This window comes from Pipistrellus kuhlii, unplaced genomic scaffold (assembly GCF_014108245.1).
Source record: "Pipistrellus kuhlii isolate mPipKuh1 unplaced genomic scaffold, mPipKuh1.p scaffold_m20_p_3, whole genome shotgun sequence".
NCBI lineage: Eukaryota > Metazoa > Chordata > Mammalia > Chiroptera > Vespertilionidae > Pipistrellus > Pipistrellus kuhlii.
The window spans coordinates 109,209,044-109,477,685 of record NW_023425529.1 but is presented as its reverse complement, the minus strand read 5'-3'; the positions used below and the strand labels follow the sequence as shown (position 1 = coordinate 109,477,685).

The window sequence follows — 268,642 nt, the reverse complement described above, 5'->3', positions numbered from 1 at the left end:
TTCATTCTGAGCATCCTTTATATACTTAGCATGAAGCATTAAGTTTTGAAGATACATCTCTAAAGAAGACCCTTGCTGCCTCTTTGGACACTCACGAACTAGTGAAATGCACTAATGAATAACAAACTAATTACAATACATCAGTGATCAGTACTCTAATGGGGAAGAACAGATCCAAGAGTGTAGGGAGCATTTAGGAGGGACAGTGAGATTTTTAGATTGTGAAGTGCATGGGACCAGGTCATACACCTAATGCATGCCCTCTGAGGACTTCAGTAGAAAATGGGCCCACTATTAAAGGTTTGTATTTTGGAAGGAGCATTTTCGTTTCTCTTTTCTACTGATAATAGTAATGCTATATATTGGGATAGACGAACTACTCTTTAACAATTGTAGCATCTCAGCAGCTTCATAATATTCCAGTGGCAGGCTCCTCTTTCCCAGGGATCCAGACTTCTCCACTTTGTGACAGTGCCAGCTTTAAATCTCCAAACTTGCCATGGAAGGAGAGGAGCTAGGATAGTAGATTCTGCAGGGGTTTGATGGTCAGGCCTGGAAGGGATATATCACTTACCATTTCCATCAGCCAGTACTCAGCCAAACCATTCTCAGCCAATGGTAAGGGAGATGGGAAAGTGTAGTCATGCATGTTAGGAAGAAAATCCAAATGCTTTGCTGGGCACATAGCACTGTCATTGCCACTAATGGACATTACAAATGAATGAATGAATGATAAAATTAACTAGAAAAGAAAAATCACCCAGAAAAAAATCACAGGAAGATTTTGAGTATGTTTAATAACCTATGTGATCCTATATAATAAAAGCCTAATATGCTAAATGTCTGACTGTTCATTCGACCAGTCGCTATGATGCACACTGACCACCAGAGGGGCAGACGCTCGACAGGTAGGTTAGCTTGCTGCTGGGGTCTGGCCAATCGGGACTGGGTAAGATGGGCCGGACACACTCTGGAGCCCTCCCACTGGCCAGCCAACCTCACATGGTCCCTCCCCAGCCCCAGTTGTGCACTGGTGGAGTCCCTTGGCCTGGCTTGTGCCCTCTTGCAATCCGGGACCCTTCGGGAGACGTCAAGAGAGCTGGTTTCAGCCCAATCCCCGCAGGCCAGACCAAAGGTCTCCACTGGTGCACAAATCCATGCACTGGGCTTCTAGTCCTATATAATAAAAGGCTAATATGCAAATCGATTGAACAGCAGAACTACTGGTCACTATGATGTGCACTGACCACCAGGGGGCAGACAACACAGGAGCTTCCCCCTGGTGGTCGGTGCACTCCCATGGAGAGAGCTTTGCTTAGCCAGAAGCCCTGAGCTGGGGTCACGGGCTGGCTGGTGAGCACAGCAGTGGTGGCGGGAGTCTGCAGCAGCACTAAGGGTGTCTGACGGACGGCTCCCGGACTGCGAGAGGGTGCAGGCCAGGCTGAGGGACCCCCTCTCCGGTGCACAAGTTTCGTTCACAGGGCCTCTAGTATTTCTATAACAGCAATACATTCTTAGTATCAGCTCACTTGTTTTGAGGTTTCTTGTTATTTTGGTATAGAGACACTAGATTTTTTCTATATGTTGTCTTTATATTTAAAGTGGGTTTCTTACAGACAATATGTAGTTAGGTTGTGTTTTGAGTCACTGACAATCTGTCTTAATTGGTGCATTTAGAACATTGACATTGAAAGTAATTATTGATATAGTTGGATTCTTGTCATATTTTCAATTTATTGCCATTTTTTATTCCTATTTTTGTCTTTTGCTCTTTTTCTGCCTTTTATGGTTTTATTCAAGCATTTTATATGATTCTACTTTTCCTCTTTTCTTAGTATATCAATTATACTTTTAAAAAAGTCTTTTTGTTCCCTTGCCTGGTAGTTGGAACATCATCCCATACACCAAAGGTTGTGGGTTTGATTCCCCGTTAGAGCACATACCTGAGTTGCTGGCTCAGTCCCCAGTTAGGGCCCTGTCAGGAGGCAGTGGATAATGGATGCGAAAACGCTTTGTGTGGCCAATTAATGCTTTTTGTGAACTCACTGCTCTCTCAGTAAGAAACACTGACCTTAATTTTTAATGCAAATTTTTTCCTCTTTTTCTATTTTTTAGAGTCTTCACATCCATATTAGTAAGTGGGATGCAAAAAAACAAAACCCATAAAATAAAACAACAAAAACCTCCACCCTGTTCTAAATGGTAATTATCTCATAGCAGAAGTGGGACTACAGAAGACAAACTCAAAGGCAGTTTAATAATGTAAATTAAAAGGTCCTATTTCCACATTTGAATGCAGTTATGAGTTAATGCTGGCTGAATCTGTAAGATTCTGCTGCTAGTGCACATTTAATAGTTCACTAGATACACACACACACACACACACCCTTCTGCCTAGTGGAGTATTGCCCATAAATAAACAAATCCTACTCGGTGTTGGACACCAATCCTTCCATGTTTAACTCTTTGAGACTTTGTTTTCTAGATAAGGACTTCATGTGAATCTATTTATAAAAAGGACAACCCCTCCTCTCCACAAGTTACAGAGCTCTCAGTGTGCTGAATGTTTCTTCCAAAGTCAATGCATCCATCTTATTCTCTGGGTCTTTCTCAAAGTTAACATGAGGAAGAAGTATGTTTAGTCTCAACTCTCTTAGTATTGATCATTCTTAGACTTTGATCAAATATGAATCAAAAGATATTTTGGAAGTATTTTCTGTGGATTCTACTCTTAATTCTTCCAACCTATTACAGATGACTAATGCGAAGCAAAATGGGTGGGAGACGGCCCTTGAGTACTCAATATCCAAGTCATTCCAATTGACCTAGGATAAGACAATCTTAGCTCTCCTCACATTTTTAATTTTATGGCATTTTCTATGTTCATGTTTTAAACATTTACATTTTTATAAAAGTCAAATAGTTGATAAAAAATGAACGGCTTCCCTCTTTCTACCATTCTCTCCAGTCCTGTTCTCCAAGGTAGACCACTGTTAACAGTTCAATGTAATTTATAGATGTCTTAGTTCTTGACTGAGTGAATAAAAAGATAAATGCCTTTCTCTGGTCAGGTGATAGGATTATGTTTAGGAAGACAAAACCAGAAATACTCTTCACAGTCACCATGTCCTCTACCTCCCAACATCTTTCTGATCTTAAGCAATCATGGCTTAACCCATTTTACAATATCTACTTCTCCATCCCTACAGTCCTTCACACTTCCAGTCAATAATCTTTCATAAATTTGATGTTTTCTCTATCACATCTATTAAAACATTTTCAGGGCTTCTCCTGGCTCTTAGGATAAAGACTAAACTAAGCTACTTAAGATAAACCACCTTGCCAACCTCATCTTAATCACTTTTCTCTTTGCACCCTGCCACACTTGCTATTTTACAGTTTTATGGTAAATCCTGTTCTCCATCCATTCTCCATTATGCCCTTTTAGATAGCTTCTAGTCAAGCTTTAGAATTTAGTTCATATTTCCCTTCCTCAAGGGAAACCTTTCCTGAAACAAGAAAAGTTCTCTTGTTTCACAGTTTCATAGCATTTCTCCATTTGTGGCATTGAATATAATTTAAGTTTTATATTTTATCATTGTTGCTTATTTGATCAATTTATTTACCCTACTTGATTCCTCAGTATCCTTAATAGAGTGCCCAGCACCTAGTTGGAGCTCATAATTGACTGAATCATTCCTCCCTGTAACATCTTGTCTCTATTCTGGATAATATAACATTTTCTAACCAGTTGTCTGGATGTCTCTTCCAAAATTTATGCTAGCTTTCTCCTAAAATTTATTCACTCTGAATCTGAGTAAATTGCCTTAAATAGAAATCTGATTGTCTTTCTTTTACAAAATTCTATGATGGCATTCTGTTGTACTTAGAGAAAAAAAATCTGAATTCCTTTCAAGCTCTAACATTCTTCTCTCAGTAGATTTTCAATACTTTTCTGTTTTTATCTTACCCTCTTCTTTGTGTTTTGGCCTTCATATAAGCTGGTGGCCCTCCTGAAACAGTTTTCTTTCTCCCTATACCCCATCTGCACAAAAAATGCATATAGTTAACTCTTACTCATTCTTCAGATTAAAAGTTTCCTCATAGAGAACATCATAACTCTATTATCTGTCTTCCTGAAACCTTTCATTAGCCTAGTGGTTTTCAACAGGTGTGTTGCAATATTTTTTGAAACATGAGATAACTAGTCAGGGTCAGTGACCTCTTTTCTCTTAAACTGTCAAATCAATAAAATTAAAAAAAAAAAAGACAAAAAGCCAACATATCAATAGCTACCTTGTGTGAATGAATCAAAATTATATCTATTTTTTTGTCAGGCAAAAATATTTTTTTGGTGTGCTGCAGAATTTTATAATTAGTTTATGTTTGCCATGAGATGAAAAAGTTGAAAATTGCTGCACTAGACTGTTAGTAATGCTTATCATTGTGTCCTTTCCACTTAGCATATAATAGATCTTTTTTAAAAAATATATATTTTATTGATTTTTTTACAGAGAGGAAGGGAGAAATATAGAGAGCTAGAAACGTCGATGAGAAACATTGACCAGCTGCCTCTTGCACACCCCTTACTGGGGATGTGCCCGCAACTCAGGTACATGCCCTTGACTGGAATCGAACCCGGGACCCTTCAGTCCACAGACCGACACTCTACCACTGAGCCAAACCGGTTTCAGCATATAATAGATCTTAACATTAAATGAATAATGGTCAACTATAGATAGAAAAAAAAGTTCAATATAAACATTAAAACCAAAGTATTTTTTAGCAGAAAATCTTCAGCATTTGAATAGACAATTCAATGAATATTTGTTGAATGAAGTACATTTTGTGGATCAACTCATTCAGCTGGTGAGGGTTTTACTTGGAGATTATTTCATCCTGGCAGACAATGGTGCAAACGAAGCACCATCCTACCTAATAAAAGAGTAATATGCAAATTAACCACTCTGCTACACCACAAGCCACGCCCACCAGCCAATCAGGGTGAGTATGCAAATAAACCCAACTAAGATGGCTACTGCCACAGAAAGCAGGAGGGAGGCTTGGGTTTCCCAGGCAACAGAAGAAGCCAAGCTTTTGCCTACTCTTGCCGCCTAGGCCTCTCTCAAGGCTACAAAGTTTCAATTATAGAAGGTAAACAAATCCAAACAGAAAAGGCGGCAGCCACGGAGCTGGAGAGCAGGCTAGGGTTTCTCCCGGCAGCGAGAAAGCAAAACTTTCTGCACACCCTGGCCGGCCCAGGCCTCTGCTTAAGGCTACAAAGTTTCAATTATAGAAGGATCATAAATCCCAACAGAAATGGCTGCTGTCCACAGAGTGAGCAGGAGGCTTGGCTCTGCTCCAGGCTACAAAGTATCAATTGTAGAAGGTAAATAAATTCCAGATACCAAGGCCTCTGCTTGGGTGGCCAGAGGGCAAGACTGGCCTGCAAACTACCACAGACCTCTCGCCCAGGCTGCCCCATGCCCCAAGGGAAAAGGGAACCCTCACCCTGATCTGGGACACCCTTCAGGGCAAACCAGCTGGCCCCTATCTGTGGACCAGGCCTCTAATAAAAAGAGTAATATGCAGATTGACCATCACTCCAACATGCAATATGGCTGCCCCCAAGTAGTCAAAGATCCTGTCCCCAGGTGGACCACAAGATGGCCAGCAGGAGAGGGCAGATAGGAGGCACCAGGCCTTCAAGGTGGGGGGCAGTTGGGGGCAATTAAGCCTTCAGGGGAGAGCAGTTAGGGGTGACCAGGCCAGCAGAGGAGGGAAGTTGGGGGCCAACAGGCTGGCAGGGGAGCAGTTAGACATCAATCAGGCTGGTATGGGAGTGGTTGCGGGGGTGATCAGGCTGGCAGGCAGAAGCGAATAGGGGCAATCAGGAAGGCAGGCAGGTGAGCAGTTGGGAGCCAGCAATCCTGGATTGTGAGAGGGATGTCTGATGGGATCCTGGTGGGATCGGGCCTAAATGGGCAGTCAGACATCCCTTGAAGGGTCCCAGATAGGAGAGGGTACAGGCTGGGCTGAGGGACACCTCTCCCCAACCCCCGTGCATGCATTTTGTGCACCGGGCCTCTAGTTCTAAATAAAATGTTCTCTGGGGACAATATTAAGGATTTTTTAGCATCACAGAAGTGAATGGCTGATATATCTCATGTCTGGCATGCTTTACAGAGTGGAAGTTTGGACTAGTGGGTTCTTTCACATTCAAAAGGGTGACAACATTCTTTTAATGCTGAGTGATTAACAAAGGCATGGTAGAAAGTTTTAAAATATGGGGTGAATATTTCGGTTGTCACAAGAATTTGTATTTAGTGGGTGGGGCCAAGGATGCTAAATGCCTCAAAAGTAGGAAGTCCTGCATACATAAAAATGTGTTGCTCTGTTATAACTTGTCATTTATACCCCTGCTGGGAAGCATAGAAGGAGACTCAGTTCTGAATTTCCATAATGCCCGGGATCAAGGTATCCATTACCACCTTCCCTTTCACCCCCCAACTAAGTAGAGCCAGGCATGGTTTTCCATTTGGGCATGAATATGGCAGTTTCTTAGAGCATTTCTTATAACAAAACCATTAGTTAAATACACGTGTCGTAGCTAAACCCCACGTATCTAGTTTTAATCACCTCCAGAGAACATTACACTTTAGTAAACCCCTCATTATCTGATATCCAACTCCTGCCACAAACACTGCTGAAATGTCTAAGAAAGGTGAGCCTGTGAAACGTGAGAATGCTTTATTCCTCTAGCGAGCTGACACTCTAGAAAGCTCCTTGAATGCCTTCATTTAGCTCTCCACAGAAATGCCCTTATAGAACCATGTCTCTTCGCTTTCGTTGAGGAGTAATAGAAATAAAAACGAGCCTTCAATCTTTATAAAAGTTGAAGTTTCTTTTTGTAGAAGAAAAAAATTTTCCTTCAAATTTTATGAAAGTGCTAGTGAAAATGTTACCTAATATCTAATGTTTCTTTAAATATCCTTAAAGTTAGTGATAAAATACTTTCCTAATGATATTAGATAATAGAACTAAATAATTTATTTCCCTTTGCCTTGGTTGCCAGGAAACTTGGAGCTAAACTTTGTGCTCAATTAGATTAATTACTTTTAGCAGAGATTTTTATTTTTATTTTGGGGGGGGGGACCCTATCTTACTGCCCAGCCCCTGCACTCCAATAAGGTGAGGGGGAATATGAAACCATGGACTCAGGAGTCTGCAGAACACTGGTCCTTTTTAAAACCCTGTTAGGCAGTTGGAGCAGAGAGCACAGTGGGCATTGTGGGAGGGTGCACCCAATCTTGGGGAAACCTATGAAGGCAATGGGTGCTACCTCTACACTGCATTGCCACTGCAAGCAAAGATAGGCACATGGAGATATTGAGAATGCTGCTCCTCTCTGACAGTGGGCACAATCAGAGTTTCATTTGCTTCCTGAGAATCACTGAGGGTGAATTGTGGGGATGGGGGTGAGGGAGGACATGGAGACAATGGGATTAAAGGAAAGTCCTTTGTGAAAATTCCTTGAGTGCTCCCAGGTGGAAGTAAGATCTGAGATGAGGCAAGGGCAAGTCTGGTCAAGGCCTGGGGCCTCACTCCCGGATCTCACAGACACAGGGAAAAGGTTTGAGCCATGGAAAGGCTTGTTTTATTGGGGACAAGAAATGGGGGGACTCAGGCACCATGTTCTGTCCAGCAGGCATGAGGAACAGAGACAGGCTCTGATCCAGAGATTTCCTCGGAGATCCTAGCACAGGCCTCAGCAAAACTGGACGGAAACTCAGTCCCAAGCCCCTGCCCAGTGGGGCTTGACAGGGACCTACGGCATTGCCCCCTCCCACCCCAGTGCGAAGCCAGGCAAACCGAGGCTGCGCCCCTGTCTGGGGGTGGGGGGGCTTGACAAGGGTGGGACGGGACAGGTTTCATCTAGCCCCATGTTAGGGGAGACTGGGTCTGAGTGTCACCATGTGAGCATGAGTGTCTTCAGATGCTGAGCTTTTTCTTCCATCAGGGCCCCATAACTTCCCTCCTTCTTTCCTGTCTCAGGAAATTGTGAAATTTCTATTGAAACATGTGCTTTCTCCAGCTAGTCTCCTAATGTCATTTTTCTTGTTGTCTTTGATTTTGCTTTCTACTTGCATGAGTGCCAACAATACAGAGTGAGGCAAAAGTAAGTTTACAGTTTTCCTTTATATAATGAAGAGGGAATATGCAAATTGACCATCACTGTGCCACAATGATGGCGGCTCCCACAGAGGATGAGGGGGTTTCTTTAACACAGGATAGCTGCGTGGAGAGGCAGGGAGGCAATGGGGTTAAAGGAAAGTCCTTTGTGAAAAATCTTGATTTTTGACTCAGTTGTCAATGAATTTTGACAACTCCACCGTGGAGGCCCAATTCCTGTAATGAGCAATCAGCAGGGGCCTGAGGCCTGGCCTCCCCCACCCCTGTGAAGCTTGACAGGGACCTCAGGCTATGCTCTCTGCCCCAGCACCCGGCTCGGGGACCTGAGGCTGCACCCCCTCCTGGCGGGGCTTGATAGGGGACCTCAGACTGCGCCCCTTCCAAGGTAGGGCTTTTTTAATTTTTTATTTTTATAAATATTTATTGTTCAGATTATTATAATTGTTTCTTCTAGCTCCCCTCCACCTGGTCCCCACCCCACCCCTTGCCCTTATCTACTCCCCCCCACCCCTCTGCTGTCCTCATCCATAGGTGTATGATTTTTGTCCAGTCTCATTCCATACCCCCCACACAGACACCCCTTTCCCCCTGAGAATTATCAATCCCCTCCCATTCTATGCCCCTGATTCTATTATATTCAGCAGTTCATTCTGTTCCTCAGATTTTTAATTCACTTGACTTTTAGATTCATTTGTTGATAGATATGTATTTGTTGTTCATAATTTTTGTCTTTACTTTTTTCTTCTTTCAGCTGCACTTCCTCTCTGCCCACGTATCACCCTACCTCAGCACTTTGCGGCTCCCAATCCGATCCGTGAGCCTCTCTCCTTCTTTCTAGTTGTAGATTTCCCACTCCGCCAGCTTTCCTGTGTTTTTGGATGATGTCCGTTCTGATTTTTTGAAATTGTGCGAGGCGGCAGCTTAGGTGCTTACCTAGGCTGCCATCTTGGTTCAAGCTAGTTTGTTTTTCTGAGAGATTTTTCTGTATATTGTTCTTTCAGTAGTGGCTCATGTCTTGTTGTGTATTTAAGATAGAATTTACTTGCAGTAAAATGCACATAAATATTCAATTCAATGAAGTTTGACAACTTTATACATCCACGTTAATAATCATTGGAACATTTCCATTATCCCAGACATTTTCTTGTGTCCCTTTCTGAAAATCAACACCTCCTCCCTCTATTGCAACTAATTTTTGGTTTCTATGACCATATATTAGTTTGTGGCTGTTCTTGAACTTCGTTTGAATGGAATTATACAGTGTGTAATTGGCTGCCTCCTGCATGCCCCCTACTGGTTTTTTTCCTCTCAACATTTCTGCCATTCTTCTTCTGTGTTGCATGAATTCCTTTATTTGCAATTGCTGAGTAAAATATCACTTTTTAAATATATCACAATTTGTTTATCATTTCTCCTGCACGTGAATATTTTGGTTGTTTCTAATATTTGGCTACTATACATAAAGTTGCTATGAACATACATGTACAATGTTTTGTGGACAGCTCATTAAAAAAATCTTTGTTTAATGATTTAGCGTATTTAGATTTATAATCATAACTTAAACAATAAAAACAACTTACACATTTTAATTTCCCATAGTTTTAGAACTGAAGACCAAGCTAGATATGTAACTTATCCCTTCAAATAAACTTCTGCAGTTTGGATGCCTTCTCATTTAAATTAGCCATAAGGTATTCATGGCTATCTTCTCAAATCCCCATTTTTCTTGTCCAGCAGTCAGATCAGATTTAATATATTAAATCTTGATTTTCTCTTCAAACCTAGGTATTTGTAACATAAAAATATCAACTTAAACCCTAGGCTCTGTCTCCCCGCTCCTCCCCCCCCAGTTTCTCAAGCTGAAATTGTGAAGTTATCCTTGATTCCTCTTCTTCATAAACCTCACCTCAAATTCATCAGCAAATCTAGAGCATTCTATCTTCAAAATAAAGATTATCAGCTATAGATTATCATATACTTATCAGAAATTCAGCTACTTCTCTCTCTAATCAAAGGTGTTATGTCTTGTTTGGATTAGTCCAATAACCTAACTGGTCTTTCTGCTTCTGTATTGACCCCTAGAACCCATTCTAAACAGAGCAGATAGACTGATCATTTCTAAATCTCAGTGACATCCTATCATTCCTCTCAAATCTCAATATTTTTATTCAGAATAAAAACCAAGTTCTTACAATGGACTGATTACAAGGCTATAAGTGATCTCATGTTACATCAACTCCTACCAATTAGAGACTTTCTATTTTTAAATACATATATATTTTCATTGATATCAGAGAGGAAGAAAGAGGGAGAGAGGAAGAGAAAAACATCAATGATGGGAGAGACTCATTGATTGGCTGCCTCCTGCATGCCCCCGACTGGGGATCGAGCCCGCAACCCAGGCATGTACCCTTGACCAGAATCGAACCTGGGACTCTTCAGTCCACAGGCTGATGCTCTGTCCACTGAGCCAAATCAGCTAGGGCTTAAGTTGATATTTTGTATGTTATAAATACTCAGAAAATGGAAGGTCCCTTCTGTGAGTCATACCTTACTCAGAAGCCATGGCCTTCCTGCAATCATTGTTTAAAATCCCAGATTTTTTGGACTTTGAAACACCATTTTCAATATTATTAACCCACATAGCCATTCCTAGATGTATAGATTGTATGGTCTCATGGTGTGTGATCAGAACAGAGGACCAGGCAGAGAGTACAGCAAGGAGAGAGCAGAAACAGAAGAGACACATTTGCCCACCAACTACTACCTTTGTTTTTTAAAAGTCATATGCATCTTTGGTTTTCGTTATGGAAATTTTCTAACATAAACACAAAAGTAGAAACATTAGTGGCTCTCTTGAGACAATCACTCAGTTTTATCAATTAGCAATATTTCATCTTTCTCATTTTATCTATTCTCTCCTATTTCATTAGTTTTATTTGTGCTGAAGAATTTTAAAGCAACTCTCAAGTATTATATAATAATTATAATTGAAAAGGAGCATAACAGAAAAGGAGCAAAGGGAAGGTCAGACATTATAGGAATGTTTCCTTCAAAACAGTGGGGGAGGGAACCACGTAGAAAAGGTAGGGTGACATACAGAAGAAATTTATTTGCCTGTCAATCTCACATGGAAACAGAGGTGGTTGGCCAGAATGGGCGTGGCCACTGCAAGGGCTTGAAGATTTGGAATATATAATTGCCTGACCAAAGGAGTGTGATCTCTTGTGATTCCGGGACTCTTGGGGTTCTTGGTGCTCAGGACGCGTTCTCTTGGTTCTCTTGCATTCGCCTATACGGGGAATTGGGCTTAAACTGGCAGTCAGACATCCCTCTCACAGTCCAGGACTGCTGGCTCCCAACTGCTTGCCTGCCTGCCAGCTGATCACCCCCTAACCACTCCACTGCCGGCATGATCAATGCCTAACTGGTCTCCTACCAACTGCCCTCCCCTGTAGGCCTGGTCCCAACTGCCCTCCCCTGTAGGCCTGGTCCCAACTACCCTCCCCTGTAGGCCTGTTTGTCCCCAACTATCCTCCCCTGCTGGCCTAGTCACCCTTAACTGCCCTCCCCTGCTAACTTGGTTGCCCCTAACTGCCCTCTCTTACAGGCCTGGTCACCCCCAACTACCCTCCCCTGCTGGCCCGGTCACCCCTAACTGCCCTCCCCTGTCAACCTGGTTGCCCTTAACTGCCTTTCCCTGCAGGCCTGATCTCCCCCAACTGCCCTCCCCTGTCAGTCTGGTCACTCCCAAATACCCTCCCCTACCGGCCATCTTCTGGCAGCCATCTTTGACCACATGGGGGCAGCCAACTTGTGCGAGGGCTTGAGGGTTAGTTTGTATATTACTTCTTTATTGTATAGGATTTGTTTGGATTGAGATTCAAGCAAGGTCTACACTTTGCATTTGGTTGCTATAATTCTTAAATCCATTTTAATCTATAATTTATTCTCCATCTCCACTCAGAGAGGAATGGAGAGAGGTAGAGAGTTAGAAACATCAATGAGAAAGAAACATCAATCAGCTGCCTCATACACACCCCGTACTGGGGGTGTGCCTGCTTCCAAGGTACATGCTCTTGACCGGAATCAAACCTGGGACCTTTCAGTCCGCAGGCCAACGCTCTATCCACTGAGCCAAACTGGTTAGGGCTGTGATACCAATTTTTAATTGTCTGAGTTAATTCCAAGAAGCACAGAATTTTAGAAGTGGAAGGTGCTTTAAAGATCATCTTCTGGAACATTCTCAATATATAACAAAGTCCAAAGCTCCAATCGGTTCAGTGACTCTCTTCAGGTTACTCAACAATTTAGATATCGAGACATGACTTGAATTCAATATCTTTGACCTTCAGTTTTACATAGCGCCGTTGTGTTAATTTAACCCATTTTGGGGGAAAAAAATTCCCTCTATGAACAGAAGGAGATGTTTAAACAATCTTTTCATTACACTTAAGGTGGATACTGATTTTATCAGATTCGGAAGAAAGTCCTACAGTTGTAAAGCATGTGCCAGAAATGATTGCCTACTATTCGGAAAGCTGAGGGTGAGGGTACGAATAGGGACTGCAGAAAGGAGAAAACATGTTTTTTGTTTGTTTGTTTGTTTGTTTGTTTGTTTTTTAATATATTTTATTGATTTTGTACAGAGAGGAAGGGAGAGAGATAGAGAGTTAGAAATATCGATGAGAGAGAGTCATCGATCAGCTGCCTCTTGCACACCCCCTACTGGGGATATGTCCGCAACCAAGGTACATGCCCTTGACCGGAATCGAACCCGGGTCCCTTTAGTCTCCAAGCCGACGCACTATCCATTGAGCCAAAACGGTCTCGGCGAAAACATGTTTTAAATAAACTTGTAATTATATTTTTCTAGAGTTTCTTTAGTTCTCTGTAGGAAAGTTTAAATAAGTGTGCCTTTTAGAGCCATTTAATATTTTAATTCCAAAACAAGTTTTGATAAGCTTGTTTATAATCTTACTGATCACACTTATAAAAATACAAATACTTAAATATAGAAATAGAAATACTTAAACATAGAAAAGTTCAAATATATAAAATTAATTAGAGGAAATTTAGGCAAAATTGTTTTATCATGCTACACTTTAAAATGCAAATATAAAATAAATAAATAATAGGAAATAGCTAATTGTTTATTCAGTAACTAGCTCTTTGGACAATGGTTTGAAGCAGTTGGATGATGTGTTTAGCATCCAGTTTCCCACTATTTTGTATAAACATTGCCTCTCTGTTTCCTTCATGGATAAATTTAACCTAAAAAACACAGACTCCGTGTCTCTAGTGCTGTCCCGTTTGCAGGGCAATGATCAGTCCACCATTTTTTGACACTTTGGCTATTGTGCATACTCCTTCTCTTAACATGAGGGAACAAATACCTTTTTGAGACCTTGCTTTCAATTATTTTGTATATATACCCAGATGTGGAATGACTAGATCATATGGTAACTCAATTCTTGTGTTTGTTTGTTTTTTTCTTTTTAAGAACCACCATACTTGTTTTCTTAAGGATTACACTATTTCACATTCCCACCAACAGTGCATAAAGGGTTCTAATACTCCCACATCTTTGCAAACACTTATTTTCTAGATTTTATTTTGTTTTGTTTCTTAATAGTAATCATCCTAATAGGTTTAAGGGTGGTGTCTCATTGTGGCTTTGATGTGCATTTCTCTAATAGCTAATGATGAGCATCTTTTCATGTACTTGTTCTCCATTTATATATTTCCTTTGGAGAAATTTCTATTGATGTTCTTTGCCCTTTAAAAAATAATAAATCAGGTCATTTATTTATTGTTCTTAATTTTTAGTTCCTTATCTATACTAATAAAAGCCTAAGTGATCCTCACTCCCTCACACGCGGTGTTGTAACAAGATGGCCACCACAAATATGGCCACCACAAAGATGGCCACTTGTACAGCAGAGGCAGGGCCCAGCAGCCACTTCACACAGTGAGGCCTGGGAGTCCCACGGCACCACGTGGCACAGAGGAGGCTGGTCCTGGCATCTCTGCTGCCTCATGTGGAAGAGGTGGGACCCAGAGGAGGAAGTGGGTTGTGACAGGGGAGGGCAGTTGTGGGTGATCGGGCCGGCAAGGGAGGGCAGTTACGGGCAATTGGGCCAGCAAAGGAGCAGTTAAGGGGCGATCAGGCTAGCAGGCAGGCAAGTGGTTAGGAGCCAGTGGTCCCAGATTGTGAGAGGGATGTCCTTCTGTCAGTTCGGTCCTAAACGGGCAGTAATACATGCCCTGAGGGGTCTCTGATTGGAGAGGGTGCAGGCCAAGCTAAAGGACACCCCCACCTTGTGCATTAATTTTGTGCACCGGGCCTCTAGTATATTATGAATATTTACCCTTTATCATGTATGTGATTTGCAAATATTTTCTTCCATTTTATGGGTTATTTTTGGTTCTGTTCATTGTGTCTTTTGATATACAGAAGTTTAAAAATTTTTTTAAAAATATATTTTTTATTGATTTTTAACAGAGAGGAAGAGAGAGGGATAGAGAGTTAGAAACGTCAGTGAGAGAGAATCATTGATCAGCTGCCTCTTGCACATCCCCTACTATGGATGTGCCTGCAACCAAGGTAAATGCCCTTGACTGGAATTGAACCTGGGACCTTTCAGTCTGCAGGCCAATACTCTATCCACTGAGCCAAACTGGTTTTGGCAGAAGTTTTAAATTTTGAGGTAGTTCCATTCACTATTTTTACTTTTGTTGCCTGTACTTTTGGTATCATATTTAAGATATCATTTCCAAATCTAATGTCATGAAGCATTTTTCCTATTTTTTTCTTTTAAGAGTTTTATAGTTTTAGCTCTTATGTTTAGTTTTTTTTTTTTTTTTTATCAACTTTTAGTTAATTTTCATATAGCGTGTAAAGTATGACTCTTAAATCTGTCTTTTTTTTAAGGTTAGATTTTTTTTCTGCAGACAGTTTTTGACATTTTAATACTCTTTATTGCTACAATACATATAAAAAAGTATACAATGCATATAAAAAAGTATATTACATATAAAAAAGTATATTACATATAAAAAAGTATATTACATATAAAAAGTATATTAAACATAAGAACAGTTTAATTTTTTTATATAAAGTAAAGCCATATTGAGTCAAGAAATAAAACATTGCTAGCTTCTGGAGCCCCCTGCATAACTGTTCTCAACTGTAGTACTCCTTTTCAAAGGTAATTCTACCTCTACTTTTATGGTAATTCACTTTTTGCTTTTCTTTAAAATTTCTCTACATAAATATACATCCAAGGATGACATTGCTTGATTTTATCTGTAACTGAAATTTATAGAAATGAATCCATACATTGTTTTTTTGATATCTGGTTACTTTTACCAACAATATTTTTGAGTGGCATTCATGTTACATAGAGTTGTAGTTAATTTATTGTACTATTTCATAGTGTTTTATTGTATGAGTAATCAGCAGGTTTTTACAAATTCACTTAATTGTGGAATTTAATTGTTATTAATTTGGGAATTTTAATTTGTGGAATACATCTGCTCTTAGCATATGCTTCCATGTCTCCTGGTATTCATGTACAAAGATTTAAATTTGGATTAGAATCCCTGGGTCATAGGATATGTTCCTTCAACTTTATTAGATGATTGAAAAGTTATTCCTTTGATTTTGACTCCCACAAACTGTGTTTGAGAGGTCTCAGTGCTTCACATCCTCACCAACACTTGATAATGTTAGTCTTTGCAAAGTTAGCTTTAAATCTCTTTTAATCTATAGATTCCTTCTTTTCTTCTTTGTCTCTCTTCTCCCTTCTAATTTTTCCTTGCAAATTTTTTTCTTGTTGAAAAAAATGGGTTGTTTATCTTGTAATTGAGTTTTGTTGATGTAGGCTGTTGTTTTCATTCAAAGGTTCCCGTATCTCTTCCCTGAATTTCCTGTAAACTGGTAGCAAGCTCTAAAGGCATGATTAGATTCTGGCTCAATACTAAATAGGTTATATAGGCACAACAAGAAGCACATAATAGCTAATATTTTTTTTCTTTCTGTTGTCGCAATGGTAACCACCACTGAACAATAATTACTTGAGTGGATTTGTTCATTCACAAGGGGTACAAAAAAGCGATATTCATCATTCTCTCATCACTTATTTATTAGAAAAATTCTGTATAGGAAAACTTATCATTAGCAGCTAATTAATTACCTTAGCTTAGTGTTTATATATGAAAAATAGGTTGGAGAATTCCAAATGCCAGCAGAGTAAGTGGAAGCTACTCTAATTACTGTCCCAGGACCAAACTGGAATTACAACTAAAGAACAGAAAAACCATCCTGAATAATCAATCACCTAGTTGGAGAGAACTCTGATAACAAAGGACAAAAAGTGGAGAGGGCAGAGAGAATGGTAGGAAGTGTGGAGCCATGAAAGGTTTGGCTGGGCTTCCACAGGCAGCCTCTGAAGTTCCACAGGGATATCTCAGCTGAGGAGAATTCCTGCTGAGAACTCCTGAGGTGCTAAGCCCAAAGCTGGGCCCATCAGCCCAGAGCAGCAGAACTGAGAGAGATGCTGACATAACATCTGGCTGTGAAAAGCAGCAGGGTTGCTGTCAGCCAGGGAGAAACTACAGGAAATGCAGGCACCCTCTTAAAGGGCCAACACACAAAATTTCATGACCAGCCATTCACTGTGGGATCTGGCAGAGAAATGGCAGAGTGGACTAGAGCTGTGTAAGCAGAATCCAGGGTTAGAAGGCAGCCAGTTTCCTGTGCTGAGTCATTTCCTCATATTGCAGAGACCATCTTTCTCTGGAAGACCTTTACCATCCAGGAGGCTTTTGCCTGGAGGGGAAGCAATTGCCCCACCATGTTGTAAAACCTCCCACCCCACTCTGCAGTCAATAGCCTGAGGCTAATCAAGACTGAATAACAATCAAACTGCAGACATAGGTGGATTTCTGGAGGCTTTGAGTCTTTGCTTAATCCCTTCTGGGTCTGGGGCTAGAAAAAGCAAACCTTGTTGCACATTTTGTTCCTTTCCAAAGGTACCCAGCTCCAGTAGAGGAAGCCACAAGATGTGGATTGCTGATAGTTCCAAAGAGGATACTCAGTTACAAATTGCATCTGACATTGTCCTGCTCCAGAAGTTGAAAGGCATAGCAGATCTACCTAGTACTTAGACATACTCCAAACAGGCAGAAAAAAATGGGGAGACAAAAACAAAATAAACAAAAACAAACAAACAAAAAAAACTCAGAAAAAAGAACAAGAGAATCTTCCAGAAGAAGACCTAATGAAATAGAGATAAGAAATTTATCAGCTATGGCCGAAACTGGTTTGGCTCAGTGGTAGAGCATCAGTCTGCGGACTGAAGGGTCCCAGGTTCGATTCTGGTCAAGGGCATGTACGTTGGTTGTGGGCAAATCCCCAGTAGGGGGTGCGCAAGAGGCAGCTGGTTGATGTTTCTCTCTCATCGACATTTCTAGCTCTCTATCTCTCTCCCTTCCTCTCTGTAAAAAATCAATAAATTATATATTTTTAAAAAATTTATCAGCTATGGAGTTCAGAATAATGGTGGTAAGGATGCTCAAAAGCATGAGAAAAGATATAAAAACTATGAAAAAAGACCAATTGAAAATGAAGAATGACATAGCACTATAAAAGAAGACATTGGAAAGAATATACAGCATATTAGGGGAAGCCAAGGACCAAATCAGTTAACCAGAAGAGAGGGTAGAAAAAAAAAAAGCACTCATCAGAGAATCAAAAAGAAAAACAAAAAAAGAAAAGCAGGATACCAGCACTCACTGGTTTGGCTCAGTGAATAGAGCATCAGCTTGTGGACTGAAGGTTCGTAGGTTAGATTCCAATCAACAACACATACCTGGGTTACAGGCTCGATTCCCAGTAGGGTGTGTGCAGGAGGCAGCAGATCAATGATTTTCATATTGATGTTTCTATCACTCTCTCCTTCTCCCTTCCTCTCTAAAAGCAATAAAAAGATACTAACACACACACACACACACACACACACACACACACACACACGGACAGCTTTAGGGAGCTGAGGTATAACATGAAACAATAATATTCACATCATAGGAGTGCTATAAGGTTAAGAAAGTGAACAAGGGATAAAGAACCCATTTGAAAAAATAATAGCAGAAAATTTCCTTAACCTGGTGAAAGACAAAGTTATATAAGTTCAGGAGGCACAGAGAGTCCCAAGCAAGAAGAACACAAATAGGCCCACACCCAGACACATCATAATTAAAATGCCAAAAATTAAAGACAAAGAGAGAACGTTAAAGGCAGCAAGAGAAAAACAACTTGTTACAAACCAGGGAACTCCTATAAGGCTGTCAGTTGATTTTTCATCAGAAATTCTATAGGCCAGAAGAAAATGGCATGAAGTATTCAAGGTAATGAAAAGCAAGGACCTGAAACGAAGATTACTATGTGCAGCAAGGCTATGATTCAAAATAGGTTGTGAAATAAAGTGTTTCTCAAACCAAAACAGGCTAATGGAGTTTATTACCACCAAACCAGCACTGCAAGGAATGCTAAAAGGACTGCTAATGAGAGGAAGAAATACAGAGACAGAGAGAAACATAGGCATAAAGAATAAAAATGGCAATAAATAAGTACTGTATTTTTCGGACCATAAGATGCACTTTTTTCCCCCCAGAAGTGGGGGGGAAAAGTCCCTGCGTCTTATGGTCTAAATATAGCCTACACATATACTTTAAAAAAAAAAGTTTTTTTACTTGCCCGGCTCTGTGTGGTCTCTGTGTGCTTGCCCAGCTCTAAAATGGTTCTAAATGCTGCTGTTTACTTTACAGGGTTGATTACATGTGTTTATGACTGTGATGTTGGGTTTTAATGCACATAAAATATTTTAGGACACTATTTGTTTCAGAATCTTTTTTTCTTCATTTCCCTTCTCTAAAAACTGGTGCGTCTTATGGTCCGAAAAATACGGTACCTATCAATAATAATCTTAAATGTAAATGGATCAAATGCTCAATCAAAAGACATACACATGAAAACATAACACAAATATACACTGAGTAGCCAGATTATTTTGATCTCTGAATGCATAATAATCTGGCCACTCATTGTATATCCTATATAATAAAAGGCTAATATACAAATTGCCCCCTTGACCAGGAATTTGACCAGAGGGCAGGCCGGCCAACCGCCCAAGTCCCCTCCCCATGGCCAGGCTGGCTGGACTCCACCCATGCACAAATTCATGCACCAGGCTTCTAATATATATGACCATATGTTAGGGCACAAAACAATTATCTATAAGTTCAAGAAGATTGAAATCATATCAAGTATCTTCTCAGATCACAATGGAATGAAATTAGAAATCAACTATAGTAAAAACACTCAGAAAGTTTCCAGCACGTGGATGTTAATAACATGTTATTAAATAATGAATAGGTTACAAATGGATCAAGAAATAAATAAATTATTGGAAATAAATGAAAATGAACATACAACAACCCCAAACTTTTGGGATGCAGCAAAAGCAGTCCTGAGAGGGAAGTTCATAGCACCACAGGTCTACCTAAAAAAATAAATAAACAAAATAATAATAATAATAATAATAATAATAAACTATTTAATCCTGCATCTTACAGAACTAAAAAGAAAACAACAAGAAAGGCCCAGAGTAAGTAGAAGGAAGGAAATAATAAAGATTAGAGCAGAAATAAATGTCATGGAGTCTAAAAAAGCAATGCTAAAGATCAATGAAACCAAGAGTTGGTTCTTTGAAGAAAGATAAGACATGATACATCACATAAAAAAAATTGAAAGAAAAAAAAACACCCACATGGTCATATCAATAGACACAGAAAAGGCATTTGACGAAGTCCAACACACAGTTTTTAAATAAAAACTATTAGCATAGTGGGAATAGAGGGATCATCCCTCAACATAATAAAGGCTATATATGACAAATCTACAGCCAACATAATACTCAATGGGCAAAAACTAAAACAATTTCCCTTAATAAAGGGAACAAGAGAGGGAGGCCTGCTTTCCCCACTGTTATTCAACATAGTATTGAAAGTCCTAGCCACAGTGATCAGACAATAAGAAAATATAAAAGGCATCAAATTGAAAAGGAAGCCAAATTTTCATCATTTGCAGATGAAATGACATTGTACATAGAAAACCCTAAAGACTTCACCAAAAAAACTACTAGATTAAATAAGTGAATTCAGCAATGTAGCAGAATACAAAATTAGCTCATAAATTGGTGGCATTTTTGTATACCAATAATGAATTTTCAGAAGGAGTTTCTAAACAAACAATCTTATTTACCATTGCAGTAAAAAATTAACATACTTAAGGAATAAACTTAGCCAAGAGGTAAAAGACTTGTACTCAGAAAACTATAGAAAGTTAAAAAAGAGAGAGAGATAGAAAGAGAGAGGAAGGTATGAACAAGTGTAGGAATCTATGGTGTTCATGGATTGATTGGTAGAACTAACATCATTAAAATGTCCATATTACCCAAGGCAATCTATAGATTCAATGCAACCCTATTAAAATACCAACAGTATTTTTCACAGATCTAGAACAAATACTCCAAAAACTTATATGGAACCCAAAAGGATCCTGAATATTCACAGCAATCTTGAGAAAGCAAAACAAAGTTGGAGGGATCACAATACCAGATATCAAATTACACTACAAAGTTGCTGTAATCAGAACAGCCTGCTATTGGCACAACAGGCATATACAGATCAATGGAACAGAGCACAGGCCCCAGAAATTGACCCAAGCCATAACACTCAATACAATGGCATAAAGACAATCTCTTCAATAAACGGTGTAGGAACATTGGACAGATACATGCAAAAAAATGAAACTATATCACCAACTTACACCATACACAAAAATAAACTCAAAATGGATGAAAGACTTAAATGTAAGTCAAGTCATGAAACCATAAGAATCCTAGAAAGAACCATACACAGAAAAAACTCAGACATCTCTCACAGTAATATGCTTATGGATATATCTCTTATGGCAAGAGAAATTAAGGAGAAAATAAACAAATTGGACTGCATAAAAATAAAAAGTTTCTGCATAGCAAAAGAAACCATCAACAAAATGAAAAGGGATCCCACTATACGGGAGAATATATTTGGCATTGATATGATAAAGGGTTAATATCCAAAATATATAAGGAACTCATACAACTTAACAAAAGGAAGACAAACAATCTAATTAAAAAATGGGCAGAGGACCTGAATAGACACTTTTCCAAAGTGCATATACATATGGCCAAGAAACATGAAAAAATGCTCAAAGTCACTGGTCATCAAATTAAAACAACAATGAGGTATCACCTCACACCTGTCAGAATGGCTACCATCAACAAGTCAACAAATGACCAAGTGCTGATTGAGGATGTGGAGAAAGGGAATCTTAGTGCACTGCTGGTGGGAATGCAGACTGGTGAAGCCATTATGGAAAACAGTATGGAGTTTCCTCAAAAATTTAAATATGGAACTGCTATTTGACCCAGTGATCCCACTTCTAGGAATATATCCTAAGAAACCTGAAACAACAATCAGAAAAAATGTATGCACCCCTACATTCATAGGAGCACAATTGACAATAGCTAAGATCTAGAAACAACCCAAGTGCCTATGAGGAGATGAGTGGATAGAAAAGCTGTGGTACATTTACATCATGGAACACTATGGAGCAATAAAAAAAGAAGGATTTCTTACCTTTGAGACATCATGGAAAGACCTGGAGGGCATTATACTAAATGAAATAAGCCAGTTAAAGAAAGATAAGTATCACAAGATTTCACTCATTTGTGGAATCTAATGAACAAAATTAACCCAGAGACAGAGCATGGAATAGACTGTCCAACCTCAGAGGGAAGGTGGGTAGGTAGGTAGTTGGATGAGATCAACCAAAGAGCTTGAATGCCTATATGCACAGCTCACGGAAACAGACAATAGGGTGATAGAACTGTGGGGCAAGTGATATGGGTGGGCTAGAAGTGTTCATTGGGGGAAAAGATTGACATATGTAATACTTTCAACAATAAAGATTAAAAAAAGAAAAAAAGGATAAATACTTAATTCTTTAACCATTTTCAAAATGTGTTGTTTCCCTAGTATACAATGGCAAATGCAGTGTCTTTTTTAGTTTTATTTTAATTTGAAACACATCATGAATTTATTATGAAAAAAGGTTTAGTGTACTTGAAGTCATCTTAGTTATTAATCTTATTTGTGCTTGTTTGTCCCACCTTTTTCAATGGGAGCTTCTCCAATTTAACCTGAATCCTTTTGAAATAATCATATTAATCTTTGATAGCCTTCTTGCTTTCTGGAATGACAAACTGTTCCAGGCTTGTTTGTAACATTTTTTCTACTTACCAGGATTTGGCAGTTTCTGAGGAGCCCTGATTCCATTTACTAAAAATTAATATTTAGATTTGACAAACTTGTGGTATAAGAAGTGCTCATTATTACTGTGTTAGCCATTATTTCTAGACCTTTTCAGTGGACTAATAATATACATGTATGTGTGTGTGTATATATATATATATCAATATATATACACATATATATATTCTGATACTGCCAGTATAGGAATTTTACTTAACTTTACATCTGTAATACCTTTTCTCATACTTTATTTTATTCTCACAGTGCACACACAAGCTTCAACATAACAAATAGCAACTTTACCATCAACAATGATTATTGGTACAACAAAAGACAATGGTTATTGGAAACAGTGAACAAAATATTTTCTTAGATCCCTTTTCTAAAGTATATCTCACTTGGAATGTATAGTTAAATTGCCAGGCTTGCTGAAACTGGTTTAGCTCAGTGGTAGAGCGTCGGTCTGTGAACTGAAAGGTCCCAGGTTAGATTCCAATGTACATTGGTTGCGGGCACATCCCCGGTGGGGGGTGTGCAAGAGGCAGCTGGTTAATGTTTCTCTCTCATTGATGTTTCTAGCTCTCTATCTCTCTCCTGTCCTCTCTGTTAAAAATCAATAAAATATATTTAAAAATAAATAAACTGCCAGGCTTATCTAACTTTGATGTAATAGCTTTGTTAAGATATAATTCATATGTCATACAATTCACACATTTCAAGTGTAAAATTTAATGATTTTTAGCACATTCTGAGTTGTGCAACCATTGCCACAATTTTGGAACAGTTTTATTTCCCAAAAAGGAACTCTGTACACATTAGCAGTCTGTCCCCGTTTTCCCCGAAACTGCTCTTTCATCACTAGGCAACTGCTAATGTACTTTTTATCTCTGTAGATTTGCCTAATCTGGATATTTTACATAAATTGAATCATATAATATGTATTGTTTGTCTAACATTTTTCATTTAGCATAATGTTGTAGCATGTATTAGCACTTCATTTATTATCACCAAATTATATTCCATATTATGGTTATACCACACTTTTTAATCACTCATCAGTTGATGGGCATTGGGTTGTTTTTATTTTTGCCATTATGAATAACTAGAGGCCTGGTACATGAAATTCGTGCATGAGAGGGGGATCCCCTCAGCCCAGCCTGCATCTTCTCCAATCTGGACCCCTTGGGAAATATCCAACTGCCAGGGATCGGGCCTAAACTGGCAGTCGGACATTCCTCTCACAATCCAGGACCGTTGGCCCATAACTGGCCCTCTGCCAGCCTGATCACCCCTTACTGTCCCTCCCCCCCTCACACACACACCAGCCTGGTTGCCCTAACTGCCCCCCGCCCCCCCTGCCAGCCTGGTCGTTCCCTGCCAGCTTTGTTCCCTCTCACTGCCCCCCTGCCGGCCTGGTTGCCTACAACTGCACCCCCCACTGGCCTGGTCACCCTCAACTGCCCTCCTCTGCCAGCCTGGTTGCCCACAACTGCCCCCCTGCTGACCTAGTAGCCCCTAACTGCCCCACCTGCCAGCTTGGTTGCTTGCAAATGCCTCCCCGCCCCCGCCAGCCTGGTTACCCCGCACTGCACCCCACCACCCCTTCCGCTGGCCTGGTCATCCCACACAGCCTGCTGTTTGGTTGTTACTGTGAGGGCATCCTGACCAAATTGCATATTACCCTTTTATTAGTATAGATGCTACAATGAATATTTTTATACAAGTTTTTGCATGAACATATGTTTACATTTCCCTTGGGTATATACCTAGGAGTGGAATTGCTAAGCCATAGGGCAACTAACTCTATGTTTAACTTTGGAGGAACTGCCAGACTATTTTCCACCATCACTATATGTGGGTTCCAATTTCTTCACATTCTCCCTACACTTGTTATTACCTGACTTTTTTATTACATCTATCCTGGTGAGATATCTCATTATGGTTTTGATATGCATTTTCTTTAGGGTTAATGCTTGTTTTAGGTTTAGATGGCTCTCCTTTTTACAATGTAGTAAGGTGGAATTTTAGGTTTTGATTTGAGATCTTTCTTCCTTTATTTATAGCTATAAATTTCCCTCTAATCACAGCTTTTGCTGCATCCCACAAATTTTGGTATGTTGTATTTTTATTTTCATTTATTTCAAAGTGTTTTCTAATTTTTCTTATTATTTCTTCTTTGACTGGTCATCTAAATTTTCTATATATTTTAATATCCCAAATTTCTTTCTATATAGATTTCTATTTTCATTCCGGACTGATTAGAGAACATACTTTGTATGATTTTAATCATTCTAAATTTATTGTGCTTATGGTATGGGCTAGCATGTGGTCTGTTTTAGAGAATGTTCCAGGTGTACTTGAGAAGAATATGCGTTCTGTTGTTGCATGAAGTGTTTTATAGATGTCTGTTCAAACATCATTTGTTCTTCACTTATAGATTTCTTCGTTTGTTTTCAATTATTATCTAATTGTTCTATCCACCTTAAAATTGGGGTATTGAAGTTCCAGCTATTATTAGTGGGTTGGTTATTTGTCACTTTAATTATGTCAGTTTTTATGTTATGCATTGTGGGGCTCTGTAGTTAGGAGCATACATGTTTATACTTATCATAGCTTCCTAATAGATTGATATTATGAAGTGCTCTTTTGATCAATAGTGAATAATTTTGGTTAAACTTGCTTTTGTCTAAAATTTATCTATCTACTCCAGTTTTCATATGGTTGTTGTTTACATATCTCATCTTTTACATTTACCTATTAGTATCTTGATTTAAAGTGTCTTGTAGATAGTACAAGAACCTTAATTTTTATTCAGTCTGCCAGTCTGCCTTTGAACTGTTTAATTTATTCACATTTAATAGCATTATTAGTGTAATCTGATTTATACCAGTCATATTATTTTTTGTTTTTTATATGCCTCATGTATTTTTTTCTTCCTTTATTCTTCCTATACTGCTTTCATTTACATTCAATGGATATTTTCTGATGTAACATTTTAATTCTTATAATTTTCACTATTTTTTTTTAGTTATTTTCTTCATGTTAACGCTAGCATCTACTTTGAATATATTTAGAATCTTTGCCAAATTTATACTAACTATAGTTACACAGAGGCCTGGCGCACAAAATTCATGCCTGGGGGGGGGGTCCCTAGGCCTGGCTGGTGATCAGGAGTATTCTGGCTGCTTACCGGGCCTTCCTTCCCTGGCTGCCGGCTGCCAGCCAGGGCCTTCCTTTGTTCCACACTGCCCCCTCCTGGTGGTCAGTTCACTCATAGCGAGTGATGGAACTCCTGGCCTCCCAGTGGAACTCCCAAGGGGACACTTTGCATATTAGCCTTTTCTATATAGAGAGAAAATCTCTCTATATAAAAGCCTAAGTGGCTGTTATCACCGAACAACCAGAAGGACCATGACTATGGTCGACCAGTCGCTATGATGTACACTGACTACTAGGGAGCAGACGCTCAATGCAGTAGCTGCTGTGATGCACACTGGCCATTTATAAAGAAACAGTACTGTGGACCTGGCAACAACAAAGTAACACTTGGCTTCCCCCGATAGGAACACAGGCCCTGCCACCACCAACCACCCTGGAGCAACAGCCCACCAAATTGCAGCCAATAATGCCATGGTACAAAATGCAGCCTACAGCCCAGCCCAGCCCTGAGATGGTTGCTGTGGGCGCCAGGTAATAATGTCATGTAGCAACGCCCAGCTTCCTCTCCCTAGTGACTAGCCTCCTTGGAGTTTCTTCAGCCCAGTAACACTACTTGCTTTATAGCCAGGTGCAAACATTTTACACTTTAACCAAATGTCTTTGAGGCGTTTTCCCATGCCTCTTCTCATTTGATCATCACAGAAGTCTTGGAGTAGGTAGATAGGAGACTTAGTGGAATCCTATTTTTTTTTTTCATTAGCCAGAAAATGAGAAAATAAAGATTTAGAAGGTTTAGAAACTTGACCCGACTGAAAAGAAGTAATGGTGGAACTTGAAAATGACTTCAGATTTTCTCACTGTGCAGAATATAGTCAAACACTGCTACTGTTAAATATTTAACCCTTTGTTCTCCCGCATGATCTACAATAATAATCTGCTTCATGTTGATATTTACTGCTGTGTTGCTGACAATTACCTGAAAGAGAAATTGGGGTACTTCACTGTGCTGGAAAAAGTTTAGCTAAATAGAAAGCAGGTCTAATTAAGCAAGTTTACCTATATATATAAAGTTCTCGCTGGTGCCAATTGCATGTGTGTGTTTCGATCCATCATTGTTGATCATGAATTTGGTTGACACTTCTATTATAGAGAAAGGGTGAATAGCAATATTAAAATATTTATTGTAATTAATTTTTTCAATGTGCACAAATTTGTGCACTGGGCCTCTAGTAGTGACTATAATAGGCACATCTGATAAATAAATGTTATACAACTTTATTATATGTGAGAACCTTGCAACAGTGATTATATATATATATTTTTAATGAAAAATTATATAATTTTTTCTTATTATAAAACATCAGGCATAGAATTGCACAAACCTAAATTTATTGTATAAAATTCAAATTAAGAGAAACACCTGCCTGCATACTTTTGTTTATCCTTTGAGGCTTTTTCTACATGCAAATACACTTCATTAATTCTTCTATGAATTTGCCACCACTCAGTATTAAATGCACCTCAGTCTCAGTCTCATGTGAACATCTTTCAAGAGGCAATGTAAGTGACCCTAATCTCAGAACAAACTTCTTGGAAGAAGATACAGAATTTATCTGCTAGATTTCCTTATCAAAGTTTTTCTTCATGGACATTAATCCCTCCACATTTTTGGGTTGTACGTGTATAGGTACTATCAGGTCCTGCATTGTCTCATTTCTCATTGCCAACAGAAAAGCTCCAGGGCAGCAGCTGACAAAATATTGTTTGAATATAATGTGAGCCACCACTGAGTTGTGCTTCCATGCAGTCTGTTACAACAGCAGGATAGCCCACCAGGAGTTGGTTCCACAATCTTGGCTGGTATAATACAAGTGGCTAATGTGGAGCCAGTCAGGCCAAGAGCATCTGAGTACATAAGCTGTGTTTGATAAAATCCATTTCTTGCACCATTAATTTTCATTTATGCCTTTCCATTATATTCACCCCAATACTGCATACATACCATAGGGGCATCTAGTGATCATTCCTTCACTTCTTCCCTAAGGAGGAAGGAACAAGTCCATTTTGTCAGAGTCCTGTTCAAGATGGTGTCCAGCCACAATCTCTGAAAAGGCACAAAGGTTAATAAAACGAGGTACAAAGACCATAATTAATAATCTTCCTCTTTCTTGCCTTAACCCTTTAATATCCTTCTGTCAGTCAATTATGGGCCAAGATTTGTCAGCAGTGAGGGGGCGGGGTCAGGAAAGCGGGTAGAACTCATAGATGAGGCAGCTCCCATTTGGCTGAGGACAATTCTCAGTCAACATTCACAGCAGTTGGGGGATGAGTGTGCCAGTAGGAAAAGGAGATTTAAACAGAGTACCAACATTCATATACTACAAGGGGCTAAAATATGCAGGCAGGTGTTTCTCTTTATTCCTTGCACCCTTATATCCTAGTCATACTATCACATATTAGCTGTTAGTACAGTACATATACTGTATCTTGGAGGACAGTGCCCAACCATGCACTAAGTTTAGAGCATTTTGTTATGCAGAAAGATCTAACTAATACAGATCAGTTACATAAGACCACAGAGGCCTTTGATTATATTCATTGTTTCTCCTCTTTTGTCATAAAATGGATCCTTTGGTCTGAGAAACCATGTCAATAGACCAGGCTTCTATACATTCTTTAACAGTGGTGCTGGCAGAGGCACTGAAGGCAAGAAAAGCAAATTCATGACCAAATTAGGTTCCAGTTCTGATGAGCATGAATCGCTGCCTCTCCATTGTATAAAAAATGCAGTGTGATCAATCTGCCATCAAGTGGTTGATTGGTCTTTTCCAAGAGTAATGCCATATTTCAGTCTCTCAAGTGGCAAGTTGGGAATTAAGCAACAGCAGTAAACATCAATGTGGATACATCAAAATTGGTGAGAAGGAGTCCATATTTTTGCGCCCTTGTAAGACTTTCATCACTGCCACCATGACTTCTCTATTCCTGGGATCTTTGAGCTAGCTAACACCACAAGACAAGTTATTTCATTCTCCTGGCATTGAAGAATCTCCTCTGTGATTGATGCTCTGGTGGGAATTAACATGAGACACAAATATAGAAATGCTTTTTTCTCACTCCCATAGATCCACTCATCTTCTGTTTTCAGACCAAACTATCCCCAATACTCCAATCTTTTCCTAGCCAGGTCCTGACCAAGCCAAGAACTTCATGTATATTCCTATCTCAAGCCACTTATTCTTCCTAAGATGTAAACAATCAAGTTACTGCTCATAAATCTGCTCAAGGGAGGCTTTCCATCATCACTTTAATTTGGGGCATCAGCAATGCATTTTTAATAGTACCTATATCTTTTACCAACCCATATGTAAACTAGGTCAGAGGTTTTTCCTCCCCCATCAATTGGTCCTAGAGAACCTCCTTTGGCCAAAGGACTGAATTCAGGGAGAGGTATCAGCGCAAGAGAGTTGGTGAAATAAGAGTTTGGGTCATTTGTTCACTTAGCTTACTCATGCTTTGTTTGTCCCTGCATGGGCCTGATCCTGAATGTACCATATCCATTGCACAACAGATTGATGCTGTGCCTGCCAGTGGCAATAACTTATAACTCAGTGGATAATAATCAGCTCATGATGGGCCACTCCTATTGTTTAGGCACCTTATGGTCTCCATAATCAGGCACTCAGCTCCACTTGGGCCCATGATGTTTCAAATAGAGATAATTCACTATTGCAGAAGGCAATGTGTTGCTCCAAAACCTCAGAGAATACTTCCTACTGGAACTTACCAGAGTCTCTATAGATTGCTTCTCTACCACAAATATATTTCATACCATTGGATTTGGTGGATTATACAGCTCAAGTAGTAGGACACCTTGTGATGAAGCCTGGACCTGATTTTGAGATGTCTCTTATTTTGGCACTCACTTGCATATAAAAGCTTTTAAGTAACCTGAAAAATGAGTTTAATTTATATTCCCAAAGACAATATATACTGCCCTCAAAAATCCAAAAAGGTCTACCACTATGTGATGAGTCTCTCTGATACTGGCAGGAAGTGAGAGATGCAACAAGTTGTCCTTTACAGCAGTGCTATTCCTAGTATTCCCAGAATACTGGAATTCTAAAAACTTCAACTATGTGGCAAGCCCTTGGATTATTTTAGACTAGAGGCCCAAGTGCACGGCATTCATGCACTGGAGTGGGGGTAGTCCCTCAGCCCAGCCTGAGCCCTTTCTGTCCGGGAGTCCTCGAGAGATGTCCGACTGACAGCTTAGGCCCACTTCCTCTGGAAGGGAGCTGTCAATCGGACATCCTTAGTGCTGCCTCGAAGGTGGGAGAGGCTCCTGCCACTGCTGCTGTGCTGGCCAGCCCTCAGCCCAACTTCTGGTTGAGCAGCGTTCCCCTGTAGGAGTGCACTGACCACCAGGGGGCAGCTCCTGCATTGAGCATCTGCCCCCTGGTGGTCATTGTGCGTCATAGCGACCATTCGTTCCACAGTTCGGTGAATATGCAAATTACCCTTCTATTATATAGGGTTCTATCCTCCGTTCTTTGAGATGCATTTGCTTTTCTAGGTAATTTATATTGCGTTATTCAAAGTACAGTCTATAGACTGGTATTGGTTAACTCTTGGTTACTGGTTTGTGGCAAGATAAATTTAGAAATTAAAATTAAAAAGGATAGGAGTACACATTTACTTTCCAGCCTCAGGGCTATTTTAACTCATCTGTCTTCTGTCCCGGTGAGCACAAAGGGGCAAGTACTCTATGCTTGTCAAGCTGTCTGTGGTGAAGGACCAGTTTTTCAGTCTGTTTTAGAGCAGTCCAGGGTATGATCTATCTATACTGTTCAAGGAGATGAGTCTTCTGATCATGTGCCTGGATGTCACAGCAATGTCAAAGTTCTACAGGAAATCACAGCCTTGTAAAAAAAACAAACAAACAAACCTGCCAACAGAGGCTCTCTGACATTCTTAGTGTGCTTTAAAGTGACAGTTGGCTGTCTGAGGTATCATTTTATCTTGCAAGGCATACACTTCCATAAACAGAATCCATCCCATCCACAATCCTTAAAATTATTGTCCCCATATTGTTCCAGGATTATAGCCACATTTTCCAATGACCCACTTCTACCTGCACTGCATCCCAGAGGACACAGGTGTGAAGCCTTAGCAATTATATGCTGTGTGGCCTCAGTTACTACATAACTTACTATGCCAGGGGTCTTTATCACCCTGAGCTATCAACACCAATACCCCATTCTATCTGCAGGACATTCCTCTTACCATCTTTTTACTTGGGTTCTCTAGAAAATACAGCTCGAGTGCAATTTAAGAGAAACAGGAGTTAAGACAAATGGGAGTGGACAGGGAAGGAGAAGAATAGTGTAATACCAGAACTAGCTATTCCTCGGTATCAAGTCTCACTGATTGCTCAGTGCCATGGGCACATGCTAGTTAGCAGAACAGATATAGATCTATCCTCATGGGCAGGGCTGGTGTTAGGGCATGTGAGCAATACATTTAGAAGGGTTTTATGCTTGAGTTAATGTCCTGATGTCACCATCTTGAAATATCTCAATAATTTTTGAAAAAGGAGTTCTGCATTTTCATTTTGCACCAGGCCCTGTAAGTTGCTACCTTGTGCTGCTAGTGTAAGTTGCAGTTTAGTGGGGGAATCAGTCAAACTCTCTCCAGAAGAGTGTGAATTGGTGGCGTGGAGAGCAGGTCATTGTGGCAGAAGAACAGCATAAAGAGATGAACAAAAACACACTCACAGGGGCAGAAGGAGGGAGAGCAAGGGTAGCAGAAGGGACTCTTTTTGTTGTCTTCCCCCCTTACACGAAGCATTAACCCTGAGTAATCCAGGTAAACTGAGCAGATTTCTGAAACCCTGAAAGAATCTAAGAGCATATACTTACGGGAGGTAATTTAAATCATGCAAGGTAATTTAAATAGAGCAAGAAGAAAGTTGGGGATCTTCTAGGCTACTGCTGCCTCACACTATTTTTAAAGAAACTTTTAAATTTCTGATTTTTCATGAATTAATACTTTAGGAAAATAAAAATGTTAAAAGTACTAGAAAAATCAAACGAAGTCACATCACATGCAAGCTCATATTTTTTTTAGTATTTTAAACAGACATAAAACTATATTTCAGAAAAACAATTAGAATAAAAGATAACAGGATAAAAAAAGTACAAAACTGCACTTTGTTCACTGAAAGTGCACATGTAGGTGATTAATAGTTGTTAACAGTCACAACAGCTAAACAAACTTTGGTAATAAATTAGCGATTTCCCACATTAAATGCTCTAACAACATTTAGTATTTTAAGTTTGTCAATCTTTAAAGTTTTAATATGACAAATGAATGTGCCTTTTGGATTGGGGACAATGCTACTAGCAGGAGATAATGTAGTGTATCTAAACTTTTTGTATGTTTTATTTAACAATACTCATAGAAGAAACCAGTCTCTCAAAGGTTTGTTTAAGGAAATGGAAGAAAAGATTTTAATGTGGTTTCAGCAAGCTCAGGATATTCGTTTTTAATTTTTACCCAAAATGAAGCAAACAATCCTTTATTTTTAAAATTCATTTTCAACTCTTTATCTGAAGCCAGGTCTCAAAATTTCTCCTATTAAGAAAGTTATAGCTACATTTAAATTATCTTTTAATGGGAGAAATGGATTTTACACTCATGAATTTCGTGTGTAGTTTATTTTCATGGAAAATAAAAATTCAAAATGTTTTATCAATTTCAAAATTGGTTTCTCTATATTTTATATGTAAAGTAGAGGCCTGGTGCACTGGTGAGTCCCTCAGGCGGCCTGTGCCCTCTTGCAATCCAGGACCCCTCAGGGGATGTTGGACTGCTGGTTTCGGCCTGACATCCCCCAAAGGATGTAGTAGTGTGTGAAGTGGCAGGCAGCCAGGTGGCAGGCAGCCAGGGAGGAGCCTGAGCCCGGGCCAGGCCCCATGCTGCTCCTGCTCCTCCTGGCCCTCCTGTGCCTGCTACCACCCCAGAGGTGCTGCCGCAGGGGAGAGAGGGCTGCGCCACCGCAGCTACACTTGCCAGCCATGAGCCCAGCGGCTGGTGCCTTTCGGTCAGCTGAGTGGGAGTGCACTGACCACCAGGGGGCAGCTCCTGTGCTGAGCATCCTGTGGTCACTGCACATCATAGAGACTGGTCGACTCGTCATTTGGTCACTTAGGCTTTTATATGTAAAGATGCCACTCAAGTTTGGTGGCTTTATTGCTTCATTTGTCAGTTTGTGATTTTAGTACCATACTATGAGTTATGGGTATGAACCAAATATACTTCTGAATAAAATTAGTACTAACACTTAGGTCTTTAATTCCTTGGGATAATTTCACTGGTCATTATTTGGTTTACTACTATTATTATTAACTTGCTACTGATGCATGTGTCATTTCTTGACAAAACGGGACAATAAGGCTTATTTCACCATCTATAATTTAGGGTTAAAAACAAATGACACAAATTTTACTTCCCTAATGTAGCAATGCCTTTCAAAAACAGGCTTGATTAAAAAGTCAAATGACTATAAAAATATTACAGAAATAAATAAACATATAAGTTTTAATTTACTTTTGGGTTATAGTTGACAAAGTACCATTGAAATAATGTGGTCCTTCTGCACATGACAAAGACATAGCCATACTACCTGCAACTCACCACACAAGTTGGAGAACACTTGTACTGTGCTATACGCTGTTTGATGAGAGCTGTCCAATGATCATGAGTTTGGATATTGATGAAATGTTAAATTGCTATAACATGCTGCTAAGAGCATTTACTCTTAATTTCTGTACTTATCTTCTGGTAGACCAAACACAAACGGTGTGCAAATTGGCACTGGTCCAAGGACCACTTTGAGTAATGCTGCTCTAGGGAACCTGTGCTGAAGAGACTGAGAGAACTGCTGGAGGAGTTTATGAAGTAGCAGAAGGGAGGAGGAAAACAAGGAGGTCATGGGTGTGTGGAAGAGGAAGTATTAAGAAAGAGGAAGTGGTCAACTGTGTTAAGTGCCAAAAAAGTTAAATAGGCTGAGGACAAAAAAAGAATCCATGAGATGACAATTAGGACATCAGTGACCTTTGAAACAGTGATTTCAGTGGAGTGCTGGAGTGGTATTGCTGGTAGGAAAGAAGCAGGCCCTAGTAGGCTGAGGAAGGAGAGAGAACATATGGAGACTTCCCTTTCAAAAAGCTAGATTGTAAAGACATGGAAACAGTATGGTCGCTTATGAGTGCAAAACAGGTCAAAGGAAGACTAAAAAAAATATTGTAATGTCATTGAAGGCACGCCAAGCTGAAAAAGTTCTATCTCCAGATAGAAAATCTAAGCAAGATCTTCATTTGGACTTACTGGCAATCTTGAAACTACTATGGAGTGTGGGAAGATCAGGGGAAGCTTCTTTTAAGAATCTTCAAAATGGCCGAATCTGGTTTAGCTCAGTGGATAAAGCGTCAGTCTGTGGACTGAAAGGTCCCAGGCTAGATTCCGGACAAGGGCATGTACATTGGTTGCAGGCACATCCCCAGTAGGGGGTTTGCAAGAGACAGCTGGTCGATGTTTCTCTCTCATCGATGTTTCTAGCTCTCTATCCCTCTCCCTTCCTCTCTGTAAAATATCAATAAAATAAAATTAAAAAAAAAGAATCTTCAAAATGTCTAATACATCTCTGGAAGTGCAACAGAAGATAAGGATTTTGATTGACTTGATTTTTCCTGAGTTGTACATAAAGATTTAAATGTAGTAAGGAACAATTAAGTTAACTTATATCCCTTTGTAAATTGAGGAATCTCTCTTTGACTTATCATAATTGTGGTACATCCAGATGTTAACAAACTGGATTTAATAAAGTAAGTCATCCCTATATATGAAGAGAGTTTGCTTCAGTTCCCAGAACTTTCCTATGCTCTCCTCCCCTCCCCACTTTTAACAAATAAGAATTTACTGTGTGCCCAACACTGTGCTAGGTACTAAGGCTATAACGATGAAGGAGCTCATTAGAGAAAGGTCATGTTATGATGTTTTCTCATTAAGTTAGAAGCTCAGTTATGTCAATGAGGACCCATTTTAAAAATATTCCTACTGTGCCATTCTTAATATTTCTGCTTTATCTTCAAGTCAGGTGTCTTAGGTCACAATGCTGCAGCAATTGCATTGATAACATCCTCATAATAGTTAAGAAGTAGAAGAACTGTGTCATGCTTGTATCTCATTTTAGCAGGCTTTCAGTGGACTATCTTTGATCTAGCAAAACCCAAAATTTCACCCTTACACCTGGACAAGGTGAATTGGATTAAATAGGTTTACAACTTTGATGGTATCTTCTCTCTTTAGTCGGAGCTGGTCATAGATTCTTATCTCTTGACAAACATTTGGCTTCCAAGAGAGGGTTTTTTGAACTATTGCTGATATAGCTGGCTTACAAATATACCTGGGCTGTTGAGTAGGCCATTGACTTCCAACCCTTTGTACATTCTGGCATATGTCATGGCATACACAGAAAATGGTAATCCATCATACTGCTCACTGGGATAAACCCAAGAAGTTTGCAGCCATGCCTTGCCTGAAAGGCTCCTGCTGCCTCAGCCTTGCTTTGCTTTTCCAGATAAGAAGATTCACATCAGAGCACAACTGTATTTCATTTACCGCACCTTAGTTGGGAAGTTCTGGAGGAGCAATCCACAGCATCTGCCAAAGAGAAAAAAACGTGTAGTCAAACTAAGCAATTTACTACTATAAGTCCAAGAGATGGAAGAGACACAGTTTCTGAGCTAATGTTTGATGGTGGTAGTTCCAGCAAGCTCTTCTGTGATGTGTTCGTGCCTTTGCATATGCTGATTCTCTCTTCTTGCTGTTTTCTTTAACATACAATGTAATGGATAAGCAGAGTTAAATATATCTGGGTTCAAATCCTCTGCCACCCATCAGCTCTGGAATATTGGGCAAATTGATGAACTCCTATGAGCCTGTTTCTCCATATGCAAAGTGGAATAATTCTATGCACTGCTTATTTGAAATAATTGTTTTTGAGGACTAAGATAATTATGTAAAATTACCAGCACAACTTAATGTTAACCAATAAAGATTTGACAAATTAAGTTTGTTTGGGGGGTCTTAAAAAAAAGAATTAGAACTTGAGACCCATATTTAGATAGCAATCCAAACTGCTCTGAAGAGAAGGAAGATAGGATTTATAAAGGCAAAAACCACAAAATGTAATTCTTTCATGCAAATGAAGTATTGCTGGTTAAGTACAGGAATTAGTTAGTTTCAATATCGAGTGCATGAAATTCTTGCACTGGTAGGGTCCCTAGGCCTGGCTGGCAATCAGGGCCCATCTTGGGGCGACCAGCCAGGAGATGGTGGGTGGGGCCCCTGCTAGCACCCACCTTGGTTGACCTGGGGCCTGTGGGCAACTCCCTCATTGAGCATCTGCCCCCTGGTGGTTAGCGCGCATCATAGCAACAGGTCATTCTGCCATTCAGTCAATTTGCATATTGGGCTTTTATTACACAGGACTAGAGGCCCAGCGCATGAAATTCCTGCACAGGGTGGGGGGATGTGTCAACATCCCTATCACAATCCAAAAAAGGCTGGCTCCCAATTGCTCACCTGCCTGCCTTCCTGATTGTCCCTAACCGCTTCTGCCAGCCAGCCTGATCACCCCCTAACCACTCCTATGCCAGCCTGATTGATGCCTAACTACTCCCCTGCCAGCCTGTTTTCCCCTAACTGCTTTCTCCTGCAGGCCTGGTCACCCTTAACTGCCCTCCCTGTAGGCCTGGTCCCCCCCAACTGCTCTCCCCTGTAGGCCTGAGTCCCTCCCAATTGCCCTTCCTTGCAGGCCTGGTAGCCCTCAACTTCCCTCCTCTGCTTGGTCACCCATAACTGCCCTTCCCTGCTGGCCTGGTTGCCCACAACTGCCCTCCCTTGCAGGCCTGGTCCCTCCCAACTGCCCTCTCCTGCTGGCCATCACAAGATGTGATGGCCATCTTGTGTCTACATGGGGGCAGGATCTTTGTCCACATGGGGGCAGCAATCTTGTGTGTTGGAGTGATGGTCAATCTGCATATCACTCTTTTATTAGATAGGATGCAGGGAGGCAAAAAAAAAAAAAAAATTAAAAAAAAATACTTCCTATTACTAAGGAAGTGAAGCCCAAATATATATATATCTCTGTATCCATGTAGCAGTGATTGTTACAGGATATTTATAGCTGGGCCTTGAGCTGAGTGTAGCCACTTCATAGCTGCTCTAAGAACTGAAGCACAAGATGTGGATGGGCCCCACTTCCCTAATAGCCTCTATTTTAAGTGACTCTCTTAGGAATGCTTATTCCATTTAATGTTTTCCCGTTATCAATAAGTAAGCCCTCCTTAAATGTTACATCTCCCTGGCAAAATTCTACTAGTATTCAACTGCCACTATTCCTTTGAAGATGTCCCGTAGACGTTTCTAGGTGCCTCCTGTAAACCACTAGACGATTTATTACTATAAGTAAACATGTGAAGACGTTTTCTGGTTAAGACAGAGGCATTAAAACAGTAATTACACTGCAATCTGTTCTTTACCCACAGTCCTCCTCTCCTCCCTAACTAGAGATCCTACCCTTTTTATCTCCCAGTGACTGGCAGAGTCCAGCTCCTATTATGAGTCCTGGCAGTGTTTGTTTTCCTTTGGGCCCCTCCGCGGAGGGGAGCGGGCTGGCGGGAGGCCCGCGGTGCCGGCGGAGGGCGCCGCCCAGAGGGAGAGGGGCGTGCCCGCCGAGGGTGCAAACGCCCGATATTCCTGGCGGGGCCGGGCCGCACCCCGTGACCCACCCACAGATGGTCACGGGCCCAATCTCACCCCCCAGCCTGGGCACTGCCCCGCTACCCGCACCCATGCCCGGAAGGCAGCGTTCCGGGTAGAGGCAGGTCCGGGCGGCGGCCGCGGCCTCAGGAAAGACGCCGGGACGCCGGCCCGGGCCCCGTGCCCAGCGCGCCCGCCCGCCCGCCCTCGCGCCCCCGCCCCGCGCGCCACCCGGCGCCCGGGCTCCTGCCGACGCCGCGGGCCCGGAGCCTCGCGGACGTGACGCCGCGGGCGGAAGTGACGTTTTCCCGCGGTTGGACGCGGCGCTCGGTTGCCGGGCGGGCGGGGGGTGGGCTTGTCGGTGTCTCTCAGGGGACGTTCGTGTTATTTCTGTAACGGGAGTCGGCAGAGGACGGGGCGTGCCCGGCGCGCGCGCGGCCTCCCGCCCCGGCGCCCCTCGCCGCCTGCGAGCTCCCGCCCCGGCCGCGCGTCATGCCGCCCAAAGTCCCCCGCAGAGCCGCCGCCGCGCCCCCGGCGCCGCCGCCCCCCGCGGAGGACCCCGCGCAGGACAGCGGCCCCGAGGACCTGCCGCTGGCCAGGTGAGCGAGCGTCAGCCCCGGGGCCGGCGCGCGGGGAGGGCGCGCGGGATGCGGCGGGCGGGCGGGCGGGCGGGCGAGCGCCGCGGTGCCCGGCGGGCGGGGGTGCGCCCTCGCCGGGAGGCCGGCCGGCGGGAGGAGGGTCCCGCCGCGCCCCCCGCCGCGGCGCGGCGCCCGGGGGAGGCTGACAGGGGTCCCGGTCCGCGAGCGGGAGCGCGGCGCCGCCGGAAGGGCTCTGGCTCCGGCTTGACAGGTGTCCGGCGGGTGGGGCTGCGGTCCCTGAGCGAAGTGACAGGTGCCGCCTCCTCCGCGGGGCTGGAGGCTCGCCGGCGGCGCGCGATTTCGAGGCCCCGTCAGACGGGGCGGGGGAAGAGCCTCCGAAAACAGCACAAAAAGACGAGTGTCTGGCGGAGAGCCCTTCTCGGGGAGCGGGGGTGGGGGGGTGGGGGGGTGGGGGGGTGGTGGTGTTCGTAGTCCGCCGGGGGTCTCCGGGGATGCAACAGGTGGGCATGCTCTCCTGTGGGCGCGCAGCTGCACGGAGCCTCCCCGGGGAGCGGCGGCCCGGAGGGCACGGGGCCGCTGCGGGGCTGCCTGGGCGGAGAGCGCGGGGCCCGGGCCAGCCGTACCCGGGGCGCCTGGCCGGGGTGCTCGGTGGGGTTCTCCTGCACCCGTGCTCTGAGTTCTTGGGGATACAGAGCCATAGTCACTCTACTGGTGGGACAGAACGCTCTTCCGAGGAACTGACGATGTATGGGCACAGGGTTAGCCCAAAGTTCTTACATGTCTCTACACTTTTCCTTTCTTTCTTGTTTCAGGTTAGCTGGCTTCAGCATGCCTCATTATTATTTCTCCCCTGTCCCCCCTCCTTTTTTTGCCTTTTGGCTTGGAGGCCAGTCCTGGTCCTGTTGCTCCCCAATCCCCACCCCCTTTGTTTGGGGACAAAATGAGTGTCCTTGTGCTCCCATGGATGGAATTTAAATGTAAGAGAGTCATGATATCATGATATAATAACGCAGTAGAACATGACAGGGGAGATATTTATTCCTTTCTAGCAGCATCTTATTATTTTTTTATTGGGATACTCTATGGTTAAGAAGCTAAGATGGTAGAGTAGAATCGTCTTTATTCTTGTCAGCACGGGTCCTCTGAAGGAAGACCATTGCAGGGGAATGAGACTCCTTTCTGTCCCTCACCGCTCCCTCCCTCTTTCTCCTTCCTAGCCAAGGCCTGTTTTTTTCACCTCCCCAGACTAAGAAAATTCAGGCCAAATTGTAAAAGACTGGAATGGGTTTTTGAAAATGGCTTGTGAAGGGCTATTAAAGATTCATATATTTAAATAGACTGCCTTATGGGTCAATTTAAAAGTCATCCTCACCAGTTAAAAAAAAAAAGTCCGAGGATGTTCTGGGAGAAGACATTCATTTCTGCTTAAACTCTGTTGTATCTAGGATTGAAAGTTTCCCTTTGGAAGCAGCAGTAAACACTCAGTGAAGTGTTCCATGTTGTACACAGAGCTATAGAAGCATTCTCGATTATTGTATGGTAACCAGAAATATTGAAGTTCTGGTCATCATCTGGACTTTTTTTTTTTTTTTTTAAACTATTTTTCTAACACTTTTTATATACCTTAAATGATGGATTTATTAAATTATCCTGTAAGTCAAAACCATACAAAAATAGTATGCTCTTTATTGTCCATATCCACAAAAGGTTTCTTTAGCACGGGCAGTCAAACTCCATAGACTAACTGCTTAGCAAGGATAGAGCCACTGACTGGCAAACTGAGGCCAAGAAGCTTATTCAGGTCCCAGTCCCACTAGACTTCCAGTTACAGAGTCCATTTCTACTTTGAGAGTTGAGATCTTATTTCTGTTGCATTATCTCTGACCTAAATGATGTAATTGGAAGGGAAACCCTCACTAGTAACAGCATGCTATCTTTATTGTTGAGATAACCAAAAGTTAATTATGTTTTGAGAGAGGGATGACAGTTTGGAATAGTGGTCAAGGACATAAATTATGAATATGAAGTTAGATTGTTGGGTTTATCTCAAGGTTCCCACTTACTGGCTGTCATCCCAGGTGAGTGCTTTAACTTCTCTGACTTGGTATTTATCTGTAAAATAAGGATAATAAGAGTACTTACCTAGTAGGGCTAATTTGGGGATTTAGGGAAACCATGCATCTAAACTACTTTACACACTGGGTCATAGTAAATACTCAAAAATTATTAGCTATTTCTCATTATTATGATATGGACATTATACAGTATTATACATACTGTTAATATTCAAAAATCCTCATAATATGATTATTAGATGTCAAATAGGCATTAAATGAATCAAAAGGAATTATCCAAAAAGAATAATTTATGTTAAATTAATCATTGTGTAAGAAATGCCAGCAGGTAGATTCCATATGAAACATTGATAATTATAGACTCTATTTTAACTAAGTCTCTGGTAGTGAATTGAATTCTGTAATAATGGGTTTTTCTCTTCTTGCTGTTATTGTTATCCCAGTTTCCCCAAACAGCTTTAGCTATTTTTACTTACTTTCCTTCACAAACTATTTTGCTGCTCTGAAGTGTAAGTGATTCACTAGGCCAGCAAACATTTTTCACTGTGTGGTATCCTTACTTTGGAAAGACTAAGAAAGATAACCACACTCTTAAATTCTAAGTGTAAATTTTTCAAAGATAAACTTATCCTGTAAAGATAAATAAGCTCCTAAACTATTTAGTGATGCTAGCTTTTCAGAATAGTGCTATTATTCGCAAACCATTGAAACAAATGTTTACTTAATTAGTTTATTTTATGATTTTGTGACTATTAAATGTATATCTTTATTTGGTAGGCTTGAGTTTGAAGAAACCGAAGAACCTGATTTTACTGCATTATGTCAGAAATTAAAGATACCAGATCATGTCAGAGAAAGAGCTTGGTTAACTTGGGAGAAAGTTTCCTCTGCAGATGGAGTATTGGTAAGAATTTGCCTAAAGTTTTTAATACATTTTTATCACCTTAAAAATAAATTTTTGGACCACTGAAAATTTAGAAAAATAGAAAAATCCACCCCCCCAAAAAAAACTAATAATTTTATTGCCCAGAGGCAATTAACCTCTGATAACATAAAGAAGTCACCACATAACCCCTCCCCACCAAAGTATTTTAAAGCCAATCTTAGATATATTTTATTTATAAAAACTTCCCTAATAATATAAAGACTTTTAAAAAACAAAGCCATATCTTAAAAATAATTTTTAATATCTTCTATTATACAGGGAGTGTTCAAATTTCCTGTAAATCTTAGAATTAATTTTATTAGAATTCAGAATCTTTGATAATATTTTGATATGTTTCTTCTATTTTTTTCTTTGCATATAATATTTGAAAATAATTACTAGTGCTTTATATGTACTGGGGAAATATGGTAAGCACTTTGTAAATTACTGATTTAGCAGTCCATTGGGATGTGAAATATAAAACCCTTATTTTACATGTATTATGTAAAATCTTTATTTTATAGATGAAGACACAAGTAAATTGACCAAGGTCCCTGGCTAGTAAGATCTAAAACAAAGATTTGGGGTCCTATCTATAGTTATACTAGAGACTCAATGCATGAAATTCGTGCAAGAGTAGGCCTTCCTTCCCTTGGCTGCTGACACCGGCTTCCCTCTGGCTCCTGGGACCTGGGTTTCTCTCACAGCCCTGGCTTCATCTGGAAGGACGTCTGGTCTAATTAGCATATTAGGCTTTTTATTATTATAGATACAGTTACATATACTTTTGTATCTTGCTTTAAATGTTTTTCTTAATATCATGAGCATTTACTTGTTATTAAAATTTTTTTGAAATATGATAATGTAATTTTCAGTGGAAATATATTTTATTCATTAGATACATTTTAATTTTTTAATTCTTACTATTATTAGACACTTATTTTTCCCCAAACTATTTTGCAATATATAATAATGAGATAGCTGTCTTTTCTTATTCATAAGAATAATGCTTGCCACAAAAATAAGTCCTTGATAATTTGTTATAAAAATTAATGAATGACTCTCTGATTATTAGTCAATTTTTATGAGTTGAGTTACTGAGTCAAAAGCTATGGACATTTAAAAACTCTTGATAATTATTGCTGAATTGCACTCCAATCGCTTTTAATGAATTTATTTCTCATCAGCATCCTATCCTATCTAATAAAAGAGTAATATGCTAATTGACCGTACCAACACTACACCCACAACCAGTTAGGGGTGCTATGCAAATTAACCCAGCAAAGATGGCAGGAGGGAGGAGGCAGCACCCTAGCCACTGGCCTGATCCAAGCCACGATGGCAGACCTGGGCAGGCAGCATGGGTCAGTGCCTGCTGCCGGCTTGATCCAAGCCAAGATGGGGGACCCAGCAGGCGGCGGGGGCAGCGCCCTACGCCACTGGCCTGTTCCAAGCCTTGATCGCACACCTGCCAGGTCCAAGCCACAATGGAGGACCGGGCAAGCAGCATGGAGCAGCCCTACGCCACTGGCTGGATCCAAGCCATGATTTTTGACCTAGGCAGGTGGCAGGGGGGAAGGGAGGAGCAGTGTCCTAGCCACTGGCCCAAAAAACTGCCATCGCACCACCTGCTGGTCCAAGCCACAGTGGGGACCAGTCAGGTAGCAGGGTGCAAAGCCCTAGGCCATTGCTTGCCTGGATCGGGGACCCAGACCCGTGGTGTGGGGCAGCGCCCCACACTGCTGGTGGGGTCCAAGCCAAGGGGACCTGGGCAGCTTCTGTCAAGACCCGCCTGTGGGAGCAGAGGGAGAAAGCTGGCAGCTTAGAGGGCATTGCTCCCTCTGGAGCCCCAGCTTCGGAATCCCAGCTATGGAAACTGACAACCAGTAGGAGAATCCCCACAGAATCAGCCAGAATCAGCTGTTGGTCACACAGCTCAAAGGCCTGACAGTTAAGACTCATTCACCTGTACCTCAGACCACGCAGTAGAGAGGTGGGACTATGTTCAAAGAAAAGCTGTTGATAAAATGTAGCTTTGCAGCAGAAAGATGCTGATGTTATTGACAGAAAATGTCTGAAGAGCAAAGGGCATCTGATCTTGAAAGAAGGCGACGCCTACTACAGAATGTATCTGAAGAGCAGCCATTGGAAAATCGTCACTCTGAACCCAAAAAACACCGGCATCATTGACAGAAAATGTCTAAAGACCAACGTGTCTTTGAAGTTGAAAGAAGGCGGTGGTGAAGACAGAAGTCCAGAGAACGGTAATCAACAAGTACTACCAATATTGGTAGGAACTGCCTTCTCAGCAAAAGTGGAGTACATGAGGATGCAATTCTCAAACACAGTTGTGGTGGCATGACTGTTAGATGTGAATTTTGCCTATCATTAAAATTCTCTGATGAAAAACCATCTGATGGGAAATTTACTCGATGTTGTAGCAAAGGGAATGTCTGTCCAAAAGATATACATTTTCCAGATTACCCTGCATATTTAAAAAGATTGATGACAAACAAAGATTCTGACAGTAAAAATTTCATGGAAAATATTCAATCTATAAATAATTCTTTTGTTTTTGCTTACATTGGTGCAAATATTGCGTTGCCATTAGGGTATGGACCATACTGTTTTAGAATACATGGACAAGTTTATTACCGTGCTGGAACTTTACATCCTTTGGTTGGTATTTCTCGGAAGTTTGTTCAACTATATTTTGGATACAGCCAAAGCTACAAGTAAATGATTAGAAATGCCAGAAAACCAGGGCTGCTCAGAAAGACTCATGATCAACATCAATAACCTCATGCATGAAATAAATGAATTAATAAAATCGTATAAAATGCTACATGAGGTAGAAAAGGAAGTCCAATCTGAAGTAGCAGTAAAAGGTATAGCTCCCACAGAAGTAACTATGGCAATTAAATATGCTCATAACAGTGACCCAGGTAGATATAATTCTCCCGGTTTAACCGAGGTTGCTGTCATATTCAGAGAACCTCCTTTTGAAAGGGACTTGCTTATTCATTGTAAACCAGATCCCAATAATCCAAGTGCCACTAAAATGAAACAAATCAGTATCCTGTTTCCTACATTAGATGCAATGACATATCCTATTCTTTTTTCACAAGGTGAAAAAGACTGGGGAACAGATAATGCATTAAAACTCAGAGATAACAGTGTACTCAACAATAATACTAGACAAAATGTAAGGACAGGAGTCACACAAATGCAGTATTATGGATTTCATCTCTCTGTGAGGGACACATTTAATCCTATTTTAAATGCAGGCAAATAAACAGTTTATTGTGGATTCATATTAAAAAATGGAGGCAAATTGGATAAATTTCATTAAAGCAAACCAATCTAAGTTGAGAGTTGAAAAATTTAGTGGTTTGATGGATTATTTCAAATCTAGATCTGAAAATGACAATGTACTGATTGATAAAATGATGATACTGCCATCATCATTTGAGGGTAGTCCCAGAAATACACAGCAGTGAGCCGAAACCGGTTTGGCTCAGTGGTAGAGCGTCGGTCTGCGGACTGAAAGGTCCCGGGTTCGATTCCGGGCGTGTACCTTGGTTGCGGGCACATCCCCAGTAGGGGGTGTGCAAGAGGCAATTGGTCAATGTTTCTCTCTCATCGACGTTTCTAGCTCTCTACCTCTCTCCCTTCCTCTCTGTAAAAAAATCAATAAAATATATTAAAAAAAAAAAGAAATACACAGTAGTGATATCAGGATGCAATGGCAATTGTAATGAAGTATGGCAAGCCCAATTTATTCATAACCATGATGTGAACTTCAAATGGGCAGGTATTACAAACAATTTACAATGCTGGCAAAAAGGTGAAAACAGACATGACTTGGTAGCCAGAGTTTTTAATGTTAAGCTGAATGTTCTTTTAAATGATATATGTAAATTCAATTTATTTGGCAAAGTAATAGCTAAGATTCATGTCATTAAATTTCAGAAACTAGGACTGCCTCACGCTCACATATTATTGATATTAGATAGTGAGTCCGAATTACATTCAGCAGATGACATTGGTCATATAGTTAAGGCAGAAATTCCAGATGAGGACCAGTGTGCTCGACTTTTTTCAAATTATAAAATTAAATACGGTACATGGGCCATGTGGAATACAAAATCCAAATAGTCCATGTATGGAAAATGTTCAAAGGGAGATCCGAAAGAATTTCAAAATGTGACCATTGGAAGTATTGATGGATATCCCAAATACAAACGAAGATCTGGTAGTACAATTTCTATTGGAAATCAAGTTGTCGATAATACTTGGATTGTCCCTTATAATCCATATTTGTGCCTCAAATATAACTGTCATATTAAAGTTGAAGTCTGTGCATCAATTAGAAGTGTCAAATATCTATTTAAATACATCTATAAAGGTCATGATTGTGCAAATATTCAAATTTCTGAAAAAATATTATCAATCATGATGAAGTACAGGACTTCATTGACTCCAGGTATGTGAGTGCTCCTGAGGCTGTTTGGAGACTTTTTGGAATGCGAATGCATGAGCAATCTCATGCAATCACAAGATTAGCTATTCATTTGCCAAATGATCAAAATTTGTATTTTCATGCCGATTATTTTGCTGAAGTTTTAGATAGGACTAAAAGACATAACTCAGCTTTGATGGCTTGGTTCTTATTGAATAGAGAAGATTCTGACGCACATAATTATTATTATTGGGAGATTCCACAGCATTATGTGTTTAATAATTCTTTCTGGACAAAATGCCGGAAGGGTGGGAATAAAGTATTAGGGAGACTGTTCACCGTGAGCTTTAGAGAACCAGAACGATATTGCCTTAGACTTTTGCTTCTGCATGTAAAAGGTGCAATAAGTTTTGAGGATATGCAAACTGTAGGAGGTGTAACTTATGATATATTTCATGAAGCTGCTAAACACTGAGGATTGTTACTTGACGACACTCTCTGGAAAGATACGATTGAGGATGCAATCATCCTTAATGTCCAAACAGCTACGGCAACCTTTTGCATACATGTGTGTGTTTGGATGTCCTGCTGCTGCAGACAAATTATGGGATGAGAATAAATGTCATTTTTTATTGAAAATTTCTGTTGGAAATTGCACCGAAGAGAAGGTGCCTGTGTGAACTGTGAAATGCATGTCCTTAATGAAATTCAGGAGGTATTCACATTGCATGGAATGAAATGTTCAGATTTCAAACTTCCAGACTATCCTTTATTAATGAATGCAAATACATGTGATGAATCGGATGAGCAACAACAGGCAGAGTTTTGATAAATTCTCTGAATGATGAACAGTTAGCAGCCTTTCAGACTATAACTTTAGCCATCAAGATCAAACTGTACACCCCAAATGCTTTTTCTTGGGTGGTCTAGGTCAGTGTTTCCCAAACTTTTCTCATGATGAGAATCACCTGGTGGAGTTGTTAAAATGCAGATTCCTGAATCCCAACTAAGAAGTGCTAAACTAGAATTTTTGGGAACATATAGGTAAAATTGTATACTTTCTCATCATGAGAGAAGTTTGGGAAACACTGGTCTAGGAGGTAGTGGAAAAATATATCTGTATAAAGTTTTAATACATTATATTAGAGATCATGGTGGTACTGTTTTACCACAGCATCTACAGGAATTGTTTCAAATTTATTTCTTGGTGGAAGAACTTTTCATTCCCAATATAAATTACTAATTCCATTAAATGAAACTTTAATTTCTAGACTTGATATAAAGAGCAGAGTTACTAAAACCATTAAAAAGGCCCAACTTCTTATAATTGATGAATGCACCATGGCATCCAGTCATGCTATAAACGCCATAGACAGATTACTAAGAGAATTATGAATTTGATTGTTGTATTTGCTGGGAAAGTTCTCCTCGAATATTTTTGGCAGTGTCTCGGTATTGTGCCGCATGCTATGCGATCGGCCATAGTACAAAGGAGTTTAAAGTACTGTGATGTTTGTGGATGTTTCAGAAAGTTGTCTCTTACAACAAATATGATATCAGAGGATTCTGCTTATAGCAAATGGTTAGTAAAACTTGGAGATGGCAAACTTGATAGCAGTTTTCATTTAGGAGTGGATATTATTGAAATTCCTCATGAAATGATTTTTAATGGGTTTATTATTGAAGCCACCTTTGGAAATAGTATATCTATAGATAATATTAAAAATATATCTTGCCGAAACCGGTTTGGCTCAGTGGAGACTGAAAGGTCCCAGGTTCGATTCCGGTCAAGGGCATGTCCTTTGTTGCGGGCACATCCCCAGTAAGGGGTGTGCAGGAGGCAGCTGGTTGATGTTTCTTCCTCATCTATGTTTCTAACATCGATCCTTCTCCCTTCCTTTCTGTAAAAAATAAATAAAATGTATTTAAAAAAATCTAAACATGCAGTCTTTGTCCAAAAAATGAGCACGTTCAAAAATTAAATGAAGAAATTTTGGATATACTTGATGGAGATATTCACACATATTTGAGTGATGATTCCATTGACTCAACAGATGATGCTAAAAAGGAAAATTTTCCCATTGAATTTCTTAATAGTATTACTTCTTCAGGAATGCCATGCCATAAATTAAAATTGAAAGTGAGTACAATCATCATGCTATTGAGAAATCTTATTAATAAATAGGGTCTTTGTAATGGTACCAGATTTATTATCAAAAGATTATGATGTAACATTATTGAAGCTGAAATATTAACAGGATCTGCAGGGGGAGAGGTTGTTCCGATTCCAATAACTGATTTGTCCCCATCTGACACTGGCCTCCCATTTAAATTAACTCGACGACAGTTTCCTGTGATGCCAGCATTTGCAATAACTATTAATAAATCACAAGGATAAACTCTAGACAGAGAAGGAATATTCCTACCTGAACCTGTTTTCGCACATGGTCAGTTATATGTTGCTTTCTCTCGAGTTCGAAGAGCATGTGATGTTAAAGTTAAAGTTGTAAATACTTTTATCTCAAGGAAAATTAGTCAAGCACTCTGAAAGTGTCTTCACTCTTAATATGGTCTACAGGGAGATATTAGAATAAGTTTTAATCACTTTATCCATCATTATTTGCATCAATGTTGTTTTTATATTATGAGTTTGTTATTGTTGTTGTATCATTTTGTTATTGTTTATTAATAAAATTATGTATTATTTTCATATACATTGCACTCATTTCCTTTTATGTCTCATACTTTTAGAGAAAGGACAAATAGCAATATTAAAATATTTCCTCTAATTAATTCCCTTTCAATGTGCATGAATTTTGTGCACTGGGCCACTAGTCCTATGTAATAAAAGCCTAATATGCTAAGTGTTTGGTTGACTGGCAGGCCGTTCAACCAATCAAAGTGTAATATGCTAATGATATGCTAAGGCTGCTCAACTGCTCACTATGACATTCCCTGACCACTGGGGCAGACGCTCTAATCAGTAGGTTAGCTTGCTGCTGGGGTCCGGCTGGAGGAGCCAGATGGGCCAGCTGAGTGAGATGGGCTGGACATGCCCTGGAGACCTCCTTTGGTCCCTCCCCATCTGGCCAACCTCCCGCGTCTCTCCTTTGCCCTGATTGTGCACTGATGGGGTCCTTCGGCCTAGTCTGTGTCCTCTTGCAATCTGGGATCCCTCGGGATGTCAGAGAGCCGGTTTCGGCCCAATCCCACAGGGAGAGCACCACTTAGCCAGGAGCCGGCGCACAGCTGTCGAGCACAACAGCAGTGATAGGGACCTCTCCCACCTCTGTGGCAGTGCTAAGTATGTCCAACTGATGGCTTAGGCCCGCTGCCCCCAGGGAGTGGACCTAAGCTGCAGTTGGACATCCCCTGAGGGCTTCCAGACTGCAAGAGGATACAGGCGGGGCTGAGGTAAACCCCCCCACCCCCAAGTGCATGAATTTCATGCACCGGGCCTCTAATTGTATTAGACTACATCTGTCTCTTTTTACTGATCAGATCAATACAAAAAAAGAAAACCTCTGCTGTTTTGTTTACCCTGGGTACTATAATGAAATCTATAGGCTGTGTAGCTTATAAACAACAGATATTTATTTCTTACAATTCTGGAGGCTGGGAAGTCCAAGATCATGGTGCTGGTAGATTCTATGTCCATAGAGGACCCACTTCTTGACTCATAATTCTTATCAATGGCCTTACATAGTAGAAAGGGTGGGAGCTTTCTCTAGCCATTTAAAAAAAAAAATATATTTTATTGATTTTGTACAGAGAGGAAGGGAGAGAGATAGAGAGTTAGAAACATCGATGAGAGAGAGTCATCGATCAGCTGCCTCTTGCACACCCCCTACTGGGGATATGCCCGCAACCAAGGTACATGCCCTTGACCGGAATCGAACCCGGGACCCTTCAGTCCCCAAGCCGACGCTCTGTCCATTGAGCCAAACTGATCTCAGCATCTCTAGCCATTTTTATAAGAGCACTCCTCCCATTCATGAGAGCTCTGCCTTTATGACTTAATCACTGACTAAAGGCCCTACCTCCTAATACCATCATGTTGGCCATTTAGTTTCAGCATATGCATTTAGGGAGAATACAAGCAATCAATCTATAGTATATATAATAATAAAAGCATATTATGCTGATTAGACTGGACATCTGTGAAGCCATGGCCAGCGTGGCCTTAGGTTCAAAGCTTTGAGAAAGGGCTGACACTCAATTAATACACAAGACAAAAATTTTAAATTTAGAAATTTTGGGGGAAGCCAGGGAAAGCTTAGCTGTAGTAACCAAGTTCCACTGAATCTCTATTCCCATCTGCTTTTATCCTATATAATAAAAGTCTAACGTGCAAATCGACCAAACTGTGGAACGACTGGTTGCTGTGATGAGCACTGCCCACCGAGGGTCAGATACTCAACACAGGAGCTGCCCCTGGTGGTCAGTGTGCTCCCACAGGGGGAGCACCACTCAGCCAGAAGCCAGGTTCATGGCTGGTGAATGCAGTGGCAGTGGCAGGAGCCTCTCCTGCCTCCACAGCAGTGCTAAGGATGTCCAACTGCCACTAGGCCCTCTTCTGTGGGGCCTAGGCCATCAGTTGGACTTCCCTGGAGGGCTCTGGTACTGCAAGAGAGCACAGGCTGGGCTGAGGGACACCCCCTCACTCTGTGCATGAATTTCATGCACCAGGCCTCTAGGTTACTAGACTACATAATTGCCTTTTAGGAATGCAAACAGACATATCAATGGTAATGTTTAGTGAACAGTAAGATTATAAGGTTGGGGGAGTTTGCTTTAGGCCATTGAGTCAGCAGTAATAAAATGCAGATATTTACCTTGTGAATATCAAAGAGCCCAATTCAGCTTTCTGACTGGACTTCTCGCATTTATATTAATTACTGTTGATCTTGGTTCTCAGCATTTCCCCCCTCTTTTAATTTCTAAATAGATGTTGATGTGCCACTTGCAGAGCTTGGATTCTTTTAAGACTTTCATTCCGCATCTGCAGACTAAAATTAAACAAATAAGAACAAGAATGAGACAGGCAATAGTGGTTATGCTAAAAGGCAAAAGTAATGAGATTTAGTGAAAAAGAGTAAATTCTTTAAACTGCTGCGAGGCATCTAAGGAATTAGTTTGTAAGTTTGCCTGGGATAATTATACAATATGCTGCTGTAATTCCAAAATATCAAGGGTGGTGTTATTTTTTATTTATTTAAAAAATATGTATTTTATTGATTTTTTACAGAGAGGAAGGGAGAACGATAGAGAGTTAGAAACATCGATGAGAGAGAAACATCGATCAGCTGCCTCCTGCAGAATCCCCCACTGGGGATGTGCCCGCAACCAAGGTACATGCCCTTATTTGGAAGCGAACCTGGGACCCTTCAGCCCACAGGCCGATGCTCTATCCACTGAGCAAACCGGTCAGGGCAGGGTTGTGTTATTTTTACTTTAAGCACCAAGAAGGTGATTTTTCATTGAAGTTATCATTTTAAAATACGTATATCATTTTGGTGGTGCAAGTGCAGCAGCTGATTTCCATTGATTATTACTATATGCAGACCCATAGGGGCTTCAATCCACAAAAGAAAAAACTGTTCATAAGTTTGCTGCTGGTGGGTGCCATTCATAAGACTTTTTACATAATGGCTTAGTGGAGGGAGGTCTTAGTAATGTTAAATGCTATTTGCCTTTCCCAGAAGCAAGCAGTGATAGTAATTATATTTAGGTTTTCTCTTCCCCCTCCTTTGGTGTTGATGCTAGCCAGAAAAACTTGTTTAATTCTATACACAGAGGAGCAGTAGTTTGATTCTTGTGTCATATAAAAAAGAGAAGCTGGGTGTAATTATACTTTGACTATATATTTACTATACGAGGCAGGCAATCAGTCCATGTAAGGGATTTTACCCAGGAGGACTTCCCCATTAGCTATTGGTGAAATTACTGCACAGCTGGCTACTGCCAGCATGGCAAGAAAGACATTTTCAGCCATTTTTTGGATTTTGGTCTTTTCACAAATTTGTTTAGCTTTCTGGACCATCTTCTTTATCACTCCCCAAGTCATCTCTGGACTGTTTATCTTCCGCTGTGTTCATCTCCCACTCCTTATCTTCAGTGTCTTGCCTGGGGCTGCCGCTGTTTGTGGTTGGGGTAGCCAATTGTCTATAGCTGCAAGGTGTGGCTCTAGGCACAAGGTCCGTATTAATCTGGCTAGTTCCTCTCTTGGATCCATGTTGCAGTTTAATATTTCTTGCAGAAATCCACACAGGTTTGGAGAAATTTTTTGGAAATCTACAAGCATATCCTCAACCAAATGTTAGCAATGGATTGGGTTCCTTCCATAAGTCAAATTAACTAGACAATTTCTCTTTGTTTTATTCTGACACCAGTGTGACTCCATGGGTGTTTTGCAATCAGCATCACAAGTGAAAATTTTTTAAGTAATTAAAGCTTGGTGCAGCTTACCCATAGGTGATTTCTCCATCATTCTCCCCCCTTTTAGTTTTTCAAGTTGGGATTTTAGCTGCTGATGCTGTCGCTCAATAATGGCCTGCCCCTGGGAATTATATTGTATTCCTGTAATGTGCTGAATTTTCCATTTTTTACAAAATTGCTGGAAATGACAGCTTGTGTAAGCTGGCCCATTATTAGTTTTAATAATTTTTGGAATTCTAGTGACTGCAAAAGCATCTAGGCAATGACTAATAACCTGTTTTGCCATTTCCCCTGTAGATGCAGTAGCCCATGGGACTTTTGAAAAAGTGTCAACAGAGACATGCAGTGCCCCAAGGCATCCAAAGGAAGTATAGTGTGTCACATCTATTTTCCAGATATGATCTCTTAGCAAACCTCTAGAGTTGACTCCTGTGTTAGGCCCTTAAGGTAGATGTAACAATCAAGTAGGGCAGTCTCTGATAATCTGTTTTGCCTGCTGTCAAGAGATTGAGAATTATCTAGATAACATTTTGGCAGGCTGATGTAAAAGCTGATGAGATTCTGAGGCCTGTTTTAATAAAGCAACCAATTGATTTGCATGTGCATTTCCTTTTGCCAACGGGCCAGGTACAAACTATGGGCCCTGATGTGAATGATATAAAGAGGATATTGTCTCTGTTGTACAATCTGCTGGTCTTGTTTATTTTTATTTATTTATTTTCTTTTTTCTTTTTTAATTTCTTTATTGATTAAGATAGCACATGTTTGTTCTCAATCTCCCCTTCCCATCCCTCATCTCTCCCACTCATGCCCCCACCCCCTATTGTGATGTTATTTAAATAGTAAAACTTTGGTCACTGAGCCATTTCAAACGAGCAGTTTCAATTCTATTGTATTTAATAAACCTGCAGTGTAAGAAGAGTTATAGATAATATTAAGAAGCTCTTGAAAATCCTGTAATGCAGCCTTAATAGCTTCCAATTCAATTCTGTGTATAGAAGTATGACTAGTTTGGATGACTCGGTCTGAATTCATTGTATGATAAGCAGCTTTGCTATTTGATGGTCCATCAGTAAAAACTGTTAATGCTCCAGGAATAGGTTCTTGCCTAGTATTTTTTGGTATAATAATAGGAGTATGATATAGAAATTGTAATAATTTGTCTTTTAGTAGGAGACAACTAAGTTCCCCTGAATATCCACTCAGTCCAATTTGCCAATTTAAATGAGTCTGAAATAACATTTCTAATTGCTTCCCAGTGAGGGCAAGGTAAATACATTGGGGTTCTTTTCCTCTAAACTGTGTGCATTGCTTTCTAAATTGAAATATCAACTAAGCCATAAGTTCTGTGTATGTAACTGCAGTTTTAGAGGATTGATATCCTAGGTGGACCCATTCAATAATAGCAAGAGAGTTTTTATTTTGGAAGATGACTCCAGTGGGACTATTTGCAGTGGGATTATCTGTCCCAATAAAGGCAATTCAGGAAGTACTTGTGCCACTTGGGCTAAGGAGATTGCCTTCTAAATTATTTATAACTCCTTTCTAGCTTCATCTGTCAATTCTTGGGGTGAGGAAAGATTAGTTACCTCTAAGTATATTAAATAAATTTGTCATTTTTCCAGTAGAGATTTTTAGATAAGGTCTTAACCAATTAATGTCCCCTACTAATTTTTGAAAGTCATTTAAGGTTTTAAGGCAATCTTTTCATATTTCATTTTTTTGAGGCCTAACATAATGGTTTTCAATTATGGTACCTAGATATTTAAAAGGCATTTCTTTCTGTACTTTTTCTGGATCAATTTTTAAGCCCCATTTAGGAAGTTCCTTTTTTAATTGAGAAAACATTACTAAAGTCTGTTATTCCTATGGACTCGCTAGGAGCAAGTCATCCATGTAATGGACAATATAACACTGGGAATATTTGTCCCTAAAAAGGCTGAATAACTTGAGCTACATATTTTTGACATAAAGTAGGGCTATTGGCCATCCATTGAAGCAAAACTTTCCATTGATATCTTTTCATAGGCCCTATATTATTAATAGATGGCACTGAAAAGGCAAATCTTTGTTTATCTTGCGATGCCAAGGGGATGGTGAAGAAACAATCCTTAAGATCTACTACTATAAGAGACAAATCTAGAGGGATTTGTGAAGGCACTGGGAGTCCAGGTTGTAAAGCCCCCATGGTATGCGTATTAGTGATAATGGCTCTAAGATGATGTAACAATCGCATTTTCCTATTGCCTTCTTAGGGATTGTAAATATAGAAGTTTTCCAATGACTATTGGAAGGTTCTATATGACCAGCCTCTACTTATTCCTGTATTAATTCATGAATATGACTTAATGCCTCCTTGGTTAATGGCCACTGATCCACCCAGATAGGTCTATCATCTTTCCATTGTATAGGCTCAGCATGGGGGGAGGAGATTGAGCAGTGAACACTCCTAAAAAGGCTAATATTCTAATCCTTGTTTTCCTGTGTTACCTTTTGCCTGAATGGATTCTTTAATCTCATGATTGTCTTTTCCTAAAACCTTGAGCAGCTTGATATCCCATCTGAGTTATTAACTGTTGTCCCTTGCCATTAATGATATAAGCTTGTAAACCTTCTAAAACATCTCAGCCCCATAAGTTGACTGCAATTCCAGAATCAATGTAGGGCTGAAACCACCTTGTTTATTCTTCCTCATCTTGCCACTTTAACACTGCAGTGCTGCGTTGTGTGTTCTCAGGAATTCCAACATCCATGATAGAACCTATAGCTTCTACCATGGACCAACGTGGAGGCCAGAATTCTTGACTGATAACACTAACATCTGCTCCAGTGTCTACTACCCTATTTCCCCGAAAACAAGACAGTGTCTTATATTAATTTTTTCTCCCAAAGTTGTGCTAGGTCTTATTTTCAGGGGATGTCTTATCTTTCCATATGCTAGGTCTTATTTTCGGAGGATGTCTTATTTTCGGGGAAACACGGTAAACCTTTAAACAGTTTTCCCTCTTATTCTTAGATTAATCATAGGACGGGTTTTTGCTAATTTCCTGTATCCAATATATATAGCTGAGCTTCCAAATCCTTGTGTCCCTCCCTTCCTTTTTATAACTTCACCTTGCTGAGTATAAGGTAAGAGCAGGAGCTGAGCAATTCTTTGTCCTGGAATAATTTGCATAATATGTTTGCATTCTAAAATTACTTTGATTTCTCCCTTATATTCTGAAACTATGACTCCAGGAAAAACAGTCCATTTAGAGTATTTTCACTCTTTTCTAGGATTAAACCTGACATTCCTGGTGGCACAGGCCCCTAAATTCCTGTAGAAACAACTTGTCTAGCCATATCGAAGATTAGGGTGATTGTTATTGTGCTATTAAGATCAAAGCCAGCATTTCTTTCTGGAGTGACTTGAAGGAGGGAATCTACTGTGGTCCTGGCAGGGTGGAACTCTATTTAATAACAGGGCCCTTTTCCTGCAGCTGGCCGTTTCCTATGTCTTGATTTAATGGCTGGCCATTTCCTTGAAATTTAGATTTACCCTGATTGGCCCAAATGATTCCCCTTCTTACATCTGGGATATAGACCTGCATTACCTGAGTTGAGAGGCAGAATGCTCACGCCTTCTCCCTGAGTGTCTCCTTGTGTCCTTTTTGGTTGCTTACATTCCTTTTTAAAATGTCCTTGCTGTCCACATTGAAACATGATTTGTTTCTTGTTGTGATTGCAGCAGCGAGTAAGCTTGCCTTAAAAATGCCTGACCCCACCTTCTGACATGCTTGAATCATTTCTGTAATGCTACTATTTTTTCTTAGAGGCATTAAACATTTCTTACAATTAGCATTGGCATTTTCATAAGCTTATTGCTGAGTCAAAATGTCTCCTGCTATCGCATCTTGAATCTGCCATCTCGCTGCTCAAGAGCTGCGAGCTACAAAATCAGAGAATGATCCAGTGGGCCCCTGCATGCATTTACTAAAGGCTCTTCCAGGTTCCCCTTTTGCTGGTAAAGTCCACCAGGCTTTTCTTCCACAAAGTCTAATTTGCTCATATGTCTGTTGGACATAGAGGAGCTGATTTTGGACGTCACTAAATTGTCCCTGTCCTGCAAGCATCTCAAAAGTTATTTGAACATTCTGTCTGAGATTTGAAGTAGCTTGTTCTTGACATTTCTCTAAAAATTCTCCTTTCCATAGCAAATAATCTCCACTATCCAGAGTTGAATGGGCCAAAGAATACCAATTATAAGGAGCTAGGAATGCATCAGAAATGTTAGTTATAATTTCTCCAGTAAATGGAGCATTTGTGCCATTCTGTATTACATTGTCACTCAAGGCCTTTATCATTTTAAAGTCAAATCTTTCATGCTGTTATATTATTTGATTTAGGAATTGTGGATTAGCTACCTGTATAACAGGAAAAGCGTCATGTCCTTTATTCCTTTTTGGATGGCTCTTTGCATAGGTGATTCTATTAGTGGCGATTTAAATGTTTCAGAATCAGGACATGAAGGCCAGTACTCCAATTTATCTTTCTGCTCCTCTTTAGGAATGGAGGGTGTAAAGGGAGGAGGTTTTCTCTCAAGGCTCCAGCAAATGCAATACCGTTTCCCACAAGGGGAAACAATTTGGAGGCAATTTTTCCCCCTGCTGCTGGGCTTCTTTCAAGTTCTGACCTATTCTTTCCCAACATTCAATATCCAATGTAGCCTCCTCGGAAAACCATGGGTTATATTCTATAATAATCTGTAGAAACTGTAGAAGAAGATCTTCTGACACTGTAAGTCCCTTATCCTTTAGCCAGCAAGCCAAAAGTCTACAAGAAAGTCTTTCCCCTTTCGACGAATTCTGCCCCATTATGAACTGGCCGAAACAAAAGAAATTACTCAAGCACTTATGGATCCGCAGGCTTCCACAACTATAAGAATTTTGCATGCAGTTTCATCTTCCACCACTGGGTCCGGTGATTTTTTTTTTCCACTCTGGCAAATTCATTTTCTCCAAGTCCCAGTTCAAGGCACCAAATGTGAAGCCATGGCCAGTGTGGCCTTGGGTTCAAAGGCTTGGAGAAAGGGCTGATGCGCAAATTAATACACAAGACAAGAAATATAAATTTGGAAATTATGGGGGAAGCCAGGGAAAGCTTAGCTGTAATAGCCAAGTTCCACTGAGTCTCTGTTCCCATCTGCTTTTATTTATTAGAATACACAATTGCCTTTTAGGGATGCAAACAGACATATCAATGGCAATGTTTAATAAACAGTAAGATTATTGGGTTGGGGGAGTTTGCTTTAGGCCATTGAGTCAGCAATAGGTAATAAAATGCAAATATTTACCCTGTGAATATCAAAGAGCACAATTCAGCCTTCTGGCTGGACTTCTCGCATTTATATTAATTACTGTTGATTTTGCTTCTCAGCAGAATCCCTTCCAGATGAAGCTGGGGCTGCTAGGGAAGCTCGGGTCCTGGGTGCCTGCCGGTGGCCAGAGGGAAGCCTGGGTCCTGGGTGTCAGAGGGAGGCCGATGCTGGCAGCCAGGGGAAAGAAGGCCTTCTCTTACACGAATTTTGTGCATTGGGCTTCTAGTCTGGTAATAAAAAAGATAAAACAAATCCCACAATTTCAAAGATCTAAACATATTCTGGAAATCCTTACTAAAAAAAGCAATATTGCAGTATCATGGATGAATGATTTTGGTCTTATCATCCAAAGCATCAAATCTATAACCATTGATTTGGATACTTTATATACAAAGCTGTTTTGTGCATATGCAGTTAAAAGGAGTCAGAGCTTCTTCACTTCTCTCTCTTTCAGAAAACTTAGGCTTTTAGTTTTCAGAGAGTTGGGAAGGAGCAGCTGATTATACAGAGTACTAGAGACCCGGTGCACGAAATTCCTGCACAGGGAGGAGTGTGTCCCTCAGTCCAGCCTGCACCCTCTCCAACCTGGGACATCCCTCTCACAATCCAGGAATGCTGGCTCCCAACTGCTCATCTGCCTGCCTTCCTGATTGCCCCAAACTGCTTCTGCCTGCCAGCCTGATCATCCCCTAACCATTTCCCTGCCAGCCTGATTGATGCCTAACTGCTTCCCTGCCAGCCTGTTTGCCCCCAACTGCCCTCCATGCAGGCCTGGCCACCCCTAACTTCCATTTCTTGAATGCCTGGTCACCCCTAACTGCCCTCCCCTGTAGGCCTGGTCATCCATCCCTAACTGCCCTCCCCTGGCCGGCCCAGGCCGCCACTTCAGGCTACAAAGTTTCAATTATAGAAGATACATAAACTCTAACAGAAATGGCTACCGCCTCAGAGCAAGCAGGAAGCTCGGCTCCATTCCAGGCTACAAATTTTTCAATTGTAGAAGGTAAATAAATTCCAGATACCAGGGCCTCCCCTTGGGTCACCAGGGGGTATGGCTGGCCTGCAAACCACCACAGGCCCCTCACCCAGGCCGCCCCACACCCCAAGGGAGCCCCCACCCTGATCTGGGGCACTTTTCAGGGCAAACAAGCTGGCCCCCACCCGTGCACCAGGCCTCTATCCTATCTATTAAAAGAGTAATATGCAGATTGATCATCACTCCAACACACAACATGGCTGCCCCCATGTGGTCAAAGATCCTGCCCCTTTGTGGACACAAGGTGGCCACCACAAGATGGCCAGCAGGGGAGGGCAGTTGAGAGAGACCAGGCCTGCAAGGGAGGGCAGTTGGAGGAGTTCAACCCTGCAGGGAAGGCAGTTAGGTGTGACCAGGCCGGCAGAGGAGGGAAGTTGGAGGCAAACAGGCTGGCAGGGGAGCAGTTAGACATCAATCAGGCTGGCATGGAAGTAGTTAGGGGGTGATCAGGCTGGCAGGCAGAAGCGGTTAGGGGCAATCAGGATAGCAGGCAGGCATGCAGTTGGGAGCCAGCATTCCTGGATTGTGAGAGGGATGTCCGACTGCCCATTTAGGCCCGATCCCACCAGGATTGGGTTTAAACGGGCAGTTTGACATCCTTTGAGGGGTCCCAGATTGGAGAGGGTGCAGACTGGGCTGAGGGACACCCTCTCCCCAAGCATAAATTTCATGCACTGGGCCTCTAGTATACAGATAAACAAGTTTACCTGAAACCTAGATATTTCAGAAAAAGTTTAAATGAAATCTTTTTAAAACATTCATATTCTTTTTTAAAAAAATATATATTTTATTGATTTTTTTTACAGAGAGGAAGGGAGAGAGATAGAGAATTAGAAACATCGATGAGAGAGTGTCATCAACCAGCTGCCTCTTGCATGCCCCCCACTGGGGATGTGCCCGCAACGACCGGAATCAAACCAGGGGCCCTTCAGTCTGCAGGCTGACGCTCTCCACTGAGCCAAACCGGTTTCGGTTAAAACATTCATATTCTTGTTCCTATTTTAATTTAGCTCTTGTATATATACCTTGATTTTCTAATTCTGCAAAGTATTTTTTATGGTAAGTTGAATCAAAATTGTATTGCTTTCTGAAACCACCAAATACCCTTTAATAGTTTTCTTCGACATTGAGTCTGTTTCAGAAACTACCAAACTTTGTTTATTAAGAATTATTTTTTATTAAACCTGTATAATCTTATTACCCAGTGTCACCCTGATTAATTTAGTTTAAAAAAAGAATTATTTTCCCTAGTTTTATTCAGGGCATAGAAAGATGATAGCCAGTGTTTTTAATCAACATAAAGATAAATTGTGTTACCATGTTGAGGTGAATTCTGGAAAAAGGAAAAGCAATTGCTATTTTGAAGCAGGGGCTCTATTGAAAATAAACATATGGGTTTTATTAATTTTTTTTTAATATTGGAAAATTTGCCAAAGGTTATCATTTTATGACTTGGAACCCTAGAAATTCCCAAACCACAGGACTCTTTCGTTTTAATGTTAGCTCATTTATTGGTGATATTTCCTTTTTTTTCAAGCAGAGTGTGTGGTAATTGTAGGAGTTAGCATGCAAATTTTAGAAGATACCATTTATTCACATAATTGAATATGAGCTGTAGAAATTGACCTCTCTCCTCAGTGTTTTTCCACCTTGTTTTTAAGAGTAGTAGACATCAGGTTTGTAGTTTTTTGACAGATAAACCATTTAGTTAAAGGCTGTTTGAGTATGGTGGCAGTTTTTTTCTCCTATATGGTTATATCTTCTTGGGTGGATTATCTTTGGGCCTTTATTCCATCAACTAAGCAGAGAGTTTCACTAGAAACTAAGTTCCAGATTAATTTTTATTAACTCTTAAGAAAATGAAATGATAATTTCTTCATATGAGTTACTATTTCTGATACCACTATTTTGTTACCAATGTGTGAATGAGAGCTAGCCAACATTTTGTACTGGTGATTGATTCAATGCTGCTTATTTCTCTGAGTATATTTAAGGGTGGTTGGGTGGAGACATTCTGTCGTCCTATATTGGCGTATGACCATTGCTATTGCCTTTTTAAAAATTATATTTATTTTATTGATTTTTTACAGAGAGGAAGGGAGAGGAATAGAGAGCCAGAAACATCGATGAGAGAGAAACTTTGACCAGCTGCCCCCCTCTCCCCCCACTGGGGATGTGCCCGCAACCAATGTACATTCCCCTGACCGGAATTGAACCTGGGACCCCTCAGTCCGCAGACTGACGCTTTATCCTCTGAGTCAAACCAGTTTCGGCATTACTACTGCCTGTTTTTTAAAACTGCCCCCCCCCCAATACATTTATTATCAATTTAGTGCAGTGAATTAGATATAATTTTGCTGCCTACAAGATGCTTATGGTCTAATTGAGATGTGGATAAATGAGAAAGTGAGTTAATTGCTTAGATAGGCCTATCCACTGAGTTCTGTAATTGTTGTTAAGGGAGGAAGTTCAAGGTGCTCATGACTTGGGCCAAAGGCTAGGTAAATCTGAACTTGCCAGTTACATATTTTTCTGGTAGTAGAGTCAGCTCTCTCCCACAAAGCCTTTGTGTAACTGGATGGCTGATTCAGCTGGTGTTTACCCCTGCATGTTGTATTAAAAATGTGATGAGTACAAGTAAGGTTAGCTTTTGCATTCCTCTTCTTGGCTATGCTACTCTTGCCTTTTAATTTTTCTGAGCACCTCAAAGAATGTCCTTAACATGAACTGCTGCCAGCTAATATTATTCAAATGAAAGGGGAGTTTTCTGGCATATTAACATTTTATCCCTTTCGTTTCTACAAAGAAATATAGTGAGGAGGAACTCCAGGAATAGAAGAGAAAGGCACCTTTGTCCCTTATATTCCTCTTATACATTCCTGAAATATATTTAACTTGTAACCTTATTTCTAATCACTCATTACAGACTCATGAATCAAGTGTAAGGATATATCCTTTTGATGCTGAGATAGAGAACATATTCCTAATGGCTTATTTTCATCTTGGTGGTGGCGAATATTTTAAAATTTGAATAATTGAGACTAGTGGTTTTAACTTTTAAAATTTCAAGTTAAATTCATGCTAGTTAACTTATAGCGTGAATAGTAAGATAATCTGATTTTCTGATGCCAATTTTTCTGATGTTTCCAAGATGATTTATGTCACCACTTGGTGGAGCTCTTTTATAAATTAGTACACTGTAGAAAAGCAAGTAAAAGCTTTCACTAATTAGGGTTTATCATTAGGGTAGTTCAAGTGAACTAAATTAAATGATAGCTTAGAAGTAGCCTCTTCAAATGTTGATTATTGATTTTTGTATAATTTTTAATGCTATATCTAAATAAAATTTAAATATTTTAAATATTTTTCTCAAGAGTATTCCTTATTTTTCTCTCTTTATATAAATTTAGTACTTTTTAAAGTTGACTTTTCCTCCTATTTTGTAATTGAAGGTAATTTGGAAAATATAGTTAAGATTAATGAAGAAAATTAAAATCATTTGTAATTCTACCATCTAGATATAATTAACATTTGATATATTTTCTGCCTTCCCTTTTTAAATTTTTCACAAAATTGAAATAAAAACAAACACAGAACTTTGTATTCTGGTGTTGTTTTATCCTAAGATATCATTGGTGTTTTTTCATGTTTTAATAATCTTTTAAATGTTTTAAGGATTTTATATTATACCATGATATAGTTCTATCTTAATTCATAAAGCTATTTTAGTTTTACTTTTTAAAATATGTTGTTATTGATTTTGATGGGGAGAGGAAGAGAGATGGATAGAAAGATAGAAACATCGATGAGTGAGGAACATCATCAATCGAAAGCCTCCTGCACTCCCCCTATTGGAAATCGAGCCCACAACCCCAGCATGCCCTGACCAGGAATCAAACTGGTAACCCCCTTGGTTCCTTAATCGATGCTCAACCACTAAACACCACTGGCCGGGCTAACTATTTTATTTAAAAATATTTAGGCTATTTCTCCAGTTTTGCTATTATGAGTAATTCTTTGAACATGTGTTATACTAAATCTTGACTCAACTCTGCTATTTTCATTTTATAAGTTTTTTTTTTTAATATAAACTCAACTCTTAAGGATATTGATGCATATAACAAAATGTCCTTCATTGGCACTGTTTTGAAGTTTAGTATTTTGAAAGTACTTTTTTTTCTATTGTAAAATACTTTTTCTTATCCTTTGCTCATTTTCCCCGTCTATGTTTTACTATTTCTTTCTGGGTAAAAAAAAAATTACTTTCCCTCTACTTCAACCATTTTTAAGATGCTGTTCTGAGCCCTTTTCATAATTCTCATTTAAATTTTCAAGAAAACACACCAGTTAAAGATTTTAGATCTTAAATTGCCATCAGAAAATAAAGCCTGGATCTTGAAAGACCAATTAGGGCTGGCTGGAAAGCAGGACGAGATGTGTGAATAATCTATATGGAGGTGATGGGGATGCCATGGAAGTGGGTGAGGTTGCTAAGGAAAAGAGAAAGGTGGTGGGCAAAAGTCCTTGGAGTTGGGAAACACTGAAAAAGTTGTGAGAGAAAGAAAGAGAATGGGGACGTTGTAGTAATTTTAAAATCTAAGGAAAAAAACTTACTGTAAGAGTGTCAGATGCTACATAGAAGTCTTCTTGGATGAAACCAGAAAAGGTCATTCACCTTAGAAAAATAGAGATATTTTTCTGAAATAACACTTTAAAAAATGTATTTTTGATATACAAATTATATTGATTTATTAGTTTCAGGTGTTAAGATTCAAGTTTTTTATACAATGTGATCACCCTGCTAATTTTAGTAATCATCTGTCACTGAGTAAAATTATCACAATATTATTGACTATATTTCCCGTTCTCTTTTCACATATTCTCCCTGTCCCCATCCTTCTGGTAAACATCTCTTTGGTTTTTGTTTCTATGTGTTTTTTTGTTGTTTATTCCACATATAAGTGAATCCACATGGTAATTTGTCTTTTTCTGCCTTACTTCACTTAGCATAATACCTTCTAGATTTATCTGTTTTGTCGAAAATGTTAAGATTTTAATTATTTTTTATTGTAGTATAATATTGTTTTACATATTAAAATTACCTAGGTGGCTTCCATATCTTGCCTATTGTAAATAATCTGTTATGTACATAAGGCTGCATATATATTTTCAAATTAGTGTTCTTGCTTTCTTTGGCTATTTAACCAGAAGAGGAATTGTTGAGTCATATGGTATATCTATTTTTAGTTTTTGAGGAATTCTGTAGAGGCTGTACTGGTTTACAGTCTCACCAACAGTGCACAATGGTTCCTTTTTCTCCATGTCCTTGTCAACACATATTACTTGTTGATTTATTGGTAATAACCATTCTGACTGAAGTGAGGTGCTATATCACTATTGTATTGGTTTACATTTCCTTGATAATTAGTGATGTTGAACATATTTTCATGTGTCTTCTGGCCATCTGTGTCTTTATTGAAGGTTTTTTTTTTTTAATGCTCTCTGCCCATTTTTCTATTGGATTTTTTACTTTTTGTATATTTTGAAAATCAACCTCTTATTGGATGCTAGAGGCCAGGTGCACAGTTTCGTGCACCACTGGGATCTCTTGACATGGCCTGCGAGGATCAGGCTGAACCAGCTCTCCGACATCCCCTGAGGGGTCCCGGATTGCGAGAGGGTTCAGGCCAGGCCAAGGGACCCCACTGGTGCACGATCGGGGCCTGGGAGTGACTGCAGGAGGGCTCCAGGGTGTCGCCTAGTCCCGATCGGGGCCAGCTGGCTGGGGAGGGATTGTGGGGAGGGTTTCAGGGCATGTCCAGCCTGTCTTACCCAGTCCTGATAGGCTGGACCCTAGCAGCAAGCTAACCTACTTGTTGGAGCATCTGCCTCCTGGTGGTCAGTGTGCATCATAGTGACTGGTCGAATGAGTGGTTGGACACTTAGCATAATGGTAGGACACTTTTATTATATATCTAGGATATCATTTGCAAATGTATTCTCCTATATAGTAGTTTGTCTCTTTTTTGTTGAAGGTTTCCTTGGTTGTGCAAAAGGTTTTTGTTTGATATAGTCCTATTTGTTTATTTTTGCTTTTGTTTCTCTTGGTGTAGGGCAGTGGTTCTCTGTCATGACCCCTTAATACAATTCCTCATGTTGTGGTGACCTCCAACCATGAAATTATTTTCGTTGCTACTTCATAACTGAAATTTTGCTATGGTTAATGAATTGTAATGTAAATATTTGTGTTTTCTTTTTGTTTGTTTTCAGGAAAGTGATATTCAGAATAAAAAGGAACTATGGGGCATCTGTATTTTTATTGCAGCAGTTGACCTAGATGACATGCCATTTACTTTTACTGAGCTGCAGAAAAACATAGAAACCAGGTAAAAAATTTTCAACAGTATCACCTCTATTATTAAATAAAATTACATCTGACCTTTCCTCTTAATAAACATTAGTAAATGAAACATAAAGGACTTAGGTCAATTAGTAAGCTATCATTCTCTCATGGAGCCCTTAGTAAAAGTGTATGTATGCTGCACTCTCTTAAAAATGTATCAGTTTGTGTCCTGGCAAAATTATCATGTCTCTCACTGTCTTTAAACTTTCTTAATTGTAGCTTTTGGATAAAGCCATCTAAAATTAAGTAAAATTGGTATTTTATTAAAATGAGATACATTAAATTGTTTCATTTTTCTAGGTAATACTTCTTCTTATTACCTCTATATAAAATATGGAAACATAGGCCTGGTATAATCATATTTAACCTATTGCAGTGATTTTCAATGTGTACCACAAAAATTTTTAAAACATATAATACATGACCTCCTTTGCCTTAAATTGTCAAGTAAAGTGAATGAATTATACCTACTTTTTTGTCAGATCAGCAAAAAACATATTTTTTGGTGTGCCACAGAATTTTAGTAATTAGTTTATGTGTGATGAAAAAGGTTGAAAAAGCTGATCTAGTGAATTAGAATTGGTTTCCCTCTTAGAGCTTGCAGTTTAACTTTATTAAATAAAAGTACTAAATCAAAGTAGTTTTTATGTAGCTGAAAAATAATAAAAATATGTAAGTAAATTTTCACATTAATTTATCCATTCAGCAAATGATTTATCGGCTTTAGAAGATTAGAAATAATATGGATGTTTGGATTAACATAAACTGGATATAAATCTGGGCTCTGTTGTTTTTTAAGCTATATTAGTTGGAGCAGACATCTGAGCCTTTAGTCTCAAGTTCCTCATCTATGAAGTGAAAATTATTAGCTATTTTAGAGAATTTCAAGAATTAAGTAACTTATGATGAATAGAGATGTAAAAACTTGATATAATGGGCTAACTTGGGCAAGGGGTTAAGACCCAAAATCCGTTATATAATAAAGTAGGTTTTCCAAATGCATATGTTAAATTGACAAATTAGCTTACCTATTTTTACTTACGTAGACACGTTTTGTGTAATTAAAATTAAGTATGTATGAAAAGTTTTCTGTATATATCACTAATTTTAAATTTATACTCAGGAGGTTCAGTAAATGCGTGCACTCATGAGTCACATGAATAAACAAAGGCACAAGGCTGGGCCTGGCTTAGTGCATGTAGGAACATTGCCCTAACTTGTCAAAACTGCTGCAGAAAGTCACACCGTTTGACAATAGAACCAATTACTACTGCACACGATGTGGTGTGATCACATGCTAATCATTCCCAAATATTGCTTACAAGCCCTGACTTGGATTTAAATATGTAGACTATAGTTGTAGATATCTAATACTAGAGGCCCAGTGTGCAAAAGTGCACGAGACCCAGACCTGCTGTATCTGCAGGACCCCAGACCCGCTAGGAGGTTGCCGCTGCCTCTGTGAGTGAGCCGTGAGCCCCAACCTGCCACCGCAAGCAGCTCTCGGGCCCCGTGGAGGGACTGAGAGGTGCTCCATGCACCACCTGGTGACCGGTCATTTGATTGTTATAGCTTTACAGCCACTGGCCTTTTATAATATAGATTTATGTTGGTGGAATTACCACAGTGTTTTTTTTCCCCAACATATTGCCTATTTGCTAAAATGTTAATTTAATTATAAGCACATCTTGGCTAAAAGCATTTTAAAATTAACCAGAGTGTTAATTTTCACATGTAGCATATGGACCAGAAATTTTGTTTGTTAAATCCAAAATGTGTTAAATCAAGGTCTACAAAATTGAGGGTTTACTGTAGTCCATAGTCAATACCTGTAACATGTTAGGGGTCTTAATCTCTTTTTCTGTAGCCCTGCCTCCCCATTACCTGCTGTTCCCCACCCCCCACCCCCCAAAAAAAGGAAAGAAAGAAAACTTGAACAACTATTAGATAATATAATATTATGCAGGTTCTAATGATATAAAGGTGAGAAATAATCTCCAACCTCAAGAAACTCAATTCAGTGGGGAAGATAAAAGTAAACAAGTAATTGCAATACAGTATTATATTCATAGACTATTAAATAAATATGATAGAGAAAGGCTATTACATCTTTTACTTATAAAAAGAAGTAATTTTCCTGCAAAGCTTTTCCTAAACCCGTTTTCTTGAGTATTCACAGAGCAACCTGATTTATAACTTGGGCACGTCATAAATATAGTAATGTATTTGGTATACTTTTTTCTTATGCAACTTTCACTGTTCTGGTAACTGTCCAGGAGTGTTATCTGGACAATTACATCTTAAATGTGCTCTGGTGAAGGACTAGTTGTTTTTTATTTCCAATATTTTTTAAAAATGTATATAAAAAATGAAACAAAATCATAGTAGACACAGGACTAAACTTTTTATTATAAGATTCAGCAGGTATAAAATTAATGTCAAATTGCCATAACATGCTTACTTTTGATTTCTGTACTTGTGTTTAATTGTGGACTGGTAACAAACATTTCACAGACTAGTATCTACTCATGGATCATTGGTCTAGAATATGTAGTTATCAACAAATCTGTGTGTCTTAATTATGGCTTTTTATGCCAGCCTGCCCGCCTGCCTGCCTGTCTACCCTGCCTCTTTTTTCCTTCAAGGGAGGGCCACAGAAGGAATAGACAGTCACATAAATTAACCCTAGAAAAAAAAGTCTTTGTATTCACAATTCACAGTTTTCATGGTGCTCCATGGAAAGGTAATGCCATATATCTCATTAAAACTGAAACTGAGTGATTCTTGAATACATGCTATTCTAAGGTTGATTTCTTTTTTTCCTGGATGTATCTACACATTTGGTCCACTCTCTTTTCTAAGTAACCATCTGGTCATCTACTCCATATCATTTCTCTCCCCCTTTATTGGATTTTCCACATAGTATGTCATGGCTGCCCTAATCCCTTCTATATCAAAGGAACTTTTTTTTTTTTTTTTTAAATATTTTATTGATTTGTACAGAGAGGAAGGAAGAGGGATAGAGAGTTAGAAACGTCGATGAGAGAGAAACATCCACCAGCTGCCTCTTGCACACCCCCTACCGGGGATGTACCCGCAGCCAAGGTACATGCCTTTGACTGGAATCGAACCTGGGACCCTTCAGTCTGCAGGCCGAGGCTCTATCCACTGAGCCAAACCGGTTCTGGCAAAGGAACTTTTAATAACCTTCTTTTTGGGCTTTGTGTCCTTCGCTGACAGCTGAAATTTATATTTTTCCAGTTCTCAAGATAACTGTCTCCAGCCCATTTTTTGGAATGAAACCTGTAACTTTAGTTGCTGAATAGCGTATGAATGGGTCTGGTGGCTCCCCTTGAGGGCGGTCCAGGAATGGGAAGTCGGTTGGAACAGGAGAGGAGAGTACCCATGAGGGGGAGCTTTGGAGATACAAGGGAGATTGAGTCAATAAATTAAAGATAGATGGATTCTAGGCTTTCTCACTGCCAATGAAGAGTTATAAGCATGACATGAAATAATTGAGTTTATGTTGGAATTGGATAAATAAATATGAACTTTTAAAAATATATAGGTAGATAATAGAAGTATATATATATGACTTTTATTATCCTTTTCTATATTCTTAATGATAAATAGATGTAGGCATAGATATATAGATATAAGGGTGTAGGTTGAAGACTAGTAGATTATTTTTCTCTTCAAATTCTAGGAAAATAAAAAAAGTAATTCCTTCCAAAGGATATCATAGTGATTTGATATAGAGCTAATAATATTTTGAATTGAAATGTCTATGCTTTGAAAATGAAATAAAATAAATTTTTAAAATTATAATTCACTTTTTTCTATTCTTTCCTTTTTAGTGTCTATAAATTTTCTTACTTACTAAAAGAAATTGATACCAGTACCAAAGTTGATAATGCTATGTCAAGACTCTTGAAGAAGTATAATGTATTGTGTGCACTCTACAGAAAATTAGAAAGGTAAAGTAAAAATTTTATTAGGATTATACCCTGGTTTTTTATATAATTTTTCATGGTTAGGTTCCCTCTGGGAACTATTACATATTTAGTAAAGTTATTAGGTATATTTTAAAAAAATATATTTTTATTGATTTCAGAGAGAAAGGGAGAAGGAGAGAAAAATAGAAGCATTAATGATGAGAATCATTGATTGGCCTTCTCCTGCACGCCCCTTACTGGGGATCGAGCCCAAAACATGGGCATGTGCCCTGACCAGGAATTAAACTGTGACCTCCTGGTTCATAAGTCAATGCTCAACTACTGAGCCACACCAGCCAGGCAAAGTTATTAGGTTATTACCCCTTAAACTTGTTCCCGTTGCTGTAACTTTTCTTATTCTTCACTTTTTAATTTATCCAATTATATGCATTCTGAATGTTTCCTCCAAAATTAATTGTTTTTATATATTTTCATGTGTCCATTTGTTTTACCAAACTTTAAGCTTAGTTCCCACTTTAGCCTTCTCTGTGAGAAGACTTATAGTTTTGAGTGGAAGAGTGACCTAAATTTAAGCTTCTTCTTAATGATGTTATTTAATTTTGAAAAAGAAAACATATTGGTGATGGAAGGTACAATATACGTAATCTATACTACCAAGCCATGATTGAATTCCCAATGGTGGTTTAGAAGACTTTTTGCTCAACTAGGAAAAAGATGAAATTCAGATAAACTTAGGTTAAGTTTTTAATAAACTAGTACTTTTCATCCAAGTCTGCACTCCTAGTATTACAGTCCTTAATTTGGCATGTGCCTATTACTATGTTCATTTAGGGGCTCATTTTATTTGGGTAAAAGAATATGAAAGTTGATGTTTTAGCTAAATAAGCAGTTGTAAGAGGAGAAGGGAAAAAAGATATGTCCTTATTAAGGGAGAGAATGAGTATGGAGATAAGAGTTGAAAAGAAACATCTTCTCAAAAGGATGTTTTTATTTTTTCATTTTCTTTTTGGTTGGTATATTAGCCCAACTTCAGAGGTGTGATGGTGAATGAGAAAAGTGGAAATAAAATGGAAGATTGGCCTAGGGCTTTTAAAAAAATCCTCACCTAAGGATATTTTTTCCATTGATTTTCCAAAAGAGTGGAAGGGAGAATCAGTGGGGAGAGGAGAGAGAGGGACAGAGGAAAGAAGGGAGGGAGGGGGGAGGCAGAGAGAGAGAGAGAAAGAGAGAGAGAGAGAAATTGGTTGCCTCCTGCATGAGGGGCCAGGCGTAACATTCAGCTGTGGAAAGAAAGTCCACAAGGCTGCTGGTGTCAGGGGGTTCTAGATCTAAGTCCACAGTCACGAGAGGCTGGGCCCAGAGGGGTGGCCTGAAGAACCGCCCAAGCCCCACGGTGCCAGGGAGGGAGAAACTAGCGTTTGCCCAGTTGTTTTGCCTTTTTGCTCTTTGCTTTTATTCGCTAAACTCAGCTCATAGGACTTTCAAATACAAACACGCACTCGTGGCCGAGGTGCAGGTGGAGGTGCAGATCTGTGGAATCTGGGGAGAGGCTGTGGAGGTGAGTAGGTCGGGGAGAAGTGACCGGGAGTCTGGCGCTGGGACATTCCTGACTTCTCTGGACCTAAGCAGCCAGGTATCTCCTGAAGAGCCAGCCCTTCCAAGCAGCCTCAAGGCAGCTAATACACCCACACCCAGACTATACCCAGAGCAATACAAAGAACACAAAACATCTGAATAGCTGTGAAGAGCCCTCAGGCACTGATTTGAATAGAGATGTTCAGGCTCAGAAAGCAGTACAGTACCCTCCCTATCTATAGCCCTGTCAGAAACAGGTACTTGAGAGATAAAAATTGACAGCGGGCAGATTGGTTCTGCCTGCTTGCAATCAAGACTGTGGAGATGGACAGAGACAGAAAAGCAGTGGATCGCTTGGAACTTCAACCTGCTGACTACCTAACAGGAAACTGAGAAGTGGTAGACGGAACAGAAGAGTGGGATATTAAACCAGCCCCCATGGAGCATTAAAACTTGGCTGAAATAAATGACACTTCACTTTTTAATCTTTTATTTATTTATTTTTTGCATTATTTTTTCTTCATTCTATTTTTTTTACCTTATTTTTTAATTTTTTTTTCTTTAAAATTTTTTTCTTTTTATCCACTAATTCTCTTTCTACCTCCTCTATACTGAACCAATATAGTGAATATCATTTTTATTCTCTTTTCTCTTTCCTAATTCTCTTTTTTTTTTTTTTCTGGTGGTCACTTATATTGGGGTTATCGGTGTTGGGAGTACATTGTTTTTTTTTTTTTTTCCCCTTCCATTGTCCTGTCAAGTTTGAAATGCTTGCACTAAGCAATCACTGGTTTGATTACTAGTCAGGGCACATGCCTGGATTGCAGGCTCAATCCCCAGTAAAGTGTGTGCAGGAGGCGGTTGATAAATGTTTCCCATCATTGTTTCTGTATTTCCCTTTTCCTTCCTCTCTAAAAATAAAATAAAAATAAAATCAATAAAAACATATTTTAAAAATAAGCTTACAGTAAATAAGTAATTTTGTAATAAAATGTATAATAATACACGTGATGCTCTATTTTAGAAGATTATATATAAGAAGTAGAAATTATACAATGAGAAAAATTTTGTATATGTTGAAATTGATTATGGGCTGTTTTTGATCAGGAAAAACTTATAGAAGGCAATATCTGAATAAGGTTTAAAGGATAAATAGAAACTCAACAAACACAATGTGTAGGAACTGGGACTGAGCATCCTAAGCAGATTAGTATGTGTATAAAGTGAAAGCAGTACCACAACGTATTTTAATATTTCTAGAGGCTGAAAGGCAGGAAGGGATCAGATTGATAGTGGATTAGACTTTCTCCTGCAGACGATGGGGAGTCATTGAACTTAAGCAAGGGAGTAATATAGTCATATTTGGCCTTATGAGGTTCACTGAGGATTAATGTCATTTTTGGCTTTACGAGGTCACTCAGGTCTTTCTAAAAGGGATTACAATTTTTATTTACTGGTTACATGAGATAATCCAGTGTTTACTGGCCTTGAAGTGGACTGGCAGGGTTTTAAAATTTTATTTGTACTGTTTTCTGAAGAGCAGTTGTGAAGTTTAACTGTGATATCAAAACCTGTTTATTTGAGGTTATACTTTATGTACATACTAGAGGCCTGGTGCCCAAAAATCGTACTCAGGTAGGGTCCCCAGGCCTGGCCAGTGATCAGAGCTGATCTGGCCTTCCTGCTGCTGGCTGCCAGTTGGGACTTTCCTTCGTTCCATGTCACCCCCTGGTGGTTAGCACACGTCATAGTGAGCAATCAAGCTCCCCGTCTCTTGGTCAAACTCCCGAGGGGACAATTTGCATATTAGGCTTTTATATATATAGATTACAGGCTGTAGTGATTAACTTTAGTAAAGCAAACAGATCCAAGTATGAATATTAATTTTTTCTTTTACAACTGTGTGGGCAAGGAAAAATACTTAACTTTTCTAAACCTCATTTTCAATCTGTAAAATATATCTAATAATGCTTTCTTTTTAGGGTAATATAGAATTAACTAAGATAGTGTTACTGGTTATCTTGTCTCCTAGAACATACTAAGGGCTTTATAAATAGTAGTTTTTTACAGCTATTTTTAGCTATATTAGTGCTGTGACATAGAAATACAGTGCAAGGTCCCTAATCAGTTTGGCTCAGTGGATAGAGTATCATCCTGCAGACCGAATGGTCCCCAGTTTGATTCTGGTTAAGGGTTGTGGGCTTGATCCCCAGTTGGGGGCATGCCTGATGAGTGATTCTCTCACATCATTGATGTTTCTATCTCTCTCCCCCTCTGCCTTCCTCTCTGAAATCAATAAAAATCTATTAAAAATAATAAAAAATATAAAAATGTACTTAAAAAAAGAACTACAGTGCTAGGCATGATTTTTTAATTTTTAATTTTTATTTTTTCTGATGAATGGGATTTAATACAAGATATTGGTTGCACGAGTGTATTAGAATGGCGTAGAAGCCAAACAGGTTACATTTCAATATTTTCAATTAGTATGTAATGATCATTTATTACACATGGCATTGTGCTTCAGTACTCTTGGGAATGTAATAGTAAGTTTAAGTCCTGAATGCCAAATAAATATTAAGATAAAAACGTACTCAAGCCACTTTTACAGAAATTAATGGTTAAGCAATAATACTGAATCAGCATATTTTTGTAATAGATATAGAATAATGAGATTTCATACAACATTCTTATTAAATAGTTGCATAAATGTGTTGTTTTTTGCCTACCCATTAATTTTAAAATCTCTAAATATTCATATGAGCCATATAATTTTTTGGAAATAATAGCAATTCAATTAATGTTTGTGTAATATAAAACATTAAGCTTTCATAAGTATTTATTATATTTACCTACAACTTCACCATCTGTACCAATAAATATAATTTGCTTGATTTTAAGGTAGTGTGGTTTTGTTTTTTGTTTTTTTTTTCCTTTTTTTCCCATTTTTTAAAATTAAATTATTATCTGTGTACATATTTTAATATTGCCCCCCCTCCCCAGAGTTTTGTGTTCATTGGTTGTACTTATATGCATGTACTGTATACAAGTCCTTCGGTTGATCTCTTATCTCCCCCAGATCTCCCCACTCTCCCTGCTGTAATTTTACAGTCTGCTTGTTGCTTTACTGTCTTTATATCTGACTTTTGGTTTGTCAGTTTTTAATGTTCTTTAATATCCATAAATGAGTGAGGCCATGTGGTATTTCTCTTTCATTGACTGGCTTATTTCACTCAGCATGATGTTCTCTAGTTCTCTCCAGGTTGCTGCAAATGATGAGAATTCCTTCTTTTTTATGGCAGCATAGTATTCCATTGTGTAGATGTACCATGGTTTTTGGATCCAATCATCTGCTGACGGGCACCTAGGCTGTTTCCAGATTCTAGCTATTGTAGATTGTGCTGCTATGAACATAGGGGTGCATATATCCTTTCTGATTGGTGTTTCTAGTTTCTTGGGATATATTCCTAGGAGTGGGATTACTGGGTCAAATGGGATTTCCATTTTCAGTTTTTTGAGGAAACTCCACACTGTTCTCCACAGTGGTTGCACCAGTCTGCATTCCCACCAGCAGTGCATGAGGGTTCCTTTTTCTCCGCAACCTCGCCAACACTTGTTGTTTGTTGATTTGTTGATGTTGGCCATTCTCACAGGTGTGAGATGGTACAGCATTGTTGTTTTGATTTGCATCTCTCAGATAATTAGTGACTTTGAGCATGTTTTCATGTGCCTTTTGGCCTTCCTTCTGTCTTCTTTTGAAAATATTCTATTTAGGTCCATTGCCCATTTTTTAATTGGATCATTCATCTTCCTTTTATTTAGTTGTATAAGCTGTTTGTAGATGTTGGAGATTAAACCTTTATCAGTGGTAACATTTGCAAATATGTTCTCCCACACAGTGGGCTTTCTTGTTGCTTTGTTGATGGTTTCTTTTGCTGTAAAAAAAAAAAAAAAGCTTTTTATTTTGATGTAGTCCCATTTGTTTATTTTCTCTTTAGCTTCCATTGCCCTAGGGGCAGTATCAGTGAAGAAGTTCTTTTGGCATATGTCTGAGATTTTGTTGCCTGTGGATGCTTCTAGTATTTTTATGGTTTCCCGTCTTATGTTTAAGTCCTGTATCCATTTTGAGTTTATTTTTTGTATATGGTGTAAGTTGGTGATCTAGTTTCATTCTTTTGCATGTATCTGTCCAATTTTCCCAACACCATTTATTGAAGAGACTGTCTTGATTCCATTATATATTCGTGCCTCCTTTGTCAAATATTAATTGAGCATAGTGATTTGGGTTGATATCTGGGTTCTCGATTCTATTCCATTGATCTATGTGTCTGTTCTTGTGCCAGTACCAGGCTGTTTTGAAAACATTGGCTTTGTAATACAGCTTGAAGTCTGGTATTGAGATCCCTCCTACTTTACTCTTCTTTCTCAGGATTGCTGTGGTTATTTGGGGTCTTTTATTGTTCCAAATGAACTTTTGCAGAGTTCTTTCTAGGTCAGTGAAATATTAGGCATGCATTTTAAATGTTCTAATAGCTACATGACTAAAGTAAAAGGGAACAAGTGCAATTAATTTTAACATTTATTTAACCTACATATCTTAAGATGTCTCATTTCAGCATGTATCATTCACATGAAAAATGTACACAAAAGTCCATAGCATTATTTGTAATAGCTGAAAAGTGAAAACAACCCAAATGTCTTATCAACTAATAAATGAATAAACAAATACGATATATCCATATGATGGAATATTGTTGATTGATAAAAAGGAATAAAATACTGTTACATGCTATAACATAAATGAACTTCAAAAACATTAAGCTGAGTGAAAAAAGCTAGACACAAAAGACCATATATTCCATCAGATGAAACGTCTAAATAAACATATCCATAGAGACAGAAAGTAGATTAGTGATTGCCAGGGAGTGGGAAGTGAAGGGAGTGAGGAGTAAGGGCTGTTACATATTGATTTTCTTTATGGGGTGATAGGAATATTTTGTAATTAAATAATGGTGATGATTGTCTAAAAAAGTGAATATAATAAAAATTACTGAATTTATAGACTAAAATAGTTAATTTTATGTTATGTGAATTACATTTCATTAAGAAAATACAAAGCCAATATAAAAGTTATTAAAGAGATATTTTACATTTTTTCCCTCTAATTATTTTTTAATACTTTAGTGTATAATTTACACTTACAGCACAACTTCATTTGGACTAATCACATTTCAGGTGTGCATTATTCATAGGTGCTTGTGACTACCATATTTGACAGCACAGATATATACAGAATGTAATTATCTTCACTACTAATTACATTCTGGGAAGTGAAGGGAGTGGGAAGCGAAGGGAGTGGGGAGTAAGGACTGTTAAGTATTGAGTTTCTTTATGGGGTGATAGGAATATTCTGGAATTAGATAGGAGGGGCAGGGTCCCTTAGCCTGACTTGCACCCTCTTGCGATCTGGAACTCCTCAGGGGATGTCCAACTACTGGTGTAGGCCTGATCCCTATGGATCCCTAAATTGACAGTTGGACATCCTTCTAGCGATTTGGGACCACTGGCTCCTAACTGCTCACCTACCTTCCTTCCTGATCGCCCCTAACCACTTGCCTGTCTGCCTCAATGCCCCTAACGACCTCTGCCTGCCTGCCTGATCACCCCAACTGCCTCTACTTTGGTTCCTGCCACTGCAGCTTCATCTAGAAGTACGTCTGGAATGACGTCCAGAAGGTCATTCGGCTGTCTAATCTAATAAGCATATTATGTTTTTATTATTATAGATAATTATCTTTACCAGTGCTTTTTATTTTTTCATGTTGATGTGAACTACTATCTTGGGTCACTAGTTTTTGCTTGAAGAACTTCTTAAGTATTTTTTTGAAGGTGAATCTATTCTATACATTTCCTGATGTTGTTTGGGAATGCCTTTCTTTCAATTTCCCTTTTGAGATGTAATTTTGGCAGATATATGATTCCTGTTTGACTATTTTTTTCTTCAGCACTTTGAATATGTAATCCCACTGCCTTCTGATGGTCATTGTTTCTAATGAGAAGATAGCTGTTAATGTTGGAACATTTTTCTTTGGCTGTTTTCAAGATTTTCTCTTGTCTTCATCGTTTTTACTTTGATACATCTGGGTGTAGATTGGATTTTTGAAAATTTTAGCCATTACTTCTTTAAATATTATTTCAGTTTCCCCTCTCTCCTCCCTTTCTAGTACTCCCAATACCCTATATATTGTTACATTTTTTGGTGTCCCACATTTCTATGAGCCTCTTCATTTTGTCTTTTTCTCTTTGTTCTTCAAACTACTTAATCTCTTTAACTTTGTCTTCAAGTTTAGCGATTCTTCTGCCAACTTGGATCTATTATTTAATTCTTGTGAATCTCTCATTTAGGTTATTGTACCTTTCAACTCAAATTTATATTTGGTTATTTTTAAATAACTATGTCTCTTTATTGGTATTCTCTGTAGGATGAGACATAGTCAGCATATATTTCCCCTTTAAGCCTGGTTTCCTTTAGTTCTTCAAGCATATTTATAAAAGCAGCTTTGAAGTCTTTGTTAAGTCTGACACCTGGGTTTTTTAAATGCAGTTTCTGTTGCCTGCTTTTTTTCTTATGTAGAGTTCACACTTTCATACTTATTTTTGCAAACTGGCATTTTTTATAACATTTTGGCAACTCTGGATAGATTCTTCTCAATCCTGGGGCTTGCTGTTGTTATTCTTTTTCTTGTTTATTTGTCCAGTGACTTAGCTGTAATAGTTCAGTGAAGCCTATTTATCCCAGAGTGTATAGCTTCTGATATTGCTCCTCCATGTAGCCATGGGCATGTGTACAGTCACTCTGAGGTGATAGTGGTTTTAGTGGGGTTCTCTTTGATGATCTTTTCCTCTGATCTTTCTTGTTAATCTAACTGCCTTCGTTGCTATTGCACCTAGCTTTTACTTTCCATGGATTGCTAACTGATTGCTTTGTTTTTTGACAATGTCCTGAGTATTGGTGGAAGTGGGATTCTTGGGGAAATGGGATTAGTGGGGTTGTAGGAATAAGTATTTCTGGAGGCCCTCATGAGTGGATGAGATATAGGAGAAAGCTTTATTTTCATGGACTTACATTCCTGGATTTCTAAAGTTCCCTTTTCCTTATCTCAGTAAGAGAAGAAATATAGCTGTGGTTTCGGTAAAGCTAGAAGCAAAGCCAGTGTCCAGCGTTTTGTTTCCATGTTGGAGCCAGGTCCAAGACAGCATTAGGCAAGTTGCAGTCCATTAGTCCATTGTGTGTGTGAGTCCACATGGCTGTGGGCCTTGAGGGAGAGTGCTGGAGAGCGCTCCCTAAGTAACAAGAGTCCTAAAGGTCCTGAAAGCACAAGGAGTGACTGACAAGCAAGTATTGTGGGAAGATTGCTTATAATGTCTGGCCTTTCCTTTGCTCCTTTCCTGTTATTAATAATTAAGTTAATTACAATGGTATTAGACTGATCCATTTAAATTTGGTTCCCTTTGCAAGAGTAATCTTTGAGTTTAGTCTTGAGGTTTGTTCTAACTTCAGGAGAGCTTTTCTTAGCTTTCCCCCTGGTTCTCTCTTAGATGACCTAGGATTTAGGTTTTTGCTCTCACATAGCTACCAGCTTTCTCTTACTTGCTTACCACCAAAATCTCCGTCGTTTTCAGCAGGGCTTTTAGCTTTGATTGTTTCCACACTCTGTTCCAATGACTTATGTCTCTTTCTTTGATATTAATTGAAGTTAATTTCCTTGGAGAAAGCTTCATATCTCTCTGTTCTTAAGGCCTATCTCTTCCTGGACAATACTATTGTGCCACTACTCAGGAAATCAGAGTGGGAATAGTGTCCACTTTTTTGAGTGACAACTCTGCTTTAAGAGTGTGGTGCTAAGAAGAGGCCATAATCCCTTGTCTTCTCAGATTGCCTTTATTGGTTAGAACCTCTGTCTTATCAGCTAACTGGAGTAAGGGAAGTCAGAGCCCCAGTAATCTTGATCTGCTCTTTCTGGGTCTTTTGTCCTATGACTGGGGAGGAAGGGAGCCCAGACCTCTCAGTTTGTCTTGCATGGGGTATGAAAAATGCTGGTATCTTGCGATTCCCAGAGAGATAGTCCTCGGCTGGGAGCTCAGGAGAGAGGAAGCCTGTGTCTTGGCTGCACCTGCCCACGTTAGAGCTTTGTGATGCTGGGATAGAGAGGAGGAAGAAGTAAGCTTTTGTTTAAATTCCACAGACTATCATTGTTCTTACCAAGGTTTAGTCAAATTTCTTGAAGAAATGTTTCTATTTTTGCTTTGTATAATCTTAGGAAAATTTCCAGAGACTTTAAATGTTTTTGAATAAATAATTTTCACCAGTTATAGTTATTACACTGGAAACAGTTCTGTGAAAATCCTTATTTTGCCATTCTGGAAGTATGTCCTAAAAAGTAGGTTTATTGTACTTTTCAATTGTGTTATTTTAGTGAAACTACTCATTAAATAGGTTTTTATGACCTGGTCTGGGATTTTAACAAGATCAAGATTTAATTACAAATATACAGATGAGTTACAGATGCACATATGAAGTCCAATCCTTTTGTAATTAGATATTACCATGATGTGTGTGAAGTGCCATAGTTGGAAAAATATACCTTAACTTTGTTTTATGATGCTATGATTTTTTGTTTTTAAAACATATACTTCTTAAATAAGATTAATAAAGTCTAATAAAATTTATTTCTAAATTATGAAAAATATTACAAATATAACTTTATGAAAAGCCATAATGTTAATATAATTATTTTTTTCTTTTAGGACATGTGAACTTATATATTTGATGCAACCAAGCAGTTTGTAAGTAGTTGAGTGCATGTTATTTTTCACTTTTTTTTTTTTTAAGCAAGATCTTTCTGGAGTGATCCCAAATATGTTGATAACGTCAGGGTAGTTTAATTGATTATAGCATGCTTCTTCATAAAGTAAGGTTATAGTTCTAAGGCCAACAGCTTATTTATCTTCTCATAAAGAAAAATCATTTGAAATACTTGTCTTTTACTATACAGGGGAACTAATAAAGTGGAAGTTGTTTCAGTGTAATGTATCATCAACTCTGGGAAAACTGCACGTTCATTGACTCAGTCTTTATTGAGGTTCTATTACAGGCATATTCTTTTTTAAAATCCTCACTCTAAGATATATTTTTATTGATTTGAGAGAGAGAGAGAGAGAGAGAGAGAGAGAGAGAGAGAGAGTGAGAGAGTGAGAGAGAGAGATGTTAGAAAGAAACATCGGTTGGTTACCTCCCATACATGTCCTGACTAGGGTGTCGAACCCCCACAGTCTAGATATGTACCATGACTTAGAATTGAACCTGCACCTTTTGGTGTACTGGATCATGCCCCAACCAACTGGGCTATCTGGCCAGGGTTGGGCACATAATTTTTGTGTAAAAAATAAGTATGAACACCTATATTAAAATTTCCAAATTATTTTTTAACTCATAACACACGTTCCAACAGTAGACCCATGTAAGATCTCTATAGAGTTTTTCTTTGGAAAAAGAATGAGTAGTATATGAGATTTTCTGCCCCCTTCAAGTAGTAGTATTGAAGATAATTAATATAAAGGAAAGTTATATATTTATTAACTCTATTCATTATTAATTTCACTTGTTAATTCCAACAAGTGAATGAATCGGCGAATTAGAATAACCCAGACCTCTATTTTTCTGCTTATTTTGTTGATTTTCATTAGATAACAGAGCAGAAAACTATTAAATAACTGAAAACTAAGTATAGTATAGTATTATTTCCTGTGCATAATTAAATTTTTTAAATAAAATGTTTTACTACTATGGGCACAATATTACCTTGGTATAAACACTAAGTGAGACAAAGTAGTAAGTTCATGTGTAAATTGTGCAGTTAAAATAGACTGTATTCTATTATGTAATCAAGTCTGTATTAAAAAAAATGTGTGTAGTAGGGAATCAGGTGTAATTAGAAAGCTATAGTAAAATTTTTTTTCTTCTTTCTGATTGCTTACTAGAATATCTACTGAAATAAATTCTGTGTTGGTGCTAAAAGTTTCTTGGATCATATTTTTACTAGCTAAAGGTAAAGTCATTATTTTTGTTATATGATAATGTTTCAGATGTAATAATTGATTTAATTTTTGGACTAAGCTCAAAGTTTTATTCAATTTAATGTTGCCGCCCCCCTCTCCCTATTAACCACAATTCTTTATGTGCCTTGTTAAATATTAGCAAGTCCTTGTAATTCTAATATTGAAGCAACATTGGAAATATCTCATTTCATTTCTACTATCCACTCCTCTTTTCTTTCTTTCTAATTTTTAAAGAATAATCTTATTAATTTTATAAAAATGATGTGTACTTACTAAAAACAATTCAAATAACACACCAAAATGCAAAGAAAAACAGAAAATTTACCCAAAACCCAAAGCAATGTAATACCCATCAAAATCCCAATGACATTTTTTAAACAAATAGAACAAAATATCAGATTTGTATGGAATGACAGAAGACACCGAATAACCACAGCAATAATGAGAAAAAAAATAACAAACCTGGAGGTATCAGACTACCTGACTTCAAATACTACTGAGCAACACTGATCAAAGCAGTATGGTATGGGCCAAAAAACTTATACTACTCAGACCAATGGAACAGAATTGAGAGCCCAGAAATAAAACCACATGTATATGGGCAAATAATTTTTGACAAATGAGCCAAAAGCATTACTGTAGAGCAGTGTTTCCCAAACTTTTGACATATGTGTACCCCTTCTATAATTTTCGTAAGGCTGAGTACCCCTCGTACTCATGAGAACGTAGAATTAGGCGTAGCTAAACATGGTGCAGTGCATATCCCCACCAAACTCCAGTGCAACGCGTACCCCCCCCAAACTCTCCCCGTACCCCTAGGGGTACTCGTACCACACTTTGGGAAACACTGCTGTAGAGGAAAGAAAGCCTCTTTAATAAATAGTGCTGGGAAAACTGGAAAGCCATATGCAAAAGAATGAAACTAGACTACAGTGTGTCACCAAATGCAAAAACTAAAATGGATCAAAGACCTAAGTATAAGATATGAAACAATAAATTACATAGAAGAAAAATAGGTACTAAACTTAGGGCCTTGGTTTTAAAGAACATTTTATGGATTTGTCCTTGAAGGCAAGGGAATTAAAGGCAAAAATAAATGAATGGGCCGAAACCGGTTAGGCTCAGTGGATAGAGCATCAACCAGCGGACTGAAAGGTCCCAGGTTTGATTCTGGTCAAGGGCATGTACGTTAGTTGTGGGTGCAAACCCAGTAGGGGGTGTGCATGAGGCAGCTGATCGATGATTCTCTCTCATCAATGTTTCTAACTATCTCTCTCTGTAAAAAATCAGTAAAATATATTTAAAAAATAAATTAGTGGGACTATATATATCAAACTAGAAAGCTTTAGCACAGCAAAAGAAACCACCAACAAAACAAAAATGCAACCAACCAAGTGGGAGAAGATATTTTCAAACAATAGCTCTAGCAAGAGACTAAGACATGGTGGCCAAGAAATGGAAAAAATTCAACTGTCTTTCTAAAGGTAGTTGGATAAAGAAGATGTAAATATATATAATGGAATACTAATCAGCCATAGAAAAGATAAAATACTGCCATTTGTGACCACTTGGATGAACCTTGAGAATGTTATTGCTAAATGAAATAAGTCAGCTAAAGCTAAGAACCATATGATTTCATTCACATAAAACTGAAAGCCATAGACATAGATAACAGCATGGTGACTGCCAGAGGGAAGTAGATAGAGGAATAGTAATGGTTAAAGTGGGTCAAATATATGGTGAAGATGATATGACTTTGAGTGGTGGACACATACTGCAACATACAGAACATATATCATGGAAATGCACACTCAAAATCTTTATGATCTTTTTTTGAAATTCTTACTGAGGATATGTTTATTGATTTTAAAAAAATACTTTTTATTGATAGTATTACACATCACCCATTTCTCCTCTTTACCCCCCTGTTTATTGATTTTAGAGAGAGAGAAACATCCATGTGAGAGAGAAACATTTATTGGTTGCTTCCCGTACATGCTTGTGAACCTTCTGGTTCATAGGTCGATGCTCAACCATGGAGTCATGCCTGCCAGGCAGTGTTTTTCTCCCCTTCCCTCCCCTCCCCTCCCCTCCCCTCCCTCTTCCCTCCCCTCCTCTCCCTCTCCTCCCCTCCCCTTCTCTTCCCCTCCCCTCCCCTCCCTTCTCTTCCCTTCCCCTCCCCTCCCCTCCCCTTTCCTTTTTTGTTTTTGTTTTAATTTATCTTTATTGTTTAAAGTATTACAGGAGTTCCCCTCTCTCCCCCATTGATGTCCCCTCTTTCCCACTTTTTCACCCTAGGCCTTCACCCCATTATTGTCTATGTCCATGGGTTATGCATATATGCATATACTAATAAGTTCTTCAGTTGATTTCTTTCCTCCTTTAACCCCCCCCCCCCTTCTGAGGATCCTCAGCTGGTGTTTTTATTATGTATTGACTATTTTTATCTCAAGCCTTCTGTTTTGAGCCAAACTATGTTTGTAATGGTGTTATTTGGTTCTCAGGTTTTTCTTAGGTTGTCTAGCTCCTTGTTTTTATAAAATATGTTTTTTAAGTTAGTTTAAGGACTCAGGACATTTTCTTCTGATAGATTACCTTTCAGATTGAGTTTTCTATCTGATTTCCCCCCTTCTCCATTTTGATTATATTTCTTCTTTTCTGTAATATGTTTGCATAATCTTTGTGCTTTTCCTTCCATGTAACTAGAACTTTATGTGGGCAACCCTGACCTGATGTTCTGCTTTCTTTGATGTGGTGTGAATAAATTTCCCTTTACTCATTTTGCATTTTATCTCTGATTTGTGTTCCTCCAAAAGGCTGTGAGAGCAGAGGGAGGGGAAGTGGAGAGTTCATCTGGAATGCTGTGTCTTTTTAAAAAATATTGTTGTATTGACTTCAGAGAGAGGAAGGGAGAGGGAGAGGGAGATTGAAACATCCATGATGAGAGAGAATCATTGATTGGCTGTCTCCTGCATGCCTCCCACTGGGGATTGAGCCTACAACCTGGGAATGTGCCCTTGACCAGAATTGAATCTGGGACCCCTCAGTCTGCAGGCCGATGTTCTATCCATTAAGCCAAACTGGATAGGACTGCTATCTGTTTTTGATGTTCTGAGATTTTTGTTAGAATAAACAATAAAACAACACTTGTAGTGGCAATTATATCCTATTTTCATAATAGGATTGTAGTTGGGATTCAAATGGTTTTCCCATCTGGAATCTTTGTCAGAAAGTTAGCTATAATTGTTTACTTTCTTCCATTTTACCCTTTTCTCATCAACAATTTTCACTTTCTCCAAGTAAGAATAGAAAAGAGATGATACTTTTGGTGTCAGTATCTCAAATTTGCTATGGGTGCTAGCACTTAACCAGTATATTTGTTTCTTTTCTTTTATTAGATACTAGAAGCCCACTGCATGAAATGCACTGGGGGGGGGGGGGTGTTTCCTCAGCCCGGCCTGCGCTTTTTCGCAGTCCAAGACCCCCGAGGGGTCCCTAGTGCTGCCATGGAGATGGGAGAGGGTCCCGTTATCGCTGCTTTGCTCACCAGCCATGAGCTGGGCTTTTGGTTGAGTTGTGCTCCCCCAGTGGGAGTGCACTGACCACCAGGAGGCAGCTCCTATGTTTTCTGTTGAGTGTCTGCCCCCTGGTGGTCAATTCACATCATAGTTACCAGTCCTTACACTGTTTGGTCGATTTGCATATTAGCCTTTTTATTATATAGAATTGGAGGAGAGAAATTCTTTTTATTTGACTTCACTCTAATATTTTTAACTAGAATTTCTTCATATTCTTTACCTCTGTGGTATTTTAAAATAATTTCTTAAGTATATTATTATAAACATATTTTTGTACCATTCCTATGGATCTAGCAAAATCTACCTGATGCAGGCTTACTTATTTCTCATAGTTTCTACACCATCAGTATTTGTTGAGATTGTTTTTTAAAAATATATTTTTATTGATTTCAGAGAGGAAGAGAGAGGGATAAAAAACATCAATGATGAGAGAGAATTATTGATCGACTGCCTCCTGTATTGGGGATCAACCCACAACTTGGGAACTGAATTATGACCTCCTGATTCTTAGGTCAATGCTCAAACCAGTGAGCCACATCAGCTGAGTCTTGTTGGGGATATTATTGGTTTATGAGACTCATATCAATAAGATAGAAAGTGAGTCAAACCTCTCTCTCTCTTTTTAATCTTTATCATTCAGATTATTATTGATGTTCCTCATTTTCCTCCCATAGCTCCTCTCCATCTGGTTCCCTCCCCACCCCAGGCCCTGGCCCCCACACTGTCCTTGTCCATAAGTGTAAGCTCTTTGTCCAATCTCTTTGTGCACCCCTACACCACCTTTTCCCTGAGAAATGTCAGTCCACTCTCTTTCCATGACCCTGATTCTATTACATTCACCAGTTTGTTCTGCTCATCAGATTTTTTATTCATTTGATTTTTAGATTCACTTGTTGAAGATATGTATTTGTTGTCACTTTGTTGTTCATAATTTTTTATCTTTACCTTCTTCTTCTTCTTTCTCTTCTTAAAGAATACCCTTCAGCATCTATATGTATAATAGAGAAATATGCTAATTAACTGGAACGCTGTAACAGACAGGAGGAGGTTGCTCATGCAGAGTCAGGGGCGGGTCGGCAGCAGCCTCCATGCCCCTGCACTGGGGGAGGGCCTTGTCATCAGTTGCTGAGGCTGCTTCAAGGGCCAGAGAGGGAGGCAGGGTCAGACCACAAAGGTCGCGACTGCTGCGGGGCCTAGAGAGCCAGGCAGGGCCGGACTGGTGACCCCAGGGTGGCCGTGCAGCTTGACAGCAGGGCCTGCTTGGCTGTAGCCACTGCAACCTGTGAGCAGGTAAGTGGGCCCCCAGGCAGCACCCAGCAGGGCCTGGTTGGCCGTTGTTGCTGCGACCTGGGAGCAGGCAAGTGTTGCCCATAGGCAGCACCCAGTAGGGCCTGCTTGCCCATTGCCGTGGGTATGGAGCAGGCAGACCTTGCAGAAAGCAGAGAACCACGAGGAGCAGGCCTAAGCCATCAGTAGGACATCCCCTGAAGGCTCCTGGATTGGAGAGGTTGCAGGTTGGGCTGAGGGACACCCCCCCATGCACTAATTTTGTGCACTGGGCCTCTGGTTTCATGTAATGGTTTGGTGTTGATGAACTCCTTTAGCTCGTCTTGTCTGTGAAGCCCTTTATCTGACCTTCAATTCTAAATGATAGCTTTACTGGGTAGAGTAATATTGGTTGTAGGTTCTTGCTATTCATCACTTTAAATATTTCTTGCCACTCCCTTCTGGCCTGCATAGTTTCTGTTGAAAAATAAGCTGATAGTCGTATGGGTGCTCCTTTGAATGTCACTGTTTTTCTCTTGCTGCTTTTAAGATTCTCTCTTTGGCTTTTGCTCTTGGCATTTTAATTATGATGTGCCTTGGTGTGATACTCTTTGGATTCCTCTTGTTTGGGGTTCTCTGTGCTTCCTGGATTTGTAAGTCTATTTCTTTCATCAGCTAGGGGAAGTTTTCTGTCATTATTTCTTCAAATATGTTTTCAGTATTTTGTTCTCTCTCTTCTTCTGGCATCCCCATAATTTGGATGTTGGTATGCTTGAAGTTGTCAGTGGCTGAGGCTCCTTCTTCATAGCTTCATACTTTTAGATTCTTTTTTATTTTTGCTCTTCCGGTCGGTGTTTTTTGCTTCTTTGTATTTCAAATCTTTGACTTGATTCTTGGAATCATTGTTGAATCTCTGTATATTATTCTTTATTTCAGTCAGTGTATGCTTAATTTCTGTATGGTCCTTTTCCATATTTTTGGCATTCTCACTAAGATCCTTGAAGGTCTCACTTGGAGGTTTCTAGAACATTCTTGAGTAACCCTATAACTGTGATTTTGAACTCTATATCCAGTATTTTGCTTTCATTAATTTCTTTCATTTGTGACATGTTTCTTTGTCTCTGCATTTTGGCTGCTTCCCTGTGTTTGTTTTTATGTATTGGGTAGAGCTGCTAAGTCTCCTTGAATGGCCTTGTATGGTAGGTGTCCTATAAGACTAAGTGGCTCAGCTTCCCCAGTCACCTGAGGTGGACACTCTTGGTGCACCCCTTTATGGGCTGTGTGCACAGTTTTGTTGTAGTTAAGCCTTGATTGCTGTTGGTACCACTGGGAGGAATTGATTGCCAGGCTAATTGGCTGCGAGGACCAGCTGTGTCTACAGTGGAAGAGCTGCTGTGCTGGAGATACCCTTATGGGGCTTTGGTGCTCACTAAGTCTGCCCCTGAGTGTGTCATTTATGCAATGTGAAGAGTTGTAATCTGGAATGGTCTCACACTGACCAGTGGGTACACTGACTCTTGGGTCTCCAAGGAGATGCAAAGTCAGTTACTGCCTGGGGTTCCCCAGCAGGAGCTACCAAGAGATCTGCAGATTCCTCTTCTTTGTATTGGGTTTGGAAGTGCCCACATGAGGTCCAGTTATGTAGCAAGGCAGGCTGCTGCTGCCAAATTGATTGCTTTGGGGCTCCCTGATCCAGCTGCTGCCTGTTTGACATGTTTTAGGCTGAGAAAGGACAGGCCATCCATGTGCAAAAGTCCCTGCACACAACTTGGATGGGGTTGTAAATTGGGTGGGCCAGGGTCTCGGAATCACCAGAGTGGAGCTAAGATCAATGGCTGCCATTCAGCCCTGTACTAGAGTGGTTCCAGCAGAAGAACAATGACCATTGTGTGCACCTCCGTCTAAAGCTGCCCACGCACCACACAGTCCAGTTTCTCACTGTATGTGTCTGGATCCCCCCAAGTCTCACCTGAAACTGGAGTTCAGAGCAAGTGGGAGTTTGTATCTCCCTCCCGATTAAAAATGCAGCGCACCTGTGTGCTAGCCCATTCCATGCCTCCGCACCGCCCACCAGTCTCAATGCGCTTTCTTCTTTACCTCTTTAGTTGTAGGACTTCCACTCAGCCAGCTTTCCCACGATTCTGGATGATAGTTGTTCTTTCTTTTATTTGTAATTTTGATGTGTTTGCGAGAGGCAGCAAGTACAGGTGTTTACCTATGCACCATCTTGATTCCTCTTCAAACTACTCTTAAAAACAATGTACAACAAAGAGCCATAATCAAATGTTATAGCTGTTGTTGATCATGATTTGTGTATTTTATATTGCTGTACAATTTTTTTCTCAGATATTTATTATATGCATTTATTTCTTCACAGTTCTGTATTTGTATAGTTATTGCATTAACTTTCAGGATTTTGTGCTAAATAATTTATAGATGACTTTACAATTATACACCAATTTTGTTTTTCTTTTCTTTAAAAAAATATTTTATTGATTTTTACAGAGAGGAAGAGAGAGGGATAGAGAGTTAGAAACATCGATGAGAGAGAATCATAGATCAGCTGCCTGTTGCACATGCCCTACTAGGGATGTGCCTGCAACCAAGGTACATGCCCTTGACTAAAATCGAACCCGGGACCTTTCTGTCCGCAGGCCGACGCTCTATTCACTGAGCCAAACCGGTTTTGGCCAGTATTATTTTTCTTAATGGTTTTTGTTATTATAATATTTTGGGTGGGGTTTAAAAGTTAAAATATAGGAGGATTCATAAGTAGAAGTAAAGATTAGCGTATATCATCCTTCAAAATTATTTTCAGAATACATTCTTTAGCTCTTACCAAGACTGGAAGTAAGTTTAAAAAAGTAAAAAAAAGTAATTTAGACATAAGGACTGAATAATAATAAAAATATCTAAACTTAAAATTCTCATTATAAATTTTAACTTTATAATTTTATATTTTTATATATAACAAATCTGACTGAGTTTTTATAAAAAAATAATCTTTAACATGCCTTTAGTGACTATTGAATAAATGAGTAAATGGATACATTCATACTGAAATTTTCCCTGACTTAAGCGTCTTAATCTTGCCCTAGCCAGTGTTGCTCAGTTGGTTAAAGTGTAGTCCTGTGCACTAGAGTTTGATTCTTGGTCAGGGCACATACCTAGGTTGTGGGTTTGATTCCTCTTCTGAGCTGGAGGCAACTGACCGATGTATTTCTCTCACAACAATGTTTCTCTCCCTAAAATCAATAATAAAATTTAAAAAATATCAATCTCTAACTTTATTTTAAAATGTGAATCTCTTTTATATTCAGGGGAAATATTACAAATGGAAGATGACCTGGTGATCTCATTTCAGTTAATGCTATGTGTCCTTGACTATTTTATCAAACTCTCACCTCCTGCATTGCTCAAAGAACCATATAGTAAGTATTTTAAATATTTTGTGCTCCTCCTACTTCATTATTCAGTAATTGTTTATTAATGTCTTATACATCCAAAAAGTGGTTTTATATCCTAGGCTAAGATAATAAATAAATCAGACATGGACTGTGTCCTCAAGTAGTGTAAGATACAGCAGGAGGGATAAGATAAGTAAGCAAGCAATTAGAGTATATGGTAATAGAACGTGGTCTGGGTCAAAATAAAACAAATACTATGGAAGTTCAGCAGATGAGAAAGTTTTCCCAGCTGGGGAAGAGAAAGGAGGCCATATAAAGGAGGTGGCATTTGAACAGAGTGAAAAAAATAGGATTTGAGTGTTGTGGTAAGTTGTAGGGAGGGCATTCCTAATAAAGAGCAAATCAAGGGGCAAGACATAGATATGATTGAAACTGCATGGAAAAGAGTTGTCCATTCTACAGGAACAGATTAAATTTTTATTATTGAGTGCTGTAATGATTATGCGACTATTTTTGTTATTGTTATATGAAGTGTATTGATCTATTTCAGTGGGTGATGAGATGGGAAATGTATTTAATTAAAAGTAACGGTTGCTAATTAATTAGGTATTAAGCAAAGATGAGTATATTGCCATAGAATGGAATTGCTTCCTCTGGTGGCATCATGAGTAGGACTTCAAAATTATTTTACTACAGAAACATGTAAAATTAACTAAGACTGACTTGATTCCTTGGCTCCTAAAATGATGAAAATATTAATAATACTATTATAAAATAATGTAGAACAGATCAAAATATAGAAGTCTCAAAGTGTCTTTTAGTGGCTAAAAAGCAGAAGCTTTATTAATCCGTGTGAATAGTATTGATACTTCATGGGAAAATGAAGTCTGAAGCAGAATTTTGAAAATTTGTTGAACATGGTTTGACAAACAAGGCAATCATTTAGCAGAAACCATATGTAAAACAGAGAGAGAGAGAAAAAATAGGAAAGAATAAATATATTTTACATTTTTCTTTACAAAAATTTCCTTATATGCCTTTTCTTCAGTATTTTCAATGTTATAATATTAGTAACTTCATGTAGATGTTACTTTAGGTTGACTGGCCTTTTTTTTTTTCTTTTTTTCTTTTTTATCATTTCAATGCACATTTAATTCTCTAAGTGATATATTAAAGAGAAGCCAGGATGAGTTATTGAATTAACTGAGTATAATACACTTTTAATTATTTTTTATTATGTAGAATATCAAATGAATATAAAAGTAAACAGTAATATAATAAGCCTCCATTTATTTATTACCCACCTTCACTGTCCAGCTCTACCAGCTATATTATTTTGAAGCACATTTCTACTGACAATTCATCCTTATAAATTTTAGTATCTCTAGAAGATAAAGACTTTAAAAAGCATAATGACAATACCATTATATCACACTTACAAAATGAATTAATAGTGATCTCTTACTACCATCAAATATTTAGTAAGTGTTCACATTTTCATTTGTCTTATAAAAATAATTAAAAAAAAATTACAGGTTGACTAAATAAGAATCTACATGAAATTATACTTTGCAGTTGACTTAAATGCTTTTAAGATTTAAAAAAAAATTCCTCCTTTATCTTTCTCTCCCCCCCCCCCTGCAATTTGTATAATATATTAAATCCTGTTGAGTTTCCCATTTTTAATTTTTTACCATTGCATGTTGTGGTTTGGTGTAACATGATCCTCTCACCTCTTGATTTCTTGTAAATTGTTGGTTGGGCCTAGAGGCAGTTAATACTTTTTATACATAGTCATCTGTAATCTCTGTAATAGCTGAATCCACATTCAGTTTAAATTGGAAATGCTCAAAATAATTTAGGGAATTTAAAAAATCTACATATAAAGATTTTAAGAAATCACAATTTAGTGTCACATACTTATTTTTTGAAACCATCATAATTTACTATGGTATTTGCTAAAACTTTTAAAATTTATTTATTTTATATTCTATCTCAAAATTGAATCCATAAATACTCGCTTATTATTTTTAAGATACTTTAAAAGACAGAAAACATTTTTTCCCCTTGCAGACTGAGTAGGATAATTTAGAATTACTTTATAAGTGGGCTATTCCCCCTTGCTTTCCTAATATTTAGCTTTAACTATTTTAATTTATTTTTGAACTAGTTGGGGGCAGAAGAGAATAGGATCATGGCAAAAACTATTTTTAGTACATAATTTATAATAGATATGCAATAAATAGATAAAACTGTTAGCCTTTAAAGGAAGCCTAATAATTAGAAGTAGCATAATGTTACCAGATTATTTTTGACCTTCCTAGTTATATTTAAAATATTTCATTATTTTATACAGTGGAATTTGCAATTGTTCTGATCTAATTTACCATTTTTACAGAAACAGCTGTAATACCTATTAATGGTTCACCTCGAACACCAAGGCGAGGTCAGAACAGGAGTGCACGGATAGCAAAACAACTAGAAAATGATACAAGAATTATTGAAGTTCTCTGTAAAGAACATGAATGTAATATAGATGAGGTAATTTGACTTCATGATTTATTTAAAATAGTTAAAGTAGATTTAGATATAAGTTCTTTCTAACAGTATATACTCCTTTTGTAATGAGCTTGCTTTTTGTAATTAGTGCTAACCCATTTGCAATAGTAAAATGTTTAGCAAAAATTTAATTTTCATGTTCAGCTACTTTGATTTTAAAGAGTAGCTCCCTCACTCTGGAATCACAGAAATGTGAATCATTAAGGCAGTAGTTTTCAAATGTATTTATTCTTTGATTCCTCTGTGATTGTGATACCCCTAATGTTTTATAATATCCTGCTAAGAAAGCCCTAGTGTTTTTGGTTTAGTGATAAGTGATACCATCATTAAATTTCTGTTTAGACTTCTATAATTACTATCTTTCTAAATATTACATCAGATGATAATGGTTGGTAGAGAGTACACATAAAAACGCAGGAATTGCTTATTTTGTTCATAGAATCTGGAATGTTGGAATTGGAAGGACTCATAAATAATATACTCTGCCTCCTTTTTGTAATGAGTAAATAAGCTTCTAGAGACTGAACTAATTACTAACTGTCTAGACTCTGGGACATCTTGCTACCAGTGCTCCTGTCACTGTACCATGCTGTTTCTCCCATACATTGTTATATTGTCCACAATTCACTACCATCAGATAGCTATATGAAATGCTGCATCTTTGAAATTTCTCTATGGACTCTAGAAATAAGTGGGGTTTTAAAAGTGTTGGAATAATTTATCAAGATATCTGGGTTTTTAGCACTGTAGCTTTTGTTAATTTCAATAAATAATAGATATAGACATATAGATACAGGTGTATCAACTTTATGTATATAGATATATGTGTATACATATGTATGTGCATATATACTTTTCTAGAATCACAAATTATCTTTGCTAATAAGCTAACAAATGTAGTTGACATACATATTTTTTTCACTCCAGTCTACTACTCAGTCCATTTTCTAATTCCTAGTTGTTAATTCTCAGAACTACTTGTAAAATTTCATTTTTAAAATCAAGAATAAATCATTTTTTTTACTTTTTTATTTTTTGTTATAATTTAGAATCATTATAATAATGCTTTTTAAAGTATAGGTAATTAAAATTTTTTGTGATAATTGACATTAATTAATTGACACTTGATTATTTACACAGCATTTATTTGTTAGTTATATTTATGGTTATATAATTATTAGTTAGTGAACTACCCACCTTTTAAATATTCTAGTTAAGTGGGAATTAATTAGAAAACAAAGCTAGTAAGTTTAACAGAAGCTTAATTCTTACAACTTATTTGTGAAGTAGAAAATAGGAACTGATATTATTTCATTTCCAGCTTAGTAAATGTAGACTTCACTGTTGTAAAAGGAAGTTAAATGAAGGAAAGTAAGTTGCTTAAAATTCTACAACACATTGCAAATGTGGAATAGCCAGGAATATAACTTCAGGTTTTTCTGAGTAGTGTCTTTATTTTTCATATTAGAAGCAGGATGCTTTTGCATGAATTTGCATAATTCCACAAAACATTTTATCTTGGTTTTGAATTCAGTTGTTGGGTATTATTTTTATATGTGAAATTATTTTGTTACAAAAGCATGTTATTTTCCCAAATTTATGCTAAAATAATTTACTTAATATTCTCTAAGCTAGGTATTAGATGACGTGTGTGAAGTAGACTAAACTATACTTTGGGGACAAATCAGAGGCAGTGAAGAAGTAAAACGAGTCTTGGCTTTGCTGTTAGGCAGATTACGTTTAAATTCCAGCTCTGCTGCTTCCTAGCTGTGTAACCTTGGTCAAGTTGACTAATTTTTTTGAGCCTCCCATTTTTTATCATTTGTTTAATGTGGAATACTGAGATTGGTTTCAGTGGCTTTTCTTCTTAAAAATCCCATTTCATTAAAAACTCCAACTCCACCCCATTTTAGGACCTGAAACCTGCCTCACATAATTTTAAAGGTAAATAATTAAATTAATTATAAATAAATGTCACACTAGGTTGAATGTAAGTTATTGATCAAAATGTCAGTTAACACTTTCATTCTAGTGTTAGTGATGGAGATTAATTTTTAAAAATTTTGATGGTCATGTACCTTTATCTTTTTCAGGTGAAAAATGTTTATTTCAAAAATTTTATACCTTTTATGAATTCTCTTGGAATTGTAGCTTCAAATGGACTTCCAGAGGTAATTTGAAAGAAAACTTAATAAAATGTTAATGTGTTTTGGAACTTTTGGGAGGGAGGAATAATTCTCTAAATTTCTTAAGATCACTTTACTATATATTAAATACTTCTTGCTCAGGAAAAGGAATCTAAGAATTGTGATGAACCAACTTTACCAAGAAAACCTTTTTAACATGTACTCAAACATATAAATAAGCAGTATCTTGTAATTTAAATTAGAAATTGATTCTTACTAAAATGTTTCAAAAATTTAAATGTAAACTTTTGAATTTCTAAATTTCACTAATATTTAAATATAGTGCTCGCCTGGGCAGCACATATACTAAATATAACTAAATATATACAATCACATTTGACTCTAATTTGCTTTACTTCACAAATTCGTGCATAGGATCAATAATTAATGCCATTAACTTTATTGCCATTATTGTATTGAAGAGCATTTTGAGTATTTTTTAAAAACTACATAATTGAAAATGGTTGTGTCATAAATTTGGTTGAAATGACTGTGATTATATTGCAGAAATATTTTACCTTAACGGTGTACCATCCATCCGTTCTTTTTTTCTTCACATTTTGCCTTAAATGGTTTGCTCTTTAACGAGAACAGAACAACTGAGAACTTACGTGGTAAGGTAAAATATGTGGAGGAAAGGGTGCTTCAGATAGAGGCTGAAGAACAAGTACTCAGTGATAAAGCAGTATTTTAAAAGCAGCTAGCATTAGTCACTAAGACCAAAAGATGTGAAATCAGATAGCTAGACTGCTGATTCTGTGGCCTGAACTGGTAGGTAGTCCTTGAAATCATTCATTCACTCATACAACCCTACTTATTGAGTGCTTAGTATGTGCCAAGCATTGTGCTAGATGTCATGGATACAGAGATTTAACTTGTAGCTACTGTCATTGAGGTGCTAGTGGGACATAGACAAATAAATAGAACATTACAGGAGTCTATAAAAGTCTGATAGAAGTATATACAGGGTGTTGTAATATTTTAGAGGAGGTCAACCTAGTCCAAAGTGGGGCAGATAGGTTTTGTGGAAAATTGTTTGGATTGATATCATTTCTGAGATGAGCAAGTTTTATGAAAAATGGCATTTCCAAGGGTTGGAAATTACAGATTCAAAGGCACAGTGATATGTGATAGTTTGGTCTGTTCAGTGAACTCCAACTAGTTAAGGTTGGGTTACAGGGCAAAAGAGAGGCAAACGGGGGCCGAATGTTGTATTACTGAATCTTGTTATTAAAAAATATGCTGTTCACAACTCTAAAAAATGTTGGACACTTGTAGTAATTTTTCTACAAGAAAGGATTATAATTTTAATAAAAATCTTAAGATAAATTTGTCATTTCCCCCCAATATTTTGCATATAGTACTCATAGCTATCAATCAATAAATGATAGTGTTTCACTAAGCTAGGGCAGTAACACTTATTAAACTTAAACATTAATGATTGTTGTATCTAAAAATTTATGCAGACAAAAAGTTTATACTTAACTGGATTTCTTCTTCCACTCCTTTTAGAATGCAAATTTTAGTACCCTCAGGTTGGAAACACTTTTGCCTTGAAAGGCACACAGAAGGCATGCCAAATAGTTGTCTATTGTGCATTGATTTTTAAATTATGAGTCAAAATTATGAAACAGAACTGATAAAATAATTGCAGATTTCAGCAATTGAAAAAGTGTCTAAGAGTGGGAATAAATCATGCAAATATGTTAATTGGTCTAGTTAATTGAGCAAATACTCTTGCCTAACATACTTAACTGAAGGAAGTTGGAGTGAATGAAAAGATTTAGAAAAGATGGGAAGAATATATATAGTCAAGAGAATTTGTTACAGTATTTGAAAAATACTTCATTTTATATTGATAAGTATAGTAGATTAAAAGTGAAAAATGTATGAGACGTTTGGAGGATCTTGGCAGTTAAATGGTTATAATAATACTTATTTTTATCTTACAGTTCCATCTCAGTACTGATTTGGGCATTGATGAATCTTGTCTATATGAAATTCTAATGAATGGGGTGCATGCATAAAATACGTTAAAATTAGAATTAAAAATTTGCAGTTTACTTCACTTGCACATATGCCTTATTTATATTTCATGTGAACTTAATGTGTAGTAAAATTAAGTATATTGTATAAAAATTCTTTAATTAATCTTCTGTGTATTGAGAGATGTAATGACATGAAAGTATAATCATCAGTATTGTTTTCTCTTGAGGTGGAAAGTCTCTCTAAACAATATGAAGAAATTTACCTTAAAAACAAAGATCTAGATGCAAGATTATTTTTGGATCATGATAAAACTCTGCATGCTGATCCTATAGACAGGTATTGTACATGGTATATTTTTGTTTAAATGCTTTGTTGTAGGTCAGTTTTGATAGAGGTAGGTTAAACAGGTTTTTGTTTAACTTAATGATCTTTAAATAACATTTATAATGATTACTTCAGATGTCTTTCTATAAAGCTAATAAGATAAACAATATTTAAACATATAATTTATTAACAAATGGAGATTTCTTATGATACAGTGTCTTAGCTTTACACATAGATTTGAACCTATTCTTTTTTATTTAAACAAGTGAAAAATATCTTCTGTAATGTATTGTCTATTTGCTTCCTGGTATGCACAGGTTAGTGTTGATTTTTAATATCCTTTTAAAGTAATTTTTCTCCAATCAAGTCAAGGCAGAGAATAAATTTTTCAGTATTTCCTTCATGCTTTCTGGAATGTAGTTGTTTTCACTTTTCCTCACTGAGTCTTAATTTCCTCATCTGTACAATGCAAGCATTTACTGTAGAGTCACATATATACTAGGTGTACTGGTTAATAACAGCGGATTTTGTACTCAAAGAAAAGACGATAATTTCAAGAGAAACTTCAAAAGTGCTTTATTCAAAGTAATGTCCATCACTAGCTACACATTTCCCCATCTTTCAGGTAATTTGTAGATTTGGTTCCAATAGAACTTTTCTTGTTTTGAGATAAACCATTCAGAGACCCACTTTTCCACACCTTCGTATGTTTAGAAGTGCTGCTCAGAAAGTGCGTGTGCCATCGATCAGAACAAGTGGTAATCTAAAAGAGCAAGGTCTGGTGAATACAGCGGGTGGGTTAATACTTCCCAGGCAAGATCTTTTAACGTGTCTTTAACTTGTTTTGAAATGTGTGATGGTCCATTATCATGAAGCAAAATTACTTTTTAGTATCTTCTGGCACATTCTAATCGTTTCACGATCAAAGCGTGGTTCAAATTTATTATTTGTTGTCGGTAGCAATTAGTATTAACAGTTTCACCTTGTTTTAGAAGCTCATAATACACCACATCTTCCTGATCCCACCAAACGCAGAGCATTGTCTTCTTTCCAAAGCGATTTGGCCTTGCAGTCGAAGTTGATGGTTGACCTGGATCAACCCATGATTTTGTGCATTTGGGATTCTCAAAATAAATCCACTTTTCATCACCAGTCACAATTGCATGCAAAAAAGACTTTCATGCCATTGAACCAACATTTTTCTGAGGACTTTTTGGTTTTCCATTTGTCTGTCTTTCAGTTGATGTGGCACCCATTTTCTTTCTTTAAAATATTTCCCATTGCTTGTAAAATATCAGAAATTTGTTTGCTGAGCAAGGTTTAATCTTTCTGCAAATTGTTTTTGAGTTTGACACGCATCTTCATCCAATAATGCTTGTAATTGTTGGTCTTCAAACTTTTCAGTTGACCTGGACGTCTTTGTCTTTCATATTGAAATCCTCACCTTTAAAGCGTTTAAATCGGCATTCACAAGTATCTTGAGATGGAGCATGTTCACCATAAGTTTCCCGAAATATTCAGCAGCACTTTTCTTTAAAATAATGAATTAAAACTTCCCGCAAATGCTCTATTTTTTTGGTATGAAATTTGACATTTTTAAGTGTAAAAATATCTATAATGTAACATAGATAATGTTACATCATAGAAACATAGATGATGTTACTTCAGAAAATTTGTCATATGAAGTTTTGAAGCTTGTTGTCAATACAACAAAATAGCATACATATCAAATTGCATATATATCAACATATGTGTAACTCCATCTATTGAACAAAATCTGCATTATTATAACTGGTACACCTAGTACTTTGCATTATATAACATATATATTAATGAATGAAAATTTGTAAATTGAAAAGTGATAGAAAATGCTAGCAATACCAGTTCAACTGATAGGGTTGAATATTTTTCATAAAACTAGGATGGGATAAATTTGTATACATAAGAAAGCAATCAAACATAAGTTAGAGAAGAGGAAAGTGAAGATGCTGACCAGCCAATTGAATATATGATTTTCGATTTTTTAAACTAAAAAAAGTTCACCCACTACCTTTTATTCCCTCTGGTTGGTTCTCTATATTTAAAAGTTTAAATTAAAAAAGAAAATATATAAGAGAAATTATACTGTATTTATTTTTTTCTTTCTGGCATTTCACTTAACGTAATGTTTTTAAGATTGCAGTGGCAAAATTTCTTTCTTTTTAATGGCTGAATAATACTCCATTGTTTTATTTATATATATATATATATATATATATATATATATATATATGGTCTTAAAATTTCTTTATCATTCATCCATCAATTGACATTTGTTTCTATATCTTAATTATTATAAATAATGCTGCAATGAACATGGGGGTGCAGGTATCATTTCAATTTAGTGTTTTTGTATAAATTCCCAGCAGTAGAATTACTGGATCATGTAGTAGCTCAATTTTAATTTTTTGAGGAACTTCCATATTATTATTCATACTGGCTGCACCAATTTACATTCCCACCAACAGTGCACAAGTATTCCCTTTTCTCCACATCCTTGCCAACATTGGTTATTTAATGTCTTTTTGGTAATAGTCATTCTAACTGGTGTGAGATGATATTTAAATGTGGTCTTGATTTGCATTTCTCTGAAGACTAATGATGATGTACTTATTGGCCATCTGTATGTCTTTGGAAAAATGTCTATTCAAATCTGTTCATTTTTCAATATGTGTTTTTGAAATTGAGTTCTTTATATATTTTTAATATAAACCTTTTATGAGATATGATTTACAAATATTTTCTCTTATTGAGTAGATTGCCATTTTTCATTTTGTTCATGGTTTCATATGCTGTGCAGAAGCTCTTTAGTTCAGTGTACTTCTACTTGTTTATTTTTGCTTTTGTTGTCTTTGCTTTTGGTGTCAGATTAAAAACATTTCCATTACTAATGTCAAAGAGCTTCTAAACACCTCTGCTTTTTTTAAGGAGTTTTATGGTTTTCTGTCCTACATTCATGTTTTTAATCTATTTTGAGTTAATTTTTTAGAATGATGTAAGATAGTAGTCAAATTTTATTCATTTGTATGTAGGTGTCCAGTTCTATCAGCACGACCAACAATATTTTTTCCATTAATTTTCAAAGAGTGGAAAGGAGGGAGGAGGGAGGTAGGAGAAAGGAAAGGAGGAAAGTGGGAGGAAGGGGAGAGAGAGAGACACATCAGTTGCCTACTGCATGCACCCTGGCCCACAACCCAGAATCGAGCACAACCCTTCAGTCCATGGGCCAGTGTTCTAGCACTGAACCACATGGGCTAGGGCAGTGGTTGGCAAACTCATTAGTCAATAGAGCCACATATCAACAGTACAACGATTGAAATTTCTTTTGAGAGCCGAAAACCAACTTCTGTGCATGGGACATGAAGTTTCAATAGCACTGTACATGCGCACCTGCATGTGGTATTTTGTGGAAGAGCCACACTCAAGGGGCCAAAGAGCCGCCTGTGGCTCGTGAACCACAGTTTGTCTACCGCTGGGCTAGGGCTCAGCACCACCTATTGAAGAGACTGTCCTTTCCTTATTCTAAATTCTTGGCTTCTTATGAATTAATTGATAATATATGTGTGTGTGTGTTTTTTTTTCTTTTTTTTCTGGGGTTTCTATTCTGTTCCCTTGATCAAACGTCTGTCTGTCTGCCAATGTCATACTATTTTGATTACGCTACCTCTATAATGTAGTTTAAAATCACAAAGTGTTATGGTTTCAGCTTTGTTCTTTGTTTTTTCAAGATTGTTTTGGCTATTTGGGTTCTTTTGTGATTCCATACAAATTTTAGGATCGTTTGTTCTGCTTTTATGGAAAATGCCATTGGAATTTTGATAGGAATTACTTTGAATCTGTATATTGCTCTGGGTAGTATTGAGATTTTATACTAATGATTGAGAGTAATTACAAAAATTTTTAAATGACCATAAGTATGATTAATATGGCTTTAGCCATATTAAATTATTAAAATACTATAATATGTATTAATTTTGTAATTATTTTAATATGTATTATTTTGTAATAATAATTTTGTAATTAAATACAAGTAAGTATTTCTAATTTTATTTAAATAAAAGTAAAGGTTTTGGAAGGCATAATGATTGAAAAACTTGAACTTTGATATATTTTTTATTTTTTTTATTTTATTGATTTTTTTACAGAGAGGAACAGAGAGGGATAGAGTTAGAAACATCAATGAGAAAGAAACATCTATCAGCTGCCTCCTGTACAACATCCTGGTTTGGGGATGTTCCCGAAACCACAGTAGTTGCCCTTGGGCGGAATCGAACCTGGGACCCTTCAGTCCATAGGCCAACGCTCTATCCACTGAGCCAAACTGGTTTCAGCCAGCTTTGATATTTTTTGACATGGAAAAATTGATTTATAATGCCATTGAACATCAATCTTTTTTTTTTTTTAAATATATTTTATTGATTTTGTACAGAGAGGAAGGGAGAGAGATACAGAGTTAGAAACATCAATGAGAGAGAGAGTCATCCATCAGCTGCCTCTTGCACACCCCCTACTGGGGATATGCCCACAACCAAGGTACATGCCCGTGATCGGAATCGAACCCAGGACCCTTCAGTCCCCAAGCCGACGCTCTATCCATTGAGCCAAACCGGTTTCGGCTGAATATCAATCTTTGTAGAGAAAATATCTTTCTCTTTCAAAAAATCCTTAATGATTGTACCTGTTTGTCATAAACCTACCCTGTTTCCCCTAAAATAAGACAGTGTCTTATATTAACTTTTTCTCCCAAAGTTGCGCTAGGTCTTATTTTCAGGGGATGTCTTATCTTTCCATGCGCTAGGTCTTATTTTCAGGGAAACATAGTAGTAGAAAGAAACCCTATTTAAAAACAATAGTGAAAGCCCTGGCCTGGTGCCTCAATTGATTGGAGTGTCCTCAGGTACATCAAAAGGAGGTTGCAGATTTGATTCCCCCTTGGGGCATGTACAGGAGGCAACTGAGTACTATAATACTAGTAATGTTTCTCTCTCACATAGATGGTTATCTTTCTTTCTCTCTCTCTCTCTCTCTCTCCTTTTCTCTTTCTGTCAACTAAAAAATTTCTTTAGTTGAAGAATTAAAAAACACACCATAATTTTATTTATTTATGCAACTGTTAGATTATCTGATTCCTATCACTTCTATTACAGACTTGTCATTTTGTATCATGTTATGAGGCAATGGAACATATTGTTTCTGTTTGTTTTTTTTACTCATAAAGTAAAGTGTAAATTTTCAGTCTGAATGACTTTGCTTTTCATTATTTAGTTTTGAAATGCAGAGAACACCACGAAAAAGTAATAATGATGAAGAGCAGAATGTGATCCTTCCCCAGACTCCAGTTAGGTATGAACTGTCTTACTCTTCATTTTCATTATACTTTTTTATCCGATGCTTCATAGAGCTTTGGGTTTGCTTATTTATTCTATTCTTTATTTATATATAGACTCCACAAATATAGTATTTTGAGTGCTTTTTTGTATTTAATATTTTGATAATGGCTGAGGATATGATTATTAGACCTAGTTCTGTCTCATTAAGGAATATATCTAGAGTGGGAATGTGTTCCATCTCAGTAAATGAAAAACTAAAAATATGTTTCACCATTTGGTTTGCATATAACATAGAAGGATTAGAACCATTTTCTTATGACCTTATCCTCACTTACTTCCCAAATATAATGTTTTAAGTCTTATTAAATTTACCTCTAAAATATTTTTGAACCCATCTACTATTCTCCATTTCTACTCTAACCACCCTTGTCCAAGATATCTTTTTATTTTATTTTTGAGGTATCTTATTGTCTCATCTCATTCCCATTTCTTTCTGTCTACCACCAAATCTGTTCTCTAGAGCTCCCAGAATAATATTCTTTAATTCTGTTCATGATCACTCCTCTGCCATTAAACCTTCTGATTGTTTCCTGTTGCAATGCAAATACAATGCAAATTTTTAAATAATACTTACAAGGTCTTATATGATGTAGATGTGTTGCCTATCTAACCTCATCTTGTTTTTCTCTTCATTATATGTTAGCCAGTTTCCTGAACTCTCCAACCAGCCTCTTCTTTTGTGCTTGAGTACTTTCACACTTGCTTTTCCCTCTTAACTCTTTTCTTTCCATGAATTACCAACTGTACAGTTCCTTTAGGTTTGGCACAAATAGTACTTTTAAAAAAAGATTTTTTTCGTTCTGAAATATTTTCTTGTATTCCTTCTCAGAGCATCCCTTTGAATTCATTCATAATGTGCATCACAATGTGTAATTAGAAAACGATTTGTGTGTTTGCTTGTTTTTGCTAATATCCAATAGCCTTTAAGTTGTATACCACATGGACCATGACTTTTTTGTTTAGCATGTGATAATTAGGACCAAGGCTAATACTGGGCATTTAGTAAGTAATTAGTAATATTTTTAAATGACTATTTAGAGATATAAAATACATTTTTGTGTAAGTGTAGTAATAGATTTAAGACAAGTTAATGAAATGGCACAGAATGAACTTTATGAAGTGATATTTGAACTGAATTTTGAATATGTAAAGATTTATGTCACAGGATAGTGGCATGTTAGTGGGTGGAAACAGCATATGCAAAGGGATGGAAGAAAGAAACAAGATGTGTCCTGGGCACTATCAGCAGCTCTGTAGTGATTGACTGTAAAATGGGAAAATGACAGCAAGAGAGGATGGTGGGAATCAGATTATGAAGGATCTTATTTGCCATACTTACAAGTTTTGACATTAGTTTGTGCATAATATACATAGTCTGTTGGTATAAATGGGTGTTAAGCAGAGGTAAGTATAAAATCAGACTTGGCTTTTAATCTACATGGTGTTAGTTTGTGAGAAGGTGGAGGCGAACATGGTGTGAAATACTGAGACCTGTTAATCTGTCACAATGGTTCTTAACCAGGGGTCAAATGATAATAACCTGGGGAGTTTTTTCAAAGTATATGTGCCTAGAGCCTACTACCATAGACATAGTGAGTCAAACTCTCTGGACTGTTTTATTGCAGTAATTTAGTTGAAAGATGTTGAAACAAGAGATAGGCAGTGGAAATGAAGGAGCAAGAACAGTTTTGCAAGAACTTGATGAATTCATATTTAGAATATTATTTTTGAGGCTTTTATGGACTATGAAGATGTGTAATAAGTAGTAGGACATAAGGATCTTATATATTTAGGAATAATCAGGGAGAGTGAAAGCCCAAAAAGTAGATGAGGTTCCCTGAAGTGAGGGTGTATAATGGCAAGAATGTATGGCTAAGGGCTGAACCAGAAAGAATGCTGTCATTGAAGGACTAAATAGAAGGTAGATTAAATGAGGAGTGTGATTGGGAGCTCAAGAGAGTGAAGGCAGAAAAGCCAAGGGGTGCAGGAGGGGGTGCGGAGCAGTTTCAGGAAAGAGCAGGTGTATAAGGAAGTCAAGTATACCTCAAGGAAGTCAAATATAAGATAAAATGAGAAAGATTTTTGGTTTAGAAGTTTGTGACTTAAGTCACTGTGCTTTAAGCAGATCATTGGATGTACAAGTCATAGAAGCAATGTATTTGAAAGGTAAGGAAGTGTAGATATCAGTTTACTGAGAACACTGAAAACATTTTACTGAATAATATTTAATAATATTTTTAATCATAAATATTCTACAGTTCTTTGCACCATTAAGTAGTTCCTACAGTAGCAATGTACTGCTACTGCAAAATTGGAACATGAATATTTATTGTACTGTCAATCATATAATTATAGAATTAAAGAAAATTCCTAAGATATTGACAGAATTTTATGCTTTAACAATGATGACTTCTAAAATTATGTATGCTTTCCTTTTGAAAAATTTCTTGCTGTCTTTATTTGGAAAAGTTTAGTATTTAATTATATTAAAAGATTACTATTTTGATGCCAGCTTATGTTTTCTCCTTAATATAATGTTGAATTTGACCACAATGTTATATTGATTTATAGTTCTATTAGTAAATAAGTTCATCGTTTTTCATAAACATATTTATTATGAACACATCTTTTCTTTAAGCTTTAAGTAAAATATAATTCCTTGTAAATAATAGTATACTAAGGGTTTTATTGCAGAGAACTTTTTAAAGATAAATGGGAGACAGTGAGTTTGAAGATATATTTAATTTGTGTGTTAGCTACATTTCATTTTCCCCCCCTTCATTGTTTAACATTTCTTTTTTTGTCTAGGACTGTTATGAACACTATCCAACAATTAATGATGATCTTAAATTCAGCAAGTGATCAACCATCAGAAAATCTGATTTCCTATTTTAATGTAAGCCATATATGAACATTATTTATTGTAATACCTTAGCAAATAAATTTGAAATTAGAAGTTAAAATTCTGAGTATTTTTAAAATACTTATCTCCCAATCAATAAGAATATAGTTGTCTATTACCTTATTATTGTTTTAAATCTTCAATATTAGGTATTATTAGTAGGTGTTACTAGTAGACAGCATTTTTCTTAGATTTCCTCTTATTTATTTATCTTACTCAGCATTTTTTCTTATAATTTATTTTTTTAACTTTATTTTTATTGACATTATTATAGATGTCCCCATATCCTACCCCAGCACTTGTCATTTGTTGATTTGTTGATGGTAGCCATTCTGATAGGTTTGAGGTGATACCTCATTGTCATTTTAATTTGCAACTCTCTGATGACCAGTGACTCTGGGCATGTTTTTATATGTCTCTTGGCCATCTGCATGTCCACTTTGGAGAAGTGTCTATATAGCTCCTCTGCATATTTTTAAATGTTATTGTCTTCCTTTTGTTAAGTTGTATGAGTTCCTTATATATTTTGGGTAGTAACCCTTCATCAGATGTCTCATTGCCAAAATTTTCTCCCATACAGAGGGTCCCTTTTTCGTTTTGTTGATGGTTACTCTAGCTGTGCAGAAGCTTTTCATTTTGACGTTGCCCCATTTGTTTATTTTCTCCTTAGTTTCCCTTGTCCTAGGAGATGTATCTGTAAATATATTGCTATGAGAGATGTCTGAGATTTTGCTGCTATAGTTTACTCTAGGTTTTTTATGGTTTCACAACTTACATTTAAGTCTTGTATCCATTTAAATTTATTCTTGTGTTTGGTGTAAGTTGGTGATCTAGTTTCATTTTTTTGCATGTACCTGACCAATGTTCCCAACACCATTTACTTAAGAGACTGTCTTGACTCTATTGGATGCTTTTGCCTCCTTTGTCAAATATTAATTGAGCATAATGGGTTAGGTCCACTTCTGAATTCTCTGTTCTGTCCCATTGATCTATATGCTGTTCTTATGCCAGTACCAGGCTATTTGATTACAGTGGCTTTGTAGTATAACGTGTTATCTGGTATTGTAATCCCTCCAACTTTATTCTTCTTTCTCAACATTGCTACAACTATACACGGTCCTTTTTGGTTTCATATAAACTTTTAGAGTATCTGTTCAAGATCTGTGAAATATGCTGTTGGTATTTTAGTAGGGTTATATTGAATCTGTAGATTGCTTGGGTAGTATGGACATTTTAATGATGTTGATTCTACCAATTCATGAACTTGGTTTGTTCTTCCACTTGTTTATATCTTCCTCTGTCTCTTTTTTCAATGTCCTGTAGTTTTCTGAGTACAAAGTCTTTTACCTCCTTGGTTAAATTTATTCCTAAGTATCTTAATTTTTGTTGTGGTTGCAGTTGTAAATGGGATTAGTTTCTCATATATATATATATATATATATATATATATATATATATATATATATATATATAACCAGTGACTGGAATGACCAGAATGACCGGAAATGACCTTTTGCTATGATGCCCACTGCCACCAGTGAATCAGCCCGATAGGGAGGTGGGGCTGCCTGGCCAACCCCCCACCCTCACACAGTCCTTCCCCCTGGCTAGCTCCACCCCTGACCATCCCCCCCCCCCCCCAAATAGGGAGTGGGGCCAGTCAGCCAACCTTCTACAGCACCTCCCCCGAGCCAGCCCCACCTCCGGTGGGCCCTCACCACCCCAATCCCACCCCAATCTGCCCTCAGCCCCACCCCCAGCTGGCCCTACCCCTAATTGTCCCCCTTATCTCAGTAGGGGGCAGGGCCAACCAGCCAATCCCTCCCCACTGCTGGCTCTGCCCCCATGGGTCCCTACCACTCCAATCAATCAAGCTGCGACCCCTCCTCCCAGCCAGCTTTGACCCTGATTAGTCCCGCCACTCAGATCATGGGCAGGACCAGTAGGCCAACTACCCATGGCCCCTACCTTAGGCTACTGGCCTCCGATCGGGACCCTCCACCCCATTCAGGGGCAGGGCCTACTGGCCCACTGCCCACAGCCCCTCCCCACAGCTGGCCCAACCCCCGATCAGCCCCCACCACTCTGACTTATCTTTTTTCATAGTTACTATATCTTTTCTCATGCTCTTGAGCATCCTTGCCATCATTATTCGAAACTCTATATCTGATAAGTTTCTTATCTCAGTTTCATTTAACTCTTCTTCTGGAGAATTCGCTTGTTCTTTCATTTGGGCTTGATTTTTTTCTGTTCTGATTTTGGCTGTCATTAGGTAAATCTGCTACCACTCCCAATCTCTATTGCAGGACAATGTCAGATGCTGTTTGTGACTGGCCCTGGGTACCCTGTTTGGAACTATTAGCAATTCATAGCTTGTGGCTCCCTCTGCTGGGGCTCAATGCCTTTGGAAAGGACAAAAATTTTCCTAACTTTGGGCCCAGAAGGGGATCAAGCAAAGACTCAAAGCCTACAGAGACCTGCCTCTGCCTGTAGCCTAATTGTTACTTAGTCTTGATTAGCCTCAGGCTATGGACTACAGAGTGGTGCAAAAGGGTTTCCAATATGGTGGGGCAATTTCTTCTTCCTGCAGGCTGAATGTTATTCTCATAATGGGCCTCAGAAATTTCACAGTCTCTTAATGCACCTCAGCAATTCCATAGTTTGGGCCAAGGGGTTTTCCAATAGGGTGCCCCCCTCCACCCCCCCATCTCCCCTCCAAGGCAAAAGCTGCCTGGATGGTAAAGGTCTCCAAAGAACGAGGGAATGAATCAACACAGGAAACCAGGTAGATGCCCTCCAAGCTCCAATCCCAGAGTCCCCAACCTTGGACTCTCCTCACACAGCTCCGGTCTACTCTACCTTCCCTCTGCCAGAGCCCAAGGAGAGTAATTGCATACAAAATGTTGTGTGTTTGCCCTTTACGTGGGTGCCTGTATTTCCAGCTGGCCACATCTGGAAGATAGCAAACCAGCAGATGTTGTGTGGGCACCTTTCTCAGTTCTGCTACTCTGAGCTGGGGGACTAGCTTGGGGTTTAGGCCCCAGAGTTCTCAGTGGGAAGCCCCCCCCACTGCTGAGATATCCCTCTGGAACTTAAGCTGTTCTCTAGGGAGCCTGGCTAGCCTTTTCGTGCCTCTACACTTCCTACCAGTCACTATGTGGTCTTCACTTTCCATCCTTGGATATGATGGTTCTCTCCAGCTAGTCTTCATTTGATCATTTAGGATGGTTTTTTCTGTATTTTATTTGTAATTCCATTTTAGTCCTGGGAATATGTTAGTTTAGCTTCCGCTTATACTGCCATTTTGGACTCTCCTGAAAGCACAATTTTAAAATAGGAAATGATACCAAGCTCAAATATTAGTTTCAATTTTGTCAGTTGCCTTTTTTGGGCATAACATACATTCTAATGTAACGCATAATTGAAGATAATATATGAGAGCATATGAGGCTCTTTTTTGATTTTGGTAATTGTTTCATTTTTTTGGTAAGCCATAATCCTATATAATAAAAGCCAAGGTGGTGTCACACCCTTGTGTGACGCCATCACAAGATGGCCGCCACAAGATGGCTGTGCAGACAGTGGAGGTGGGACACGATGGCCCCTCTGCAAGGTGAGTCCTGGGGGTCCTGCAGCTCTGCTCAGCGTGGAGGAGGCCGGTCCCGGTGGAGGTGGCAGGTTGCGAGAGGATAGGGCAGTTTTGGGCAATCAGGCCAGCAGGGAAGGGCAATTATGGATGATCATGCTGGCAGGGGTGGGCAGCTTGGGGCAATCAGATGGGCAGGGAAGGGCAGTTGTGGGCGATCAGGCCCTGGCAGAGGAAGGCAGTTAGGGGTGACCAGGGTGGTATGGGAGGGAAGTTAGGGGTGACAGGGCCAGCAGGGTAATTCAGTTGGAGGCAACCAGGACTGCATAGGAAGGCATTTGGGGGCAACCCAGCCTGCAGGGTAGGGCAGGTAGGAGGACCAGGCCTGCAAGGGAGGGCATTTGGGGGCATTCAGGCCAGCAGGGGAGAGAAGTTAGGGGTGACAGGGCTGGCAGGGGAAAGCAGTTAAGGGCAACAAGGCCGGCAGGGGAAGGGAGTTGAGGACAACTGGACTGACAGGGGAGGGCAATTGGGGGGCAAGAGGCCTTCAGGGGAGGGCAGTTGGGGGCAAATAGGCCTGCAGGGGAGGGCAATTGCAGGCAACCAGGCCTGCAGAAGAGGACAGTTGGGGGCAATCGGGCTGGCAGGGAAGCAGTTAGTTGTCAATCAGGCTGGCAGGCAGAAGTGGTTAGGGGAAATCAGGTAGGCAGGCAGGCAGGCAGGCAGGCAGGCGAGCAGTTGGGAGCCAGTAGTCCCGGATTGTGAGAGGGATGTCTGATCCCACAGGGATTGGGCCTAAACCGGCAGTCAGACAGCCCCTGGCGTTCCAGATCGGAGAGGGTGCAGGCTGGGCTGAGGACACCCCTCCACCCCCAGTGCAAGAATTTCATGCACTGGGCCTCTAGTTGTAAATAATGCTACAATGGTCATGAGGGTGCAGACATCCTCTTGTGTCAGTGTTTTTATTTTCTTTAGATAAATACCAAGTTGGATTGCTGAATATTATGGTAGTTATATTTTTAGGTTTGTTTGTTTTTTTGTGAGAAATTTCCATACTATTTTCCATAGCAGTACATAAGTGTTTTCTTTACTCTACATCCTCATTAATACCAGTTATTTCTTATCTTTTTTGTCTTAGTCATTCTAACCATTGTGATGTTATATCTCATTGTGGTTTTTGATTGGTATTTCTCTGATGATTAGCAACATTTTATATACCTGTTGGCCATCTGTATGTCCTCTTTGGAAAAATGACTATTTAGGTCTTCTCTCCTTTTTAAACATATTTGTAATACAATTTTATTTTTTTAATTAAACTTATTAGAGATGGTATTAGATAGCAATAAGATTATATAGGTTCAAGTGCACAGTTCTGTGATACATCACCTGTATACTATATTGTGTGTTCACCACCCAAAGTCAAATCTTCCATCACCAACTATTTGACCCCTTTTACTGTTTACCCCTCCCACTTCCCATCCCTCAGATTACCACTATAGTGTTGTGTTTGACTATACGTTTTTGCTTGTTTATCTTGTTTGTTCATGTGTTATTTTCAATTTTATATCCCTCATATGGATGAAATGACATTATTCCTAACTTTTTCTTTCTGACTTATTTCCCTTAGCATGATATTCCCAAGATTCACCTGTGTTGTCACACATGGCAGTATTTTATTTTTAATTATGGCTGAGTAATATTCCATTGTATATTTGTACTTCTATCCAATCATGTATTGAAGGACACTTTGGTTGTTTTCATGTCTTAGCCACTGTTAATAATGCTGCAATCAACATAGGAGTGCATATATTATATCTTTGCAAATAAACATATTCAAGTTTTTTTTTGTTTTTGTTTTTTTAAACACACCTAACACACCTGCAAAGGACAGGATGTTTTCCTTCCTTCCTTCCTCCCCTCCCCTCCCCTCCCCTCCCCTCCCCTCCCCTCCCTTCCCCTCCCCTCCCCTCTCCGTTTATTGATTTTGTACAGAGAGGAAAGGAGAGAGATACAGAGTTAGAAACATCAGTGAGAGAGAGTCATTGATCAGCTGCCTCTTGCACACCCCCTACTGGGGATGTGCCTGCAACCAAGATACATGCCCTTGACCGGAATTGAACCCGGGACCTTTCAGTCCCCAAGCTGACGCTCTATCCATTGAGCCAAACCGGTTTCGGCTTCAAGTTTCTTGGGTAGCTACCAAGAAGAGGGGTGTCTGGGTCATATGCTAACTCTATTCTTAACTTTTGGGAACCTCCATGCACTTTTCCATAGTGATTCCCACCAGCAGTAAACCTCTCCAACACTTGGTATTACTTGTCTTATTGATAATAGCCATTCTAATAGGTGTGAGGTGGTATCTCATTGTAGTTTGGATTTTTATTTCCCTAATGGCTAGTGAAGTATAGTATAGACAATATGTTAATTTTGATTAAAAAGTATTCTCAATATTTCTGTTTTTCTTCTTAAAGAAATGCACAGTGAATCCAATGGGAAGTATCCTGAAAAGAGTGCAGGATATTGGATACATATTTAAAGAGAAGTTTGCTAAAGCTATGGGACAGGGATGTATAGAAATTGGGTCACAGGTAACTATAATTTTGATTACTGCTGTTATATTTCAAATGCAACATCTGTTCAAACTGTATAAGTATTATGTTATTTGTCCAGTAGAATAAAATACTGACACATACTATATCTCTACTGCTCATCTATGTTGCTAGTATGGAAATCTTTATGGGTAAATACCCTTCACTTCTATATTTAAAAAAAAGTAAATATGCAGAAAATTTTAGAAAAAGTGTAGATGTTTAAAAAAAATCAAGGAAGAAATTTTTTTTTTAAATATTTGATACTATTAAATATTATTGCACATGCTTTGATTTCTACATTTAGGAATAGTTCTGTATGCATATACTTGTATGGAATGGGATTATGTTATACATGCCATTTATCAGTAGTATTTTTAATACTGCTATTATTATTTCAGAAAATTTAAAACTAATATGTTGGATAAGAGTATGGGCTCTGGACCAGAACCATCTGGTTCTATCATTATAATCAATCATTTAACTTTTCTGAAAATTGGGTGTGTTTTTTAAAAAAATATTTGTATTGATTTCAGAGAAGAAGGTAGAGGAGAGAGAGAGAGAAACATCAGTGATGTGAGAGAATCATTGATTGGCTGCCTCCTGCACACCCCATACTGGGGATCGATCCTGCAACCTGGGCATGTGCCCTGAACAGGAATCGAACTGTGACCTCCTGGTTCATAGGTCAACACTAAACCACTGAACTACACTAGCTGGACTTCAGTGGTTTAGTGTTGACCTATGAACCAGGTCACTGTCGACCAAATAAAAAAATCAGATTTTTTATTTGCTGGGCTTTGTTGTGACATTAATGAGGGAATACATAAAGATATATTTGGAAACTATATTCTACTATACACATTTATTTCAGTGTGGTGGTTTATATTTTGATGCCATGAGTATTTTAAACAATTATATTTAATTTTTAATTGAATTTATTGGAGGTAACATTGGTTAATAACATGATATAGGTTTCAGGGGATAATTCTATAATATATAATCTGTATGTTGTATGTTCACTACCCAAGTCAAGTCTCTTTCCATTACCATTTATCCCCCCTTTACACTCTCCTACTTGCGAAGTTCTTTTTGTTTGTATACGAAATTTATGCTCATAATTTAAAATGAAGCAATATGGTTTAGAGTGAGCATGTGTGTGTCTGCATGTGTATATATTTCTAAAATTTGATTATTCTTTGAGCTAATGGGAACTAGTTGTTAGGTTAAAACTTTTTGCTGATACATATAATCTATTGAATGAAATGGTATGAATGAAAACAAAGACCTCCCTCTTGATAATTTATTGGGCATGTTAGCTATCATTTATATTTAAGTGTTGAGTTTTAGACAAGCTAGCTTTCCTGATCTCTTGGTAGTCATATTCCTAAGAAAGTTCAGAAATGTGTTTCAAGGAAAACTTTAAAAAGATTAATAATTGTTATGGTTTTCTAAAGTAGTGGGATATAATTATTTTTCTTTATTTGTAGCGATACAAACTTGGAGTTCGGTTGTATTACCGAGTAATGGAATCCATGCTTAAATCAGTAAGTTAAAAAAAATAATAGAAAAAATTTAAATGCCAACATAAAAAAGGTTTCAGCAAAACATTTTTTAAAAGTTTATTTTTATTGTTGAAAGTATTACAGATTCCCCCTCCCCCACCCCCCAATTGATTCCTCTCCACCCAGCTCCTGCTCTCTCCCCAGGACTTTACCATAGTATTGTCTGTGTCCATGAGTTATGCATATCCTATACTAGGGGTCCAGTGCACGGAATTCGTGTATTGGGGTTGAGGTGGGGGACCCTGAGCCCAACCTGTCCCCTCTCACATACTGGGAGCCCTCAGGGGATGTCCTACTGATGGCTTAGGCCCACTCCACGGGGAGCAGACCTAAGTCGCAGTCTGGCCTCCCTTTGTGGGAGGCGACCAGGCTGTTCAGGGGAAAGCACCAGCCCCATCACCCCACTGCTGCAGCCACTGCCTGTCACCACAGCCACCAAGGTGTTTTCATCAACACGGACTCCAGTCCCTTCACCAAGAACAAATGACAACTTTCTTTAGACATTTGCAAGATGTGTCTTTCATAGGATATGACATTTCTTTATTTATTTTTTTATCCTCACCTGAGGATATGTCCATTAAGTTTTAGAGAATGTGGTAGAGAAAGGGAAAGACAGAAACATCAAAGTGAAAGGAACACTTTGATTGGTTGCTTCCTGCATGATCCCTGACCTGTGCCCTAGTCAGGGAGGAGCCTGTAACCTAGGTACATGCCCTTAATGAGAATCTGCAGGCTGGGCTGAGGGATACCCTCCTTCCATGCACAAATTTCGTGCGCCAGGCCTCTACTATATTAATGATATGCTAATGCCAATCAACCACTCAATGTAATCTGCACTGACCACCAAGGGGAACTTGCTCCTACTGGTAGGTGAGCTTGATGCTGGGTCTGGCCAATTGGGACTGAGTGAGATGGGCTGGATACAACCTGGAGCCCTCCTGCAGTCCCTCCCCGGCTGGCCAGCCTTCTGTGTCCCTTCCCAGCCCTGATCATTCACTGGTGGGTCCCTTGGTCTGACTTGTGCCTTCTCACAATCCAGGAGAGCCGGTTTTGGTCCAATCCCGCAGGCCAGCCCGAGGAACCCAACTGGTGCACAAATTTGTGCACTGGGCTTCTAGTATTCATATAAGTTCTGTAATTAGTCTCTTCCCATGTCCCTGCCCCCCTTAGATTCCTCAGTCTGTTTCTCAATCTATTTTGTTTTTCAGTTTATTTTGTTCATTAGACTTTACCTGTAAGTGAGATCATGTGATACTTATCTTTTCTGAGTGACTTGTTTTGCTTAGCATAATACTTTTTTATGTCTTTCAGGAAGAAGAACGATTGTCCATTCAAAATTTTAGGTAAATTTTCTTAGCTTTAGTAAGAGATTTTTTATTTTTTTTTTAAATAGAAGTAAGTGTTTTTAAAAATCACTTTATTTTTTTCTTTTAGCAAACTTCTGAATGACAACATCTTTCATATGTCTTTGTTGGCATGCGCTCTTGAAGTTGTAGTGGCTACATATAGCAGTAAGTTAAATTTTAGTAAATAAGCATTTTAGTTTAATTTAAAATTAAAAAACCTTATTGAAAGTGTGGTTTGTTTTTGGAAAAGATGGATGTTGTTAAGGTGAAAAAATGCATATTTTAAGTCAGTATATACTGAAGAATGTAATGGGTCACAATAAACCATTTATTTAATTGGCTTATATTCTGAATTATTTCAAGCTATCTTGGGAATAGTATTTCAGTGGGCTCCTTTTTGGGGCTATTCTGAATCTAGGAAATGTACCTATTGAAATCTCTTCAAATACTTATGAGATTGTAAAATGCTAAGAGTACTAAGGAGCTGCATCCACTGATAGGAAGCACTGCTCTAGATACTGTGATCATGTGACAAAGGTTGGAGCTAGAATCCACCAGATAATCAGAAAGAGGCCACTGATGTGTGTGTGTGTGTGTGTTTTAATATTTTAAACGTGTTATTTTGCAGATAAGATTGTAAATATTAAAAAATACTTCCTTCCTAAAAACAAAAGAAGATTCATCTAAGGAAACAAATACACAACAAAAGAGAAACTTAAATTAGTAAACAAATATGGAAAACTGTGAATCCTCATTAAAACAAAGAAATGCACATTTACAAGAAATAACATTTTCTAAGCAATTAGCAAAATCTTAAAGATTCCTTCTTTCCCTCAACCAAGTATTGATGAGATAGTTAAAATGGGTATGTTAATGCATTGCTGGATTAGATATTAAACCTGTCCCTGATATAAGTTTGGTATATTTAAACCTTTGAAAATTTGACATAAATTAGGAACGTCATTTATGCACATACACTTAAAATTTCAAAAACTATATACTGGGAGTCTGTGGGCTCCAAAATAAAAATTATGTTCTAAATAAAAAAATTTTATTTAGCCTTTTATAGTGTTCTTAATTTTTTTGTTTGATAAAATCTTTCAGCCTAAAAATATGTAGTTTAACATTTCATACCTAAGTTACATTTTTTTCTTTCATTTTTAGGAAGTACATCTCAGAATCTTGATACTGGCACAGATTTGTCCTTCCCATGGATTCTGAATGTACTTAATTTAAAAGCTTTTGATTTATACAAAGTGATTGAAAGTTTTATCAGAGCAGAAGCCAACTTGACCAGAGAAATGATAAAACATTTAGAGCAATGTGAACATCGAATCATGGAATCCCTTGCATGGCTCTCAGTAAGTAACTAGCTAAAATAATTAAAGATATTTATGTGAATTTGGCATATCTCTTAGTGAGAGATATTAATTAAACTTTATCTCAAGAACAAACATACAATTTAATGAATATGTGATGTCAGTGGATATAGCCCAAGAATCAAGTGGAATATTAGAATGGAGTTTTCTTTTATTTGAACTCCCTTGACTATCTGATATAGTGATTTATTTAGGAAAATCTTTTCTTAAAGTATAGCACTTTGAAACAAAGCTGAATTCTTTAAAGTGTGGAAGTAATTTATTTAATAATAGAGGTGTCATGTTTGAAAATTTAAACATCAGCTCTTAAATTTTAACAAAGTGATAAAAATTTTTAGATTATCCTATTTAGATGATTTAAAAGTAGTTTTTTAGTTCAATTTAGTGGACTTTTTTCCTATTGTTAAAAATAGTTATAAAAACCTGTACTATTGTTCAATCATCATCAGGTTTTTATAGCATTATAGATAAGGCACAAATCATATTCTCTAGGTATTTTATTTATAACATAAAAAACTTTTAAGGTTTTATGGCATTTTTTATGTATAATAGTAATAATAAAATACTTGAAGTTCTATAATGTTCTTTAAGTCTGCATAGTTGGGTAAAGCTTTGTGAAACATCAGATTTATAGCTTAATATAGAATTGTTTTTTTGAAACTGTGATGCATGCTAGTATATATATTAAATATATTTTTATTTATACCAGCATATAGAAATGGCAATGAAAAATTAACACTTTAATTACATTAGAAGCCTAATCTGTACATGTAATCTTAATTTTAGTTTTTTGGTATTTTCAAAACTTAATGTCTAAGAGGTAACTCATTTCTTAGTGTTTGCTTATATTACTATACAGACAGTGGATAGAAAAGAAGGTGAGGAGGGCAAGTTGATAAAAAGGTGTTATATTGCTATCCATTAAATTTAGTAACTCTTGATAGAGGAGCTTTCACTTTTTAAGAAAAGGAATAAGAGAAAATTCAAATTCTGAGAAAATAAATAAATGAATAAAATAGTACTTTTCACAGGCTGATGTGCCAACTCCTTGTAGAAACTGAAATAAAAACATTTACTGTGTCATCTCAAAGTGACTATTCTCATTTCTTTTAGAGAATTTTAATTCCATCAATGCATATCTGCTCTATGCCTTGCATTGGGATAAACATTGTAAGGATACAGAAAAGACATGGATTTTGAAAATTGTAGAGGAAATAGTAAATATTTTTTGTTTAAAAATTGCTTGTGCTGCCCTCACCAGTTTTGCTCAGTGGATAAAGTATTCGGCCCCATGAACTGAAGGGTCCCGGGTTCGAGTCTGGTTAAAAGCATGTACCTGGGTTGCAGGATCAATCCATAGCCCTGATAGAGGCACATGCAGGAGGCAACCAGCCCATGTTTCTTTCCACATTGATGCTCCTCGCTCTCTATCTCTTCCCCTCCCACTCTCTCTAAAAATCAATGGAAAAATATCCTCAGGTGAGGATTAACAACAAAAAATTGCTTGTGCCCAAGGCTACTTAATTAGTACATTGTACAGTGTCCTAGGATTCTAAACAATATTCCTTTATTTTTGAGAATTTTTGGAGAATAAGTGACTTGAACATTCCATGCCTAGACCTAGAATCAGAGCAAATTTCCCTAGTCTTTTGATTCTTTATCACAAGAATTACTCATTAAACTATAGATTGATAACATCATATTTAAATGGACACAGGGAAACATTAGGTGAGGTATTACTTGCCATACTCCCAATAATTTAATGGAAGAACATATTTGTAATTTTTACTTGTTATTTATTTTTTTATTTTTCAATTACAATTGACATTCAATATTATATTAGTTTTAGGTGTACAGACATTTATATAAATTACAAAGAGATCCCCTCAATTAGTCTCATACCTATATTATACTATATATAGTTATTACAATATTACTGATTATATTCCCTATGCTATACTTTATATGCATTTTGTAACTACCATTCTGTATTTCTTAATTCTTTTTCACCCAGCCCCCGAAGCCCCTTCCATCTGGAAACCTTTAGTTTGTTCTCTGTATCTCTGAGTCTGTTCCTGTTTTGTTTGTTTATTTGGTTCTTCAGATTCCACATAAAAGTGAAATCACCTGGTATTTGTCTTTCTCTGACTTAATTTCACTTGGCATAATGCCCTCTAGCTCCATCCATGTTGTCACAAATAGTAAGATTACATTCTTTTTTATGACTAATACTAGAGGCCCGATGAACGAAAAGATTGGTGCAAGGATAGGCTTTCCTTCCCCTGGCTGCAGGCCCGCCTTCCCCAGCCTGGAGCCACCTTTCCACCTTTGCTCCATTCCACCTCTTGTCTCATCATGTCAATTTGCATATTTCTTCCTTATTGGCTGTGGGTGCTTCCATCTTTGTTGTGAAATTACTGTCAATTTGCATATTCCATCTTTATTAGATAGGATTCCATTTTATTATATGTACCATATTCATTGGTCTGTTGATTGGAGCATTTAATCCCTTTACATTTAAAGTAATTATTAATAGTATGTAGTTCTTGCCATTTTATTAGTTGTTTTCTCATTTTTTATTTATTTATTTTTTACCTTTTCTCTAATCCTTCCTTATTTTCCTGCTCACTTTTGTTGTATGTTGGTGGCTTTCTGTAGTGTTGTGTTTGTATTCCTTTCTCTTTATTTCTTGTATCTCTCTTGTAGATTTTGGGTTTGTAATTATCAAGTGCTCAATATATATCAAGTTATATTGATAGTATATTTTAAATTGATGGTTGTAGAGTTAGATAATTTATTATCACTTTTTCTTGTTTTTTGAGTTAGGCCTGTAGAGCTATGAACTTCCCTCTCAGGACTGCTTTCACTGTGTCCCATAGATTTTGAACTTCTGTGTTTTCCTTATCATTTGTTTCCAGATGTTTTTAATTTTTTCTTTGATCTCTTTGGTAACCCAATCATTATTTAATAGCATGTTATTCATCTCCAAGTGTTTGAATTTTTTACTGTTTTTATTGTAGTTTATTTCTAATATTATGCCATTATGGTCTGAGATGATGGTTGATATCAATCTTCATGCATATGGGGAGACTTTGCCTGTGACCCAATATGTGGTCTATCTTTGAAATGTCCCATGTGTATTTGAGAAAAATGTATATTCTGTGCCTTTGGGGTGAAATGTCAATTAAGTCCATCTGATCCAGTGAGTCATTTAGGATTTCTGTTTCTTTGCTAATTTTTTTTGTCTAGAGGATTTATCCAGTGATGTCAGTGTGGTATTAAAGTCCCTTACTATGACTATATTGTTGTCGATCTCTCCCTTGATATCTTCCAGGAGTCTTTTTTATGTATTTGGGTGCTCCTGTATTTGGTGCATATATGTTTACCAGATTATATCCTCTTGTTGTATCGATCCCTTTAGATTATGAAGTGGCCTTTCTTATCTCTTGTTATAGCTTTCACTTTGAGGTCTATTTTGTCAGATATAAGTATTGCTAACTGGGTTTTTTTTTTTTTTTTTTTCATTTCCATTTGCCTGGAAGATGTTTTTCCATCTCTTCACTTTCAGTCTGTGTGAGTCCCATGATCTGAGATGGGTCTCTTATAGACAGCATGTATATGGGTCATTTTTTTTTTAATCCATTCAGCACTTACTGTCTTTTGATTGAAGCATTTAGTCTATTTACGTTTAAAGTTATTATTGATAGGTACTTGTTCGAATCCATTTTCCTTTTTTGTATCTGTGTCCCTTCTTTCCCATTTTATTTCTTCTTTTACACCAGTCCATTGCATTGATGGCTTGGTAGTAATAAAGTCCTTTAGCCTTTTTTTTTTTTTTTTTTTTGGCCTGTGAAGCTCCTTATTTTCCCTTCAATTTTGAATGATAGCCTTGCTCACAGGGCTGCTGCTCCTCGGACAGGTGCAGGATGCTTGTGGCTGCTGCTCCTTGGCTGGGGGCAGACTGCTCACACTGCTGCTGTCCCTCGGATGGTGGCAGGCTGTGTGGGGCTGCTGCTCCTGAGATGGGAGCGGCCTGCTCGTGTGGATGGGGCCCGGCTGCTCACTCGACTGCTGCTCCTCAGACAGGGGAAGGCTGCTGGTGAGGCTAATGCTCCTAGGACCGGAGCGGGCTGCTCCTTGGATTGGGGCGGGGGCGGGCACGGGCTGCTCACACAGCTGCTCCTCGGACGGACGGACGGACGGGTGCGGGCTGCGTGTGGCTGCCGCTCTGGATGGGGTCGTACTGCTCACGCCCTGCCGGACCTCATGGGGGGTAGGCTGCGCGGGACTGCAGTGAAGTGTCATTCTTTTGGCTAGTTTGAGATCCCACTGTTCTGACCTGTCTGAGGCTTTTCAGTTTCCCCGTTGCTGGGACTGAATGTCCTCTCTTTAGGCCACTCCCTGAGGACTTTCAGTGACTCTTCAGATTTATTTTTCTTTTGTATCCCTTGTGCTACGGGTGTAGTCTGGGTGTGGCTGTATTGGTTGCCTGGAGACTGCAGTGAGGGGCTATTTCTTTAGGAGAAAATGACTACCCAGGTCCCATGCATCAGGTGTGACTCAGCCCCAGACTCACAGCCACTTCTCCTGGACCCTCTTCTCTCCCCAGCCTCTCCCCAGACTCCACAAGTCCGCACCTCCTCCTGCACCTCAGCCACGGGTGAGTGTCTGTATCTGAAAGGTCCTATCAACTAGGTTCAGGGAAGTAAAGCAAAGACCACAAATAGGGGAAAGAGCGGCACCTCTGCGAGCCCCTCTCCCCCCGCACGGCGGCCTGGGCAGCCATCCTCTGTGCCCCCCTGGCCTCAGTCTGTCGGGACTGTGGGCCCAGACCCAGAATCCCCTGCCGCCTGCAGTCCTGCGGACTTTCCACAGTCAGACGCTGTGCTGTCGCAGGGGACGCGGCTCAGTGCTGCGCTGTTTCCCTCTGACCCCCTGGGCTCGGAGGCCTTGCAGTTCTCTCCAGCTCAGGTCTCTGATTTTACTGTTCTCCAGGTGTCCTCTGCCCTTCCGGGCTGCAAACTGTTTGCCGACTGTGTCTACTTTACCAGTTCAGGATGGATATTATTCAATTTAGTTGCCCATTCTATCTGTTCCGGGACAAGGCTCAGGACACGTCTGTCTATTCTGCTGCCATTTCCCCTCCCCTTCAGCTGCCAGTCTAAAGGAAGCTCCCTTGTAGGTAACTAACTGATTTTCTCTTACTACTTTTAAGATTTTGTCTTTAATCTTTGGCACTTTAATTATGATTTGTTCTGGTGTGGGCCTCTTTGGGCTCATCTTGTTTGGGACTCTATGCTTAGCAGACTTGTAGGTCTATTTCTTTTCTTCTTCACGACGTTTGGGGAGTTTTTAGTAATTATTCTTTCAAATAGGTTTTTCAACAACTTGCTCTCTTCTTTTGGCACCCCTGTGATGCAAATGTTATGTTTGATGTTGTTCCAGAAGTCCCTTATACTATCCTCATTAAAAAAAAATTTTTTTTCTTTGGTATTTTTAAAAAATATATTTTATTGATTTTTTTAACAGAGAGGAAGGGAGAGGGAGAGCGAGTTAGAAACATTGATGAGAAGAAAAATCAATCAGCTGCCTCCTGCACCCCCCCCCACCCCCACTGGGGTTGTGCCCTTGACTGGAATCGAACCTGGAACCCTTCAGGCTGCAGGCTGACGCTCTATCCACTGTGCCAAACCAGTGGGGGCTCTTTTTGCTATTTTGATTGGGTGTTTTCTACTACCTTGTCTTCCAAATCACTGATTTCATACTTTGCTTCTTTTTACCTGCTGGTGATTCCATCTAATGTACTTTTTAATTTCAGCTATTGTATTTATTATTTATGACTGGTTGTTTTTTATGGTTTCACTGTTCTTTTTTTAATGTTTTCTGTCTTGTGTAAGTTGTCTTGAGATGATGTATTCTTCCTTTAAGTTTATTGAGCATCCTATAACCAGTGTTTTCAATACTGCATATGGTAAATTGCTTGCTGCCATTTTATTTAGTTGTGTGTTTTTTTGTTTTGTTTTTTTAATTTGGATCATGTTTTTTTCTCCTCATTTTGGCTGCCTCCCTGTTTTTGTTTTTCTGTATTAAGCAGAACCTATATGGCTACCAGTTTTCATGTGGTGGCTGTATTTATGTAGTAGGTGTCCTGTGCGGGCCAGTCTCCCTGTTGACCTGAACTGGGTGCTTCAGGGGTGTCCCTTGTGTAGGTTGTGTGTGCTCTCCTTGATTTTTGTTGGCATGTCAGTGGATGCGATCAACCCTTAGGCTGACTGGTTGTGAGGACTGGCTGTGACTACAGTAAATGAACTGTTATGTGGGGGCTGATCCCAAGGAGTGAGATTAAGTTTAGCAGGACTTTGGTTCCTGCTGAGTTCACCCTTTGGATGTGTCATTGTGATTCTAATTTGGTGGTGCTGTAGTGTGGTATGAAGCCAGGCATTGGGTACATTGGTTCTGGGATCTCTAAGGAGGGACTCCTGTGCAGTGCAAGGTCAGCTGCTGCCTTTGTCCATCCTGGGGCTGGGCTTGGAGTGCCTGAGAGTGATGCCTGCTGCCATAAGTACTTGGATTTGGGCCACTTATCAAGGGGTACAGGGCATGCAGAGGCCAGCCACTGCTTGTTTGGGGGTTTTTGGACCCTTGAGAATGTTAAGAAAGTCTGCTGCATGGGCCCAGGCTGGTTGTTTATGTGGATTAGCCTCAGAAAGAAATTTGGGCTGGAACATGAGTTGGGTGTGGTGGGGTCAATCACCAGATCTCACTCCAATTGAGCATTTGTGGGACGAAGTTAAAAGAGCCATCAGGCAGCTGGTTCCACAACCATCAGATCTCACAGAACTGGACAGTGCTGTTCATCAGGCATGTTGTCAGATTCCTTTCATCACCTTTCAACATCTTGTGGAGTCAATGCCAAGAAGAATCAATTCAGTATTGAAAGCAAAAGGTGGCCCAACGGCCCTAGCCAGTTTGGCTCAGTGGATAGAGCATCAGCCTGTTGACTGAAGGGTCCCAGGTTTGATTCTGGTCAAGGGCATGTACCTTGGTTGCGGGTACATCCCCAGCGGGGAGTATGCAGGAGGCAGCTGATTGATATTTCTCTCTCATTGATGTTTCTGACTTTATATCCCTCTCTCTTCCACTCTGTAAAAAGTCAATAAAAACATATTTTAAAAAAAGGTGTTCCAACAAAGTACTGATAGGGTGGTCATAATAATCTGGTCACTCAGTGTATATCCTTAGTTATAAGAGTTCTGTTCAGCTAGTCTTCAGTGTGTTTCTTGAGGGTAGTTGTTCTATAATTTAGTTGCATTTTGATGTCATATCTTTGTATTAAGTGATTATATGAGGGAAATGTTCAGCATCTTTGCTTTGACAATCTTGAGAAATAATAAATCAAGAACAAAATAAGTGTGAAAAGGAATAAACACATCTCTGTTTCTTTTTATTCTCAGAGAGGTTTATAGGCAATATATGAGTATACAATGTAAACAGTCTATTGAAAAAAATTAATGAAATCTTGATCCCTGGAAATTTAGAGGATTAGAGGTGATTTAGTATAAACAATATCTAACTTGTACGTAGATTAAATGACTTCTAGATGTTTAATCCTCTTAAATCTTTTAAGCAGTTTATAATGCCATCAGATGATGATATGGTGATATTTGGATAACTTACTTCAGTAATTCCAAAATTCATCAGATTTTTAAAATACTTATAAACAACAATATACCAGGTACTTTATTTTCTAAATGGTCTCTCTTTCCTCGTCTATTGTGTATTCTTCCACATCTCTAGCTACCTTAAGACTTTACCTCACAATAGCCAAAGGAATCTATATATATAAAAGTCTAAGCAACCAGCCAACTGGCTAACTGGCTGGTAGCTATGATGCACACTCACCGCTGGGAGGTAGATGCTCAGTGTAGGAGCTGCCGAACTGCAGTGACTTGGCAGCTGTGGTTCTTAGGTGATGCACCTGGAACCAGAGAGGAGGGAGCCCAGTTTCAGAGTGTCACCAGAGAACCACCCGCTTGCAATCTGGGACCCCTTGGGGGGTGTTGGAGAGCCAGTTTCATCCCGATCCCCACAGGCCAGGCCGAGGGACCTTACTGGTTCCTCTAGTATTTTTATAATGAAGATCTACCTAATTATGCAACTTTTCAGATAAAAATCTTCTGAGGGGACCTATGTATCTGATAATGGAGTAGTATGACCCTTCTATATGATTCCCTGCAGAAAGGACAGCTATAAAACCTGTATATAATACAAAAAGATATTGCCTGAAATCCCTGGACAGAAAGAGTAGACAGACTCTAGTTAAGGTGAGGAAGGGGAATTATGAGCCTAAGGAAAAAAATTGCACCTGGGGCTAAGTGGAGTATGCAGAAAATTATTTTTGGATGGGGTGGAAAGCACCATGGGAAAACTTCAGGGCTTTCTGACCAGGAAAACTGGAAAACTGAAGCTGAGGAAACCTTGGCCACTGACAAGTGGAAGAATCTTGCAAAGGAAAGAGAGCTAGAGAAAGATTGTTCAAATTCTGTCTTCCCACATCTCTGACCGAAACTTGAATCATTGGGGTATAATAGACTCAAAGCAGGTGAATAAAAGACAAAAGATCTGAACTGAGAAGGGAGCTAATGCCCAATAAACAGTTTACAGTTAAAGTAATTGCCTCATTAAAAATAAAACATAACAATGCTCATTTGAGAAAAACAACAGATTCCAGAATTTTTACAACTTAACATTTGTAATTTCTAGGATATAATTCTAAAATTATCCAGCATACAAAGAGCATCAAAGGTATCAAGTGCATGTTTTTATTTTATTAATTTTTTTATTATTTATTTATTTATTTGTTTGTTTGTTTATTTACTTTAATATATTTTATTGATTTTTTTGCCCCCCTCCCTCCCTCCCACACATCCCCTCCCTCCCCAGAGTTTTGTGTCCATTGGTTGTACTTATATGCATGTATAAAAGTCCTTCGGTTGATCTATTATCTCCCCCAGATCAAGTGCATGTTTTTAGAATGGGATCTTTAACTCAGCCATTTGAAGCCTCAAAGGCTGGGTTTTTTAAGAAGCTTTGTTTCTCCTTTTTACTTATATTCAGTTCAAAGTGTGATCTATGATTTCCTGATGGTCCCTGAAACCATTTTAGGGAATCTGCAAGGTAAAAACTATATTCATATTACTATTAAGATGTTATTTATCTTTTCACTCTGTTGACATTTATACTAATTATATAACTTGGCACCTTTGCAGGCATCAAAGCCATAGCATCAGACTGGCAGTAGTCATTTTCCACCACCCAGACTCTTAGTTCAGACACAAAACACATTGATAAAGTCCTAAAAAGTATTAATTTTATTAAATCTTCTTACTTATTGTTGAAAATGAATCTCAGTAAATGTTACCAGTGATAAATTTTGACTTTTCAAATGAAAATTAGAATTTTATTGAGCTTGTATCTACTGTAAGCATGATAACTTCCCAGTACTTAAAAAACTTTTCGGATGAAATCGTTAATATTAATAATATGATTTTTTATTGTATTAATAGATTCATCAACATCTGTAGGATTTTCATAATTCAGTGAATCAATATTTCCAATTTCATCATGTTATGAAATAATTGCATGGATAAGAAATTTATTTAAAATTCAAGATAGACAAACAGATTGTAAAATCTCAGAATATGAAAAGTTTATTTCTGTTCATCGATATTGGTTTCAATTCCATATTGCTAACCATTTGTTGAGTTTTTGGGTAGTGTCTGAAACATCTGTTACTAGGTGTAATAGTTAATAATGCGGATTTTTTTCAGTAGGTGGAGTTACACATATGTTGATACATATGCCATTTGATATGTATACTATTTTGTGGTATTGACAGCAAGGTTCAAAACTTCATATGTCAAATTTGCTGAAGATGTTAAATCATAGATATTTTTACGCTTAAAAATGTCAAATTTCATGCCAAAAAAAGAGTATTTGCTGGAAGTTTTAATTCATTATTTTGGAGAAAAGTGCTGCTGAATACTTCGGGAAGCTTATGATGAACATGCTCCATCTCAAGATAGTTGTGAACACTGGTTTAAACACTTTAAAAGTGATGATTTCGATGTGAAAGACAAAGGTGTCCAGGTCAACTGAAAACGTTTGAAGACCAACAATTACAAGCATTATTGGATGAAGATGCATGTCAAACTCAAAAACAACTTGCAGAAAGATTAAACCTTGTTCAGCAAACAATTTCCCATCATTTACAAGCAATGGGAAAGATTTTAAAGGAAGGAAAATGGGTGCCAAATCAACTGAATGAAAATCAAAGGAAACCCGAAAAGTCATCAGTAAGATGTTGGTTCAATGTCATGAAAGAAAGTCTTTTTTTGCATGGAATTGTGACTGGCGATGAAAAGTGGATTTATTTTGAGAATCCCAAATGCACAAAATCACTTTGGAAAGAAGACAATGTTCTGCATTTGGTGGGATCAGGAAGGTGTGGTGTATTATGAGTTTCTAAAACTAGGTGAAACCATTAATACCAATCACTACGGACAACAAATAATCAATTTGAACCATGCTTTGATCGTGAAATTACTGGAATGTGCCAGAAGACACGGCAAAGTAGTTTTGCTTCATGATGACACAACATTACACACTTCAAAACCAATTAAAGACATGTTAAAAGATTTTGCCTGGGAAGTATTAACCCACCTGCTGTATTCATCAGACCTTGCTCCTTCAGATTATCACTTGTTCTGATCAATGGCACACGCATTTTCTGAGCAGCACTTCAAAAAGTACGAAGAAATGGAAAATTGGGTCTTCCAGTAGTTTACCTCAAAACAATAAAATTTCTATTGGAATGCTATCCACAAATTACCTGAAAGATGGGGAAATGTGTAGCTAGTGATGGACGTTACTTTGAATAAAGCACTTTTAATATCTCTCTTGAAATTATTGTGTTTCTTTGACTACAAAATCCGCATTATTAACTGGTACACCTAGTAAAATACTCCTTTTTCCAACTTCATATTTGTGAGGCCAGATTTCCTTATACTTCAACCAAACAACATATTGCTACAAAGTATACGTAGAAGCAGTTAGAATTCAGGTTCTTCTATTAAGCCAGATATTAAAGAGATTTGCAAGATCATAAAATAGTGCCACTGTTCTCACAAACTCTTTTTTTATTTTGAAAAATATGGTTATTTTTCATAAAATGTTATTGATGTTTATATAATGATCCTATTTGGGTGGTGTCTCACATCGATGTTTCTCTCTCACTATCTATCTCCCACCCTCTCCTCCACTCTCTAAAAATCAATGAAAAAAAAAATATCCCCAGGTGAGAATTAAAAACAAACAAACTTATATACATAGATATAATCCATATAACCAAAAACTTTTGGGTCCTTAATAATTTGAATAATGTAAAAGGATTATGTGTCCAAATGTTTGAGGACATCTTTCTTAAATTCTCTACTTGATTCAGACTAGTATGTTTACTATCAAACACCATGTTTGATAGTATTTATTCACTTTGTAGGCCCCACTTGAAGTGCTTTCTTCTTTCTTTTTATCAGACTTTAAGGTTTACTTCTGTTTTGCCCTTTGTGACTACCCTGTGTATAATCATTTTTTCCTCCTTGAATGTTGTTTATGCTACTCATTGGTAATTTGTAAAGTTTATATCTTATATATGTATGTCCCATGTTAAACGAATTGATTCTTGTAAAGCACTTAGAACAGTATCAGGCATTGTATTATAAGACTAGAGGCCTGGTGCACAAAATTTGTGTATGGGGGTGTGTGTGTTTCCCCTCAGCCCAGCGTGCACCCTCTCCAATCCGGGTGCATGCTGGGCTGAGGGGAAATGTGCCAGGGATTGGAAAATACTATATGACAGAATGTAAGCAATTACAAGCAAAGTTGTATGTGGAAGCCGTGGCAGGAAATTAAGGAAGTGTCTGACCATTTAGCAGCTTAAAAAATAAAATAAAATAGAGCTGAGGTAATTTGCTGAGGGGTGGGTATATGAGTGGGGCTGTAACCAGACAATGGGTCTGAGCTGCCTGTCACTTCTTGAGCCAATTTAGCAGAGACAGGGTTGAATCATATACAAGCATTTATTCCCATAATCCAGGCAGTATGGGAGAGCAGCAGGTCATCCACAAAAATCTGCTTTGCCCCCAACATAAGCCAACTGCTTATATAGGGTAGAAGGATGAAGATTACATGGGGAAGTAGGCAAAAGGGGTAAGAATAGGTATACAAAATGGGCAGTTTACAAGTAATTCAGGCTGGGTTGGCAAAGGCCTACAAGTATGCAAATAGCTCATGGTTTGCAAAGGGCTAGGGGTTTGCAAAGGGCTGGTGCCTCTGTTTTCTGCAACAAGGTTGTTAACCTTTCCATGATAATAGGCAGCTCCTGGATATGGAGGATGGGCCAAATTTCCAGGTGAGCTCCCAGGTCCCACATGCAACTCCCAGCCAGATTAGAATGTGCCTTCTTTAATGAGAACAAAACAATCGTGGTTAACAGCGCATGATTAGTATTTCTTCTTCTTATAGCTGTTCCCCAGTATTCTATTTCTGCCCCTGGTAGGGTGAGGAGTATGAAGTGGTATAATCAGAAATTTGAGGAGTGTGGACACAATTTGAAATTGTTGCTAAGGAGAACAATAGAGCTGATGGTGAAAGATAAGAGGATTGCACTGAAGGCAGTTTTGAGAGTAGAAATTCTAACTTTGTAGTGCCACCCCAACTCTGTGTTGTGGAATTATTTTTTTTGGCAGCCTGGTGTAAGAATTAGAAAAAGATGAACAACTAGATTGAACCAGAATATTGTGGTTTGGCTAAGCAGATGCAATAGAATGATTAATGGGACATGTGAGATGAGGAAGTTGATTAGAGTGAAACCAAAATGTGGTTGTTGAGCCCCAGTTTGTTGTCTCATCACATCGAAGAGTAAAGTTGCAGACAAAACCAGTTAACGGAACTAAAGTTTATTGAGAAAAGCCATCCTGGAAAAGGTGCAACTGGAGTTCCAGGAGCAGGTGTCCAGAGCTCCCTTTCCATGTTACAGTTGGGTGTTAGTATTAGTCCAGGTGGAGAACCCCACATATGCATAAGCCACGTGGGGCAGAAGTTGAGCTTCCCAACCACAGGAACATCAGGAAGCTGTTGTGTGCTAGGGGAGGGAGAGGGTGAGAGGAAGTGCATGCCTTTTAATTTAGGGGGTAGATACGGCCTTGCTAGCTCCTAATTGGACTTTTCAAAGAATTCTGCCTTAATAACATTCTTGGGATTACTTATACACCTCACTTCTTGTTATTGGTTATCTGTAAGCTGCCAATCTTAGCAACATTCATACATTTTTAAAGCTCATGTCTTCCACACTCACCCTTCCCCACTCAGTTTGGGTTCCTTAGTAACTCCACCTAGACAGGTTCCCGGGTTTATTATCCTCCAACCTCCCCCCCTCCTCCCCCCCCCCGTGGTCCCAGTCCCTATCTATCTAGCTTTCCTCTTTCTCTTCAAGACAGTGGTCAGCAAACTCCTTAGCCAACAGAGCCAAATATCAACAGTACAGCAATTGAAATTTCTTTTGAGAGCCAAAACCCTACTTCTGCACATGGGCCAGTTTCAATCCCATTGTAGGTGCGCACCCGCATGTGGTGTTTTGTGGAAGTGCCAAAATGTGGCTAGCGACCCGCAGTTTGCCGACCACTGCCTCAAGATTCTAACTAAAATGTTAAGGTTTGGAGTTTCAGCTATAATATAGGAAATAGGAGATTGCTGAAGAAGAGATTTTTATTTTTATTATTTTAGAATAAACATCTTTATTACATGAGCTAAGATAGGAGGGAAGAGGATTTATTTGTCTTTCCGGGCCTTTTTTGCCCTCAAATAGAACTCCAGCTGCTTGCCCTCGAACACATAGCCATCTGCTCAGCCACACTGGCCTGGCCTTAAAATGATGCATGCAAGAAGCTCGCCCTGCTGGAACTGCTCCTCAAGAAGACTGCTGATTTTGGCATTCTTTTTTCCTTCCATCATATTTCTTCTGAATTTCCTCTCCAGGAATCAGCTTGGCCCCCTTCTTGCAGCCCAAGGGCAGTGCGTACACTGTTGGTATGAAGTGCTGTCAAGGAGCACAATGCAGTTCTTTACTATGGTCTTAGCATGGACCAGCTCGTTGTTGGATGCATTGTAGACAACATCAATAATCCTTGTGTTGGGCATACAACACTCTGACCTCAGGAGAAGTTGCCCATGTCCAACCTCAAGGCTCGGTACTTCTTGTTGCCTCAATGCACTCACTATGTGTATGCAACTGGGTTCAATCTTAGTGTTGGCAGCAGGGCGTCCCAGGTCATATTTTTGCTTCTTGTGGTAGGGCTTTCTTTTTATTGACTTAGAGAGTTGGAAATAAGGATAGAGAGAGAGAAACATAGATGAACGAAACATTTATTGGCTGCCTCCTGCACGCCCCCTTCTGGGGATTGAGCTGCAATCGAGGCATTTACCCTGACCAGGAATCAAATCTGTGACCTCTTGATTCATCGGTCCATTCTCAACCACTGATCCACACCAGCTGGGTTTCTGTCTTACTTTAAAAAAAAATCTCTCTCACAATACCTAGTCCATTGTCTTATATATGTAATTTGGGTGCATAAACAATTAGAATTGTAATGTCTTCTTGATGAATTTAATCCTTAATCATTACAAAATGAATTTCTTTACTTTTAATTATATTCTTTGCTCTAAAAATTACTTTGTCTGATATTAGTAAAACCACTACATATTCTTTTCATCAATATTAGCATAGCATAGCTTTCCCATTCATTTTTTTAAACCTACTTTTGTCTTTATACTTAAAGTAGGTTTCTTATAGACAGCATGTACCCTGTTTCCCCGAAAATAAGACAGTGTCTTATATTAATTTTTTTATTTTTTTTTATTTTTTATTTTTTAGTCTTATATTAATTTTTGCTCCCAAAGATGCGCTAGGTCTTATTTTCAGGGGATGTCTTATTTTTTCATGAAGAAGAATACAGTACACATTTATTCTTAAATGAAAATAAAGGAAATTTATTACCTGTATACAGTACGGTAGTACGGTAGTTGTCAACACAAATCAGAAAAACTGTGAATCCTACAGTATGAAGAATTTACTCATTTATTCAGTGACAATCATGTCATCATCTTCTGGAACATCATCATAACAATCCAATTCCTGAATTTCCTGGTGAATTGCTTGTGACTCTATTTCTTTCAGAATCAGTGGACCAAATCTCTCATGGTTAGCCTGGTGCCGGGGGGGAGAGCTTATTTTTGGGGGGATGCCTTATATTTCACTCAAAAGGAAATCTGTAAGCAGGTCTTATTTTTGGAGGATGTCTTATTTTCGGGGAAACATGGTAGTTGGGTCTTGCTTTGTTAATCCAGCCTGACAATCCCTGTTTTTTTTAATTAAGGGATGCTTACAACATTTACATTTAATGTTGTTATTGCTTTGGCTAGGTTTAAATTTTCTATCTTACTACTTACTTTGCATTTGTTTCATCTCTTCTTTGTCCTTTTTTTCCCCCTGTCTTCTTTTTGATTGAATATTTTTTATTCCATTTTATCTTCTCTGTAGGCTTACTGTATACTTATTCGTTTTGTTTTATTTTGTAATTGGCTGTTTTATGATTTATAATATACATCTTTAGCTTCCATTAGTTTATAGTATTATCCCACTTGACATACATTATAAGAAACCTTGAAAGAGTATATTTCCATTTCCCTTTTCTCAACCTTTGTCCTGTCACAACCTTTGTGTCATATGTTTTACATCAACATAACTTATAAGCCCTACAATATGTTACTTTTGCTTTAAAACATCAGTTACCTTTCAAAAGAGAGTAAAAGAAGTATTTTTAGTTACCCACGTATTTACCATTCAAGTGCTCTCCATCCCTTGTGTAGATCGAATTTCATCTGGTATGTATTTATTTTTTTGTGATAAATGTTTTCAGCTGCTTAATGTCCAAATATCATCTTTATATCACTTCTGTTTTTGAAATATATTTTGCTGAATATAGAGTTTTAGGTTCACAGTTTGTTTTTTTTTCTTTCTTTACTTAAAAAATGTTGCTCTACTCTTTTCTGCTTGCATTGTTTCTAATGAAATTTGCCTCTTATTAATTTCTCTGTAGGAAATGGGCTCTTCTTTCAGCCTGCTTTTATGATATTCTCTTTATCACTGGTTTAAGGTGGTTTCATTATGATATATCTTGGTTTACTTTTCTTCAGGTTTCTTTTGCTTGGAGTTCTGCTTTATTATGTGGGCTTTTAGATTACATCAGATTTGGAAATTTTGGCTATTATTTTCTTAAAATATTTTTGTTGACTCATCCACACCTTCCTTCAATGATTCCAATCATACATGAATTAGATCACTTGAAGTTGTCCCATAGCTCACTTATACTGTGTTCTTTTTTTTCTCTCCAGATGTTAATTTCCTTTGTTTTATTTTGGATAATTTATATATCTATTAATAAATCTTCAAGTTCACTAATTTTTTATTTTTGAAAAAATTTTAACATATTTTTATTGATTTCAGAGAGGAAGGGAGAGAGACATAGAAATATCAATGATGAGAGAGAATTATCATCAGCTGTCTTCTATGCACCCCGTACTGGGGATCGAGCCCACAACGTGGGTATGTGCTCTGACTGAGAATAGAACTGTAACCTCCCAGTTCATAAGTTGATGTTCAGCCACTGAGCACACCAGCCAGACATTAATTTTTTCTTCTAAAATGTGTAATCTTCTTATCCCAGTTACTATATTTTTTATCTTAGACACTATGTTTTTATCTCTATAAGTTTGAGTCTTGTATTTCTTCACCTTCTTGAACATATAGAACATAGCCAGTAATAACTGTTTTAAAATCCCTACCTACTAATTCTAACACCTATGTCTTTTTAAGTTTGTTTCTATTGACTGATATTTCTCCTTTTTTAGGGTGTTATTTTTTATACTCTTTTGTCTGCCAGATATTGTGAATTTTACTCTTTTGGTTCCTAGATATTTTCATATTCCTTTCACTATTCTTGAGCTGTGTTTTGGCACACAATTTAGTGACTTAGAAACTGTGATTTTTTTAAGGCTTTTGCTGGTGGTGTTTTTAGATAAAGCCAGAGCGCTCTTTAATCTATGACTAATTTCCCCACTATTGAGGCAGCGTTCTTCTGAGTACTCTTCCTGAGGTCCCACACATTACAAGGTTTTCCACTCGGGCTGGTGGAAGTCAGAACCCTTCCTGGCCCTGTGTCAGCTCCTGCATGGCTCTGCTCCTCCCAGTGGCCCTTTCCCTGTCGTTTGGTCGTTTCCTCATGTGAATGCACTGATCTTCATTCAGCTGAGGACGTAAGAGTCACCCTCTGCAAAACCCTGCAGTGTCTTGTTTCACCTCTCTATCTGGTAGTCTGTCCAGCTAATTTTAGCTGGCTTGGCTTCCTTGAATTCTCAACTCTGTTTCCTCAACCAGGGAGACCATTAAGCTCTATTTCAGCTCGTCCTGCTTGCATTGTAGCCCTGGAACTCTCTCCAGAGAGTGGGGGTTTACCATGTGTTTTCTCTCAGGGATTACTGTCCTATTGTTCAGTGTCTGAAAACTATTGTTTCATGTATATTGTCTGAGTTTGTAGTTGTTTAAGACAAATTAGTCTCTGCCCTTTCATAATGGCTGGAAGAGTTATATGTAGTATTTAATGATTCATAAAGTATTTATAAATATATGTACTTAAGGAATATTAGGGTATCATTTCTGTTTTCCTATATTAAATGGATTCTATCTTCCGAATAATACTGTTTCAGAGGGCTACTTACTATATGAAAAGCATAGCTAGAAGTACTAGTTATTAATTATTTTCTTGTATTAAGTTTTAGAAGTCATAAGAAACTTGACTCTCCTTTAAATGTCGTCAAATGTATGTGACTCATTAAATTGGATTCTGTCACTATTTTTCTCTAGTCACCAAACATTAGCAAATTTCTTCATTCAGTTACACAAATACTTGGCCAAAACACTTTTATATAAGAAAGGATTAAAAATATTTATTTTTTATTACTTTTCCAAATTTTAAATAAAGACCTGTTTTATACATCACTACAGTTGTAATGAATAGCTTTTTTTTTTTTTTTTTTTTTTTTTTTATACAAACTCATAAAAAATATTTTAAGCTTCTTTGGTGTTCTTTTGAAATGTCAAACTTGACAGGAAGTGAACACAAAAGGGAGAAAAGCCTGTGGCTTTAAAAAAGCCCCAGAGGATATCTGTTGTATATTTGTGTGGTAGATAATTAACCTCTGGTGCACTTTGCACAAAGGTTTTAGTATTTACCATTACACATTGTTTTTAAAGAATGTTACATATTGCTAAGAGCTGTGTTTCAGGAAGGTGGGTGAATTGTAAGGTAATGATTAAGCCATATTTAAAACTTTTTCAAAATCTGGGTAAGTGCAATGAAGTAATATGATGCTATATACTATGTTTATACAACTATGCTTCTATAATGAAAAATGTTTTATGTTGCATTTTTAAAAGCTCTTCATGCGTTATATAAAACAACCATGTATTTCCTTTTTTGCCAGCAAGAGGAAACATTTTAATTTTTAAAAACTGATTCTTTTTTAAAATAAAGGTACGACTTTACCTTTCCTCTGACCAATGTGTTCCTAATTTCTTGCCCTTAACTCTCACAGCTAACCTAGTACCTTCTCAAGTGACTTAGGAGACTTGATTTCACCATTCAAAACTGAAATTATTTGATTTTATTCTAAATACAACTTTGTTTTCCAATATGTATATTTTTACAGTACTTTTCAAGTCATCCAGGATTGAATACAGAACATTTTTTCCCACCTTTATACTTAGGAACAGAGGTTTGTAATTAAAAAACAAAACAACAGCAACAAAAAACTTTATCATGTCTCTTAGATTTATTTTATTATTTTAAAAATATATCCCTTCTTCTGAAATCAATAGAAATATGTGTATTAAAATATATATGTATATATATATTTACAAATATATATATTTTATCATGTAGTTCTAGGCTGTGGCTTGAGAGTTAGCATTTCTAACAAGCTCACAGATGATCTCATGGTGCTAGCCTGTGGACCACTCTTTAGAGTAGCCAGTTTCTGGGTGATTGTAAATGCCTTACATTATGGGGCTTTAATATTAAATATTCCGTTGGCCCTTTACACTAACTCTGCAAAGTAGAAGGTATAGGTATGATTCTAGCTTTGCATATGAGGAGAGAGAAATACAGAATACCTATAAAGTACTCCTGTCATTGTATCACCTTATTTCTGTTAAGTCATTCACACTGTTTTTATTACCACTATAACATCTAGTATCGGACAGTATAAAAGACAACAATATAAATAGTAAGTTGATTTTATTCTAAGTGAAAAAATATGCATGTATTTTATATCTTGAGTAGCAAGGTAAGTATTTTGCCTAAGAGCCAATTAGTGATAGGAAGGGGAACAAGTGCCATTTGTTAACCAGCTCCTTTTTGCAGTGAACACTGTGGGTATAATGTATTTCTCAAAAAGAAAAGATTAAAAAAAGAGCAAACTGTATTTTAAATGGAAGTACTAATGTACATATATTTCATTCATACAACTTTCAGAAGTGAGATTTTAACACAAGTATTTTTAGAATATTTAGAGTTGGTAAAATTGGGTATTTGTATCCTCTTTCAAGGAGATTGAAGGGAGACATGAGAATGAGATGAAATGGAAAACAAGGTCTCTTTCCATAGATTGAAATGTTAAACTGAGCTTTCTCTCAGTTTTTAATGAAAGATTCCAGCTATACCTAAATTCTTCTATAAGGAAAAAAAAATACATAAAGCCTGAGAAGTGAAAATAAAAAAAGGCAATATCTACTAATTTAGAATTAAAATATTGATATGCAGAGAAGTACAAACAACATAAGGATAAGAACTTAGTTCACAGAAATATTCACTGAAATGTGAAGAGATGATTGCTTTTTAAAGGACTAAGAATATAAGCTCAATTAAATAAGATAACTGTAACTTCAGAATTATTAAGGATCAATGACGACATAGTGACTTTTATGTGGTTCCTCGTATATTAAGAAAACAAACAGAAAATCCAAAGAAACTGAGATAGTTGTTATGAATTAATCACTTGTCTTGTATTAACTAGTTACGTGAAGTTGAGTTCTTCATCCAGATCTATTTATGGTTTTAAACATAAAATCTTTCCCAGGTCTAAACCTTTGCTTCCGTGCCTTATTGTCTTGAACCCCATGTGGTCCCTCAGTATATTCTTTTGTTTAAGCACTTACCTCCTTCTTTAATCTTTAGAACACTCTGACACATGTGAAATTCCTAGAGTTCACTGTGAAGAAGTATTTATGACTTGTCCATTCATGTCTCCCAACCGTCTTCCCCTTTGTCCATATTATACATTTTCCTTGTTCATGAATTGGCACTGGGATTAAAGACATTCAGGAATGGGGGAAAAAATCCAACTCAGAAATGTCCCTTAGGTAGCTCATAGAAACTTGCTTTAAGAAGCAATGGTTATAAAAGCTATCACTGGTGTACTGTTTGGAATTCTTCCTGATCATCATACAGACCAGCATAAGAATGATTCTTGATTATGCATATGACATTTCAATGTAGAAATCATAATAATTAATATTTTTGCAGGTGTGCTGTTATAGGCACTGTTAAAAGTGCTGAAATGGGTTAACTCACTTACTTTACACAACCGTGTGAAATTTATGCTATCATTATTACCATTTCACAGATGAAACTGAGGCATGGAGAAATTGAGAAAGATTCCCATGTTCACAAAGCTAAGTCAGTGGCAAAGCCAGAATTTTAACAGGCTATCAAGAGACTGCTCTTAACCTTTGTGCTGCCTCTTGGGGTGTTTATTAGTTGACTATATGCACTGTTGGGATTAGTTTCTTTATTCGTATTTTCTCTGTGTTTCTATCTTTCTCTTTATGTCATGATGCTGTAGAGAAGGAGCCTGGGCTTTAGCGTCACGAGGCCTCATTTAATCTTCACAGAAGTAAAGTAAATTCTAAATTGCTAACTCTATTTTAAAGATAAGGAAAGCTGAGGTTCAAAGGTATAATTCTGAACAAGTTATGTCTCTGTATCTCAGGCTTTGTCTGTAAAATGAGGATAATAATACTTTTTAGAGTTATAAGGATTAAATGAACGTTTATGAGAATGATACAGTTTAGAAACATCTCAATTGTTAGTTCCCTTCACTTTATCCCTTTTCCTCTACTGTACAGAGATTTTTAAAAAAGCCGAAGCCAGTTTGGCTCAGGGGTAGAGCGTCGGTCTGTGGACTGAAAGGTCCCAGGTTCGATTCCGGTCAAGGGCATGTACATTGGTTGCGGGCACATCCACAACCAGTAGGGGGTGTGCAAGAGGCAGCTGGTTGATGTTTCTCTCTCATCGACGTTTCTAGCTCTATCTCTCTGCCTTCCTCTCTGTAAAAAATCAATAAAATATATATTTTTTAAAAATTAAAAAAAGAGAGAAGTGAGAATACACTTAAATGGTATTGGATCTGTTTTCTTTTCCTGAGATGTCCCTCTCACATTTCTCCTTCGAAATGGGAAAGTTTCATGAAATAAAAGGTGTCATTGAACTCCAGCACTGTTAAATATGGGCAGTGTTCACTGTTCCACTGTAGTTGGAATTTGTTATATTGTTTTAGTTATGAATCATCTCAGTAATTACTCCAGGTCAGTGTTTATTCATTATTCAAGTACAAAAAAGAAGGGAGATAGCAATTATGGAAGAATAGCTCAGATATATTCCTTGTATTTAACAAGTGGGAATGGAAGCACTTATACTCTGGTTCAGATCATCATGTTAGATAATTACTTGAATATAGTCCTAGAATTTCCAGTCTCTAAACTTATGATCATATCACAACTGTGATAATGAGGAAGCGTTCTTCTTTTTTTTTTAAAGTATATTTTATTGATTTTTTTTTTTTTTTACAGAAAAGAAGGGAAGAGATAGAGAGCTAGAAACATTGATAAGAAAGAAACATTGATCAGCTGCCTCCTGCACACCTCCTACTGGGGATGCGCCCACAACCAAGGTACATGGTCTTGACCAGAATCGAACCTGGGATCTTTCAGTTTGCAGGCCGATGCTCTATCCACTGAGCCAAACTGGTTAGGGTGAGGAAGGGTTCTTGAACCTGGATTTACAACAGGAGAAGTATCTTATGAGATATCTTTTCTGATTAATGTAGTTTTAAAAATTTCTTCAGAAAAATAAGAAGCTGTTATTTAGTGAGTTTAGTAAAATTTTTAGAAGCACTCTAGTGCAATTATTTTTAAATTATCTAAGTTCATTTTCTTTAATTATAACATAGAACCAACTTTATTTTTTACATTTATTTTTTGCAAATATTTATGGGCTTCTTTTTAAATCTCTGAACTGTCACAACCTAGTTTTAAAATACACATGAAAGTTAGGTGTGTTTAACAATTTGCGTATTGGTTCTTAATATTTTCTACTATTGCCAGAAATTACCAAATACCAAAAGCATTTTTGGTGTCTTCCTGTAAGTGCTAGATTTGGAATATAAGGAAATGTAGAATAGGAAACGGCTGGATTTGTTTCTTTTTTAAGGAAATCTTTCCTATCTTTGGTAAGTTTCAGTGTTTCTTTCAGTAAATATAATTTCACTTATACAGGTTCTTTTCTATTTTTTAATACATGTCCATTTTTTCCCCCTTGAGTAGCTAAGATTATTGAATTACATGTGTTTTGGTCTAACAAAGTCTTATGGGACCACAACACAATGTATAGCAATTTTTGCCTAGCCATTTTGAAACCAGTTATTTTGATCACCAACAAAAATTACATTTGGGGCATATAGTCCAAAAGGTATAATTTTTTAATGCAATGTTTTAAGTAACATCCTATATAATAAAAGGCTAATATGCAAATTGTCCCCACCGGCAGGAGTTTGACCAACCTAGAGTTAGACAAGCACTGACTACCATTTTTTTTTTTTTAAAGAAAACTAACTTTAAAAATTATGTTCATAATATAAGAATTTCCTTTGTTGTTGTTGTTTTTCTGTCTGGGATTTGCTTTGTTTTGATGAAAGGCGTGCTATTTTTTAAGATCAGTAAAAGGTTTATGTATTATAATTTTTTTAATGTAACTTAGATGTGTAGTTTCTTTGATATATAGAATATTTTTGGTTCAGAATAGTAAAGCGACCACATATCTTTACCTCTTTTCCTTCCCCAAACCCTAGAGAAGTTATAGAAAAGAAAAAAACAACAACACATGGATTGAAATCCAGCAGCACTGAGACTCTGAGGTGGCATAACTATGGAATTAGAGGGATTGATTCAATGTTGAGAATCTAAAGGAAACGGGGAGTCTGTTGACTGACACAGCGAAGCAGAGACACTTTGGCTCTGAGCACACCCAGGGAAGGGCTCTGGTGGCGGTGGGAGTCAGTCTCCAAGGCCAGAGCGGCAGGCGCAGAGAGTGCGGCTGTATCAGGAGAGTTTTCTAAGGGCCAGTGACTCTCAAACTTCAGCATTTATCAAAAGCACCGAAGGCCTTGTTAAAACCCAGTCAAAACTTCTGGGGCCAACCCTGAACTTTCTGGGGGAGAGTCTAGAATGTGCATTTCCAGTGTGTGCCCAGGCGATGCTGATATGCTAATCTGGCACCTACATTTGACAATTGTAGATTTGGGAACTATTGGTGCATGAAATACCTGGGCCAGTCCCCCACTCAACACTGTGCCAGCCTATAATAATTAGGAAAATATGGCTCCTTCCATGCTAAAGAATTGGAAAAAGATGCCCCTCAGGATACATGTGGCTTAGGCTTGGTATATAGAGTTTAGGCTGAAGCCTTGTGTCCTTGTGCAGTTCACAAGCTATACAAATATATGCCTGATCCCAATTGAACTTTTGCATACGTGCACAAAGGGCTAAGGCTTTCTGCTGTGCCTGCAAAAGAAGCAGAATAGAAATTAAAGTAAATCCAGATTTCTATCACAGACTTAAAGAGAAAAAAATAGAAAAAAAGAAAGGTAATTCTGCTTAAGAAGGAAATGCCACAGATTGTTGCACTGTTAAGTTTATTGCCCTTATTTTGATATTTTGGGACACCTCACTTCAATATCTATTTATTCATCCTCAAAAGAAAGATCAGAAAAAAATGGAGGAGAGAAAATAATGATTAAAAAACATATCAGGAGAAAAAATTTCAAAGCTATTGAAAGCCAGAATACCAGATGGAAAGGACTATAATACCAAGCAGGATGAATGAATGGACATATCTAGTTGAGAATTCAAAATTTCAAAAGTGACCTAACTGGTTTGGCTTAGTGGATAGAGTGTCGCCTGCAGATTGAAAGATCCCAGGTTCGATTCCAGTCGAGGGCATGTACCTTGGTTGTGGCCACATCCCCAGTAGGAGGTGTGCAGGAGGCAGCTGATTGATGTTTCTCTCTCATCAGTTTTTCTAATTCTCTATCCCTCTCTCTTCCTCTCTGTAAAAAATCAATAAGATATATATTTTTAAAAATTTCAGAAGTAATGATAAAATTAACATCTTTTAAAGAGAACAAGAAAGTTATTTGCAGGGAAATAAGATCCAGATCAACATCAGTTTATATTTAGAATTATTTATCTGATCCACACTGTCAAATATGAAGATTAAATGAAACAATTTTCAGGCATGCAAGGAATGAGGAAGTTTATCTCTTGACTACCCTTTATGAAATAGAATTTCTAGAGAATATGCTTTTGCAAAATAAAAAAGAAACCCAAGAGAGGAGATATCACAGAATCTAAAAAAAGAGAGCGAAACTGTCAAAAGAATACAAAGATTAAAAAAATGGGAAAAATCATAGGATTCACCAGGCTTAGAAAATAATTGTTCCAAAAGAGAAGTCAGTTCCATAAAGGTCTTCATGAACAAAGTGGTTTCTTTTGACAGTGTATCACCTCATCTAAATGGTAAACAGATATAATTTTAAACAGTTACAGTTTAAAATTTAAAAATCAAGTAATAAGAGTTATGGTGATGACTGCAGGAACTGAATTCTTGTATGAGAGTAATATTGGTAAAAGAAAATTTTTCTTTTTACCTTGGGCTTTGGAAGAATTAATTAAAAGAACCATAGGTTTGGTAAAACAAAAGGCAAACTTTGTGTGTAGGTATAGGACATTTATTTATTAGACTATGCTGATAAAGATGCAGAGTAAATACTATATAAATAAATAGATATTAGTTTTTTAAAATTAATCTTTTATCCGGCAAGAAAGTAATATATACTACCCTGTTTCCCCGAAAATAAGACAGTGTCTTATATTATTTTTTTCTCCCAAAGTTGTGCTAGGACTTATTTTTGGAGGATGTCTTATTTTTGGGGAAACACGGTAGTAATTTGCTTTTAACTCTAAGTTCCTTCCTTCCAATCTTTACACCCACTATTTCAATCCTATAGGTATGTTAGGTGCTGTAGAGAACACAAATAAATACAAAGCATAATCCCTTTCTTCAAGGAGCTTCAGGTATCTAGCAAGGAAGATAAAACATAGCCCAGGCAAAAAAATGAAACAAATAAACAAAAACTAACAAAGGCGTTAAAGAAATACAAAATAAGTAACATAGACAGTGTTATCAAGGTTTTGTTTAGGAGTTGAACAATCCTTATAGGATAAAAAGGGAAGAGGAGCAAAGTGAGCTTTGTTGACTGGGATAGGGAGAGGAGTGAGTAGTATGCTATGTACCAAATGTCTAGAGTCAAGAAAGTGAGAGTTGTGACCACAGGACAAGTAACAGACATCCTGGAGTAGAGGTTTCTTGTTTGACAAGAGAAAATAAAATATCTGGTAGGTTGAGGTCAGATTTTGATGAAATTTGAACTTTGAAGCTGGACTTTTCCTTTTAGGCAATGGATAATCTGGCAGCTTTTAAAACTGGACATTAATCAGTACAAGGTGATTTCATTGGTGAACCTAGTTGAGCTGTCTTACATGAGTTGAAAGGAAGAAAGTAGGAAGCGAGCTGAGTGACGGAGTGATTGCAGTAGTCCCAATATAACATTGCAACGTGGTGAAAAATGGTTACCAGAAAAAAAGGAATGTATGAAAATTATAACTAACAAGAATGAGAAACTAGGATATAAGGCGTGACATGGACCTTACATAACATCTAGTTTAAAACCCATAGTTAAAGATGCATTGGTCAATATGAAAAGGTTAAATGACTTAAGCTATATTACTTTGTAGCAAAGCCCTGACTAGAACTCATGTCCATCCTATATAATATTGTAAAAGCCTAATATGCTAAGTGTCCAGTAGTCCATTCAACCAATCAAAGTGTATTATGCTAATGATATACTAAGGTTGCTCAACCACTCATTGTCATGCACCGACCACCAGAGGGCAGACGCTCCAACGGATAGGTTAGCTTGCTACTTGGGTCAGGCTGATTGGGACTGAGTGAGACCGGCTGGACATGCCCTGGTGCCCTCCCACAGTCCCTCCCCAGCTGGTCAACCTTCCACATCCCTTCCCTATCCTGATCGTGCACCCGTAGGGTCCCTCTGCCTAGCCTGCACCCTCTCGCAATCTGGAACTCCTCAGGGGATGTCAGAGAGCAGATGTGGGCCCAAACCCACAGGCTAGGCCGAGGGACCCCACTGGTGCACAAATTTGTGTGCTGGGCCTCTAGTCTTTTAATAGAACTTTAAGGTTTATTCATTCAGCAGATAATTATCAAGACCTATTACCGTATTTTTCGGACCATAAGACGCACTTTTTTCCCCCCAGAAGTGGGGGGGGAAAGTCCCTGCGTCTTATGGTCCAAATATAGCCTACACATATACTTTAAAAAAAAAGTTTTTTTACTTGCCCGGCTCTGTGTGGTCTCTGTGTGCTTGCCCGGCTCTAAAATGGTTCTAAATGCTGCTGTTTACTTTACAGGGTTGATTACATGTGTTTATGACTGTGATGTTGGGTTTTAATGCACATAAAATATTTTAGGACACTATTTGTTTCAGAATCTTTTTTTGTTCATTTCCCTTCTCTAAAAACTGGTGCGTCTTATGATCCGGAGCGTCTTATGGTCCGAAAAATACGGTATGTGCCATGCACTAATAAAGATGGATATATAGGGTTTTATTTTTTATTTTTATTTCTTATCATTGTTGGCTTTAATTTTTTAACTATGTAAGACAGGAGGTGTCACACACAGACCACATGCCAACCATCTGTTTTTATAAGTCGTTTTATTGGAACACAGCCACATTGTTTATGTATTATTCATGGCTGTTTTTGTACTACAATGCAGAATTGAGAAATTGCAGTAAGATGGTATATCCTACAGGCCTAAAATATTTTCTATCTGATCCTTAAAGATAATGTTTTATAATTCCTAATGTACAGCATTAGCATGATTCCCAAAGTTTTATACTCAATTGAGAGTTATTTATTTCAGTATTCCTTCTGTGGCATATCCCACAGCCTTATTTTGTGGTTTATTGATTTTATGTTTCTTTTAGTAAAAATGAGTAGATATATGTATGTTTTCTTGTTTTGTCTTTTTCTTACACAAAGTTAGCATACTATGTGTGTTCTTTTTTGCTTTGCTTTTTCATTTAACCATACTTTCTGGGTATCAGTTCTTGGAGAGCTTTCTCATTCTTTCTTATGGCTGCTCTAGAGGCCCGATGCATGAAATTCGTGCAAGGGGCTCAGTCCTCACAGCCCTGGCTACTCCGCTGGCCCTCCCAGCCCCAGCTTCATCCAGAAGGTCATCTGGAAGAATGTCCAGAAGGTCGTTTGGCTGTCTGGTCTAATTAGCACATTAGCTCTTTATTGTATAGGATAACAGTACAATGCGCATATGTGCTACAATTTATTTTATGCTTAGACAAAACATCTTGGTAGTTTCCAATATATATATATATATATTTAATATATTTTATTGATTTTTTACAGAGAGGAAGGGGGAGAGAGAGTTAGAAATATTGATGAGAGAGAGTCGTTGGTCAGCTGCCTCTTGCATGTCCCCTACTGGGATGTGCCCGCAACCAAGGTACATGCCCTTGACCGGAATTGAACCTGGGACCCTTCAGTCTGCAGGCTGACGCTCTATCCACTGAGCCAAACTGGTTTTGACTAGTTTCCAATATTTTACCATTTCAAATAACTCTGCACCTTGTACATATGTATTTTTATATTATTTAAAGTGTGTGTTTAGGGTGAATACCAAAAAGTGAGAATGCTAGGTTAAAGGGTAAGTGTGTGCCTCTGTGTGTGTGTGTGTGTGTGTGTGTGTGTGTGTGTGTGTTAGATATTGCTAAATTCTCAGCCATAAGGATTATAACATTTTGTATTCCTACCAGAAATGTATGAATGAACTGATTTCTCCACAAGGGCTACTGGCTTAATTGTGCTAAATAATTACATTAAAATATCCTTCCCAGCCCCGGCCAATATAGTTCATTCAATTTGGATGGGCATCTCTCTTGTACCAAAAAATTGCAGGTTCAATTCCCAGTCAGGGAACATGCCTGGATTGCAGGCTCAATCACAGGGAGGGGCTGTGCAGGAGCAGCCAACTGATTTTTCACTCTAACGTCTATGTGTGTTTCTCTTCCTCTTTCTTCCTCTCTGAAAATCAATAAAAAATATTTTTTTAAAGTCCTTTCCATCTATCATCACCATCATTTCAAAAAATGGTCATCTTAATAAGAAAGGATATAATCAAAATAAAGAATAAGAACAGCTCTTTTAATTTAAATTGCATAAATATAGCTCTTATTGTGATACTTTTTTACTTTCTGTTGAAGACAAATGCATCTCTTCCCTGTAATCAGAGGGATCTTTTTAGAATTTTAAACGTGATCATGTTTCTGCTTTTAATTGAAATCCTTCAGGACTTTCTACAACTCTTCAGATCTTAACATGGCTTTACCATGGCCTATAAGTACATGCATGATCTCAGCCTTACATCTCCAGCTACTTCGGCTTTGTTTTCATCCTTTTAGTCAGTTGTCAGCAAACTCATTAGTCAACAAAGCCAAATATCAACAGTACAACGATTGAAATTTCTTTTGAGGGTCATATTTTTTAAACTTAAACTATATAGGTAGGTACATTGTTGTTAATGTAATTAGGGTACTCCTAAGCTGGCCTTTGCTAAGAACTCAAGGGGCCAAAGAGCCACATGTGGCTCTCGAGCTGCAGTTTGCCTGCCACTGCTTTCAGTATACCAAGTTCTCTCTCACAGGGCCTTTGCATGTGCTACTACTTCCCTTAAAGAAATAGACATGTCCAAAACTAATAAAACTAAAACCACAAAAAAAACAAGTTCTTATCCTGGCTTTACTTTAACTTGTTACGTGACCCTGTGCAAGTTATTTACGGTACCCTCTTAGTTTCCTCAGCCTAAGTCAGGTGAGGTAGTTGTTTCAGGCGACTTCTAGGCTCTATCAGTTCTAAATGGTGAGTTTATCAGAAGCCGTTTGGATAGTAAGATAACAGAACTCTGCACATTCACCCTGTAGGTATTAACTGTAAGTTGGCTGTAAGTATATTATACATGTTTTTTATTAATAATATTTACTTAAACATTATTTTTTAAAACTACTTGAATGAATTTATATAAGTAAACCAGGTTTTGAATTTGAAAACTAATTATTAAATTCATTAGTTGTCTCTACTTCTGGGGCCCTGACTTTTGGATTCTGTTTTTGCCACTGCCATTGCACAAAGTGCTGAAAGAAATACTTTTGAACCCTGGTAAGCAGTTATTAAAGTAATTATTTTTGAGAGAGGGAAGAAAGAGAAAGGCTTGGTAGAGAAGTTTGCCTGGAGTTAATTTTGTATTATCTTATTATCCTGATCTATTGGCCTATTTAAATGATATTCTTTGTACTTTTATAAAATTGTCAAAAATGCATAGCAGACATCAGGTAAAAATGATGAGAAAGATAAAATAGAAATTTGAGAATTAGTGGTTTTAGGAGTATGTATATATTATGTTTTAGAATTAGTGGTTTTAGGATTATGATCGCTGGAAAATTTTGCTAATTAAATATTGATGGTCATTAAATATTTGGGTTGATTTATATATGTTCTGTGTCCTTAGGTCTGTCCACTAGTCCTTTTAAATTTGGAACTTATTTCTTAGAATTCATATTAAAAATAGATAAATTTGGTTCTCAGGCCAGCTGAAAGAGTTTTTTAAAAAACATTTTGCCTTCAGACTACCTTCACGTACTAATAAGCACTGTTTATAAAATTTTCTATATAAAAATTCACAACTGAAAAAACAATCACACTAGGTCACATCTTCCTTCCTTTGTGACATCAGGTTAGATTGGCATGTAGGCACTAAAGTGGTTTGGATGCTGGGAGGTAGTAAAGATTCTGCTAGGCAATAGTAACTTAATATATTGACAAAAGACCAGGTAAGCTGGTTCATCAGGCGTCCAGAATTGCAGGACCAAAAACCTATTGCTTCTATCTCTTGCTAGCTACATACCAATCATAAATTAAATGTTACTCAGTTGGGGAGATGAAGTTTGCTAATGTTCCATTTTGTATTTTCTATTCCTCAACTGAGTGACTAATTTTTTAAAATACCAATATCTATAATTGGGATTTATACCTCAAATTTGCTTTTAGAATATAATGGAGAATATAAAGTCAGAACTCCTTGATAAAATAGTATCTTCAGTTTCTTTAAATTTTCTGTTGGCTATATTATGTACAATGCGTATATTTTCATACATTCTTTTGATAAACTAGTTAGTTGTATTTTCTCAGAAAAGATAATTTATATGTTTAGAACTAATCATTAGGGGTCTGGAAAGCTGTTTTTCATAACTCAGAAATGTTCTCATCTTACTTCTGTTCCTTTGAAGGGTATTAATGTGGAAAGGAAGATTAGTTAAATAATCTTTTATAAAAATGTTGAAAACAATGGGCATCATTTTTTGGGGGGGAAGGAGGAGCTTGGTACTGTCACTTTAAGGAAATAAAAAGTAAATTCTCAGTTTTATTAATGTAAGTTTTCTGGATAAAGGAGAAACAAAAGGAATATATAATTTACCTTAAAGTGCAACTCTAACGAAGGAAAATAACTGTGATATAATATTTCTATCCCTGTAAGTAAGGTTTGCCCAGAATTTGAAGTTCTAAATGTGAAAACTCATACTTGTTATGTTATGTATATATTTCTTTGTAAAGAATCTTAACAAAACTTTTGGTTCATCTTTTTGTTGACAAGAGGGCAACAAAAATTTCATCACTGAGTCCAGTAATAACTCTCTGATAACTATTTGCTTGTGTTTTTTGTTGTTTTCTTTTAATCCTCAACTGAGGACACATTTTGACTGATTTCTTAGAGTGGGAGGAAAACAGGGAAAGAAACTTCTGTTGGCTGCCTCCTGTATCCGCCTTGACCAAGAATAGAACTCGAAAGCCTAGTCAGGAATTGACCCCGCAATCTTTTGTTGGATGGGATGACACTCCAACTAACTGAGCCACCTGACCACGGCTAATTGATTGTATTTTAAAGTATTAGCTATGCTTTGAGATCTTATTATCTTGCTCACAGATTTTTAATCTAAGGAAAGTTCTAAGAAATCTGTTAACAAACTACCACCTGTTTCCTCCAGATCAGTAAGTTATTACTTGCTTTTCAACTCAAAAATATACAGGGTGGGGTAAAAATAGGTTTACAGTTGTTTGTATGAAAAATAATCCAATAATTACTACTAATTATATATATAAAGCCTAAGTGACCGTGAGGACTGGACGACTGGTCGCCATGATGACGCACTGACCACAGGGGAGCAGACGCTCAATGCAGGAGCTTCCCCCTGATGGTCAGTGCGCTCCCACGGCCAGCCTCCTATGACCAGCCAACCTCCCGCAAACTCTTCCCGCCTCTCCCCTCCCTTCCCCCAGCCGGCTGGCCCTGATCAGCCCTGTTGATCCCCATCAGTGGCCAGGCTATGTACCCCACCCATGCACGAGTTCATGCACCAGGCCTCTAGTACAAGAATAAACGCTGTTTCCTGCACTCACAGCTGTTAACCTGTTTTTGCCCCACCCTCTATATTTAATGCTAAATGTGTTTGTTTTCCAAAGCATGATCAAATAAAGGCATACTTTGGAGTCAATTAAAGAAAACATGTTTATAACATGTATCCCTCTTTTGGGCTATAAAAGACCAAGCTTAATTTCTTCACTAGTTGTTTTGTTTGTTTAAGAATTTGTTTTCCTTCTAAAGCAGGGATGAGGAACTTTTCTGCCAAGGGCCATTTGGATATTTATAACATCATTCAGGGACCCTACAAAATTAGCAACTTAAAATTATCCTGCTATATTTGGTCAAATATTTAATTAACTCACCGGCCCAAATGATTTCTTGGGCTTTGTCGTGCCAATCTTCCCCACCCTGATCTGAAGGAAACCATGGTTCCCTAAAGAAAATTCCCTTCTTCCCTGTTATTTTATTGAAAATTAGTTTGTTTCTCTAGCAAATGATTATTATTCCTCTGAAATCATTGCATCAGAAATCCAAAGAAGAGCAAAAATCAAATTAAAATCTTAAGAGTATTTGTCCAGTGTTGAAAGAGGAAGATGTAAAAATCAGATAGGTTGAACGCAGAATTGAAATTAATTACGTGCCTTTTTATTTTCAAATAAAAATATTTTTGGTTTAGTTAACTTTGGAGAACTGCTTGAATTGGAAAGTAAAGATATGTTGGGAAAAGAAACAGTTTAGTGTAGTTGGTGCATTATATCTAAATTATAGCTCAAAGCAGTACCTTTTTTATATTTAGTGAAATGAAAATGTAATTATATTTAGTTATTTGGCCCTATAGTTTTACTTCTTTTTATTTAAGGAACTATGCCCTTACTCCATGAATTATTTTGACATACAGTAACATTTTAACAATTTGAAATAATATTTTTAGCTATTCTTTATTTGGCTTTAAATGATCAAAAGTTGATTACTTTCTAAGTGCCAAATACTGTATTTTACTGTCTTATTATTTATAATGCTTCACTAACCTAAAATACTTAAAATACAAGTCATTTAGTATGACATAAATATACCTTGAAAATATACCTTCAGTAGAATTTTATTTTTTAAACATTTATTTAGCAAAATAGCATTTAATTAGTTTTCTCGTCAATTTTTGTGGCATATAACGTTTTGAAATTGGGTGCCAGTAAAGCCAGAAAATGGATCAAATAGTAATTTTAAAGCATGCTGTATTTCATAGTTAGATAGCATCTGCTTTTTATGAATTGCATGCAAATACAAAATCCTTAATGTTATCTTTAAGTGTAACTGCTCAAGATCCCCAAATAGTATCTCTTGTTCTACATAAGTCATTTTTAGCTACTTTTTGAAAAAATACTCCAAAAACTGTTATTTTAAATTACTCTGTGTTCTCATTTATGTTATTATAGTATAAGAAACATGATTAGTAGTTTCAATTCAGATGAAACTGAAATTAGATATATTGAATACAATATCACTTAAAACATTTAATATTTGTAAATCACTTAGTATAAAATTACTAAAAACTTCAAAGACAGTACAGCTGCTCACCACATGATTTAAATCATAATCACTTTTAGACTTTGAACAACTTTTTAAGGGATTTTTTTTTTAATGAAGAGTAAGGTACAAATCAAAAAATGACTAAGAAAAATAAATTGGAGTGTATACAAGAATAGAATACATTTGAATGCTTAACACATTGAATACAACTTTTATTTTAATACTAAAACCTTTAAAATGTCCACATGCTCGTTTTCTTTTTGAGGTGAAGAAAGAGTTGTTCAAGAAAACTTTTCACAGTTGAAGGAACTTGGAGGTTCTGTCCCAGGGAAGGTCCAGTGGTTTTATTCAGGCAGCTTATATTGTAGATTCACTGTCAAATATCTTAGTTTTTGAGGCTTCTAGGTTATGATGAATAAAGTTTTCTGTGCCTTGAACTTCAGAGGATCTTGAGTCATTTCTCCTGGTAGACCAGTTTTTCATTTTTATTGAATTCTGAATTGTGTCTGACGTGAAGTAGTAAACTATTGGGTCAAAGCAGCAGTTTGAAACAGCAATGCAGAGAGTGATCGGGTACATGGTCCTCACTGCTGCCACTGCTGAGCAGTTCACAAATGTCTGTGTTCTCATAAGAGAATACAAAATAAGGTTGATGTTATAAGGCACAAAACAGAAACAAAATATGACTAAATGTACAAAAATCATTCTTAAAATTTTAGTTTTGTTTATTTTACTTCTACTCAGTGTAACAGGTTTATTTAAAGTTCTTAGCACCATACTAGAACAAGTTACATTTAAAATTAGAGGAATAAAGAATCCCACTATTTCAATGAAAATTACAATCCGTGAGAGATAAGTTTTCCATGTGGCATCAGGAAAATTTTCAAAGCAGGCTTCTGAGGTATTGTTACCCCGAGAGTGGGTAGACTGAAAAAAAACTGCTGGTGCACTTCCTCCCATCACAGTTAGCCACACTGCAACGCAAACGATTTTTGCATTTCGTTTGGTTCTCAGAGTCTTTGACTGAAATGGGTAGACAATTGCCAGAAATCGGTCTACACTAATGCAGGTTAAGAACAGAATGCTTCCATACATGTTGGTATAAAACAGCATCACTGAAATTTTACAAAGTAAATCTCCAAATGGCCAATTCCGTGTGGCAAAGTAAAAAATCCTGAAGGGTAGAGTAAAAACGAAAAGCAAGTCTGACATTGCCAAGTTAATCATATACGTGGTAGTTTCGTTCCGCACTTTGAGGGTACAAATGAAAATGTATATGGCAACACAGTTGGCTATTAACCCGAGCACAAACACCATACTAAACATGCACCCGTACAGAGTGTACTTAAAGGAGTCATCGTAGAAGCATTGCGAGCTGTTATTGCTTACCATTCTAAAGGCTCAGTCAGCTCGCTGTGCTCAAGTCCTTTGGGCGGCAGCAGGCTCCTTTGGTATTCAGATTTTGACCGCTTAAAGAAACCCCGGTATATCTGCAAATTCTTCAGGTCTTTGGGTGGTCTTCTCAGTATTTCCTTTCTCTCCAGAATCTTCAAAAGAAACATGAAATTTGTTGCTGTAAAGCTTGCACTTGGTTCCTCAACAGGAAAATAGTTTCATTTTCCAGTGTCCAGAAAATCTTTGAATCCAGGGCTTGTTAACCAATGAGCAACCTTTAAACAATGTAGTCAGTGAAGCCAATCCATTGGGCGATAGATGGTCAAGAAACGCTGTTTTTTAAGACGAAATAAATCCACTTGTCTGGTACACTTGTATTTCCGTAGTCTGGATGATACTGCAAAATTCAAGTTTCTTTGTGCTCCAGAATGTTTAAGCTAAAGTTGGCAATTTTATTTTTTGTCTTTCAATGCAGACTTTCAGAGACTTAAACATTCCCAGTTTGGTCTCATTTACTTCTTGCTTTTTTAAAACGAAGTTTTCCTTTTTGTTATTCCGATAGTGGATCCCAAGTGGGGGTAAACAGAAGAGTCTTTTAAATGCTCCTGAATAAATTCCTAAGCGTGTTAGCGCTTGCCGAACCAGGTCTTTTTCTCTGTTGCCAGCTGTATTGTGCGATGGACTTTCTCTGAAGTGAAAAATAAAGGCTTGCTAGGTTTGTGATATGACATCACAGGAAGAAGAGGCTGGGCTTGGACAAAGAAAGGTCCCAGCCCAGTTTGTTTGCAGTTCTTTAATCTGGAAATGTGTCTGCGGAGGATATACCTGGGAGGCTTGTCACTGTTTAGCTGAGTCGTCTGGTTGTTAACTCTTTGCATGCAGAAATACCTTCTGGGAGGATGACCAGCTCTCGGGGTTTTCTCTTTCCTTTCCTTTCCTTTTATTCTTTCTTCTGGTCGTAAGAATTGAAAGAGAGAGAAAATCGGTATTAAGCTTGTTTCTCTTGTTTGCTTTTGTGTTTAGGATATGACTTTCTTTTTTCTTTTTTTTAAATAAAATATGTATGAGTATATTTAAATTTAAATTGCTAGTAATATCTTAATAAAACATTTTTTAAAACTATAATGGCTGAAAGAGAGCAATTTAATCTTTGGGTGTATAAAGAATTTGATTGAGAGACCAATAGTAGTTTTGCAACTCTTGGTTTCTGTTTTCCATAATTATTCCTCAAGATTTAATGTTTTTTAATTGGTATGATTGTGAATGGCTCCCAATCCCAGATGTCTTTAGTTTTTGATAAACAACTTTATAACATTCTTTGCTCTTTTCTATAAAATTGAGTTAATATTTTAGAGCACTAGTTGTATTTTTAAATTATCACTTTCATCAAAGAATAAATTTTAAAATGTTTGTTTTATGCAGTGTTAATCTTATGCACACAATTAAATTGTATCTTTTCAAACGAATTTTATTTCATTCTCCGACTCCTCACCTTTCCCTCTTAATATGACATTAACTATATTTTGGAATATGGTTCAAATTTGTCTTCATGTAAAAGCTGGTTTCTCTCTATATTTTTTTAAAACCCAAAGAAATTGGAAGGAGAAAGTATGTGTGATGGGGATAGTTGAATGTAGATGTTATTTGCTCAAGACTGAAGATATTACAAATACTGGACATACACATGTTTTTCTTATTTTAAATTACCATATTTCAGAAAAGGCTAGATACAGTTGTGTTTTACTATTGTTATTTTCTAGTTTGGTTCCATTTGGACTGAAACTCTTTTGATATAAATTAAGTATTTAAGGAATTTAAGAGCAATTTACTTTCCTTTATAAACTAATTAATTTAAAAATAATGTGTGAAAAAAATTAAGAATAATATGTTGCAGTAATATATTTTATGCTATTTTGCACTTTTTAAATTTGATCTACACTTTCATGCTCAGCAACTTTGGTTGTTTGTTGATAAATCCCTCTTGAATTATAATCTATTTTTATTGTTTTGACTGAAAAATTTATAATCAAGTGAAACAAAAAATATTAATATTACTTATAATCAATAAACTTAAAACTTTAAATGACTGAATATCTTTGTATGGAATTGGAATAGAAAAAGTAGTATATGTATGCTTATATAAAAGCAGGAAATTGAGTAAACAGTAATGAAAAAAAGGAGAAGGTAGTTAATAAGCTTATATTCGCAAAAGAAATTTTTTTTACAGTTTTTTAGTAATCTACTTTCAAATTGATAATCTACTTTTTAGTCATTAAATATTAAATATAAGCATTTATATACTTTGACCTTATTTGCTTCCACTTTCATTTTGAATATGGCATTTTCTCAAAGAATTAAAGTTCTACATTAGACTATTCTCCAATGTATTAATATTATTATTCACCTGAATTCTTATTTACTTAACAGTTAATTTGCAGTTTTGTGTGTATACTTGTTATTGGTGCTTAAAAATAGATAGATTGCTATTTGTCAAATTAAGTTTTTTGTTATTATAAGCTAACTCTTACACGATGCTTGAACCTTAGTAGATACTCACATGTTTGCTAATAAATGAATCATATCAATAAGTCGGAATTTTGTTATAAATTGTCTCTATTGAGGAAGAGCAATAGTAGGAGGGCTGTTTGTTTCAACAGGGAAGATTATTGAATGCTGGTTGTTTTTGTTTTTTTGTTTTGTTTTGAGATATTTAATTAAGGGACCAAAGTAAAATTAAAATACCTTAAAAAAATTTTAGGTTAAGATTTGAAAAATATCAAGTAGCTACTTGCAAGCGAAGTTAAATAAATCCAGGGAATCGAATATATTAATAGATGCTTTTGTATTTGATAGACTCAGACCAAACTGTTATTTTAATGTGAAATTGGCATATTTTTTAAGTTAAGTCTGAATCAACTTGTTTCTTGTATGGGATTTTTAGAGGGTATAAGAACATACAGCTGATTTGAAATTTAGTGAATCTCATTATGTAACTCATTACTTTTTGAATTTTGATTATATCAAGAAACCAGATATAATAACCAGCTAGCCTATGAAGTAGATGTTTTTATGAATCACTACAGTAATTGTATAAACCATTTAGTTGTAAACTAATTTTTATCAATTTGAGAGACAGTAGTATTCTATTAACCATTAAAAATTTAAGGATTTGGGTAACTTCTGAGTTCTTGACTAAATTTCTGCTATAACTGTGGCTTTGAAGAAACAAGAAATCTGATTTTGTTTATGTCCAATTCAAAATAAGCTCATAATAATGTTTGTTGAATGAATAAATAAATGTTTATTGAACACCCACTATAGGCAAATGAATGTATAAACTGGGCTCCTTGGCCATTTTTATTTTCTCTAAAATTTTATAATGGATGGTTAAAGTCTTGATAGTATATGAGTTTTATTATAACCTCTTTTTTTTCACTGCTACCTTTTTGGACTAATGCTGCTCACTCATCTATAAGGCTAATATAATGCCTTATCTTCTTCTAATCCAGCCCATTTCTAGTTTCCTCCTGCCATTCTGTCATAGATCAATTCAGGAATGAATCAACTAATTATTTATTCTCCTCTTGTTTTCAAAAAGAATTAAAGCAGATTATAATTTTAAAACTGTAAAAACAGATGGAAATAAACATTTAAGATTTTAGGATTTTAATGTATGTAATTAATACCTATACTTTAAAACTTTTTAAAGAAAGTCATTGTACACTAGTTAAAAATTTAAATGAGAATTGTGGGAGAAACCATTCTTAAACATTAGTCATATTCACTATTCTAAAATGATTTATTTTGAATACAATAAGTGTTTCCAAAAAGCAAAAAAATTTAAACACAAATTCCTAACACATTAGTAAAAGATTAAAAGCCAATAGTGATGGGGAAGGGCAATGTGTAAAATGATGTTACAAAAATCTAGGCTGCATTTGACACAAAACAGAAAAGAAAAACATAATGAATTATGTAGTTTTAATTTAATGAAATAAAACATTCCAGAGTGTCAAGAGAAAAACTTTTTTTCCTTTAACTCAAATATATTGTGAATCTTTTAAAAAATATATATATTTTATTGATTTTACACAGAAAGGAATTGAGAGGGATAGAGAGTCAGAAACATCAATGAGAGAGAGTCATTGACCAGCCGCCTCCTGCACACCCCCACCGGGGATGCACCCGCAACCAAGGCATGTGCCCCTGACTGGAATCGAACCCGGGACCTTTCAGTCCGCAGGCTGATGCTCTAGAGTAGGGGTGTCGAACTCAATCAGAGAAGGGGCCAAAATCTAAAATCCAGCCTAAATCGCGGGCTGAATGGTTTACTGAACAGTCATAAACTGTCATTGTGATGGAAACGCAGCGGAGTGCAGTGATGACAGCGCGGTGTGGGCCACATTGCAAGGCCTGGCGGGACAGATTTGGCCCGCGGGCCTTGTGTTTGACACATGTGCTCTAGAGGTTCACTGAGCCAAACCGGTCTCGGCTATATTGTGAATCTTTACACATGAACTATTCAATGACTACTGTTGATTGTTTTCTACTAGCAGAACACATGCTATTTTTTATTGGCCCTCAGATCAAGAAAAGCAGTCAATGTCAAAGTGTGGTTCTGAGGAAACATATTTATTGGTAGATTAATATAATCTAACTAGAGGCACGATGCACAAAGATTTGTGCAAGAATAGGCCTTCCTTCCCCTGTCTGCTGGCACCGGCATCCCTCTGGGACCCAGGCTGCTTCCCTCCGGCCATCGCCACCACCCACCAGGAGCATGCTCTGGCCACTCGGAACACACCTCCACCCCTGGCGTGTGTCCGCTGGGGTTAGGGGTGGCACGCAGTCCCTTCCCACCCATCTGCAAGCACAGCTCTTCCTGAGCCATCGTAATGCAGCATCCTTCTGAGCTAATCGTGACCTTTATGGCATCCCAGCCTAATTTGCATATCACCTCTGTGTGTGTGTGTGTGTGTGTGTGTGTGTGTATGGATGGATGGATGGATGGATGGATGGATGGATGGATGGATGGATAGATAGATAGATAGGTAGATAGATAGATAGATAGATAGATTATATGTGGCAATTTGGTTTAAATCACGCTACTTTTGATAGTCTAATGCAAAAACTCTCCACCTGAGAACCTTGAAATATCTGAAACCCCTGTATACATTCCGCCCAGGATTGGGTCCAGGGCTTTGATGAGATTGTCAAATAAGACACGACTAAAAATAGCTAAAAAACTACAGTTCTAAAGAAATGGATTAGAAAATCCTGTAGTCTATTTCTCTGAAATATCTGGAAATCTCTGAAATATTTTGAAAGTTTTTCTCTGTGAGTAGAAGAAATCTAGACTATAGTTGCTAGTGTAGATTCTTTGTTAATGAAGTAAAATAATTGTTAATGGTTAATAAATGTTAACCATTTACATTTTTTATTTAAAACAGGGAAATATGAAAGTATTGTGAAATGAACACAAGCAGAAAATTAAAGACACAATATACGGTCACTTGACCTTTCTAAGTTTCTGCATCTTTGGCTATAAAATTGAGGGAGATGGACTGCTCAAAGGTCCCTTCCTGCTTCTGTATCTGATTCTGATTCTTTGAATACTCTGAATGCTTAAGCTGCCAGTTTGTTTGCTTTTTACTCTTAGGTATAACAAATCAAGGAATCATTTTTCATTTTTTTATATTTAAAGATACATATTTAAGTTTGAAACCAGGTTGTGCAAGAAAAATTCTTTGCTTAACCCAAGAGTTTCATATTATAGGAAGGATTTTGTTATACTGTGAAGAGTAAACATCTTTAAAGCCTTTCCTTTATATTTCTATAGCATTCTTTAAAAAAATATATATTTCTATTGATTTCAGAGAGGAAGGGAGAGGAGAGAGATCAAGGATGAGAGAAAGACATTGATTGGCTGCATGGGGGATTGAGACTGCAACCTGGACATGTTCTCTTGACCAGAATCGAAGAGGAATTCATCAAAGCTTTCAAGTAGTCCCTGATTAAAAGTTTTGATGACCACCAAAACCGGTTTGGCTCAGTGGATAGAGCATCAGTCTGTGGACTGAAAGGTCCCAGGTTCGATTCTGGTCAAGGGCATGTATAATACCTTGATTGTGGGTATAGCCCCAGTAGGGTGTGTGTAGGAGGCAGCTGATTGATGTTTCTAACTCTCTATCCTTCTCTCTTCCTCTCTAAAAAATGAATAAAAATATTAAAAAAACAAACAAACAGTTTTGATGACCATCATTGGGATTGTACCTCAATTATGGCCATCAAAACTTTAAAAAAATAACATTTTTAAAAAAATAACATTTTAGGTACAACTCCAATTATGTGAGATAATGTGAAAAAAAATTGGATGAGAGAATACAATATATGAAACTTAAGTTGAGTAAATTTGTTCAAGTCCAAATGAAAGTGTGGAAAAGTAAAATTTTTAAATGTAACAAAAATATTAAAACTTTATTTATTTTAAATGCAGCAAATGTTTGCCATGATGAGATGTGGCTCTTGAAGATTATTTTCCATCTCAAATTTATAATTAATGAAAAAAGCCAAAGTTTTTTCATTTTGTAATCTTCAGAAGCCTGTTATGATAAATTTTCTGTTTAATTTTAGAATTGAACAGAACTTTTGCAGTTTGAGAAATGAATATTTCTAATTTATGTTGGTATAATATATTTACTTTTTATAAAAAGATTTTTTATCCTAAAGGAAAATTTTATTCTAGAATCATTACTGCAAACACTTAAACCTTTTTGTCACTCTTTACCCAAGTTCAGAGAGTTGATTGAACTAGCTTGTAGAGTTTATAGAAAACTAAAAGTGGATGGGATTGATGATTGAAATAGGTTCAAGCCAAGAGGATAACGGAAATTAAAAGGAGCACGAATTTTGTTGTATATAAGACTTAAAACTTGAGAAAATATGTTTTTCATTGCCAATACTTAGTTTCGTCCTTTTTCTTTTCCTATCTCTGCCTGCTCTCTCTAGCTTTAATCTGCCTCTTGAAATTCTATCACATTTTTCTATGTAAACCTCTCAATCTCATCCATTTCTTTTCAGTACTTCCTCAGTATGTCCTTAGTTTGTCTTCCTTTTAAGACATATTCATGCAATTCAATTATGATTTAAAAAAAAAATGCAACACAAAGTGTTAACAATAGATGTTTGTACAGAATGATGATAAGCTTGAACCAAGTCAGTTAGTTAAAGGGCTTCCAGAGGAGATCATGTCTAAAAAGCCTTTAAAGTTGAATGAAGGTTTCAGATTTCAAATCTGAAGGCTAGAGCCATGCCTGGTAATAATGTCTTTATATAACACTACTAGTATAGTCACATTGCCTTTCTCAGCCAAACCCACAGAAAATGATTTAAGTGACTATTCAGTTCTCGCAAGGATGCTACATAACTAGTTTAATAGTACAGTCCTAGAAGAAAATTCCTTCGTCACATGCAGTGTATGCTTTGGTTTATAAAGGCTTAATTTTGTTATAAAATCTAGTTGAGGAAGGCTAGGTGGCTTGTAGTTTTCAAAAATCTTTCACCTACTTTGGGCAGCAAGGAGCAGTGAAAAAGCAGTTTGTCTAGGTGTTAGTGACTTCGATTCTAGTCCCAGATGTGCTGTTAAAAATTAATGTAACCTTGAGTAAATAATTTAACTTCTTTATTGTGCATTTGTAGAAGGAAAGTACTACTGGACTAGCCTTATGTTTTTATCTAATTTAATCTTTACACTAATTTGAATGACACACAGAGCATATATTGTCTCAATTTTACAGATTACAAAACTGAAATTCAGAGAAGTTGTGACTTGCCTAGAATAGCAGAGTGATTAAATGATGGAGAATGATGAAGCCAGAGCTAGAAACTAGGTCCTCATTATTAAGTACCCAACCCAGTTCCTTATACATGTTTGTCAAATTAAAGAAATTCAATGAGGACATGGAGAGCTGAAACTAGAATTCTGATTTCTTGACATCTGGTCAAGTTTTCCCACTATAATAGGTATCTTACAATATTTCTTTTTTTCTTATTGACATAAAATAATAAAAACTTGCTTTATATCTTAAGTGACTGTTAAGCAGATAAGAGTTTTGTTTTTGTATGTGTAAGCTGTGTAGTCATTTTAAAAACACTATATTCTAAAATTATAATATAAATTTAAATTAATATCTTGGAGTTTCCATTTTCTTTAGATTAAAATCATACTGCAACCTTTCTTCATTTTTAGCTTCATCTTTTTTGAGTAAATTAAAATGGTTATAATTAGGAAAAGTACTATGCCATGTTTTATACAGAGGAAGGAAATATTTCTGCTTCTTTCAATAATTAGAGCAAGGGTTTTCTGTGAATAATAAATTTAATATTTATTAAAAAATCCAGGTACTCCTCAGTTGACTTTGAATAAATAATGACTTATTTAAAATATATATATAAATATATGTATATTTATTTTAATGACTTTGTTTTATTCATTTCCAAGGGGTAGAGATAGAGAAGGATTGCTGTCTCAGGATGTTCCTAAAAAGCTAAATGTTTGTGGCCTAGAAAGCTATTATTTGATATCTGAGTTATTTCATTCCTAGCAATGAAATTGTGTGTATATTAAAAGTTAAGTATATTTATTCCCAAACTTACGTTTGCTGGTTATACATAAAGAGGTGTTTTTTGTTGTTGTTTGTTTATTTGTGTGTTTTTTTTTACTGATTTTTGAGAGAGAGAGAGAGAGAGAGAGAGAGAGAGAGCGAGCAAGAGAAAGAGCAAGAGAGAAACATCACATCCATCTGCTACCTCCTGTACCTTCCTTACTGGAAATTGAGCCTATAATCTGCATATGTGCCTTGACTGGGAATGGAACCAGCGACCTTTTGGTGCATAGGACAACACTCAACTGAGCCACACCAACCAGGGCCATAAAAGCATTTTTTAATGAGTATAAATTTTATATTTAAAAAAAAACTCAAGTAAAATGTTTGTTAAATATATGTATATCATTTAAAAATGATTTCTTATTTAGCTTTTTTTTTAATTAACTGGTGCCAATCTCATCTAACAAATCAACTTCTAAATCAGTAATAATTGGCAAACATAATGGAAAAAAATATTCAATTTAGAAAAAATGCAAACAACAAATACCCAGAAAAAAAGAAGGGCAGTTGAATCTGAAGAGGCAGAGCTTATTTTCAGAAGGTAAGGTAAAGGAATCGAATGAATGGGGGAACGGCCACGATTTAGTATAGAGGAGTTAGAAAGAGAATGAGTATATAAGAAGAAAAGAAAAAAACAATATTCAATAAAATAATAATAATTAAAAATAATAATATATATGCTAAATTATATAAGAAAATTTATATATGTATGTACACACACACACACACACACACACGTATAAATAGTCCCCTATCTATATATTCATCTGTTTTTGAAAAAGGAGAATAGAGAAGAGAGCAGATAAGCCTGAGTTTGGTGATTGAAACTATTTAAGCTTTTAGTAGAAGAAGAGAACAGTGAGGAGAGGAAAAACAAAAGCATAAAATAAAAAAACAAAAACAACAACAAGAAGAAAAAAATTGACTAGGGAAGAAAGAGAAAAGAGAAGGGTGCATGGATTTTAAGTAGGGGAGAGGAAATTAGATATAAGCCAACAGAAGCTACTATAATAGTAATATGTCAATAAAACAGATAAAGATCAATGTTTAAAAAGAAGTAAAAAGAAAGAGAAAAACTAAAGCAAGAACAGGAGAAGAGAAACAGGATGAAAAAGGGTGAAGTGAGGAAGAAAGGGTTGGTATAAAGGAGAAAAAGAGATACAATAAAATGAAAATAAAAAATAAAAATAGAATGTAGAACACTAATCCCTTTCAAAATTTAAAAAGAATAATGGAAGGTTAAAAAAGTAATAATAGTAAATAAAAATAATAAAAATAAAGACTAGAGAAAAAAAAATTTTTTGGTTTCTTAAGTAAAAAATCCTATATAATAAAAAACTAATATGCAAATTGTCCCCATTGGTGGGAGTTCCACCTACTGGGAGTTAGATGTGCACTGACCACGGGGGGCGGGGGAGGGAGCGGCACAGAGCATGGCAGGTGTCAGCGATGCGGTACTGGCAGTGGGGGCCCCAACCAGAATGAGGCCGCAGTGAGATAGTTGAGCAGGTGGACCAGGCCAAGGTGGGTTTGAGCAGGGGCCCCTGATTGCCCTAACACATCGGCCCTGATAGCGGGCAGTCCTAGGGACCCTACCCAGGCACTAAATTTTTGTACCCAGCCTCTAATAAAAAAGTGAAGTAGTGAAGTTTGTTTCAGCTTGGTCTGAATGTCCCATGGGGGCTAATTTAAGACCCCTCTCTGCTCTTCCACCTGCCATGTCTCAGTTTCCTGTTAGGTAGGTAGCACTGTGGTGAAGTTTCCAGTGATCCACCGCTCCTCAGAGTCAGATGCCATAGCCTTGGTTTCAGGCAGATGGGATCAAACTGCCCACTTTGTTTTTCTGCCTGCTTTCAGTCATATTTACACAAGTGTCTATTTCTGACACATCCTCTAGGTGACGGTGTTCATGTATTAGTTTCCAGGACCAAATCGGGCCTCTCAACCCAGTCCCTGAGGCTCCCTGGGGTTATTCAGAAACCCTGTTTCCCTGCGGATCTCAAGGCTGGGTGCAGCTTCGCTGCTGGGAGGGGTCTGGTCTTCAGGAGAAAAATGTTGGTTCAGGGTTGGAGGGATCGGACTGGCCCAGAGCTGGCTTCCTGGTCGTCTCTCCTATTTTGCTCCCAGCTTCCACAAAACCACCTTCCCCTGCATCGCAGCCTTGGTGAGTGTTTGTAATGGAAAGATCCTGTGTACTAGTTTCAGCGAGCAAAAGCAAGGAAAAAATAAAGACAGAGCTAGTCTCTCTCCCCACCGCACTGCACAGCTGGTGCAGAGCTTCAGGCTGCCTTTCTGGGCGCAGCCTCCCGCGGCTGTGGGCTTAGACCTAGAGGCTCCCGCTGCCAGCAGCCCTGTGGACCCCCTTCCACAGTCAAGCACTACACTGTCCCCAAGGGATGCAGATTTGGTGCAGTGCACTCTCCCTCTGAGACTCTAGGCCCCCCAGCCCAGATCCCCAACCCCACCGCTCTCCAAGTGACCTCTGACCTTTCCTTCTGAGATTGTCTCGCCAGCTGTGCTTAATTCACCAATTCTGGGTGGATATTATTCAATTCAGCTGTTTCTTCTATTCACTCCATTAGAAAGCTTGGGATTAATCCACCTATTCGGCCATAATTTTGTCTCCCCAATAGTTTTGTTTTGTTGCAAGAAACACTATAAACAGAGTAGGAAGGAAATGTCAGTCTGTCATATTCCACTTTATATAATAGTTAACGGACAAATTGTTTTACATAAATGTATTAGAATAAAACTTACAATAATTAACAACCCTTTAAAAAAATGGGAAAAGGATCTGAACAAGCATATCATTTTTTTCCCTAACTAAAAATTGGTATTCATTCATTTTTAGATACTTAAATTAATATTTTTATTTCTTAATTTTTGGTCTTCAAAATGAAAATGAATATACATTTGATTAGATTTCTGGTTTTTTTTGGGGGGGGGGTTTGTGTGTGTGTGTTTTTTTAACAAATTCCAGATTTTTAAGATCTTAATTCTATGAACATTATTGCAGATACACTTAAAAGCAGAACACATTTGACTTAAAGCATTTATGCAAACGTTTTGTTGTTAACCTAACTAGAATTCAAAGAAATAAACTGGCTCTTCAACAGATACTGATACTCAAAAGTAAATGGAAGAATAAATCAGTAAGATTCTAAGCCATAGTAATCCATTCTCAGAACAAAATTTCCATAATCACATCTTTCATTGGTTTACTACTTATTAGTGTGATAATTTTAATCAACAGATTTCACATTCTTGAAAAATGTAAGGGTTTCCTATCGATACCAGAAGCTACCAGTGCTGCCTCAGGAAGGTTAGAAACAAAAGACTGGAAGGCCTTCTTAAAGCTCAGCCTTTTGTTGTTGTTTTAGTTACACTAAAGTGACTGTTTCACCTGACCCAAAAAAGGTTGCTGGATTATCATTCTAATTATATAGGTGATAAATAGGCTAGGCACATTAAATTTTTTTTCCTGCTTATGTTATCTTTTTCTCTGGGTATGCAAATACCTATTTGTTCATTCAGTGGCAAATATTTACTGTATACCAAGTGCTCTTCTAGATGCTAGTATAGCAGAAATGAAATGAAATCCCCGAGCTTATGTTTTTTTTATTTGGAGGAGAAAGGGGATCAATAAATAAACAACTATTAAGTTGTTCATATGGTGACAAGTTCTCTGAAGGAAAATACATATTGGAGGAAAAGAGGGATGTTTTGAATAGAGAGTTCTAGGAAGGGCTGGTTGATCAGGGGCCATTTAAACCGAGACTGAAAAGAAGTGAAGTAATGAATCATATGGATATCTCAAAAAATTAGCCTTTAACTGATAAACAATCTTTAAAAAGGTCTTCTTCAGCCGGGACCGGTTTGGCTCAATGGATAGAGCGTGGGCTTGGGGACTGAAAGGTCCCGGGTTCCATTCCATTCAAGGGCACGTACCTTGGTTGCAGGCATATCCCCAGTAGGGGGTGTGCAAGAGGCAGCTGATCGATGACTCTCATCAATGTTTCTAATTCTATCTCTCTCCCTTCCTCTCTGTATAAAATCAATAAAAAAAAAAAGGTCTTCTTCAATCTGTATTTCCAGCCTCATCTTCCATAACTTTACTTACCAGGTTCATGTCCCCAAGATTTTTATAGCAATTGGAAATATCTAAATGATGTTTCAAATTGATAAAATTCTGTATCTACTTTGAATTTTTGTTTTGCATGACACCTCATAAACTGGAATTTTTTTGTTTGTTTTTGGCTACTTGATAGTGTTCTTCAAACTAAATACTTCCAGGAGGGTACCTGTCTACCCTGTTTCCCCGAAAATAAGACAGTGTCTTATATTAATTTTTTCTTCCAAAGTTGTACTAGGTCTTATTTTCAGAGGATGTCTTATTTTTGGGGAAACACGGTATCATTAAAAAGATTGATAGTTCCATTTCAAGTCAGATCCCACCTTGACTTCTGCCTCCCTGAAACTTTTTTTTAGGTTTTTCTTTTACTCCTTGATGCTTTGTCTAGTACCCTATTACCTCAAGGGACTGAATGTTTTTCTCCTGAGTTCAGTTTCCCGGGTAGCAGGGACATCTGAGTCTATATCAGCTGACTTCCTTGTCTTCTGAAATTATTTATCCTTGAATAAGCATCTAGGTTAGGACCTTAAAGATACTTATATCTAACTAGGGGCCCAGTGCACAAATTTGTGCACCCTGAAAGGAACTGTGGGCGGCAAGGCTGTAGTGTGTACAAGGGAGGGTCTTGGCCCATCCTCTGTGCCCTCCCAGCCCCCGGTCCCCTGTCTGCTGGCAGCCCCACTCCCGCTGCTCCCACACACTAAGAGCACCAGTTCCCCTCAGACCTGCTGCCTTCCTTTCTCTTCAGTATTGTAGAAGGGAAGTTGTTAATTTTTGAATGTTTAATAAAGTTCACTTGTGAAGCCCTCTTGTCCAGAACTTTTAATTGTTGGGAGATTTTTTAAAAAATGTATTTTTTATTGATTCTTCACAGAGAGGAAGGGGAAGAGATAGATAGCTAGAAATATCGATGAGAGAGAATCATGGACTAGCTGCCTCCTGCACATCTCCTACTGGGGATGTGTCCACAACCAACGTACATGCCCTTGACTGGAATCAAACCTGGGACCTTTCAGACCGCAGACCGATGCTCTATCCACTGAGCCAAACCAGTTTCGGCTGTTGAGAGATTTTTTTTATTATTATTTTGATTTTGTTAGTAGTCACCAGTTGTTTCAGACTTTGTTTTTTTTTTACTCAGTTATGGAAGATTGTATGTTTTAAGGAACTTACCCATTTCTTCTCTATTGTCTGGTTTGTTGACATAGAATTGTTCATTTGGTCAAAGATTTTTCTACGTTTATAATGGTTTTCTGCAAGCTCACTTCTCCAATGATTACGATATCACTCTTGCTGAAAGTTTTTCCAATGTCCATTCCATTGATAACTGCTGTCTCCATATATGTACTCTGGTAATAATGGATAATCTTAGTATTTCTATGGTGTCAGTTGTCACTTTTATTTCTGATTTTATTTGGGTCTTTTTTTTTCCTTTTTTCTTGATGAGTCTGTTTAAAGGTTTATCAATTTTATTTACTATCTTTTCAAAGAATCAGCCCTTGGTTACATTGATTTTTTTATACTCTATTTTATCTATTTCCACTGTGATCTTTATTTTTTCTTTCTACTAACTTAGGGCTTACTTTACTTTTTGTTTTTTAATTTTTAGTTCTTTTTGTTGTAATGTTAGATAGTTTATTTGAGATTACTCTTGTTTTGTGCAGCAAGCCTGTATTGCTATGAATTTTCCTTCTAGAGCTGTTTTGGCTTTGTCTCATAGATTTTGGGACTTTTTGGGACCTGTGTGTGTGATTTGTCTCACAATATCTTTTAATTTCTTCTCTTATCTCATTTTTTAAATTTTAATTTTATTTATTTTTTACAGAGAGTAAGGGAGAGGGATAGTTAGAAACATCAATGAGAGCGAAATATCGATCAGCTGCCTCCTTCATATCCCCTACTGGGAATGTGCCTGTAACCAAGGTACATGCCCTTGACCAGAATTGAACCTGGGACTCCTCAGTCTGCAGGTCAACACTCTATCCACTGAGCCAAACCAATTAGGGCCCTTACCTCATTTTCAATCCATTCATTGTTTAGTGGCATATTATTTAGCTTCTATGTGTGTGTTTTTCATTTTTCCCCATTGTAATTGATATCTAGTTTTATACCATTGTGATTGGAGAAGATGCTTGGTAAGATTTCTTAAAGTTATTGAGGCTTATTTTGTGTTCTAACATTTGGTCTATCCTGGAAAATGTTCCATGTGTGCTTGAAAATAAAGTATATATTATGCTTGTTTGGGTATAATTCTCTAAACATAACAAATCTTTTTGATCTAATGTGTCATTTAAGGCCATTGTTTCCTTGTTGATTGATTGATGCTAATGTGTATTAAAGTGTGCTACAATTACTGTTAATCTCTCCCTTTATGTCCATCAATGTTTTCTTTCTGTATTTAGATTCTTCTAAATTGTATGCATAAATGCTTATCAGTTTGTATCTTCTTATAGGATTGATACCTTTATCATAATGAAATATTCTTATTGTCTCTTATTATAGCCTTTATTTAAAGTCTATTTTGGCTGATGTAAGCTTTACTATTCCAGTTTTGTTGTTGTTGTCTTTTTCCATCTCTTTGCTTTAATTCTGTGTGTCTTTCAGTCTGATGTGGTTCTCCTGTAGACAGCCCCTTTGCCCACCTCCACCTACCCCACCTCCCTTTTCCTCTAGCTATCACCACACTGTTGTCTGTGTCTATGTGTTAAACATAGATATGTGGATTGTTTTTGCTTAATCCCTTCATTTTCTATCATCCAGCCCCTAGTCCCTCTCCCCTCTGATAGTTGTCAGTCTGTCCCAAGTATCTGTGCCTCTGTTTCTATTTAGTTCATCAGCTTATTTTGCTTATATTAGATTTCATATATAAGTGATATCATATGGTATCTGTCTTTCTTTGACTGGCTTATTTCTCATAACGTGATAATCTCCAGGTCCATCCATGCTGCTTTTTATGGCTGAGTGTTGTTCCATTGTGCATATGGACTGCAGCTTTTTTTATCTACTCATCTACTGATGGGCTCTTGTGCTATAGTCAGATCTTGGCTAATGTAAATAATAACTTTAATGGACATAGAGGTGCATATATTCTTTCAAATTAATGTTTTGGGTTTCTTCAAATATAATCCTAAAAGAGGGATTGCTGAGTCAAAAGGCAGGTCCATTTTTAATTTTTCAAGGAAACTCCATACTATTGTCCACAGTGGATGCATCAAGTCTATATTTTTACCAACAGTGCGCAAGGCTTCCTTTTTCTCCACATTCTTGCCTGTACTTGTTGTTTGTTGATTTATTGCTTATAGCCATTCTGACAGGAGTAAGGTGATATCTCAGTGTGGTTTTAATTTGCATTTCTCTGATGATTAATATGTCTATTGACCATATGTATGTCCTTTTTGGAGAAGTGTCTATTTAGGTCCTTTGCTTATTTTTTAATTTGGTCTTTCGTCTTTTTGGTATTGAATTGTATAAGTGTTTATATATTTTGTTAATTAACCCCTCGTCAGATGTATCATTGGTAAATATGTTCTCTCATTCAGTGGTTTCCCTTTTCATTTTGCTGATGGCTTATTTTTCTGTACAAAACTTTTTACTAAATTTAACCAAGGAGGTAAAAGACCTGTACTTGCAAAATTATAGTGCCTGGTGTGTTTCCATCTTTGGAGCGCTGGTTGAGTGTGAGTGAGTCTGTGTGCAGACCCAGGAAATGGATGCCTGGGTTTCCAGCCGCCCTCCACCTCTCCCAAACAGAGCTCCTCCTGATTTTCACAGCCAGATGTTGTGGGAACTACTCTGCTTGGCGCTGGTACTCTGGGCTGAGGATCCCTGTGTGGGGCTGGGACCCCTCACTTCTCAGGCGGACCTCTGCCACCAGGATATTACTCCTGATTCTCTACTGCCACACGTGAGTGTGGTACCTGCCTGTTTTTCATCTCCACCCTCTTATCAGTCTCGATGTGGTTTCTTCTTTTTATCTTTAGTTATAGGAATTTGGTTCATCTGGTATTTAGATGGTTCTCCAGAGTGACTGTTCTATAATTTATCTATAATTGTTGAGTGTGGTCATGGGAGGAGGTGAGCATAGCGTTTAACTGCTCTGCTATCTTGACTGGAAGTCATTCTGGCTTGTTAGTTTTTTTTTTACTCATTAGGTTTTGAGAATTCTTTATATCTTCTAGATACTGGCCTTTTATTTAGTATATAGTTTACAAATGATTATTTTTAGTAGATTCTTTTTTATCCTCTCCACATTGTCTTTCTTATAGGAAAAGTTTTTAATTTTGACAAAGTCTAGTTTATCAGGTTGTTGTGTGTGTGTGTGTTTTTTTTGTGTGTTTTTGTTTTTGGATCATGTGTTAGTGTCAACTCTAAGAACTAGGTCCTAAAGACTCTCCCCTGTGCTTTAAATAAAAGTTTTATAGATTTATTTTTTTATATTTAAGTCTATGTACTATTTCAGTTTATTTTTGTACAAGGTTCATTCATTTTCTTTCTTTTTTCCTCTCTCTCTCCTCTCTCTTTTCTTCCATTTCTTGCCTATAGATATTCAGTTGTTTTAGCACCATTTTTTTTGTAAAGTCTATTCCTTTTCCATTGATTTGTTTTTATACTTTGTTAAAAAGGGAACAGAGATAGGTGAGACCAATAGATGTATGATTTAAACTAACCATATTAATATGTAAATGTAAGTGGTCTAAACACCTCAATTAAAAGACAGAGATTAAATTAAACTGAGAAAAAATTAATTTCTTGTGCTATCTATAAGAAACCAATTTGAAACATAAAGACATAAATAAGTTAAAATAAAAGCATGAATCAAAGATTTGGTGCCTAGATGTAAGTGAGAACAATTCTAAGATTTGTACTGTGGGTGATCAGGTAGTTATAACACAGTTAACCAAAGGGCCATATCTTATTGGTGATGAGGGTAATGAATTCATGTTAATGTTTGATCATATTAGTATTTGAAATGTTGCCATATGTACATACATGCAGACCTGAGGTCTCTAGTTGGAAATAATGGATCTGAAACTTAAAAGAGTAGTTGTAGTCATAAATGTAGACTTAGGAGTAATATAGGTATAATTAAAGCCATGATAGTGGTTCAACCATACATACTGGCAAGAGGATCCTGAGGAATATCAATATTAAGTAGTGAAGTTAATAGGAAGAACTGTCAGAAAGGTCAAGGCCTGCTCCAAATTTGTATTCTGGTTTCCATTTGCAAGTCAAAATGGTCTCATAATGATTTGGCTTAGAATAGTACAAAACATTTCCTGTAATGTTAAGTCCAATAACAATTCTTAAAATACCCAGAAAACAATAGCAATTCCTGTCTTCCACTTTCCCTATTGTTAATTTTTCTGCTAGCACTGGACACCTTGTACTAGCACTGGACAGCTTGTTGGATGACCAAATTATCTTTTAAGATCACCTTGGCTTAACTAGCCTTTTAAGTCTTTTACTCTCTGGAAAAGTTCATGCTTGCTTTAGAAATGTATTTAATTATGATAGATGTAGAATAGGCATAGAATAGCTTCTACTTTTTCTATCACATTATTCAGTGTGATTTATACTAATCTTGATTACAGAGTCTGGTTTCCTTCACAAGATTAAGTGGCAAAATAGAGTGGAGTATTGTCCAAAGAATGATTATGCTGACAGTTAATTAAGTAGATACATAATGACATGAGACAGCGTGGCTGAGTCCAAGAGGATAACTGCTATCTTAGTCTGGATGAAAACAATGCTATAGATATGAATACATAAATTTCCAAAAATTAAACATGCCATTAAATATTTTCTTTACAGTTAAAAACAAAAACAAAACAGTTGCTCTATTAATTATCCTGTGTAAGAAATTTTCCTAAAACTTAGCAACTTAAAACAACTAACATTTATTATCTCCCACAATTTCTTAAGATCAGGAATCTGGGGGTGGCTTCACCCTATGGTTTTGGCTCTGATTCTGTCAGAAGAGATCCTCAAGTTTGCAACCAAGGCTGTAGTCAGTTTAAGGCCTTATTGGAATTGGAGAATCTGCTTCCAGGTTCACTCAGATGAATGTTGGTAGCCCTCGTTTCTTCAACTGGCTGTTGTCCAGAGACTTCATTTGTTTGCCATGTGAACTTCTCAGTACATGGCAGCTGTTTTCCCCAAAGCAGGAGATCCTAGAGAGAGAAAGTGCCCACGATGAAAAATGCAGGTTTTTATAAGCTAATCTTAGAAATAACATACCATCATTCCTGCTGTATGCCATTGACTACACAGACTAACTTTGGTACAGTATAGGAGGGATCTATGTGAGGGTGGTAAATACCTAGTGGCAGGAATTATTGGGGTTATCTTAGAGGCCAGCAGCCACAGTTGATATTTAGTATCAGTTAGAAAGCAAATTATATCAGTTTTTTTTTTCTTTTGCTGTATTTAACTTAACCCATGATATAACTATGTTATATAACATTTTGGAAATATATATTGAGTGTTCATTATACAGGAGGCACTGAGATTTTAAGAACTCTTGAAAGTCCTTCCTGTTTCCTGTTAGTCACCTGCTTAAAATCCTTCATTGAGTTTATCTCTCATTCTTTCTTTGCTATGCAATCTATTATATGTTTTATTTTATGGTACAAATTATTTTAGTCTTAAGAGTTTATGCCCCAGGTGGTAGTCCTGCGTATTTTGCACTTATCTTATTTACTTATCAAAACAATCCTATCAAAGTTACAAGTAAGCTATGTGAAATTTTTCTGACTTATTTTATTTAAAATAACTTTTTTCTTTAGGACTCAAATCAAGTATAATCTCTTCCAGGAAGCCCTTATTTGGATTAGTTGTCCCTCTCTTGATTTGTATGACAGCCTGTGCAACGTATCACTCTGTATTGAGATTTTTAACCATTTATTTTCTTCATTAGATTAGAAACTGTAGTATATGGGTAAAAACAAAGGCTCTGGCATCAAAAAACTTGGTGCCAAGTGCTGGATCCACCTCTTTCTAACTGTGACTTTGGGCAATGTACTCTTAGCCCACCTTTCTTCACTTGTAAAATAACAGTGGGAAAAAAATAGTACTTTTCTCCTAGAATTTGTTGTGAGAAGGAAATACAAAGTACTTAATGCTATTCTTGGTAGTCAGTGTGTTATTGATAAGCTCTCCGAAGCCAAAATTTTAAATTACTGATTCAATTATTTAATAGTTTGTAGGATTATTGAGGTTATGTTATTTCTTTTTTTTTTTTTTTGAGTTTTGCTCATTTATGTTTTTGTGGAATTGTCCACTTGATGTAAGATTTCTAATATATTGACATAAAATTATTCATAACAATTCCTTATTATCTTTCTAATCTTTTTAATGAAGGTCCCACTTTTTGTTATTAATACTCTTTATCTGTCTCTTTTTCTTAGTCAATGATCCTGCTAGTTTATTTCGTTTTATTATTTCAAATAACCGATTATTAGGCATGTTGATCAAACCGTATTTTATCTTTTTCTTCAGTTTCATTAAATTCTGCTTATATCTTCACTATTTCCTTTTTTTTACCTTCTTAGTTTTTTTCTGTCTTTTTTTTTCTAACTTAAAATTTCTTTACTAATATAAACATTTAAAGATATATATACATTTTCCTAGTCCTTTTTTTTTTTTTTTTTTTTTTTTTTTTTTTTTTTTTTTTTTTTTTAATAATACTAAAATTGACACTTGGTATTTTCAAAGTGGAAAACAAGTTCTCATTCCGAGCGTGGCCAGTGTGGCTCAGTGATTGAGCATCAACCTGTGAACCAGGAAGTCATTTCCATTCCCAGTCAGGGCACATGGCTAGGTTGCGGGCTCAATCCCCAGCCAATCAATGATTCTCTCTTGTCATTGTTATTTCTATCTCTCTCTCTCTCCCTCTGTCTTACTCTTTGAACTCGATAAAAATATATTTTTTAAAGATCTCATTCTGACTTCTACATTAGTGCTGACCATGTCAAAAATATTATTTTGATATGTAAATGGGAAAATCATACTTACCAATGTTGTTTTAATATCATTTTGTTTCATATAGGATTCACCTTTATTTGATCTTATTAAACAAGCAAAGGACCGAGAAGGACCAGGTGACAACCTTGAATCTGCTTGTACTCTCAACCTTCCTCTCCAGAATAATCACACTGCAGCAGATATGTAAGCTGAATATATTTTGTGTTATCTATTTGACCTACAAATGGATTTGAGCATAGTATAATGTGAGATACTATATAGTAAAGCTCTAGGGATTAGAATTTTGAATAAGAACACTGTTGCTTTCAAAAAGAAGGAATATAGCCGAAACCGGTTTGGCTCAGTGGATAGAGCGTTGGTCTGCGGACTGAAAGGTCCCGGGTTCGATTCTGGTCAAGGGCATGTACATTGGTTGCGGGCACATCCCCAGTAGGGGGTGTGCAAGAGGCAGCTGGTCAATGTTTCTCTCTCATCGACGTTTCTAGCTCTCTATCTCTCTCCCTTCCTCTCTGTAAAAAATCAATAAAATATAAAATAAAATAAAAGAAGAAAGAATATAGAATGCATAACTCAATTAAAGGTCATATAATTAAGGTGGTACAAAATGCTACCGAAATCACTCAGGTTTGGTGTAATGAGGACAGTTTTCATGACAAAGATACCAATTTAATAGCCCTTAGAGATTGAATAGGATTTCAACATGTAAACTGGAGAGGATGGAGGAGACAGAAAAGTGTTCCAGGAGTCAGAAATGGCATGAATTTCAAAGCTTAATAGCCAGGAAACGTTTTACAGGGAGTTAGATCAGTGCATTTGGAGTGAAGCATGGGATAGGCACAGGGCCTAGAGTGGCATATGAGATTAAAACAGTTGATAAATGTATGATAATGATGGAAGAAGAAAGCAATAGCTAACATTTACTGAGGGGTCACTGTGTGCTGAACAGTTGCCTAAGTACTTCAGATTCTTTCTTCTTTTTTTCCTATTTAATCTTCCCAACAGCCCTGTAAGGTAGCAGATACTGCTATCAGCCTTGGTTACCTATAAAACAGGAATTAGATCAATAAGGTAACTTGCCAAAAGTCCACAGAAATCAAACCCAAGCAATCTGACTCCAAAGCCCATGTTTTTAAACATTCCAAATGCACTGCTTTTCATAGAAATGTTATGTTTCTGTTGAGTTCTCTGTAAGCATTGACATTACAGTGTCCCCGATTAGCAGACACTATTTTCCAGGGATGTCGATTCCCTGATTCCCTGCTAGCTTGTATGTCTAGCATATGGACCCTCTGCCTTCACATATAAATTTATTTGCTAGATAATACATTAATATAAGTAAGTCAAGCCTTATCTTTTCTTTCATATAACAAGGCATTTGTCAAGAGTTGTTCTAGCAGTAGGAATACAAAGGCGAATAAGGTGGACTAGATCTTTCCACTCCTAGAGCTTACATTCTGGAGGAAGGAAATAGACAGTGAACATGTCATCTAATACCTGGGATGATTTTAGAGTACAATAAGTTCTGAAATGAAAATAATAAGAGCATGGTGAAAGAAAGAAAATGAGAGGGATAGAATGTTTAGGGAAGCTTTCTCTGATGAAGTTTGACCTGAGACTCAAGGACAAGTGGGTGCTGGCCAGGCAAAAATCTGCATGGCATGCATTCCAGACAGAGCGGACAGCAAGTGGAGTGGCCCTAGAGCAGATCACACTTTTCTGGTCTTAGGAACGGAAAGAAATCTCAGTGGCTGGAGTAAAGTGAGCAAGAGGAGACTAGTACAAATTGAGGTTGTACTAAACTCGGGCTATGTTCCCATAGGAAGGAGTTTGGGTTTTGAATGGCAATGGGAAAGCGTTAAAGTTTTAAGCAGGGTTACAGCTTGCTATACTTCTCCCCCTCCCCACTCAGGGCCACTTTCTGGCTGCTGTTTAAAGTGCTGGTAGGGTTGGAGGAGGGAAAGAAAAGGTGCAAGGAAGAAAGTAGAAAGACCAGTTTGGATATAATTTCAATAGTCCAAGTGAGAGATATAGGTGGCATGGTCTAAAGTATGTCAGTCAATAGAGAGAAATAAATGGAAAGATCTTGGATGTATTTTAGAGGAAGATTTAATAGGACTCGGTGTTTCATTGGGTTTGAAGAACTAAGAAAAGAGATAAATTAGAAATAACTCCTAGTTTCTGACTTAAGAAACTGCATGTAATGCAGAGTCATTTATTGAGATGGGAGAAATAGGGTGGGGTGGGGAGGGGGAGAATCAAGAACTCCACTTTGAGATTCAAGTAGTAAGGTCCAGTAAGTAATTGAATGTGTGCACCCAGAACTCAAAGGAGACTAAATTCTAACCAAGTTCAGTCATTATACAATATTGTTAGACTAGAGTAGGGGTGTCGAACTCAATCAGAGAAGGGGCCAAAATCTAAAATCCAGCCTAAATCGCGGGCCGAATGGTTTACTGAACAGTCATAAACTGTCATTGTGATGGAAACGCAGCGGAGTGCAGTGATGACAGCGCAGTGCGGGCCACATTGCAAGGCCTGGCGGGACGGATTTGGCCCGCGGGCCTTGTGTTTGACACATGTGGACTAGAGAGTCAGTGCACAAATTGCTGCACAGGTGAAGTCCCTCAGCCTGGCTGGCAATCAGGGCAATCTGGCCGGCTGGGGAGGGGTCATGGGAGGTTAGCTGGCTAAGGGAAGGGACTGCAGGAGGCTGGCTGTGGGAGTGCACTGACCACCAGGGGCAGCTCCTGCATTAAGCATCGGCCCCCTAGTGGTCAGTGCACGTCATAGTGACCAGTCATTTGGTCTCTTAGGCATACATATATATATATATATATATATATATATATATATATATATACATACACACACATACACACACACACACACACACACACACACACACACACACACACACACACACACACACACACACTAGAGGCCTGATGCATGAATTCATGTATAGATGGGGTAGCCTGTAGGGATCAGGCCAAAACCCAAAGTCCAATACCGCCTACACCTCCTTCCTGCCACTCCTGTTCATCCCAGCCCCACTGAGCCTGCCTTAGGCTCACGCCCAGTCTGTCTCAATCAGAAGAGGCTGGCGCCACCACAGCAGCGCTCGCCAGGCTTGAGCTCTGTGTCTGGGAGTGACCTGATGGGGCCAAAACTGGCTCTCTGACGTTTTCCTAGGGGTCCCAGATTGTGAGAGGGTGCAGGCCAGGCCTAGGATCCCACCAGTGCATGCATAATTGGGGCTGGGGAGGGACCACAGGAGGGCTCCAGGGCATGTCAAACCCCTTCTCGACCAATCCTAATTGGGGCCGACCAGGGCTGGCCAGCCAGGGAGGGACCGTGGGAGGGCTCCAGGGAGGGCTCCAGGGCATGTCCGACCCATCTCGCTCATTCCTGATCAGCCAGACCACAGGAGCAAGCTAACCTACCTGTTGGATCTCTGCCCCTGGTGGTCAATGCACATCATAGCAATTGGTCAACCAGTTGACTGTCTTACCCCTGGTGGTCAGTGCATATTATAGCAAGTGGCTGAGTGGCCTTAGCATATAATTAGCATATTTTGCTTTGATTGTTTTAACGGCCGACTGGATGACCAGACATAGCATATTAGGCTTTTATTATATAGGATAGTGAAATGATAATAGATTAGATCTGGTACTTATGAAATCATTATGATGGTTATTCCCTTTTCCTAGTGTATTAGTTAGTATATTGCATGAAGTAGAAACATCCATGGTAAAGTGCAAATCCTACTTCCTGTTCAGAATTATTTCTTAGCTACTAACGTAAAATTAGAAAGTGGACTTGTATTATCCTATAAAATAAAGGGCAACACATAGTAGTACAATGTCAGAAATTGAGGTTTGCTCTAGCCTAGGGGTGTCGAACTCAATCAGAGAAGGGGCCAAAATCTAAAATCAAGCCTAAATCGCGGGCCGAATGGTTTACTGAACAGTCATAAACTGTCATTGTGATGGAAATGCAGCAGAGTGCAGTGATGACAGCGCGGTGCAGGCCACATTGCAAGGCCTGGCTGGACGGATTTGGCCCGCGGGCCTTGTGTTTGACACATGTGCGAGTCTAGCCAGTTTTACTTAGTGGATAGAGCGTTGGCCTGTGGACCAAAGAGCCCCGGGTTTGACTCCAATCAAGGGCACATACCTTGGTTGCTGGCTCCTCCCCAGCCAGGGCCCTGGTTGGGGTTCATGCAGGAGGCAACGTTTATGTGTTTCTCTAAAATCAATGTTTCTCTCTGTCTTTTCCTCTCTCTTCCACTCTCCCTAAAAAACAATGGAAAAATATCCCCAGGTGAGGATTAACAAAAAAAAAAAAAAATTAAAAAATTGACATACAGGATGGGGAAAATTAGGTTTATATTTTTGAGTACACAAAAACATGAGTTTATTCTTGTATTATTATTTCTTTATTATTGTTTTATTTTCCATGTGAACAACTATAAGCTTACTCTTGCCCCATCCTGTATTTAATATACAGGTGTAAATCTTGCCTTGTAATTTCATCTAAAGTATTAGTTCATAGAAATCTGAATTAAATAATTTAGTTGGGTATATATACATGTACAGATATGAACCATAGTTATTGAGACATTTTTTAAGAGGAAAGAAAAATGACAATACTATTTTAGTATAATAACTTGTCATTTTAAGTTGTGATCTCAATCCCACTATAATTATTAAAATTGAACATATATACTATGTAGTGTTTTGTTTTTTTCCAAAATGGCAGTAATTCCTTGGAAAAGCCATTTATTAAAGAGTTAGAATGATAATGACAAACTTAGTTTACCTATTAAGCTATATTTTTCATTATATAATTAAATATATATAATTTTTATATATTTATATAAATATATATAAATGCTCAAGGAATAATAGAACAACAGATTAAATATACAAGGTGTGTTTGGATACATGTGTACAACTGTGTGTGAGGCGGGGGAGGAGGGAGAGGGATAGAGGGAGGGAGGAAAATGGGTAAGGGAGAGAAAGAGGTTTTTAACAAACATATATGAAGACTTTTCCTTTGAATATATCCAGGTATCTTTCTCCTTTAAGATCCCCAAAGAAAAAAGGGTCAACTACACGTGTAAATTCTACTGCAAATGCAGAGGCACAAGCAACCTCAGCCTTCCAGACTCAGAAGCCATTGAAATCTACCTCCCTCTCACTCTTTTACAAAAAAGGTTAGTAGGTGATTACTTTCAAGAGCATGGACTCTGAAACCAGGCTGAGTAGGTTCAAATCACGGTTCTTCTGCTTACTAGGTGTGACCATGGCACACTTAATATTCTCTATGCCTCAGTTTCCTCATCTGTAACATAAAAATGATAATCTACCTTATAATTATAATAATTTACCTTACAGGTTTTTTGAAAGAATTAAATGAATTAATACATAAAATACTTGCAACGGTGCCTAGTACATAGTAAGCACATAGAAAAATGTTATTGTTGCTGCTTTTGTTATGATTTCAAATTTATGTTTGGAAATACTTGCTCCTGATATTGCTTTTGCTGTTCAGGTGTGCATGTTCAGGTGTTCCGATGTATATGAGAGAACACAATGTGCTGTGCCCTAGTACAGGTACATTTCCTAATAACCAGCTCGTATAGCACTCTGATCGTGTGTGATGGTAGTACAGGGAAGTTGGTTTGTATGTCTGTGCATGTGTTTAAACACACAAGTGTACGCACACTTGGGGCTCTTTAAAGGAAAGTGAAAAGCCACATTACTCTGTGTTAAACATTTTTTCTGATTTAGTAAAGTCCGAAATATTATAAGACAGCTCTTACAAAAGCAGTGGTTCCAAAGTATAGTCCCCAACAAGCAGAGTCCAACTTACCTAGAAAGCTGTAGAAATCAAAATAAACTACTTAATCAGAAACTCTAGGATGAAGCAAAAAAAAAATTAAAAAAAATCTTGTTTTAACAAGCACTCTTTGCAAGTCTGATGCGCACTAAAATTTGAGAACTACTGGGATAAATTGTTAACTAAAATATTCTGATTACCTTATGCAAGTCTTTTAATGGTATATTTAAAATCAGGACTATTCATATTTAAACTAGATGGAGAAAAATTCAGTTTTGTGGATTCCTTTTCTCCAACCTGTATTCCTGTAGTATTTTTAACACAGTAATCTCTAAATAAAGTTTATATCATAGCCATGTTACCCCTTAGTGGTACAAGTCTACCATTTTTTCAACAGTGTATGCTCCATTGGCATTTTATAGATAAATATACTTTGTGTTTAGGATTGGAAAATTTAAGACTGAAAATTCCATTTTTAAAAATAATGTTCCCTTTTGAATACTAATAGAATTCCCAACATCTGTGATGAGCCGTTACCAATGGAACTGAAACAAACCCTATGTGGTTTATCTAATGATTAGATTCTAATCCATAATATCTTATGATCTTTCTTTTACCTTCCACTCTGCCTCAATTTTATGCTGTAATAATCAATTCAGCAAGTATTATTTTACCTAGCACTATGCTAAGACTAGGAATCATTTATTCATAAGGGGAAGAGTGGTAGAAGTGTAATTATTGTTAACATTCTAATTAACAGCATATGGTTATAGCCACTTAATGTGTGGGGTTTTTTTTAAATCCACTGATAATTCAAGATGAACGCTAAACCTAACTAATTCCACTTGTCTCTTCAAGTGTACCGACTAGCATATCTTCGCCTAAACACACTATGTGCACGTCTTCTGTCTGACCACCCAGAACTAGAACACATCATCTGGACCCTTTTCCAGCACACACTGCAAAATGAGTATGAACTCATGAGAGACAGGCACTTGGATCAGGTAAGAAAAGAATGCCCTTCATCTTCCTTTCTCCTGCGCATTTGTTAACTATTATATATACTGATTCTTAAGATCAAGTTCAAATAGCTAGATCAGTTTAGTAAACTTAGTATATATTTACTTACTGGCTATCTTTTAGAGTTTTCCTCGTAATTCTTACAAATTAGAGCTTGAGTGTATTTCAATAACTTTACTTACTTAATGACCTGAAAGATCTTATATGTAAAAGTCACTGAAGAAATTGTTTATCAGAGGGTTTTCTGTGTTGTGGTAAGCTAGATTTCATTTCATCCTATCTAATAAAAGAGTACTATGCAAATAACCATCACTCCGTGACAAAAATGGCGGCACCCATAGCCACAAGATGGCAGCACCAAGTCCTCCTAGCCCCTCCGGAGTCCCCAAGTCCGCCCAGCGGCGGCAGCCCAGGGTGTCCGGCTGGGAGGCACCTGCCCCTCACACCGCGATCCCGGCCCAGCAGCGGCGGCAGCCCAGGGTGTCCGGCTGGGAGGCACAGCGCCCACCGTGATCCTGGCCAGCAGCGGCAGCCTGGGCTGGGGTCTCAGGCCGCAGAGCCTCACACCCAAAGCACGATCCCGTGGCGGCATCCTGGGCTGGGGCCTCAGGCAGGCTGGGCTGGAACTCCTACGCCACAGTGTGATCTTCAAGCCAGCAGCAGCAGCCTGGGCTGGGGCTGTGGACCAGCACCGGGCAATTCCCCTGCCATGGTGACAGCTTGGGCTGGGGTCTCAGACAGGCAGGGCCGTGCACCCCTGTGATCTTCGGGACATTGGTGGCAGCCTGGGCTAGGGCCGCACACCCCCACCTCGAGATGCCCAGCCAGGCTGAGATGCAGCCTGGGCTGGGGTCTCAGGCTGGCCAGGGCACGATCCCCTTCCAGCAGTGGCAGCCTGGGGTCTCAACCATTGTGTCACACAGTCAGGCAGAATAGAGAAATCTTAAATGTTTCTTTTTAAAAAATATATATTTTATTTATTTTTTTTATAGAGAGGAAGGGAGAGGGATAGAGAGCTAGAAACATCTGTGAGAGAGAAACATCTATCAGCTGCCTCCTGCACACTCCCCATTGGGTATGTGCCCTCAACCAAGGTACATGCCCTTGATCAGAATCGAACTTGGGACCCTTGAGTCTGCAGGCCAATGCTCCATCCTCTGAGTCAAACCAGTTAGGATTGTCCAATATGCTAAAGAAAAAAACCCTATCTAATAAAGAGGGAATATGCAAGGGAGGGCATTTGGGGGTGATCGGGGCGTTCGGGGAGGGCAGTTGGGGACGATCGGGCTGGCAGGGGAGCAGTTAGGCATTCATAGGCTGGCAGGGGAGTGTTTAGGGGGTGATCAGGTTGGCAGGCAGAGCGGTTAGGAGCAATCAGGAAGGCAGGCAGGCAATTTGTGTCTGATAAATTTTTCTGATTTATATATCTGGGTGGTTTTTTTTTTTTTAAATACAATTATAACTAGGGGCCCACTGCACAAATTGATGCACCCTGAAAGAAACTGTGGGTCTTGAAGCTGTGCCCATCCTCCGCGCCCCTGCCCGGCCCCTTTCACCATGGCCCCCAGTTCCCTCTCTTCTCTCTTCCAGCAGCCCCACTCCTGCCCCCACCACTACCATGTGCTGATGGCTCTGGTCCCACTCACACCCAGTGATGGCACAGAGCAATTGGGGCTGGTGCCAGCAGCAGATGCAAGTGGCAGCTGCAGGGGGAGGTGGAGGTGGAGAAGTCCTCAGGCAATTGGGGCCGGCAGCCAGCAGTGGGTGTGAGCGGTGGTTCTGGTGCTGGTTGTGGGTGCAAGCATCAGCTCCAGTGCCAGCAGCAGGTGCGAAGGGCCAGCGCAGGTGCAAGCACTGAGCAGGATCATGGTGCGCAGGAGCAAAGACTTTTCAGAAACCACCAGAGGCTCGCCCTGATGACGGCAACTGGTGTCCTGTCTTGGTCTGGAGCCCTCATTTACCTGCTCCACCATTCCACCACAGCTGACGCCCACCATGTTCCGTGCACACCCCCTGGTGGTCAGCACACATTATAGCGATTGGTTGTTCAGTTGTTCAGTGTGTCGCTGTTTGGTCTATTTGCATATTAGGGTTTTATATAGAGAGAGATGTTACCTTATAATTTTTTATTTCTATAAAGTTGGCAATAATGTTCTCAGTAAAAGTGTTTTGAACAAAAGGTGAATTATTGTATAAATTATAACCTACAGATATGTATATCTTACCAAATTTTATTTGGATGTATACATTCTATTATGTTGGATTTTTTAAAGTAGGTATCTGTTGCCTTTTGGTTCTACTCCTTCTCTACTGTTTAGAAAGATATGAACAGTATTGCTAAGAATTTCCAAAGAAATTGGGTATCTAGACTAAAAAACATTTTTATGAGAGGCGCCTTAGGTAAAGTGTTGGAGTAGGAGAAAAATAGGAATCAGCAGAGAGGATACTAGATGGCCTTCTAATGGGAGGAATAGTAGGATTGGGGCTGGTTGAATGCTGAGCAAGGAATGATGAATAGGTATTCTTGGCAATAGTAGATGTGAACAGAATGTTGCAGAAAATATGAGTACTTAAATTAGGCAATAACATTTATACAAATTTAAGAAGTTTGATGTTTTAAAGTCACAGGGAATCCTTTTAAATCTTATTTTTGCATTTAAAAATACTTTTACTTGGACTGTCATATGCATGTAGAAAATTCCATAAGGGTGCATCTTAACGTAAATTCTCACCTAAACGCACCTGTATAACCAGCACCCAAATTAGGAAACCTAAGAGTTTCAACAGTACAACGTATTTGCTGCTGTCCTCTTTCAGTTAGTACATTCCCCTTACCATTACCATCAAGTTGTATTAAATATTATTTTACCTGATAATATGAACCTTTTTCATACCTAGTTTTTTTGTTTGTTTGTTTGTTTGTTATTAAGTGCTACTTATAGAGTGAACTGATTCCAATTTCAGTTTTCATCTTCTGCAAAATATCTAAGGGATAGGAGCAAAAGTTAGGGTTATTTATAAACCAAATGATCAGTTCTTAATATTCGAGAGTTGGCTATTTGTGTTTTGTTCTTTAAATACAATTTGGGTTAAACACTTCACATAGATTTCAAACTGAACTCAGGATGGGAAAAGATAACCTTGTAGGAAATTAAATTTCAATTTTTAAGGTTAAAAAGAAAGATAAATGCTTTTTAGAAAACAATCATGTTATAAAATTCTGACTATTTTTACGTCACATTTATTTATTAGATCATGATGTGTTCTATGTACGGCATATGCAAAGTGAAGAATATAGACCTTAAATTCAAAATCATTGTCACAGCTTACAAGGATCTTCCTCATGCTGTTCAAGAGGTAGGTAATCTTCCATAGTAAGATTTTTTTGGGATAGGTTCATATCTATAATATGAATAACTTCAGTTATTAATTAGATAATAAATTCTGATCTTATTATATAAAGTCACATATTAATTTTTTGCCTTTATATTATTGGTTAATTATTTGTTAGTAAAATGTAATTAGAAAAGTAATGCTTTTTAATATCCAAATTTACATTATAAAGTTAATAAAAAATACTATATCCCTATAATAATCCATGTCCAGGCTTTTTTAGATTATTTTTTTCTTTATAATATGTGTTTCTTACTGTTAAAAAATATTATGAACTATTAAAAAAGATAATCTAAAGACAAATTCCCAAATTAATCTTAACAAGTGTTTTTATTCTTCCTCAGACTTTCAAACGGGTTTTGATCAGAGAAGAAGAGTATGATTCTATTATAGTATTCTATAACTCGGTCTTTATGCAAAGATTGAAGACAAATATTTTGCAGTATGCTTCCACCAGGGTATGTTAAAAGTAGCCTTTGATTGGGAAAATCTAATTATAAAGCAATGGGTCTCACTAAAACAGGAAATAAGTAATCTGCCTCTTTGCTTTTACTATAGCCCCCTACTTTATCGCCAATACCTCACATTCCTCGAAGCCCTTACAAGTTTTCTAGTTCACCTTTACGGATTCCTGGAGGGAACATCTATATATCACCCCTGAAGAATCCATATAAAATTTCAGAAGGTCTGCCAACTCCAACAAAAATGACTCCAAGATCAAGGTTTGTGTTTTCTCTTTAGGGAAGTGGTAAAATGTAAGAGGGGATTATTTTGATTTGGGCATAAAATATAAAACTTTCTTAATTTAAAATAAGCTATACTTGCATCCCTAATTTGCTTATTTATATTAAGTGACATGATAAGAATTTGGGGGGAGTGAAAGATACTGTGTTTATACTTAGGTAGGTTTGCAAATTAAGGCATTAGCTTTCTTGGATGCTGGGATCTGTTCTTTGGTAAACAGTCTGAAAACAAGTTTGGTAATAGGTTTCAAGTCATATTTTTGTTAGCCAGTCTACTAAACAAAGTACTTTTGGTTAATAAATGTTATTCTGTGGTTTATTGAATGTCCTGTATACTCTTTCAGTGCCCCTGTTCATCTTGCTCTGTTATAAAAGGCTAGATGGGTGATTAAAAGTAGTTGACTAAGTTAAGTCTTAAGAAGTCCATCTCTAATTCTTCCCGTGACTTCTACTGCACAGGCAGTTCTCGGTGTCTGCCTCAGAAAGGTGCCGTGGGCCTGGGAAATGACGAGTGTGAAGCAGTTTTAAATTTTTAGATGAAAGATTCTGTGCAACCACAAATCATTATATTCCACATCCAACCACAACTGCTCTCTGGCTTTGAAGTGCTTCAATTGACTTATTATATGTTATCATGGGCTATTTGAAACTGCTATTTGTAGAAAGTAGGAGGCAGGTTAGCAATTATAGTTAATGTCATCTCATCTCAGAAATTGTCAGCCCATATTGCTGTACTTAATGGACAAGAAAAGCAAACAAGGAGAGGGGATAATATTAATAATATTAATATTTGTGTGGTATGTTTAACTATATAAGTAATGCATTCTCACGATAAAAATTTCAAGCTCTACAGGAACAGATAAGGCAGAAAATAACTGACAAATGATATATATGCTCTTGTGTGCCCCTATTCTGTCCTTTATTTGGTATTATGGTTGAGTTTTGAAATCTGCAACTTGTGTTATAAGCTGCTACGATGCCACATCATGTTTATTTAATTTGCACAGTCACACACTTCCACATGAAAATGTATACAGCATAATTTTTTAATGATGATAATTAATCCATATTATGCTGATAATGATGGCTATTTGCTGATCCTAGTGAAATCACTTCTGGGTTAGAGTTCTTCTTTAGCAAAGAAGTCCCATGAAAATCCTAATATATCATTGATCAAGCATTAAGAGAGCATCTTAACCCTTTATTTACCCAGCATATTTAGGTATTCTGGTTAGTCAAATATATAGAGATTAACAGCCACTTATCAATGAATTAAAGGACAATAAAATCTGGGTGTCTACTAGTTCCTTGTGCATGTCATCAAATCTTTGTTTTGTCAGGCTAATGCTATTCTTCAGCTTTATTATCAAGTACATAAATTATATGGTTCAAACAAGACCAAGCAGACCAATGGAGATTTCAGATTCTTGGATATAGGATAAATAGCACCCTATATCCTAATTAGAATAGATTATTACATAATATCATACATTTTTGTCATATGTAACTTGATTTTTTAATGAGAAAATATAAAAGAAGTGTTAATAACTTACCTATTTATTTAGGAATCATTAAGTAGAGGTAAATTTAAAATTTTATTTTATCCTCTTTAAATGTGACACCGGCAGAATATGTTCTTGCGGACACATAGCTTGCTTTAAAAATCTAGGACTAGACTACCACTATTAAAATAAATCTGCTAGTATAATTTATCAGTGGTTCTAGGGTAGAGGAAACCTTTGATTTGGTATTTCTGATAGTTCATCTCTGATAGTGTATGTTCATCTCTGTCTACTCAGTTGTGTATGATTTTCATTACTAATTTGTATTTTATCTTAACTTGACAGAATCTTAGTATCCATTGGTGAATCATTTGGGGTAAGTATTTTTCTATCAAATACAGTGACATGCACTAGAAATGGGAGATATCTTTAATTTGAATTTATAAATGCTGTTATTAAAATACCTCATTTAGTCATGTTTTACAGAATTTAGAATATATATATATATAAGATTTATTTTCAAATAAAATGTTTTCTAAATATTCTTTTGAGATTATACATATGTATATATATACATTCATGTAGATATATATCTATACACACAAAAACATAAGATGCAAATTGACCTCATGGCCAAACAACCAGTTGCTATGATGTGCACTGACCACCAGGGGGCAGATGCTCAACACAGGAGCTGCCTCAGCCCATAGGCCCTGGTTGCCTGATCGGAGCTTTCTCACTAACCTATGGGGAATGGGAACCAGGGGTGAGTGGCTGCAGATGTGGGCAGCGCCAAGCCAAGGCAGGTGTGAGAGGGGACCCGATCACCCTGCCTGTCGCCCCCACACACAGAGGGTGACCAGCAGCAGGAAGCAGGGCCAGTGAGCGGGCAGGAACTGCCAACCTCTTTGCCCTCACCCAGGCCGGCAGGCTCTGATAGCCCCGTGGGAAACAGGGAACTAGGGGTGGGTGGCAGCAGATGGGGATAGTGCCAAGCCAAGACCAGTGCTAACAGGGCCCCGATAGCCCCCCTCCCCCCCAGTCTCCCCACACACAGAAGGCGACTGGCGGCAGAGGGTGGGCTGGCTGCCAACAGCTGGGGAAGATCGGCCCGGATCGCAGGCCAGGCCTAGGGACCCTACCAGTGCACGAATTTCAAGTGCCAGCATCTATATATATAAATCTCCATATGTGTGTGTGTGTGTGTGTGTGTGTGTGTGTGTGTGTGTGTGTATATATATATATATATATATATCCATATGTGTGTGTATATATATATCCATATATATATAGAGAGAGAGAGAGTAAACACATTTAAAATTCATTAATTATGAGTATGGTTTAAATAAGATACTCCAAAATGTAACCACCATATCCAAATGTCACCAGCCAATCTCTACCTACTGTCTTCTCCTTCTACACATATATACACTTTTGCTTGTCCTTCCTCTCAGACTTCTAGAATATTCTTTTTCTAATAAGTGGATTAGGCCTTGGTTACATGACACTCTGCCCCAGTGTAAATATTAGGGTATATAGCCGTCTTTGTTCTTGAGGGATCCATGGGAAAGCTTAGCTTGAAAGTTAATCTAGAATGGGAACCTACTACTCTCGTTCACCTTCCATTAACATCACTAATTCAGCAGTCCTGTATTCATTGTGCATTTCTATTACTGTTTCACCACTCCCATTTCTCTTACCTTTATTATTTATTTATTGCTGCGGAACAAATCACACCACACTTAGTAACTTAGAACAAACATTTTTTCTCTCAGGTTTCTGTGGTTTCAGTAATCCAGGCGTGGCTTAGCGGGGTCCAGGGCCTGTCTTCATAAGGCTGCAGCCAGCATGTCAGCTGGGGCTGCCGTTATCTCAGGCTCAAATGGAGGAGGATGTCTTACAAACGCACTTGTATGGCTGCTGGCTGGTCCTTGATGGCTGTCTGCCAGGCCACCGGCTCCCTGCCACTGCAGCTTTTCATGGGGCTACTCACTGCTCACAGCATAGCAACTTGAGCAAAAATTCCCCCAGAGCAAAAATTCCAGCGAGGGAGGGAGGAAAGGCAGATAATGAGTAAGTTTTATTCTCTAAAAATCAAACACAAAAACAGGTTTTGGTGCAAAATACATTTAGAGCACACATATATGATAGAAACTAATCCTAGTGCACTTATTAAATTGATAAGATTTAATAAGTGACATTCCATCACTTTTGCCATATTATTTTTGTCAGAAGCAAGACAACACTAAATCCAGCCCATACTCAGGAGGATCACACAGGTATAAACACTAGGAGGTGGGAATTAGTAAGAGCCATTCTGCCTGGCATTCTTCCCCAAATGAAATAGAGAAAGATTAAAAGTTTGTACACCAAAAGACCAGCTGTTAAAACGTATGTTACAAATAACAAAATGATGTGACATTTAGCTCAAGGTAGGCGACAGCTCTCAGGCTTCACAAAGGAGACATACCGTATTTTTCAGACCATAAGATGCTCCGGACCATAAGACGCACCAGTTTTTAGAGAAGGGAAATGAAGAAAAAAAGATTCTGAAACAAATAGTGTCCTAAAATATTTTATGTGCATTAAAACCCAACATCACAGTCATAAACACATGTAATCAACCCTGTAAAGTAAACAGCAGCATTTAGAACCATTTTAGAGCCAGGCAAGCACACAGAGACCACACAGAGCCGGGCAAGTAAAAAAACTTTTTTTTTAAAGTATATGTGTAGGCTATATTTGGACCATAAGATGCAGGGACTTTTCCCCCCCACTTCTGGGGGGGAAAAAAGTGCGTCTTATGGTCCGAAAAATACGGTACATTAGTAGGCTTGGATCTGGATAGCTAGAGAGTAGTGATATGCAGACTTTCCTGCTTGCCATAACCTTTAAGAGAACTGAGAAAGTGCTGTTATATGAACTTCCATATTTTAAAGCTGATAACTAAAAATCTTATCAATTTAATAAGTGCACTGGAATTAGTTTCTATCATACATATGTGCTCTAAGTGTATTTTGCATCAAAACCTGTTTTGTGTTTGATTTTTGGAAAATAAAACATAATCAGCAAAGTCAATCCCCACTTCAAATCAATTAGTCAAATCAGATTTAAAACTTTTTCACGAATTTTTCTTTTTTTTAATTGATTGGAGTGACACTGGTTAACAAAATTATACAGGTTTCACACGCACAATTCCACAACACATCATCTGTACACTATGTTGTGTGTTCACCCCAACTCAAGTCTCCTTCCATCACCATTCAGTTTTAATTTTTATCAGAAAGTCTGACTTTTTTAGTTCATACACATCCCTGAGAAAGTCACCTCACCTTGGTTCAAAAATAGATAGGTAACAAATACAATGTTTTCACGTTTTTCACTGGGATAAGTTAAGGTATAGCCCCTTTGGTTTTTCTTCCAAAACTTTTTTTACTTTGCTGTTTCAAGATTCTCCCTCAGGGTATCTCTCTCAAACCATCTTCAATAATACTGGATGAACTCAAATTCTTAAGTCTCTTTGTTGTTGTTAATCTTTATCTGAGAATATTTTTCCCGTTGATTTTTAGAGAGTAGAAGGGAGGAGGGGAGGAGAAGAGAGAGAGAGAAAGAGGAAGATCAGTGTGAGAGAGACACATCAATTGATTGTCTCCCACATGCTCCCTGACCCAGACCAGGGATTGAACCTACAACCCAGATACATGCCCTTGACTGAAAATTGAACCCTTGACCCTTTGGTGCACAGGCTGACACTAACCACTGAGAACACTGGCCTGGACTTAAGTCTTCTTGTTATTTGATTTGTTGTTTTAAAAACTTTATGATTTAGCAGCATTTCAACAAATACTGTATCAATGATGGCTTAAAATATATAAACTATATGACTTATCAACATAATACTCATAAAGTGAGTCCAAAATTATTACTGAATACTTCATTAAATTCTCATGAAGTTCCCTCTGGTTATGTTATGTCTTTTTTTTAAAAAAAGTCAGAAACAGGGTTTCAGAAAGCTGTTTCAACTTTATGTGCATCTGAGAAAGAGGAAGCCTTGGCTTGGCTGAGGCTGAGGAACCAGGACTTTCATAGCAGGAGTCAGACAGGAAGATTTTTTAAAAGGGAGTAATTAACTGGGCACATAGTTATTCTGATTTTGAGATTTTTCTAATTTTTAAGCAGAAAATTAAAATGCAGGTATTACCTCTGCCTGATTTTTTTTTTTTTTTTTACACACCTCAAACTACAGTTAAGGGTTGCTAACTACAAAATGCTAACATTAAAAAATTTAATAAGGAATTCTGCTGTTATTTATAGACTTCTGAGAAGTTCCAGAAAATAAATCAGATGGTGTGTAACAGTGACCGTGTGCTCAAAAGAAGTGCAGAAGGAGGCAACCCCCCTAAACCACTGAAAAAATTACGCTTTGACATTGAAGGATCAGATGAAGCCGATGGAAGGTAGGAACAGCTTTAGAATGTTTTTTAGTAGCTGAGCTGGTGGTCATCTGGAGAACCACACTACCAGCTCTGCTTTGACTTCCATCAATCCCTTTCATGTCAATTTTATTTGGAAATTGTAATGATTGCACAAAATAACAGATATGACTGCATCCCAGAGTTAAAAGCACCATATAAATAAACCATATGCCAACTACTGAAATACATTGAAAATATCAGATGTTTAAAATCTGAGAATTTTTTATAAAATGTTGATAAAATTGTGTTACTTTTGATTAACATTAGATTTTAAAATGCTTATTCTTAAAAAATATAAGCTACCTCGTTTTATAAGAAACATTGAAAAACTATTAATTTATAGGATCATAAATTTGTAATAATCATATTTTAGACCGTTTGTTTATAAACCTTTGAAATTAAAAGCTCCTCACTAAAATAAGAGTATAAAATAAGTCATGGAAAGCACCATAGTTGGAAATTTGAGTTTTCAATTTATACAGATACACATAAAATATTTTACATTTTTTTCATCTGCAGTAAACATCTCCCAGGAGAGTCCAAATTTCAACAGAAACTGGCAGAAATGAGTAAGTACTTATTTCACTTTATATAAATGAAATTCTTTACATTTCAAAAACACTTTTCATGTTAGAAAAGGATAAATACATATTAATTCCTTCCGTTAGTGGACTTGCTCATGCATTTAAAACGTAATTTAATCAAGAATGTATTATTTATCTACACAAACATCTGCAGTTTAAATGTACAATGCAAATAATCATCTTGACCCTTTCTAAAATACTTAGCTCAGGATGACTAAGAAACGAAACTGCATCTTCAACATGGATGGCTGTGGGTAGGAGATAGCTCAGGACAGCAGGACTATGAGGAACTCTTAAAGAGTGTTGGCTACAGGGAAAGGTCTTATAAACTTAGAATATATAAGATCATAACCCTTACTTAAACACTTGATGATGTATTACAGAATTTTACACCTGAAACCTATGTAATTTTTCTAACCTATTTCACCCCAATAAATTCAACAACAACAAAAAAAGAAATGTTCTGTCTTTGTCTATGATGTAATTAGTAATGTACTTTTTAAATGTCCATTTCCACAACTCTACTGATTTGGTATAAGCATAACATATATGGCAACCCTTTGCCAACTTACTTGGCACCAGCAGTGCCATTAACATTTCTTTATTTTTTTCTCAGCATCTACTCGAACACGAATGCAAAAGCAGAAAATGAGTGATAACATAGATGTCTCAAACAGGGAAGCCAAGTGAGGATTTCATGACTTTGGTGGGTACTGTGTTCACCTCCGGCTCTTACAGAGCTGACTGTGTAACTCCCAGGTTCTGTTTACGGCCACGTTTAATACATATCTTCTGCTCTTTTTATGAATATAAAATGTTCAGGTGCACATTGAATATTTGTGCAGACACTTCTAAGCCATTTGCAATGCTGTAGTTAATAGAATATGCATTGTTATTGTACAAGATTGAAAATCTTGTGTAAAATCTGCCATTTTAAAGCTGTAGCTGGTGTTTTGTTTCCAAAGGATGCCTGGGAGTGGGAGTCCCAACAACCCATGCCTGTCTGAGTACTTTGTCTTTTCTTGTGGCATATGTGTGATGTTTGCTATTATTTTTATTAATTTATATTTATTTTTTTTAATTTAACATGAACATTCTTAAAAATGTGTCTTGTCTTCCAAATATAATTTGGCTGACTGCCCCCAATAATCCAAATGATCCTGAATTCTTCTTCTAAAACAGATATTAGAAACTATTAAAAAAAAATTACTAATTTTTATACATTAGATTTTAGTTTACTAATGGAATCTGATGTACGGTGTTTTGTTTTACAAGTTTTAGCTTTTAAATACAAGCAAAAAGCAAACTATAAACATAGGATATTGTCATACTACTGATCCAGATTTCATACCTCAGGACATCTAAGAATTTGTTGATTCTTTTTTTCATCCAATTCATACTTTAAAATTAGGGTTATTAATAGTGCTCTTGGTTATACCGTTCATATCACTGAATTCAGAAAGTATCCATCTAGTACTTGGAGAATGAAGTGTTCAGCCATAGCTTTGCTGCAGAGGACCCTAATACATATATCCAAAGTGCACTTTCTAATGTTTCTGGGTCCTGAAGAATCAAAATTCAAAATAATTTTACTCCATAAAACAGACTGTTAAATCAGGAGTCTTATTTTTTTTTTTTTCCCTCAGAGATTAGTCTAATTGCATCTCAGCAGTTATTCTGCCCTCCTAAATTTGGGAAGGGGTGTGCGTTCTCTTGAATGGTACATGTCTTCCTGGTGTCTTTAGAGCTGGCCACTGTCTGTCTTTTTTTTGTTTTTAACATCAGATGGTCTAACACTGGCACATTCACAGCCACATTATTTCTAGTTCAAAATTTCAGTACATATTCAAAGGCCTTTGGGTTAGGCATTAATGTTTCAATTTTTTTTTGCAAAAATTTCAAAATAGCTGTATTGTAAAAGAGGTGCTTTCCCTTCTGGCACCTAAGGTGTGTTTGAACTATCTTGTGTGATTAAGTTATTTAGAGATGATATAATTTAAAATAGATGGTATTTAAGGTAGCATCAACTAGCTTTTAGGAAAATCACTTTCGTCTAAACTCTTTCTAAAAAGAAGTCTGCGCTGTTTGTTAGAAAACAAAATTTTATTTTATGCTCAATTAAGTTTCAAACTTTTATTTTTACAGCTATCTTGATAACAAAGGCACTAGAATACGTACTACATTCCCTCATTAATTTTTGCATGAATATCATACAAATCAGTTAGCAGGTAGGTCAAGGGCTTACCATAGTTCCGAGCTTTTTGCTAACAAACTCCCATTAGAAATAGTGCCAGAGTTTTAGGAACTACAGAGATAGTGTATTGAGATTTCTTAAATAAAGCTTCAGATATTACTTTATTGCTTTTTTGTACTGGATAAAACTGTACATTTAATATTGCTGTGTTACTATTTTCTACAATTAATAATTTGTCTATTTTAAAATAAATTAGTTGTTAAGAGTCTTAATGGTCTGTTGTGGTCTTTGTGTTAATTGCACTAATGTTCTCTTATATGGTATCTGAACTCTCTACTAGTAACTCATCTGTTCTTAGCCTTTAGCTGGTTTTATATGCTGATGATCCCTAAATTTACCTTTCTAGCCTGACTTCATGAAAGTCAAGCTCTCATAGCCACTAGAACTCTTCATTCCTACTCCTCCCCCCTGACCTTCTCAAAGTGTAAACCACAATCAAACAAAAATACCTTGTTTCTACCCTAGTCTTTCCCCATTTTACTAAACACTTGCTTGAGCAAAAAACCTAAGAGTCATCTATTAATTCCTGCCTGGATCACTGTTAAAGATTTCAATGATTTTTCTCTCTCTCTAAGACAATCCAGACAAACCAGGTCTCCATGTTTCCCCTTTCCTTTTTACCTTTCAACTCCATGGAGAGCAAAAATGATCCCTTTAAAATGTAACTTGATTTTCATTGCTACCCTACTTGAAGGATTCACACTCCTTATCTTGGCCTGTGAAGTGGCCCCTACCTCCTTCTCCATTCTCAGCTCACTTTCTGCTTGCTTCATGTGCTTTAGCCACACTGACGATTCTCTAATGATGCCAAACCTGTCCCTACAGCTATGTTTGCTATTCCTTCTGTCTCTAGATGCTCTTTCCCTAGAATCTTGCCATTCAGTGCTCAGTTCAGAGGATTTGTTTGACCATACAAGTATGTAGAAGCAAATAATATTATCTTCCTCTTTTCAGATGCCATGTACCTACTATATTCCAATCATAGTTTTAAGTGTGATGAAAAACAGTTAATAAAAAAACTAAAATCCCATCTTTATGGAACTTTCATTCTATTTCTAGTTTGGGGAAAAGTCAGCAAGTGAATAAATAAATGTGGAATATATAACACTAGAGGCCCGGTGCATGAAATTTGTGCACGGGGGATAGGGGTGTCCCTCAGCCCAGCCTGCACCTTCTCCAATCTGGGACCCCTCAAGGGATGTCTGACTGCCCGTTTAGGCCCGATCCCACGGCAGTCAGATATCCCTCTCACAATCCAGGACTGCTGGCTCCCAACTGCTTGCCTACCTGCCTGATCACCCCCTAACCATTACTCTGCCAGTCTGATTGACACCTAACTACTCCTCTGCTGGCCTGATTGCCCCTAACTGCCCTCCCCTGCTGGCCTGGTCATCCCTAACTGCCCTCCCCTGTTGGCCTGGTCATCCCTAACTGCCCTCCCCTGCTGGCCTGGTCATCCCTAACTGCCCTCCCCTGCTGGCCTGGTCATCCCTAACTGCCCTCCCCTGCTGGCCTGGTCATCCCTAACTGCCCTCCCCTGCCAGCTTGGTTGCCCCCCCAACCCGTGCATGAATTTCTTGCACCGGGCCTCTAGTGTGGATATAAAATATAGCATAGGAAATATAGTCAATAATATTGTAATAATTATGTATGTACTAGAGGCCCTGTGCATGAAAATTCATGCTCTGGAGGGGGAATCCCTCAGCCCAGCCTGCCCCCTCTCACAGTCTGGGAGTCCTCAGGGGCAGGAGGTGACCTAGTGATCAGGGGAAGGTGATGTCCCCATCACACCTCTGCTGCTGCCACTGCTGGCAGCGCAAGTCTCGGGCGGCCCTGGGCAGCTGGGCAGTCACCATCTGAGGCTTGCCTGCACCTTGGGCCCACCATGGGCGGCTGAGGGGCTGAGGGTGGACCCAGCCACATCATGTGCCTGCCATCCCATACCCCCGATGGGGCTGAAAGAACTGGGGGACTCTGGCAGGGCTTAGGAGACTAGGCACAGCCATCTTGTGACGATTGGTGCCGCCATCTTTGTGATGGTATGATGGTCAATTTGCATATCCCCTCTTTATTAGATAGGATGGTGCCAGGGGGGTACTAGAAATATTGGGGGAACACTTTATAAAAGTACATGATTTCTAACCAGAATGCTGTACACCTGAAACTAATACAAAATAATATTGAATAGAAACTATTTGAAAAACATTTTTAATAAATTTAAAAAACATCTATTATATTCAAATAAGCACTTTATTATCAAATAGGTCAGGTTTCTAGTTTCAAGAGTTTTCCTTTTTTTTTTTTAAATAAATTTTTATTGTTCATATTATTACAAATGTTCCTTTCCCCCCCTTCTCACCCCACCCTCTGCCCTTTCCCCACCCCCCATTGTCCTCATCCATAGGTGCACAGTTTATGTTCAGTCTCTTCCCACATCCCCCTCTCCCCTTTTCCCCAAGAATAAACAGTTCACTCCCCTTCCATACCTCTGATTCTATTATATTCAACAGTTAATATTGTTCCTCAGATTTTTTTTTTTTAGTTTCCTTGGTTTTTAGATTCACTTGTTGATAGTTACGTATTTGTTGTTCATAATTTTTATCTTTATTTACTTTCTCTTCTGAAAGAACCCCCTTCAGCAATTCATATAATTCTGGTTTGGTGGTGATGAACTCCTTTAGCTTTTTTTTATTAGTGAAGCTCTTTATCTGACCTTCGATTCTGAGTGATAGCTTTGCTGGATAGATTATCTTTGGCTGTAGGTTCTTGCTATTCATCACCTTGAATATTTCTTGCCATTCCCGTCTGGCCTGCATGGTTTCTGTTGAGAAATCAGCTGACAATCGTATAGGTGCTCCTTTATAGGTAACTACCTTCTTTGCTCTTGCTTCTTTTAATATTCTCTTTTTGTCTTTTGCTCTTGGAATCTTAATTATGATGTGTCTTGGTGTGGTCCTCTTTGGATTCCTTTTGTTTGGAGTTCTGTGCGCTTCCTGGACTTGTAAGTCTAATTCTTTCACCAGGTGGGGAAAGTTTTCTGTCACTATTTCTTTCAGTATGTTTTCGATATCTTGCTCTCTCTCATCTTCTGGGACCCCCATAATTCTGATGTTGGTTCGCTTGAAGTTATCCCAGAGGTTTCTTACATTATCTTCAACTTTCTGGATTCTCTGGCCTTCTTGCGTCTGCGGAGGAGTGTCTTCTGGCTCTTTATGTTCCAAATCTTTGACTTGATTCTTGCGATCTTCCATTCTGTTTTTAGGACTCTGTATAATATTTTTTATTTCAGACAATGTATTCTTTATTTCTTGTTGATCCCTTATTATTTCTAGTTGATCCCTTTTCATATCCTCATAGGTCTTGTTTATTTTATCGGCCTTTTCTAGGAGATTCTTGAACAACCTTATAAGTGTGGTTTTGAACTCTATATCCAGTCTCTTTTTGTCCTCCATTTCTTTCGTTTGTGATCTATTTGGTTTAGGCATTTTCACAGGCAGCTTTCCTGATGGGGCGGGGTTTCAGGGTGGAGCCTACAGCCTTGGCTTCCGTCAGCCCCGCCCTATGCAACTCCTGAGACTCAGGGTCCTTCAGTACTTGTTGTGAGCGCCTCTGAGAGAAATGTGCCCTCGATTTTCGCCTGCTGCCAAACTGTCTATGCTCTCCCCCAATGAGTCTGGTATTGGGGTTCAGTTCAGTTGGTAGTGGGATTGGAGGTGGCGTTCAGAGCATTCTGGAGCCCTTGTCTCCTTCCCATCAGGGCAATCCCGCCGCACAGCCGGCCGGCCCTTCTCTGCACGCAATGTGCGCGCCTCCGGGACCTCCTTTCACAGCTTCCCCGGAGTCCCGCTTTACAGCACGGCTCCCTATGGATGAGCCTGGGTCCCCGGGGTCTGGCCTAGAATTGGGGTACAGAGCAGTTGGAGCTGGGCCCAGCACAGTCGGAGCTTTTCTCTCCTTCCCGCTTGGGACCGCCAGGCAGGCACTCAGCCTCCCTCCTCTCTGGCTCCGTCCTCTCCGCACGCACCACATGTCTCGGTACCTTAGGCTTTTACAGTTCCTCCGCGCTTCCTTCTGGTTTTCTCCTTGCTTCTTGTTGTAGAATTTCCAGTCAGTCGACTTTCCTGTAGTTCTGGGTAATGTCCATTTTATATTTTAGTTGTATTTTGTTGAAATTGTTGTGTGCGGCTGCGGCTAGTTGCCTACCCGAGCAGCCATCTTGGATTCTCCCAAGAGTTTTCTTTACATAATATCATATGTGAAACATACCGTTTCCCTGAAAATAAGACAGTGTCTTATATTAATTTTTGCTCCCAAAGATGCGCTAGGTCCTATTTTCAGGGGATGTCTTATTTTTTCATGAAGAAGAATACAGTACACATTTATTCTTAAATGAAAATAAAGGAAATTTATTACCTGTATACGGTACGATAGTACGGTAGTTGTCAACACAAACCAGACAAACTGTGAATCCTACAGTATCAAGAATTAACTCATTTATTCAATGACAATCATATCATCATCTTCTGGAACATCATCATAACAATCCAATTCCTGAATTTCCTGGTGAATTTCTTGTGACTCCATTTCTTTCAGAATCAGTGGACCAAATCTCTCATGTTTAGCCTGGGGGGGGCCTTATTTTCGGGGGATGCCTTATATTTCACTCAGAAGGAAACCTGTAAGTAGGTTTTATTTTCGGAGGATGTCTTATTTTTGGGGAAATATGGTATTAGGAGGATCTGATACTATCCTACATGTCATTCCAGTTTTTATTTTGCAATTGGGTAACGTGTTTTGATGTAAAAAGTATAAATTTTTCTCATTCTTCCTAATGCTGTATACGAAATGTAAGTTTTAGTGCCTTTTCAGCTGGTATTTTATAATTATATTGTGCCAGGTTAAGAGACCTGATTTAAAGTGACATAAAATACAATTACAAGAAAAACACAAACATTTTTATATACAGAGGCAAATCTCTCAACACAAAAGCAAAGGACATTTTGCAGTTATGTAAGGCAGGTGAGCCCAGAAATAACATTCATTCAAAGATAGTATTTTAATATTCAATAATCCCATAAGCGAAATCAATGACTCAAAGTAAATAGAAAATTAAAGTTAGCCCTTAGGTCTTGGACAATTTATTTGCCAAGGCCTTTTGTGAATGCTAATTAATGCTCTAAATTAGCCACTATTTCTCATAATAATGTACCAGAAGAATATGAACCTTAACAGATGCATGCTGCTTTAATTTGTTTTTGTACAACTTACTCCTTCATCTATTATCCCCCCAAAAAACACTATTCTCAGGGCATACTTAACACTTATAATAAATTAATTGTGTGCCTACTATATGCAAGGTGCTGGATGTTGAAAATGTGGAGGTGACAGCATTTCTTGTCATGTTGTCTATGCAATATCAACCTGTTGAATAACAGAACATTCGGCCAGACTAGCATATATTTAGACCAATATGCCCAAAGTGTCCAACTTAAGTGACTCAAAAGAGGAAATGGTAAATATAATAAGACATTTTAATGGTTTTCCCTGGAGCTTAGTCACATCTGATCAGAGAGTTTAATTCCTTTTTTATAAACTCTGGATTTCAGCAGATAGGGAAGACTGATCACCATCCCTCTTTTGACAGAATGTAAGTATTCAGCCAGAGGTAGCTCATCATTAATAGTATTAAAGAGAAGTTATTCTCTGGCTTTTAAAGGGAAGACAGGAATGCTAAAAATGTTTTCCTGCAGGTGAGGATCAATTTTTAAAGGCTCCAACTCTGCTTGCTTTGCTGATAAAGTTCTTCAGGAGGTCATGGTCCATTTCCGCAAAGCCTGAAGTTTGTGTTACTACAGTCAAATGGTTTACACAAAACCTGAAGCAGAATTCTTCCAAATCCTAGGAACAACAAAATATATTTTAACAAATTCATATTTTCCAATGTAATGCAACATAGAATGAAAACACACAAGCAAGGAAAAAGGATTTGATAGCAAATAGGAAGACATATTGGTATGGCAATCCCTAAAGAATAGTTATAAAACTATAGTGCTAATGTGAATCTATGGTTGTAAAAATGTAAATGACATAGTAAAACATTCAGGTTCCTCCACAGCAGCCAATACCAGAGATAGGCAACTACACGTCTGAATTCTGTACCTTTCACAGTGAGAGTACTAGTATCTGTACTATTCATTCCACTTTCAGTATTTGTTAAAAGTATGTCACTCCTCTTTTACCAGTACATTCCCCTGGGGCAGAGGTGGGAGCATCTGGCCCATGGGCCGTATAAGGCCCACAAAATCATTCCATCTGGCCCTGCCAAGTTATTAGGAATGAGTTAATTAACTGTTTAACCAAATATAGCAGATTAATTTTTAAGTTGATAATTTTGTATGGCCCGCCAATGATGTTATAAATATCTAAATGGCTCTTGGGAGGTGGTGGGGGAGAGGGAAGGTTCCCCACCCTTTTGTTTATTGTCTGTATTATTTTGAATATAATCCAAAGGGAATATAAAAGAGGAGTGTCATACTTTTAACAAATACTGAAAGTTGGGATGGTTCCATCAGACCCTGACTACCTTCAGTAATCTTAACTGGGAAAATGTAGAAATCATGATTTTCCCTCTCCTAAAAGAAACTCCTCAAATTGGTGTTTCTGCCTTACTATAACTCACTCTGGGCCAACGAATAGTCCAATAGTACTTCTCTTGATCAGATTTGTAAACTTGAGACAGAATGAAGGTGGCTGGATTCTATTTTGGCCCCAAATTAGAGCCAAAATGAGGCCAGCTGCTGGAGACTCCAGTTGCCTTTGACCCTGAGCTATGCTGCTGTCTTGACCCAGGACAAGGTGCTGCCAGGTAGAAGTCAAACCAAAATTTTCTGCCGGTTTATTTTAAAAGCCCCAAATAACGTCCAAGCAATCACATATACACATATACACATTACACATGTAAATTATAGCAGGTGCAATACTTAACACTTATAATAAATTAATTGTGTGCCTACTATATGCAAGGTGCTGGATGCTGAAAATTTTCTGCTGGTTTATTTTAAAAGCCCCAAATAACGTCCAAGCAATCACATATACACATATACACATTACACATGTAAATTATAGCAGGGCATACTTAACACTTATAATAAATTAATTGTGTGCCTACTATTGTATATGCAAGGTGCTGGATGCTGAAAATGTGGAGGTGACAGCATTTCTTGTCATGTTATCTATGCAATATCAGCCTGTTGAATAACAGAACATTCGGCCAGACTAGCATATATTTAGACCAATATGCCAAAAGTGTCCAACTTAAGTGACTCAAAAGAGGAAAACACAGGCAAAAGTTCACAGTATTAATAGTCATGCCAATCAAATTCACAGTATGAATTTGAGATGAAAACACAGGCAAAAGTTCACAGTATTAATAGTCATGCCAATCAAATTCACAGTATGTTTTAAGTAAAGAAACAAACTAAGAGATGAAAACACAGGCAAAAGTTCACAGTATTAATAGTCATGCCAATCAAATTCACAGTATGTTTTAAGTAAAGAAACAAACTACATGAAGAAAACCTATCCATTTCACCCCTAAACAGCTACATAGGCTGCTAGGGTCACACTGGCAATATGACATCTCTAAGTCCCTGGTAAGCCCTAAGTGATAGATAGAATAGCTAAAAATACACACACACACACACACACACACACACACACACACACACTCAATATCAGAACATGTGACTATACATAAAAATGTGCTTCATTAGTACATACTGAATATACCAATATTCATTTGAAACTATGGACTCTTGCTTAAATTTTTAGAAATGACATTTTTTTGTCTATAGCACACTGAATTGAAACAAGACAGCAAATACTGTTCTTTATGAAAACCTGTATTTTAAGTATACATATGGTCTACTTTACTGATTGTCTCTTATGTAATGTAGGTACAAAAATTAATTAGATGGGCTACAGTAAAATACAGTGCCTCTATAGGCAAAGTTGAAATTCATTAAACAAACATTTCTTGATATGTCAGGCAGTATCCTGAGCAGTAAGGATTTGGTTGTTAGCAAAGCAAAGTCCTTGCCATTCTTCAAGTGCTTACTTTCTAGAAAACAGAGGGCTGGAAGGTTTAACCATACAAATAATTCACATAAGTAGGGAATAGGAAAAATTCCTGGAAATTAAGCCCAGTTCAGATGGAAACACAATACATCCACCATATCGCCATCAGAGGTGGCTCACCAGAGTCCAGTATTATCACCATGATTTTAACAAACTACAAAAAGCACATTGATTTTTTTTTCTTTTTTTGCCAGAAAGCATTTTGCATGTTGTATTACCTGGATGCAAGACCAACATTCACCATGCTTTTAAATGTCAATGTTTCTAGCTGGGTGAGACTTTGTAAAACAAACAAAAAAACACTAATATTTAGAGATATACATAATGTAATCTAGGAAAAGATTAGAAGGAGCTGTGTGAATACGTTATGTTCTCTGGTTGATGAGTCATTTCCTTCCTTATTCTTTTTTTATTTTTCAAATTTTCTTTACTAAGCATATTATTTATAAGCACAAAAAAGGTTAAAACCTTTTTTTCCACCCACCACTAAAATGTCCCTGTTTTTTTTTAACCAAAGCAGAGGATATTCTTATAACAAAAGGAAATCAACTCCAAGAAGTATAGCCTGTTTCCTAAAGATTTAGCTCTAAGACAGGTTTTCTTTCCTTTCTTTATTATCAAAACAATACATGGTCACTGCACAAAGTTCAGAAAAAAAACAAAGATAAGGAAATGAAAACCATCCATAATCCCACCATCTAAAGATAACCACTGACTATATTTTTCAGTCTTTGTTCTTTGTAGATAATGAAGAAGAAAAAAAGTCTTTTTAAATTGAGCTACTTACACTTTTTAAAAAAAATGAAAATGGGACCATAGTTTTTCAGTTAATGATATACATTGAATAGCTGCATGGTTTTGTATTATTAATATTTTATATAGTTTAATTCTCTAGGGTTCACATTGACTTTTTCTAACATTTCAAAATTATAAACAATGCTGCAATAAACATCTTTAAGTTAATTTTTATCCAAACCCATGATTACTTCTTTATGTGAACTTCTTAAAGAATTATATCTTTAGAGTTTTTAATACATATAATACCAAACTGGGCCCCAGAATGATTGTACCAGTTTGCACTTTCATCAGCAGTTTAGGAGAACAGCCATTGTTCTGAGCTGTAGTATTTCTAAAAATATATTCCCTGGTGTGACAAATGTTTTTATTTAGATTTTTCACTTGTTCATAAATCTATATGGTTCATTTTTTCAGTCAAATCGCTCATATTATCTTTTTTTTTTTTTTAAGAATTATACATTATGGTAAGCTTGCTTTATCATATGTTGCAAAAAATTCCCCAGCATATTATTTACTTTTTAATTTTCTTTGTGGCATTTTTTGATGTATAAGCATCTTTTTTTTTTTTTAATCGAATCCATTAATCCTTTCCTTTATGGCTTCCTGCCTTTGAGATCCACCCTAACATTATATTCACTAATATTTCTTCTGATATTTTATTGTATTTGTTTACATTAAGTATTTAACCTACTTCGGGAAAAAAAAAATGCTTTTCTTACCTGAGCGTCATACTTCACAGCAGCGGAGAGCAGAGCAATGGCATTCTCCTCACAGATGCCTTGCTTGATAGTTTGCTGGCAGAGCTTTTTCAAACGATTTTCTCTATAAAATGTAGCCAAATCTAGCAATCCTGGTGGAAAGAGATGTTGGGGGGGGGGGGGGGGAGTGACTTCAAGCATCCTGATTTAAACTCACTCAACCCTTACGGTGTTTTTGACATTGTTTGGAATATAATCCTTAGTGAAGCTGTATGATAGACTCATGCTCATACACTCTGAGCAGATGGCTTTCCCTAAAACATAGCTGACCTGAAGCAAATACAACAGACAAAGCAGCAGCCATGGAAAAAATAAGAGCAGTGAGCAAGGCTTTAATGTTTCCTAGAAATGCCCCTCTAATCATCTGTCTGCCTGCATTACCAATGTCTGCTCTAGGGCCATTTCCATCAGCATACATGCATGCTATAAAGCGCTCATCTCTTTATAAAAGAAAAAATAAATAAATAAAAACCTTTCATGGAGACATGTCTGCCTCTCATCACCCTGCCCCGTTTCTCTGCTCCTCTCTACAGCAAACTTCCCGGGGAGAGGCCTCTGCTTGCTGCCTCCATTTTCTGAGTTCCTGTTCTCATCTCAAACCATTCCAGGCATAATTCCATCCCCTCCTCTCCCGACATCACACCTGGGGTTGTCACTAAAGGCTGCCACAATGCCAAGTCCAAGGCTATTCTCCAGTTTCATCTTTTTCAAGACGGACACAAAATTTCCTGTGGCTAGCCGAAACCAGTTTGGCTCAGTGGATAGAGCGTTGGCCTGCGGACTGAAAGGTCCCGGGTTCGATTCCAGTCAAGGGCATGTACCTTGGTTGCGAGCACATCCCCAGTAGGGGATGTGCAGGAGGCAGCTGATCGATGATTCTCTCTCATCAATGTTTCTAGCTCTCTGTCCCTCTCTCTTCCTCTCTGTAAAAAAAAAAAAAAAAAAAATCAATAAAATATATTTTTTTAAAAATTTCCTGTGGCTGATGATCATCCCTTTCTTGAAATGCTTTGTTACTTGCTTATGTTTTTCTCTCTTGGCTAGACATTTTTCCTGAGTTTGAAATGTTTGAGTGCCCCAGGGTTCAATCCTCATATTCTTATTTCACTTATTCCCCTAAGTCAGCGGTCACCAACCTTTCGGACCTCAGGGACCACCAGTTGGCGACCGCTGCCCTAAGTGGTTCCAGCCCTGTGGTTTCAAATGCCAGTAATTGTTCTCTTCCCCATAGGACACTATGAAGCACTCCAGTCAGGCATGGCCCGTTAGCACTTGAAAGACCCTTGTCAGGAGTTTCAGATACTACCTAAATCTGAAAGGGCTAGAAGTACTTTGTTGCTGGTGAAAGGAGGAGTGTTTAGGATATGTGGCTTGGCTCTAAATATCGTGAGGGTGCTTTTGCCTTCGCATGAATGGCATTCCAGCACCATGAGCGTAAGTAGTCCTATACCGTTGGAGTAGTCCATTTGCTAGGTCTACATCCAGCATGGGCTGGTCAAAAGGTTAGCCAAACCCTGCTACTGGAATATTGTTACATCTACTTCAAGCTAACCTTCCAAGCAAGCTACTTTACAGAGGGCCTAACGGACAGACAGCAGGGATTTCATCCGTCTCACAACATTAACTGTTCTGTTTGTGTCCGCTGCTGAGTTTTGTCCGTGTGGAAGAATTTGGTCAGAAACTGGCTTTCTTTGTAATCTGACGCACATTATCAAAGATATGAAAGAAAAGCCTGTGGTCCTTTGGAGGATGCTGAAACCGTTAAGAGTTGTGAGTGGCTCAGTGGTTTCTGGTCAGTTCTCAACAACTCCCAAACTCATACCAACAGCCCCTCGAACTGCCTAGCGTCAGACTCACACTGACCAGGACTCGCAGGAACTGCCCCAAGACAGGATCCTCCTTCGTCTCTGCTCAGGAGGCCTCGCCACCAAAGTGTGGTCAAGGGGCCTGTACCCATTCTTACTTAGGGCACACTTTGGGTGTCTGGGACTCTGGGATTCCCCGACTAACTTGCTCTGAGACCACATGTGTGGGTATTCCCTCCCCTCCAAACCATACCACCAAAGCACAGCCCCCCAGCCTCAAGGGGTGGCCCTCGGTGGGGGTGGCTGAGCTTGGACATGCAGGCGGCGGTGCCCACACACCCCTTGTGATGCAGGAAGTGGCTGGTGGTGGGAAAAGAGAGGCACCTGGCTGCGAGCTGGAGGCCAGACGCCCGAGCCTCCCATGCCACTGTGTGCAGCACACAACTCCACGGAGTCGCACAACTCTGGATTCCGACTGACACTTAAACCTGGCCTTTCGGTTCTCAACGAAGGCACACTTTTCGAGGTCTAAGGGCTGGACATGTTTTATCTGAAGTTAGCATCACACATAACTGAGTTTGTAGGTGTATGACACATAGCCCTCTATTTGGACTCTTGTCCAGGGCCCTGTATTCGGGGGGGCGGGGGGGGGGAGGGGAAGGGGGCGGGGCTGATAAAAATAACTGCCACTTGGATGTCTAATCAGCTCCTTCGAATTTTCAAACTCAAGAGCAACACCTTTCCATCCTCGGTGAGTGATACTTCCATTACCCCGGCCACTCAAGCACCTCGGCGCAGTCATCCTTCTCTTCCCCTCACACCCACAGCCCAGCCATTGGCAAATACCATCAGCTCCATCTTTAAAATACCCAGAATCTGGTCTCTTCAGCGCCACCACAGCTACACCACTAACCCAGGGTGCCGTCACCTCACTCCGGAAGCATTAGAATCACTGATCTTTTAAAGACAAATCACGTCATTCCTATGGTAGAAGCTACTTGTTGCTTCTCCACTACGCACACAGTCATAGCCACCTGGATATGACCACATTTCCCCCCACCTCCATGCATCTGGCTGGGTTATGGCTTGGCCAGCTTTGATCCATGGTTTGAAGTGGGACTTACAGGACCCTTCCTCCCGTAAGATGCTGGGCATTTGCCCTTCACCCCTTTGTCGCTGCCCTTTCCTCCATCCTGCTGCCTGTAATGCAAATGCGGTCTTGGACCATGAGCACAGGGTTCACAGACAGCAATGCCCTGCCCTGTATCCCTGTGTGAGAGAGAAAGACACTCTCTGGTGTAAGCCACTTCCTCTCTCCCCTGCCCCTCATTTTACTGTCAGAATTAAAGCAAACCCTAAATAACACAAACCTACGCTCAAAACCTCACACCAAGAAAAAAAAACCCAAGCTCCTCGCCATGGCCTTCGTGGTTAGGTATGATCTTGCCCAGCTTTCAACTTCTTAATTCCTCCCAGTATAAGTCTTGCTCAGTCCATTACAACCGTCCTGGCTTTCCTCCTCCTCATCCGCATGCTAACTCTGTTCCTGTCTTAGACTTTTGCATGCACTGTTACGCATGCTTACACTGCTCTTCCTTGGGTATCTGCACGGCCCACTCCTGACTCCCCAGAGTGATGATAATTCATCTATCTCTTATTTTATCTATTCAATCAACCTCTGAATGATTAGTAACAAGGGGGGAAAGTTTGGGTTCAACACACAAAGAGAGAACTCCTTCTGCGATTGCACTCACAGCGACATCCATTTAGGCTCCACAGAAATCACCTGGCCAGGTTAGCTAACACTTTGCCAATCTCTTGGTAAAGTCAGGTGCTAATTAATTACCTACTGCCTCCTCAGGGGGAAGGCTGATGCTGTCTGTGTACAGGTATTCCAGGAAGGCTCGGTAAACAGGATACGAAAATTCACTCATTTCTACAATATCGTCCTCACTGTTGTCCAACGAAGAACGAAAATGCTCACACCTGGAGGAAGAAAAGCATGTCGGGTCCCAGCTTCGCGGCAAGAGCAGTAACACAAGGAGCTCACCCTGTGGGGCTCCAAGGGGGAAATCCTAACAAGGAGAAGGGAAACACAACACTACACATGACACTCGCCAAGTTGCACACCTTCGTGTCCCTGCTCTGGCCCCTCACTTCCTCTGCTGGCCAGTTTTCGACCAACCAGTAACTTATCCAGGCTGCCGGTGCGGGCTGCTGTGGGAGAGCTGGCCCTGCAGTCACAGGGGCGGAGACAGCGCTGCCTCCGAGAGGAACACCATGGCCACTGAGCGGCATCGTGGGAGGAAGTCAGGGGAGGCTATTTTTGTAACCGCTGAGTAATTTTGTCTCTTCACTTCCTGTCACGGCTTGAGTTGTCTCTCAGAAACTTCATATGTTGAAGCCCTAACATCAGAATATAACTGTATCTGAAGAAAGGGTCTTTACAGAGTAGGTTACCAAGCTAAAATGAGACCGTTAGGGTGGACCCTGATCCACTATGACTGGTGTCCTTATGAGAAAGAGGGAGTCTAGACACAAGTGCGTACACACACAGGGAGAACACCCGTGAAAGCCAAGGAATGCCAAAGACTGCCAGCAAATCACCAAAAGCCAGGAGCCTGGTGGGTCAGATTCTTCTTCACGGACCTAAGAAGGAACCCATCCTGCAAGCACCTTGATCTTGACTCCCAGCCTCCAGGACTGTGAGAGAATACATTTGTTGTTGAAGCCCAGTTTTTAGTACTTTGTTACAGTAGCCCTGGAAAACTCTCTCTCTCTCTCTCACACACACACACACACACCCTTTATGAAGGTTTATGGGCTATAGTAAAAGTGAACAAATGTTGTACAGCCTGACCACACTGAGAGGTGAGCTTGAGACTAAAATGCTATATTGAGCTTGTTATTTGTTGCAGTGGGATGTGGGATTTAAGTATCTATTAGACAACATGATGGTTTTCAAAATCATTATGTGAAAACAAAGAAGCCAGGCACAGAAAAAACATATTGTATAATTCCATTTACATAAACTTCTAGAAAATGCTGACCATCTGACAGAAGAGATTACCTGCCCCAGAGCCCAGGGCACAGGGATGTCTGAGGAGTGACAGAACATTCTTGATCTTGACTCGGGGTGATGCTTTCACAGGTGCATTCATGTGTCAAAGCTCCTCAAACGTGCATGTTAAATGGATTTTAAATGGATGTAACTCATTGGTCAAAATTTATACCAATATATTTGACTTTTTTAAAAACCTGTGTTAGCTCTATCCTGGATCTGTTGCTCTGGAAAAGCCTGGTCTCCTCTCTTTTTCAAGCTCTAAGAGTTCCGTCCCCCACAGCTGAGCGGGGAGAGGGGTATTCCCGGCTGAGCCCGGCGCCTAGCGCGGAGGTTTGCTTGTGTTGAAGCTGGCGATGCCGACAGCACACAGCACTCACCCCGCAGCTGGCTGCCTCCCCTGCCACGGGCCATTGGTCAGCTCCTGTAAGGAAGCCTGGGGGACGGCAGTCCTGGCAGAAAGCTCCTGCCTGCGCCACACCCCGCTGTCAGAGGGCAAACCGGCCTCACATCGGTCCATGGTTACTGAAGTGCCTAGAGCAGTTCCTTGGCAAATAACAAATGTGCGGACTTATTTAATTCTCAAAGTAAGTGATTCCATACCTGATTTTGAGAAGGACTTTATGTGCATAAATGTACTTTCCATCCACCAGGAATCTCAGGTCCGCGGTGCTGGGGTTGTCAAATTCCCGCTTCAGAGACTCAGCTACTGTGAGGTGGTCGTCAGGCTCTAAGAGAACAACAACACCGGGTTCCTAGCGTTAGCCACGGACACAAGGAGAACGCGGCTGCAGTGCAGCACGGCTCTGCGCAGACACTCGTGGGAACATCAGCTCTAAAATAACTGCACCACCGACCCACGCTTCTCTCCTAAATAAGCACTCGCACCTCTGTGATCATTAAGGGTTAAAACCTCACCCACATCTGTTTATAAATCTGGCAAAACAACAACTACAAAGTCCAAAACTGCCTCACTAAATGAAATTGTTGAATATTTAAATAAATACACTAGCTAAAAAACAATTTCTCAGGCAAATTAAAAAGTATTCAAATAAAAGTACTTTTAAGTTAGTAGGTAGTGTTGGTTTCTGATACTTTTAAGAGAAATAAATCAATCAAACTAGTTCCTTTTCACAGGAGCCCATTAGAGGGAAATAAATGATATGATACTGCATTGAACAACATCTTTCCTATCAAAATTAAAGTACCAGAGTCCTCTTCCTAGTCTGCAAGCATCACCCAAATGGACAGTGATCAGCTCACCCACAGAGAGGAGGCGCCAGGAGACGGCGGGAGAGGCAAAGCAGGCGAACACGTCGTCGGTGCAGGAGAGGTGGGTGAGGTGCGGCAGCACCACGGACTGGCCCCGGCACTGGCCCCACATGTACACGTGCCCGCCCTGGGTCTTGGCGGCAGACGTGTGGGCGGAGTGGCAGGCTGCGATTTCTATAATTCTAAATTCACAAACACCAAGAAGACACGTAAACAGGAGAAGACATGACTTTATCTCATCTCCCCTTAGGTTTGATTTCAAAACACAAAACGAAACTAACTTACACACCTAATCTCCTAGATTTTCAGGCAGTACACAGGTATCTACATCGAAGCTACACTTCAATGCACTTATAACTCATGAAGATCTTACTTCTAGCCAGCAGGCTCATAAAAATATGTACCATCCCATTTTGAAATCCAGTACAATTCAAGAGAGTAAAGACAAGAAGAAGAAGGAGGAGGAGGAAGAGGAGGAGGGAGGAGGAGGAGGAGGAGGGGGAGGAGAAGGGGGAGGAGGAGGAGGGGGAGAAGAAGAAGGGGGAGAAGAAGGAGGAGAAGAAGAAGAAGGGGGAGAAGGAGGAGGAGAAGAAGAAGAAGGGGGAGAAGGAGGAGAAGAAGGAGGAGGAGGAGGAGGAGGAGAAGAAGGAGAAGAAGAAGAAGGAGGAGGAGGAGGAGGAGGAGGAGGAGGAGGAGGAGAAGGAGGAGGAGGAGAAGAAGAAGGGGGAGAAGAAGAAGGAGGAGGAGGTGGAGGAGGAGAAGAAGAAGGGGGGGAGAAGATAAGAAGAGAGGGGAGAAGAGACGAAGGGAGAGACGAAGAAGCAGGGGCGCGAGAAGGGGGGGGAGCAGAGGGGGAGGGAAGGGGGGGAGAAGAGAAGGGGGAGAAGAAGATGAAAGGGGGAAGAAGAGGGGAGAAGACGAAGAAAAGAGAAGAGGGGAGGACGGATGAGGCGGAAGCGAAGAGAAGACGACGAAGAAAAGAAGAAGAAGAAGAAGAAGAAGAAGAAGAAGAGTGATATAACTTTTTGTTAAAACTTTACTCACTGAAGTAGATAATAAAGGCTAGAGCCATCCTGACGCAGGTTCAAAACAATATTGTCATCAACACAGCACCAACTTTAGAGTTAAACAGAGCATGCTCAACTCGCACGGTGGACAGTAACTCAGAGTGATGCTCCCCTGGACTGTGTCATCCAGAGCCCACGCCTGCAGTGCTCTGGGATCCCCTGTGTGAGGCCTGGTGCGATAGGCTTGTGACTGCCAGGGAGGCGGTTCTCAGAAAATACTGTTTCTGTTGATTTGGAAGCAATTACTTTGCTCTAAACAAGCCACCATACAGATTCAAAGACAGTAAACTATTTCACCCCAAGGGAGGCGGCCATCTCGGTTTTGCCGCCACAGGCAATGGGACCAGCATCCTCAGTGACCCAGCTCAAAACCCGAGTCCTCTTTGGCTTCTTCTCCCTCCTCACCTACCACTGTCTTCAGAATATCCAGGTGACAGATGACATAGCCCCTTCGTAATTTCCCTCATCAGCCACCACCCTCGGTCAGACACACCCCACGTCTGGACTAAGAGAGCAGTCTCCTAGGTCTCTGCCTTAGAACTTCTCTCTCCTCTGACCCATACTGTACAACACTGGAAGGTTAGTAATCCTCTTGAAACACTATTCTCACCAGGACTTTCAAACCCTCAGCGATTCCCCACAAGATAAAACCCAGACAAGTGGCATCAATAATTTGGCTTCCACCCATGTCTAACCTTCTTTCAAATGACGTTTGCCCACACACCCTGTGTTCCAACAAACAGGAGTACACACTGCCCCTCAATGTCTGTCTTCACAGTTCAAGTCCTCATTCAGGAATGCTCTTTCCTTCCCCTCTGCCTCAGAAATCCTGCCCGTCTTTGAAGGTCCAGTTCAAACAGCCACGAGGCCCGGGTATCTTCCAGGTGGACATGTCTCATTTATTCAGTTAGTGACAAGTTCCTGCCAGGCTGATCCACGGGCTTATTTCTCTCTCCCCAAGCACCCAGTATGTGTCTTACTACATATAATTTGTAGGTCGTTTTATTGGGAAACAGTCAACAACACAGAACAACGGGAGCCTGGGTAAGCCCACACGGATCAAGGCTACCCTGTTTCCCCGAAAATAAGACAGTGTCTTATGTTAATTTTTGCTCCCAAAGATGCACTAGGTCTTATTTTCAGGGGATGTCTTATTTTTCCATGAAGAAGAATACAGTACACATTTATTGTTAAATGAAAATAAAGGAAATTTACTACCTGTATACGGTACGGTAGTACTGTAGTTGTCAACACAAACCAGACAAACTGTGAATCCTACAGTACTAAGAATTTACTCATTTATTCAATGACAATCATGTCATCATCTTCTGGAACATCATCATAACAATCCAATTCCTGAATTTCCTGGTGAATTTCTTGTGACTCCATTTCTTTCAGAATCAGTGGGCCAAATCTCTCATGTTTAGCAATAGCACTGTCTTTAAACGAGTACTTCTTGCCAAGGTAGCCTGCTCACAGTGCATTTGCAATGCAACTGTCAGTGATTTTCTCCCATGTATTCTTCACTCAAGTCACAACTTCTTGCAGTTTAGGTTCCACAAAGTTTCCACGCTGATTTCTCTCCATTCTATTTTCAATGTAGTCATTAATTTCCATGTGCAAATTGTCTTTGAATGGCTTGTTTATTGCAATATCAAGAGTCTAGAGATAGGCCATCATTCCTGCAGGAATCATTATCTGACCTATTTTTCTTTTGTGAAGAAATGTCTTCATGTCTTTAGCGCAGTGAGTGCTGGCTGCATCCCAGACAAGCAGACCTCTTTGGCTCCCTCGCATAACAAGCGGCAGCATTAAATTGACCCACTTCCTTATAACTGCTTGTGTGGCCCAGTTTTTATTCTTGAAACTTTTTCAGTTTCAAGAATAAAAACGCCCAAAACACATTCAATCTTTTCCTTCTTGCCCTTAGAAATGATTCAAGGTGGGATTTTAGTGCTATCCAGATGAATTGCCAAAATACAGGAAACACATGCACTTTTGTAAGCAGTGAAGGGAATGTACACTAAGGAGGCACCCCACTGTACAACTGTTGTTTGAGATGATTGGCCCATAAACACTGCAGATTCATCCATAGCAATCATGTTGGAAAGATTGTATTTAGAGAAGTCAGCATCATCAATAAAGGACTTGAATGCAAGTGCTGGCTTAATAACTTGAGTATCTTCCAACCTAAACAATGTTGTAGATCTTCTTAAAGACAGTTCATTTCACTGAAGGAAATTATCCAGCCAGTGTTGTGATGCTTTGAAGTCTTCAGGGGCTATGTCAAACTGTGGTGCCATTGCAAGGGCAAATTCTTAAATCTGAGCCCTATTCACAACCAAAGCCTTTGCTCTCCTGTCAACAACCCATTCACAGATCAGGTCTTCCAGCTTGGAAAGTAATGGTTGCCAACCTGATCCACACTTGCGCTTTTTAGCATTTCCCTTGTCCACTTGTTCAATGAGGTTACCATACCCTGCTCGCCATTTTCGGACCAATCGGATACTCAACATCTTTTCTTTGCAGAAGGCAGTAAGATTTTGGCCCCAAGAGTCTTCCATGAATCCTTTCTTGTACTCCACGTTGTAGCTTTTTCTTTTTGCACTCATTTCTAGGGGTAAAAAAAAAGGAATTGGGGTATCAAGGGGGGGGGGGAGATCACTTAAAATGACACAGGGGGGATCAGAGGGAGGAATCAAAATGGCATAGGAGAATCAGAGAGGGGATTATTATTTTAGTAACCCCTTTTGATCCTCCTGTGCCATTTTGATTGCCCCCACTGATCCTCCTGTGTCATTTTAGGTGATCCCCCTCCCCCCACCCCTGTGCCACTGAACCCCTTCACCGGACATCCCCCTACCCCTTTATCAGACATTTACCCCCTGGGGCCTGCCTGGGTACTGTCACTGGGCTTGCTGGGGCCTGGATCTGGGCTGGAGCAGGGTCTGCCACTGACTGAGAACCTTCAGCCATCACGAGGGCGGCTGCGAGTATCAGGTAGTGTCACCAGAGACAGAGCAGCACTCACCATCTTCGCCATGTCCTGTCCTCTCTAATCCTCCTGTTCTTCTACACGCATCTGCGAAAGTCTCCTCCTCTCTCCGCCCTGCGCTCACTCTGACCTCTGCTCCGCCTCCACACAGCAGTGACGTCAGCACTCCGAGTAATGTCACTGGTTGCTAGACGCCAGTCGGGGCGGCCCTAGCGACCAGTTTATGGTAAATTAATTTTTATTTTGAGACAGAGCCTAGGGGGGGCCTTATTTTTTGGGGGATGCCTTATATTTCACTCAGAAAGAAACCTGTAAGTAGGTCTTATTTTCGGAGGATGTTTTATTTTCGGGGAAACGCGGTAGCGATGGAAGACAGAGAGATATTCCTCCACTGTGTGCTCTAACTAGAGGCTCTCAGTCCAGAGGGAGGATGGTCACGCACCATGTGGAGATGGCTGTGGCGGCTTTCCTCAGAAGGCTCGTTTCATATGCAGCCCAAGAAATCCCTCTGATTTATTAGAAGGTGGCTCTCAGCTCTTGGAAACAACCCAAGTACGGGAGGAAATGAGGCTGTACGTCCCAGAGGTGGGCGCCTGGATGTGGAGGTGGGTTTAAATGCGAGCTTTACCACAAGGCTGTGTAACTGGGAATGTCTTGAGATCTAGGAGTCTCAGTTTCATCTCATTGCAGGGCCAGTGTGTGCGGATTAAGTGAGAAAACGTTGAGCCCCGGGGGTGGAGTGGGAAGCGGGGTGGTTCGATGAGGGGAAAAAATGGTGACATCTGTAATACTTTCAACAATAAAGATAATTTTTTTAAAGAAAAACTTTAAGCCCCAAGTGCAATGACTGGTATACAAACAGTAGCCTAATGGTAGAGCTTTCTCAGTATTACCACTTCTACTCAGCATTTTAAGTGCCAAAGCCTCATGAGTGTGGAGAATGTGTATTTCTAATGGTCAATTCAAATTAGTAAGGCCTTTCCTATTTACATGGTTAAGCCAGTCAAATTGGCTCAAATCGAACTTTGCGTACATGGGGAAAATGGTCAATACTATTTTGCTTCTCAATAAGGAAATTTTTTCCCCACACATTCAAAGAAAGTGAATTTACCACTACCATCCAACTACCCTCACGTTACACCCACATACGAGAGGAGCGACAATTCACTTAAAATGGCTTGGTGCGGCAGGCAACACATGGGCTGGGAGTCAGAGGCCAACTACTAGTACTTAAACGCTTATAATCCATGTTATCATCTTAAAAAAGAAAAGAGAGGTGGGGGCTTGTGGTGAAGATAAGTGAAGTAAGCTACCAGCACAGTGCACATTCAGAAACGATCCCTCCTGGGAGTACCAGCTGCTCCAAGCACAATGGGCTCTGCCTGGAGGAGCTGTGCCTCAGCTGAAGAGAGAAGGAGCGTATCTGCGAATCTGCAGACAGTTCCCAGGTAACATCACAGCACCGCCTACGAGGGCTCCAGTGAGTGAGAGAGATACCTGGGGTCTCTCAGGGAGTATTTAAAGTAAAAGGGGGTAAGAAATACATGGACAATCGTGTAGGCATAGGCTGAAGAAGCTACAACATTAAGAGGTCCTTCCCGGAATAGATGAGCAACTCTGGGGGGCAGAGAACAATAACCTTTGCTAGGAACAGGGGGTTCAGTCTTAGGTCCAAGGCTGAAGGGTTTAGGTTTGATCTGCTATGATAGACAAGTGGGAAGCAGCTGTGTAAACAGAGCCATGACAGGATGAACGGGGTTCTTAAATTACTCAGGCAACAGTGCGTGACAGGCTGGAAGGGAGAGGAAGAAAAGCCAAAGGTGAGCTAGGAAAGGCTGACGGGCGTGCATAGGTCATGTCCACGCATGGTGCCAAGGAAAAGTCGGGATGGCCTTTGATATTGTGGGAGTTCAGGGCCAGTCACCCCCAAGATGTGCTGTTATGGTTTGCAGATTGTTTTGAGCTAAAGGCCACTTTAGCCATGGGCTCAAGAGCAATGTCTGCCTCTCCCTGAACTATCTAGAATAACTTGAATTAGGATCCTTTTTTAATTGGTATTTAGAGAGAGGAAAGTAGAAGAGGAGAGAGAGAAACATGTGGGAGTGGAACGTCAGTCAACTGCCTCCTGCACACCCCCGACTGGGGATCATGCCCCTCCCTGGCACATGCCCTGACCGGGAACTGAACCAGCAACCTTCCGACGCGCTGGCCAGAGCAGAGGTAACCTCTTTCGATCTATCTATAGGGCAGGGCAGACTTCTATTTACTAAATGTCTGCTCTTCTTATCATCCCGCAATGACCCTTTGAAGCCCGCAAAGTACCTTACCTCATCCTAGCTCAGGATGTCTTATGTGCCCATGATCCCTTCTATTTCTGAACTTCGCATGTATGTAAGTTCTCTGTCTCAGTGTGCGGGATTCCATGCATATGTATGTATTAAATTTGGTTATTTTCTCTTGCCAATCTGACTCATGTCTGTCTGATTACTATACCAGCCAGAAGAGCCCTGAGACACCGGAGAGTATCAATGAGAGGGCGCAGCGGCCTGAGGCTAAGAAAACACGCCCTGGCCGTTGGGAGGGAGGGGACCCAGTGCCGGTCAGATGGCAGCAGGGGGCTCAGCCTACAGGTCTCTGAGCAGTTAACAAGAGAAAAAGGCCTTCTACATTTTAACTACTTTCCTATTAAACAATCCGGGAATCTCTGGGAGAAGGAGAGGTTAGAACAGCCCAACACTGTTCAGATACATGTTAATTAACTGCTCTGTTCTCGCCATATGTAATCACTCCCACAGTGCCCCACTCGGCAAAGACTTTCAGATTTTTTTAATATCTTTGGTGCACTTTAGGGAACCACTTTAAAACGATAGCCTTCCTTTTCCGTAATAATGTTCTATGAAAAATGTAACTGGTTGAAACACAAATAGTGTTCATCGATGCTAAACTACCCACCACAGAAAATCAAAATTCCTACATTCACTTCTGGAATGTTTACTATTAGCCTTCATGAGAAGGGAGCGGACTTTGCCATCACAGGAGGTGGAAACACAGCTTTTTGGAGAAGGGCTGGAGCAGAGACAGCGAAGGGGCCAGGATGCGGAAGGATGAGGACTGACCTTCCCTAAGCATGGCCTGGTGACCTTCTCCTGAACTCCCAGGAACACGAGGGAAGCCCAGGGTGGGGCACAGGCGTGGCTGACGCTGCAGCAGCTACGGGAAGGAGAGGGCGTTCGTTCAGAGCGAACCTTCCAGTCCAGGCTTGGGACCACAGCCACTGCCTGGGCACCCCGCCTTTGCCTGAGGTCGTCTGTTCTTACGCCTGATTCATATCAAGAAGCAAATTTTCCTAAACCACAGAAAACAGACTGCGAATGTTATCAACTTCCTCTTCAGGATGTAAAACAGAAAACAATGAGGAGGTCGGGAAAAGGTCAGTTGTGAGGAGAAGAATGTAGAATATCTGTTGGAGGTTTAGTCACTGTAGTTTGTATAGAGTAACTAACTCGTGGAGGCATAGATGAAATATGGCTAAGGGAAATAGAATATTTGACATGAGTCAAATTCACTAACAATCCAAAGCCAATTTTAAAAAGGAATGCATGTTCATGTTAAAGAATATTCTAACACTAGCAGTAAATTCCCCACCATTCTATATTATGTCTAAGTTTTGTTTAATCACTTAAGGAACATGGAGGTTATTTTGAAAATGCACACATTACCTGTCCTTTTCCACAACAACCGGAGTAGGATAGGACTGGTTACTCTTATTGCCAGTGCCCAGCTGGCCGTAAGAATTTGCACCCCAAGCATATACTTGGCCTTCATCTGTCAAAATTAATGTGTGCGCGTAGCCACAGGCAACCTACAAGAGAAAAACCAAATCCACTCAGGCCTGCACATAGAAGAAAGAAAAAGGGGAGAGGCAGCCTCCAAGAGAGCAAGCATTCAGTGAGCCAGTCTCCAGAGCCAGCCTAGGTCCCATGAGCCAAAATTACAGTCAGCTCGTCCTGAGCCCCTGAGGGACATGAGGCCAGGATTTACCTTCAGTGAGGCGTTCATTATGCTCACAGAGACCAAGGGGGTGAAGTTAATAAGCAGCAGACACTTTCACTTTTTAAGAAGAATTTTCTTCTTTTATTATAAACGTTAACATGTTCAATGTGAAAAAATTATAAGTGTGAACACAATCTCAAGCTTAACATTTTTTTGAGTTATATAAAGATATGCAGATAGCTTTTTAAAATGATCATATTATATAAGCAGTTCTTTATCTTTTTTTTTTTTTTTTTTTACTTAATGTTACATAGACTGCTGTTCCTAAATCATAAAAACCCTTTGTAAACGTATCTTCTCCACTGATTCTGTAAGTGACTTTCTCTTTGGTTCCTTAGAATAGAGCAGAACTACACATCAAAGGATATGACTATTTTTAAGCCTCTTGATACATACTGTCAAAATTTCCTTGGAAAAGATTTTAACAATTTATATTCGAACAATTGTGTAAGAGAGAGCACCCTAGAAATTTAAATTTTCTGATGAATTACTATAACTTAATTCAAGGAAATAGAGCTTAAACCTTTACTTAATGAAGATACCCAAGCAGCTAAATGTTTCATCCTGATATCAAAACTGTTTTTAATGCATTTGTATCTTTAAAAACTAACAGTGGACGTACCCGCTGGACGCGAACACCTTGCAGAGCTAGTCTGCAGGGGGTTGACTGGTTGCCACCACTGCCAAGTCCGAGCTGCCCATTTCCGTTGTAACCCCAGACGTAAACCTGAGAGAAAACGGGAGACTCAGTGCCAACAAAAGACAAAAAGTTTTCTGTGTGAGAAACATGCCATGTGGGTATGACACTGAAAAGGCAGGTTTTTTTTAAGTGAAATATGAAATAACCTTCTCACCTCCCCATTGTCCACCACCGCCATGGAGCACATCTGCCCACATGCTATGTTCACAACTACTTTATTCTGTAAGCAGCTGGTGACTCTTCGAGGGATCGGCTGATTAGCTGTTGATCCAGATCCGACCTGCCCAGAGTTATTATAACCCCAGGCAAATACCTATTTGAAAGAAGAGATCAATTAATGCAATATACCAACTTATAAAGTATCCCGATTATACACTAACATATTTACATGTCACCTCATCTTTGCTCTAAAAGTGGTTGCTATCCATAAACTGTCACAGCCAACACAGGCAGAGAAGTTTTGGTAAAATTCATTTTTTAAAGTGTATTAATTTATGAAATTAGGTTATTGGTGTTATCTATACAAATAGTAGTAATTATTACCAAGTGCCATATATTCTATATTATAAAAGGCCTGTGGCCCTAACACCGTAAAGACCAAAGACCGGCACAGTGGGCGGGGCTGGGAGCGTGGTGAGGCCGTGCAGGTGGGCAGGGCCATGCTATTTCGTGCTGGGCTTCTAGTATTTATAACAATATCTACTTTGCAACAGCCATCTTTTCCAGCATTTGGGAATTTTTCTTTTTGTAAATAACCCCTGTGAGTATAGCAATATAGAAGAAATAGCACATTCTCTTAAATTTTGTAGTAATAGACATTTTCTATTGCATGAAGGTAAAAAAATAATATAAACACCATGACTATGAGTTGCTAACAAGAATAAAACTGACTTTGTTTAATCAAATGATCATTCTTCTAGGACTACTATAGGAATCTATATAATTTTACTGGAAAAAAAAAATTGATGACATTTATGCTGACTGTTCTTACTTCTCCATCAGATGTTAGCACCAAAGAATGGTAAGATCCACAGGCAACTTCAATCACTTGTTTGTTGGACAAATTAGTGGAGATATGACAGGGCACCAAGCCATGGTTAGTTGTCCCATTGCCCAGCTGGCTATAAGCATTATGACCCCACGTAAAAACTTCTCCTTCTGAAAAAATAAACACAAAATACAGACATAATTAGCTTTCAAAATATCTACTTCACCATATGAAAATATATACTGCACACTTCTACAGGTGAAACTAAAACTTAAGTTGCAAAATTGAATCACTTTCCTATTCCACCAAACTCATTCTATAAAAATAGGCATTTGAAAAATATAAACCACATTCTACCTCAAAGCAACAATATAAAATTTAAATAAATACAATTGTAATAGCTGGAAGATAGGCTCTTTTCCCATTTTTTATTAAGGTATTATATGTGTGCGTATCTTACCATTGCCCCCCCCCCAATACATTCCCTTCCTCCCCAGAGTCTGCGTCCATTGGTTGTGCTTATATGTATGCATACATGTCCTTCACAAAGACTAAAAAATAACTTGGTGATCACTTTATTAATAAGGAAGTTAAATATTTTTACTTTCAATCTAATGTGGTTTTTTTTCTATGTACTCTATTAAAAGCAGTCTTTTGATAAATGGCAGAAAAAAAGGCTGCTTTTAATAGAGTACATAGAAAAAAAACACATTAGATTGAAAGTAAAAATATTTAACTTCCTTATTTATAAAATGATCACCAAGTTATTTTTTAATCTTTGTTATTATGTTATTATTTAATCTTTGTCATTTATTGCATAATATAATACATATTCATAAATGTTCATCAAATATATACGCACAATCTCATAAACAATTATAAAACATACATACCCACGTGCTCCCATTCAGGTGAGAAAATATGACCTTTGGCCACTCCCAAAGCCCCCCACATATAAATCCAAAGTTATTTCTCCTCTTTTTAAACTTTAAAGAAATGGAATCATACAGTATAGACTTGCTTCATCTGTATTTCCTACCATATTGTCTCTTTGTGCTACATTCCGGGTTATTATTTCTGATCTATCTTCCAGTCTATTAATTTTCGCTTCTGCTGTGTCCAAACTGCAGCCAAAATTGTCTACTGAGTTTTTCTTTTGGGTAATTATACTGTACATTTGGTTCTTTTTCAAATCTCTTATGGTCTCTGCCGGTATCTTAGAGCTTTTTTTTTTTTTTTTTCCGAACAATAAATACAGCCATCTTATCACTGGTGTCTGGTAATTGTAATATCTGATATTTGACGTCAGTTTTTGCCTTATGTGCCCTGTTGTCTTTCACTATGGGCTGCTAATTGCGATTGGAAAATCATTTTTCAACGCATCATACTCCCTCGGGCCCCGAACGAAGGTCCTTCCCAAAGAAAGGGTTTACATCAACTTAAGAAGGCACTTAAGGTGTCTCTTCAATAATTTCAAGACTTAAGATTTCTTGGACCATCCAGGCTGATGTGAGTTGGCATACAAATCTGTGTTTACAATCTCTCAGGGAGAGGTCTTCTTTCTTTTTTCCTTCCTGATTTGCTCAGAGCCAAGGAATTCTTTAGTTGGGTCCTGTAAGAAGGAAGAACGGCTCATCCTGCCCTGAGAGTGTAGCCCTCTGTGGTCTCAGCTAATGTGCCGACTTATGGCCCCTTCACGTCATGAGTACATTAGACCTCGACTCCATTTAAGTGGGCAGGCAGATGTCTTTAAGGCCAAATTGGCTTCAAGTTCCCCTCTGACGTCTTAGTTCACACTTTCTCCTAAATCTGATCTAATAATTCCTTTCTGCAGTGTCAGTGCTTTGATGCCTCATGAAAAACATTTTTAATATTTTAATAGTTGTTTTTCAGGGAAGAAATGATCTAAATAATCTAGCCTGCCACTACTGGCAACCAATAATCCCTCAAGATTATTTTTTTTTATGTGAAATAAGCACATAAAATAATAGAATATTTATTTTTGGTTTAAAGAATACTAACAAAATGAATACCTCGCTTAAGAAAAACTCTAACTTACATTTTAATTATAATGTCCTATTTGTCTGAATTCATGAAATAGCCATGAGAATACTTAATTCCGTATATTAGTAATGCTAACTACAGTCATTGGTCACTGACATAAGAATCACAGAATGGCCGAAGCTGGTTTGGCTCAATGGTAGAGCGTCGGTCTGCGGACTGAAAGGTCCCAGGTTCGATTCCAGGCAAGGGCATGTACGTTGGTTGCAGGCACATCTCCGGTAGGGGGTGTGCAAGAGGCAGCTGGTCGATGTTTCTCTCTCATCGACATCTCTCTATCTCTCTCCCTTCCTCTCTGTAAAAAATCAATAAAATATATTTTTAATTAAAAAAAAAGAAAAGAAAAAGAATCACAGAATGCGAAGAGTTGGAGGGGATGCTGGAATCTGGCTGTAGGCTTTCAGTTCATAGATCAGGATCTCAAATTCAAAAAGCCTAGAGTAACTTCACCATTTTAATGCAAAATAGTTATACTTGTAAAGGGTAAACAAAAAGGGACTTCCTGGGCTTAAAGCACCGCCATTCTTCTATCTAAAGTGCCAAGAATTGCTAGATTCCATGTGCTACATTACATTACTCAGATATTCAGATATGTTCATATTTTATGTTGTCCAAAGCATAGTCAAGTTCATAAGGCAGAGCCAGAAACTCTTGTCCAATCAAAAAGGATGTTCTCGGTTTAGGGGCGGTCTTACTCTTGTTTTTCAATAAGTAAAGCAAGGGCTAAACTTTGACACTGCACTCCTTCGTACCTGATGTGGCAAGAACAATGTGTGGCCCGCTCCCGTAGCTGAGGCAGGCTACTTTTTTGCCACTTAGAGAATCCAGTCTCCGGGGTTCGATGGTGCTCTGGACATCGCCTAACCCCAGACAGCCACAGCAGTTTGTGCCAAGCACAAAAACCTGCGGGGAAAACCACAGTTAGTTCAAGAGTTCTCCTTCTGACAAGCCTGTCATTACATTCAAGCAGGCATCGGCCTCCTAAAACAAAACTGCTTTATAATTATATATAATAAATACGAATCTACTCTGTACTTTTTTTTAAACCTTAATTCCTTAGTTCCCCCAAGGTCTTCAGTCCACCTAGCAAATGTATGACTGAAAATAGAAGTGGTTGAATTTTTTTCTTCAAAATTACCTCATTATTCACTGTCGTATATAAAACTTCATTGCCGGCGCTTCCGAAGACACAGGCCTGGCGAATCAGCTGCAGCTCCTCCTCAGAACAGAGGGAGAAGATGGGCCACTTGCCCACATCTAACATCTTCAGAGATGACGGGGTAGCCTGCACCGGCTGAAGAGGAAAAATATATATATATTGAGACTTTTCATTTAAAAATTAAATGTCCTTGCCCCTTTCATTTCTGCAGAAGAGCAGGCCTGATTTCGTGAGGAAGGAGTTCTATTTCTGAGAGGCTCTCACTGCCGAGGGAATTGCCCTCACACGCTCCAGTGCTTCAGTGCTGCTCTCCCTGCAGCAGAGAGCCAGAGCGCTGGACAGGATCAGACGCCACCTACTGATTTTCGTCACGGACCTGGGAATCATCCGAGGCCAAACACTGGGAGCCGAATGGCGAGCCGTCTCTTTAAGTGCTGGCTGTCTTGAACGGGGCTCTGGAAACCAGGCTGGTTGTAAAAGCAGGAGAGTAAAGGGGAGAGGGGGGACTTCTATTTCATTAGCTGCCCAAGTCTTAGCAAAACAGGTCCTTGGAAAAGAACAATGCTGAGGGCGATACCGAGGAAACGGTCCAGAAATCTCAGGTCAGGGGCCAGCTCGGACCTTCAGTTTAAACAGCTGGCGGGTCCCCTCACCGCCCCTCAGGTTTGGGTATTGGTAGGAAGAAACACTCGGACGGTGTGTGTATTCATTTGCTAGGGCGACTACAGCAAAGTACGGCGGATGGAGTGACTTGACAACAGACACTTATTTCTCACAGTTATGGAGGCTGGGACGTCCAAGAGCAAGACACCAGCACCGTCATGTTCCTGGTCCATTGCTGGTGCTTCTCTCAGGTGGAAGGTGCTGGGGATCTCTCTGGAGCCCCTTTCAGAAAGGCACTAACCTCAACCATGAGTGTTCCACCCCGACTTAAGCACCTCCCACTTCTTAATACCATCACCTTTGGAAGTTAGGATTTCAACATGTGAATGGCGGTGGCAGGGCAACAACAGTGATACCTCCTGAGTAAGAAATTGTTTGGCAATTTTGTCTAAAGAAAGAAATGCATTGTTAGGCAGCTTTGTCACCGTGTGAACATCACAGTGTGCATTTAGACAAACCTAGGTGTTTATAGTCTACTGTGTACCCAGGCTACATGATATAGCCTATTGCTCCTAGGCTGCAAGCCTGTTTACATGTTGTGTACTAAATACTGTAGGCAATTGTAATGCATTGCACTATAATGTTACAATGTCACTAGGCAATAGGAATTTTTGAGGTCCATTATAATCTTACTAGAGGCCCAGTGCAAGAATTCATGCATGGAGGGTGGGGGACAGGGGTGTCCCTCAGTCTAGCCTGCAACCCTCTCCAATCTGGGACAGCTCCCTCTCATAATCCAGGACTGCTGGCTCCCAACTGCTCACCTGCCTGCCTGCCTGATTGCTCCTAACTGCTTCTGCCTACCAGCCTGAACACCCCCTAACCACTCCCCTGCCAGCCTGATCAACATCTAACTGCTCCCTGCTGGCCTGATTGCCTCCAACTGCCCTCCCCTGATGGCCTGGTCACCCCTAACTGCTCTCCCTTGCCAGCCTGGTTGCCCTTAAGTGCCTTCCCCTTCAGGCCTCGTCTCCCCCAACTGCCCTCCCCTGCAGGCCTGGTCCCTCTCAACTGCCCTCCCCTGCAGGCCTAGTTACCCCCAACTGCCCTCCTCAGCAGCCTGGTCCCCTCCAAATGCCCTCCCTTGCTGGCCTGATAGCTCACAACTGCCTTCCCCTGCAGGCCATCTTGCGGCTGCCATCTTGTGCCCACATGGGGATGGCCATCTTTGACCACATGGGGGTGGCCATCTTGTATGTTGGGATGACAGTCAATTTGCATATTACCTCTTTATTATATAGGATAAGACCACCATCCTTATGTGAACTTTCACTGACCAAAAAACATGGTTATGTGGCACATGATTCTAAACTCACACGTTTAGCTCATGAGCATCTGTACTCATGATGAGAAAAAAGCATTCAAGGTGGACATCATAAAGCTATTTAGAAGAGTGCTTTTATTGATTTGATATACTGAAAACACTTTTACTTATGTACTTTCCAAATTTCAATATTTTTGTAGATTACAATAAGATGCATAAACAGCCAGTATGCCTATTAAATGACATGTTTGGCCATTTTCCTCAATAAATAGTGGGTTGCTCAGTTGGTTGGAACATAAAAAGGTTGTGGGTTCAATTCCTGGTCAGGGTGCATACCTAGGTTATGGGTTCAACCTGAATGGGGTGTGCATACAGGAGGCAACTGATCAATGTTTTTTTCTCTCTCTCTCTCTCTCTCTCTCTCTCTCTCTCTCTCTCTCTCTCTCTCTCTCTCTCTCTCTCTCTCTCTCTCTCTCTTCCCTTTCTCTCTCTAAAATTAATAAACATATCCTCAGATAAGGATTAAAAATAAATAATAAGTAATCATCATACTCTTTATGGATTTAAAGGAACAAGGGATTTTCTTAGGCCTGTCTTTCCCATCAGCTACTAGGAATGAGTTCTGGTAGAAAGATGATCGTATTAGATACTTAATTTCTACAGACCTGAAAGGATATTTGTCCCTTCCACCCTTAGGAATCATGGCCTCGCTGACACCTTGGTTCTAGACTTCTAGCTTCTAGAACTAGGAGAGGATAAATTCCTGTGATTTTAAGCCCCTCAGTTAGTGGTCCTTTGTTAGGGCACCCTTCGGAAAATAATAGAGAGGCCAACAGCTTGTCATTGCTAACAGAATCACCCTGAGTTAGTGGCAGAGCCTGAATGGGGGCGAGCTCCCCTGATGCCTAATCCGGCCACTTAACTTCACCGTGCCACTTGAACTGTGAGACCCTGTCCCAGGAATGCTGTCTCCTATTATCTTTTGGCAGCACCCAAGGTCACGTCAGAGCTAAGGACAGAACCTAAGCTTCTACTTTAAATGACCCACTTCCTTATGGCTACAAAGAACCTAATTTTCTATGAGGTCCTTATTTTAATATCTTTCCAACTTAACTCTAGAAATTTCAAAAAGAACAAAGGTTGGGATGTGGCATCAAATATTTAATGAAGATATCTTGTGTGCTAGTTAAGAGTTCTTATATATTATTTCTAATCTTCTCAATTGTAGGACATAGCTATTGCTATCCTCGTTTTACATATAAGGAAACTGAGGCCCAAAGAGACTAAGTAATCCTCCAAGATCACTAGCCCCTAATGGATGAGCTCAGGTTTCTTTCCCCACATGACCTGTTGCTGAGTAAGAAGTTCACATAGAAAGTTATATTGCTGGTAGGCCTAGTGCTTGCTTGTATTTGCAGGGCTTTGGCTGTTGCTCCCACAAAGTCCGCATGAGCAGGGCGGTGACACCCACTGTGGGTTGTTGTCATGCATGAACAGGGCAGGTGGCAATATACGAGAAAACAAGCAGCAATGATTTATTGCTACCCAATTTTCCCCTTTCAAGCAGGCTTCTGGATTTCAGCCTGTCCTGCTATAATAAAATCAAGTGGTTTCCTAGATGCCTAGAATCAGGTTGCAAAGTCAACTAGCAACTAAACGCTAGCCCATCTCTGCAAAATCTAGAGTGCCCAGCTCATAACTCTGCTGACCACTGGGAGTCCAGGGTGTTTGTAATGTCACCTGCAGCATACATCTGTGACAGGGCACTTCTGGTCAAAAGAACGCTGGCCTGACAGTGTCACCGAACATTTATTGAGTGTCCAATATTAAAGGTATAAAAATGGGACATAATCTCTCCCTTCAAATTCTCACAGTTTATTAGAAAACAAATAACTACAATACAACCTAAGTAAAACAGAGGTGTGAATATACTGGTTTTTAAATCTGTCTGAGGCTGGCTGCTGAAGTCAGTCATCAAAAATTCATTTTTTGTTGTTTGTATGGGAAACTCATACAGTGATTATGATTAAAGAATAAATTGTGAAACAAGGATGAACTGTTTCACATACGTACAACTGTAAGCCCACTTTTGCCCCACTCTGCGTAATAAAAGAGTACATAGTACCAGAATTCACACGCAGCACCCAATCGGAGCCTCAATCATGCTGCAGCCACCTGCAGGATGGGCGCCATCTCCATAGAAGGCACCCAACTGCCCTGCCTCTATGCCCAACGGTTATGTCAGGGACTGGCTGAGCAGGAGCCAAGAGAGGGCAACAGAAAAATATGTGTGGAATATCAAGGAATGAGAACTTCCTTTACTGCTTTGTTCACATCCAGTCCACCTCCCCCATCTTTTGCAGGCGTCTGTTCGGGAAATGCAAAGTAGCAAAGCTATAATTAGCTCAAGGAAAACATAACTAAGGAAACAGAGTTCCATAAAGTTAGAAACCACAATGCATTTTATTATTCCTTTGAGTGTGTGCTACATGTGTAATTGTTTTTCCATCAATGAGAACCAAGTGGATTATGATACTTAACTACAAACAATTATTAAGTTGTCATAATTCAATTTAAAATACAACATATAGGAAAGAATTAAAATTGCATGTTGGACTTCCTAGCCAAAAAAAATAAATAAATAAAAAGGAAGAAAAAGAAAGAAAGAAAGAAAACCAGCCAACACCTGCCCTTTGAAGATTTCCTGGCAGTATAACACTTTATATGTAATAAAGTAATTTCATTGTTAATTCTTTGAGTACATTTTTTATTTTACAAAATCTGTCTCCAGAGAAAAGTTAGGAATTTTCCTATTAACATTTTGTAAGACTCTCCAGTCTTTTCTAAACTATTTTTGGACTTCCCTACAAGGACTCACAAACAAGCACTTTGAATCAGGACATGGTAATACTATGGTTCAATTTCAGAAACTTCTGAAACTATGCTCACTATAATTTACATTGTTCACTATATTTTATTAAAAAAGAGTGGAAATAGAAAAGTAGAAGTTAATAGTGGCAGTTAATATTAAGCAGCTACTAACAGTGAAGAGCAGATATTCTCTAAATTTAATAAAATTAACACTAGATGGAAATCAATGTGCATGCAGAAAGATGAGAAAGTTTTAATGTCAATTGGACACTGACTGGACCAAAGCTGGTGAAATGTAATGTTTAGATGTGATGAAACAGAAGTAAATTAAAGAATATCTATAATGAATTAAGATCATGTCATCTAGGATGAAGTATTCTATAATTTTTAAAAACCTCTGGGAATGAACATTCCAACTCAAACCCTTCTGTGGGACAGCACTGTTTCACCCAGCTCACACGTCATCTCTCAGAACCCTCTCTCTACTCCTCAGACTACACCCACAGTTCCTCACTGGGCCCTATAAACTTTACATTCTATTGATATATAACCACAAAATGATCGGTTGGCATTCTCGTCACTATACTGTGAGCCCCTCAGAGATAGACACTATCTCACTGATCTTCCTATCGGATGACCAATAAATGTTTGATGAAGTGTTTCATGCCTCAGAAAAGACATGCTCCAAAGGCATGTGTTTGTTTGTTTGTTTGTTTGTTTGTTTTCTAACCTTGGCACTTTCTCCATAAAAAGGGGGAAGTTCCTCTTCCATGTGGACTCAGTCCTGTGCAGTCCCTGAGGAAAAAGTATTTGGTAAAATCAGCATCCCATATGTCAAATGAAACTAGGCAGGTTAAAATTACTTCTAATTAACACAGAAAATAAGCTGAGCTCAAATACGGTGAAGAGAAGATAAAGGAATTAAGCTTTAGGCATGGGAGTTAATAGCTATAAAACTCGAAAGGTGTTTTAACTGTTCTGGAACTACCTTATTGCTTCTTATGGGAATCCTCCTGCTGAGGTTGGAAAAGCAATCCCAGGATAAATGTAGATTCTTAAATCTAAAAGGAAATAAGTAGAAAATTTTCATTTCAGAGTTGACTTTCTATAGATAAAGAAAAATAAACCTTGGACCTTATTCAAACTTCCACTGGGATTGGAAAATTCCAAATCACTGTGAACAGCAGACTTATCAATCCTCAGTTCCACTGAGAAATATATGATTTACTAAGCTGGGGGAAAAGATAAGGGAGAGGGGAGGTAATGAATGAAAAGGATGGAACGATGAATGAACATCGCTTTGATATCATAAACTTTAACAAAAAATCTGAAACAACAGCCTTCAAGAATGTAGCAACAGTACTGGATGTGCCTGCCTGAACCATCTTCACAATATTTTCTACCACAAAGAAGTAACAGCAGAAGCAGCCCTATCAGAATACATGCACCATGTCCATGATTCAGTCATTACAAGTCAACTATCTCATCACAAAAGAGGAGAGAAAAAAAAGCAATTTAATGAGCCCTCTCTCTACTCCTCAGATTTCTAAGTGGTTAGAGCGTAGGCCCACAGACCAGGTTTTTGTGTTTGTTGTCTTTTCCACCTCATCCCTGTACCACTGTATATGAGATTTATTTTAACCACTGTATATGCTGGTTTTCTAAAGAAGAAAAAAAATGGGTGTTTTTCAGTGTCTTTTAGAAATTTCAAGAATAGTAACACATTAAAAATTAAAATGATGAAAAATGAGCCATTCTGTTTATTTGATAAGACATAATTGCATCTAGGCATAAGAAAATTATCATATTCAAATAAAAACATTCAGTTGAATTCAATTAACATAATTTCATTTTTGTTGATCAACATTCCCAATATACTTAGTATCCAATATACAAAAATGATTCAAGATTAATTATTATTTTACAGTACTGTGAAAACATATAGGATCTTCTAGCATTGTGAAAAATGCCTTTTTTAAAAACATTCAAATATGATGCAAACACATAGAAGAAACAGAAAAGGGAAAGAATATACCTTCTTGCAACTTTAATAAAGTCATTATTTACCTGAGAAAAATACAATTTAAAAATTATATCAGCTCTATTATTCAAAAGTCAGCAGTAGAGGTACTCAATTATTTTAAAAAATCAATATTGTAAAAATTAACTTCTAGATACTATACTTTATAAGTTTTGGGAGCAGGCTTCAACAATCTGGACAATGTAACATATGAAAAAAAATACTAAAAGAGCTTAATCTACAGTATTTCAACATAGAAAATTCAAAGGAAAACATCTGGAATATGAAAAAGCAAAACTTTCAAACTTCTGGAACAAAATATAAAACATATCTTCATGATTTCAGGGCAGGGAAAGATTTCTTAAATAAGACATAAAACAAAAGCATAAACCACAAAGAAAAGACCAATAAATTTTACTACATTAACGCTTAAAATTTTGGTATAATAAATGACAGAATGAACAAAAGGAAAAATGTGCCAAGGAATGGGAGAAGATATTTTCAACACATTTAACTGATAGCTGACACAAGGTAGCACCCAGAATATATAAAGAACGCTTAAAAATCAGTAAGAAAAAGACACGTTAGAAACGGGCAAAGGATACAAGCAATTACCAGAAGAAATTAATAAATATACAAAAGGATGCTCAAATTCACCATGGAATTTATGATGGAAATGTAATCACAATGAGATAGGTCGCATGCATAAGATCTGCAAAATCAGAGAGGAAAAATACCTAGTGTGGTGAGGATGCAGACCAAAAGACACTTGAATTGCTGGAAGGAATGTAAACTGAAATAATAACTTTAGAGAGCAATCAACAATACTGCCTTTCAATCATATATATATATATATATATATAGTTAAAACAAAAGTTTCTTAAAATCTTACCCTTACTACATGAGATGCTTATATCTTCTTTTGTATTTTTTCTATTTTATTCTATTCTACCCCGTTTTTATCTTATCTTTCTCTATTTCATTTTTTAAAAACATACTCAGCCCACTAAAATAATTTCAAGATCATTAATAAGTCATGCCTTATAATTTGGAAAACAATGGTCTAGATAAACTCTAGAGTATATACAAAATGTTCACAAAAACAAAACTAGAAATAGAAAGCTATATACTGAGGTATGTGCATACCACACACCAATTAAGTAAATTATCCAGAATCAACACAGATAAATATCCAAAACAATTTTGACCAAAATGACTAAGTTACAGAATGATACATATTTGATAAAATGTTAAAACATGCAGAAAACAATAGAATTTTAATGTGGTATGAATATAGTGACATATATATGGCAGGACTTTGATAGGTATTTTTTTCATATGGACATTTTGATGGAGATAATACTAGAGATAAAATTTGCCATGTCATTCTATCATTGAATTGGTATAATTTGGCTTTTCCATCTGACAAGACAGTTTTCAAGATGCTAAGCTTAACTTAATCATCTGAGTATGGTAGGATAACCCAGAGTTAAGGAAAACAACATCTTAGAATCAGAATGCCACCATTTTAATATTGCCTTTACCACAGACACAAGAATTCAATACAGGTTTAAAAATGAGAACTCATAACCCACAATCTCTTTCTCCATCTGAAAAATAAAATTTTACCAGTACCATAGGATGATAATAACCAAATAGCATAGATACAACATAGCATCTTAAATGCCATAAAAAAATAAAGAAAAGTTTACTATTAGTGTATTAGAATAGCAAAAATGTGTGTTTTTCTTTTGGTCTAAATCTATTATAAGTTTCCCCCTTTTCTGCACAGGAGTGCAATATTTCTTGTAGACACTGAACAGGAGCTGGGATTGTTTGGGAAGATATTCTTCACAGTGATAGTGTCATGGCATTAGATAATCCCAAGTGATACATCCTACATGTTACTTTATTATTTTTTTCCTTACACAAGTTTTAGGATTTATTACTTGGCTCATGTATATAGTTTTATATAGTTAATTACTCATATTAAAAAGTGCTTTGTAAAATAGTTCCTTATGTACTTTATTTGTTTAAATATAATTTTAAAACTATGCTATTATAGGATCTTACTGTACTGATATTTGCTTTGCAATATGAAAAGAAAATGGAAGGATAAGTGTCATGGCATTAGATCATCCCACATGATACATCCTTTTCTAAGCAGAAGCTCCTGCTGATGATCGCTATCTTTGGAGGGTCAAAATTAGATGTTCAAGGGCCAATGTTTCAAGTTTTGGCAAGAGTCATTTTCAAAACTAAATATACATCAACTAAGACAATCTTTTGCATGACATTTCCTATTTTGGTTGTTTTCCTAAGTGTGTATAGTTGAATAATTTATTTCCAAATTAACCCTGTTTAGAACAGATAACTTCTTATTCTTACATACTCTATTTCAAGAGTTTTCCCTACACTCTTTTTTTTTTTTTTTTATATTTTATTGATTTTTGCAGAGAGGAAGACAGAGGGATAGAGAGTTAGAAACATCGGTGAGAGAGAAATATCGATCAGCTGCCTCCTGCACACCCCCTACCGGGGATGTGCCCACAACCAAGGTACATGCCCTTGACCATAATCGAACCTGGGACCTTCCAGTCCTCAGGCTGACGCTCTATCCACTGAGCCAAACCGGTTTCGGCTTTCCCTACACTCTTAACTACACGGTTGAGTACTATTGGACAAGCAGACAATCTTTTGATGACTGAACATGGTAATATATACATTCTGAATCCTCTCAAAGAACAGGTCAAATAATTCACTTCCCTGTACAAAGCACATAAAAGGCAGTCTCTACATATTATTGTTGGTAAAGCAATCACTACTAATCAGTGTGTCTGCTAACATGGCATGTCATTATGGACTGAAATTTGGTTAGGCCTATCTGGTTCACTCAGAAGTCTCTAAGAGCAATAATTCAATAGCTTCAAGCCTGACATAATACCAAGTAAGTCTTTAAAAGTTTCAAATAAAGAAAAGCAATGACCACGCTTAGAAAACAACATCACAAGTCATACACAGTCAGAGGGACATTAAGAAACAATTGCAAAGTGTAGTTAAATGTAAGAAAACATACAAAATTTTTCACCACAGCTGTCGTACTCCTTTGGCTAGTCTCTTCCACTGAAGAGCCGGGGCTCCTAACTTGATGTGCTGAGGTTAACTGTAAAACCCTGAATAACTTGGACTCAATTTGAAAAACCATTTTGTTTTACCTTTATATTATAAAAGCTGATTACACTTGCTATAATGGTCAAGTATGAGTCCCCATGAAAGACATAGTAGAGAATGGCAAGGAACATCTTCTCCCAGAAAGACTATTAATTCTAAAAACCAGTTCTCTGCCACAACTATCACCTTCAGTTTACCCTCCAAACCCACAGTGACCATGCTGTTAAAACTGCAACCCCTATGTACACTCCCAGTCCCCTTTCTCTGCTCTCTTTGTTCATAGCACTCATAATTTCCTAGCATTAAATAAATGTTTATTGTTACTCATTTTTTGCTAGAAGGTAAGCTCCAGAAGAAAAGAAATCTTTGTCTATTATGTGCACTGACATATCCAAACACCTAGCCACGATCTGATACAAGGCAGTCACTGGGTAAATGTTTGTTGAATGAATGAATGAATCCAAGTTGAGAGTTTAGTACAAAACATTTCTGGAGACAGTCAAATTTCAATTTCACTTATACAGTTAACAAATATATACCGAGATCTGTAATTATGGAGAAGGATCACATCATATCAGATAGTGATAAGTGCCAAATACAGCAACTTAAGAGCAGGAAGCAGCTACTGGAGAAGAGGTAGCTATCTCCATGAAGCGATGGCGATTGTTTTGAGGCTTGAATGAAACTGGGTGCTGTGTAGATTTGGGTGGAGGGGGAAAGTAAGCTTTGAACATGGACAAAATACTGAATGGAGAGGCCCTAGGGTTGAGGAGTCCCATACCAACAGTGAGGCCTGCATGGTGGGAGTGGGGTGTGCAAGAACATATTCCAATTGATACCATGTACTGGTATATACTACCTGGTGCCCTGGGAAATAGAAACTACATTTCAGCTGGAGTACTCAGACTCTCTGCCAGTACATGGTGACAGCACTCTCTCCAGCCCCCAAACGTCTGTACCAGCACATCATGCAAGATTGCAAGGCACATAGCAATAACATTGTTTAAAAAGTTCCAAGTAGCCCCAGGAGTCACGCAGCTGACTTAAGTGCCAAGGCCCCGGGTGCTGTGAAGCCACGCAGAAGCCTAGGGTGCAAAGCCAGGAGGCGCCACGGGCAGGACCATCTCCTCCCAGTTGGGGCGAGAGCTGCTTCCAAAGCGAACCACCTTCCTCAGCTCTGACAGGTCAGGTGGCCCAGGGGCACCGGACAGCTTGAGGGCAGGCATGCGGTCACAGCTGTGGACTAGAGCTGCTCCAACGTTTTATGTAATTTCCCAAGAACAAGAGCAAAAAGTTCACTCTGAACGCCTTCCAGTTCAAGGAGGAAGTTCCTGTTGGGCCAAGGCGGGGTCCTTAGGAAGTTATCAGAAAACCTCTGAAAACCCCCATTGGCGGGTCTGAGAGAAGCAATGACCTTCCAGCTTACATACAATAAGGATTTAGAGCACATGTGTCAAACACAAGGCCCGCGGGCCAAATCCGTCCCACCAGGCCTTGCAATGTGGCCTGCACCGCGCTGTCATCACTGCACTCCGCTGCGTTTCCATCACAATGACAGTTTATGACTGTTCAGTAACCCATTCGGCCCGCGATTTAGGCTGGATTTTAGATTTTGGCCCCTTCTCTGATTGAGTTCGACACCCCTACTTTAGAGGGACTTCTCCCCAACCCTTCCACGTGGGTTTCACCACGGCTCCGCCTAGCTCGGGCAGCCTCTGTGCGCTGTCCCTCCAGATCTGGACCAGGCACAGCGCGTTGGTGAGCGGATGGAGGCCTGGACCTCGGTGCATAGATGGACGGGACCGAGTGAGCGTCCAGGCGGCAGAAATGAACACATGAGTAGCCCACGTGGGGCGGCGAGGGGAAGGGACAGCGACCCCCATACGCCCCCGCCCGCTCTGGGCAGCTTCCGCGCAAGCGCCATCCCTAAGCCTAAGGCCACGTCACACCCGCCCCAGCCCAGGTCCGCTATCTCCGCCGCAGCGTCGCGCATGCGCAGCGGCTGAGGGGGCCGGCGGGCCGGTGGGTGCGCAGCCCCGGGCCCGCGCCCGCCCCCGCCGGCGGGTGTGCGCACGCGCGGCGACGCCCGGTCCGCAGGCCGCGGCGGCGGCGGCGCAGCCCGAGGGGCGCCTCTAGGCCCCGCCGGTGCCGGGGCGCTCCCCGGGGCGGGCGCGGCTGGGGGCTCAGAGGCTGCTTCTGAGCGGCGGCCTCGACCCGCGGCGCGGGCGGCGGGGGCGGCGGCACCGCCCCGGGACGCCTGAGACCGGCCCTCCCCGGCCCGGCGCGCCGCACCCCAGCCCAGCCCAGCCCAGCCTACCTCCGCCGCCTGCCGCTCCGCTCCGCCTCCTGCGCCGCCCGCGCCGCACCGTCCGGACGGGCGCGACGATGTGGCGCCTCCCCTTGCAGCGGCCAGGCCTCGGGATGCGCTCGGTGCCGGGTGGACCGGGGAGGGGAAGAGGGGAGCCCACGCGAGGGGAGGGGGCCGGGAAGGCGCCTCGCCCCTCCTCTCGGTGCTGCTCCCGCTGTGCGCCCCGCTCTTCCTCGCCGACCCTCCCCCCCTTCTCTGGCCCGGACCCATCTCTGCCCTTTTCTCCGGAATTCCCGTTTGGGGGACCCCACCATCTTCTCCATGGTTCTGGTCCCCAAAGCCTTGGGAGTTTGGAGATGCCTGATCCCACGTGTGAGGCGTGTGTGATGCTGAGGTCTGTTGTCCTGCCCCGGCTTTCCTAGTGGTGGTGCCCCTCAGGGATGCCCCTCTGGGATCTCACATCGCCTTTTTCACACGGTCCCCCCTAATGAGGGACAAGCCCTGCACCTTTTCTAGTACACAGGCTGAGGTAACGAGGGATGTGTGCTGAGGAGGTACCTACCCTAAGTTACTTTGGGACCGCAACCTGGAACAGCCACACTCCCTTTAAAAAGTGGCAGCAATTTCTTGTATTGCACTGCTTGCAGTACTGTTGACCTTAGTACAGTTTAGTAAAATGCACCGCAGCCTTATGATGTGCAGTAATTCCTTTCAGATGGAATTACATCGCCTGAGCAGGTTTTGGTAAAATGCTACACAACTAATTATTATTAGCTGCTCCTATAAAGTAAGCTGATTGCTTATAGGCCGGCTTTTAAATGACGTAGGCTGGCTTTTAAATCAATAGTTAAGTGATTTGACAGAAGTAGGACAGCCAGATAAAAGAACAGATTGCAACCCAGTGTAGTCATGTCAGTCTCTTGTTTGGTCTGGCATTTGTCATTTCATTGGGAAATGACATTTCATTGGGAAAGTTCCAGAATGCCTAGGTGCTCTTATTGCAGCTGCTACACTCCGTTGAGCTCCAGAAGGAGACTTACACTGATTTGATTGTACAGGATAGTAGGGCCAGAGGTTTACATGCATGGCGTTGCCTAAGACAAATGTTTCCCCTGAAACAATCCAGTTACCCTTTGCCTTTTTAATATAAACTGACATAATCATAACTGGAGGGAAAACTTAGAATTTTTATTTTAAAGGGGATAATTAGAGGGACTCATTCAATAGCACTTATCTAAAAGGAGAGGATGGCCAGACTAAGAAAAGCAGAGAGGAGGGGTTATCACTCAACATACCTTTCTTATACGACAATTACTTGGAATGTTTAAGTCTCACTAGATTGTGAAGTTCTTGAGGGCACAGATCATGCTTCATTAATTTCTGTACCACAAAATACTTAATAGATGTTTATGGAGTTATTCTATTACATGCCTTTAACTCCTCAAATATGCTTCCACACTACATTAAGAAACTTCAACAGAAACACAAACCCACTAATCCACTGTCTACTCTCATTTTAGTTGGTTTGTGCCAGTTCTGGGCCTGACTGCCTGGATAGCTGATCTCTTAAGAGTGGTTGATATCAAATCCAAAAAGGCTTGAGATTACCTTTTCTTATACCTTGGTCAGCTTTCTCCTTCCTCCTTTCTTATGGCAGAGCAGTATAACCCTGAGTCCATATTGAAAACCTAATGACTTAGTTTTCTGTTCAGGAAAAGGCTTTTCCTCTGACTACCTCCAGAGTTAAAATTCATCATTAAACAAGTTTAGTTTTCATTAAATAGGAATTGTTTTTAATTCAAACACTCAAGATCTCTGGTCACTTTTCCCCTTTATCCAAACTGTTTTGTACTTAAAGCATTTTAAGGGATTTGAGTCACCATTTAGAGAGCAAAATTACAGAAAACCACTTTCATACAGAATGTAACACATCATTTACAAATCAACCTAGTAATAATTCTCTCCCTACACAAATAATACTCCTTTACAAATTAGCACTTTTTTTTTTTTTAAGGTTTGGCTATTTTAAAATTAAAGTCAATACTTTTTTAAAGGTCTTGAGATTATTCCTAACGTATGAAAAATTTATAGCACGGACTTTCTTTGATTTCTAGCACTGACACATATTGTTAATGGGGAACTTAATGTTAAGATGTGACTACAACAAGAATAATTAGAGCAGAGGATTCAACAGGTATAGTCCCAAAATATAGAAAGGGAAACTTCCTGTAACAAGTCTGACCCCTGGGGCAGTTGGAATATGGGAAGAAACTGTTAGACTATTTTTTTTATTTTTTTTTTACCTAAATTAAGAAATCAAGGGGATTCAAGATAGCAGTGGAGTAGGAGGAAGTTACACTCACCTCCTCCCAGGACCAAACTGGTTATTTAGGTTGAATTAGAACAATCATCTGAAGATTAAAATAACTAACTGAAGATAAGTTGAATAAGAGTCTTAAAACAAGTATCTACAGAAGAAGCCACATAGAGACGGGTAGGAAGGGCATTGGTGCAAAAGGGCTGGGCCTGCACCGATGTGAGGCAACTGAGAATCTGGAAGGATATCTCAGCAGCAAAAGTCCTGGGTTAGTGTGGGGATCTCAACTCCACACCTGGCTGCCAGCCCAGAGCACCAGGAAGAAGAGCCCACATAATATCTGGCTGTGAAAAGCAGTGGGGATTCTGTCTTATAGGGAGAGAGAGAAGTCTGCTAAAACTCCGGATGTCCTCTTAATAGGCCAGCACAAAGTACACTCACTCTGAGTTCTGGTGGAGGGAGAGAAGCTCCAAGTGGACTAGAATTGTGAAGAGAGACTGGGTTGTGTGACTCCAAGAACAAATCCAAAGGGACAACCGTCAGGGTTCCTGTGCAGAGTTCCTCTCCCACGCTACCCACAAACTCCCCTCCAGATGGCATCAGCCTGGGGGGATGCAATTGCCCCACCCTCCCAACTCTCTGTTTTCCTGCCCTGCAAGCTCAAGCCCTGCAGAGGTGTCAGCTGCCCGGGGCTCTGGGTGTAGAAGTCTGAGCAGACTCAGGGGTGTTAGAGAGTGAGTTGTGCACTCCCAAAAATGAAGTGCAGGCCATTCATCTCAACCTTCCTGAGAGCCTGACCTGTGTCATTTCCCCACTGGAGGTCCACAGGTTTCATTCACCCTCTCAATTCCGAGCAGCTCTGCCTTGCTAAGCTCAGGCTCTGGAGGAGGTCTGGGCAGAATCCAGGACATACTGAGCTGTGTGGCTTCAGGGTCATTTTCTCCTCCCATGCCCAACCGGCACCATTGTCCCTGTGCAGATCCCTTCCTTCACACAGCTCAGTCTTGGTCTGTTTGAGTCTGTTAAACTGCTGAGCCTCATTCTGATGACTTCCTGAGATTCTGCCCCACGCCAAAGTTCTATAAACAGCAGGCCCTGAGATTTTGCTGGGTGGCCTTGTACCAAGCACTGGCGCTGAGTTTGAATCTGTATCAGTTTGGTACCTCTCACCCCTACCTGTTGATTTGCTGAGAAACGTTCTTCTGCAATTTGTGTACTGCCAGAGGCTCTTTCAGTGATGGAGCCTAAGAGTCACAGGGGTATATTGGGCCTTTTGCTAACCTACCACCAGGCTCAGTGCTGATGGAAGCCGGCCTTGTAGGCAACTTAGTGCTTAGTGCACACTTAGGCCTAGTACAGACAGGCACAAGGTGTGGATCACTTTGTAGCTCAAAACAGGTTGCCCAGGGCCAGTCATAGTCACAGGCAGCATTGGACATTGACCTGCACCAGAGTTTAGTCCAAGAGGCACCAGAATAACACACCCAGTGGTGGACTTTAGACCACATCACAGCAGGATAATTAGCTCCACAACTGGCAAATCAAAAGGCCACCAGACCCTGTTGAAACAAATTTTGCTTCATATAGTCAGCACCCACACAGCAGTTCATACACTGAATCTGAGGGTTGAGCCCATGCACAAAAGGGGCCAACAGCAATCAAGACACAACTATAACAAGAAGGTTCACATAAGAGGCACAGGGGACATTTCTGGAGCATCCAGCTGAGCTGATCATGGAGACTTTGTCCCTGGATCCCACAGAACCTACTACATAAAGCCACCCTATGAAAACGGGGAGACGTAGACCATCTACCTAATACACAGAAACAAAGAGAGGCAGTCAAAATGGAAAGGCAAAGAATATGCCCCAAATGAAAGAACAGGAGAAACCTCTGGGAAAAAGAACCTAATAAAATGGAAGCAGGCAAATGGTTATAAGGATGCTAAGGAACTAAGTGAGAACTTCAACAGCATAAAAATGAACATAGAAATCACCAGCCACTCCCACAGCCAATCAGAGTGAGTATGCAAATTAACCTCAACCAAGATGGTTGCAGCCACAGAGGAGGGAGGCTTGGGTTTCTCTGGCAACAGAAGAAGCCAAGCTTTCCACCTGCCCTAGCAGGCCTAAGCCTCCACTCAAGGCTACACAGCTTCAATTATAGAAGGTAAACAAATCCAAACAGAAATGGCTGTAGCCACGGAGGGAGCAGGAGGCTTGGCTCTGCTCCAGGCTACAAAGTTTCAATTATAGACGGTAAATAAACTCCAGATACCAGGGCCTCTGCTTGGGTCATTGGGGTGTGTAGCCGGCCTGCAAACCACCACAGGCCCCTCGCCCAGGCCACCGCAAACCCCAAAGAAACCCCCACCCTGATCCGGGACAACCTTCAGGGCAAACCAGCCGGCCCCCACCCATGCACCAGGCCTCTATCCTATCTAATAAAAGAGTAATATGCAGATTGACCATCACTCCAACACACAATATGGCTGCCCCCATGTGGTCAAAGCTCCTGCCCCTATGTGGACACAAGATGGCCACCACAAGATGGCCAGCAAAGGAAGGCAGTTGGAGGCATGCCTGGTCCCTTTCAACTGCTCTGTCTTGCAGGCCCGTTCAGGTTCTGCCACTAACTCAGGGTGATTCTGTTAGCATTGACAAGCTGCTTGGCCTCTCTATTATTTTCCTAAGGGTGCCCTAACAAAGGACCACTAACTGAGGGGCTTAAAATCACAGAAATTTATCCTCTCCTAGTTCTAGAAGCTAGAAGTCTAGAACCAAGGTGTCAGCGAGGCCATGATTCCTAAGGGTGGATGGGACAAATATCCTTTCAGGTCTGTAGAAAATAAGTATCTAACATGATCATCTTTCTATCAGAACTCATTCCTAGTAGCTGATGGGAAAGACAGGCCTAAAAAAATCCCTTGCTCCTTTAAATCCATAAAGAGTATGATGATTACTTATTATTTATTTTTAATCTTTACCTGAGGATATGTTTATTGATTTTAGAGAGAGAAAGGGAAGAGAGAGAGAGAGAGAGAAAGAGAGAGAGAGAGAGAGAAACATTGATCAGTTGCCTCCTGTATGCACCCAGTTCAGGTTGAACCCACAACCTAGGTATGCACCCTGACCAAGAATTGAACCCACAACCTTTTTATGCTCCAACCAACTGAGCAACCCACTATTTATTGAGGAAAATGGCCAAACATGTCATTTAATAGGCATATTGGCTGTTTATGCATCTTATTGTAATCTACAAAAATATTGAAATTTGGAAAGTACATAAGTAAAAGTGTTTTCAGTATATCAAATCAATAAAAGCACTCTTCTAAATAGCTTTATGATGTCCACCTTGAATGCTTTTTTCTCATCATGAGTACAGATGCTCATGAGCTAAACGTGTGAGTTTACATTCATAACCATGTTTTTTTGTCAATGAAAGTTCACATAAGGATGGTGGTCTTATCCTATATAATAAAGAGGTAATATGCAAATTGACCATCACCCCAACACACAAGATGGCCAACCCCATTTGGTCAAAGATGGCCATCCTCATGTGAACACAAGATAGCAACCACAAGATGGCCAGAAGGGGAAGGCAGTTGTGAGCTATCAGGCCAGCAGGGGAGGGCAGTTAGGGGCAACTCGGCCTGCAGGGAGGGCAGTTGAAAGGGACCAGGCATGCAAGGGAGGGCAGTTGAAGGCGATCAACCCTGCAGGGGAGAGCAGTTAGGGGTGACCAGGCTGGCAGAGGAGGGAAATTGGGGGCAAACAGGCTGGCAGGGGGGCACTTAGATATCAATCAGGCTGACATGGGAGTTGTTAGGGGGTGATCAGACTGGCAGGCAGAAGTAGTTAGGGGCAATCAGGAAGGTGAGCAGTTGGGAGCCAGCAGTCCTGGATTGTGAGAGGGATGTCCCTTGAGGGGTCCCAGATTGAAGAGGGTGAGGGCTAGGCTGAGAGACACCCCACTCCCCGCCCCCTTGCATGAATTTTATGCACTGGGTCTCTAGTATTTTATAAATTGAATAAGTTTACCAGGCATCATGTTTGCTCTCAATTCAAACCAATAGATTTAATTATGGTAGCTGCTGTTTTTCAAGTACCTATTGTATACCAGGAGCTTTAACTATATTATCTTATTTGGAGCTCATGAAAATCCTTTAAGGCAGGAGTCATCCTCAGTTTTCAGCTAAGGCAACTCAGAGATATTAAGTCACTCCCATCAGTCCCAAGGCCAATCTATATGCCTTGTACATTTCATCTTTTCTAATATTGATAGCTCATACATCCCTTACACTAAATTTTTGTTGAATCCTGACAATTATCTAACAATAAAAATATTTTATTTATTACTAGAGGCCCAGTGCATGAAATTCATGCACTCGGGGGTTTGGGGGAGGGTTGTCCCTCAGCCTGGCCTGTGCCCTCTTGCAGTCCAGTCAGACATCCTTAGCACTGCTGCAGATGTGGGAGAGGCTGCCACCACTGCCACTGCGCTCACCAATCATGAGCCTGGCTTCTGGCTGAGTGGCACTCCCTCTTTGGGAGCAGGATGACCACCAGGGGGCAGCTTCTGCATTGAGTGTCTTCCCCCTGGTGGTCAGTGCATGTCATAGCAAACGGTCATTTCACTGTTCAATTTGCATATTAGCTTTTTATTATATAGGATTATTGTTTTGAAAATTGTAAATATTTTTTTCCAGAAATTAAAAAGGTTCTTTTAAAATAAAATGTATAGCTTGGCATCAACCAGACAGAGCACATGTTGGGGGGAGAATGTATGCAGGAAGCAGCCTATGATTCTCTCTCATTGATGTTTCTATCTCTCTCTCTCCCTCTCCTTTCCTCTCTGCAATCAATAAAAATATATTTTTTTAAAATCTGCATATGAAAAAATTTTCTTAGGAATATTTATTTTATCCGTGACCAACATTTTTTCCCAGGAGGTAAAAATTAAAAGCAGGAAGGAAAGATGACTAAATCACATAGTTCCCTTCAAAATTTTTTGAATAGTTTAGTTTATTGGTATCACAATATTGCTAACTTTATCAGATTTGAAAGTTTTACTTTGGCAGTATAGGTCAGTATTTTAGGGGTTAACATTTCCATCACCACATCTATCAAGTTTACCTACTATCTAAGTCAGTTCTGACTGTTTTAACAAAGTACCATTGACTGGGTGGCTTATACACAACAGAAATTTATTTTTCATAGTTCTGGGGACTGGAATTTCAAGAACAGTTTTTTTGTTTGTTTGTTTGTTTTTTTCCAGTTTGCAAAATGCCATCTGATTGTATTCTCACACAGTGGAAAGAATGCAAGAGAGTTTTCTGGAATTTCCTTCATAAAGGCACTAATCCCATTCAGGGGGCTCCACCATGTGACCTAATTACCTCCCCAAAGCCTCAGCTCCTAATACCATCACATTGAGGGGAAGGGTTTTAACACATAAATTTTAAGAAGATGCATTCAGCGCATTACAACTATGTCTGGACTTGTGCAGTCTGTATACCCTCCTGTTATCAAGAATAAAATGTCCATGCTCCTAAGTCCAACTCTTCCACTTTTGTATGATATCTGCTTTTATATTCTCAATGTTGTTATTCTAGTGCAGTGGTCGGCAAACTCATTAGTCAACAGAGCCAAATATCAACAGTACAATGATTGAAATTTCTTTTGAGAGCCAAATTTTTAAACTTAAACTATATAAGTAGTACATTGTTATTAACTTAATTAACTTAATTAGGGTACTCCTTCAATCTCTTGTGAAAGAGCCACACTCAAGGGGCCAAAGAGATGCATGTGGCTCAAGAGCCTCGGTTTGCCAACCCCTGCTCTAGTGGTTGTCACCTCTCAGTCCTACGTTATTAATTTTTCTCTACTCTGGATTATTCCCATAAGCATGTTAACATTGGGTACCATTTTCAAAATTTTTTAAAAACTTCCTTTAAAAATAAGTATTTCTTACCCTTTGAGACAGTATGGAGGGACCTATTGTGCTAAGTGAAATAAACCAGTCAGAGAAAAACAAGTATCACATTATCTCACTCATATGTGGAACCAAATGAACAAAATAAACTGATGAACAAAATAGGTCCAGAGACATAGAAGCATGGAACAGACTGACGAGTCTCAGAGAGAAGGGGGGAGGGTGGGTGGGAAGAGATCAATCAAAGAACTTGCATGCATATATGTATAACCTAAGGATAAGACAAGTGAAGGCCTGGGGGTGAGGGGTGAGGAGGGGGATATGGAGGGGAATCACTGAGGTGAAAAGGGGACATCTCTAATACTTTCAACAATAAAGATAAATTTTAAAAAATAAAATGGAGCCGAAACCAGTTTGGCTCAGTGGATAGAGCGTCGACCTGAGGACTGAAGGGTCCCGGGTTGGATTCTGGTCAAGGGCATGTACCTTGGTTGTGGGCACATTACCAGTAGGGGGTGTGCAGGAGGCAGCTGATCGATGATTCTCTCTCATCGATGTTTCTAACTCTCTATCCCTCTCTCTTCCTCTCTGTAAAAAATCAATAAAATATATTTTAAAAATAAAATAAAAAATAAAGTGGCATTTCTAACCTTAAAATAAGTAAAACAATGTCCTGACAACCCATTCCCCTCCAGCTACCACCCTATTTCTCTGCTTTCTTCCAAAATTCCTGGAAAGAGCCATTTATACTCACTGTACCCTCATCCCTTCCACCTATTCTTGAATCCACTCCAGTCTTCTGCTCCCACCTCTCCACTGAAACTGCTCTTGGAAAAGTCAGCACCGATCTCCATATTGCAAAATCAATATCTCAGTTATCTCGCTCCAACTCTCAGCAGTATATGAAACAGTTGTTCACACCAGCTATCTTGAAGCATTCACTTTCAGGAGGCCCCTCTCTCTGGTCTTCCATCTAATGGGCAGCTCGTTGGCTGATCACCTCTCTTCCCCCACATTACCAGTCCTTAGCATGCCCAGAGTTCAGTCCTTGGATTTCTCTATTCTCTCTCCCTTGGTGATGTCCTTTATTCTCAAGATATAATTTTTAGTGCTCAGCTTCTCCAGCCGCTTCTGGGGCCATTTCCCCTCAATGTTTTGCTACTTTACTGGAGTAGATTTGTGACTCTACTCTAGCATAACTTGGAGCCCTTGTTCTTTTTCCATTCCACATTGGTTCCAGCCATAATGGGACGGCCTTCCTTTTTTAATTCTCCAAAGCAGAGAGACTTCATCTTGCTTTTTCCTTTCCAGACAATCAGGCAGAAATGCCCTGCCTTCTACTGATTTTTTTTCTTGAGAATTCAGAAAAGTCTAGTTATACTTCAGGGAAGAGGAATCTTTTCTTTCTTCCCTGTTGAATCTTCAGCAGCAAAAATTAAGTACAAGTAAATTTATCCATAGGTCACCTTGTTACAGATTAGATAAAATTAATTAATTAATGAAAGAGAACTATACTTAGCTGCCCTGGCATGCCACTGATTGAGTAATGATCTTGTGAAACAGATTAGTGGTTTTTTTTTCTTTTCTGTTTTTTTTTTTTTTTTCAGATTAGTTTTCTAAACCTTAAATTCCTCAAGACTTCATGAAATTGATGATTTTGACATTTTCAACATTTCAGATAATAGTATACTGCAAATGCTAAGAAAAAGCAAAGACTTGGGTTCAATTGGCTGACCAAATTGTGGCAAAGCTGACTGGCCAGAAGCTAAATGTTACAAAGTACCTTTGGAGTCTGACTGAGGGGAGCAATTCCGGAGAAGAGGAGGAGGAGGAAGTGTATGAGGAGAAGGAGGAAGAGGAAAAAGAGGGAAATGGGAGTAGGAAGAGGAAAAAATAAAAGAGAAGAGATAAAGGAGAGGTAGGGGGAGGGAAAAAGGAGGAGAAGGGGAGGAGGAGAAAAGGTCACTAAACAACACATTTCTTGGTCAGTAGAAAAGAGATGGCCTCTATATCAGATAGACATTTTTCTTTTGTGTTTCTACGTTTTTGTCTGTTATTTTATCATTTACAATTTCTTTTTCAAATGTTATCCCAGATAATGTCATTGTTATTGTGATCTATGTTTCTGCAGGTCATAGTTTGGAAATACAGCTAGGTCACACTAAAAGAGAACCATTTTTTGACTCCACATCTAAGGACAACTTTATGGGAGTATTAGCCCTCCTTAAATCCCATAGGGGCTGGGAGGATTGGGTGTTCTAGTACAATTCTGCAGACACCATCTAGCATCCTCTGGAATGGACATGTGAATCCTGGCTGTAGACACATACAAGGAAGTCACTAGGAGGAGTCTAAGAAAGACCTCTCTAGCCTAGCTGGTGTAGCTCAGTGGTTGAGCTTTGACCCCATAAACCAGGAGGTCAAGGTCTGATTCCTGGGCAGAGCACATGCCTGGGTTGTGGGCTCAATCCCCAATAGGGGGCATGCAGGAGACAGTGAACAATGATTCTCTCTCATCATTGATATTTCTATCTCTCTCTCCTTCTCCCTTTCTATTTAAAAAATTTTAAAAGTATTAAAAAAATTATAAGACCCCTCTACCTACTCAGTTTCCCTCTCTTCCCCTCTTCCCTTTTACATTGACACATGAGGATATGATGTTTGGAGAACTGCTGCTGAAACTTTGAATATCTCATTGGAAACATAGACTGCACAATTATGAACAGTAATACTACAGGTCTAGATTTACTGCAGGAAAATAAATCTATGCTATGTTGCTGATATAGTACCTATCATAAAAATCACTTACATAAAGTTGTATACAAGGGCATATATTTACACAGAGACCTGCCTAGAATTATGTTCACTTAAATATTAAGAGTGGTCATCTCTGGGTGGTGAGGTATTGATAAATTTCTACTTTATTTCTTGTATTTTTTTCTATAAGGTTTAAGGACCAAATATTTATGTGAATAATAAACTTTTAAAAATATGTATTTCATTGATTTTTTAGAGAAAGGGAGAGGGATAGAGAGTTAGAAACTATCCCAAGCTGCCTCGTGCACTTGACTGGAATTGAACCTGGGACCTTTCAATCTGCAGGCCAACATTCTATCCACTGAGCCAAACCAGTTAGGGCTAAACTTTTAAAAGCCATATGATTCTGGGCAATTCCCATTTATCTCATGTTGCTTATAATGTGTTTTTGTTTTGTTTTGTTTTGTTTTGTTTTAATAAATGTATTCCATCATAAAATTTCTTTTTTTTTTTTACAAGATCCTCTAACTGGCATCACTTTTTTTTTTTTTTTTTTTTTTTTTGTGGAATAATCATCAGGCAGGAAATGTTTTGATTCTTGAATAACATTTCCTGATAAACATTTTTTTGAAACATTTAAGCATTTCCTGATCTAAATTTTTTTTTTACTTTTCTTTGTGTATCCTATTGTTTTAATTAACAATACTCTAGCCCTGTGAGACATAATCATCCTGTTAGAGAGAAAAAAAATCAGAAAAATGTATTTTATTAGAGAGACATTTCCAGTAACCAAGAAAATAAGATTGGCACAATTTTCACTTAGTGGTAAAAATAATAAATAGGCTCCCTTTAGCCTACATTTAAGAAATTTGGTTCATTTAAATCTCCCAAGACACTTCATTTCTTAAAACCAAAAGGTACTTTAAAAAAATTCTAGGCCTCCAGATTAAAATTGAAAAAGGGTCTTCCTTCCTTCTGCAAATTACCTTTTGCACAGCTGGTTCTGCCAGGCTCCCTGCCAGGACAGGGAGCCAGGGCCAGGCTGACTATGACAATGAACAAAGGAGATAGAATCCACAGCTATTTATGGTCCAGGTGCTGTTTACCCTCAATTACCATAGTTGACAAATACAAGGAAGGGGAGAACCTTGCTCTCCTGGACCTCGTAATCTTCGTATGTTTACCGTAAAGGCAAAGGGTAGACAAGGCTGGAGAGAAGTCTAGAAAGGCAATTCCTTGAGAGCTTTGATGAATTTTAAACAGAGATCAGATATGGCTTGGAGAGTAGCATGAGGGGACAGAGAGACATAGGAAAAGAAACAGACGTGGCGGCAGGAGTCCAGAGGAGAAGCATTGAAGAGTGGCTTTGGGATGCAGAGGAGAGGACAAAGGAGAGATTAAACAAATACTTACATTATACGGTACAGTCTCTGTGGTCATTTTTCTCGTATTCTATCTTAACATCAATGGAATCTTCAGCAGGGTTTAACTTATCTCAGTTGGCGTAAGGGAAACAGAACAAGGTGCTTTTCACCAACCTGGGTCAGAACTCTGAGGGACGAACAGCTTGCTCCTGGGCAGCCAGCCTGGAAGTGGTGAAACTCTGAGCAAGGTAATCTGCATGTTTGATTTTGGTCCTATAGCACCACCCCTTCACGTGATGATTGACAGTAGGACTTACCTTGCATATGGACAGGAAAGAGGTCTTGAACCCAGTGCAAATAGTGCATAAATCCTGGGACCATTTATAGCTGTGATAGTTTCTTCCTGTTCTGCCCTCAAAGCCTTCAGGGAATTGGTGTACCTCACACCCTTGCCTGGGAGTGTCCTGGAGTGGGTCTGCTCATTTACCACCTTCCTCACAACTGGATCTTCAACCAAACTGCCCTTTAGGGGACAGATTTTCCTGAAGCTTAGTCAGATATCAAACAAGGCTTCTCTGCAACAGCAGAAATTCAAAGTTGATGTTGCCACTCCAGCCTGAGCCAATGTGGGTCTACAGAAGATGTTGTAGCAAGTCTGCTCCACCGAGGAAAGGCAAGGACTGTCTCTGACCAAACTGTTCCAAATTCAGGATCTCAGGTCTGCTTTGGGTCCGGAATGCCATCCCAACCGGTGAAAATGCACGGTACGGGTCCGTGAGAAAGCTTAAGAGCCTCACTCGGAAGAAACTTTGCTGAGACTCTATTTAATTTAGTACCGGTGTCTGTTTAACCCTCTCCCCTTTTGAGATTCCTATCTGGTGTACTAGTTCCTAGCTAGAGTTTGGTGCCTCAGACCCAAGTCACTAGAGAAAACTTGGAAACTAACTCATCGTCTCATTTTGCAAGGCCAGTGTAATGTTTCTAAAGCTCAATAGCAGAGTCTAAACTGATGATCTCATATGTATCGCAATGAAATGAGGAACAAAATAAAATTTCCAACTCTTTCTGTAAATTTAAATAATTGTCCATCTAATAAATAAATAAATAAATAAATAAATAAATAATTGTCTATCTAGTTAGTAATTTGAGGTGAGGCCAGCTTCATGGTTTCCAAAGTTAAAATTAGGAAAAAAGGTGTGTAAAAAAAAGTTCTGGTCCTGTTACCTGGAACTACCTAGCCTGGGAAATGGACCATGTACTGAACTCTCCTCGCAAATGATTATCCATCCTATTTCCAGAGACCTTCCCAAGCAGCATATAGAAGAAATGAATAATAAGATTTTAGATAAATTAGGAAGCAACGATCAGTCAATAATGTACAACAGGACTTCAAAATAAGCAATGCATATTAGGTGTCTGGTTAATAATGGCAAATTTTGTAATCAAGAAAACACAATAATTTCAAGAGAAACATCAAAAGTGCTTTATTCAAAGTAATGTCCATCACTAGCTACACATTTCCCCATTTTTCAGGTAATTTGTGGATACTGTTCCAATAGAACTTTTCTTGTTTTGAGGCAAACCATTCAGAGATCCAATTTTTCACTTCTTCATATGTTTGGAAGTACTGCTTAGAAAATTCATGTGCCATCGATCAGAACAAGTGGTAATTTGAAGGAGCAAGGTCTGGTGAATACAGTGGATGGGTTAATACTTCCCAGGCAAGATCTTTTAACGTGTCTTTAACTGGTTTTGAAGTGTGTGATGGTGCATTGTCATGAGGCAGAATTACTTTGCCGTGTCTTTTGGCCCATTCTGGTCATTTCATGATCAAAGTGTGGTCTAAAATAGATTATTTGTTGTTGGTAGCAATCAGTATTAACTGTTTTATCTAGTTTTAGAAGCTCATAATACACTACACCTTCCTGATCCCACCAAATGCAGAGCATTGTCTTCTTTCCAAAGCTATTTGGCCTTGCAGTCCTTGTTGATGGCTGACCTGTACCAACTCATGATTTTGTGCATTTGGGATTCTCAAAATACTAGTACATGTTATCGAGAAACAAGGATGATGTGACACAATATCTCTTACTGTGGCTATACTCCATGCTCTCTTAAACTCACTTCCCACCTCCACCCACTTCCAGTCTCTTCCCACAGGGTTGGACAGGGCTTTCTTTTGAACTTTCCTATGATTAGGATTTGACGATAGCTGTTCTCTGGCTTAGCTCTGGGCTTTGACACACTAGAACAGTGTTTTTCAACCTTTTTTGGGCAAAGGCACACTTGTTTCATGAAAAAAATCACGAGGCACACCACCATTAGAAAATGTTAAAAAATTTAACTCTGTGCCTATATTGACTATATATAAAGTAATTCTCTTGAATAGGAATCAAATAAACACAAAGAAAGTATTTTATAATTACTTTATTATGAAATATTAAGTAAACAAAATAGTGAAAAATTATAAAATTCTTGTCTTGTCTGCACCTACGGCACACCAGGCAACATCTCGCGGCACACTAGTGTGCCGCGGAACAGCGGTTGAAAAACGCTGCACTAGAAGCCTCTCTCCACAAACCCTTGTCTCACAGCAGTTCTACCTCTTGTCATCTCCATCTGTGACCCAGAACTTCTACCTACTTAGTTAATCAGAGTGTCCAGGCCCTGGTTTAACCAGTCTTCCTGGTTCCTGTGGCCTCAGATTCTTCTTCTCTTTCCTTTCACCAGTGAGTGTCCCAGTGGACTATTGTACTAACTCATAGCTCAGATATGTGTCCCACATCTCGTAAAAGCTCAGAGAAATCCCTGCCCCAAATAGACAATCATAAGAAAGCTCACTGGCTTCCCCCTTCCTTTTAGTGCTTGGAGATGAATATTTTTATTCTAGGGATACTCTTTCCAGCCCTCATCAGAAGATACGCTCTATGGACCCCTGATTGCATGCAGCCCAGAATGGAGAATTGTGTTTTGGTGACAGTGCCAGAAAGCCTACCCCCCTGAGTTGTGCAATTCTCTTTTATTTACACACAGAGTATGTGCTTTCATGTCAAACTATTTGAAGAGAAATGATGATGTTTTTAACATTATCCCTAAACTACTGTCTTAGTATCTCTTCTTTGCCCTGAGCTGATTTGACTTTAGAATATAAATTAGTGATAAGACATGAACATGGAAAATGATTTGATGTGGGGAACCATGGCAACAAGGAGAAAAGGAACTAACATTTATAGAATACTTAAAATGTATCAGGTACCAAGCACAATTAATCATAATGATAATATTTATTGTATGCATGTTATATGTAAGGTACTTTGCTTAGCCCTTATACATGACCCAATTTAATTCTCACAATCACTCAATGAGATAAGCACTGTATTATTGTTCTTATTTTATGAATGAGATGCTTGAGCTTAAAGGAGGTAAGTGACTTGCTCAAGATGAGCTGAGTTTCAAGTCAAGGTCTGTCTGAATTTAATATCTAACAAGTTTTCTCTATCAACTTCAACTTAAAGTTGCTATGAACCTTTGTGTATAAGCTTTTGTATGGACATTCTGCTTTTTCTCTTAAGTAAATTCCTAGGAGTGGAATGGTGTATATTTAACATTTTAAGAGTTGTTAAAATTTTTTCTAAAGTGACTGAACCATTTTACATTCCCATCAGCAATATATCAGAGTTCCAGTTTCCCCACATCCTCACCAACACTTAATATGGTCAGTCTTTCTATTTTAAATGTTCTAATAGATATATACTATTATCTGATTGTGATTTTAATTTGCATTTTCCACATGACTGATAGTGAAGGTGCGAGGAACAGGCATTTTTATGTATTTGTTGGTCAGATCAAATATGGGAACCTCTTTTTTGTGTTGCAATTTGAATTTGGGTAGTTCCTTAAATATGAAGAAACTTTTTAAAAAAATCCTCACCAGAGGTTATGTTTTTATTGATTTTAGAGAGGAAGGGAGAAAGAAAAGAGAGAGAGAGAGATGAGAGAGAAACATAGATTGGTTGCCTTCCATAAGCACCCTACTATGTGCCCTGGTGGGGAATTGAACCTGCAACCTTTTGGTATACTGGATGACACTTCACCCAACAGAACCACACAGCCAGGACTGAATAAACTTTTACTCCTATTTCTAGAAATCTATTTTGTTATAAGATGGGCATTTCTGCAGAGGCTATCAGGATAAATTTAGTTGTCTCATAATTTCCCTTTAACTCAGAAATTTTATTCTCAGAAATCTTTGCTGGTCAATTTCCATTTCTCCACACCTTTTATTCAACACTTTGACAGTGGTTTGAGTGTATGAATTGCTCAGTTCTGCACTAGTGATTTAACCTAAATGCAACTAGATACCTTAGTTTAAAGATGGAAAACATAACAGTGTAGTAAATTGGATAGGCTCTTTTCTTCCTTTCTTCCTTTCTTTCTTCCTTCTTTTCTTTCTTTCTTTCTTTCTTTCTTTCTTTCCTTCTTTCCTTCTTCCTTTCTTTCTTTCTCTCTCTCTCTCTCTCTCTCTCTCTCTCTCTCTCTCTCTCTCTCTCTCTCTCTCTCTCTCCCTCCCTCCCTCCCTCCCTCTCTTTCCTTCCTTCCTTCCTTCCTTCCTTCCTTCCTTCCTTCCTTCCTTCCTTCCTTCCTTCCTTCCTTCCTTCCCTACCCAGCACATTTGATGGCAGCACTCCATTTCCTTTGGGAAACTCCCAACTTCATATAGTCTGGACAGGGCTGCCAATCATACAGTCTGGCACTCTTTGACCATGGGGTGGTTAGGTAACCCAGATTGGGCCACTGCTGGTTCATTATATGCTTGGTCTACTGATTGAAACAGGAATGATTCATGATTCAGCAGGAACAGAGTCTTCCTCCAGATAGAAAGTGAGGAGCCAATTGCTTTTCTGTTGAGACTGCTGGACTGGGAAAAAGTGGATCTGGGGATGCTGGAAGGTGCCATCCTTAGCTGCATGGAGAAAGCCTGTTTTTAGTGAAAATCAAGAGTGAGATGAATGGACAGAGAAAAGCAGAGGTAGAGATGGGAGAGAGAAAGATAGAAATGGGGAAAAGAGTGGAAAGAAAAGAAACTAGAAGAAAAATGAGAGAGAAAACAGCATTACCATCTCTAAATCCAGATTCATCCCTGGACTTCCCTGTTTTATAAGCCAACTTATTTTCTCCGTCACTCTTCCTATTTCTCTCTTTCTTAACTTAGTTTATCTTGGGTTTCTGAATTTGCAAGTGGCAGAATACAAACTATTACATTCCTCTCCTCTTCTTTGAGTCCTATCAAGAATCTATTCATACAAACGTTTAGTGAACAATGAAAAGTTAAGTTTTCTGAACATTTCATAGAAGAGAAGAAAGAGGAGCATGACAAAATATATCCATAGCACAGAGCCTGCAAATTCCCATAGGGGTTTCTGGTCTCTCTGTTCCTGTTCTAATGGAGTGGCTCCCTTCTGATTTGTCCACCTCACAGCCTCCAGCCCCTTTAGTTCCTTCTATTATATAAAACAATTTATCTCCTTTTTCTTTTAATCACTTGAAGATTCCCTTTAATTTGCATTTTCCAAATGACTGATAGTGAAGATGTGGGGAATGGGCACTTTCATGAATTCTAAGTACTTAAAAAACAAAACAAAACAAAACAAAAACTAAATCCAATGTATCCATTTTAATTTAAGTATTAGCTAGTTCCAAGCTTACAACTCTTAAGGTATAACTCTCTGGTAAATTGGAATGGAGCATGTGATTCATGTCCCATGTGTGCCCAAAGCAAGCCACCATCAACTGCTGCCATGAGAGCAATGAAAGTGCTCAAAAACCTGTAAATGAAGAGAAAGGGACCAGAGACAAAGATGCGTGAATCATCCCTTAGGCAAAGCCTTGATCATTTGACAAATTCAGCTGCATGGAAGGAAGAAATGGAGCAGAGCATCCTAGAAAGGGCTACCCCATGCACTCATGCACAGGCATTGTATACTGTGCAGCGACTGCCCGAGTCAATGTCCTGGGATCAAAGTATCAATAGTATTCTCTTATTTGGAGGAGGAGAGGAAGGGAGGAAGATGGTGTGGCAGAAACTACAGGTTTCCTTCACATTATCAATTATTTTCCCTCAGTAATAGAAACCCCAAATTTAATTGAGTACTAGCCACTTAGAATAACAACTGAACTTCCTAGCTACGTGTGGCATATGGCTAAGTTCAGGACATTGGGATAAAAGCAAAAGGTGATGTATGCAACTTCCTGAAAGTGTCCTAACAGATAGGGGGAGGGGGATGTCCTTTGCTCCACTTTCCCTCCTCGTTGGCTGAATGGGAGCATGATGGCAGGATCTAGAGAAACCTCTTGGGCCGAAACATGGAAGTCGGATGGCATAGATCACTAACCACACGAGCAAAGAACAGAAAGGAAACAATAGAGGTGAATTTGCCAATCTGAACCTGTACTTAAGACAAGTTTAATGTTCATATTCTATAACTGAGAATTTTAAAAAACTGAGTGGAGAATGTCAGAATAAAATTTTTAATTAATAACATCTATTTTATGATCTAGCTCTGGAGATTTATTATTTGCCTTCTGCATAAAATTATTTACTCTCTTCTCTTGGGATTAATAGTTATTAATGGGTAATTATTACTAATAAGTAAGAAGTAAATTGAAACAAAAGTCAGGACCTAGAATGGTAAAATGGACATTTGTAGGTTTCAGCTGTCCAGGGTCCCTCCTCTTGGTTCTTTTGGAAACCACCATTTTCAGTTTAAGCTTATAATCATATGGTTCTCAACAAATACTTCTGTCATCTTTTAAAAAGTTCTGAATTTAAAGCCCGTTTAGTCATTGTCAGGTGCAATTGCTCTAGTGTGTGTGTGTGTGTGTGTGTGTGTGTGTGTGTGTGTGTTTCATTCACACTGAGGATATGCTTATTGATTTGAGAGAGAAACATGGATCAGTTGCCTCCTGCACACACTGACCAGGGAGGGTTCAAACTCACAACCTGAGTGTGTGCCTTGACTGGGACTCGAACATGCAACCTTTTGGTGTAAGTTATGTTGCTCTAAGCAACTGAGCCACTGGGCCAGATGCTCTATCTCAAAGAAGCTGATTTTTTTTTATACCATACATATTATAGCATGAGTTTTTCACTCAATATTTTGTTTTAAATCTTTTTGTTTTATTTTATTGATATTTTACAGAGGGAGAGAGATAGAGAGCTAGAAACGTCGATGAGAGAGAAACATCCTACCGGGGATGTGCCCGCAACCAATGTATAATACATGCTCTTGACCAGAATCGAACCTGGGACCTTTCAGTCTGCAGACCGATGCTCTACCACCGAGCCAAACCGGTTTCGGCAATATTTTGTTTTTGAGACTTATCTATGGTGAATTATTTTGATCTAGCTTATTAATTTTCAGCTTCTATATAATATTCAGTTTTATAAATTTATTAGGTTAAACCATATTGAAAAGGCTGAATAGCAGCAATTTCAAATGGTTCAACAAAATATTACAATTATTTATTTTCCAACTGAAGAACATTAAAGTTATTTTCAGTATTTTATTATTGTAAGTAATGATGTAATGAATAATCCAATTATATATCTTATTAAGTACAAGTGCAAAAATTTCTCTAGGATATATACTAAAAAGTAGAATTGCTGGATCTTATGGTGTATACAACTTCTATTTTATCAGATAATGTAAAATTATTTCTCAAATTGTTTGTTTCACTTTCCACTTGCCAGCCTTATATGAGTATGAGTATTTTCTTATCCTGATCAACACTTGGTATTATATCAGATATTTTACCAATCTGATAGTCCTGAAAAGATAATTCCTGGTCTTAATTTGCATTTCCTTGATTAGTGAACAGTTTGGACATTTTTTTTTTTTGTATTTATTTAATTGGCCAGTCATGTTCCATTTCTTTGAATTTACTCTATATATATTTCTCAACTACCAAATGGTATATTTCCTTTTGATTTATAGAAGTTTTTCATATAGTTTGACAACGAATCATTGTTAGACATATGCATTGCAAATACCTTTTCCAAATCGCTAGCCTGTCTTTCAATAGCTTTAGTTTACAGAGGTTTTACATTTGAAAATACTCAGATTTAATTATATTTTCTTAGTAATATGATGTGTGATATTTGTATAGGAACTCATTCTACTCTGAGGCTGTAATGTCATACTCCTAATGACTCCTAAAAGTTTTGAAGTTTTGTTTTTTACACTTGAGTCTAGTCCATCTGGAATTGAGCATGTGTATGGTGAGAGATAAGGTGTAGCTTTCCCCAGCCATGAGGTAACATGTTGTTCCTGCATCACTTATTGAATAGCCACTTTAGCTACACTGAGTTGTAATGCTACTTCTGTTATATAAAAAATTTCCAGACTTGCAAGGTCTTTCTAAGAACTTACTTTTCTGTTAATTAGTCTGTTTTTTCAGTTCCCTTGCCAATGTCACATAGTTTTTCTTCCTATTGTTTTATGATAAGTATTGGTATCTGTAAGAGTGATATCTATCATATTTTTTTCTTCAAAATTGGCTAAGCTACTCTTTACCCTTTTCTATTCACTTGAAATTTAGGCTCAATTTCTCAACACCCAAGACAAAGCTTCCTGAAAATTCACTTGGATTTATACATTATTTTTGGGAAAGAACTGACATTTTAAAAAATATATATTTTATTGATTTTTTTATAGGGAGGAAGAGAGAGGGATAGAGAGTTAGAAACATCGATGAGAGAGAACCATCAATCAGCTGCCTCTTGCACACCCCCTACTGGGGATGTACCCGTAATCAAGGAACATGCCCTTGACCTGAATCGAACCTGGGACTTTTCAGTCCACAGGTGGACGCTCTATCCACTGAGCCAAACTGGTTTCGGCAAAACTGACATTTTTATGATGCTAAGTGATCTTAACCATGAGCATATTCTACCTCCCCATTTTATTAGATAGTCTTTTATGTTATGAAGTAATGCATTAAAACGTTTTCCATAAAAGTCTTTTGTATCTTTTATGATAGTTATATTCCTATTGCTTTTTTAAAATATATTTTTTATTTATTTCAGAGAGGAAGAGAGAGGTGAGAGAGAGATAGAAATATCAATGATGAGAGAGAATCATTGATTGGCTGCCTCCTGCATGCCCCCAACTGGGGATTGAGTCTGCAATCTGAGCATGTGCCCCTTGACAGATCAAACCCGGGGCCCTTCAGTCCACAGGTCGATGCTCTCACCACTGAACAAACCAGCTAGAGCTTCCCATTGCTTTTGTAACATCCTAACTGGTTGTTGCTAATGTACTGGAATGCCATTTAATTTTTAATATTGCTTTCATAACACATCATCTTGCTGAATTCTCTTATTATCTTGAATAGTTTGTAGCTTTTCTTGGATGCTCTGTGTAGACAATTCAATTATCTGTACATAATTTTCCCCCTTTCCATTTCAGTAATTATCTTTCATTGATTTTTTTCATTTCTATCTCTGGATAAAACCTCTCTAGCTAAGTGGAAAGGAAGCAATAATGATGACATCCTTGTCATGTTCCTGACTTTAAACAGAAGGCTTCTAATGTTTTACCATCGCGTACGATATTTGTAGTAAATTTCTAATAAATACTCTTTATAGTTGAAGAAAGTTTCCTTCAGTTTCTGAGTTCTAAAGTGCTCTTTTCAATTATCTAAAACTTGTGAATAAATATTGAATTTTATTAATTTGTGAGCATATATTAAATTACCATATTTTTAAAAATTTTATTAGTGTGGCTTCCTGGCCAGGTGGTTCAGATGGTTGGAGCATTGTCCTATAAACCAAAAAGGTTACAGGTTTGATTCCCAATCAGGGTACATACTTAGGTTGTGGGTTCAATCACCAGTTAGAGTGGGGGTACTTACAGATGCAACTGATCTCTCTCTCTCTCCCTCTTTCTCTCTCTCTCTCTCCTCCTTTGTATCTAAAATCAATAAACATATCCTCAGGTGAGGATTATTTTAAAAAATTAATGTGGCAAATGACATTAATAGGATTTCATGTCTTAAACCATCCTTATATTCCTCAAATAAACCCTAGTAAGTCATGAAAAACTTTATATACATTGCTGAATTTAGTTTGCTAATATTTTACTTGTATTATTTGTATCCATGTTCACACCTAAATTTACCTATAAAATTTCCTTCTTATACTTATAGTCTAATTCTGATTTTTCTTTTTCCATTATCTGGAACGTTTTGTATAAGATAAGATTTATTTACTCCTTAATTGTTTTGATAAAACTTATTTGAAAAATTATTTGGTATGGTACTTTCTTGGCGTAGCTTTTTGATGTTTGATTTAATTTCTTCAAGATTATGAATGAGATTGATAATCATTTGGTACACATGTTAAGTCTATCCCAGTTATTTTCACCAATGTCTATTTGGGCTTGTTGTTGTCCTTTGATTTTATCATTGCTTCTCCTCTATCTGTTGTTGAATGTTTAAAAATATTACTTCTGGGTATAGAGCTCTTTAAATTTTTTTATTTCTTCTTGAATTAATTTATATGAGGCAACTTTAATAAAAAATCTATTAGTTCTAAATTTCCAAATGTATTATTATAAAGTATTCAGATAAATTTTAAAAATCTTTACAGTAAATTCTTTCATTTCTAACATGTTTTATTTGTGCCTTCTTTTTTCTTTATCAATCTTTCTAGTTGTTTATTTAGACTTTATTAATCTATACATAGTTCTAATTTAGAGGAATTTACTCTGTTGTTTTTCTTAACTTTTAATTAAACGCTTAGTTCATTTATTTTCAATCTTTTAAAAAATGTAGACATTTAAGACTATAAATTTTTCTTAACTAAATCTCCCAGGTTTTAAAATGCAATGTCCACATAACACCATTCAGATCTAAACACATTTTAAAATTAATTACTTTTTTTTTCTTTGCAGGCTACTTTTGAGTTTTGGTTTCTAATTTTATTGCATTGTGGTCAGTGTGGTTTACATGCACTTTCAAAGATTTCCTTTGAGGCCTAGCTTGGAGCTTGGTTTTCATAAATTCTCTATGTGTGTTCAGAACTTTAATTGTTAGGGACAGTTTCTCTTACATCTTTTTATCAAGCCTTTTAATATTATTGTTCACATTTTCTATTTTTTCTGTCTTCTATCTTTTGTCTGTCTTCCCTTTTAACTATTCTAATATTTTATTAAATTTTACTTTATAAAAAAAATTTAGACTATTTTGTTTATTGCACAGAGTTAAGATTACTATCTCTTCCTGGTGAGTTATTTCCAGTCCTTTATCACTAAACTAAAGTGTGCGTCAAAGGCTCTTTTGTCTCATGTTGCTATAACTACATCAACATCATTTTGTTAAGTATTTGCTTGCTATGTTTTTCTCTTTCTTTCCTTTACTTTCAACTTTTCTGTGACATTATGAGTTGAGTGAGTTTCTTATAAAAGCATAGAACTGGATTTTTAAAATTTTCTCAGTTAATCTCTGGTTTTCATCAGACTGTTTAACCTGTTTTATATATTGTAAGTAGTGATATATTTGGGTTTATTTCTGCTATCTTACTTTGTGTTTTGTGTTTACCATGCTCTTTCCTATTATCATCACTTTTCTCTATTGCATTTAATTTATGAGTTTTCTTGGCCCTTCAACATTTTAATTATTTTACTGGTTACCTTAAATATTAGTATGTGTAATTAACCTAACAAACTCTAATGTTAGTTGTGATAGTCTATTACATTGAACTGTGTCTCTAAGTATTTAATCCTTATCCAGTCTCCACCCCTTGGGTCTGCGCTTGTCTTTAACCAAAAGTAGTGACTGAAGTGATGCATGTTAGGTCTTGATTTAAGATTTTAGAAGGCCTGGTAGATTCTGCTTTTATAGTCTTGGAAACCCTGAGCTTACATGTAATAAGTCTGGCTATCCTGCTGGAAAGTCAAGGGAGATACCATGAGGAAAGGCCATGGGAGAAGCATGGGAACATATGGGAAAGAACTGAAGAACTGAGCTGACAATAATAATTGAGATCCCAGGATATGATCCCAGTTGAGTATTTTAGCCAGTACAAGATATTTGGGCCATACTAGTACATATATTGGACAAGTGAGTGAAAAACACACACATTTAACCACAGAATTGTGAGTAAATGAAATGATTGTTCTTTTAAGCTTCTGATACTTGGAGTATAGTGCTACATGGCAATAGATAATTGGAATGTTAATAAAATCTTGATATTTATATTGAATTACATACTATTCTTATTCTTTAATTTCAATTTTCTCCCTACTTGATCATTTCTATGATGTGATCATTTTGTGGTTCTATATTCCCTTTAAACATCTTTAAATTATTTATTTATTTATTTTTTATCATTTTTAGTTAACAAGTCATTGGATATATCCTATTATTTGTGTCCATAGGTAATGCATATATGCATATAAATTCTTTGGTTAACCTCTTTCCATTTTCTCCCTCTTCCCTCTGAGATTCATCAGTCTGTTCCATGAGTCCAATTTTCTTCTGACTTAATTGCATCCTTAATTTGTGAGTTGTAGTATAAGCAATGGAAAACATGTGGCAATGGTTTATTCTCTTCAGAACACTAAGAGAAAAAGAAATGCCAACCTATAATTTTATATCAAGCTTTATTATCATTTAAAGGTAAGTCAAAATAAAGAATTTCTGAAACTAAAAAAAAAATATGCTTATACTATTGAGTCATGTACTATTAGTTTAAATTTTATTTCTTCTTAAAGATCAACTGCCTTCTCAACACCCCATACTGGGGATCAAGCCCACAACCTGGGCATGTGCCCTGACTAGGAATTGATCTGTGACCTCCTGATTCATAGGTCAATGCTCAACCATTGTGCAACACCAACTAGATGATGCTTATTTCTTATTAAATCTAACAAGTTTTGTTTGTTTCTTTGTAAACATCGATAAAATATCCTAAAATTTATATAGGAAGACAGAGGCCTTAGAATAGCTAAAACAATCCGGACAAAGAATAAAGTGGGATGTGTCACTTAACTCCAAGTTAAATCTTGCTATATAGCAATAATAATCAAGATAGTTTCATACTGTCAGATAAATAGTCACATAGATTAATGGAACAGAATAGAGAATCCAGATATAGAAATAAGTAAGACCCACCAATTTTTGAAAAAAGTATAAAAGCAATTTAATGGAGGAAGTTCAGCTTTTCAACAAATGGTATTGAAGCAAATGAATATTCAAAGTCAAAACAAACAAACAAAAACTTAATCTCACACATTATACAAAATAAATTCAAAATAGACTTAAATGTAAAACATAAAACCATAAAATTTAAAATAAAAATAGGGGAAAATATTCAGAATCTAGAGCCAGGAAAAAAGTTCGTAGACTTGACACCAAGAGCACTATTCATAAAAGGAAATTTGATAAATTGCATCTTATTATATTAAAATTAAAAACTTTTGTTCAGACTATAAAAATATAAATTTTAAATTAGGAGAAAATATTTGCAAACAACATGTTCAACAAAGGATTGGTTTCTGGAAAATATAAATAATTCTCAAAACTGAACCTTAGCAAACAAACAAACAAAAATAGACTAAAGCTATGAGGAAATATTTGACTGAAGAGGTCATACATTTGTCAAATAAATACATGACATGTTCATCATCACTTGCCACTCAGGAAATCCAATAAAGACCATGATGAGAAATTACTGTGTGCCCATCAGAATGGCTAAAATTAAAAATAGTCACAAAACCAGGTGCTGGCAATGATGCAGATAAACTGCATTATTCCTACATTGTTGATGGGAATGTAAAATGGCACAAACATTTTAAAAATAGTTTGGCATTTTCTTATAAGGCTAAATATACAATTACTATATAGTCAAGCAGTTGCACTGTTGGGCAAATAATGTGAGAAACTGCACATGAATATCCATAGCAGCATTCTGTAACACTCAAAAACTGGAAACAGCCCAGATGTCCTTCTACAGGTGAATGATTAAACAAACTTCGGTATATGCATACCATGGAATATTACTCAGCAATGAAAAGGAATGAGCATTTGTAATAAATTGGATGAATCTCCAAAGAATTATGCTGAACGAATAGAACCAATCTCAAAAGGTTACATACTATATGATTCCTTTATGAAGTATTTTTGAAATGAAAAAATATTTTTAAAATCTTTATTGTTGAGAGTATTACAAATGTCCCCTTTATCCCCAATGCCCCCCTTCACCTGATTCCCACCCCATTCCAGCTTTTCACTAGCCTATTATTTGTATCCACAGTGTATATATGCATATAAATTCTCTTCCCACTTTCTCCCTCTTCCCTCTGAGATTCATCAGTCTGTTTCATGTTTCCATGCCTCTGGTTCTTTTTTTAAAATATATTTTATTGATTTTTTTACAGAGAGGAAGGGAAAGAGATAGAGAGCTAGAAACGTCGTTGAGAGAGAAACATCGACCAGCCGCCTGCTGCACACGGCTTACTGGGGATGTGCCCACAACCAACACACGTGCCCTTGACCGGAATCGAACCTGGGACCTTTCAGTCCGCAGACCGACGCTCTACCACTGAGCCAAACCAGTTTCGGCACCTCTGGTTCTTTTTTATTCATCAGCTTATTTTGTTGATTAGATTAATTGTTTGCTTATTTTGATTTTTAGATTTTTGTTGATAGATATATATGCATTACCAATTTATTGTTTTTATCACTTCTTCTCCTTTTTCTAGAATACTCTTCCTGTTTGGTTTCTTCTTGTTTATGAAGCTCTTTCTGACCTACAATTCTAAATGAAAGCTTTGCTAGGTACAATAATATTGGTTGTAAGTTCTTGCTATTTATCACTTTGAATATTTTTTTGCCACTCCCTTGTGGCCTGAAAAGTTTCTGTTGAGAAACCAGCTGAAAGTCATGTTCCCTTGTAGATAACTAACTGCTTTTCTCTTGATGCTTTTAAGATTCTCTCTTTGTCTTTAACCTTTGGCAATTTAATTATTATGTATATTGGTGTCAGCTTCTTTGGGTTCCTCTTGTTTGGGACTTTCTGCACTTCTAGAACTTGTAAATAATTTCTTTAACCAGGTAGGGGAAGTTTTCTGTCATTATTTCTTCAAGTAGGTTATCAATATTTTTTCCTCTCTTTTTCTTCTGGCACCCCAATAATTCGGATCTTGGTATGCTTGAAGTTGTCCCAGAGGCTCCTTACATAAAAAAACAAATATATATATATATATATGTTTTTTTTCTTAATCTTTATTGTTCAGATTATTAGAGTTGTTCCTCTTTCCCCTCCCCCCCCCATAGCTTTCTTCCACCAGATTCCCATCCAGCCCCACTCCATGCCCTTACCCCACCTCAATGTACTCATCATAGGTGTATGATTTTTGTCCAGTCTCTTCCCGCACCCCCCCACCCTTTACCCCCAAGATTGTTAGTCCACTCCCTTTCTATGCCCCTGATTCTATTATATTCACCAGTTTATTCTGTTCATCAGATTTTTTATTCACTTGATTTTTTAGATTCTCTTGTTGATAGATATGTATTTGTTGTTCATAATTTTTATCTTTACCTTTTTCTTCTTCTTCCTCTTCTTAAAGAATACCCTTCAGCATTTCATATAATACTGGTTTGGTGGTGACAAACTCCTTTAGCTTTTTCTTATCTGTAAAGCTCTTTATCTGCCCTTCAATTCTAAATGATAGCTTTACTGGGTGGAGTAATCTTGGTAGTAGGTTCTTGCTGTTCATCACTTTGAATACTTTGTGCCACTACCTTCTGGCCTGCATAGTTTCTGTTGAGAAACCAGCTGACAATCGTATGGGTGCTCCCTTCCTTGTAGGTGATTAACTGTTTTTCTCTTGCTGCTTTTAATATTCTCTCTTTGTCTTTTGCTTGGCATTTTAATTATGATTTGTCTTGGTGTGGTCCTCTTTGGATTCTTTTTGTTTGAGGTTCTCTGCACTTCCTGGACTTATAAGTCTATTTCTTTCACCAGGTGAGGGAAGTTTTTTGTCATTATTTCTTCAAATAGGTTTTCAGTATCTTGCTCTCTCTTTCTCTCTTCTTCTGGAACCTCAATAATTCAGATGTTGGTATGCTTGTAGTTGTCCCAGAGGCTTCTTACACTATCTTCATTTTTTTTTCTTTTTTCTTTTCCTGTTGGGTGTTTTTTGCTTCTTTGTATTCCAAATCTTTGACTTGATTCTTGCAATCCTCTAGTCTGCTGTTGGATCTCTGTATATTATTTTTAATTTCAGTCAGTGTGTGCTTAATTTCTGATTGGTCCTTTTTCATATCCTTGAGGGTCTCACTAAATTTATCAGCCTTTTCTAGAAAATTCTTGAAAAACCTTATAACCATGGTTTTGAATTCTATATTCAGTTGTTTTCTTTTCTCCATTTCTTTCATTTGTAACCTGTTTCTTTGTCTCCACATTTTAGCTGCTTCCCTGAGTTGATAGAGTGGCCTTGTGTGCTAGGTGTCCTATAGGGCCCAGTGGCTCAGCCTCCCCAGTCACCTGAGGTGGACACTCTTGGTGCACCCCTTTGTGAGCTGGGTGCACAGTCTTGTTGTAGTTAAGCCTTGAATGTTGTTGGTATCACTGGGAGGAATTGACCTCCAGGCCAATTGGCTGTGAGGATCAGCTGTGTCTACTACGGAAGAATTTCTAAGATAGAGACACCATTATGAGGCAAGATTTGCTTCAGTGGGGCTTTGGTGCTCACTGAGTCTGCCCCCTGAGTGTGTCCCTTATGGATCTGAGGAGTTATAATCTGAATGGTCCCCTCGGACCCCTGGATACACTGGCTCTTGGATCTCTAAGAAGGTGCTAATTTAGCCTCTGCCTGAGGCTACCCAGCAGGAACTACAGAGAGATCTGCAGATTCCTATTCTTTGTTTGGGTTTTGGAGGTGCCCAGATGAGGTCCAGCTGTGAAGTAATGCAAGCTTGCTGTGGGGCATTGGTCCTTCTTTTGGATGTTATTGGTCTCTCTGACTCAGTTGCAGTTTGTTAGGTAAGTTTAGATTTCAAAGGACCAGGCCATTCATATGCAAAAGCCTCTGCACACAGCTTGGATGGGGCGGAGTCTCAGGGTGGAGCAAACAGCAATGGCTTCCCATCAGCCCTGCCCTAAGAGGCCTCTGGGTCTCAGTGACTCATGGTAATCACTGCAAGCACCTCTGAGAGAAAGCTGCCCTTGAGTTCTGCCTGCTGTCAGACAGTCCATTTTCTCCCTATATGAGTCTGGGTCCCCAGAGTCTCGCCCAGAACTGGAGTTCGAGCAGTTGGAAGCTTGTGTCTCTCTCCAGCTTGAAAAAGACAGCTGTGTACTCAGTTGCCAGCCATTTCCATGCCTTCAGCAGCTCCTCTGAATCTCAGTGTGCTTTTCTCTTTCCTTCTAATTTTAGAATTCCCACTCATCAAGTCTACCTGTGGTTCTGGATGATGTCTATTTTGTATTTTAGTTGTAGTTTTGAAGTTGTTGTGCGAGGAAGCAAGTTCAGGTGTTTACCTATGCTGCCATCTTGGTTTCTCCCCTTATCTTCATATTTTTTAGTTATTTTTTCTTTTTGTTCTTCTGAATGAATGTTTTTTGCTTCATCATATTCCAAATTACTGATTTGAGTTTAAGAATCTTCCACTCTACTCTTGATTTGCTGTAAATTATTTTTTTTCATTTCCATTAGTATAGTTTTCATTTCTGACTGGACCTTTTCCATGTAATTGATATGCTCACTATTCTCCTTGAAATTTTCACTAAGATCCTTGAAATTCTCACTAAGTCACTTGAAGGTCTCATTAAGATTCTTGAGTATCCTTATAACCATTGTTTTGAACTCTGTATCTTATAGTTTTTTTCATTTAGTTATTTTTCTGGAGATTTCTTCTGTTCTTTCATTTGTGACATGCTTCTTTGTCTTTACATTTTGGCTGCTTCCCTGTGTTTGTTTCTATGTATTAGGTAGAGCTGCTATGTCTCCTGGAATTGGTAAAGTGACCTTCTGTAGTGCCTCCCCAGTGGCCTGAGCTGGACACCCTAGGTGTGCCTCTTTGTGAACTGTGTGAACTGACTTGTTTCAGTGGAGCCTTGATTGCTGTTGTCATCGCTGGGAGAAATCACCCCTCAGGACAATTGGCTGTGATGACCATCTGTATCTACAATGGAAGAGCTGTTGTGCAAAAGATACCCCTAAGGATCACGTCTTGCTTCAGTGCTCACTGAGTCTGCCCTTTGAGTGTGTCCTCGTGGATGTGTAGAGAGTTGATCTGAAGCTGTCCACCGGATGTACTGGCTCTGGGGTTCACCTGGAGGTGCTAAGTCAGCCACTGCCTGTGTCCTTCCTGGGATCAGCTGTCAGGAGCTACAGAGTGATCTGTAGATGGCTGCTACTTGTGTTGGGCTTGGAAGTGCTAAGGAGAGGTCAAGTTATGAAGCAAGGCATGCTGCTGCTAATGATAGGCCTGGGGCCTGTTATTGAGTGGTATGCAGCATGTTGATGCAAGTTGCTGTTTGTTTTAGAGATGTGATGAAAGTCTAAAGCCTGAGCCAAAACAGGCCATTCATATGGAAAAGCCACTGCAAATAGTTTGAGTGGGGCTGCATATTGGGAGGGATGGGTCTTAGGGAATCACCAGGGCAGAGCAAACAGTGTGAACCAGGTTGACGGAGACTCTGCCAGTCAGCTCTGCAACAGGAATGGTCTCAGCATAGGATCAATGACTGCTTCGAACACCCCTGTCCAGGAGAAAGGCTCCCATAACTTCTTGTTCCAATGCCAGACAATTCAGATCCACCCCATATGTCCCTGGATCTCTCCCAAGCAGCTGCCCCAGTGCTGGAGCTCAGGTGGAGTGAGAATGAGCAAGTTCATGTGCAGGCCCTTTAGGAGGAATACCTTGGACTCCAGAAGCCTTCATGTCACTCAGTCACAATCCCTACTGGCTTTTTTAGCCTAAAGGTTCAGGGACTTCTTTTCCCAGCACTGGAACCCTGGACTAAGGGGTCTGGTATGGGGCTGGGACCCCTTGCTCCACACTGGCCTCTGCAGCCTAGATATCCCTCTTGTGCCACATGTGGGTGTCCGACCAGCCCAGTCCTTGTTTCCACCCCTCCTACCAGTCTGAATGTGCCTTCTTGACTTCTCTAATTGTAGGGCTTCCATTCAGCCAGATTTGTTCTGTATTTTAGTTGTAATTTTGATGTGGATATGTGAGGTGGCAAGTACCACATTTACCTATATCACCATTTTAGTGCTTTACATTGAAATGAATTTTAAATGGATGACAGATTAGTGGTTGCCAAGAGTTAAGGATGAGAGAGTTACCTCTTGTTGTAAAAGGGCAATAGGAGAGATCTTATGCGGATGTAATGTTCTATATGTTAACTGTGGTGATAAATACATGAATTTACATATATGCTAAAATTGTATAGAACCAAATACTCACACCAAATAGGTACATATTTAGGTGGGGAAATATGAATAAAATAGGCAGATTGTATTATGTTAATATCTTAGATGTGATATTCTAGTTTTGCAAAGTGTGACCACTGGGAGAAATTAGGTAGAAAGTGCTCTGTATTATTTATCACAACTGAATGTGTATCTACAGCTATCCCAGTAAAATTCTCAATTAAAAATGCTTCACTAAATAATTTTTTTAATTTTTCAAATAAAGTTTCATTTTTTATCATTTACTGATTTATTGTACACATTTACTAGATAAAGTTATTTTATATATTCCATCTTAAAGAGGAAAATACAGCAAAATGGATAAACATGCTCCCAACTAACAAATAGTACTAGGAGGTTTTTGGTTCTAATGTTTTTATAGCTGAGTCAGTCATATTAAAACCATCTTCTGTAATTATAGGAGAAGAGTTGTAAAGAAGACACTTGCCTTGGATGTGGTCAGGAAGCACCTTCTTTATAATAAAGTGATTAAGAACTTCTGTTCTTAGAATTCATTGTACACAGCATCACAGAGTTGAAGGGACATATCTCTTCAAGTCTATCTGTTCTATCTTCCTACTACTGCAGAATTGTTCTCTACACTGCACTCATAATAAATGATGATTACTGTTATTACTATTAATGGCCCCAACAACATTATACAGTATAATGGCTCCAGTGATTACACTGAAAAGTTTGATATAAATTATTTTCCTGAGCTCATCCTAAAATTTCTTCTCCCTCAATATTATCTCGTTATTTCTATTTATTTCTCCCTTAAAATACTCTATCCATTACTTACCTTGTAATTATAAGTTCACTGGGATAAGGCTCTTTCATTTTGGTTTCCTCTTTATTGCCTGAAGCATTGTAGGCATTCAGTTAATGTTGTTTTACTTTTGATGTTGAGATCTTCAAATGGAGACAGGTGGCTTCACAAGTTAGGATGATCATTGCATCAACGAGGATTAATTTCTTAATTATTTCAAGCTTATTACAATATTGGCCCTTCTCCAAGCACCTTAATTTTTCGAGATTAGTGCTGACATTCAGGCTATTCTTTTCTTTTTAAAATTAAATTTATTGGGGTGACATTGATTAATAGGATCAATAAATTTCAGGTTTGGATTTTACTTTACAAGAGCTATATATTGCATTGTGCCCACCAGCCAAAGTCAAATCATCTTTCATCACCATATATTAGGCCCCCTTCATCTCCCATCCCTCTCACCTTAGCTCTGTCAACCACCACACGGTTGTATGTGTCCATGAGTTTCAGTTTTATATTCCATATATGAGTGAAATCATATGGTTTTTAGCATTTTCTGCCTTATTTTACTTAGCATAATGGTCTCAAAGTCCATCCATTTTGTCACAAGTGGTAGCATTTATTTTTTATGGCTGAGTAGTATTCCATTGTGTATATGTACCACGTCTTCTTTATCTGATCTTCTATAGAAGGATGCCATGGTTGTCTCCATGTTTTGGCCACCATGAATAATGCTGCAATAATGTTGTATCTTGGAGAATAAATGTTTTTGAGTTATGTGGAAATATACCCAAGAGAGGAATTGCTGGTTCATATGGTAGCTCTATTCTTAAGTTTTTGAAGAATCCAGAAAACCAGTGAAGGTGTTTTAGAGAGTGTTCATTGAAATGGATTTAAAGACCCAACATAAACACAAATCTGCAGTTGAAAGCAAACCTCTAATGATTCTGATGAATCAGAAAAAGATCTAATTAAAAAAGAGTTTATGTTGACCAGTGTCCTCTTGGCTGAATGTTACCTGCATTAAAAAAGTGATAAACTCCAACTTGAGATAGTGAGTACCTTATCTGCAGGAAGCACCACTGCTCTCAGAGGAAGAGAAACAGAAAACACACAAGAGAGATCCGGTAAGAGACAGTGAGAACTGGATCTGAACCTCAGAAGTAGTTATTTACAAGAAATGTGGCTTCACATTTGGATAACATGAGCGATTCCCTGTGTGAGTTTCTATTCTGCCACTCAGCCTAACCTCATTGCCCCAAATTGAAGACCAAACTTGGTAAAATTTCTCCAGATCAACTAAATAATTTGTACCAAACTTACTAATCATGAAATTAATCATATAGTAATTTGCTCAAACTTGGACAAAATATGGGAAAACACAAAAAAAATTTTTTAAATGGTTCCTTACTTGGAGTTATGGAGAAGGAGCCTATTGTTACTGAAGTATTGTGGGCGAAGGTGAGTAAGGTTAATATGATGCAGGTGTATAAGTTGAAAGTGCAAAATGGAGGATGCAAAATGAGGGCTTCTGATCACTCATCCTTCATTTCAAAGTTACTTAGCTCAGGAAATGCCATTTTCCTTCTCTATCTAGGATGATAGGCTTCTTAAGCACAATGGCATTTTTGCATTGAATTCTTCCCCCATATCTCCCTTCCAGTGGTATCTCTACTCAAGATTGCTGAAACCAGGAGCAACTGGTAGAAAACATTTTATTCACAGCAAGACTTGACTTCATCCTCTGTTGGCCAAGATGGTTTCTAAGACAAGATGTCCTTCAATGAAATAAGAAAATGTTCAAATTTATTTTCTTCTGAAACCCTCACTGAACTTAAATGCACTTATAGCTAAATATTCGCAGAAATCAGTGTTAAAGGCCTAGAATCATATGCTCTTTGCCTATTTTTCTGTACTGCAAATGTCTCTCTAGGAAATTCATATGCTATTTAGTGCTATGACTATAATAAGGATACAATTTAATTAAATATATCTCTTTGTCCAAATGTACAAAATAATATAAATCCATGTTCTAATGGAAAAACAGTAGGTCAAGTCTAATTTGTCACCCAGCTATTTTTAAAAATATATTTTTTATTGTTGATAAGTATTACAGATATTTCTCATTTTCTCCACCTTTGCCCCCCTCCTCCCAGCCCCTACCAACTCCCTCAGGTCTTCACTATTCACCAGCTAACTATTGGCCTTAGATGAGTCACTGGACCTTCCTAGTTCCTACCTTTCTCCTCTATAACATGGAGATTTGGCTAGATAACCTCCAAAGTCCCTCGTCCCTGCTCTAAAACTCCCCAATTCTTCAGAGAACCAAGACAGAGTAATCTTTTCCCTAATTATTTTATAGCTTCCAATTATCAATCCTATTCTTTTGGTTGCCAGGTATCTAAATAAACCTGAATTTCTTGAATTATTTAATGGCAATTATCACATTTAAATATAAGTGTTTGTTTGCACTATAAGGAACTATAACCAAAAGAATTTTAGCATAAGGCCCTATAAGCCTTCATTTAATTTTAAAAAAAAACAAAAAACTTCCTGTCTATGATTCATCAACTTTCAAGTCATCCAAACTTGCACTGACCTTGACATGCTTTTAATAAGCTTAGTGACTCACCAGAAAGACAAAAGGAATAGATTCTGTTAGTGTTTTAGACTCTTCGCTGGTAAGAGCCCTCAAGGGAAAGCAAGATACACAGTTGGCAACCAGCATCTTGGAAAGAGATTGAAAATGAAGTTGCCACCAGAAAGGCAGAAGGGCAATTAATAGCTTCAAGTTTTTCATGTAGAAATAAAGAATGATAAATAAATGCTATCTCTTCTCTTTGATAATTGGCAATAACAACTCATGAACAAAATATTCATGCTAGTACAGCAAAGAAGGTGTGATGACGATAAAAGGCCATGGCAAGTCAGGAAGGATATTTACACTGGTTTAAAAAGATCATCTTTCCTTGTCTGTGTCTCACTTCCTCTTTGAGCTGCTGACCTATTCTATTCTGACAATGATCAGAGGACTTTTGAGAGATTTTACTGACTCTGCATAAGTTTGAAGAAGTTCTCAGTAAACTTGGACCTATGCCCCTTATTTAGGCAAAGGAAAAGGAAAATAAATTGAGCAATGTAGAATTTACTTTAGAATCGAGTTTCATGAGAAGGAAATGTGTGTGTGTGTGTGTGTGTGTGTGTGTGTGTGTGTGTGCCCCAGGTGAAACACATTTCTGAGAAAATTCATCAGAGCACCACGCCCAGAGACAGTGTGAGGCCCCAGACCTGAATGTAGACTTCAGATGAGATTCCAGGTCTTAATGCTATGTTTTACAAGTATTCTTAAAACTGGCAACATAAAGGATGGGTTCTTATTTGACTTTGAGACATTGAGCCAAAATACTCTCCTTCCCAGATGCCCTGTAGGTGGGTTCCCCAGATTTCTGAGTAGGTGCCAGGGGAGTGATAGCCTCATCAATGCTATTCCAGCCTTTTGTGCCCCAGGGTCTGTGCCACAAAATCCTTTAGGCATTCGGAGGTTTTAAGACTTTTGCAGTGATGGAGTAGGGCATGATGGAGAGAGAAACATTATGTGTTCAATTCAGTTGTACTTTTATTAAACTTTATTCAGTATATTCACAATACAATATGAAATCTTAGGTATGATTGAATCAAATACTCTATTAAACAAATTGCAATATGTATTGGAATCTTATTGTATTTTTTCCATAAAATAATTATTTACATGCATTCATAAAGTTCATACATCAACACTTGCAGTTTTGAGTTCTTCCTATATATTCTATAATACATACACATATAACAATAGTGTGTTTTCTTTACTTTTAGAATAACAAATACAATAAAATATGAACTTGGAAATAGGTAATCCTCAAAATGACTTTTCATATTATCAAATAATTTTTACTTTGCAGAGTAGTTTCACTATAGAAAAAATCCCACATGCTTCATCTTTTCAATGCTCTCCCCATCCCAAATGCCTGGAAACCATTATTTACCATTTTTGTAGTTTTGCTTTTTTCCTGAATATCATATAAATAGAATCATGCCATATGTAGCCTTTTCAGACTGACTTTTTTTCACTTAGCAATATGCATTTAAGACTCTTCCATGGTTTTTCATGATTTTTTTTACATATGCCTATAAGTCTTTAGTGTTTTCCTACTTTCTGGTACACCACAAGTTCATCTACATTTCCTCCTTCCAGCCCTGAAACTGTGTTTTTTTTTGTGTGTTTTTTTGTGTGTGTTTTTTTTCTTTCTTTTTTTTTTCCCTTTTTTCTCAAGGAGCTCAGTGGAATGGTGTTTAGAAACCAATATCTGGGCACAAGTTGTGCTTTATTGCTACTGGGATGTCATTGCTTCTATGCCTCTTCAGATAAATAGAATATATATTTATTTAAATCATGGCTGAATCACACTAAATCCTCTGTTGTTAATACAAAAACCCAAAGGATTCTTCCTTTAATGGAAAGGGATTCTACATTCATTACTTCAAATCAGTGCCCCCTACTTAGGAATGTTTCTTGTTT

General features: G+C 38.5%; 3 protein-coding genes, 1 long non-coding RNA gene and 1 pseudogene across 7 annotated transcripts; 2 read left to right on the top strand and 3 right to left on the bottom strand.

Annotated features, from left to right (window-relative positions):
* The first annotated feature begins 37,956 nt into the window (after positions 1-37,956).
* On the top strand, positions 37,957-190,524 carry RB1 (RB transcriptional corepressor 1). 2 transcript variants are annotated; one of them, XM_045588665.1, is made up of 28 exons: positions 37,957-38,204; positions 41,057-41,183; positions 64,767-64,882; positions 68,757-68,876; positions 79,239-79,277; positions 80,472-80,539; positions 88,714-88,824; positions 91,199-91,341; positions 93,453-93,530; positions 95,761-95,870; positions 101,163-101,240; positions 104,096-104,183; positions 110,247-110,363; positions 111,854-111,910; positions 113,240-113,271; positions 113,363-113,439; positions 114,439-114,635; positions 123,417-123,458; positions 170,562-170,680; positions 175,570-175,715; positions 177,200-177,345; positions 180,614-180,718; positions 181,099-181,212; positions 181,313-181,476; positions 183,345-183,375; positions 187,314-187,456; positions 187,994-188,043; positions 188,675-190,524. In XM_045588665.1, exons 1-28 carry the CDS (start codon positions 38,098-38,100, stop codon positions 188,746-188,748), a joined length of 2,799 nt encoding a protein of 932 aa, XP_045444621.1. In that variant the 5' UTR covers positions 37,957-38,097; the 3' UTR covers positions 188,749-190,524. The 2 variants fall into 2 exon arrangements, with proteins under 2 accessions (XP_045444621.1, XP_036311136.1); XM_036455243.2 differs by lacking the exon at positions 123,417-123,458.
* Positions 123,674-125,916, top strand: LOC118728590. Its single transcript, XR_004990933.2, has 3 exons — positions 123,674-124,443; positions 124,588-124,589; positions 125,670-125,916. It is a non-coding gene; the product is annotated as an uncharacterized LOC118728590 (long non-coding RNA).
* LOC118728494 lies at positions 128,490-146,571 on the bottom strand (annotated as a pseudogene).
* LPAR6 (lysophosphatidic acid receptor 6) lies at positions 148,407-150,534 on the bottom strand. The gene has a single exon (XM_036455250.2). The coding sequence runs from the start codon at positions 149,711-149,713 to the stop codon at positions 148,679-148,681; it is 1,035 nt and encodes a 344-aa protein (XP_036311143.1). The 5' UTR covers positions 149,714-150,534; the 3' UTR covers positions 148,407-148,678.
* Positions 190,525-195,449: 4,925 nt separating the features above from the next.
* LOC118729773 (RCC1 and BTB domain-containing protein 2) lies at positions 195,450-231,659 on the bottom strand. 3 transcript variants are annotated; one of them, XM_036457202.2, is made up of 13 exons: positions 224,952-225,043; positions 224,694-224,758; positions 219,145-219,300; positions 218,759-218,909; positions 215,949-216,115; positions 215,112-215,270; positions 214,880-214,984; positions 213,924-214,066; positions 206,134-206,324; positions 205,474-205,600; positions 203,656-203,795; positions 199,966-200,096; positions 195,450-196,210 (listed from the first exon to the last, which is right to left on the bottom strand). In XM_036457202.2, exons 2-13 carry the CDS (start codon positions 224,733-224,735, stop codon positions 196,070-196,072), a joined length of 1,653 nt encoding a protein of 550 aa, XP_036313095.1. In that variant the 5' UTR covers positions 224,736-224,758; positions 224,952-225,043; the 3' UTR covers positions 195,450-196,069. The 3 variants fall into 3 exon arrangements, with proteins under 3 accessions (XP_036313095.1, XP_045444619.1, XP_045444620.1); XM_045588663.1 differs by lacking the exons at positions 224,694-224,758; positions 224,952-225,043 and adding an exon at positions 231,472-231,654; XM_045588664.1 differs by lacking the exons at positions 199,966-200,096; positions 224,694-224,758; positions 224,952-225,043 and adding an exon at positions 231,472-231,659.
* Between the last annotated feature and the right edge of the window lie 36,983 nt (positions 231,660-268,642).

Excerpts from the sequence above, each read along its gene's own strand:
- RB1 (XM_045588665.1), top strand. The coding sequence starts at position 38,098 with ATGCCGCCCAAAGTCCCCCGCAGAGCCGCCGCCGCGCCCCCGGCGCCG. Across the intron at positions 68,877-79,238 it reads CTCTACAGAAAATTAGAAAG|GACATGTGAACTTATATATT; the intron begins GTAAAGTAAAAA and ends TTTTTCTTTTAG. Across the intron at positions 175,716-177,199 it reads CTCACTCTTTTACAAAAAAG|TGTACCGACTAGCATATCTT; the intron begins GTTAGTAGGTGA and ends TGTCTCTTCAAG.
- LPAR6 (XM_036455250.2), bottom strand. The coding sequence starts at position 149,713 with ATGGTAAGCAATAACAGCTCGCAATGCTTCTACGATGACTCCTTTAAG.
- LOC118729773 (XM_036457202.2), bottom strand. The coding sequence starts at position 224,735 with ATGGAAGAGGAACTTCCCCCTTTTTATGGAGAAAGTGCCAAG. Across the intron at positions 219,301-224,693 it reads TTTATGGAGAAAGTGCCAAG|CCGGTGCAGGCTACCCCGTC; the intron begins GTTAGAAAACAA and ends TTTCCTCTTCAG. Across the intron at positions 214,067-214,879 it reads AAGGTGTTCGCGTCCAGCGG|GTTGCCTGTGGCTACGCGCA; the intron begins GTACGTCCACTG and ends TTTCTCTTGTAG.